This window comes from Schistocerca serialis, chromosome 12, assembly GCF_023864345.2.
Source record: "Schistocerca serialis cubense isolate TAMUIC-IGC-003099 chromosome 12, iqSchSeri2.2, whole genome shotgun sequence".
Lineage (NCBI taxonomy): Eukaryota > Metazoa > Arthropoda > Insecta > Orthoptera > Acrididae > Schistocerca > Schistocerca serialis.
In genome coordinates, this window is record NC_064649.1 from 26890309 (window position 1) to 27093044 (window position 202736).

The following is a 202736-nucleotide window of genomic DNA, read 5'->3' on the forward strand; positions in this document are numbered from 1 at the left end:
TTTCAGAGGTGAAGTCTGGCATGTTGTTGCAGTCTTAAATTGGCTTGGTAGATGATACCATTCAAGGAAACATGAGGGGCAGGATTTTGTAGAAGGAGAGAAGCCTGGTAGAGTGGAAACTGGCTGATGAGGCATGTAGGTCACAGATTAGCCAGGTAAGAGCAAGAGATTGCTGTATCTGACGTTTTAAAAGAGCATGGTGTTGGGTTGGATTGCATCAACGTTAGGCTTTTTGAAGTAATTCCAAGGGATAAGCAGGTTTCAAAAACAGAATGTAGGACCTTAGTTCTGATAATGCAAAGGCATGTTTTTGAAAGGAACAGATGTAATATGAGATGGGATTCATCATGGCAAGAGAGGACAGTTTGGAGAGTTAAAAATCGTAAGCGAGGCAAAAAAAATAAGCAGAGGGTGGAAAAGATAGAAAAATGGAAGAAAAGCAACAAAAAAGTTGGAAAAATCTGTACATAAATCGTTAATACGAGATAATGACTAAAAGGAAAAGATTGATCAGGAAAGTCATGAAAACAGACAAAATTTTAGAAACTGGGTAAACAGAATGCGAAAATCACAGGAGAAAATTTACACAACTTAGCTTGGCAATTACACTGACGTAAGACGCCAATTAAAGTTGATCAGAATCAGATTTTCACTCTGCAGCGGAGTGAACGCTGATATGAAATTTCCTGGCAGATTAAAACTGTGTGCTGGGTTGAGACTCGAACTAGGGACCTTTGCCTTTTGTGGGCAAGTGCTCTACCAACTGAGCTACCCTTTCTTTCAGGAATGCTAGTCCTGCATAATTTGCATGAGAGCTTCTGTAAAGTTTGGAAGGTAGGAGACGAGATACTGGCAGAAGTAAAGCTGTGAGGCCGGGGCGCCAGTCGTGCTTGGGTAGCTCAGTTGGTAGAGCACTTGCCCGCGAAAGGCAAAGGTCCCAAGTTCGAGTCTCAGTCCGGCACACAGTTTTAATCTCCCAGGAAGTTTCAAAGCTGATCAGAGCAATGTGCCATAAAACAAATGCACAAAAACATGAAAGAATTACGTACAAACAAGATAAGTGGATGGTGGAAAAGAAAATAGTGTCAATTTGCAAGTATTTTTCGCAAATTTAACAGCTATTTCCTTTCCACCTTCCATTTACCATGTTTGTATGTAATTCTTTATCATGTATTATTTACAGTGTTTGTTGCATGTTTCTTATGTCACAGGTCAAAGCCGACAATTCATATAAACATTCATTTATATCCTGCTCCACTTATTGTATTAATGAAGGTGAGTATTTTTATCCAACTGCTTAAGTTTTAAGTAGCTCCTAGGTGTAAATGAAACCAGAAATAAAACTAGAACGATAAGACAATGAATGGACAACTGAATACCATTATAGAAAAACTAGGTCATTAGACAATTACACACAGAGGCATTTCTTTAATACTCAGTTGCTTTTGAATTCAATAATAAAGTACAATAATCCAAAACATTTATATCATTGATGATGCACTTCATTGAGCTACACATGTGTTGCAGTTCCTTGTAACATGTTAATTTTCTGAAAATCAGTAAATACCTTTTCACAAAAAGATATTGGTTTGCTTCAGTAGCACAAACTCCCAACTACTTTCTATAAAGAAATTTGAGCTACTGTTCAAATAATCCACTCTTCAATAATTACACTCCACACTATTTCACAGCTTGCACATATTTGGCGATCTAAGGACAATCTTTATGACATTGTCAGTTAAATGCTTCATTTGTTTTCCCTTCCTTTGTCTTGCTTGTCTGTCTCTTCCAGAATACTTACAGTTCTTTTGATATCTTTGATTAATTTTGCAAGAGCTGCTGGATTAGCTCCGTGTTCCATCAGCCGCATGCTGAGCACCAGAGTTTTCGGATCGAGATCCACACCCATCAGCTGTGAAACTTCATGCATCTTCTTGATCAGATACTGAGCCTCAAGAACTTTTTCTAAATTTGGATTCCCTTTTCCTGCCATTTTTTTTTTTTTTTTTTACCTGGAACAGGAAAATTAGAAAAATTTCACTTGAAATACAAAACTATTGTTTAACATATTTCTCTAGTGGTTTCTGTTTGGAAAAACAAACTTTTAATACTACTACAGAGGCAAGAACATCTTCCTGCACTATCCTAGTTTGTTAAAGTTTTGTACATGTATGTATTATCTGTAATGCGTGTGACATGTCTGATACTCTTGTACTGCATGGTCTATGGATGAATAAATAATTCCTTCATGATGCAGAGCATAATTTGAGAAAAGGTGTCAACCAAGACAGCACTGCAAACATTTGCAACATACATAAAGTCAGTAAATGAACAGAAAGTTTGTGGGATGTACCTAGACGCCTCAATCAAAACAGTCAACTACAAATGTGATGACACATTGCTACAGAAATTGCGTCTTAGTGCGAGAGGAACAGCAGTCGATATTGTTCGACCATTCATGAAATAAAGATACCTGTGTGAATGTTTACTTAACAAGTGAAGTATTGTTCGTCTCCACATCTCTTAATTCTTCACATGAATGAGCTATCTGTGCCAATAACAGAAGTTGATGTTATGTATGCTGATGGTACCTCCTTCACAGCTGTGACCATTGTGAAATAATTTGAAAAATTTCAGTCTCAGCATGTAAAAGCTACGCTGCAGATGAATCCCAGAAGAAAAATACAAAAGTTGACTTCAATCTCACACATGGAAACTTTTCTGCATGATGAAAAAGATTACAATTTTATGGCACCAATGGTTGGTAGATACTTTATACAAGAAAATGTTTGTTGGAAAAATAATATCAACCACACTTAACAACGAAGGTTTTTACTACAGTAAATAAGAGACATCTTTTAATATATACTAAGAACTGATTTAATCAGAAGTAGCGTACTCCGCACTGATCTGTGGCATAGCAGCTAATTTACATTCAAAGGTTGCTAAGGCATCATCAGAACACCACCACTGCCTGTATTGACATAGTATCTCCTCACGGTAATTGTGTAGAAATATATAAATAGAGAATTGTCTGACTATGACACACCACAAATACTGCTTATAACATTACATTTAACTGTGTATGTTTGTACACATTTTTTTCATGTGCAGATCTGGTGAGGAAGCATCACAATACCACCACCCCCACCCCCCATCCCCCTCCCTTGTACAAAGAAAAGTGTTAGCATAAGCATTTATAATTTACACCCATGAATTTCCAAATTTCATATGCAGTACTTGGATAACACAGCAGCATGCAAATAAAATTCCCAGAAATGGCATGGAATTCTTGAAATTAAAAAACTAAATTTAACACTTTTCACTTGCTTCTGAGAAGCCCTGTCCCAAGGACGGGCCTCGTAGGCTACATTCAGCCAGGCAAATGCACACCTTCATAGGCTGGCTGGCTGTAACTGCTCAACAAATCAGACAGTTTGTGAGGCCTCAGGTGGAGCTGGTAAAGCACAGGGTTACGGTTAAGGGGAAACAAAGGGAAAGACCCACCACTATAGAAAAACTGAACAATAACAGAAAGACTGAGTTCCTAAATAGAGACAGAAATGACAATGTAAACATTCCTGTCATTTACATACTCACATACGAATAGTTTGCAGATATGTGATCATAATCTAAGTACTAAGCGAAATATGTTGACAGTGCTATTGCGTCAGCAAAACTGAGAGGTTGTTGCTATTATGGTTCTTGAATTAGCTGCAAGGCATGTGGACTCCTTCACATTCCATGTGAATGTTTCGTAAATACTTGAACGTTATATTTAAGCAATATACTAGTACCAATGATTTTCATTTCAAAAGACTTTACGTACTTTATTGTAATCAAACAGTTTATTACTATATTAAAGCATTTTATATATTGTCATCATCAAAATCTTAATCTTCTGTGGCACACTGCGACGACGCCCAGCTAAATTCAGATGTTTGGCTGAGGCAACAACAAATTAAGTCTACTACTCCTGCTCCTTCCCCTTCAAGAAACAAATTCTGGCTCCGCACCTGTATATATTGTTTTAATTTAGTGTTTGTCACCTACCCATTACTGTAAAATGATCTATGAACACAAACGCCCGAGTTGAGACATTAAAGCTTCTGTAACTGATTTCGGGGCCACACTGTGTATGGAGTTTTGAATTGGAGGTTTTGAGAAATGCCTTCGTTTCCAGCGGGATAGTATTACTTAAACGAACGGACAGAACAGAAAATATAAAGTAGTTGGACGCAACTGTGTGTGGCCTACCTGCACGTATATTTCCTACTGCACTGGTAAATAAGACACGAATTACCTATCAATCATTGTTTACGCCTTGTATTCGAATTACACAACATTGCCGCCAACAGCTGTTTCGTTTCCAGCGATGCCAACCACGTTAAATTAGCTATTAATGTTCCATCAAAGATAAGATTTATTGTTATTATCAATATTTTTATTTGAGAAGATAAATCATGGAAGTATCCATGGGATAAATACCACAGACACGAATTACCTATCAATCATTGTTTACGCCGTGTATTCGAATTACACAACATTGCCGCCAACAGCTGTTTCGTTTCCAGCGATGCCAACCACAGGGCGATGTACATTACAAGTACCAATTGATACAAATTTTATCTAACAAATTTACTGTCAAATCATCAGCATGGCTTCAGGCAATCCAGATCCACAACCACAGCAGCCTATGAATATTTGCACTCCATTCTAAAAGCTGTAGATGAAAAGGAAATAGCTACTGGAATATTCTTGGACCTATCCAAAGCATTTAACATTTTAGATAATGGTATCCTACTAAACAGTTTGGAAAGAAAGGGAATTAGAGGTATTCCAAATGAATGGATTAGATCATATCTTACTAGTCGGCAACAAAAAGTTGTTCTCAAACAACACACAATAACTGAAAAAATTTCAAGAAGAACAACATTCAAATCAGAAAATACTACCTTCAAATATGGTGTGCCACAAGGATCAACATTAGGTCCTATCCTCTTTCTTTTGTATATCGTTGACCTGAGTGACAATGTCGTTGCTAAAGAGAAAACTTTATTTGCAGATGACACCAGTATTTTGATTACAGGGTCAGCCCGAAAACAGCTTCAATTAACTACAGATGCATCATTGCTGGAGCTAACACACCGGTTTGAAAAAAATGAACTTACAATTAACACTGGGAAAACGATGGCCATGAACTTTCATATATCCCACTATAAACAAAAAAATGAACACCCATTGGAAATAAACAACAAAATTGTAAAATTAGTTTATGATGTTAAATTGCTAGGAATATATCTGCAGAATGATCTCAAGTGGAATACACGCAATGAAGCTCTTACAACCAAGCTATCATCGATCTGTTACATGCTATGGATACTAAGGACAAGCTGTAATAGGGAAATAGTAATATAGGCATATTACACACATTTCCAGTGCGCAATCCGATATGGAATAATATTTTGGGGGAATGCGCCCTGTAGTCAATCTGTTTTCAAAACCCTGAAACGAGCTATCAGAATCATCTGCAACATAAAACGGCAAGGTTCATGTCGCTCTCTTTATCCTACTCTAAAGATACTGAATCTACCATGCACATATATATTTGAAACAATAGTCTTCGTAAGAGACTATTTAAGAACCTCCAATGCCTATCAGCTGAACAGCTCTGTGCACAATTACACAACAAGAAATGGCAATAACATTCATGTCTCATATGCCAGAAGTGAGCCAACAAGAAGAGTGTCCTTCATAGAGGCACACAATTATATAACCACCTTCCTAACAACATCAAGTTGGTAAGCCAAGACAGCTTGTTCAAAAAAAAAGCTGAAGTCATTTCTGATGGACCATAGTTTCTACTCTGTAAATGAATAATCTCATAATGAAACAGAATTTTATAATGTTAAATTAATAAACAATTTATGGCAATTATTTGTTTATTAAAGTGTACTAGTTGTACGTGTTATGTTGTATTAATGTAGATATTTGTAGTCCACAGCATTGTATTGATCTTATTATATTTGTGTGTGTGTGTGTGTGTGTGTAATTTTTATCTTTCTGTATCGTTTAATGACCTGTCCTATATCTGTACAAGATGTCACAGGACCAAAACTAAATAAATAAATAAAAATGAGATATCTCGAACAGAAAGGACCTTCTCCATGCTAAACAGCATGGATTCCAAAAACATCACTCATGCGAGACCCACTTCACAACTTTCTCACATGATATAGTGAAATCTTTCGATTATGGCAGTCAGGCACATGCAATATACCTTGATTACCAAAAGGCATTTGACTCTGTGGTACCACATCTACGCTTATTGCCGGAAGTACAGGACCGATTAAATCAGCAATTTGGTTCCATATAATCTTACCACAGAATTCAGAAGTATGTACACATGGGACATCAAGGGAAATTTGTGACTGGGTTGAGAATTTCCTGGTAGGGAGCATGTTATGTTGACGAGACAGTCATCAAAAGATGTAGAAATAACTTGTTGTATAGTAATTGCTTTGGGGACAATATCAATCACAGTCTAACATAGATATAGACATGTTAGATTGTGATATCAATAGTAGCTTCATACTTTTTGCAAATGATGCAGTTATCTACAATGAAGTAGACCTACAGTGTGAATGAAGCAGCATAAACAGTCAGTCAGATCTTGATAAGATTTCAAAGCAGTGTAAAGATTGCCAATGAGCTTTAAGTATCCAGAAATGTAACATTGTGAACTTCCCAGAAAAAAACTGACCATAAGATCAGTGAGTCACAGTTGCAATTAGGCAACTCATACAATGACCTGTATGTAACACTCTGTAGGGATATGAAATGGAATTACCATATAAGTTGAGTTTTGAGTAAAGTAGGTGGTAGATTTCGTTTTATTGGTATGTCTCGAAAGTAAGTATTGTTTTACGAAAAAGATCATAATAACTGTGTAATATTGTGATAAAATTCTAGGAAAGATATGTGTCCAGCATTGGTTCACGAATTAAAGTTTCGGCACAGTTCGCATACTTAAAGCAAGAACAGGTTCACATAACCTGATTTATCTTCTTATCACCATCATTTTTTCCTTGCAAGAGAGCTGCAATCACTAATACTGGCTCACTTTCGTGCCTTTTGAGGGCACAATGTGGTAATGATGGGACAACCGTCTGGTTTTAACAATCAATTGACTAATGGATTGTTTTCTCGTTCAGTCGGGTTTTTCAGTCGAATTAAACAACAGAATGGTACGAGTCACTGCAACCACATCAACTATATGAATGTTTTCACTCACATTCTGGGTTTGAGTGTTTTCACTTACTGAGAGCCAACTGACTGACTTAAATCTGACAATTACATCAGTTGATGATGTGCGTGAAATCTTGGGACTTAACTGCTAAGGTCATCAGTCCCCAACCTTACACACTAATTAACCTAAATGATCCTAAGGACAAACACACACATCCATGCCCGAGGGAGGACTCGAACCTCTGCCGGGACCAGCCGCACAGGCCATGACTGCAGTGCCTTAAACCGTTCAGCTAATCCTGTGCGGCAATTACATCACTTACATGAATGTTTCCACTCATCTCTGGGTTTGAACGATTTCACTCACTTACATTTTCAGTCTTTTTGGTTATACATGAGCTGACTAGAACTGCAAACTTTTGTAGAATTGAGTATAAAATATATTTATAAAAATAAAGTATTTTCAAAATGTATGTATTTACTTTCCTATACATGACTTTTTTCGTACTTCTGCGTTATATGTGGATTACTGCATGGTTTTAAAATATTGATAACTGATGCTGCATTATATATTTATGTATAAATAAATGAATAATTATTTGTTATTTAAATTTATTGAACATCTGTGTCTCTCTTCCCGCTGGTTTGCATCCAACACCGATAAGTCTCTTTTTCAGTAAATCCTGAGGCAAAAATACACAGAAAATATGTAATATACAATTGCTTTAATTATTTGGTGCCCTCATCACTGACTTTTCGAGCATGTACTGTCATTTTTCTGAAGCATCTTTCTCATGAAAAATATTTGTCAACAATTCTTTAAAATTTTTAAATTTCTTAATTAATATAGTTCATCCTTGAATTTATCTCGAGAATCACTTTTTACCCAGTCATATGATTTTTTTCATTCTCGTGCCACTCAGCATTTCAGCACATTGATCTAGACACAAAGCTCACTATTTACTAAATGTCTATTTACAAATATGGATGGGAAATTGAATGAAATGCTAGTTACTGGTACTCGATAAAAAGCACATATCGAAATGACAATAACAGTGATGACAATCAACAACAGAGTACAGTCAAGAATAATCAATGTCAAAACGATTATACCTGAATGCACTGAAGATAACACGACTCCAGCGGTAGCTTGGAGTGGTCCAGGGGGTTGCAGACTTGATATAAGAGTGTTTACAGTGGTCATTAACCATATTATTTACACCGAAGCGTCGATGAAACTGGTATATGGAGATACGTGAACAGGCAGAATGCGGCGCTATGGTTGGCAACGCCTATATAAGACAACAAGTGTCTGGCGCAGTAGTTAGATTGGTTACTGCTGCTACAATGCCAGGTGATCAAGATTTAAATGAGTTTGAACGTGGTGTTACAGTTGGTGCATGACTGATGGGACACAATATCTCCGAGTTAGCAATGAAGAGAGGATTTTTAGTACAATCATTTCAGAAGTATATTATGAATTTCAGGGCTCCAGAAAAACAACAAATCTCTGACATCGCTGTGGCCAGAAAAAGATCCTGCAAGAATGGGACCTAGGCAGCTTAAGGGAATCGTTCAACGTGGCAGAAGTGCTACCATTCCGCAAAATGCTACAGATTTCAATGCTGGGCGATCAACAAATGTCAGCATGCTAACCATTCAATGAAACATTATCCATATGGGCTTTCGGAGACGAAGGCCCTCTCATGTACCCTTGATGACTGCGCAGCACAAAGCCTTACGCCTCGCCTAGGCTCATCAACCGTGACATTGGACTATTGATGACTGGAAACATGTTGCCTTGTTTCAAATTGTATCGAGCCAATGGATGTGTTCAGGTATGGAAACAGCCTCAAGAACCATGGACCCTGCATGTCAGCAGGGGACTGTTCAAGCTGCTGGAGGCTCTGTAACGGTGTGGGACAAGTGCAGTTGGAGTGATATGGGACCCCTGATATGTCTAGATACGACTCTGACAGGTGACACATACGTAAGCAACTTGTCTGATCACCTCCATCCATTCATGTCCATTGTGAATTCCGACGCACTCGGGCTATTCCGGCAGGACAGTGACACACCACAAACGTCCAGGAACACTCTTCTGAGTTTAAACACTTCTGCTGGCCACTAAACTCCCCAGACATGCACATTATTGAGCATATCTGGGATGCATTGCAACGTGTTGTTCAGAAGAGATCTCCACCCCCCTCGTATGCTTATGGATTTATATACAGCCCTGCAGGATTCATGGTGTCAATTCCCTCCAGCACAATTAGTTGAGTCCACGCCACATTGTGTTGCGCCGTTTCTGCTTGTGAGGGCCCTACACGATACTGGGCAGGTGTACCAGTTTCTTTGACTCTTCACTGTACATATAACTGAATAATGGCGAGATTTACTGAGCTGGTAGTTTTTTGTTACTTTCTATGAGTTTTTGAAAATACGATTTGATGCTGTACAACTTTTCTCTTGTAAAATTTTGCGTCAAATTGGCCAGTTGTGAAATATTGCTTGTTTTATACCGATGAAATGAGGGTTTTTTGAGGAATGTGAAATATTGCTGTGTTCTGTTACAGCTTTTCTACAGGAAAATTTCATCAAATAGCAAAGTTTTGGCACTCAGTCGCTATGGAATTTAATGTTTTTTTGGCTTTGTCTATTAAACACCTAGTTTCAGAGGAATTTGAAAGAAAAAATAGAATACGTCCGAATTTTTCTTTTCAGCACGGCTGAAGCTTCATTCAGAAATCAGGGAAAACTCAGATTATTCGTATCAGAGGCCTACTTGACCGATTAAAACAGTTTCCAGAATTCCGTTAATATGTGAAAGTGAACTACCTTCTTGAAAGTAATTTCACTACCTGACCAGGGAACCACCAAATTCGTGTCACTGATATCAGGACATTGTAGATTTGTCTGTAAAGCGCCTTGTATGTTTAGAATGTCATTCCATGGCTAGTTCAAACAGATTCTCGTCATAGGTGCATGCATTTCGTAGACATCACAACAATTTGCATTTGATTCCAGGAATAAACCGGACTCTTTATGTTTGCTTATTTGCAACAAGTGTCACAGCCCAGATGCACTCATTTCTTGATATGTGGGTCAGCTACCACTACCTTTGGGTTCTGTATGTAACTTTATCGTATTGCCGAGTCTGTTGTGGTAAACTTTTGCTATGACAGCATTGCAAAACGGCTTAATAGCAAGCCAGTGCCTGTGAAAGTAGACCCAAAAAGTACCGAATTTGCCACACATTATCGATTACACCACGTGTTTCTTTGTCCTTTTTTCTCCAGTTTTCGTATATTTATTTTCCTCTTTACTTCAGGTTGGAGCACAATTTTGCTTAGTGGTAACACTTGACATATTTATTTAGTGCATGTAATGCACATACTCCCACTATGTTACAAACTAAGGAAAACTGAAAAAAGTCCAATTTCTGGTTAAATGTAGTACAAAGTCAAATGTATGCCAAATATTAGAAATATGTATGAGACAATTTCCTCTACTCTCACCCCCCACCCACAACACAATGAAGACTGCATGAACTTACAATACAGTTGCCTTCCATAAGATTTTTGTAGCTCCTTAGTGTCACCTGCTGTTATGCAGACCGCCGGCCCTGTGGCCGAGCAGTTCTAGGCGCTTCAGTCCGGAACCACACTGCTGCTTCAGTTGCAGGTTCGAATCCTGCCTTGGACGTTCATGTGTGTGATGTCCTTAAGTTAGTTTGGTTTAAGTAGTTCTAAGTCCAGGGGACTGATGACCTCAGATGTTAAGTTCCATAGTGCCTAGAGCCATTTGAACCACTTGTCACATAGACCATGTAGTAGTGTGAAGAGTAATGGACAATGACATACAGAAAGGAGTTTGATGGCATCTTAGATACTAATAATTTATGTCTGGGTAAAATATTCCGGAGGTAAAATATTCAGAAGGATGTAGGTTGCAGTAGGTACTGGGAGATGAAGAAGCTTGCACAGGATAGAGTAGCATGGAGAGCTGCATCAAACCAGTCTCAGAACTGAAGACCACAACACACAATCCAATGCTAAAGATAATAACTTGAGGGCGATTCCAAAATGTCAACTGAGCTTTTACTTTGTTTAAAGTGTGTGTGTGTGTGTGTGTGTGAGTGTGTGTGTGTGTGTGTGTGTGTGTGTGTGTGTGTGTGTGTGTGTGTGTGTCATTGTGTTCCCTGTTATTATCTTTCACATTCACTCTGCTGATTTCTTAGTGACTTATACAACCGAGGTGTGAGGAGGTCAGTTTTATGATAAAAATAAATGAAGGAAGTGTTCTGTACCAGACCTATGCAGAAAAAGTATTTTAGAGAGATCATAGCATTTCACTCTGTACAGCATGTCACATTTTCTGGCTTTCATATATTTCATTGATCTTGATTTCACATTGCTATTAGTATATATTTAACTTCCTGTTTACTTTCAGTTCTCTCTCTCTCTGTCACACACACACACACACACACACACACACACACACACACACACACACACACACACACACACTAGTACATACGTGGGCCTTCGTCTCCAAAAGCCAATATCGATGATGTTTCGTTGAATCGTTCACACGTTGACATTTACTGATTACTCAGCATTAAAATCTGCAGCAGTTTGTGGAAGTGTGGCACCTGTCATGTTTGAACGATTCTCTTCAGTTGTCGTCGTTCCCATTTTTACAGGATCCTTTTCCGGCTGCTGCGATGTCGGAGATTTGATGTTTCCTGATATTAATGGTAGACTCGTGAAATGGTCATACAGGAAAATACCCACTTCATCACAACCTTGGAGATGCTGTGTCCCAACGCTCGTCGTGCGCCGACTAAAAAGAAAACGCCATTTTTTGAGGTGGGGTTTCTAGCCATTTTTGATTATGAACAACAAGAAATGACTGCTGCAGATGACCGAAGACTTTGCTAAACAATTCTTACACATTTTGCACGCATAATAACAAATACACAAAATTTATTCAAAATGGCACCAAAGCAGCACAGTATGGTATCGGTACGTCAAAATATTCATACAACATCAACTTTTCTTCTTTTGTGTAGTCCTCTTCGTACATGTAGCAAGTAAAATAATTCTCCATTGGTGTTACGAATAAACAAATAGTGAAAACAGATCAAATATGTGTAATATTAGATGTTTCGAACAGCATCATCCCAAGATCACATGACACTCACCGTTTAATGTTGACAACTTGTGGAGAATACAATGCTCACGCCAAAGATATTACTGTTCTTTGTTTAGAGCCATAGCTGTTACACATAGTGAGACCAATACTGAGATCACTGATTATACCATATGGACATAACTTTTGATTGATGCAGCAGGTGCCCAGTGAGCTAGTATTGAGTTCACTGCATGTGCCATATTCATTTCGGTATACTTATATGTTTTGTACAAAGAGATTAAATTTTGTAGAGTGGCAATACACCCACCATATGTGAGGCAAATTGAACTGCCATTAAATTAAGCTCACCATGTTTAAGAGCTTGTGACTGTTTCTTCAATATAAATACGTAAAACTGCAACCACACACTTACTGTCGCAATAAGTACAGAACTGAATTTTGAATCCAAATCGTCAGATAAACAGTACTCAAGGCGATGCATTAAAGCATGTTCCATCTTCTTGTCACAGAGCCAGCAGCCAGCACAACATTTGTAATAGCTATGTAGCTTCTTGTACACCATCGGTAGATGAACCTAAAAAGGTTCGAAAATCGGTTCAAGGAATGAGTAAATAACTTTCAAAAACGTGGCTGGTTTTATGTATTTGCATTAAACTGTCATTTTTTCTGGGGTAAAATGTATCATATAGTATCCCACAACTCCTAGAAAAGTATACATATTTGCCTTTTGATAACAGTTTCGTGAATTAAATAACGACTGACTGTTGAATGTCAGTTTGCATCAGGATCTGTCAGTGTGGCATACTAGTTGATACTTTTTGCTCTGGCGAGGCATTACAGTTCAAGTAGCCTTAAAACGGCGGACGTTTAGTGACCTATAGCCACTGTATGAAATTTAAAATGTTTGCTTTTGTATTATAACTTGTTATATGCTGTTTCAAAGCAACAGCGTTTCTAAAATTTATCAGAAACGTGTCACCCTTGTTTTTGAATTCAGATGTTAATATATTAGTGATAAAACCTTTAAGAGGTACTACGATAACCAGGACTGGGGATGAAAATGAAATGAGCTATGCCCAGCGTAACAGATTATGTCGTGGACAACAGAGTTGAAGAATGTAGATCGACATTCTACTACGTACTATTTTTTTATGTTAGCATTGTTAACACATTATGGGGACTTCTTATAAATGTACTACAAGTAGGTTTGCAATATGCGATGTTATTTACATTTCTGTCTGATTAGAGAAGAAAGGATTGTTTAAATATTTGACCATTGATTTCCGATTTCCGAGTGTTTGGTTAGGCAGTAATCTAAGACGACAGCTTCAATTGCTGCAAGTGATATGAGGAGTGTTAAAATTGTTGTTCTTCCTTCTCACGAGTATTTGGTTCTTTATTTCCAAATATGAGGCGAATTCCGAGTCTGTTGTTAGGCAGGAACTTAAGAGGACAGCTTACATTGCTGGGAGTGAAATGTGGAGCAATAACATTCATCTTCTTCCTGGTCACAAATTTTGGGTGATTATATCAAAGACCTAGTAAAAATAAGGTTTATATCCTAGTATCCACAGACAGACACTTCGTATGTTACAACCAATGGTACTTACTGCTAACATCCCTAAGATTTTCGGGCTCACATGCAGTTCCTCTTTGTCGAAATCTCTTGACTCAAACTCGTCTAGTGGTTGAACCACACATGTCACATTACACGCCCTAAATTAGAAACTTGTGTTCCTTTCGTTAAATTGCCTGGCTGATGGCAAGTTTTGCGAAACGCAAAGTTAATATAACATATAATAACAGTAATAATAATCTCGGGGACTAAATTAACGACCCATAAATGATGTAGGTCACACAGTTGCGATTTAGTTAGAGTAATATTTATTCAGAAAGCAAACTAATAGCGAAAGTGATCGTATTTACAGTTACTGTTACACTAGAGTGCATATCCATTTGACACAGGTCGAACATTCACAATCTCATCGTGAAACACAAAACTCCACCGCGATATTTACACGAAAAGTTAGTTCCCTTCAGGCACGGGGCTGATCACTGCTCAGAGACTAAGTCCTGTGATATCACACAATGCGAAATTTTCTAAGTCGTTTCACTTCCTAGCTGCCTAAAGACCGACTGTCCGCTTTCGCGTCTCAATCCGAACTATACCCTTTGGTGTCTCCAGCCGAACTATACTCTTTGGTGTCTAAGACCAGAACTGTTCCTCTCTGCCCATCTCCGCCCGCTTTTTCCCGCTCGCCGATCATCGTCACTCAACTAACTAGGACAGTTCCCTTTCCTGAAGCCGTCCATCTGTTTGGCAACAGCTTATTCTACATTATTTTGCATTTTAACATGTTAAATAATCAAACCTTGACCACTTTCATGTTCTAAATAAAGTAACAATAATATCCATTAATAATAAATCAATGCAATTTCCTTCTTAAGTTTGAATGCCACAGCCAATAGCCTTGCACCAATGTGCTTTCTGATAAATAAATAAAGAACAAAAGTAACTATTATGCACTAAACTTTACAACAAATATACTATTACCTAATGATTCAATAAGGTGTCATGCTGTCATCGTTCAATGTGTTTTGTGTGGAGGAAATGATGATCTGATGCTTAAATGAAAACACTGATAATTTAAATTTCTATATCTTTTAAACAAATGAAGTTACAGACTTGGTATTTGCAACGTTTGTCATTTTAATGATGCGCTTCTATATGAAATGACAATCGCTAATATCGATCAAACCGTTTACATTTTAACATTCAGGTCTTTGTTATAAAACTTGTTAATTTCACTTTAACAATAAATCCTAAACTATTATAGATACGATCAATATTTGAGTTTTATTTGGGTCACCATGAAAATTTATGGAGGATGGCAGATTAAAATTACTGTGGCTTGACTTCGTGCATTACTACAGAATTAAATGGTTTTTATAAATGTTTCTGTTTATGGCCAATCTTAGGTCCGCCATATTTAACACTGCTACATCTTCTCAGCCACAAAGGGGTTATACTGGGTTTCCCTGTGATGTAGGTTCCCATCTGTCTAACTCGCACACTACAGCGCTTAGGCCTCAACAGACAATAGACAATAACTGAAGAGATGTGATAATAAAGTATCAAAAGCAATACAGCTGTGTCCCAGCACAAAAGAAACCAGCTCCACTATTGTAACTACATCTGAGACACATATGGCAAGAATCTTCAACACAACTTCTGAAGTAGAAGTAATTATATTTACAAAAATATTCATCTATTAGATTTAGAGTGAAGTGTAAGAATGTGCGAATTATTAGACTTTATACAAAATAGTTATGTATCAAGGAAGGTGCCTATCATAATAAGAATTGGCAACAAAAATGTGTGCTTCTTATATATGAAATAAACATTTATATTCTTTTGCTTTCAGCAGAGTTGGTGCAATTATGCTCATGTTTGGAAGAATTTATTCTTGAATAAACTGCAGCTTAGGGCACTGAATCAGAGTGATTTGACTATTTTTACATTTATTTCGTAACTATTCTTGTCTCTTGGCCATATTATATTGCTTTGAACATAAAAATATATTAACTAGTTCGTTAAATAAATAGAAAAATAGTCAAAAACACACATTAACCTTAGGGCTGGCTTTGTCGCCGCTATGGGTTCCAGTGTCTTCCCAATTGTCAGCCAGTAACAGCTTAGACAGCAGTGAGTGTCACTACTGTGTATCTTAGGATGTGATAATAATGTGTCAGCTACTGAGAACTTTAATCAGTTTCTAATAACTTTTCTGGAGGTATTTAATGAATCATTCTCACCTACGATCTGGCACCAAAAAGTAAAAAATAAAATAAATTATATTGCTCCAGTGCTTAAAAATCTTGTGTGAGAAAACGAAGGCTACACAAAGAATTGAAACATAATAAAAATCCTGACTTTAATAAATAAGTGAGACATTATAAAGTTGTATTTAAAAGTATTGTTAAAACTGCCAAAAGAATGTCAAATGATAAGTTGATATCATTATCAGACATAAGAACTAGTCAAAGGCAGTATGGTCTGCTGTTAAATACGAATTATATACACTAGTTAAGCACCAGGATATTTCAAAAATCAAACACAGATTATTTAGCTATTAAATCAAATAGCGTTGCTTCTGTAATGGACATACTTCTGGTATAACAGACATAAACAGCAGTAAAGTGGTTTACCACAGTTACTTTGATCCATTACTAAATATGGTTAATTTTCTGGGGGAACCCTGCTCTTCCAAAAACGGATTGTTAGTGCTATTCCTTCATTGTATATATTTGAAATTACCTTCTTTGTACATAGTAATTCTAAGTTAATTGCATTTATTTGAACAGTGTGACCATTTAATATCATAGTGTGGCACGTAATACTGTATGTATAAAATAAATACTGGGAAATTTAGACACTAATTACTGATGGAGAATAAGAACAGATAAATTCTTGCGTCTGATTCCATGCATCGGCTTGTGCAATGGCGTCATACCTAAGGCAAAGACACTACGTATTGACAATCTATGAAAACAGTGCATCATGCTCGTAAACAACCGAATATAGCATGCGATAAAATAACAAAAACATGTCAGTTAGCTATTTAGTCATGAATTATATGAAAAAGAATTGAAGATAACGAAAACAATTAAGAACAAGAATTGAAAACAAATTTTCATGTCTGAAAAGAATTACTCTCGTAATTTATGCTAGTAGGAAAGCACAGAGAGCCTTTAAATTGCATTACAAAAAAATGTTTCAAAAGGCTCTGAGCATTATGGGACTTAACTTCTGAGGTCATCAGTCCCCTAGAACTTAGAACTACTTAAACCTAACTAACCTAAGGACATCTCACACATCCATACCAGAGGCACGCTGACCATAGCGGTCGCGCGATTCCAGACTGTAGCGCCTAGAACCACACGGCCACTCAGGCCGGTAATTGCATTATAGTAGATTGCATAGTGAAGTCATTCTATCATAAAATAGAGCTAATTTTATTATTAAATCTAATGGCATTAGTTGGGGTATGGGTGGGGATAAATTAAAATGAAACAGAAAAACGGGAAAATGAAATGAATGACAACAAATAAGAAACAGTAGCACGAAATTTGGAGAAAACGACACACTAAATTCTAAAAAAAAATATACTGAAATGTAGTAGTATTTCTGCATTTGTAATTGCTCTTAAGACTACTATGCTGAAATAACAATAACTGGTATCGGTAACTAGAACTGACCTTCTATGTATGTCAATTCTAGTTAACAATTACAATATTAGTAACTTTTTTGCAATAATTCAGCGAGCAATTACAAGTGTAGAAATCCTACTAGCCTACATTTTATTGCGCACACTTGCTAGAAAAACGATCTAATTAATGAACCATCGAATGGTTGGAATTCGGAACTAGAACTGACCTATATAGTAGGTCAATTCTAGTTACCGCTTTCAGCTATTTGGTGGTTCACAATTGTTAAAATTTTTGCAGTAAATCTGTGAACTATGTTTTTGTACGATGTCTAGATTTCTCATCGCTCTCAAAACTACTAAGAAAAAGCAATAAATATTGTAGGTACAGCTTCCAAGTTTTTCTCTTTTTAATAGTAGTTAAGAGAGTAATTTGAAATGTAGAAATCCTGTAATACTTTAGTACGCACGATTTTTGTTAAAATGGTCTAAATAACAAACCGTGGAATGGTTGGAATCGGTTACTAGAATTCACCTATATGAGTCATTTCTGGTTATTGATTCCAGTATTTATCATTCAGAGAGCAGTTACGAATCAAGAAATCTTACTACTTTTGATTGCGCACACTTAAATTACGTAGCAAAGAATGGTTGGAATCGGTAACTAGAATTGACCTATATATCTTAATTCTCGTTACTGATTCCTCTATTTATTAGACCGTTATTTTTGTGAATTTTTGTTACTTGTGTACTAGTATCGTTAGATTTTATTATTATTATTAAAAATTAAAGCTATTTCATAATATTGTGACTTTATCATGCACTACACTCTAATAGATTTAAAGGTTCCCTGTGCTTTCCTTACTCGCACAAATTACGATTTTAATTTACTTCTGGTGTGTATACTTCTCATTCTGAGTTCTTATTTATTTTCGTTACCTTCAGTTCTTTTCGGTATAATATGTGGCAAAGTAATTAAGCATGTGGACTGTGATGGTAATTTTATTGTATGCTGCATTCGTTTGCTCTGTGCTGGTGAAAATAGTGTTAGAGAATTATGTAACTATGGATAACATACGGCAAAAATAGACATGTATACTGTACAACACTATCAGATGATCTGTAAAATGGATGTTGTGAGACGTGTAAAATATAAACAGAAATCCTTCGCAACGCTTTCGTAAATTTGGCACTGAAGGTGAAGATCACACTACAAAAAGAGCGAGGGACGTCATGAAACCGATTTCTGCCGAACGCCATCTGTAATCGTACTCATTTTGCCACAGACTGAGCTTTAAGCCCGGTCCACACACAACGATCTGTCTGCGCAGACATCGGCGCAGATGTCTGTACATGCAAAAGATCGCTGCAAATGTGATGTGTTCACACGACACAAACCCCAATCTACTACTCGCCCGCCATCTGTCGGTGTAGAAAAGAAATATCAGTGGCAAGCGATTACGCTCTCCGTAAACGTTAAAAATTTAATTCAGTTATTTTGAAATATAGAAATGGAGGAAGTTCTGTTGTGGTCTGTGTTCGCAACTTGTGTTGCAAAAAACATTCAGACCATCCGCAGGAAACAGAGAAAGCGGTCGAAATGGTGTAGACAGTGGCTGCTAAAGCGAAAGCAATTTTCTCACGTAAATTTACTGCGAGAGTTTCAGAGCGAACCTAACGACTGTCGAAATTATTTGCGGATGGATGTCGAAACTTATAATTATCTCTTAAAGCTTGTAACCCCTCATATTATGAGAAAAAATACTTCATGAGAATGGCAATTTCTCCTCATGAACGGCTGGCAGTAACGTTAAGATTTCTAGCAACAGGAAGGAGCTACAAGGATTTGGAATTTTCAACTGCAATATCGAAACAAGCGTTGAGTGAAATAATACCCAACACATGTGAAGCTATTTACGCTGTCCTGTAGAATGAGTTCATGAAGGCAAGTCAAGTAAATTCAGTCTGCCAAGTTACAGATAATATTTTTGATGTTGTAGACGTGTTTGAAATACAGTAGGCCTCTATTATTAGAGATTATATACCTACAAGACCAATGAGCTATGGTTTACTTTATTTCTGAGTAGGCATTTTCAGTTCGCTACTGTATAGAAGCAACCTGTTACAAACTTTTGTTACAGGATGCAAAACTCCACTCTGAATTCTAGACAGAGTTCGCAACGATTTTTTTAATTTTTTTATTACTGTTTCTCTGTTTGCCGAGGCGTCAACTGTCGGCAGTTTTTCAATTACAGCATTGTATGCTGCTGTCTTTTTGTCTCCGTCACTATATTCTTTACTTTTAATCTTCCACAAACATGGGTGGTTTCTATATATTTCAATGAATTCACTTACAAACTCTCGAGAACACTGACGAGTATCAGTCATTTTAATGCCCTGTGTTCACAAATACAAACACTAGACTGAGCAAACAGCTGTTTCGCGCCAGATTTGCGGCGATCTGCTGTCCACACGCTCCAACTTGTCTGCGCAGATGTGGTTTGAACACACAGATTTGAGAGGTTTCGCTCAAACCTCCAACTCCAACTTCCAGGTTTGCACACACCTCAGGTTGGTGCAAAACTCCTGTCCACGCGCAACGATCTGTCTGTGCAGATATGATGTGCGCAGACAGATCGTTGCGTGTGGACGGGCCTTTAGATTCTCGTCACAGAAGAAACACCCGGTCAGAGATCAATGCATGGAGGTATTCTTACCTCCATGGACAATGAATACATGTCTGTGTTTCATTAACTTTGACCTTCTTTGTCGTATCTTTCACAGTAATCTCTTGGATCTTCAAAAATATAAACACATGTGGCAGTGGCACCGTGACGTTGAGATAAGGTGGTTAATGTTGTGAAGGTGTGTGTGTGAAGTATGGGTAAAATTGTTGTATTGCACCCTGATTTGGGCATCGGAGGAGCTGAAAGATTGGTCGTTGATGTTGCCTTGGCATTGCAGAAGGAAGGTCACGACGTTCAATTCGTGACTGCACACCATGATTCGAATCATTGCTTTGCTGAAACGAAGGATGGAAGCTTTCAAGTTACAGTAGTAGGCGACTGGTTGCCCCGTAGTATTTATGGCCGCTTTCACGCTGTATTCGCCTATCTACGTATGATGTACGCAGCGATGTATCTTGTCTTCTTCAGTGGAATCAAGCCAGATCTTGTGTTTTGTGACCAGGTGTCAGCCTGTATTCCGATCCTGCGCTACCGGGGTCTGAAAGTTGTGTTTTACTGCCACTTTCCAGATCAGCTACTCAGTTACAGAGACAGCCGCCTGAAGCAGATGTACAGAGCGCCTTTGGACTGGTTGGAAGAGGTGACTACGGGAATGGCCGACAAAGTACTTGTCAACAGTAAGTTTACTGCCAGTGTCTTCAAAGCAACTTTCAAAAGACTGGCAAAAGTCACACCCGACGTCCTGTATCCTTCTGTGAACACAGACTTATTCGAAGGTTCTGCGACGCGTCGGCTTAATGAAGTCATAGAAGATCCCGCATTTCTTGTCGATGATGCCTTTTTATTTTTGTCTATCAATCGTTACGAACGTAAGAAGAACCTGTCTCTGGTACTAAGAGCCTTTGCAGATTTGAGGACGATTCTTGATGAAGATAAGTGGTCTAATGTCTTCTTGATTATGGCGGGAGGATATGACAATAGAGTGAAAGAGAATGTAGAACACTTCACAGAACTAGTGTGTCTTGCAGTTAGGCTTGGAGTGTCGGAAAAAGTAAAATTTTTTAAGTCACCTTCGGATTCCGTTAAGCTATCTTTGTTGTATCATAGTCACTGTTTGGTGTACACTCCAGCCAATGAGCATTTTGGGATTGTGCCACTGGAAGCCATGCATGCCAAGAAGCCTGTAATAGCCGTTAACAGTGGAGGCCCCACAGAAACAGTAGTTGATGGAGTTACTGGCTTTCTTTGTGAACCTGAACCAGATAAATTCGCCGAAGCAATGAGCAAATTCGTATCTAATAAGCCTCTTGTCAAGAGAATGGGTTTGCAGGGCAGGGATTGGGTTATGGAAAAGTTTTCATTCTTATCATTCAGCAAGCAATTGCAGAAAATTGTCATGGAATTTCTGAAAAGTGATGACAGTAATGACTGAATGGTGTACTTGAGGAAGAGTTACTCACAGTACCTGATATTTTGAGGTAGACTGCATTTAAAATAGTCATTCCACAGTTACTGGTAATCTCAGAAGACTGAAAGGTAAATTATACTAAACATTTTTCACTGAAATCGAGCTGATCTAGACATTTTTACATGTGATTTCAAACTACATAAAAATTTCTTTTTTTTTTTTTTTTTTTTTGTATAGGTAGGCTACTGTGAAAGTGACAGGATATGAAATAGTGAAGCAGTGCCTTGTCTTGTTGGAAGATCAAAAAGTTAATGAGTGTGTAAACAGTCATACACACTGAAAAATTGTTTATTTAATGTTGGGGTGATTTTTTTTTTTTTTTTTTATGTAAATATGAAATCAATTTTTGACAAAATAAGGTAACTGGGGGTAGATAGTCCACTCTCAAAATGGCGGTAGAACACACACATAAGATTGTAGTTGGGCGAGCTCAAAAATAAAGACTAAAACCTTAATTGCCGACAGATACCTGCAAATTGACATTACCCATACTGTTTTCAGAATATTTGTACTATGAAGCAAATCATTGGTTAAAATGTTGTTGGTTTGTGAATTACACTTCCAAAGAAAATGTATGCTAGTGGAAGATGTATGTATGTGATACTATGCACACCATTTGTTGTTTCTGTGTAATTTTATTTTGTTCATCAAATATGGTGTAGTTTTGTTGTAAGTTATATTGCAGGTAACATCTGAGATGCTAAAAGAGATTTCTATGGTTCACATTACACAAGTGTACACTCTAATTCATTGTATTTTGTACATTAAGTGATAAATCCTCTTTGTATTTATGTCAAATTGGAATTTATATCTGATTGATGCTGAAATTATGTTAAGCAAATTGATTGTTCTGCTGTACCATTGTTGAAAACTTGTGTACAGCAGACTTTTTTGTAGTGTATGGCACACTGGTTTTGTATGGCTGTTTTTAAATTACATGCACTCTTAATTATCATTGTATTTCAATTTGTGGTACATCCCCGTGTGTGTGTGTGTGTGTGTGTGTGTGTGTGTGTGTGTGTGTGTGTGTGTGGTTTTATTGTTTTAAAAATCAGTATTCCCTATTGCCTGCTACATTTGCTGAATTTTTATATTTTCTCCTTTCAATATCTTGTGTGTTATCCAATGATTGCTACTGGGCTTTGACTTTTTGCCTACATGATCCTGTGCTGACATAACTATTCCATCTCTGGAATACACAATTCTTTTCTGTTCTGTTCCTTACCACTGTTTGTCCATCATTGCCTAATGATAGTGATGAAACTCTAAACAATTTGCCCCCCTCCCCACCATGTGCACGTCTAACCTCCTTATTTCCCTAGCCTTCTGTGATTTCTCACTTATAGTGGTCAGAGTCCACATCTGCATATGGAAATGTTTTGCCATATAGAATGTGGTTTCCAAATTTCTGTTTTACTATCATGCTACTTATCTGAAACCTTCCTGTGTCTACAGGTCGCTTTTAAGTGTACAACCTTCTCTCATGGTTTCTCAACAAAGTATTAGCAATAATTAAATTATGCTTTGTGCAAAATTCTACCAGGCTCTTTCATTCCTTTCCCTGGTCCATGTTCTTTTCCTTTCTCATCCTGCGTTCTTTCAATCTCTTAGTCACATGTGGAGGTAGTTAGCATATAACTTGGTCTACTGTGGTGGGCTGTAGCTTTGTAACTGTCTTGGCTACAAGAATGCATTCACTATGCTGTTCATAGAAGCTTACCTGCATTCATTTTATCTGCTGACAGACTGATCCATAGCGAAGCCAGAGGCTGGTGTAGGCTGGAATGTGAGTTTGGTTGGGAGTTGGTGACACCAGTCTCAACATGAAAATATGATTGCCATAATATTGATGTGTAGTGTAGCTGGAGAGATACATTTGTATTGCACTGATCTGCTTGTATGCTTTGTTTCTGATTTTGTCACATTCCAATAATTTGTTTCTTTTGTAACCTAATATAACAAAATATCAGCTGTCTTTATTTGCAAAACATGGGAATTACAAATGAGCCTCCCAATGGGTTACCAACAGCCTACTCGTCATTTGTTGTGCTTACCTTCCATCATTCATCCCTTCAAGTTATCAGCTGCTGCATGCCATGTGTGAGCCAGGCGTACTGTAAGTACACTTTTACCCAAGTTTACGTTAGCGTGGTAAGCAATTCCCATTCTGTTTTCAGTGTGGAATGAGTACAGTGAAAAAGAAGTAAAAGTAGCTTTGATGAAATAGCAAATCCATCAAGCAAAAAATTCATATATATATATATATATATAAAGATTAAAATACTATTTAAAGATACAAATTATGGGAATATAACTGTTATACACATTTGGAACTTTGCAGCAAACAGAAAAATAGAAAACTAAATGTATTACAAAGTAGAACATGTTAATTTGACTTTTTCGTTGGTGAAATGAAACAAAACTAGAATATGCTGACAGACTGACCCGTAGCCAAGCTCAAGGCTTAAGTTAAGTTGGAATGTGGCAGTTTGGTTGAGAGTTGGTGAAGCCAACAAATCTCAGCACAGCTGCAATTTTTGTAATGGCCGGGAAGGAGGCTGTAGCTGTGGCTAGTTGTTCTGTTGGTTTTTTCCAAAATTGATCATATCTCCACTTTGGACACACACAAGTCTGTTCTTTGCTCAGAGCAAGCTGTTCCTGATTTCAGCCGTTGGGTAGCTGGCGTGTAGTGGGTGCAGAGGACTATTTGTGGGCCGTTACTTCCAACTGAATTTTCAGGTGAACGATTACATCCACGTGCTGGATCTTATCTGTGGGAATAGGTTTCATCAATCCAATGAAGTGTCCACACACATTGTAGAGTGCAACACCTGCCAGGTGTGGTTAGATCTCTACCAGACAGGACCTGAAGCCCTCAGGATGTATGTCTGTTTAGGGATGAAGAGTTTGATTTTCTGTGCATTTAGGCAACAAGTCTGATCTGGATTTTGTATTGTTTCAGCCTCTCCAAGGCTTTAGTGAGCCTTACTTTGATGTCATCAGACACACTGCCCTGGATAACCACATCCCAGTCATTGGCTGTGTGAAGTATATGGTGTTATTCGGTACTGGTTTTTCAATGGTCTAAATATTAACATGTGTTGGGGCCAGTATGATGAGATAGATCATTTTTCTATCCGTGTCACCCCCTCCTTCCATTTTGGAATTCTATAATTAACGTTTGATGTTACAGATGGTCTGTGATAGCCCTGGCCAGTGTGTAAATTTTTTGCTATAGAGAGTGGGATCAATTGCATTATAGATGACAGAGAGAACAATTATTCTGTGATTTTCAAAGCTATTTTCAATTAACCATGTTAGGGACTTGAAAGGAGCTTCCCAGAAGAATGTGTCCTAGCTTGATACAATATGTACAGGCATCTTGTGGGCAGTGGTGTATATCAGCTAATCCTTTTATCCCAGGAGCATTCCATAAAAATATGGTGAGTAACAAAGCACTCTTCAGATCAAAAATGGCAATTAAGTAGATACTAAGAGGATGTAAATAATGACCTGCATTGTTGGTGAAACTTGAGGTAAAAGAGACAGTAAACATAGCAATACAAAGATTCAGGTAGGTATGACTAGTTGATCACTGGCTGAAGAGAGGTGAACAAGCCATTCGTGTGAATGCTGAATTATCCTATGGAAGAATTTGTGCAGATGTGTGAATAATGTGACGTCAAAACTTTTAATTTTTCCCAAACTCATTTTGTTGTCATCTAAAATAGTGAGCAAATTGATATCAAGGGCAGCAATTCCCATCATATTTCAGAATAAAAATGAAGTTAAGACATTGACTGCAATGTGGCTGCTGCCGGTCACAGCTTAGCCACATCCTATGTGACTGGCCTGGCAGTGAAACATCCATCACTAAGCATGTGGCAGTCAGTGTGTTAAAATAAGGCAAACCAAAATTTTTTATACCACAGACATTATAAACTGGAAGTCCCCTTGCACAAGATGCTACATTTATTTAGGATGACTTGTGGCTCATTGTACCACATGCTATGCAGGGATAAAGTTTGGACAGAAGTCTTAGTGTGTTACAGTAAAACTTTTTGATGACACGTTGTTAGTTAAATGCTTGAAAACAGTAAGAATAAAGTAGTTTCAATTGCAATAGTATGAATAGAAAGAGTTCATGTTGCAAGTGAACAAGGTAAAGCGTATCATTGGTATCTTGTTAAAATACTTCACTCAGCAATTATGTGGGGGGGAAATATATTACAGATCATAATAGTAGTAGCTGACAATATATGTTACTGTACATGAAAGTAGCAACCTGTAAAGTGATATATTGAATATTTTAGGATTGCGAATAGAAAGTAAATATGACCCATGCTTTTGCTGACTAACTTTCTTGAGAAGACAGTAAATGCGTGTGTGATGCAATGTTTCAAGTACATGTTTTACTGAAAGTGGCTAAGTCTTGGTATCATGACTATTATCTGTTTTGTTCTGCTACCAATCACATTGCTTACACTATGTGATCAAAAGTATCCGGACACCCCCAAAAACATACGTTTTTCATATTAGGGGCATTGTGCTGCCTCCTACTGCCAGGTGCTCCATATCAGCGACCTCAGTAGTCAGACATTGTGAGAGAGCAGAATGGGGCACCTGCAGAACTCACGGACTTTGTGTGGTCAGGTGATTGGGTGTCACGTGTGTCATACATCTGCACACAAAATTTTCGCACTCCTAAACATCCCTAGGTTACTGTTTCTGGTGTGATAGTGAAGTGGAAATTTGAAGGGGCACATTTAGCACAAAAGTGTACAGGCCGACTTTGTCTGTTGACTGACAAGAGACTGCCGACAGTTGAAGAGTATCATAATGTGTAATAGGCAGACATCTACCCAGACCGTCAAATAGGAATTCCAAACTGCATCAGGGTCCACTGCAAGTACTGTGACAGTTAGGCGGAAGGTGAGAAAACTTAGATTTCATGGTCGACCGGCTGCTCATGAGCCACACATCTGGTAAATGCCAAATGACACATTGCTTGGTGTAAGGAGTGTTAACATTGGACATTGAACAATGGAAAAGCATTGTGTGGAGTGATGAATCACGGTACACAATGTGGTGATCAGATGGCAGGATGTGGGTATGGCGAATGCCGGTGAACGCCATCTGCCAGCGTGTATAGTGCCAACAGTAAAATTTGGAGGTGGTGGTGTTATGGTGTGGTCATGTTTTTCATGGAGGGGGCTTGAACCCCATGTTGTTTCCCATGCCACTATCACAATACAGGCCTACATTGATGTTTTAAGCACCTTCTTGCTGCCCACTGTTGAAGAGCAATTCGGGGATGGCGATTGTATCTTTCAACACGATCGAGCACCTGTTCATAATGTACAGCCTGTGGCGGAGTGGTTACACAACAAAAACATCCCTGTAATGAACTGGTCTGCACAGAGTCTTGATCTGAATCTTATAGAACACCTTTGGGATGTTTTGAAATGCCAACTTCGTGCCAGGCTTCACCGACTCACATCGGTATCTCCCCTCGATGCAGCACTCCGTGAAGAATGAGCTGCCATTCCCCAGAAACCTTCCAGCACCTGACTGCACATAAGCCTACGAGAGTGGAAGTTGTCATCAAGGATAAAGGTGGGCCAACACCATATTGAATTCCAGCATCACCGATAGAGGCCGCCACGAACTTGTAAGTCATTCTCAGCCAGGTGTGCGGATACTTTTAATCACATAGTGTATGTATGTTTTAATTTAACATGTTGGTCCACACTACAGCCATATTTTACAAAGCTGTGACTGCACCAATCTGCTTAGCAGTTCGCTGCAGGAGCTCCAAAAAAAATTTACAGTAAAATTAATGAAGTTTTTGAACACAGTGAAATGGAAAATAATATCTGTAGGCTGAAGTTTGACTACATGCAAAATTTACAGTTACCAAATATTCCTCTTCAAGATATCTTTCATTTAAAAAAGCTGCAGGTTAATGTTTTTTTAACATATATTAAGTACTCACACTATTATGGGTACCATGAAGGTGAAGCCTAGAAAGTGGAAATGAAGTTTGCACATTTCTGTGTTATTATATCCAGAAACATATCGTAATAGATGTGAATGAACTCCACCTTTTCTCCAATGGGTATGCTGGTCAAAAGAAGAATAAACACTGGTTCACTTTTGTTTAACATTTGTATCAACTGGGAGATTTAAGAAGAATGAAATATTACTTACCTAAATTTAGGCATAGTTTTCTCACAGATGTTAGAAATCGGACTACAGAAATGATGGCGAGCCCTCATGACAGGATCTATATACCTGAAGAATATTTGACAATGATAAAAAAAGGCATGAAGTAAATTCTCAGTGGAAACTGGTGCTGATGTTGCTATATTAGGATTTAAAACTTGGTGGCCTCTCTATTTTAAAAAGTCTTGCCTCTCTGAATCAAGCATGGGGAAATTTCATAAGGAACATGAATTTTCATTTTCCTCTTCTAAATGGATGAGATTTGAGTCTCATGCACATTATCCTGGGCAAGTGAAAATAGAGAAATTCAGTTAAGGTGCTGTCACAGTGGTATTTCAGCTCCTTTACAGCTTCACTAAGAATTCGTATTTCCAAATCACCTAGCATACCCTGAAAAATGGGTCCCCATCAATGTCATATTCCAAACAGTGACGATGGTGATCAAGAAGATTAACTTCTTTTATTGTGTTTTGATTCACAGTTGTTGTAGGAAGTACAGCTATAGGTCAAAATGTGAATAACATAGTAATAGCCTCATTTGAGTTTGCAGTTCATCATATTTACTGATTTTGTAACAAAATTAACATCCCCCCCCACCCCAAGTATAGCTTTCATTTATTGTAAAAAAAAAAAAAAAAATTGTTCATTGCATAAAGATCGAGTCTGCAGTTTTAAACTTTCCTTTTATGCAATGCTATAAATGACAAAACAAAATTACACAACAACACAATCTTTGAAGACTCAGTAACCATTTACATCACAATAAAATACGTACAGAGACAGTTTGTGCTGTAGGAAGTTTTGGCCTTCTGTAAAATTGTACTTTTGTGATTCATGATCTTTTTGAAATGACCGATTCATAAATTGGTGAGTCCGGCACCTGTTCAGATGATGCTGACTTACCACCACCTGAGAAGGACTTTAAGCTGTGGCCACCTTCCAGTTAGTCAGGAGAAGTAGGTTGTATTTACGTAGACTCTGAACATATGGTCCAAATATGTAGCTGGTTTGAAGCAGAAGCAGCTGAGTTTGAGAAAAAAACAAAAGGAAAATACTTACACTTAACACTGTCATTGTGGTACAAACATTTAGTGTTATTGTCGTCAACTGTAAGGTTGATCTGTTGCAGTTCTCCATCCCTTTTTTCTGACATCTAGGGTATTTGTTTCAGCATAACTGCTGTATCCCACATGGTGGATGATCTGGAGTATGTAATCATATCTTGGCCAGAACTTATGGTTCTTTCCTTTCACCATCCCTTTATCTAAAGTTTTAGGACCAACCCATATTGTAATATGTATCCAATTTTTATCTTTTCAGTTCTTCTTCTTCTTTCTTCTTCTTCGCGGATGGATCACTTAGGACTACGCGTAATCAACATTTGTTGGCCTTCCTTTTCGCCCAGTATTCCTTCATAAACAACGAATGGGCTAGCTTTCGTTGCGTAGACCACGTATGTCGGTTAGTTTTTCTCTCTTCTTCCTCAAAACCCCATGTGTTTGTGATTTTTCTGATTTCATTTCTATCATGTAGATTTGGAGACCCTAATTCTCTCAGGTCTTTTTCCGTCTGTTTGTACCAGTTCGGTCTTGTAGTTTTGTTCTTTAAAAATGTATGGATTTTGTGCGTTAACCTGTTTGAGTCCATTCTTTCTAAGTGCCCCATGAATTGGATTCTTCTCATGCGCATTGTGTCTGTTATTTTGGAGATATTTTTATATATTTCTGCATTGGGTTTTGGATAATGTACCCTATCTTTAGTTCTTGGTCCTAGGATTTTCCTCATTATCTTACGTTCTTTCACTTCTAATTCCTCTTTTAGTGTTCTGTGTTGAAGGTTTAGTGTCTCAGATGCGTAGAGAGCTTCGGGTCTAATTACTGTTGTGTAGTGTCGTATTTTGCAGTTCTACGAGAGACTCTTTTTGTTGTAAATGTTTTTTGTTAACTGAAACGCCGTCTCCATTTTCTGGACTCTGGACTTTTCAGTTCATTATATACTTTGTTACAAATTTTTTTGCATTGACCTCTTTATTTATTAGGTTTGCACAAGTTCATAGTATTTTTCCATAAGTTTAATAAACACAAAAGATACATGTAACAGAGACTTTAATCAACAATAATATAGTCTCCATCACTATTTACAAAGTCTGCCAATGCAGAGGTACCTTTTTAATTCTTTGACTGTATAAATTCCATTGTTTTGAGGGTAAGGACTCTTTGAGCCATTTTCGGGGTGCATTTTCGTCTGGAAAGGCAGTTCCTCGAAGATCATTTGATGGAGAACAGAAAAGGTGAAAACCTGAGGGAGCAAGATCAGTTGAGTAACATGGGTGCAGAATGACTTCCCAACCCAACTCCTGTATGGTGTTTTTTTGTCAGTTTAGCAGAATGCGGGTGGGTTTTATCATAGTGGGGTAGCACTTCACGCTGTCTTCCTAGGTGGTGTTCTTGCCCTGCATCTCTAAGATATCTCAGTTGTTGACAATACATTCCAAAAATGATGGTTGCACCTCAGGGAATCAATTCATAGTACACCACACTGTCACCGTTCTACCACACATGTAACATAACCTTTCCTGGATGCATACAGGTATTTGTACAGAGAGTTGTTGCTTTTTTTTTGGCTCAACCATTCCTTTCTTTTCCTTATTTTAGCATAAAGACACCATTTCTTGTCACCAGCAACAATAGAGGATAGGATAGTCAGTGTTGTTCTCAATTCAGCCGATGACGAGCAAGCAGAAAGGCATGTATGACTACTGATTTTTGTGACTTTGGCTTAGAACATGCGGTACCCGTACACCTGATTTTTGAACCTTCTCCACGATGATGAAATAATCACAGTTCATAACATATGCCAGTTCTCATGTACACCGATGTGGGTCATTGTGGATTAATGCATTTAAATGATCATCAAACCCTGAAGGTCTTCCTGAATGTGGAGAGTCACTAATGTCATGATGATCCTCCTTAGAATGAGAAAACCATTCTCCTGCCATGCTCTGTCCAACAGCGTTATCCTCATACATGGCACAAATGTTCCTGGCTGCTGTCATCCCTCTACTGAACTCAAACAGAAGAATACAATGGACATGTTCTATTTCTTTACTTGGCACTCCATTTTGTAGTCTGCGCAACTCCACTCACTATCTCCACGTGATAATATATAAACTCAAATAGCAACCAGACACCAACATGCAAAACAAAAACACTACGAACTTATACACAAACCTAATACATTATGCTCCACACCTTTCACAGTTACACTAGTGCCATATGCTATGAGAAATTTTTTTGTCATATTTTCATTGGCAGGTCATTCATAAACATCAAGAAAAGCAATGGGTTCAGAACAGAGACCTGTGCTGCCTCCTCCCCCCTCACTTTATGTGACCTCAGTCATGTTAAAACCTTTTTGCTGTTTGTTGATGCCTGAGGACATCGATTGGTTTCCTGCTTCCCTGATCTAAAGTGACCCATTATTGAATTTTTTCCGTAATCCCTTATTGCTCCAATTTATGCAAAAGTATCACATTGTCCACACAATCAAATGTTTTTGCTAAATCAAAGAAATTACCTGCTGTCCTCAACCTATCTCTTTGCCCTGGTAGTGCCTCACAAGCAACAGAGGACATTTTCATTCTTTACCTAACTAATCCGTCTGATGTAAAATAGTCTCATAACACCACATTGCAAAGACTTTTCTCCTCTAGTCTTCAAATCTTACTTAATCTGATCCAGCCACCTTCTTCTGAGTTGTCCTACTGGTCTTTTCCTTTAGAAATTTCTGACCAAGTATTGTTTTGCCAGGGGTTATTCTTCATCCATTTCCATCTTTCCTCTGATATCTTCATTCCTAATTTTATCTGTTCTAAGCTTCTGCAAGGTTAGGAACTTATGGAATTGCAATAATTAGAATTACACATGTGGTTCATGGCAAGAGCAGCTTGCAGGCACCTTTTTCATCAGCTGAATATGTTAACCACAGCATCACACTACATTTATTCACTTATGAAATATATTATCAGAAATCCATATGAGTTTCTGAGTAATGAAGGTATTCCCAAGGACAACACTAGATGGAAAAGTTATCTGCAGTACTCTTTAACAAATCTACCTTTTGCATGGAAATGGGGGGAAATATGCAGCTGCGGATACATAATATTGTTTGTCTTCTGGCAGGAACTAAAATTAGCAAGTACGGGATACACGGATGGGGACTGCAGATAGGTGGCACTCAGTGGAAACGAAGGTTGGCTGGGGAACGTGTTGAGATAGTCTTCGCATTTGTGATAAAAACTGTTTTCAGATGGTGCAGTTGTTAAAGCAACTGCCTAGTAAGCAGATGATCGTTGGTTCGAGTACAGGTCTGACTCACATTTTTACTTGTCACCGCTGATTCTGCATAAAGTCCCTATGCAGCTGACATTGTCAGTTCTTTCCCTTTCCTTTCCTTTCTCCCCCCCCCCCCCCCCCCCCCCTCCTATGCTTTCAGTTTACATAATATGTATCACAGATGCAGATTCTGTGTGTGATCTGTTCTTTCGGACACGTCTGAAAGAACAGACACCACACATCATATAATTGATTAGCCTTGACGGGCAGTGCATCCATAACCTTGAATGCAGATGCACAATAAAATACGACCTCCGGTGGGAAACTAAAATTAGCGAGTGTGGGGATCATGGACAGGGACTGCAGTTAGGTAGCACTCTGTGTGAGTGCGAGTCAGCCAGGGAGCCTGAGATAGACCGCGCATTTGCAATAAACACTTTTTCCAGGAGTCCAATGTCTTACCATTGAGCTAACTCACTCGGTGAGAGGTGACAGCAGCTGGGAGGAACAGTACTGCTTAATGTTGTTTGTGCTTGCGTCTGCTAAATATAGTGTAGAGAATCAGAAAGAAAGCCTTTCAAATGGCAAACATGTGCAAGGGACACACTGAAAAAATGTGGACAACCTATGTTTATTCTCTCATAAAATAAGTTTACAGATTGTTTGAATTGCTGGCTTTGCTCAGATAAACTGCATGAAATTACATCCTTGGACAAAATCTTCTATGCCCCACTCATATTCATGGCTAAAACTAGGCATGAAAGAACAATGAAAAATATCCAACAAATGTTTTCTTACTGACCCCTGTTTCAAACATCTTTGACCTTCTGACTCACTTGTATATATATATGTCGCCTTCAGTCTGAAGACTGGTTTGGTGCAGGTCTCCAAGCTACTCTATCCCTCTGAATCTGTTTACTGTATTTGTCTCTTGGTCTCCTCCTATGATTTTTACTGCCCACGCTTTCCTCCAGTATTAAACTGATGATTTCCTGATGTCTCAGAATGTGTCCTATCAACCACTCCTTTCTTCTAATCAAGTTGTGCCACAAATTTCTTTTCTCCTCAATTCTATTCAGTACCTCCTCATTATTTAAGTGATCTACCCATCTAATCTTCAGCATTCCTCTGTAGCATGACATTTCAAAAGCTTCTTGTCTAAACTCTTTATCATCCATGTTTCACTTCCATATGTAGCTTCACTCCGTACAAATATATTCAGGAAAGACTTTCTGACACTTAAATCTATAGTTGACATTAACAAATTTCTCTTGTTGAGAAACAGTTTTCTTGCCATTTTCAGTCTACATTTCATATCCTCTCTACCTCGATCATCATTAGTTATTTTGCTACCCAAATAGCAAAACTCATTAACTACTTTAAGTGTCTCATTTCCTAACCTAATTTCCTCAGCATCACCTGATTTAATTCATCCAATTTCCATTATCCTGGATTTGCTTTTGTTGATGTTCATCTTATATCCTCCTTTCAAGACATTGTCCATTCCGTTCAATTGCTCTGCCAAATCCTTTGCTGCCTCTGACAGAATCACAATGTCATCAGCAAACCTCAAAGTTTTTATATCCTCACCCTTGACTTAATTCCCACTCCAAATTTTCTTTTGTTTCCTTTACTGCTTGTTCAATGTACAGATTGAATGACACCGGGGGCAGGCTACAACCTTTCTCAACCACTGCTTCCTTTTTTTGCACCTCAACTCTTATAGCTGCCATCTGGTTCCTGTACAAGTTGTTAATAATCTTTCGCTCCCTGCAGTTTACCCCTGCCACCTTTAGAATTTGAAAGAGAGTATTCCAGTCAGCATCATCAAAAGTGTCCTGTAGGTCTACAAAGGCTTTAAACATAGGTTTGCTTATCATTAACCTATCTTGTATGAGAAGTCATAGGGTCAGTATTACCTCATGTGTTCCTACATTTCTCCGGAATCCAAACTAATCTTCCCCGATGTCAGTGTCTACCAGTTTTTCCATTCATCTGTAAATAATTCATGTTATTATTTTGCAACCATCACTTATTAAACTGATACTTCAGTAATTTTCACACCTGTCAGCACGTGGTTTCCTTTTAATTGTAATTATTATATTCTTCTTGAAGTCTGAGGCATTTCATCTGTCTCATACATCTTGCTCACCGGATGGAAGAGTTTTATCATGGTACTCTTCCAAGGCTATCAGTAATTCTATTGGGATGTTGTACACTCCCAGGGCCTTGTTTCGACTTAGCTCTTTCAGTGCTCTGTCAGATTCTTCATGCAGTATCATATCTCCCATCTCATATTCATCTATGTCCTCCACCATTTCCGTAATATTGCCCTCAAGTACATCTCCCTTGTATATACCCTCTATATACTCTTTCCACCTTTCTGCTTACCCTTTCTTTGCTTAGGATTAATTTTCCACCTGAGCTCTTGACATTCATACAGGTGGTTCTCTTTTCTCCAAGGGCCTCTGTAATTTTCTTGCAGGTGGCATCTATCTTTCCCCTAGTGATATGTGCTTCTACATCCTTACATTTGTCCATTAGCCATTCTTGCTTAGCCATTTTGCACTTCCTATCAATCTCATTTTTTAGAAATTTGTATTCCCTTTCACATGCTTCATTTACTGGATTTTTATATTTTCTCCTTCATCAGTTAAATTTAGTATCTCTTGTGTTACCTAAGCCTTTCTACTAGCCCTCATCTTTTTACTTACTCGATCCTCTCCTGCCTTTACTGTTTCATCTCTCAGAACTATCCATTCTTCTACTACTGTATTCCTTTCCCCTGTTCTTGTCAAACATTCCTTAATACTCCCTCTGAGACTCTCTACAACCTTTGGTTCTTTCAGTTCATCCAGATCCCACTCCTCAAATTCCTAACGTTTTGCAGTTTCTTCAGTTTTAATCTACAGTTCATAATAAATAAATTGTGGTCAAAGTCTGCATCAGCCCCTGGAAATGTCATACAGTTTAAAATCTGGTTCCAAAATCTCTGTCTTACCATTATATACTCAATCTGAAACCTTTCTGTGTCTCCAGGTCTCTTCCATGTGTACAAGTGTCTTTCATGGTTCTTAAAGCAAGTGTTAGCTATGATTAAATTATATTCTGTGCAAATTTAAACCAGGTGGCTTCCTCTTTAATTCCTTTCCCCCAGCCCATATTCGCTTACTATTTTTCCTTCTCTTCCTTTTCCTATTATCGAATTCCAGTCCCCCACGGCTATTAAATTTTTGTCTCCCTTAACTATCTGAATACCTTCTTTTATCTCATCAGACATTTCTTCAATTTCTGCATCATCTGCAGAGCTAGTTGGCATATAAACTTGTACTGCTGCAGGCTTCGTGTCTATCTTGGCTACAATAATGTGTTCACTATGCTGTTCGTAGAAGCTTATCCACTATTTTTTATTTAACCTACTTCTGCATTACCCTGTTTGATTTTGTATTTATAACCGTGTGTTCACCTGACGAGACTTGAAAACCAGAACCCTGAAGGCACTGAATATCCTCAAGTGCCTCAGCCACAGGTCTTGGGGAGCGGACAGGGCATGTCTTCTCCAGTTTTATTGGGCTTTTGTGCATTTGCGGCTGGACTATGAGTGCACGGTGGGTCAGTGAGGCCCTCTTTTTTGCAGATCCTTGACACTGTCCACCATGCGGGGATTCAACTGGCCACGGGTGCTTATCGGACCAGTCCCATCCCCAGCCTCTGGGCTCAGGCTGGGAAACCACCTCTTACCATCTGGCAGCATCTCCACATGATACACCAGGTGTGTCAGTTTTTTACAGCTCCAACCTCACCCACTCATCATATTGTTGTTCATCCGCCTCTGGACCGTCTTTCTTCCCACCATCCCCGAGCCATGATGTCATTTGGAATCCGTATGCAACGTGTGCTGGAGTCTCTCGGTGTGGAGCCCATATGGCCCCGAATCCAGGGTTACTGGACAGGCCCAGAGTGATTTTAGATTTGGTGCGGTACAAGAGAGATTGCACTCCTGCTTCCGTTTTTAATGCAACATTTTCTGCTATTTTATCTGAGCACTATGACTAAGTAGCTGTTTTTGTGGATGGGTCGAAACAGGGGGATTCCATTGGTTTGCTCTGTTGTTTTTCCGGATCGTGTACAAGGTCCAACTGCCTCAAGCGTTTACTGTCTTTGATGCAGAATTGTCTGCGATCATGTGGGCACTGGAGCAGATGAGACCCTATTCCCATCCCAAATTTCTTGTCCATTTCGATTCGCTAAGTGCCCTTCACTCATTGCAACGTTTGTATCCAGCAGTTAAAATACCCCAGACCGTCCAGGATGCCCTCCTCCAACTACGACTACTGGGGAAGGAGGTGGCTTTCTGCTGGGACTAAGTTCTCCTCACTCGGCTTTGGATAGGCCAAGTCCTATGGTGTATGGCTTCCTTCTCCAGCGAGAGGACCCTCCAATGTGTGGTACTTGTGACGTCCATATCACTGTGTGCCACGTTTTACTGGACTGCGTTTTATTTTCTGAACAGCAGGCCGCGGCTGACTTGCCGGTGGACCTGCCATCTCTTTTAAGAAATACTCAAATGAATGTGGTTAAAGTTTTAAAGGTCTGTGACTTGTCCAATGTTCCCCACCCCCCACCAAACTATTTCTCTTTTTAAATTTTCTAATCTACCTGCCCAATTAAGGGATCTAACATTCCATATTCTGATCTGTAGAATACCAGTTTTGCTTTCCCGATGATGACATCCTCCTGAGCAGTCCCCGCCCGATGATCCAAATGGAGGACTGTTTTACCTCTAGAAGATTTTAGCTAAGAGGATACGATCATTTAACCATATAGCAGAGCTGCATGTCCTCATGAAAAATTTGCGGTTGCAGTTTCCCCTCGCTTTCAGCCGTTGCATTCAGTCTGATAAAATCTTACTTAATATGAACAGGTAACTAAAAGTGGAAGCGCACAATCAAAGAAATACTGGAGAAAAATCTGTTTTATTCCTTAAATGAATTTTCTCATTATTAAGAGGTAAATCCAAAAATATGATGCACAAAAAGCAAGCAAAAAGACGTAACTACCTTCAGCTTTGATAAACAATATAAATTAAGTAAATTTAAATGCAGGAGATTTAGTCATAAATGATAAAGAACTTAGTACACTATTGAATGTCATCTGTTTATTACGCTTTAATCTGCTTTACAGTATACATACACTAAATCCAAGAATACACTATGTTAATGCCACTGTACAATCAAAATGTCCAGCTGATATGTAATGATACAACATGTATCAGTTGAGGCACTGAGAACGATAAGGACCTAAGCACATCACTGTTGCTTTTGATATTGTATCATGTATGCATGCTTATGACATCTGTTCATCTTATGGTGATTCAGGCTTATCTGTGCTGCAGGCCCACATTGCATATATGAACATTAATAAAAAGCTGTCTAGCCGATTTCTCTTATATTCGCTTTTATTTGAGCACAACGACAGTGTGCTTTAGGTCCTTGTTGTCTTCATTCTATCAATTGAAGTACTTTAAATGCTTGAATAATAAATAAATAACAATTTTGCAAACTGAGCTCAGGCTGCCACTAGGTAGATCTTTCAATATGTTATGGAGGAGGAGGAGGAGGAAATCAGTGTTTAACGTCCCCTCGACAAAGAGGTCATAAGAGACGGAGCACAAGCTCGAATTAGGGAAGTATGGGGAAGGAAATCAGCCGTGCCCAACCATCCCGGCATTTGCCTGAAGTGATCTAGGGAAATCACGGAAAACGTAAATCAAAATGGCCAGACGCGGGATTGAACCATCGTTCTCCCGAATGTGGAGTCCAGTATGCTAACCACTGCACCACCTTGCTCAGTATATGTTACAGGGAAAACCTGTTCAACATATATCTGCAGCTCTGATGATTCTTTTGTTGTTATCCTTGGGTGATACAACAATTTAGACAACAAGAGAATAGAAGCTTTTGAAATGTGATGCTACAGAAGAGTGCTGAAGATTAGATGGGTATATCATATAACTAATGAGGAGCTACGGAATAGATTTGGGGAGGAAAGAAATTTGTGGTACAACCTGACTAGAAGAAGGGTCTGTTTGGTAGGACACATTCTGAGACGTCAGGGTATCATCAATTTAGTACTGGAGGGAAGAGAGAGAGAGAGAGAGAGAGAGAGAGTGAGGAGGGGGGGGGGGGGGGGGGGTAAAGTCATAGAGGGAAACTAGGAGACGAATACAGTAAGCAGATTCAGAAGGATGTAGGTTGCAGTAGTTAGTCAGAGATGAAGAGGTTTGCACAGGATAGAGTAGCATAGAGAGCTGCACCAACAACAACAAACATGCTGAATGGATGGACAGTAGCAGTAACTGGGCATGCTACTGGTTGTCAACTGGTGGATATATGGTGCGCAGTGTCTTAGTGTCTCCCATATTCCTTTGAGATTACTTTACGTCCTGTTAGGGACAGAGTCTACCATCTTCATGTGCACTGATGTGGCAAGGCATTAGACTACTGCCCATCATGAGATTGAATGCCACCTGGTTAGTTATTTTCATATTCCATGGATCATTTTGCACAATAAACCATAATGATATGAAACAAGTCATTTTACACTCACATCACTAATTCATTTGTAAATGTGGCTACATGCTAAACATTTACAAGTTTATTTTATTTTGTTTTATTTTATTTATTTTTAATATACAGATGTGAGTTAGTAGTTCCTACCCCTCACTGTTTATACATTGCAATAACAGAAATTTTTCTATGGAATAGAAAGAGTTGTCAAGCAGAAAAGTTTTCAGTTTGTTTTCAAATTTTACTTTGATGACTGTCAGACATTTTATATCACAGGGTAAGTGATCAAAAATTCTTGTTGCAGCAATGTGGATTAGTTACAACAAACTTCATTAGAGAATAAATATACTGTGAAGCAGTAGCCAGAATGCTCTACTCCTTAAACAATTACCTACAAGATGAGCATAGTTGAGGACCAAATAATATTCTTACAGCATGTTTCTGAGCAGTGGAGATTTTCTTTCTTAAAGATGATTTACCCCAGAACATTATGCCACATCACATATACAAAATATGTCAATTTACATATTTTCCGCTGCCTGGTAGCATTGTGGGCATGTGGTGGACTAAGGAAAGTATATACATGGAGCAGGGATGAATGTAGGATCATTTTAGTGATATACATGTTGAAAATATCTCTCTCTCTCTCTCTCTCTCTCTCTCTCTCTCTCTCTCTCTCTCTCTCTCCTGACCCCATCTTGAGAAAAGGTGTTTACCACATGCAGCAAACATTATTGTGTCCTCTGGGTGAGCATAAACCAAATGAAAATGTACAAATGCCACAGAACTGCTAACAGTACTGTGGCAGTACAGTGATTACTGCTGTGGTGTAGCAGTACTGTGCGCTGCATCAGCAGTGTCTACAGGTGTGCTGGGAAGTTCTTCATCGCACGGTTGGTCCAGCATTAGAAATGAGAACCGGTGCCGAAGTCTCGCATACACAGCGGCTTGTCGGGGTACTCTCCGGAAGAATGACAGATCCAGATCACTGCTGTCTTCCAGGTTAGGCAGCGCTGACCAACAAAAAAATAAATAAATAAAGAAGTAAATAAGGACGCGATACATTCAGGATAAGACTCAGAATAATAATAATAATAATAATAATAATAATCCAAACCACCCAAGGTGTGTACAAAACCCTTTGAGTACTATCAGTACAAATGCTTTTATCCAGAAGAAGAGACTGTTACACATTTGAGCTTTCAGCCAAAGCCATCTTCAGAAAGGAAAAACATACACACAATCACACAAGCAAGTTATTTATTTATCTTATGGCAACAACAGCAAACAATGACATATACATAAAGTTTAATTTTACATGTATATCTAGTTAAGTATTTATATATCTAAAAACAAAGATGATGTGACTTACCAAATGAAAGTGCTGGCAGGTCCACAGACACACAAACATACACACAAAACTCAAGCTTTCGCAACAAACTGTTGCCTCATCAGGAAAGAGGGAAAGACGAAAGGATGTGGGTTTTAAGGGAGAGGGTAAGGAGTCATTCCAATCCCGGGAGCGGAAAGACTTACCTAAGGGGGAAAAAAAGGATGGGTATACACTCGCGCACACACACACACACACATATCCATCCACACATATACAGACACAAGTAGACATTTGTAAAGGCTTGTGTCTGTGTATGTGCAGATGGATATGTGTGTGTGTGTGCGCGAGTGTATACCTGTCCTTTTTTCCCCCCCCTAAGGTAAGTCTTTCCGCTCCCGGGATTGGAATGACTCCTTACCCTCTCCCTTAAAACCCACATCCTTCCCTCTTTCCTGATGAGGCAACAGTTTGTTGCGAAAGCTTGAATTTTGTGTGTATGTTTGTGTGTCTGTCGACCTGCCAGCACGTTCATTTGGTAAGTCACATCAAAACAAAGATGAGGTGACTTACCGAACGAAAGCGCTGGCAGGTCGATAGTCACACAAACATACACACAAAATTCAAGCTTTCGCAACAAACTGTTGCCTCATCAGGAAAGAGGGAAGGAGAGGGGAAGACGAAAGGAAGTGGGTTTTAAGGGAGAGGGTAAGGAGTCATTCCAATCCCGGGAGCGGAAAGACTTACCTTAGGGGGGAAAAAAGGACAGGTATACACTCGCACACACGCCCATATCCATCCACACGTACAGACACAAGCAGACATATATACGTGGCATGTTTCCCTCCATTTTATATATATATATATAGGTAAGTCACATCATCTTTGTTTTTAGATATATTTTTCCTACGTGGAATGTTTTCATCTATTATATAGTTAAGTATTTACTTATACTTTAGTTTTTTACTTTTTGGCACAAATTTTATACACATTTTTAAATTGTGAAAATTACTAACTTAATATTACTGACTACTTCGACTGATATAATTGCAAGTTTAAAAAAGGCAGATAAATTTAATCATAGTTCAATCATTAGATACTGAACTATGATTGAATGTATCTGCCTTTTTTTAACTGGAGGGTGTGACATGTAGACAACCCCTAAGGCGGTGTACCCCGGGCAATGGACTGCTAAGGCAAGACGGCAAAAAGTCTACACTGCTGGCAGCCATAGTAGATCAGTCTCTCGTGACTACTCAAGACAACAACACAAGAAAACAAACTACAACAAAGGCCCTTCTCAGAGCCAGACAAAGAGTATGAAGAATTTTGGACAAAGTATTAATATTTTACAGATCAAAGTAGAAGGGCTGCCAAAAAACAAATGTGACTACTTGAGCAAACTGCCCACAGACACGAGCAACTGCACCTCATGCACACATGACCAGTATCTCTGGTGGCTCCAGGCAGAATGCAACTGTGTCAAACAGAAGTAGCTACCTGGAGTGGAGTGGGGAGAGATAGTAGGGCACTGGAGGGACCAGAGAGGTGAACGCTGCCCGGCAAAGCATGCTGGGACTAGATGGTGGTGGCAAGATGCGGCTGCAAGGCTCAGTGTCAGGAGATGGGGGAGGGGTAACAGGGAGCAGAAAAGGAGAGGAGCAGAAGAGAAGGGAAAAGGCTGGTGGGTGTGTGGGCAGAGAGTAGCACACAATGAGAGTGAGGAGACGGGGGATGGAAACTGTTGGCTGGAAAGTGAAGGGACAGTAGGTTACCGTAGGTTGAGGGTGGAATGATTTCGGGTGCAAAGAATGTGTTGTAATGATAATTCCCATCAGCACAGTTCGATTTCAAGAGCAAAGAAGATATGGTGAGGATAATTCCCATGTGCACAGTTCAGAACTGCACATATATCCTCACCACACACTCTCTGCTCCAGTCTGCGGCAACCTACTGTCCCCACACCCTAGACTCATCTGTCCTAATGCCTCCTTCCAGTTCACATCATCTCACCTTCACTGTGCAATGCTCGCTATCTGTGCACCCACCAGTCTTTTCCCCTTCTCTGCTCCTTTCCTCCCCCCCCCCCCCCCCCCTCCCGCGTCCTCCACAGCCTCCCAATGCTGCACCTGGCACCCTTGTCTTGCCTCTATCTAGTTCCTGCATGCTATGCTACAAGTACTCTCAGAAAAGCCTTCACATCACTTAATCTTATATCTTAACAAATTTTTCTTTTATATAAATGCTGTTCTTGCTACTGCCAGTGTACATTTTATATCCTCTCTATATAGGCTATCATCATTTATTTTCCTGTCCAAATATTAAAACTCATTTATCGCTATGAAAGTCTTATTTCCTAACCTAATCCATTGGCATAGATGAGTTACTTTGATGACACTCGGTTACTCTTGTTTTACTTTTAATTATTTTTCATCTTATAGCTGATGTTCCAATTCTTTTGCTATGGGACAGGGAATGTGATGTAGGTGGTGACCCAGTAAAGATAGCTACTCAAACTGGTGGCACTAATGTGCCTTTCGTTCAACTATTTCAGCGTCATGATTGGCCTCACCTTGATGCGACTGTTAGGTGCATTAACGGGGGGCTGGGGAGGGCGCTGATGGCAGAGGGCATGGGTCACATCTCAGTGGTGTCAGTTGGGTCTATCAGTAAATCTGGTTTCACTAGGCATGGCCTACACCTCAATAGGTATGGGAAGGGGAGGCTGGCTAAGCTTATAGGTGACAGCATAGTGGGTGGTGGTGGGAAAAATTCCTGTAGTAGTTGGTGTTAGAGCTGCACCATTTTTAGATTGAAGTCAGCTGATAGGTATACCTGCTTAAAGGAAGTCCCTCTAACTAAGGGCACACCTTCCGAGGATGTAATGTTTCCAAATAGAGAAAGAATTAACATATTTCATCAAAATATGAGAGGTATTAGAGATAAAGTTAGTGAACTGCTTATAGATGTTATAGGTATATCAGAGAACCACTTAAATAATTTGACAATTCAGAGGCTTCGTTTACCAGGATACAGATTAGCTGGCTGTTTCTCAAGGAGTTCCTTGCGAGTTGGGGGAGTGGCTATGTACGTAAGAAACAGTATTCCATTTGAGTCCATAGACATATCACGACACTGCACTGATCAGATATTTGAATGTTGTGCAGCGGCAGTTGAATTTAGTGAAACTAAAATTCTGATTGTTGCTGTTTATAGGTCCCTTAACTCCGACTTCAGAGCATTTCTGCTCAAGCTAGAGAGGGCTCTTGATTCACTTTGTAGGAAGTACCAGAAACTAGTTATATGTGGTGACTATAATTTAAATTTTGTGTATGATGGTACAAGAAAAAGGATGTTAGTAGATCTCCTAAAGTCATATGATCTGACTATGTTTTTTCCAACTAGGGTGCAAGGGAACAGTAGCAAGGCCATAGACAACATTTTTATTCATTCTTCATTACTAGATGGGCATTCTGTTAGCAAAAGTGTGAATGGCCTTTCAGACCATGATGCACAAATTTTAACACTAAAAGGCATTTGTACTCAAACCAATGTCATATGTAATTACAAACTATATAGGAAAGTTAATCCAGCAGCAATAGAGAGTTTTTAAACCTTGTCAAGGAACAAGAGTGGCAGGATGGTTATAGTGCCAATAATATAGATGATAAATATAATGCTTTCCTTAACACATTTCTCATGCTCTTTGAGAGTTGCTTTCCATTAGAACATTATAAACAGGGTACCAGCAGTAATGGGCAGCCTGGGTGACTGACTAGTGGAATAAGGATATCATGTAGAACAAAGTGGGAATTATATCAAAATGTTAGAAGTAGTCACAATCAAGCTACAGTAGCCCACTACGAACAGTATTGTAAGGTGCTTAAAAATGTTATTAGGAAAGCAAAGAGTATGTGATATGCAAATAGAATAGCTAATTCACAGGATAAAATTAAAACCATATGGTCAGTTGTGAAGGAAGTGTCTGGTCAGCAGCACAAGGTTGACGATATAAAGTCAGTTCGCAGTAAAAATATTGGTGTTACTGATAAATCAGATGTATGTACAGTATTTAACAATCATTTTCTGAGCATTGCTGGTGAATTAAATAAAAATTTAGTTTCTACATAAAATCATATAACTTTCTTGGCAAATGCCTTTTTGAGATTGATGTCTGAAATAGTCCTCTGTGATACAGACAAGAGGGAGATTGTGTCAATAATTAAATCACTGAAGACTAAGGACTCTCATGGTTATGATGGAGTGCCTAGCAGAATATTAAAGTACTGTGCTGCACATGTTAGCCCTGTATTTAGCCATATTTGTAATTTTTCCTTTAGGAATGGTCAGTTTTCTGAGCGATTAAAGTACTCAATAGTAAAGCCGCTTCATAAAAAGGGAGAAAGGGATAATGTAGATAATTTTATACATATTTCTATGCCATCAGTGTTTGCAAAAGTTATTGAAAAGGGTGTGTATGTAAGGATAATTGATCATTTTATATCACACGATTTGCTATTGATTGTACAGTTCAGCTTTAGAAGTCGTTTAACAAGTGAAAATGCTATATTCTCTTTTCTCTGTGTGGTACTGTATGGGCTAAACAAGAGATTTCAAACACTTGGCATATTTTTTGATTTAACTAAGGCATTTGATTGTGTTGATCACAAAATATTGCTTCAGAAGTTGGACCATTACGGAATACGGGGAGTAGCTCACAATTGGTTCACCTCTTACTTTAGCAACAGGTAGAAAAAGGTCATTATTCACAATGTTGATAACGGCTGTGATGTGGGGTACAGTCAAGTTGAGTGTGCTCCAGAGATCAGTGTTGGGGACACTTGTGTTCCTTATTTATATAAATGATATGCCTTCTAGTATTACAGGTAACTCTAAAATATTTCTGTTTGCTGATGACACTAGCTTGGCAGTAAAGGATGTTGTGTACAACATTGGCTCGGTTTCAAATAGTGCAGTACATGACCTAAGTTCATGGCTTGTAGAAAGTAAACTAACACTAAATCACAGTAAGACTCAGTTTTTACAGTTTCTAACACACCATTTAACAAAACCTGATGTTTTAATTTCACAGAATGGACATATGATTAGTGAAACTGAACAGTTCAAATTTCTAGGCGTTCATATAGATAGTAAGCTGTCGTGGAAAGCCCACATTTAGGATCTTGTTCAAAGACTTAATACTGCCATTTTTACTATTCAAACGGTATCAGAAGTGAGTCATCGTTTGACACGAAAATTAGTCTACTTTGCTTATTTTCATTCTCTTATGTCATGTGGTATTATATTTTGGGGTAGCTCTTCCCATTCTAAAAGGATATTTTTGGCTCAGAAATGGGCAGTTCGGGCAATAAGTGCTGTAAGTTCATGAACCTCTTGTCGACCTCTGTTCACGAGTCTGGGTATTTTGGCATTGGCCTCTCAATATGTATATTCCTTATTGTTATTTCTTGTTACCAATATTAGCTTATTCCCAAGAATAAACAGCTTTCACTCGGTTAATACTCGGCAGAAATCAAACCTACATTTGGATCAGACTTCCTTAACTCTTGTGCAAAAAGGTGTGCAGTATACTGCTGCATCCATTTTCAATAAGCTGCCACTCAAATTCAAAAATCTTAGCAGTAATCCATACGCTTTCAAATCAAAACTAAAGAGTTTCCCCATGAGTCACTCCTTCTATTCTGTCGAGGAATTCCTTGAAAAATTAATGTGATTCTTATTGTATTGCTTATAGCGTTTACTTAAACTTATGACACATTTTTCACGTACATGAACATTTATTTTTATCTGTTATTACTTTTATGTTGTAACTTCATGTACTGACACATTCCATGACCTTGGAGATTTGCTCTTCAATTTGGGCCTATGGAACTTGACATGTAAATAAAAAAAACATAATAATAAAAAAGTAATCTCTGACAGAATTACAATGTCTTTAGCAAAGCTCAAGATTTGTATTTATTCTCTCAGAGTTTCCTTTCTAAATTTCTCTCTGGTTTTTTCTGTTGCCACTTGCACAATGTGACTGAGTGGCATGGTGGATATTTTGCAAAGACTGTCTCACTTCCTTCTCAGCTACTTCTTGTCCTTCGAGTCTTATAACTGCAGCCTCATTTCTGTACAAGTTGTACATAACATTTTGTTCCCTGTATTTTATTTTTGCTATCTTAAAGACATGTGTCTGCTAGCAACTAACCATTTGATGAGGCATTTACAGTAGAGCAAAACTTGCAGAAATTTACTCTTGCAAGCCACTTCAGCAAGTTAATTTCAGGAAATTGCTGCAGTACCTGCAGAAATGTTTCCTCTAGAATTCCACCATTAAATAGGATGTGGAAGTTTGCAGTGCTATAGTTAAAAAAAGGACAGTTTCTCTGCTGTTGAATTATTATTATTAATATTAATTTTAAAATTATTGTTATTATTGAAGAAAAAATGTTACTGAAATAAAGTTTTAAAAAATATTTGGGTACTGAAATGGAGAGAGAGGTATATATATTTAACATCATCAAGAAACACTTTTGAATGAAATAAAATCAGTGGACCTTTTTCTGATTAAAAACTTTCTGAGAATGACATATGCTGCTTTTGAACCTCTCCTATCTTTTGTACAATCTAAAATTTGTAAATAGGATACACAAATGGGACAAGCTATACCACAATGAGCGGCATTTTAATTTCTCTTCAATTTTTGCAGACACCATTTATCACTTTTATTACTAATGTGAGTGTTTATCGTTATGCTACATTAAAAAATCTGATATGATTTAAAGACATCTGTACCACCATTTTACTTCCCCTTCTGATGAAACACAGTAATCTGTAAATTAATTTCTATTATATATGTTTAAGAGTTTCAGGAGTACATTGTTTTTAGACCATCTGTCATTGTGCCAGTGTCCTTTTCAACACTAACATTTTCATACTGGTACTGAACACATAAACCATCTCATACTTCATGATGCCACCCTGAAGAGGACCGTCCTAAGTCAGTCAAAACATCGGCAATTTAATTATTCGTACATAAACACGAGCAGCGTCTGGCTCACCTTCTCCTGAGGCCAGCTCTCTATTGATGTCTCTGCTTTCGTACTTGAAAGATATTTTCAAGATGTGTAAATTATTCATCTATGTAAGTGGTCATCGATATATGAATAATTGTTATTGTCCTTCAATGTTTCAATAATGCTAACCTTGCCTGCCAGCTGTTCTATGTTTTAGCTAGGAGAACTGCAAGACTGCCAACATATCGTTTGTCGGCCGCTGCCGAACATCACTGATGTTCGAACTTGTAGCAGCCACTTGTGCATCCCTGAGGCCTATTAAAGCAATCTGTAAATGCAGTTTCTGGGCAGCTCTTCTGTGAATAATGCATAATATTAATGATCGGCTTACAGCCAACAAACAATGTGCACATTTAGTCCACTCCAGCGGTATCAAAGTAGGTTACACAATATCTTGAATTATTAATTTCCTCTCTCTTAATGGTACATTTATCTGTGCCACGTGATAATTTAAACTAATCTTTTTTATTTATTTTTACTTGGCTGCTTCTTTCAATGAATGGCACTCCAGTTAATTTCCTGTTATCAAAATTTGTTTTTCAATTACCACTAAAGAGCACCACACAAAATGAGAGAGAAAAGTTTTCTTCTTGAACATAATAATTCAGTCTCTTGTCATGCTGAAAGAGAGCATGCTCACTGTGTGGATAAACTCTTCAAATTCTAAACTCAATTACAGCGCACTGTTTTTCACGCACTCAGTTACGTTACACACTGCCAATCACATGCTACAATTTAGAGCCCTCCAGTGGCAGAGGTCTGCAGATATGTAGCCATGAAGAATAAAGATGTAGAATGTTAATAACATTTGTTGTCCTTAAAAGTATTCTCATAAAATATTCTGAAGTATTACTTTTCAGCACACGTCATAACAGGGCCTCCAGCCTTGATAATGGTTTTGATTCAGTGAGGAGTCCAGAACTTCCTACAGGTATGCCACACCAAGCTGAGGCCACTCATTGGTGATTACATACTGTAGAGTTATTAGATTTCAAGGATGTTGACTGCTAACTTCCATCCAGTGTTCCAAATACTCCCAGTCATTTTCTGTGGGGCTAAGATTGGGTCAGTAGAGATGCGTGAAGGTATTTTACTCTTTATCAAACCAGGAACATGCATACACAGCTGTTGTCACCTTGGAAGGTGGGAGTGTCCACACATTTTCATCATGAAGATGTAGAAAAGATGGGAATACTTGGTCATCAAAAATTTTGAAACAAACATTTTGGTTCAAGTTCAGAGTAAATTGAATGAGTGAGCCCAAGTTGTGATATGAAAAATACACCCAAAATATCACAAGACCATCTTTGATCCGAACTGCACCCTCCACACGCTGCAGTTTAAACATCCCACTAGACCATCACTGGATTCAGTGCCTCACGCCATGAGAAAAGTGGCCAAATCGTGTCTTGTCAGACCACACTACACTCCTCCAGTTAGCTACTACCTATAGTCTGTGTTGTTTGGAACACTGAAGATATGCAGACTCATGTGCCACTACGGCCAAGGCCTTTTGTGATATACCTGACTCCAAATGTCCATTGCATGCAGCTCCCTTCCCAAGTTTCTCCTGGCCTGGCTGTACTGTGGCACTGTGTCTCAGTTCCCAATGTGAGATAGAGTTACACTACTTCATAATACTCCATATCCGTCTACTCACAATTCAGATGTTGAAACACTGTTCCAATGGCATAAACTTGCCCTTCCCAGCCCAAGAAGCCACCTTTCTTGATGTTTACCTCCACCTCATGGATCACTCCACCAGTATCTCTATCCACATCAGAATTATCACCCACCAATAATCCCTCCATTAAAACAGCTGCCACTCATTCAACACCAAGGAGTGCCTTCCATTTACATTACAAGCAGCTGGTTCGACTGTCGAAGGATGGGCTGAATCTGACAGGTCACTTGTGGCCCAACATGAATGTTTGTTAGGGCGGCCAAGTTTAAGATGCACTGGAACAGCCGAGCTCAATGCAAGTGAATACGGCTAGCGAGCGGCCATCGGGGTTTTCCCAGGCAGAATGAAGGACGTGTTCTGGCAGCATGGTTGCAGAGTGAGCTAAGATGGAGAGACATTTTTATCTGAAGATTAAATAGTTAAAAAAAGTTATTAACATTGTTACCATTTGTAACAACTGAACTCATCATGGGTGTCACATAAGTGATTCACCAGATGAAAGAGGGTAATGTCTGCAACATAATGAACAGATTGTTTTTCTAAACAAACAAATTAAAAAAATGTTATAAACAATTTAGTTTATTTACGTAAATAGTGCCATAACTATGGAATCCTCCACAGAGAGACATGGTCTTATCAGCACAAGTTTCCTTCTTTAATATTCCAATAACTTTCAACATGTTTTAAATTGTAGTTGTGCTTTATAAAGTAGGTAAAGTTAGCATTTTGACTCGAGTGCCAGATGTGGTGACTTATGTCATTGGGAATTGTTTAAAAATGTTGAAGTAATGTATAAATGAGTTTATTAAGAGGCTGCAAAATGACTGCAAAAACTTTTGTGTTTTATCAAGGGAATTTATACGAAATTGTTACGAAAATTATGAATGGTGATCAGGATGAAAGTATCTGCACTAAATCAAGGAGTGTGCAGGGTAGAGCTCATGGCCTTTCATCTAGAATTTTGTTGAGGTACTTTTTTGTCTTGGTTTCACCTGGAGTCAGTAGAGCTTTGGGCGATATGCATGCCACAAATGTTATTTTCATGTTGTGGGACTTATATATTATTATTTAGAGCATGTTGATTGGTGTAAATGCTGTGTCTGCACAAAGTAATTCCAAACTGTGCACTGTTGATAGATACTGAATGGTTATTCAGTGAGTTATGTGTAAACAGCCACCATTCCCATGTGCGTTTCTGAAGAATGAAAGGGATTTATATTGAAGTTGAAATGAGTCTGTTTTGAGCAATATTATTATTCTTTGGAATTTCAACCAACAGATCCAACCATAGTACATCTTTTATTAAATTACTTTCTAATGTCTCACTGCTGGTACAAGTTTTTCATATAAACATTATGTGTCGTGTTGTTGGGCTATAGAGTGATGGTGAACAGACATCCCTTATTGATGACAGTGAGCCAAGGTCAAAGGTAATGGCTACATGTTGCCCAAACTCTGGTGGAACTTGCTACTGCATCGGCATCCTACCCAAGATCCTTCACACTCCCCTAAATTGGTGTCCTGTTGTCCACCCAACCTCACAACATCCTAGACCACCTCTACGCCATTCCCAGAAAAACCTCTTGCCACAGGCTTCATACCCTGTGGAAGAGCCAGGTGCAAGATCTGCCCAATCCTTCCACTCAGCACTTCCTATTCCAGTCCTGTCACAGGCTTATCATATCCCATCAGGGTCTGGGCCACCTGTGAAAGCAGCAATGTCATTACCTGAGCCATCTTAATCTTCCTCTCCACCACCACCTTTCCTGAACTGCAAACATGGGAGTTACCTTTACAATACATTCACTGCTCCTGAAATTATACTGGCCTCAATCTATGGTAACCTACTGTCCCCACATCCTCCATCCAATAGTTTCCACCCGCCTCTGTCATATTACTTCCTCCCTATTCTTGCCTCCTCATCCTCTTTGTGTGTCACCCTCTGCCAACACACCTGCCTGTATTTCCTCTCCCCTACTCCTTTCCTTTTTTGCTCCTGGCTTACCCCCCTCGTAACCTCCATGTCCTATAGCCTCCCAACTCTACACCTGTTGGCAGTCTAGTCCTGCACACTCCGCCAGACAGAGCTCTTCTGTCCCCCATCCATACTCTGCTATCCCTTCCCTTTCCCCACCTCCTCCTGATTGCTGCCTGTGTACCACATGACAGTTGTATTCCAGTCCAAGCTGCCAGAGATAGCAGTCATGTGTGTCTGAGATGTACTTGCTTGTTGAATGAGTGTGTGTGTGTGTGTGTGTGTGCGTGTGTTTCTTTTTCTGAAGAAGACCTTGGCCAATTGCTAATGTGTAAGTATCTTTTTGTTGCACCTAGATCCAACTCAACACGTCATCTTTACCGCGAGCAGCAATCTAGTTTTTCCTTATATAGTTGAGACAAAAGACAGGCAAAGGCAGTACAAGAGTGGTGTCCCAGAGAAAAAAAAAGAGATCACAAGGCAGATCACGTGATAAAGATTCGAAGAAAGTTGCAGGTTTCAACTGGCAGAGAACAGTAGCAGACAGAGAGGCATGGAAACCGTGACTGAAATTGTATTTGTTAGCATAAGATTAAAGTTGTTACACGTTGTAATGCTAGATTTAGCTGAACAGTAAATAATGATGGATCTTTGTAAGATTAAGGATTAAGATGTTTACTTTGAACCAATTGTGAGCCTGTTCCATTATTCTCCTGGCTGTGTGTGGTGTCAATGTGTAAGAGCCCGTTATGAGTTTACTTGTGCCATTGGAGTCGTGCAACAGCCTTTTAAGACTCCCACAATCTCTTGGTCATCCTGTGTGCTAGAAGCCAGTTCATGAAATGGCCCTGCAGGTAGGCTGCTACTGCAGTTTCAGGTGGCCATCGGAATACTTTCGATCATTTAGTTGAATGAGCTGTGTGCTCACCAATTAGGACAGGCTGCACCTCCTGCAAGAGGCGCACCCTGTGCTGAAGTGAGTGAAGGAGGCTTCTGTTCTTCAGGAAGCTCGACTGGAAGTGAGCGAGCTTCTGTCGCACCTGCTGACAAACTTGCTGCAGCTCGTCAGGGCTGGGGAGCTGAGAGCTGTCACATTCTTCCTGCCACCTGGAGAAAAAGTTAAGGGTTACTAACATAGTTTGTGTAATAACTCCTTGGCTGAAGTGCACTTACAGTGTAACAGGATCTAACACTGGGTGCTGCTGTTGGCAGTTTGTTTCCATTGGTCGTAGCGAATCGGGTGATGGTAGCCAATGAGAATTGCTGAATCTAACAATTTCTTTTAGAGATGAATGCAAATTGATTTTTTTTTAATGGAAATACATTTTCCTGGAGACATTTGAGTCTTCAGTTTATCTCTGATAAGGACAGAAGCTAAGTAATTAATTAAAATTTGTGCCAAGGCCGGAACTTCAACCCAGGTGTCGTGCTTACTAGGCAGATGTGTTATCCATTGCAACACCCTGACATTGTGGCTAACACAGCTGCATGGATTACCCTAGTCTAACGCCCTCCTTAACATAAACCTCAATTAAGAGGGGGAAAAAACAAGATGAGTTGAAGTACGAATCAAGACTTCTGTTAGGGATGGTACTAGACTAGGATCATCCATGCAGCTGTATAGTGTAGTGCATAGCACAAGTGACTAGTAATCAGGAGACACAGGTTCAGCTTCTGGTCTTGGGACAAATTTCAGTTCATTACTCCAGCTTCTCTCCTGATTTGTTCTCAATATCGAAACTGGGAAGAAAACTAGATGTGCTGACAGACTGACTTGGAGCGTAGCCTGAGGCCTAGGTTTATTTGGAATGTGACAATTTGGTTGTGAGTTGACGAAGCCAACAAATATCAACATGAACTTATGATTGCTGTCATAGATTGATGTCAGATAGCCTGAGATATACATTCATCATTGCAATAACGTACTTTATGTCTTCTTTCCAGTTTTGCCAAAAATTCTGTCGATGTGGTTATGTTCTAATCTGACGAAACAAAATACAAGCTGACTTTATTTATGAAGCATAGGAAATTACAAATGAACCTTCTGATTGGCTGCTGACAACTGACTCATGACTTGTTGTGTTCACTTCCCATCATTCATTGCACCAACAGCTCCGACATCAGCATGCAACGGAAAAGCCACAGTACATAGTAAAGACAACTTTACCAAATCCTTCCTTCATGTCTCACGATGCCTTTTATCCAGCCAATTCTAGGTCAGGACTGTGTTGTACTTCTCCTATTCCACAGAGAACTAACGATACCCATACATAGGCTATATTACAGTAGAGAAAAAAAATTTAATTGGATGGATAAAAAATTTACTCACCAAGTGGTACCAGAACACACACATAAAACACTTTTTTTTTTTTTTTTTTGTATGCTTTCGGAGCCAGTGGCTCCTTCTTCATGCAGAAGGGTTGAAGGGGAAGGAAGAGGGGTGAAGAAAAGGACTGGAGAGGTCTAGGGAAAGGGGTAGATTTTGAGAAAGTCACCCAGAACTGAGGGTCAGGGGAGACTTACCGTACAGTGTCTCATCCTGTACAGTAAGTCTCCCTGATCCGCGTTTCTGGGTGCTTTTCCCAAAATTTACCCCTTTCCCTAGACCTCTCCAATAATTTTCCTTCAACCTCTTCCTTCCCCTTCAACCCTTCTGCCAGAAGAACATGCCACTGGCTTGAAAGCTTGCCAATCACAACCATCTTTTATGTGTGTGTAGATTTTTTATCTATCCCATTGCATAATTTTGTCAATAATTGATTGTTTTTGTTTCTATACTATAGTATGGTAGTCGGTTACTTCCAAATGCATTTTAAAGCTACTGTCATCTCCCCTCCCCCCCCCCCCCCCCCCACCCACCCCTTCTCTTCCGCAGGGAGGAATCCATGTACCCTTTCTGACTGTGCCTAGCGTAATTACATGCTCAAATGTTACATTATGCTATACAGCATTTGTTTATCATGTATATGAGGCAGGCTGTGGGAATGAGCCCAGTGTTCACCTGTACAGATGTGAAAAACTGCCTAAAAGCCCCATACAAGCTGGCCAGAACACATGCCACCACAGTTAAACCATGAAGTGGTTTTGATCCAGGGCCAGTGCACCTCCCTTTGTTCCAGAAGTGGCCGCTTTAATGCGCTCGGCCAACCATTTGGGTAGTTTGTACAGTAAATGCTAATTCATTTGATGTCACACACAAAAAACAAGAATAGTGTCTATCACGTGATAAGCAACATGAAACCTAGATATAGACAAATTTTTCTCCTCCTGATATTCTCAAAAAGTTTTGAGAAGGTAATTTATAAAAAAAGTCAATATTCGTAATACCTTCACCCATTTTCCTCAGCGGCTATTACAGTTATATTTATCATGTGGATAAGAACGATATTATCCAAGTGTTGCAACTCAATGCTTATTTTATTTTTTACGAAACACGTATGACTGATAAGTCAACCCTACAGAGAGTGAGCGAGTCATATGGAGCATGCACCAAGAAAGGCTATGCGTAGTGAAGTGCATAAGCGTGGCATACTATCAATTGGAAGCCTCTACTGTGAGCATCTATGTCTTCTGATCAGAAGTATCTGGACACCACTTGGAATGTGGAACTGACCACTAGCTGTCATGAGAGGCAGACCCATCAGAAGTGGGGAGAATTGTGTTGTCAGTAGAGAACAAGTAACAGCAGAATGGGTGAGTCCGGAGAGCTCAGTGACTTCGAACTTGGGCCAGTCACTCTGTGTCATCTATGTAACAAATCTGCCAGAGACATTTCAACCCTTCTAAAGCTGCCATATTGACTGTCGGCGATGTGATTGTAAATTTTAAATGTGAAGGACTGACCACAGATAAACCGAGGCCAGGCAAACCTCATGTATTGGCAGACATGGACTGTCAAGCATTGCAGAGTGTGGTTATCAAAAATCACAAGACAAGAGTTGGAGGAATTATGATGGTCATTCAATAATTAAAGAGACAAATTGGTCTGGAGAAAAAGGCATTTATTTTTACAAAACAATACTTTTTCTACTTTTCAACATAATCCCCTTGAAATTTATGCACTTGCTCCAACAGGCTACAAGCTTTCTTATTTCAGCTGCAAAGAACTCTTTATCTTGATGTTTGAACCAATTTCCCACAAACTTTTTCACATCCTCGTTGTCCTGGAACCTCTTCCCACATGATGCCCCCTTCAGTGCACCAAACAAATGGACATCACTAGGTGCTAAATCAGAACTGTAAGGGGGATGAGATAGTACTTCCCAGCCCATTTTGTCAGTGGTTTCACGGATTAGTTGAGCAATATGAGGACGTATATTGTCGTGAAGAATCTCACATCTCCTCTGAGAGCCACAACACCTCTCTCTCGTGGCTGGCTTCACCTTATTTAAAAGCAAATCCGAATATTACTGGGTGTTCATTGTACACTGATTGAGATAATCACAAAAACTGGACCTTCAGCATTCCAAAACACCATGAACATGACTTGTCCTGCTGATGCTTGGGTTTTGAATTTTTTCTGGACAGGTGAGTTGGTTTGCTTCCATTCCATGCTTTGTATTTTTGATTCTGGCTCATAATAGTGAACCCAAGTCTCATCACAAGTTAAAATTTTGTTGAAGAAGTGCTCACCTTCTCTTTCATAACATTCCTTTAGCTCTGTGCACACTCTAAACCTCGTTTTCTTGTGTAGCTGCATCAACTCCATTGGGACCCATCTTGCACATGTTTTGCGGTACTTGGTACTTCGGCTTGTTACGGATAGTGTTATGAACTGTACCAGTACTAACTTGAACCTTATCAACTATCATTTTGACAGTGACAAGGCAGTCGGCACAAATAAGTCATCAATTCGACTTTCAAGTGAGGGAGTTGAACTGCAACTGGTCGACCAGAATGGTGTTCATCAGACACTGAGTCGCGACCATTTTTGAACTGCTCTACCCACTTGTAAAAATTTGCACAATTCATACAACCTTTGCCACAAACTTAAGATATTCTACAGTATATATTCACTGGTTTCTCACCTTCAGCAAGTAAAAAAACCAATAACAGAACATTGTTCAACTAATGTGGGCGTTTCAAGCAGACTCGCCATCTTGAAATGTATTTTTGAGGTTATAAACAGAACAATGTTGAATCAGCTGATCAGGGCTCGTTCCAGTGATGCCAACTTAAAGCCATAAAAGTATCAAACTTGCCCTATTAACAGTCTTTCTTTCTTTCCTTTTTTTTTTTTTTTTTGCCCCCCCCCCCCTCCCCCTCGCAGACCAATGTCTCTCTTTAATTATTGACTGACCCTCGTACATTCCAAAGTTCTACCAACAGTCTGGCTAGAAAAATAATTGTACATCGGGAGTTAAAATAATGAGGCACAATGGTCATACAACTCCTCACATTCTCATAGTCAGTACTAAGCGACACTTAAGATAATGTAAAGAGCAATAACATTGGATGGTACATGACTGGAAATGAGATCATGTTACACCCTATGATAATCTGATGAAAGAAGTTGGGTTTATTAAATGTCTGGAGAACTTTAACTACCATCATGAGTAGCACCAACAGTGAAATATTGAGGAGGTAGTGTGAATTATGGATGTGTTTTTCATTGTTAGGGTGTGGTCCCTTAAGAAAACACTAAATTCAGCATTGTGTACTGTGTACAATATAGGAATAATGTGGAGATGATGATTGTTTCTACCAGCATGACAATGCACCCTGTCATGAAGCAGCTTCTGTTAGGCAACGGTTTGTGGACAATAACATTCCTGATATGGACTCGCCCTGCCAGAGTCCTCACCTGATCCCAACAGAACACCTTTGTGGGATGAGTTAGAACATCGACTTTGCTCCAGACCCCTGTGTTCAGCATCAGTACCTTATCTGGTTTCAGTTCCTGAAGAAGAATGGGGTTCTATCCCTTCACAGGCATTAAGACACCTTAGTGAAAGTGTCCTCAGCAGAGTTTAAACTGCCATAAAAGCAAAGGGTGGAATAAGATTAAACAAAATAGCAAACTTATTTTCTGACAATAACCTTATAGCAGCTCTTCATTTTGGCTTCTGTAAAGGATCCCCCGACATAGAAAGCAATGTGTGCTCCCATGAACCCAGTTCTGTTGGTTATAAACAACAAAATGCAATCTACTGGCATTTTCTGAACCTGGTCAGGGCATTCAAGAATTTTTAAAATATAATTCTGTTACACCACGTATATTGCACACATGTGACTTATATAGAGGGTGTCCAAGGAGAAATGGTAGATATTTAGGAATGTGACAGGAATGACCATTCAAAGCAAAAAACTCTAGTAAATGTGGCTCTAAAGTGTATACCTTGAGAACTATGAGAAGGTGTTCAGTAGAAGAGATGTGTAGCACATTAGTGGAGGTGAACAAGTGTCGTAGCTCTTAAGCTATGCATTTTAGAGCTATACCTACTAGACAATTTTTTCCCCCCAAAATGTGTGAAGCAAAGAGTTTGCAGCACAAAAGGTTTGTTTCACTGTACTGAAGATCAGGAAGTGCTCACAGCTCTTAACGTATAAACTTTAGAGTCCACGCTTACTAGACTCTTTTGGTTCAAATAATCATTACTGTCATATCCCTGAATATTGACCATTCATCCTGGGACACACTGTATAATCAAGTGTTGTGTTGAATTAATATCAAAATAATTTTTTAAAAGATTTTACTTTAAAATTTATGTAATAGAATGGCTGTGAAATATTTACCATCAATAGGCGAAATTCTCAGTACTGTCAGTAGACAGACATTAAATGGGGAGAAATTATTCTTTCAGAAATATTTGTTCTTTTCTCCAGAACAAAACAGTAATAGGCTGTGGAAGGTTATAAAGAAAAGGCAGATCTCTCACACTTCAGGATGAGAGATACACGCCTGTTTTTAGGAAGACAGACAACAAAGATAGAGTGTGAGAAGGTGACATTCTTTTTGTAGACCACTACTGAGAAAATTAGAGTACAGGCGTTTGAAGCTGACTGCGGAATTATTCTACTGCTGCCAACATACATTTCACATAGGGACTGTGAAGATGAAAGAAATCACAGCTCGTATGGGGGTATACAGACAGTCACTTTTCCCTTGTTCTCTTTGTAAGTGGAACAGGAAAGGAAACGAGAAGTATTGGTACAAGGTAACCTCTGCCACACATCGTACAGTAGCTTGTGAAGTATGTGTGTATATGTAGGTGTAGAATATACTATCCTTGAGCTTCTGTTCTCTCTGCTGCCTTGCCCTTCATCTCACCGCGTGGGTTCTTCTCATCCTGGCATTAACGTGACCTGTACTTCCTATTTAACCTTTCCCAACCTGTCCCCTCCCTTCCCTGAGAAAGGTACAAATATTTCCAAAAGCTAGGTTGCTCTCTTGAACTGTTATGTTAGGTTGTAGGCAATACTAAGAATTTCACAGTCTGGTGGTATATGTTCGCCAACCACAATTTTGTAGTTTTCTCAACTACTTTATGATTTGTATACTGTAGTTACACTTTTAAAAAAATGTGAATAAAAGAAATGATTTTTACATTACAAACATGTTTCAGTCCTTTTTCTATCTAATGTAGGATTGGGATAAATACACTAGCTGATCAAAATATCTGAACATCCATATGTAATATGAAAATAAGTACTAGGTATCACAAGAGATGGACCAACCAGTATAAATGTTGGTAGAGAGGCAGTAACAGCAGTCAGGAGAGCTCAGGGACTTTGAACTGTCAAACAAGGAGCCCCCCTCCCCGGGATCTATTCTTGGCCCCTATCTCTTTTTAGTCTATGTTAATTATGTCACCCAGCCACAAAACTCCATAATAGTGAGCTATACAGATGACACATCTCTTTTGTTTTTTGGCAAAAATACCTGTGAACTTACATCTTCTGCAACAGATGGAGTAATAACTAAAATTAAGTATTTTTGAGACCAAGAGTTGAAGGTCAATGTTAATAAATCACAATTATTATCATTCTAGACTGTTAATTCTCATCATACTTCTATAAATAATATACACTCCTGGAAATTGAAATAAGAACACCGTGAATTCATTGTCCCAGGAAGGGGAAACTTTATTGACACATTCCTGGGGTCAGATACATCACATGATCACACTGACAGAATCACAGGCACATAGACACAGGCAACAGAGCGTGCACAATGTCGGCACTAGTACAGTGTATATCCACCTTTTGCAGCAATGCAGGCTGCTATTCTCCCATGGAGACGATCGTAGAGATGCTGGATGTAGTCCTGTGGAACGGCTTGCCATGCCATTTCCACCTGGCGCCTCAGTTGGACCAGCGTTCGTGCTGGACGTGCAGACCGCGTGAGACGACGCTTCATCCAGTCCCAAACATGCTCAATGGGGGACAGATACGGAGATCTTGCTGGCCAGGGTAGTTGACTTACACCTTCTAGAGCACGTTGGGTGGCACGGGATACATGCGGACGTGCATTGTCCTGTTGGAACAGCAAGTTCCCTTGCCGGTCTAGGAATGGTAGAATGATGGGTTCGATGACGGTTTGGATGTACCGTGCACTATTCAGTGTCCCCTCGACGATCACCAGTGGTGTACGGCCACTGTAGGAGATCGCTCCCCACACCATGATGCCGGGTGTTGGCCCTGTGTGCCTCGGTCGTATGCAGTCCTGATTGTGGTGCTCACCTGCACAGCGCCAAACACGCATACGACCATCATTGGCACCAAGGCAGAAGCGACTCTCATCGCTGAAGACGACACGTCTCCATTCGTCCCTCCATTCACGCCTGTCGCGACACCACTGGAGGCGGGCTGCACGATGTTGGGGCGTGAGCGGAAGACGGCCTAACGGTGTGCGGGACCGTAGCCCAGCTTCATGGAGACGGTTGCGAATGGTCCTTGCCGATACCCCAGGAGCAACAGTGTCCCTAATTTGCTGGGAAGTGGCGGTGTGGTCCCCTACGGCACTGCGTAGGATCCTACGGTCTTGGCGTGCATCCGTGCGTCGCTGCGGTCCGGTCCCAGGTCGACGGACACGTGCACCTTCCGCCAACCACTGGCGACAACATCGATGTACTGTGGAGACCTCACGCCCCACGTGTTGAGCAATTCGGCGGTACGTCCACCCGGCCTCCCGCATGCCCACTATACGCCCTCGCTCAAAGTCCGTCAACTGCACATACGGTTCACGTCCACACTGTCGCGGCATGCTACCAGTGTTAAAGACTGCGATGGAGCTCCGTATGCCACTGCAAACTGGCTGACACTGACGGCGGCGGTGCACAAATGCTGCGCAGCTAGCGCCATTCGACGGCCAACACCGCGGTTCCTGGTGTGTCCGCTGTGCCGTGCGTGTGATCATTGCTTGTACAGCCCTCTCGCAGTGTCTGGAGCAAGTATGGTGGGTCTGACACACCGGTGTCAATGTGTTCTTTTTTCCATTTCCAGGAGTGTATAAGGAATTGAGGCAGCAGACACTAATAGCTGCAAATTCTTAGGCCTATACTTAGATGAAAACTTGCGGTGGTCAAAGCATGTTAACTTTGTGTGTGGAAAGATTAGTAGTGGATTATATCTACTCATTAATCTTGCAAAAATAGTTACAAACCCTGCTATTCAAACTGTTTACTATGGAACAATATATCCTTTACTAAAATATGGTATTGAACTTTGGGGTTGTGCTGCTGATACATACCTCAATAGATTAATGTTGTTGCAGAAGAAGGCAATCAGAATAATGCTTGATCTGGATCATAATGATTCTGTTAGAGATATTTTTGTGTGACATAAGTACCTTACAGTGTATTCATTATATTTATATAAGGTAATTTTATTTTTTGTAAATCATCAGAAAGTTTCAAGAAGATGCAATGACATACACGACCACAACACTAGAAATAAAAATAGTTACTTTAGGCAGAGAACAAAGTTAAAAATAACAGATCACAGCCCATACATCAGTGGCCAAATTTGGTTTAACAAATTGCCAAAAGACTTATGTGCCTATGATGGATATATCTTTAAAACGAAACTCAAATTATTCCTGGCAAAGAAATGTTTGTACTCTCTGAATTCTAAGTTGAAATCATGTGATCTTATAGTTTGTATTAGAAATTAGAAATATTTTTGTTGTATACCTACTTCTGTGACACTACAGTCCCTTTGTGTGCTTTTATTATGGTCTTGCTAATTTATATCAACTATTTGTTTTGTCTGTATTTTAAGAACATCTTCATAATTATGTAAACAACAATGACATTTGCAATAGTCATCATTTTTGTTGACTCTATGCAAAAGAAATTAAATAAATAAATGTGGGCTAGTCATTGTGGAAGGGGCCTCCCGACCAATGACGCCAAATGCTCATTTCCATTTATCTGATCAACAAATCATCAGGGACATTTCAACCCTTCTAATGCATCCCAAGTTGGCTGTTAGTGATATGATGCTGAAGTGAAAAAGCAAAGGAATGATCAAACCGAGACCAGGCACAGATCATGTACTGATGGACAGGGACTGTAGAGCATTGTGAAGGGTGGCTGTAAAAACACCGCACGAAATCAGCGAATCACGCATGAGTTCCGAAGTTCTGGCAACGATACAGCTGGCACAAAGACTGTGTGTAGGGAGTTAAAAAGAACAGGGGACAATGATTGAGCAGTTTCATTAAGTCACATATTTCTGTACTCAGTGGTGATATTTGAGATGGTGTAAAGAGTGATACCAGTGGCCAGTAGCAACTGGAAACGGGTGATTTCGAGTGCTGAATCTGTACCATGTGGCAATCCATTGAAAGGATTTAGGATTTTTGAGCACCTGGAGAATGTTACCAACCATCGTTGTAGGGCAAATAGTGCAGTATGGAGCAGTCAGTATTGTGATATGCGGATGTTTCTCACAGTTGGGGTGCAGTTCCCTTATTGTACTTAAGAAAAACCAAATGTGGAATAATATGAATACATTTTACAGGATCGTGTACTGTGTGCAATAGAGGAACAATTCAGAGATGGTGATTGCATCACCATGATGATGCACTGTGTCATACAGCAGCATACGTGAGGCAGTGGTTTGTGGACAACGACAATCCTGAAATGGACTGTCCTGCACAGAGCCCCATCCTGAATGTCTCTGGGATGAGTTAGAACAGTGGTTCCCAACATGTGGTCCACGGACCCCCAGGGGTCCACGAGCTATGCCAGAGGGGTCTGCAAGATGCTTTAAAAATAAAAAATATATTAAATATATTTCGTATGATATCAGAGTTTTCATTTTGGCCGCTTCCTGCATGAGCATGGCTTTAGCGAATGCTAACTTCTGCATCTAGCTTCTTCTTAGAGTGTAAAGAGATTGGCAGTGAGCATGAGCAACTTCTTATTCATACAGAAGTAAGATGGCTTTCTCGAGGTAGGATCTTGTCAAGATTTTTTTAACTTAGAGACGAGGTTCGTGTTTTCCTTCTTGACACAAAGTATGCGGATTTTCTCACTAACTTCTCTTGGCTTTGCTCAGTTGTGTACTTAGCTGATGTGTTTGAACACTTGAATGTGTTAAACTTGAGTTTACATGGAAAAAGTGTAGACATGTTCAAAGTTGAGGATAAGATTAGTGCTATGGTCAAAAAGTGTCAGATCTGGGCGGCAAGGATAGAAAATGAGTTGCTAACTAATTTTTCTACTTTAAAAGAATTCTTGGAGTCATCAGAGGAGAGTTTGCCTGACCATATCAAGATCAATGTAGCCGAGCATCTATGCAGCCTAGCCGCCACTTTTAGAGAGTATTTCCCAGAACCTGATGACAAATGGATTCAAAATCCCTTCAGCTGTGAAGAAATACACAAAATCCAAGGCCTCACTGAAGATGAGCAAGATCAACTTGTGGATCTGTCCAGATGTGGTACAATGATAAACATTTTCATCGGTGATAAAATTACAGACTTCTGGGCATCGGCACGTAAGGACTACAAGAAACTTGGAGATAAGGCAATGAAAAATATCCTTCCATTTGCAACCACATATCGGTGTGAGCAAGCATTTTCTTCCATGTGTTTAATGAAAAACAAATATAGGAATCGGCTTGACATGCGGTCAGATTTCAGAGTGAAAGTTTCAAGTTTGGAACCTAATATTTCAGAAATAATGGACTCAGAGGTCAGATTGAACTCATCTCATTAAGAACTGTATACTGATGGAGTACTCTGTTGTAACTGTATTTTTTCAAATAAATAATACTTTGTATGAAAGTAGTGTTTTCTTATTTCTCACACATGTCTACTCAATGCAATCTCAAGTGTAGTACACTTGAAAGACCAATACACTCAGTTTTAATTTTTTCCTGTCATTTTCAGTTCATACTCTTTTTCTTTTTTTTTTTTTTTTTTTAAGGCGTTTGTTATACTAAACACCCAGATTTGAAGACAAAGATTTTGAGCAATAATCAGAAATTTAACAAAAACAATTATGACTAAATTGGAAAAGTTTTAAGCTCAATATTTTTTCAATAATGAATATGTCAATGTTTTTTCTAAGTACCAAAGCTTACAAAGAGACTCTTAATTTGGCTCTTTTAGGTACTTGATACTGTGATATGACAAGGTACCAATCATGCTCGATGAGGGGGTCCTGGAGAAAATTTTGTTGGGAACCTCTGAGTTAGAATGTAAACTTCGCTCCAGACCCCCGTGTCCAACATCACCACCTTCTCCAGTTTCAACTCTTGAGTAAGAATGGGCTGCCATCCCTCCACAGACATTCAGACATCTCACTGAACATGTCCCAAGCAGGTTTGGTTGTCATAACAGTGAAGTGTAGACACACCCCATGTTAATGTCCACAAATTGATCTCCAGGTACTTTCAATCAAACATTGTAGGTATCCAGATAATGCTGGATGCTTAAAAAAGATATTTTAAAAAAGTAAAAAATATCCTTTGCCTCTATGGCACAATAAGTATACTCCTTTCATTGGGAAGTACGAAGACGGTGCTTGTCAAAAGCTTAGCATGCATGTGTTTGACACGTACTGTGCAACCTCCTCCTCAAGCCTCTCCAGATCCTTCTCGGTGATGCGCCACAGGTGTGGGTTGGGCTCCCCTGCTGAAGTGACTGTGCGGTAGTACAGCCACTCACGAACTGCTCGCTGGATTTTGATGGCAGCCTTCTCTCGCTCTAGTTCACGTCTTATGTGAGGAAAGTGCTTTCGGGTGGAGTAACCCCTCCATACCGATTGTATTTTCTTTGCACTCTTGTATCCTAAAGAACCAAAGGTGATGGCATCACTTGTAAACAGCAGAAATAAGGCACTCAGAAAGACATTAAAAAGGCTATTACACTGTCCTCAGTTTCTTATATAATAATAATAATAATAATAATAATAATAATACCTCAGTTTCATATACACTGAAGAGCCAAAGAAACTGGTATACCTACCTAATATCTTGCAGGGCCCCCGCAAGCACGCAGAAGTGCCGCAACACAATATGGCATGGATTTGACTAATGTCTGAAGTAGTTTTGGAGGAAATTGACACCGTGAATCCTGCAGGGCTGTCCATAAATCCATAAGAGTACAAGGGGGTGGATATCTCTTCTGAACAGCACGTTGCAAGGCATCCCAGATATGCCCAATAATGATCATGTCTGGGGAGTTTGGTGGCCAGTGAAAATGTTTGAACTCCGAAGAGTGTTCCTGGAGCCACTCTGTAGCAATTCTGGGCATGTGGGGTGTTGCATTGTCATGCTGGAACTGCCCAGGTCTGTCGGAATGCACAGTGAACATGAATGGATGCAGGTGATCAGACAGGATGCTTACGTATGTGTCACCTTTCAGAGTCATACCTAGACATATCAGTGCTCCCATATCACTCCAACTGCACACGCCCCTCACCACTGCAGAGTCTCCACCAGCTTCAACAGTCCCCTGCTGATATGCAGGGTCCATGGATTCATGAGGTTGTCACCATACCTATACACTTCTATCTGCTTGACACAATTTGAAATGAAACTCATCTGACCAGATGATATGTTTCCAGCCATCAACAGTCCAATGTCAGTGTTGACAGGCCCAGGCAAGGTGTAAAGCTTTGTGTTGTGCACCCATCAGAGGTACATGAGAGGGCCTTTGGCTCTGTAAGCCTATATCGATGATGTTTCATTGAATAGTTCGCACCTGACCCTTGTTGATGGCCCAGCATTGAAATCTGCAGCAATTTGCAGAAGGGTGGCACTTCTGTCACACTGAATGATTCTCTTCAGTCATCATTGGTCCCATTCTTGCAGGATCTTTTTCTGGCCACAGTGATGTTGGAGATTTGATCTTTTACCAAATTCCTGATATTCATGGTACACTCATGAAATGGTCCTATGGAAAAATCCCCACTTCATCACTACCTTGAAGATGCTGTGTCCCTTCGTTCATGTGCTGACTATAACACCACATTCAAACTCACTTAAATCTTGATAACCTGCCATTGTAGCAGCAGTAACTGATCTAACAACTGCGCAAGACACTTGTTGTCTTATATAGGCGTTGCTGACTGCAGTGCCGTATTCTGCCTGTTTACGTATCTCTGTATATGAATACTCATGCCTATACCAGTTTCTTAGGCACTTCAGTGTGTAATAATAATAATAATAACAGATAAATAATAGATAAAACAACACCACATAACAAACCTGACATCATACTCACCAATAAAAAGAAGAAATTAACACAACTAATCGAAATATCCATACCCAATACAACAAATATACAGAAGAAAACAGGAGAAAAAATTGAAAAATACATCCAACTGGCTGAGGAAGTCAAAGACATGTGGCATCAGGATAAAGTTGACATCATACCAATTATACTATCAACTACAGGTGTCATACCACACAATATCCACCAGTACATCAACACAACACAGCTACATCCAAATGTATATATACAACTACAGAAATCTGTAATTATTGATACATGTTCAATTACCCGAAAGTTCCTAAATGCAATGTAACATATACCGTACAGTTAAAAGGAAGTCACGCTTGATCAAGGTCCGCGTCAGTTTCCATTTTTAACCAGACATAACGTCTGAGACAGGAAAGATAATAATACTAACAAAACTCAAACTATGTAGCCTCTACAGATAATATAGTAATATTTTCTGAAAACACTGATATAGCAAATAACTGCGTCATCATGTTGAAAGTAATGGTGAAAAACTCTGGATAACAAATTTTTTTCGAGAGGATAATTCATAATAAACATTAAAAATGCTCCAATATTCCTATGCATGATATATGGTAGAATTAACAGAGTGAATAAATTTAAATACTCATGGGAAATAACGTAGGCAGGTGGCCTAGATAAAGAAGTAAACAAAAACAGAACCCAGAAAATAGTTAATGGACATTAAAAAAATGAGCCTCTGTGAAAAAAATCCAACAGTACAACACTGTCATAGAACCAAGTTGCCTTTATGCAGCAGAATGTTTAGTCCTCAACAAAAAGGGAAAATTGAAGAATTGGAGAAGGTACGATAGAAAATATTCTGTCCAAGAAAAGTTGGGAGCGTGTGGATGAGAAGAAGTAATGAAGAAATCTACCCCAAACTGAAAACTATCTGATGCTCCTAGGAAAAGAAGAGTTTTATTTTAGATCACTCTGTCTGAATGAACTTGGAAAGACTGACCAAAAAAATATTTGACAACTTTGACATACATCCCAAAAATGCAAATCAGTTGTTCAGGGTTGTATTATATATTAAACTGAGGGCAGTGTAGTAGCTCTTCTAACACCTTATTTCTGATTGCAGAATGATTCTGCTGCAGCCATCACACATTTTGTATAAGGACCACAAAGATAAGAAATATTATGTGGAGGCATATAGATCCCTCACTCTATTTGCGAGTGGAACAGGGAAGGACATGACTGGTAGTGGTAAAAGATTTGCTCCACCACATTCCATTTGGTGGCTTGAGTAGTAAACATGATGACTCAGCAGAAATAAATGTTATATAAGCAGAAATTCTAGACAGGCCATCTTTTCAAAACAAGTTTATATAGTTTGGAAATTTTCGGAAAAAACATCATAAACTGGACTATTTTTTAGACAGATTGAAAAATTGAGAAATATTGAAAAAATACTGGAAAAACAAAAAAAACAAACACATGAGGAAGACACTTCATGTGGTCCATAGATGGCTATTATTGAAGAAAGAAGAAATAGTACTAACAATAAATCTTTGATTGTGGTGGTTATTCATAACCAGATTAATTTTTTTCCAGCCATCAGTGTTTGGAATGGTCTGATGCCATCATTTATGTCTTTGCATTTGTCCTAATCTTTTCATCTCTGCTTAACAACTGCATCTAATGTACTCCATAATAAAACCTCCTGACAGATTAAAATTGTGTGTGTGTTTGTGTGTGTAATGTCTGGACAGCTCACCTGCTCGGAGCACTGCTCGCTAAAGATGAAGTTCTGGGTCTGATTGCCAGTTTGGCACGTAGTTCTAATATGTTGGGAACATAAAAATAAAAATAGAAGCAATGCAGAGGGAGAGATTAATTCTGAATACTCAATAACTTATTTTATTCTGATCTCTGTCTGGTCCTACAATATTGCTTCCTCTTTTGCTCCCAATTTAACTACCCATCCATCAGTCTCCTGCCAGTGGTGTTGTCTTATTGAACACATCAGTTCTCAAGTTACCAACCAACTGCACTGCTCAGCTTGTGCTTCAAACTACTGGAACAGCTTACTCTTGACAGGATTAAAGGAGTAATAAATAATATAACTCCAACATATCAGGCTGGGTTCAGACACTGTTCAGCTACTGTGAACAGGTCCAAGCCTTGACATCCTACATTGAGGCTGGATTCTGGAAGAAACTAAAGACATCAGTGGCCCTTGTTGATTTGTCATCAGCATATGATACTGTGTGGCTAAATGGGTTACTGCTGAATCTAAAAAAGCATGTCCAAGTAAGAAACTGACAACACTCGTCAGAAATGTGTTAACCAACCATTAAATTCAAGTTGGACAAAAACAGAGTTAGTCATTTACCATAAAAAAATGGACACCCCCAAGGATCCATCCTAGCACCTTTGCTCTTCAACCTTTATACCAGTGACATGCGAAACACTACTAGCAAAAAGTTTTGCTGCGTCGATGACCATTATATAGCCATAAAAACCAGCACACTTGAGCAAGGAGAAAATATATTGTTTGCAGACTTAGAAAATCTCCAAACATATTACAAAGCATGGACACTCCAACCCAATGCAGCCAAGACAGAAGGCTGTGCATTCCACTTAAACAACAGAATCGTAAAGCAACAGTTGAATGTGAATTCCTGTCAACAGATGATTAGAAACAATTTATGTCCTAAAACCTTGGTGTCAGAATATAAAAAACACCTGGAAAACACTAGCTGAAAGCCAAAGACTCAAGATAACATCATAAAGAAACTGGCTGGCAACCTGGTGGCTCAAGCTTCCACTCTATGGACTATAGCTCTGACACCAGAAGACCCAGTAGTTGAGTACTGTGCCCCAGTATGGCAACACAGTGCTCCTACAAGGAAATTAGACACTCATCTGAATGACTCAATGAGAACTATTGTGGGTAAACTAAAATCATCGCCAATCCCTTGCCTGCACACTACCAGCAATATTCCTCCATCGGAATTACGATGCCAAGAAGTAACTGATCGAGAATGGAGAAAGATACATCACCCCAACTACCCCCAAGACCTTCCAGTTCATACAGTCATAAATGACTCTCCTCCAGATTACTTGATATCACACGCTCCATAATGGAAAAAACAACAAGAAGTTTGACCTTAAATAAGGGTGGTGCATGAGATAGAATGCTGCAACAATAAAACATCAAGATATTCAAGATCCACCTGCCAGTCTACCAGGATTTGGTGTGCAGAGAAGTGAGTGGACACAATTGAACAGGATAATAACTTCACTTCAGAACTGCTACAAATTCGTTGGGCAATAGACCACGCCACTCGAACTGTCAACACAACTGGCACTGCTAAGAGTATCCTACGACTTCCACATCAGTAACAATGGGTTATACACAATATTGGTGACTACTTTGAAGATCAGTAAAACTTTGAAACATGTATCGATTTTGTATGAGCTGCAAATAAATAATTGCCACTATTAAAATTCCAACACTCGTACATACATAATGTTTTGCAATCGTAGCATTGTTTTCAGCTCAGAAAAAAAAAAAAAAAAAAAAAAATGCAATGCATTACTTTCTGGGCAATCCTCTTATATCTAATGTGCTAATGTAACAATGACATCTGATCTAATTTTGCTATATAGTGAGTGACTTTACATATCTCTGGAGTGTGCTATCATCTAACAGACTTTTTGCCAACTGCCAGACAAATGAAGATCAACGTCTGCAGTAGTGTGCTACCATCAAGTGGCACAAATATAAACTTTTAGTTGAGTGGTAAGGCATATCTGTGCACATTGTTAATCAAATCCTTACGTATGGCAATTACATCATGCCAGGTGCACATGTGCAGAAGCTCCTTAAAACATGCACAACTGAAGATGTGCTCACAGTCGTGGTGCCAAGTTTCACGGAGTCTGCAGGAGCACTAGCACGGTAGATTTAAATGCTGTATATTTAAGATTACCTCATATAAGTTTCATTTAGCAACATTCACAGAAAAATAATCAATAAATCTGTAAAGCATCAAAAGTTAGGGTGTTCACATGCTCTTTTGCTCGGACACAGCAGCTACCACTGATTGGTTCATATCACAAGCAATATCTTAAAACTCATTGAATGAATACAAACATTTTTCTATCAGAAAATATATTAACTTTGTGTTAACATACCTACATTGATCTTAGTGAGTTTCAGAGTTTGTTATGGGCTTAAGCCTGCCATTTTTAACTTTGTTTGTTGCTGGGATTCGTTATGAGGGTACTTTGAAAAGTAGAAGTAGAAGTAGGAGTTTATTTCAAGTAATTGAATTAATGTACAGGAGACTTGTCAAAACACAAAAACTGGTTTACAATTTTTCTTATAATATCATTAATATAATATACTGTACTCAATAATTAATTAATTAAGCAATTAATTAATCAATTAATTATTTTTCTTAGAAAGTAACAAACTTTTAAAAATTAACAATCCTAAGTATTTGCTCTCTCCTGCTCAAATTTTCAGGTTGTCATACATGAATTATCTACTGAGTAGTAACATTTCTGCACTAATTTTTCATATCAGGTATCTTTTGGTGTTTCTAAATTTATACTGAGCAATTCGCTTCCTTTCACTTTGTTATAAATTTTCATATCCACATACTGTGGAGTTTGAGCACAAAATTTTAAACGATGGGTCAGTAGCATAAAATTATTTTGATATTTCATGTTGTAATCATGTTGAAAATTATTTGCTACAAGTAAATGGACCGCAAAGAGAACCAACAGATCAATATTGGAGCAAATAAAACCAGATTTCTCCCTGGAAGGTCTAATGTTAAAACAAAAGCTGACCTACTTTGGGCACACAATGCGAAGGCATGCCTCACTGGAAAAAACATTAATGCTGGGGAAGATTGAAGGAACTAGAAGAAGAGGATGTCAGAGGATGAGATGGATCGATGGCATCACAGAAGCAATGTGCTCCAACCTGGAAGGTCTATGGGAGAAAGTCCAAGACAGGAAAAAGTGGCGTGATTTGGTTCATTGGGTCACGAAGAGTCGGAACCGACTAAATGAATGGAGAGAGAGAAATCATGGTTACTATGTACAAAGATAATCAGGTCAGAGACATACACTGAGGGAACACTTAATATATTCATGTTTTTAGGAGTGGTTGACATGATTTTCTTTGCCCTACATTGTGTATATTTCTAATATGGTTTTCTGAAGTTTTAATATTTTACACATATGGTGTGAGTTACCACAAAATACAATTCCATACCTTATTACTGACTCAAAGCTGCTGTGATATACTACTTTTCTTATTTCCATCCTGGTAGCATTGTACAATATCCTAATTGCAAATACTAGGCTATTTAATTTATTTACAAGGTACTGTATAAGTGAGTCTCATGATATATTTTTAAGACGTTGCATTCTTAGGAATTACACAGAGCTAGCTTCTGGCAATTCCTGGTTTTTGTGACTGATCTGAGCATCGATAATATTCTTCTCGGGTGAGCATCATTTTATTTTGCTTGTTTTCATTAACTGAGTCTTTTCCATGTTTAATTTTAACCTGTTTAAATCAAACCAGGTGTCTAATTTTTTTTAAAGTATTTCATACAGTTTGGGGAATTTGGACAGCACTGTTACTTTCAGTAATTGCATATGTGTAATCTGCAAATAAAACTGAGTGACACCCAATATTAAGTGATAGACCATTTATGTAAAACATAAACAGAATGGGACCTAAGACAGAACTTTGGAGTACTCCACGTGAAATGGTTTCCCGTTCTGAAATATAAGTTCCTCCCTCTGATGATATAACCACTCTTTGTCTTCAATTGGTTAAGCAGGACTTAAACCATTCTAATTCAGTGCCTCCAATTCCATACTTCTCCACTTTACTGAGTAGCAAGGAGTGTTTCACACTATCAAAGGCCTTTGATAAGTCATAAAAAAATTCCTGTGGTATGAAATGAGTTGTCTAGAGAGGAGCTAATTTTATCTACAAAATGGTTTATAGCAGACACTGTGGTTTTGCATTTTTGAAACCCATTCTGATTTATTTAGATTATTTGAAATTTTTTATAAAATTTTGAATTTGTATGGTGACTACCTTTTCAAATATTTTTGATAATGATGGAAGAGTTAAGTTACACCTTATTTTGGCAGACTATATAACTTTTATTGAATGCTGCACTACACTTTGAAACGACACAGATGCATGGCATTATTTTTCAACATCACCAAGTCTCTGTAAACAATGGTCAGAAAATTCTACCAATCATTCAATTCCTCAGCAACAGAAACCTTCTCCTCAGTCATGGAGCTATTTGAGAATCTCTGTGTGAACATCCACATCGGCAGAAACTGTACTGCCTGAACATTGTCATCTGTGGTCAATGTCAGTGATCTTCCTTCCCAAACAGCATCATTCACGTCTGTGCGGCCTTGGTCTAATTTCTGGCACCATTTCACTTCAGCTGATTGTGACATAGTGTATCGTCTGTATACCACCAGGATTTCAAAGTGAATCTTCATGCAATTTAGATGTTTTGCCCATAAGAATCATACGGTCCTGCACATTCCAGCTTTGGAGTACGTTATCAGTAGCTGCACCATTTCACTCACGCACTGTTTGGTGTGCCTGTTATCTGTACTGCAACAGAAATGTGTCTGCAGGAAACTGTGAACATATACTCTCTTCTGACAGTGCTACGCTCTTGTCGTGCAATGGTCTTCGTATGGGGTGACACATATAACTTACTTTTTGAAGTACCCTTGTTTATTTTATCTTGTTATTGTGATCTTGTACATCAGAGCACCTGATTTCTTCACCTGGCTGACTCATAAAAAAATTCAAGTAATTTAATGTGTATAAAGAATATAATGTTAAGTACTGGAGCTGCACAGACACTTCACAGCGTGTTTCTCTATGGCATATTCCGTGTATAAGTATCATTTCTTTCTTCTGCATCAGCAGTATTCTATTTAAGGGTACATCAACTTTACAGCCCCATTATTCAATCACATAGTTAAGAAAGCGATAAACTGTTCCATTGTACACTATTTTTAATGTTTAGCTAGGAGCTTGCAAGCTGGCTAAGGAGGCAGAAGCCACTATTGCCTTTTTTGCATACAAAATTAATGTGATTTATCCACCACAGATTTTCAATAACATTCACTCCCAAAAATTTACAGTTACCAGTTTCTGTTGCCAATATGCCACATACACTATTTACATGTGTGCAGCGAGGACCACTTGTTTTAAATGCCAGTAATGGAGATTAGGCCACATTCACCTTGTTGAAGTATTTTTGTTAATTCTGTCACACCACTAGCAGCAAAAGATTGTAATTCCATACACTCTACACCACAGAATAAGACTGAGGTCTCATTGGCATAATGTATTACGGGCAGTCACATAGATGCAATCACATGTCAGAAGCCTGAATAATCACCCTTTTCAGAGCGGATCATTGTGCATCCTACAGGAAGAGAGTTGATGAGGTTCTGGAAGGTAGTGACAGGAATGTGGAGCCATGCCAGCTCCAGTACTATGTCTCTCATTTGAGGATCCGTGGTGCGAACGACTGATCGAAGTGGTGCCACAGATTAAAAATTGGTTTTAAATCTGGGGAGTTTGGTGGCAAGGAGATCACAGTTAACATCTTGGTGCTCTCTTAAATATGCATGTGCATTGTGACCTGTGTGACATGTTGCATTGTCCTGCTGGTAGATACCATTGTGGTGAGGAAAAACAAACTGCATATATGGGTGGGCACGGTCCCCAAGGATATGTGCATACTTGTGTGGACCTATGTTTAATGTATTTCATTTGTATTTAAACAGCCTTTGTACAAAGGGCGTTCAAAAACTTTTACACAGTCGTCTCTAATTGTTTTATTATTTTCAAGAGGAGAATTAAATTTTTTGTGAACATACTTGGAACAATAATAATGTATAAGCTTTCACGGCCGTCATCTTCATTAATTAAAACTTCCGTGCTGAATTGCCATGGTCCATATATAAAACTGCTTCTCCTTCCTGACGTTTCGTTGCCCACAGTAGGCAACAAAACGTCAGGAAGGAGAAGCAGTTTTATATATGGACCACGACAATTCAGCCCGGAAGTTTTAATTAATGATACTTGGAACATTTAGCTATAAGTTGGTGTATAAAAATACTTTCTTTTATTTACATGTGATCCATAATGGACTGTGAAGTAGATGTTAGGTTGCAACAATGTCGGTGATGGAGTTACTCTTCAAGACCAACGATGACCCTGCAACATCGATTCACAGGAAATTGCTCCCTGTTAATGGGGAGGACACAGTGGGTCACAGCAGTATCCAGCAGTGGTTTAAAGAAGATGATTTCTCTCTGCTGGACAATCCACAATGTGGCAGACCATCAACGGCAGTGAGTGATGTGAATAAGGAGACCATTGATCAAATAATCCAAAATGACAGATGTGTGATGACATGACAGCTTGCTGAAATGTCTTGTTTGTCATTGGGTAGTATGGTATCACTGGTACAGTCACTAGGGTACAGAAAAATCTGTGCTTGTGGGGTGCCCTGGCTTGACAAGAGAAATGAAAACGATGAGGAAGAATGTGTGCGAGTGTCTCATGAAGACCTTTACTGAAGAGTGCAACAGTGTTTTGATGGTGCCATTACACAGGATGAAACATGGTTGTTTTTGTCCAAACCTGAGAGCGAAACCCAATCCATGGAGTGGCTTCGTCCGGGTTCCCATCGGAAGAAGAAACCAAGACTTTCACGAACAACAGGTCGAAAGGTGACGGCCTCCTTCTTTTGGGACCAGTATGGTGTAATTTTCATTGACTTTTTGGAACCTAGCTCCACAGTTAACCAGGACTATTATTGTTTATCATTGGACAAGCTGCGATGTGCCATCAACACCCACAGACCACAGCTTCAGGGGCAGCTCATCAGACTACACTATAACAATGCCAAACCCCATACAGCCCTTACGACACAGGAAAAAATCAGGAAAATGGGTTGGAAAATTGTTTCTCATCCTCCCTACAGTCCAGACTTGGCTCCGTCTGACTTTTACCTCTTTAGTTGTCTGAAGGCCCACCTGTGTTGTAAAACATTTGATAGTGAGAAAGATCTTATTTCCTCTGTCAAGCGATGGTGTAAAAGTCAATCCCCAGAATTTTACCAAGGTGCATTTGCATCATGGGAAGAACATTGGGCCAGATGCGTCACAGCTGATGGAGGCTACATTAAGTAGGCTCAATGTATAGCTGAATGTTCCAAGTTTGTTCACAAAAAATTTCATTCTCCCCCTGCAAAAAATAAAAAAATTAGAGATGACTGTCAAAAATGTTTTGAACGCTCTTTGTACTTGGGGCAGTGTTCTCCAAGGTAATATTTCTTCTTTGCACATTTCCAGCCAAACATCACAACAGTCAGCTTCTGGACAGCATTGCTTGTCACTGTCGCTAGTGGGCCATGTGAGGACACACCCACTGTGCGCACCAGCTTCACATGTCATGCAATTCTGTCCTATCACTGCTGACTGGCCCGCTGCCATTACAGTTGTGCTGATGTCAGCATGAAGTATGCAAGGCCCAGAAATATGCTGGCCGCAGATGGTTCACTTTCACTTCTTGTTGCTACAGAGCTCCAATCTCCAAGAGGAGATCTGTGTACCAGGTGAACCACAGACTTGAATGACAGCATGCCAGTGTTCACCCAGTAGCACAAATTTTAGCGTTAGGCCAACCAGTGCATGATAAACCTCTGTGCCGTGTGGACATTTACACCAATCACCAAGGACCGTGTGGGTCTAGCACAACACATGCTCTCCACCAACATGTTCGCAAATCTGAACAGGCGCTGATTCTTCACTCTGTGCAGTCATGTTTGCGAATTAAATGGCACCCTGTGAGATGAGAGATAATTTGCTTGTTCGAATGGACACACGTCCTTTGTCTCTCTGTGACCACGATATCATACTATGTACTCTATTACTGAGGATTGCGCACCCTCTGGGATCAGTAATTGAGCAATTTACCACCGTCACATGATTGGTTATGTGAACATTCAGACAATACTTTGCAAGTTTGTTAGTGTACCAACCTTCACCAATAAATGCATTATTATATAATCACATGTTTAACCAATTACTGTCACCGGAGCATACACAATGAACTGACTGCGTGAGCACGGCAGTAAAAGCCAGCTCACTGCATGACACCCGTGAAAGTTTTTCTTTTTTTGTTACCCATCAGCTTTTTATTTGTCCCATTAGTCATCTACCAGTTTCAGTTATTAACCATCATCCAGGATACACGATACGACAGATTAATTAAAAGCATCCCATATTCTTTTGAAGCTGAACAATATGAAAATCAAAGGAATATGGAATGCTTGTAATTAATCTGTTGTATCCTACATCCTGGGTGACGGTCAATAAGTGAAACCAGTAGATGACTAATGGGACAAATAAACAGCTGATGGTTAAAATGCATTTTATAAAATACTTTATGGCTGTTGAGCCTCACCTTATGGAAACATTACAAATCACAGACTTGAAAGTGGTGAAAATAACCTTTTCCCTTCAAGTTCACCCATCAGAAGTTGCAGTATATCTTCTTCTTTTGTACGACAATGCAAGACCATGCATCAGTCACTTCACCATTGGTGAAACTGCAAAAACTGGCTGAGAAATCTTACCCCACTCACTGTACAGACTTGACCTTAAACTGTCAGATGTCCACTCATTCAACACATACAGAGAAGTTCATCAGCTGCATCACTTTGAAGATGCAGAGATACTGAAAAATTCTGTGCACCAATGTGTGAGGGAACACAACTGTGATTTTTACCTTACAGGTGTACAGACTGCCAGCAAATTTGGTGATTATACTGAAAAGTAATGTTTCATAGTGACTCTGTAGATGCTATCCTATGTTATGGCATCTAGTTTTCTTGTGAAATAAAAATTTAAAAATGAGGCATTACTCTCTGACTGATTCTTGTTGTAATGTCATTCTTTATTTTGGCCATATTGTGTTTTTTTCTTTCTCTCTTACATTCCATGGGCACGACCATCTGAAGCAAAGCTCTTTGGCAACGGAAAGCTGATAACACATGTTGCAGTGGAAGGTTCTAAGCAACTGCAGTGAATACCACTATGGAATAAAAAGAGTATGAAACAATGAAGACTGTACATTTGCAAATATACTGTGAAGTGCATGGCAGGAATTATATCGTATTGTACCAGTTATTGTGGCTTTTATCCTGTTCCATTCATGTATACTGTGTGGGAAGAATGATTGTTTCAATGCTTCTGTGCATGCTGTAATTAATCTAGTCTTGAACTCACGATCCCTATGGGAATCATCATTTGGGGTCAGTTCTTGAAACTTAGTAAGTAGGCTTTCTCAGGATAGTTTACGTCTATCTTCAAGAGTCTGCCAGCTCAGTTTCTTCAGCATCTCTGTGACGCACTCCCATGGATCAAACATACCTGTGACCATTTGTGCTGCATTTCTCTGTACACATTCAGCATCCCCAGGTTTCTCACTCCCAACTATTTTCTTTGTGTTGGGAGTCAGTTGAAACTGAGCACACAGAATAGTGTACACTTACCTACACAGTTTTAAAGAAAATGTTATCCAAGAGCAAATCATTTTTCTCTCTAGATTGAATTTTCACTCTGCAGTGGAGTGTGTGCTAATTTGAAACATCCTGACAAATTAAAACTGTGTTCCAGACTGGGATTCTAACCTGGGACATTTGTTTTTTGCAGGCAAAGGTCCTAGATTCAAGTCCTGATCAGGCACAGGATTTTAATCTGTCTGGAAATACCCAATTCATGTTGTTCACTGGACAAATGTTGCATTTTGTTTTGCATTTCCTTTTGAATGAGCTTATCAGTAAATTAAAAATAAAATAAATAAAGTAAAAGAAACACCTGTTGGAGAATATATGAACAATAAAGGCAAGGTGAGAACTCCTAAATTATTGAATGGCAACCGACATAAAATTCATGAACTGACATTACAAACCTTCCTAAAAGTGCTTTTCTTGGCTAAGAGTATATTTCACCCTGCACAGATTTACTTCATAATACAATACTGTAGGACATAGTAGAGTTGAAATGATCTAAGTAAATAACCTGTAATGATTCATTATGAGTGGCAATGGAGGTTATCCTGATGATAAGGATGACAGCACTATCAGATGAGAAACTTACAAGAAAACTTTCCATTTATCTCCAGCCCTACGAATTTAAAATATTTGATACACTGAGGTGATAAAAGTCATGGAATACCTTCTAACATCATGTTGGACCTCTTTTTGCCCAATGTAGTGCAGCATCTCAACATGGCATGGACTCAACAAGTCGTTAGAAGTCCCCTGCAAAAATATTGAGAAATGCTGCCTCTATAGCTGTCCACGATTGTGGAAGTGTTGCCAGTGGAAGGTGGATGAGCTAAACTCTCAGGTATGTCCCATAGGTCTTCAGTGATATTCTTGTTGAGCAATCTGAGTGGCCAAATCATTGATTCAAATTGTTCAGAATATTCTTCAAACCAATTGCGAACAACTGTGGTCTGATGACATTGCACATTGGCAACCATAAAAAGTCCATCATTGGTTCGGAACATAAAGTACATGGCTGCAAATGGTCTCCAAGTGGTTAAACATAACCACTTCCAGTCAATGATCAGTACAGTTGGATCAGAGGACTCAGTCCATTCCATCCATGTAAGCACAGTCCACACCATTATGGAGCCACCACCCTCTGGCACAGTGGGTGACAACTTAGGTCCACGCTTTGTGGGGCCTGTGGCAAACTCGAACCTTACCATCAGCTTTCACAAACTGAAATCGGGACTCATCTGATCAGGCCACGGTTTTCCAGTCATCTAGGGTCCACTGATGTGGTTACGAGCCCAGGAGAGGCGCTGCATGCAATGTCGTGCTGTTAGCAAAGGCACTTGCATTGGTCGTCAGATGCCAAAGCCCATTAAAGCCAAATTTCACCACGAAGTCCTAACGGATGCATTTGTCATACATCGCACATGGATTTCTGTAGTTATTTCACTCAGTGTTGCTTATGTGTTAGTACCAATTACTCTATGCAAACACCATTTACTCTCAGTCTTTAAGTGAAGGCCGTTGGCTTCTGTGTTGTCCACGGTAAGAGGCAATGCCTGAAACATGGTATTCTCGGCATCCTCTTGACACTGTGTATTTTGGAATACTGAATTCCCTTGCAATTTCTTAAATGGAATGTCCTATGTCTCTGGCTCCAGTTACCATTCTGCAATCAAAGTCTGTTAATTCCCATTGTGCAGCTGTAAGCCTTTCCAAATGGATCATCTGAGTACAAATGACAGCCCAGCCAATGCATTGCCCTTTTATACCTCGTGTACATGATACTACTGCCATCTGTATATGTGCACATTGCTATCCCATGACTTTTGTCACCTCAGTGCATAAAACGATGTAAATTCTCACAGCACTTGCAAATCGGAATAAATTCCTGAAATGTGTTGTGCTATGCATGAAAAAAATTAACTGCATTATTTTATTATTTGAATCAGCACTCATAATTTGTTGTTAGTATACTTTACAGCAGTGGCTGCTTCTACCTGTTAATGTGTAGCCTGTGGTAGATTGCCTAATTGGTATAAGGAGGCATACTATAAATATAAGTGAGGTGATACAGAGTAACATTTCTTTATTAGCACAGAGCAGCACACAACTTAACCACATTAAATCAAGTTCTAAACCAAACTGTCTTGCTCACACTGCTCATATATACTCCACTTTGCTGCACGCACTCTCTGGTCGGCTAGTGTTGGTGTCTCCTCAGACTCCACCCCCCTCCTCTTTAGTAGTAGAGCGGATCACTGGGGGTAGTGAAGATTGATAAATGTGTTTGGTCATGAAGACCCCCTGCAGATGTGCATGACCAGTTGTGTTGTGGACCACTGCAATGCAGGATACGACTGGATCAGCCACTGGGGGTGGATGAAATGGGATACACTGGACACAGATGGTGACTATGGGTGCACCAGTGAGGCATTCCTTGGGCTATGTTGGAGGCAGAGTTGGTAGTGTAGTATGAGCTAATAGCTGGTGGGTAGCCTGTGCTGTTGCAATGACAGTGAGAACACTGTCTGCTGAAAGATGAGAGGATAAGGCTGTGTAGTCAACGTGTAGCAGCAACTGATAAACACGGGTGAAGACAGGCGAACAGAGCCGTGGGCATGTCAGGGACATTGCAATGTGTGCTTATTATGAGATCATCATCATTGAGTTTGACGCTGATGTCTTCGGGTTGAAGTCACAAACGTTGACGGAGAAGAGTGCCGGATCGGTGGGCTGAGTAGTGACCTATGTCTTGCCAACAGGTAAACTATAATCTTGGTCACCTTACGCGCAATTGGGATTCATAGGACATGAGGTGATGGGGTCACGGAGCACAGATGCCAGCTTGAGTACAGGCAGGGAGACCATCGTCATATTCCTGTTGAGCTAGATGTTAAGACGTTGAAGGTATGTGGGCCACACTTGATAACATGACACAGTCCAGAGTACAGTGGCTGTGGAGCTGGTCATATTGTCTCATTACGCACCATGACACAATTGCAGTCTGATGGCACTTTGTATACGAAGGTACTCAAAGTGGTGTATGGCAGAGGTGGTGGTACCCATAATTTTTTAATGTGGCGCTTCACCATTTGCACTAATGCTGGCAGGTCTGGCAGGGCAGCAGTTGGTGTTAGTCGGATAAACTCTGCTGGATGCATACGGGATTCACCATACAGGACCTCCAACAGGGAAGCTCATACGTCCTCCTTGAACGCTGTAGGAACACCAAACAATGCCCATGGTGAGGCGTCCATCCACCATGGCACATAATGTGGCTTTCAGAGTGCAATGCCAATGCTCCACAAGTCTGTTACTCTGTGGGTGTTACATGGCTGTACGAGTGTGGGTAAAGCCGCAGAGTGCCTCAAACAGAGAGTATTTGAATTGTCTCCCTTGGTTTGTGGTAACTGCTTCAGGACAATCAAAGCAGTATAACCACACACTGATAAAAGCTCACGTGGATTCCGCCGTGATGTCTTTCACAGGCACGGCTCCAACCCAGTGTGAGACTCAATCAATTACTGACAGTAGGTATTTGCAGCCTTCTACGAGCTGGACTGCTGGTCAGACACCCAGGTGAATTTGTGGAGCTGATCAGAAGGGTGGTGAAGTTGCTGATTCTAGGTCTTCTCGGTGGAAAGTAGCAATCTGTCTTTTCTACATTGCTGATACTCCTACCTGGAGTTTCTGTTGTTGATCAGAAGGTTGCATGTTCATAACACATGGGGTCACCACTGTGGTAGATTTCCCTAAATTGTATAAGGAAACATGCCATAAATGTAAGTGTGGTGACATAGAATAATATTTCTTTATTAGCACAGAGCACTGTACAACATAGCTGCATTACATCAGATTCAAAATCGAGCTGCCCTGCTCGTGCCCTTCACAGATACTCCAATATACTCCAATCTGCCGCAGAAACACTCTCATCAGCAGTGTTGCTAGCGTTGATGTCCCCATAAACTTGCCTTATTCTGCATTTGTGAAGGCTCTCCTTCATGAGGATGATGCAAAATTTTACATTGATGAATGCTGATTCTGCACATTTACTCTCTCTGAAATCGTGCAGTGGTAGTGTAACAATGTTGTTCCAGTCCTGATAAACAACTAATATATTATACATAAATATTTCTGGGATTATGTAGAAGCTAGAAGCATAGAAGTGAAACTGGTCTGGAGTTTTTCAGTCATTGTTGTCCCCCTTCTTGTTCACTGACACCCCCACGGTTATCCACAGTTTTACTGTTTTTTTTTTTTTTTATTTTTTATTTAAAAAAAAACTCTGGAAGAGCAGTTTTCTATGTCCTACAGTGGTGTTAGAATGAGATTTTCACTCTGCAGCAGAGTGTGCACTGATATGAAACTTCCTGGCAGATTAAAACTGTGTGCCGCACCAAGACCCGAACTTGGGGCCTTTGCCTTTCGCAGGCAAGTGCTCTACCATCTGAGCAACCCAAGCATGACTCACGCCCCATCCTCACAGCTTTACTTTTGCCAGTACCTCGTCTCCTGCCTTCCAAACTTGCTAGTTCTGCAAGGTTTGCAGGAGAGCTTCTGTAAAGTTTGGAAGGTAGGAGGCGAGGTACTGGCGGAAGTAAAGCTGTGAGGACGGGGCATGAGTCGTGCTTGGGTAGCTCAGTTGGTAGAGCACTTGCCCGCGAAAGGCAAAGGTCCCGAGTTCGAGTCTTGGTCCGGCACACAGTTTTAATCTGCCAGGAAGTTTCAGTGGTGTTGTTCTTTGGTCACTTAGTAGTTGTATTATGAATCTGGTATTTCATTATCACCAGCTAAGTTACTGTTCGAGCTTTTTTCTTTTTTAAACGAATATGTAAGCTGGGTCACCATGCCATGTTATAGCGCTAGTAAATGAGCCTACCCACCAATCTCCACTTTATTGAGATAATTAATATTTTACAGTTCTGAACATGTGGCTATTGTAAGGTAATGGGTAGAGCACAAGACTCCAGCCCTGGAGGTCGTGGGTTCAATCTCAGATGGGAGGAAGAAATTTTCCTAGTTAATAGTCCCTCCAGAACTACTCACCCTTCCATCAGATTGAGATCTGGGGCTCTTTCCCAGGTCTAACCTGCTGTCAGCATGAGATGCTCGCCATCCTCTGTCTCCTCGTGCTGTGTGAATGAAAGGCTGCACTCTACAGAAGCCTGTTTATGGGTTTAGCACCACAGACCTACATTGCCTGCTTGATTATAGCTACATTTTTCCTCTGTGAAACAGAGATCCAAACATGTTGTGGAGCATATTATTCATTAAATGTAAATAAGTATTTATTTTTCTTAATCACAAACTTAAAACAGCAGTCATTCTATTACTCTTATTGATGTAGAAAATCAGTTGCCTCTTTTTTTAGAGGCTCCTAGACATTAAAATGTGTTGCAAAACAAAATTAAAGTGGCAAAGTCATAGTCTGCTACACTGTTTTCAGCATTCTACTAAGCTTTTCTTCCTAAGAATAACGATTTAGTTTGAAACTAAAATTAGTTTGACAGCTGTGTGAAGGGACAAAATCAAATGATTCTAAATGAGTAAGGTAAATGGCCAGTCATCGCTTTTGATTTCTTCAGAATAATTGTGCCCCATGACCGTGATGTAATCCAGGACAGAAAGAAAGAAACATGGGTATATTACTACCTCCTTTCCATCCTGCAAGTGGCTAGGTTTCGTCCATTTAAAGGTCACAAGAAGGCTGTAATTCATTTTATCACAATACTTTTGGGGTGTTAGACTGGTGTTGAGAGCCTAGGTATGCAACGTTTCATATCACACAATAGAAAAAATGCTTCATACTAACAAGATTGGATCAAATGTTGATAGTAATGAGTTGCTAACTTGATAACGGGTTTACACTTGTAAAAAAATATCTTGTTGTCAATGCAAGTTCATAAGGTTGCTCGACTTGTAACTATACAAGATATTTTGCTGACTGCATACATCGTACGTTTATTTCCAACCGAAACTCGAAGCGAGGCGAAATGTGAGCATTTTGAAATATATACGTATCTTTTTTCGCCATAAATAACGCGTTGTAACTGCTGATTTTCAGCTTCCTTCACTACTTCATACATATAAACGCAACGCACTATAGACAAATGGAAGTTGGAAGGAATATTTCATTTGTATATGGGTGCATAGAAGCAGAAAATGTGCACAGGTGTGATCTCATTTCTCAGACAATCCGACTTACTTAAAATGTAATTTTCGATCATTTCCATATTAACTGCATCGCTTGTGAGATTTCGAAATACATCAAATTTTTTGTAGGTTTGTTAAAGAGTTCATTCGTTCACAGCGACCACATCCATTTAAGGAAGATTATATTTTACCGAGGAATATTCACCTCCCGTAATATCAAAGTTGAATAAATTTTGTTTTTATGTTTCATTTAAATCCAGATGTCGAAATGCTAAATTCAGGAAATATTTTGGAAAGTAGAGTGATAACTCCTTTAATTAATTCACCCATAATCATACATATTTTTCGTCTCTCTACGTGCTGTTTTCGGAACCATTGCGTAGTCGATATAGAAGGCGTGTATTTCAAGTTACGCTTGTTGTGCTGCGATGGGAATGTCAACTTTGTGGATTTACAGTGTCAAAAATGATATAAAATCACCGTGATTCTTGTAAGTACAAAAATAATGTATGCCAATCCATATAACGAGTTCAGATTCGAAAAATAATTACTGAGTACGCCGAAGACTTCCGTTTTCAAACAGGAACAGGAAGTGTGCCGCCAATATGGCGTTAGGGAAAACATCCTGTTTTATAAATACCCGAGAATTGATTTTTTTTAAATTTGTATTACGTGTGTCTGTTATTGCAGCCTTTGTTGGATCTATAACGCATATTATCGTTCTTATTCTTGCCTAATAAGTTTGGGACGTGATGTTTTTAAGCATGCTATGCGAATGTAATGTCATTAGGTATAGGTTAACACACTATACACCACGTGTGCTGCACCTGCTCAACCCAACCCTGTCACCTAATGTCATTCGAACTTCAGTTGTTCTTTGCTAAAATGATGGCGAATTTGTTTCTTGTACAACAGGCTGAAATATATATGATTGAAAATTAACTGTGGGAACGTTAACGAATGAATCATATTGTATACTTAATAGAGATTGTCACGCAGAGTTGTTTACAAAAGCGAAACGTAGTTTCAATGTGCTGTTTGGAGTACTTGCTTCAGTTTTGTTATATGATGATGTTTTACGTAAAAGTAATTAATTCTGTTTAATTCTCAGCCGAAGAAGGGTTGAAAATTTGGCCTTGTATGCCGTATGGTTTGACAATACCAAGTCTTTGAAACTAATTCACAAATATACATTTCTTTCTGTTATAAAAACCACCTTGTAAGGTCGAGGGTGTAAAGGTGGTAAAATCTTAAACAAAGGCGTAATAAATATGAAATATTAGCTTACTGATTGTCCTGTGTGCGGTATTCGTTGATAAAACATTAGTAGTAATAATTTTAGGGTTGTTTACCAATAAAATTAGTGGCGTCTGATGTTTAATTCTACTGCCCATGAGCAGCTACGTAAAAAACCTTAAATAAGTTTACTTTGCGTAGTTTTGGTACACAGATTTCTACGCAATAATTTGATAGTACACTTGCCATTGTAGAAATTATTGTGTTGAATTTATGTTTAATTTTTCAAATAAATTACAGCAGTCAATCATAATAACCTAGTTGCTATATACAATAAACAACAGGATATTCAATTCATGATGCATTATTAGCAAGATTATTTTCAGCTTGTGACTAGTCATAATCGGTATCCCATGACATATTCTGTTTTTCTGTGGAATATGGTTAGCATAATTAACTTTCATTCTGCATGGATCTGCGAGAGATCATACATGTGTTAGTTATTTGTACATTATTTCCTTCAGGAAGGGCCTTTTAGTGGAGAATTAGTGCACCCATTGATGACAGAACATTTAATAGAAACAAGTGCTGATAAATTATCATGCAACAGCAGTTAGTGTCCACAACATCACGATTTCTTCGTTTTAATGGATATTGATAATCTTCTTATGAATGGTGATATGCTTCTATTTAGATAATGAAATCATTCCTTAGTGGTTCCTTACCAAGTTGTTTTGTTGTAAATGCCCTAATCAATGTTCTGTTGCTGTAATTATGCAGTAGATTAGGCTAGGTGTTTTTGCATTTTATTGGCAGAACATTTAGAAGGTGCAACAGATTTAGTAAAGACTGCCTACACTACGCTTGTCTGCCCTGTTTTGGAGTGCTGGTGTGTATTATGGGATCCTTACCAGATTGGATTAACGGAGTACCTAGAGAAAGTTCAAAGAAGAGCAACATGTTTTGTATTTTCGAGAAATAGGGGAAAGAGTGTCATTGACATGATACGGGATTTGGGATAGACATCATTAAAACAAAGGCTTTTCCGCAGTGAACACATGGTGTGTCGTGGGGCGATCACTCTGTTTTTAAAATAATTGAAACACCACGATCGCTTCAATGGTTCATTAGATGACCGGTTTCAGCACTCTGAAGGTGCCATCATCAGATCTGAAACATGGATTAACATTTATAAAACCATATGGACATCATGCATATGAGGCAGACCATCTGATAAAATCATTGTAACCACCGGTCATCTAATAAACGATTGATGGGATCGTGGCTTTTCAATTATTTTAAAGGTTTTTCCGTTGTGACAGAAGCTTGTCATGAAATTTCAAACACCAACTTTCTCCAAATGCAAAAATATTTTGTTGACGCCAGCCTACAAAGGGAGAAACGATCGTCATAAAAAAATAAGGGAAATCAGAGCTCGTACAGAAAGCTATACGTGTCCATTTTTTCTGCTCACTGTTCAAGATTGGAATAACAGAGAATTATTATGTAGATGGTTCAATGAACCCTCTGCCAGGCACTTTAAGTGTGATTTGCAGAGTGCCCATGTAGGTGCAGATGTAGAACAAACCATATAATGGTGTTTACACATTGCCTCATCACTCCACCATGCCCATTTCCACTCTTATTAAGTGAGTGGAAGCATTAACACAAATCCTTACTTGGGTGTGCGCCATACAACTGGCATACAGTCAGTTCAAAGTGAGAGTCAACAATTAAAAATTTATGATTTACTGACAGCTTAAGACTTGGGACAAATTTTTGTACCAAAGTTTCTGTGAGATATATAAATGATCTGGCTGTAAGGGTAAGTAGCAGTCTGCTGGTGTTTGCGGATGATGGTGTGACGTATGGGAATGTGTCATTGAGTGACTGTAGGAGGATACAAGATGACTTAGACAAAATTTCCAGTTGATGTGGTGAATGGCAGCTAGCTGTAAACGTAGAAAAATGTAAATTGGTGCAGGTGACTAGGAAAAACTGACTCCAAATGTTCTAGTACAGCAATAGCAATATTCTGCTTGACACAGTCATTCGATTAAATATCTAGGCATAATGCTGCATAGCAATATGAAATGGGACGAGCGTGTAAGGATTGTAGTACATAATACTGCAGGGCAATATAAAATGGCTTCTGCATTTAAGGATTGTAGTAAGGAAGGTGAAGGGTAGAAATTTATTTATTGGGGAAGTGTAGGAAAGTGAGGTTCAGCTGCAAAGGAAACTGTGCATAGGACACTAGTGTGGTCTATTGTTGAGTACTGTTTGAGTGTTTGGGATCTGCACCAGCTTGGATTAAAGGGAGACATCAAAGCATTTCAGAAGTGGGCTACTAGATTTTTTACCAGTAGATCTGGATGACACACAACTAACAAGGGAACCTCCCCATCGCACCCCCCTCAGATTTAGTTATAAATTGACGCAGTGGATAGGCCTTGAAAAACTGAACACAGATCAGTCGAGAAAACAGGAAGTAGTTGTGTGGAACTATGAAAAAATGAACAAAATATACAAACTGAGTAGTCCATGTGCCACATAGGCAACATCAAGGACAATGTGAGTTGAGGAGCACCGTGGTTAGAGTAAGCAACTGCGGAACGAGAGGTCCTTGGTTCGAGTCCTCCCTCGAGTGAAAATTTTACTTTCTTTATTTTCACAAAGTTACGACCTGTCCGTTCATTCATTGATGTCTCTGTTCACTGTAATAAGTTTAGTGTCTGTGTTTTGCGACCGCACTGCAAAACTGTGCGATTAGTAGACGAAAGGACGTGCCTCTCCTATAGGAACCGAAAACATTTGATTGCAAGGTCATAGGTCAACCGATTCCTCCACAGGAAAACACGTCTGATATATTCTATATGACACTGGTGACGGCATGTGCGCCACATGACAGGAATATGGTGTCGACCCACCTAACTTGTACACTTGGCGAATGGGTAAAAAGATTCTTCTACTTTGCCCGGTTTAGGTTTTCTTGTGGGTGTGATAATCACTCCCAAAAAAGTGATGAAAACATAAGAGTTTGTTACATAAACTGCAACAAATGGATCCAAAAGTCTCACAGTCGCACAGTTTTCCCTGTGCTCTGTCAAAACATATGTTTTTTATGTTTTCAAATGTTTCCGTGTGTAGACCGTCAAATCCTGCATATGTCCAAGCAAATCTAAACATGTCCTGGAATTTTGGAGAGCGAAATTGATTATGTGTGAGTGCCTGAACTTTAATAATTGTCTGAAAATAAAAAATTAAACTTTTCACTCGAGAGAAGATTTGAACCAAAGACCTCTCGTTCCGCAGCTGCTCACGCTAACCACAGGACCATGACGCCCGTAAGCTGACCCTCTCCTAGATGTTGCCTACCTTGCACATGGACTACTCAGTTTGTATATTTTGCTTATTTTTTTTCATAGCTCCACACAACTTCTTCCTGTTTTCTCGATTGATCTGTGTTCAGTTTTCCAAGGCCTATCCCTGTGCCAACTTATAACTAAATCTGAGGGGGGTGCGATGGGGAGGTTCCCTTGTAAGATCTGCAGGAGGCTGCAGTGTCAGTTATGCGTACCTTAACACACTGGCTCAAGACCAATAGGCTCATCATAAATTCTGAAAGAACTGTGGCGGTTAACTTTCATGCCACGCAAAACCTCCATCCTGCAAAACCTGTTTTCACAATCAAAGGAAAAGATGTGTTGAAGGTCAGTCATACAAAATTTCTAGGTGTACATGTTCAGGCAGATCTGAAGTGGGAGGTACACCTGAACAATTTAAATAAGAGACGGAATTCACTATCATATGCTATTAGGATCCTCACTCAAAATACAAGCTGCTCATCAGTGCTGACAATGTATCATTGCAGTATACAGTCACAACTTTTATATATATATATATATATATATATATATATATATAATAGAGGGAAATATATATATATATATATATATATATATATATATATATATATATATATATATATTTTTTTTTTTTTTTTTGGATTTCCACAAAACATTTAAAATACAGAAAAAGATTATAAAGGTGATAAAAAAAAAGCTACATGTAAGGATTCTTGTAGATCCCTTTGTAAAACTCTGAAAATATTGCCACTGCCTTGCTTGTATATATATGAAATACAAATTTTCACAAAAGGGAGCGTCTTAAAAAAAAGGAAAATCACTTCAAACACAATTATGATATACACACACATGAAACTAGACAGAAGATGAACCTACACAGGGACACAGTAAATACAAACTTATGCAAAAGAGGAGTGTATCATTCTGGAGCTATGTTATATAACCATATTCCTTCTTACCTAAAATGCATACCAACATTAAATGCATTTAAAATAAAGTTAAAACAGTTATTGCTTGACCATTGCTTCTATTCTTTGTCTGAGTTTATGGAACATCATAATAAGTAAACCTCATTTATCAAATTTCACTAATTGTCAATTCATAGTACAGTTTACATTGTGCTTATCATGTCATCTCACTTAATAACTGCTGTTATCACATGTAGAAGCAATGTAGTACACCATCCTACATTATTATGCATTTTTATTATGTCAACAATGTAGACAAAAAAATGACTACTGTATTGTAAACTAACTAGGTTACCACTGTCCTATCTCACATGTACAAACAATGTACGAAACTGATTCTTGGACCAATAAATAATAAATATAATGGAGATGCTTTGGAAACTTAAACGGGATTGATTGGTTGGAAGGTGAGGTTCTTTTCTTAGAGCATTAGTGAGAAAATTAAGAGAACTGGCATTTTAGGCTGACTGCAGACAATTCTACTGCTGCTAACATATATTTCGCATAAGGACCAAGAAGATAAGATTAGAGAAATGAAGGCTCACCTGGAGGCATATAGATTTGGCATTTTTGCTTTGCTCTGTCCGTGGAGGCACATGTATCACATGCTGTTTGGTTATGCACGCTCACACTATCTGGTACAACAAAATGCTGCAACATATGGGTTATTCTTCAGTGTCCAGTTTTCCCATAAGGTTATGGTGTAGTTTCAAAAGTGTTATACAGCCTTGAGAAGGAGATAATAAAATTTTAACTAAACTATTAAGTTTATTCATATGTTCCATATCATATAACGTGGTGCATTTGTTGCTCTACCATATTGTGGCTTTTGGAGTATGTATGTGGATGTAAGAGGTGGAACACATTGTCTTGTGTAATATGGCGAAGGAGATCCGAGAACAGAACTGATAAAAAAGATTTTATTTTACAATTGGGGTTATTATATGTGACAGGAAAATTCAGTAAGCAGATATTCGGAGTTATAAATGTGTGCATTTGATGGCTTAGTCCTAAAGTGCCGGACTGCAAATCCAGAGGTCATGGGTTCAATCACCAATTACTCGTAGGTTTTTAATCTGTCACTTATTTCACCTCTGGCAATGTTTATTTATGTGGAAAATGCTATGTTGCAACATAATTTGGAATCCACATTAAACTGTAGGTCCCCCTATAACTAACTTGGGAAGTTAGTTCATTGCTCGAAGGAAGGCAATGGCATACCATCTCTAACAAGAACATGCCCAGTAAAGGACTGTGGTGCTCAAATCAACCTTCATGCTGATGACAAGTTTACTTAATGTGAGGAAAATAATGGAAAGGATGTTACAGCTTTAAAGTCCATTTGATATCAAGGTCATTAGGAATGGAGCATAATCAATCCAGTGTTTGCGTAGCTTAGTGTGATAAGAGGAAAAGAGAAGATAACAGATCAACGTTATTCTCAAAGGAATAGATTGATATTCACCCTAAAGATATTGATGCATACAATAATAATAATAATAATAATAATAAAACCCTAAAGATGGCTTGCTAAGTTGCAGCCAAATACAATGGAACGGCTTACACCCTGAGCTTTTTGCCGGAGCCTCATTTAGAAAGGAAAGACACACTCGGTTAAGCACACATGACCACTGTCTGTGGCCAGAATAACAGATCAGTGGTATCACTTAAATGGGGTTCACTGATTGGAAGGTGAGGTTTAAGTTTAAGAAATAATTTAGTGATTCACACTATTTGCAAAGGTGTGACAAGTGTGAGGTGTTTGTTTCGTAATGTTAATTAAAAACTGCAGGGAGCTTAGTAACTATGTAAGAAAAGTGGATGAGGAGTGAGGAAATTTGCAAGCTACTAATACAAAAATTGCTAATTCGGGAGTGCAGCCACGTAGAGTAGAGTGAAAGTAGCAATGCCCCAGCCAGAGATTTATGAACAATCAGGTTTGTTTTGCAAAGGTGTGACAAGTGTGAGGTGTTTGTTTCGTAATGTTAATTAAAAACTGCAGGGAGCTTAGTAACTATGTAAGAAAAGTGGATGAGGAGTGAGGAAATTTGCAAGCTACTAATACAAAAATTGCTAATTCGGGAGTGCAGCCACGTAGAGTAGAGTGAAAGTAGCAATGCCCCAGCCAGAGATTTATGAACAATCAGGTTTGTGAGAAACATGATTTGGTGAGCATATCATGTTTTTGCCAGTAATTGTAGCTACCTTTAAATAACCAAGTTAGCATCAGTTTTGAAAATGATTGCAGTAACGCAGCCTGAATGTAGACATTTATTTATTTTTGTTTTCTTTTAAGTGACCAAAATCAATTAAATATGGAAGAAATTTGTACTTACCATGTAAGAACCTGTGAATCTTGTTTTGTAGTTAAATATGACATAGTCAGAATTCCAATATTTCTAGTTTATACTGGGTGAAAATTATTTATACTACCAAATTCTCGGAGACTATGGGATACCAAAACAATTTTTTTCTCTAATGTCATATTTTCCTGCAAAGATTTTTAAACTGGTAGAGAGAGTCTTGTTTGGATGCGAGTGAATTAAGTGAAAAAACTCTGGAAGGTTGCATGGGACACTGGGAACATTATAATATATTTTCCTATGAGGCACCATTCTTTGAGAACATCAAATCTTTCTTACAGTAGGCAAGAAGTAACTCACAGAATTTTTAATTCTTTATTGCCAAGAGACAACAGTATTAACACAACACAATTACTAAAACTACAGTAGATGTTCAAAAATGCCTCCACTGACTTGTAAATAAAGGGTACACTGGCATGTCATGTTCTGTCTAACACTGTCTAAGATTGCAGTAGTGTCCTTAACTTTTCCTGCTGCTGCTACTATCGAGGCGAGAAGATTCTCTTCTGATTCAACAGGGGTTTTGTAAACGAAGTTGTGCATCTTTCCCCACACAAAAAAGTCCAGTGGGGTCAAATCGGGATCAAGTATGTCATGGTACAGCACCACTTCCGCCAATCCATTTTTCTGGGACCTGTCAGTTCAAAAACCGAAGCATATGATGACTGAAATGTGCCGGCGCCCTGTCATGCTGGAACCTCATGCACTGTCTTGTAGCAAGTGGCACTTCATCCATTAACTCTGGCAGTGCTCTGATGAGGAAATTGTAAAGGTACCTTCACACCGAAAACTAACTCCAAGAAACAAAAACATATAACTGTTGAAAAATGTTGACAACAGTTTCAAACTCTTTGTAAACATATGTTCGGTGTTTTTGTTTTTTTGTTTCAGATAAGCAATGGAAATAGATTGTGACTGTGAAGATTTCCCATTTGTTATGATGGGAGATGATGCTTTTGCTCTTTCAGAGTACATGATGAAACCATACATAGGGTGGCAAGAGAAAGATAGCCAGGGAAGAATGTTTAATTACCAAATATTTCATGCTAGAAGATGTGTGGAGAAATGTTTTGGAATAGTATAAGCAGTTTTTCGGTGTCTTATAACAACTATGCACTTAAGTCCTGAAAAAACAATGTTAGTGACTTCTGCAACTGTGTCTTTGCACAGTTTTCTTAGAAGAACTAAAATAGTGCCACTGTTTACTCACCATCTGGCAGTTTTGATGTCAAAGATCCAGAAACAGGCAGGGTTTCAGATGGCAGTTGAAGATGTCTCTGCAAAATAAATGTCTTCAGAGAAAGGGAGGCAATGCACTAAGAACTTCAAAAAATATAAGGGATGAATTTGCAATCTACTTTGTATGGCAAGAGAAATATTAATAAATGAATATTGAGTGAAAAGAAAAATGTAATTAAAAACCTCCAAACCAAATCCTTACTAACAATGTAAGCCATTAGTTTTCAAACTACTTTGTATCAGATGTTGACAAAATGATATGACAAAATACAGTTGCAATTACAAAATTTCTGACCAAAGGTCTTATAGCTTCAGTTACACTAGTGGATGACATTTTACTTAAGATTGTAAATATTTGTCTCCCCGATTTTTTGACGCCTTCCAAATACTTCGTATGCTCGTAAAATATCCATTTTGGTATGTAGAATCTCAGTTGTCCCAGACCCAATTTTAGTTTTGACCATTTTATAATGCTCATGATGGTACTGTATTTTCATATTTGTCCATTTCCTTTCACACTCCACAAGCGTTAACCAGTTTTATCCGAAACTTCTTTCAACAAATCTTTCCTTTTACATCTGTCTCTGTATGCAGAATCAGAAGGATCCTACAGAGGTTTCCTCATTTTAATTTCTAACAAAAACTGAATTGTTGGATCTGTTGATGACACTTGAGTTGCCATTGGTGAAAGAAACACAGCAGACGACACGGCAAATGCGCATACGCAAGTTACACAACTCTGCCGTGTTTTTGCTCACTGACCATAAGTTACAAACTCGAGACAGAACTTCCCTCAACTAGTTGTTCAGACTCGCGACTTCAAACAGCAGTTGAAAACCAAGTCAAACTTCGAGTTGGAAACACCTGTCAACCGAGTATGTTGGAGTTGGTTTTTAGTGTGAAGGTTCCTTAAAAAAGACTGCCATTCAGTGGCCTAGGGAGGAGATGTGACCCAATTAAACAGTCACCAACAACACCTCATCGCACATTCACATAGGACTACAATTGATGAGTGTGAGTAAATGTGGATTAAGCTCATTCCAGACATGTGAATTGTGGATGTTGAAGACTCCATCACAACTTGAAGTTGCATCATCTGTAAACAGCACAGAGGTTGGGAATGCACATGCATTTGACACTGTCTCAGGTACCATTGTAAAAACCACGCTCTGAGTAGATAATAAACTGGCTCTGGATCGTGCACATGCTATAAGGGAAATGGAAGTAACAGTTGCTCATTCATCCCCATATTACACACAATTACATGAGTTCTGATGGAAGAATCTTTGTGCACATGCTGCAGGACAGCTTCCTCAAATTACATAGCTTGTATTGTGCAACTATGGCCCACACCAGGTAATCTGCTAAATGACCCAGTTTCGCACAGACATTGACGCACACCAAAACACTGAAGCTGGGTATGGTGATGGGGATATTGTTGATAAATCCAGTGTGCTGCTTGTCCATTGTGGTTTGCTGTATAGTAAGCATCGACCGTAGGAGTGTACTCACTCCAGGTGTATTGCTCCATTAGTAAAGATGTACAACTAAATGTAAATGTGAAACAGCTATTACAACTGAAAGCAAATCATGCCCTCTACAGGTACAACAGGATCCGTCACAAAAACACATCAGTCGTTACAACTAAAGAATGAATATGCCATCTTCTGTATTAAAAAATGCTCTCAGGAAATTATGACAGTAGAAAAAAAGTATTTGTATTGGTGTCCCATGCAACCTCCTGGAGCTTACCAGATTAAATAATTTTCACTTTGCATGGTGAATAAGCAGGTACTGTATTTGCACCCTTTAAAAATTTGAGACTCTATCACACAGCTCTAGGATAAGAAGAAAATATTGCACGGCTACACACAGCAGCAAAAGAAGTGAGATACACTGGTTTTTTATGAAATATAACATTTTGTGAGCTATTATCTATCTTCTGCTTTCAAAACTCCATAGGTGCTCTTCTCCATATCTTGCTGGACTACGCAAATGGTTGGACAGGTGTGAAGAAGAACACATTGAATGCAGCAGGGCTTCTGCTCTGGTCACTCTTTTAATTTACCAAGAAGTTAGGCAGCAATGCACACGACGTTTCAGAGCTATAGGGTTATTCTGGAAGCGCCTGTAAAAAACTTATTCTGGAAATACACATAAATCTCTCTGGGGTACTGGTGCAGCAAGGTATGCAGGTGAACTTTGTGGGATTTGGAAAGCAGAAAAATAAAAAAGAATTTAAAAAATCGGATGTCCAAGATGACTTTGAACATGTGTAAATGTGAACACTCAGAGGCCTAATAGTCATTTTGCATAATCACAATGGGTATTCTCCACTGATACCATCCTGACTTGTTGGTGGGTACGTGCACAAAATAATAGTTAGAGGTACTCTGATGAAGAAGGGTGCGTGCACTTAAGAAGCTTGATGCTGTGCGGTTCCTACATATCTACACAAACAACAAACAAATGCCTTGAAAAAGTGGCTCTTGAACTCCGATTCCTCTTCTACGTTTACGTTTGAGAGTGGTTCAGAGACAGGATGTATCAAAGAAGTAACTGGATGTCGATGGTATTCAGTGCTGGAAGTCATATCTGTGTCGGAAATAGAGACAGAATTGGCCAAGAACATACAGGTGAATGACCAACCCCACTGCAAACCGAAAATTATGGAGCTGGAGTATTTGGTACACACAGTTGTTGTCTGTGGTATTCTTTCAAGTGTTGCAGGTTTCATAACATGATTTGACTTATGCTTATTCAGTTCATTTGCCCACCCACCTGTATTCTGTGGCACTGTACTAACTCACATGTGCTCAATTTCAAGATACTGGAATCCTAATCATGCCACTTTGTCGAGGTGATCAATAATCAAACTCGCAAGCACAGTGCTAGTCAAGACCCCTGATTTTGCGCGATTCATGAGGTGGTAACAATCACCACTCAACTAATCGACCTGCAAGTGAACTGAAAATTGTGCTCCACTGTTTTCAGTTGGTTTCTCAACTGGTGGTTTTCATACCTTCCGGCCTGTGCAGTCCCAGTTGACTCTGTGCTTGTGAGACGCATTATTGTTGGCCTCCGGAGCGTGTTCGAGGATGGGATTTCAGCATTCTGATATCTGCTGCATGTGAATTACTAAATTTCCAAGGAGGATAGCTGTATGAGTATGCAAATTTCATAAACAGAATCCATAGTGATGAGTGGTTTGTAAATTATTGACGTCTCCACCTGACCAGGCGTGGATCCAGAATTTTATTCTCGGTGGGAGAATAATACATAAAACTTTTACTGTAATAATAATATATCATTTAATTAAATTTTCACATGTAGTATGTTGTAATGTGATGATGATAATAACAATAATAATTTGTTTGCACCAGTTCTCAGTACACTGAGGTGACAAAAGTCATGGGATGCCTCATATTATCATGTTGGACCTCCTTTTACCTGGTGTAGTGCAGCGGGATTGTGTACCATAAATGTTCGATTGGATTCATGTTGGGCAGTCTGGATGGCCAGATCATTTGCTCAAATTGTCCAGAATGTTGTTCAGACCAGTCATGAAAAATAGTGGCCACATGACACGGCACGTAGTCACTCATAAAAATTCCATTGTTGTTTGTGAGCTTGACATCCAGGAATGGCTGCAAATGGTCTCCAAGTAGTTGAACGTCCAGAGGATCCAGTCCATTCCATGTAACACAGCCCACATCGTTATGGAGCCACCACCACCTTGCAAAACTTGGTCTATGACTTTTTGGGGTCATCACTATACTCGAACCCTACCATTAGTTCTTATCAACTGAAATTGGGACTCATCTGACCAGGCTGTGGTTTTCTTGTGATCCTGGATTCAACAAACATGGTCACGAGCCAGGAAAGGTGCTGCAGGTAATGTCACGGTGTTATCAAAGGCACTCACATCCGTCATCTGCTGTCATGGCCCATTAACACAAAATTTCGCTGCACTGCCCTGAGAGATACATGCGTCATATGTCCCACTTTGATTTCTGCCATTATTTCCACAGTGTTGCTTATCTGTTAGCACTGACGATACTATGCAGACATTGCTGTTGTCGGTCATTTATTGAAGGCCATTGGTCACTGCGTTGTCTGCGGTGAGAGGTAATGCCTGAAATTTGGTATTCTCAGCACACACTTGACACTGTGTGTCTCAAGAGTATTGAATTACCTATTTAATTACAAAATTGAATGTCCCATATGTCTAGTTCCAATTACCATTCCATGTTCAAAGTCTGTTAATTCCCGTCGTGTAGCTGTAATCACATTTGAAGGCTTTTCACACGAACCACCTGAATACAAATGACAGTGCCATCAATACACTGCCCTTTTGTACCTTGTGTACATGATACTGCCGCCATTTGCATATGTGCACATCATTATCCCATGACTTTTGTCTCCTCAATGTATATTCCCTGAGCATAACTTCCAAAAAATTGCAGCTCAGAGAAATACAACATTTAGAAAGCATTAGTCCAAAAATCGACAGGAAGTGCAAAAGAGCTAAGCAGGGATGGCTAGAGGACAAATGTAAGGATGTAGAGGCTTGTCTCACTAGGGGTAAGATAAATACTGCCTACAGGAAAATTAAAGAGACCTTTGGAGAGAAGAGAACCACTTGTATGAATATCAAGAGCTCAGATGGCAACCCAGTTCTAAGCAAAGAAGGGAAGGCAGAAAGGTGGAAGGAGTATATAGAGGGTTTATACAAGGGCGATGTACTTCAGGACAATATTATGGAAATGGAAGAGGATGTAGATGAAGATGAAATGGGTGATAAGATACTGCGTGAAGAGTTTGACAGAGCACTGAAAGACCTGAGTCGAAACAAGGCCCCGGGAGTAGACAACATTCCATTAGAACTACTGATGGCCTTGGGAGAGCCAGTCATGACAAAACTCTACCATCTGGTGAGCAAGATGTATGAGACAGGCGAAATACCCTCAGACTTCAAGAAGAATATAATAATTCCAATCCCAAAGAAAGCAGGTGTTGACAGATGTGAAAATTACCGAACTATCAGTTTAATAAGTCACAGCTGCAAAATACTAACGCGAATTCTTTACAGACGAATGGAAAAACTGGTAGAAGCGGACCTCGGCGAAGATCAGTTTGGATTCCGTAGAAATGTTGGAACACGTGAGGCAATACTGACCCTACGACTTATCTTAGAAGAAGATTAAGGACAGGTAAACCTACGTTTCTAGCATTTGTAGACTTAGAGAAAGCTTTTGACAACGTTAACTGGAATACTCTCTTTCAAATTCTGAAGGTGGCAGGAGTAAAATACAGGGAGCGAAAGGCTATTTACAATTTGTACAGAAACCAGATGGCAGTTATAAGAGTCGAGGGGCATGAAAGGGAAGCAGTGGTTGGGAAAGGAGTGAGACAGGGTTGTAGCCTCTCCCCGATGTTATTCAATCTGTATATTGAGCAAGGAGTAAAGGAAACAAAAGAAAAATTCGGAGTAGGTATTAAAATTCATGGAGAAGAAGTAAAAACTTTGAGGTTCGCCGATGACATTGTAATTCTGTCAGAGACAGCAAAGGACTTGGAAGAGCAGTTGAACGGAATGGACAGTGTCTTGAAAAGAGGATATAAGATGAACATCAACAAAAGCAAAACGAGGATAATAGAATGTAGTCAAATTAAATCGGGTGATGCTGAGGGGATTAGATTAGGAAATGAGACACTTAAAGTAGTAAAGAAGTTTTGCTATTTAGGGAGTAAAATAACTGATGATGGTCGAAGTAGAGAGGATATAAAATGTAGACTGGCAATGGCAAGGAAATCGTTTCTGAAGAAGAGAAATTTGTTAACATCGAGTATAGATTTAAGTGTCAGGAAGTCCTTTCTGAAAGTATTTGTATGGAGTGTAGCCATGTATGGAAGTGAAAATGGACGATAACCAGTTTGGACAAGAAGAGAATAGAAGCTTTTGAAATGTGGTGCTACAGAAGAATGCTGAAGATAGGTGGGTAGATCACGTAACTAATGAGGAGGTATTGAATAGGATTGGGGAGAAGAGAAGTTTGTGGCACAACTTGACTAGAAGAAGGGATCGGTTGGTAGGACATGTTTTGAGGCATCAAGGGATCACAAATTTAGCATTGGAGGGCAGCGTGGAGGGTAAAAATCGTAGAGGGAGACCAAGAGATGAATACACTAAGCAGATTCAGAAGGATGTAGGTTGCAGTAGGTACTGGGAAATGAAGAAACTTGCACAGGATAGAGTAGCATGGAGAGCTGCATCAAACCAGTCTCAGGACTGAAGACCACAACAACAACAGTCCAAAAATTTTAGAAGCGCATGTATCATGCAATTTATTTAAGAACTATAATGCCAAAAAACTCTCACAACTCTGAGTACATAGTAATTTACATAATATAAAGTTGAAATGTGCAGTCACAGTTACCATTATTTGACATAACACCACAATTGTGAAAATATCTATAGACTGCGGCTATGAGACATGTAAATGAGAGAGTGGTGTTTTGTTCATTCATTTCCCCCTATGTTTCAGAAGTCAGACTTTCTGTTATTTTTTTCTTTGTGGAGACTTTGTCCCATCTTTCCTTGCCTTGTTTTTCTTAATCAACTTCCTGTGACGTGCTGGTTCTACCTGTGAGCTCACAAACTGTCAGGTTTGTTGCCAGCAGCAGCAGCTATGGTCAGCCTGTGAATGGCTGCCTTTTGCTGCCTGGAGCATTATATGCAGCTGGTCAGGCCACAAGACCATCCACATGGGCTAGCAACTGAAAAGTAACCTGCATTAAACATAGCATGTATCATCTAGAATTCCTTACCATTTTCATGCCAGTTTATTTTCAGAAAGTTAGTTGTGAAATCTGGAAGTTGATGCATGTACGATCAATCTCCTAACCCCCTACCTCTGTGTCTCTTGTATCCACACCTGCCTCTGACTGTATGTGATTGATTTTTCTATGTATCCTGATCTTTCGGTTGGATAACGTGTGTACATACCACAAAGGTAACATACAAAAGATCAGTTTTGCAACTGGGTCAGCACAGCTGTTCTGAGCATCATCATCGTCAGGTGGATGGTACGTTATCTGAAGATGGCCTACTACTAGTACCAAAACTGGTCATATGTTCATTAAATGGCTGTGTGATCGAGACTGTTTTTCACTAATTTTACTAGGGCTGTGTATGGTAGAGACCATGTACGTTAGACCTGTAGGTATCAAGATCTCTGCCCTGTCAAGCATGTGTATTGGGCACACTCTTGTCAATGAACGTCGCCTCTCAGCTGCAGCAGAATGAATGGTGAACCTGAAATACTGTGTTACAAGAAACATACAGTGTCTATATGACACTTGACATGTTGGATTAACTGATTGTATGGACTCCCATGTTGATCACACTATTGTACATGTACTGGTACTCACTGATGTATGTTATGAGTGTTTAATGGAATTAGTGTTTTAATCTATACCAGGCATCAGTGACAACACTACCAACATCACCTTACATACAAATGTGTTGCAAAGGTGTAAAGACACAATCTCAGAAGGAACACTAAACATGTTTATTCTCCTACTACAAGAATAGATTCACAATAACATTGAATGAAGTATAGAACAGTGGAAAATCTCATAGCTGTTGAACATATCAATATACAGGTTCACAGGTGAGGCATACAATAAGCAAGTAAATGTGAGGCCGAGGGCTTGGCTTTCCAGGCTTATACTGGCTGCTGTGCACACGGTACAGTGTTTGCTGTGCCACGAGTCCAGGTTGCGAGGTGACGACCATAGACCGTCCGTGGAGGCACATGTATCACATGCTGTTTGGTTATGCACGCTCACACTATCTGGTACAACAAAATGCTGCAACATATGGGTTATTCTTCAGTGTCCAGTTTTCCCATAAGGTTATGGTGTAGTTTCAAAAGTGTTATACAGCCTTGAGAAGGAGATAATAAAATTTTAACTAAACTATTAAGTTTATTCATATGTTCCATATCATATAACGTGGTGCATTTGTTGCTCTACACACCGAACTAATTTGCAGTCTCTCTATAAACGATGAAAAAAGTATATAATGCAACAAAATGAATAGCTACTTTCAGTCTTTTATTAAGATGTTAAGAATCATTGATACAAACTTTATACATGCATTGCTCGATAGCTCAAAGAAAAAATTTGGACTGTGTTGATCTGAAACGGATTGATCCTAAGGTAAGGCAGTTATGCAACCCCTCCACAGCTACCTACCCTGGCTGTGGGAATTCCTCATCCAAAAAGTGACAAACAATGACAGTATAGAGTGGAGGAGCGCCATAACTTTGGAAAATGACAGCTTCCCCTTTGTTAATAAAGCTATAACAAAAATCTTAGTGGTGAGTGAACAAAATACAATTGCCCAATGCTCACTATACAATGAGCAACTGTAGACCATTGAATCCTTCACCTACCTAGGGACTAAAATTACATAAAAAAGTGGTAAATCACTCCAAATAATGACAAGCTGAAGTCATCTACACTAGTATTAGAAGAAATCCCTAAATTTCAGTTACACAACAAATCACACAACTCTAAAAACTGTGAGTTCAGCTAAATACTTAGCGATTACAGTTGTTGTTGTTGTTGTTGTTGTTGTTGTTGTCTTCAGTCCTGAGACTGGTCTGATGCAGCTCTGCATGCTACTCTATCCTGTGCAAGCTTCTTCAACTCCCAGTACCTACTGAAGCCGACATCCTTCTGAATCTGCTTAGTGTATTCATCTCTTGGTCTCCCTCTACGATTTTGTCCTACCAACCGGTCCCTTGTTCTTGTCAAGTTGTGCCACAAACTTCTCTTCTCCCCAATTCTATTCAATACCTCCTCATTAGTTATGTGATCTACCCATCTAATCTTCAGCATTCTTCTGTAGCACCACATTTCGAAAACTTCTATTCTCTACTTGTCCAAACTATTTATCGCCCATGTTTCATTTCCATACATGGCTACACTCCATACAAATACTTTCAGAAACGACTTCCTGACACTTGAATCTATACTCGATGTTAACAAATTTCTCTTCTTCAGAAAGGCTTTCCTTGCCATTGCCAGTCTACATTTTATATCCTCTCTACTTCGACCATCATCAGTTATTTTGCTCCCCGAATAGCAAAACTCCTTTACTACTTTAAGTGTCTCAATTCCTAATCTAATTCCCTCAGCATCACCCGACTTAATTTGACTACATTCTATTATCCTCGTTTTGCTTTTGTTGATGTTCATCTTATATCCTCCTTTCAAGACACTGTCCATTCCGTTCAACTGCTCTTCCAAGTCCTTTGCTGTCTCTGACAGAATTACAATGTCATCGGCGAACCTCAACGTTTTTATTTCTTCTCCATGGACTTTAATACCTACTCTGATTTTTTCTTTTGTTTCCTTTACTGCTTGCTCAATATACAGATTGAATAACATCGGGGACAGGCTACAACCCTGTCTCACTCCCTTCCCAACCGCTGCTTCCCTTTCATGGCCCTCGACTCTTATAACTGCCATCTGGTTTCTGTACAAATTGTAAATATCCTTTTGCTCCCTGTGTTTTACCCCTGCCACCTTTAGAATTTGAAAGAGAGCATTCCAGCCAACATTGTCAAAAGCTTTCTCCATGTCTACAAATGCTAGAAACGTAGGTTTGCCTTTTTTAAATCTTTCTTCTAAGATAAGTCGTAGGGTCAGTATTGCCTCACGTGTTCCAACATTTCTGCGGAATCCAAACTGATCTTCGCCGAGGTCGGCTTCTACCAGTTTTTCCATTCGTCTGTAAGGAATTCGCGTAAGTATTTTGCAGCTGTGACTTATTAAATTGATAGTTCGGTAATTTTCACATCTGTCAACACCTGCTTTCTTTGGGATTGGAATTATTATATTCTTCTTGAAGTCTGAGGGTATTTCGCCTGTCTCATACATTTTGCTCACCAGATGGTAGAGTTTTGTCAGGACTGGCTCTCGCAAGGCCGTCAGTAGTTCCAATGGAATGTTGTCTACTCCCGGGGCCTTGTTTCGACTCAGGTCTTTCAGTGCTCTGTCAAACTCTTCACGCAGTATCGTAGCTCCCATTTAATCTTCATCTACATCCTCTTCCATTTCCATAATATTGTCCTGAAGTACATCGCCCTTTTATAGACCCTCTATATACTCCTTCCACCTTTCTGCTTTCCCTTCTTTGCTTAGAACTGGGTTTCCATCTGAGCTCTTGATATTCATACAAGTGGCTCTCTTTTCTCCAAAGGTGTCTTTAATTTTGCTGTAGGCGGTATCTATCTTACCCCTAGTGAGATAAGCCTCTACATCCTTACATTTGTCCTCTAGCCATCCCTGCTTAGCCATTTTGCACTTCCTGTCGATCTCATTTTTGAGACGTTTGTATTCCCTGTTGCCTGCTTCATTTATTGCATTTTTATATTTTCTCCTTTCATCAATTAAATTCAATATTTCTTCTGTTACCCAAGGATTTCTACTAGCCCTTGTCTTTTTACCTACTTGATCCTCTGCTGCCTTCACTACTTCATCCCTCAAAGCTACCCATTCTTCTTCTACTGTATGTCTTTCCCCCATTCCTGTAAATTGTTCCCTTATGCTCTCCCTGAAACTCTGTACAACCTCTGGTTTAGTCAGTTTATCCAGGTCCCATATCCTTAAATTCCCACCTTTTTGCAATTTCTTTAGTTTTAATCCACAGTTCATAACCAATAGATGATGGTCAGAGTCCACATCTGCCCCTGGAAATGTCTTACAATTTAAAACCTGGTTCCTAAATCTCTGTCTTACCATTATATAATCTATCTGATACCTTCTAGTATCTCCAGGATTCTTCCATGTACACAACCTTCTTTTATGATTCTTGAACCAAGTGTTAGCTATGATTAAGTTATGCTATGTGTAAAATTCTACCAGACGGCTTTCTCTTTCATTTCTCTCCCCCAATCCATATTCACCCACTATGTTTCCTTCTCTCCCTTTTCCTACTCTCGAATTCCAGTCACCCATGACTATTAAATTTTCGTCTCCCTTCACTATCTGAATAATTTATTTTATCTCATCATACATTTCATCAGTTTCTTCATCATCTGCAGAGCTAGTTGGCATATAAGCTTGTACTACTGTAGTAGGCATGGGCTTAGTGTCTATCTTGGCCACAATAATGCGTTCACTATGCTGTTGGTAGTAGCTTACCCGCACTCCTATTTTTTTATTCATTATTAAACCTACTCCTGCATTACCCCTATTTGATTTTGTACGAGGGTTATTCCAAAAGTAAGGTCCGATTCGCCGTAACTATTGAAATTTGGCGCCAATGACAAAACACGCATGCGCGCCGACTCCCGGCAAGCCTTGCGCGTCAAACGCTGCCATTCGCTTTGTTACTGTTGCTGAGTGTAGTTCACAGTGTCACTTTACAATGTTTAAGACAATTTATCAGCCCGCCGATTGTGAATTAAGGGCAGTGATACGGTTTTTGTCTGCAAGAAACAATTCAGCGGCGGAAATCCATCGGCAGATTACTGAAGTGTACGGTCCTAACATAATGAGCGACAGTAAAGTGCGCAAGTGGGTGCGAGCTTTTAATGAAGGACGGGATAATGTGCACGATGAACCACGGTGTGGCCGACCATCAGTGATTTCAGACGATTTGGTCAATGCGGTTGACAAAAAAATTCGTGAAGATCGCCGATTCACTATTACAGACGTAGACATGCATTTTCCGAATGTGAGTAGAACAACTTTGTACAGAATTGTGTCTGAACATTTGAAGTTTCAGAAATTGTGTGCCCGTTGGGTTCCCAGGCTGCTTACTGAGCCCCAACGAATGAAAAGAATGGCTTTTGCTCTTGATTTTTTGGAGCGATATCATAAGGAAGGTGACAGTCTTTTAGACAATGTTGTCACAGGGGATGAGACATGGGTTTCTCACATCACTCCAGAATCTAACGTCAGTCAATGCAATGGCGTCACACGTCATCGCCAGTCAAGGTCAAGGCAAAGCAGACAATCTCAACACGTAAGGTTATGGCGACTGTGTTCTGGGATAGACGTGGAGTATTGTTAGTCGACTTTATGTAGAGAGGAACAACGATTAATAAAGCCGCCTACTGCGCTACCCTGACTAAACTTCGACGTGCAATCCAGAATAAGCGACGTGGTCTTTTGTCGTCTGGAATCTTGTTGCATGACAATGCCAGACCCCACACTGCAAATGAAACGCAAGAAATTTGGATGGGAACAGATGGACCATCCTCCTTACAGTCCGGACCTGGCGCCAAGTGATTTCCACCTGTTCCGTTACTTAAAGGAGTTTCTCGGCGGCAAGCGCTTCGACACAGATGATGAAGTGAAAGAAGCAGTTAAGGACTGGTTATAACATGGGCATTCAAAAGCTTGTTGAACAATGTGACAAATGTTTAAATAAGTATGGAAGTTATGTAGAAAAATAGATAAAGATGTAAGGAATGTAAATAAAACAATTGTTTTGAAAAAACATTTTAGTTTTGATTTTTTTTTATAACCGGACCTTACTTTTGGAATAACCCTCGTATTTATAACCCAGTAATCACCTGACCAAAAGTCTTGTTCCTCCTGCCACCGAACTTCACTAATTCCCACTATATCTAACTTCAACTTATCCATTTCCCTTTTTAAATTTTCTAACCTACCTGTCCAATTAAGGGATCTGACATTCCATGCTCCGACCTGTAGAACGCCAGTTTTCTTTCTCCTGATAACGACGTCCTCTTGAGTAGTCCCCGCCTGGAGATCCGAATGGGGGACTATTTTACCTCTGGAATATTTTACCCAAGGGGACGCCATCATCATTTAACCATACAGTAAAGCTGCATGCCCTCGGGGGGAAAAATTACGGCTGTAGTTTCCCCTTGCTTTCAGCCGTTCGCAGTACCAGCACAGCAAGGCCGTTTTGGTTAGTGTTGCAAGGCCAGATCAGTCAATAATCCAGACTGTTGCCCCTGCAACTACTGAAAAGGCTGCTGCCCCTCTTCAGGAACCACACGTTTGTCTGGCCTCGCAACAGATACCCCTCCGTTGTGGTTGCACCTACGGTACGGCCATCTGTATCGCTGAGGCACGCAAGCCTCCCCACCAACGGCAAAGTCCATGGTTCATGGGGGTAGGGATTACAGGAAACTTTTCTATGTGAGTGTACCAATTTAAGTTATTTGTAACTGTGATTACAGTTACAAATAACTTAAATTGGTACTCTAGCATAGAAAATGTTTCGGGGAAAGTGAACCAAAGGCCACTTCAGTAGCAGTAATCTTGGAACATAGGTTTACTAAAGAGATCACCTACATTAGGTTCACTAAAGAGATCACGTACATTAGGTTTACTAAAGAGATTGCCTATATTATTCTTGTCCGTCCTCTTCTGGAGTATTGCTGTGCAGTGTGAGATACACATCAGACAGGGTTGTCAGAGGACACAGAAAAACTTCAAAGAAGGGGAGCTTGTTTTGTATTATCGTGAAATAGGGAAGAGATTGCCACGGGTATGCTATGCGAATTGGGGGGGGGGGGGGGGTGGCAATCATTAAAACATAGGTGTTTTTCATTGCGGCAGGACCTTTCCACCAAATTTCATTCACCAACATTCTCCTCCAAATGCAAAAATATTTTTTTTGGCACCCACCTTCGTTATATGAAATGATCAATGTAATAAAGTAAGAGAAATTAGAGCTCACATGGAAAGATTTAAGTGTTCGTTTTTCTCACACACTGTTCGAGAGTGGAACAGTAGAGCAATAGCTGGAAGATGGTTCAATGAATACTCTGTCAGGCACTTTATTGTGAAATGCATAGTAGTCACGTAGATGTAGATCTTCAATTTCTGACACTGCCTACTCGTGTAACATGTTGAGGTTAACTGCAGATTTTGCAGTTTACTCCGTAAAGAAATATAGATTGACAGTTCTGCCTCTCATGTGTGGTAGCTCAACAGATTCTCTCTTGTGGGCTGTAGGGTTTATATGTAATGAAATATGTTTTTTATGAACCCATAACTTGGTATTGTATTGATGGATGTGACCCCACACAGCTGGTAGCATCACCAATGAATACAGTCTTCATTAAGAACTGTTCATCCATGAATGTCTTTTTGTTTATTAATATCTTTCACAGCACAGACAAAGAGGGCATTCCTGACTAAGAGAAGTCTAATGCTATCAAATATAGGTCTTAATTTGAGGAAGAAATTTCTGAAGAATTTATGTTTGGAGCATGGTAGTGAATAATGGAATGTGGGAAAACTGTAAAAGAAGAGAACTGAAGCATTTGAGGTATGATGCTGTAGAAAGATGATAAAAATTAGCTGGACTGATAAGGTAAGGAATGAGGAGGTTCTTGGCAGAATCTGAGAAGGGAGGAGCATATGGAAAACCCTGGCAAGAAGAAGGGACGCGATGATAGCTCGTGTTAATACATCGTAACTTCCGTGGTGCTTAGGGAGTTGCAGAGGGTAAACACTGTAGGGGAGGACAGAGAATGGATTACATCCAACAGATATTTGAGGACATAGGATGCAAGTGTCATTTCAGATGAAGAGGTTAGTATAAGAGAGGTATTTGTGGCAGGCTGCATAAAACTTGCCAGAAGACTGATGCATCAAGGGAAAAAAAATCTTTCTTTCTACTGCATAACTGTAAAATGTACTACATAAAGTTGAGAAGCTTATGCGAACCATCGTGAAATGGGTTATTTTTGAGGCCCAGCCTTCAAACACAGTAGGTAAAACCATCATCCAGCTTCAACTGACTCGTCAGAACTGATGGCCTGACTGTATGCTTCACATCATAGCTGCTTCATAAGCTGTTTACATACATACAGATATACAAAATAATTTTGTTGGTTAATCTTTTGAGTTGGTAATGATGCATATTTTCAATTTTGTTTTGAACTGATTGAGATTCACACAGTATTCTCTCTGTTCACCTCTGCAAAATAAAGTCACTATCCACTTTAAGTGCATTGCCCCAGAAGATAATTCCATAGGACATGAAAAACTGAAATTAAGACAACACACTTACCTTTAGGTCAGTGTCTTTGATGCTTGTTCGGTGAGGAACAACAACAACAACACTGCTCTGAGCTTCTTGTGTAGTTTATCTGTGTGCTGTTTTTGTTTAACCTGTACTGTAAGGGATTTTTCATGGGATGTTTCATTAAATGTATTACCATTAATGTCCACTTATGGTGCTTGAAGATCATTTGTGTTTACTGTAAATAACATAATATGCATCTTTGTGAAATTAGGACTTAAACTGTTAGCTGTGAACTACTTGTAGGCCAGCTCAGCTATTGTCTTAGCTGTGTCTGGTAAGGTTTAGATTGGGCCCTTGATTAGTATGCTTGTGCCATCAGCAAGAATTACAGCTTCTGAGCTGTCCTCTAAATTTAATGGAAGATTGGTAGATCATTTGTATGGATTAAGAACAAGGAGGTATTTAGTACTGATCCTTGAGGGACCCCCCCCACATGTTACTTTCTCCCATTCTGAAGCAAACCTCATGTCTTTGATGCAGTCTGTCAGTGAGGCCCTTGTTTTCTGTTAGCTAGTTAGTAGCTATATATCTAAAAACAAAGATGATGAGACTTACCAAACAAAAGCGCTGGCAGGTAGATAGACACACAAACATACACACAAAATTCAAGCTTTCGCAACAAACAGTTGCTTCATCAGGAAAGAGGGAAGGAGAGGGAAAGACGAAAGGATGTGGGTTTTAAGGGAGAGGGTAAGGAGTCATTCCAATCCCGGGAGCGGAAAGACTTACCTTAGCGGGAAAAAAGGACACACACACACACACACACACACACACACACACACACACACACACACACACACACACACACACATCCATCCGCACATACACAGACACAAGCAGACATTTGTAAAGGTAAAGAGTTTGGGCAGAGATGTTCTTGACCAATGTGCTTCAGATTTTTACACGATACCCTAATAAATGGTTTGAGACACATAGGCTAAATGTTATATTAGTGTACATGGTATATAAACCTCTATTACTATATAAAGACAAGTTGTTGTTTAAAGTTGTTACCAAAAACCTCAATAAGTTCTCGATTGATTTACTTCAGATTTTTACACAATGCTGAAATAAACAATCGGACAGACATAGGCAATATATTTTTAATATATCTAATACATAAATACATATATATAGTGTGCTAGAGGGTAACATTTACAAAATATCTCGAAAATTTCCTGACCGATTTACTTCACAATTTCACATGTTACTCTAATAAACATTTGGAGAGACACAGGCTGTATATTTTTAAATAATATAACATGAAAAGGTGTGGTTTCATATTCATTCTCACAGTTGTTTTAACTTGGATATTAGGGCATTTAAACCATTAGACAAATTATTTGTTTGACATAATTATATTCTTCCTCCTATATGTAATTTTAAACAAAAATTTTTTACACAACAATTGCTGCTTTGTTTTCGTTGTCGCAGTCAGTATTAAGAACAAACGAAACAAACACCGTCCGAAGATGCCTTGAAGGCCCTATGATGCCGATCGGCCACCATGTCCTTCTCAGCCCTTAGGCGTCACTGGATGCGGATACTGAGGAGCGTGTGCTCAACACACCACTCTGTTGGCCGTTGTCAGTTTTCATGACTGGCACTGCTACTTCTCAATCAAGCAGGTTGTCAATTGGCCTCACAAGGGCTGAGTGCATTCTGCTTGCCAACAGCACTCAGCAGACCAAGACGGTGACCCATCCAAGCCCAGCAGTGCTTAACTGACAGCAACTGGTGTTACCACTGTGGCAAGACCATTCGCAGTCAATAATAAGAGGAAAAAGGAATCTTGTATTTATGGCTTATCAATGTACGATTATAGTATTATTATGGAATATGAATCATATGAAACCTCGCGTTCATAACCTTCATAGATTAAAACTATGATAAATACTGTCATTGAAGCTATTATCCTCACATATCTAGCACCTGGAGAGGTCTCTTCTGTACCCCTCATGTTGATGATCCCAATTAATTTACCCATTCATTTTAAGTGACTTCAGTTCCCAATCAAGGTTTCATTTGCAATAACAATAAACAAGGCTAAAGGCAAAAGAGAGACAGGAAGGGGGAGAAAATGGACAGATTGAAGGGAAGGAGGAGATGGATAGTGTGAGGGGGAGGAGAAGTACAGGGACAAAGAGAGGGGGGGGGGGAGAAGAGGAGATGGACAGAGAGAGGGTGGAGAAGGAGTTAGGGGACACACGAATGAGCCCATTAGGACTACGCAAAGTACTTAGTGACTTGCATTTGCCTTTCTTTGTGCCCATACTTCTTTCATTCTTTTACCATAGGCTTCTTTTCTTTCTTGAGACCATGTTGTTCCAGTCTTCTTCTTTGGTTTCTCCTCTTGGTCAACTTGCCACTTGTGAATTTTGGATCTGAAGATTTCCCTGTTTTGGATATCCTCTGGTGTAATTCCTGCTAGTTTCAGATCTGTTTTGATTTCGCCAATCCATTTCATTGGGTCTTTTTTACATATATACTTAGCAGTTGCAAAGCATTGCCAGGGTTGCAAGTCTTTCAAGCAAGCAAAACTGAGAGGCAGTTTACAGCTTCTGCTCAGTTAAGTGAGTCTGTATTGTATCATAGTCTACCATCTTCAATAGTTTTGGAAAGACTAGGGGAATAAATGTATTTGTGCTGAGGGGTGGTTTGCTTATCTTCACCTTTATAGATGGTTGTTACTACAGCTTATTTAAGTCTGCCAGGAAATATTGATTACAAAGGAAACATAAGGGTAATCCTGTAAAGCCGGCTCAAGATTTTAATAGTCCCCTAGAAATATCATCATAACCAACATAGTTACTACTTTTTAGTGACCTGATGAACTATGTAACATTCTTAGTGTTTATATTTTTGAAGCTAATATCAGTTGGTAATGTGTGCAGTGCCTGCACAGGTAAATTTAATGCATCTGTATTTTGTTTTTTACTAGTGAATGCAACATTTGTTTCAACAGTGAGGAAATGGACAGTGAATTGAAATAGTTATCATTTCTGCCATCTCTTGCTTAGTAATGTTCCACACTCTTTTTGCCTTATTCTTGTAGTGTTTCACTTTTAGTGTAGTGGATGTGTTTTGCTTTTTTAATAACAAACTGGATGATTTTACGATAATGGTGGTAATGAGGTTTCAGTTTTTTCACTTCAGCTCATCTTCTGATTTAAGTAAAGTAGAGCTGTCTATTCCTAACTCAAGATGCAACCCAGGAGTTATTCATTCCTTATCTTTATTCTGTTTAGTTTTACCCTTGTCATCATCATCATCATATCATCATCATCATCAGATGATCAGAGCCTATTGCAAAATATTTTAGACAAGATATCTGTATGGTGCAAAAATGGCAGTTTGACTCTAAATGATGAAACATATGAAGTTATCCCCTTGAGCACTAGAAGAAACCTGCTAAATTCTGGTTGCATGACTAATCAAGCAAATCTAAAAACTGTGAATTCAACTGAATATTAGGGATTACATTTACGAGCAGTTTAAATTGGTACTATCATATAGATAATGTGGGGAAAGCAAATCAAAGACAGTGAGTTTTTGGCAGGAATAGCAACCGGTCTACTAAAGAGTGTGTACGCTATGCTTGTCCATCCTCTTCTGGAGTACTGTTGCACGGTGTGAGACCTGCATCAGATAGGATTGACTGCAGAAATCGAAAAAGTTCAAAGGAGGCCTGTTCATTTTGTATTATTGCAAAATAAGAGAGAGAGTGCCATGGATGCTATACAAAAATTGGGGTGGCAGTAATCAAAACAAAGGCATTCTTTGTTGTGGCAGGATATTCTCATGACACTTTGATCACCAGCTTTCTCCGAATGCAAAAATATTTTGTTCGCAGTCATCTACATAGGGAGTAATGATCGTCATAAAAAAATAAGAGAAATTAGAGCTTGCACGGAAAGATTTAAGTGGTCATTTTTCCCTTCATGCTGTTTCAGAGTGGAACGATAGAGAAATAGCTTGAAAGTGGTTTGATAACCCATTGCCGGGTGCTTAATTGGGAAATACAGAGTAATCGTATGGATGTAGACATTTTTTGTTGGGGAAAACAAGACTCAAAATGCTACAGGAATATGTTTAAGAAAGGGCAAAATTTTCTAACTTCATCTATATAAATTTGTCCCCAACAATCTTCTACAGTTTCTTTCTGAATACCACAGTGCATTCATTGCTTGAGTCTACAACACACTACTTCTCTTTTACAATCTATACTATATTTTGCAGTTAACATTTGGCCTTTATAGTCAGATAAACTGTTGACTATTGGTTTTACAACAAAATTGCTGCAGGTTATTGTGTCTGAAAACAAATTTTCAGTGTTTGTTGTGCTATGTACCTGAATCTTCATAGGAGATTTTACTGCAGCTGAACATTGACAACTCTAGGTTCTTTGACCAGCACTATCTGATAGAAGTGCTTCACTAAAGTCTCCACAAGCAATGATTCTCCATTTAAGCTTGCATAACATTAAAACTGGTCCTAGCTGTTTTATGAAGCTTAACATACTTTCTGCTGTGATTATGACAGTGTGTTTGCCAATCGACTGTTGTGGCAAAGCATTCAAAGAGCTGATCAACACAATATTGGTTAACCTAAAGGGCCTGGAACTTATCTCATCGTGTTTTTGCACATTCTACACCTCTGTGGACAGATGTACCTGTGATTCTGATTGACCATTCTACTTCTTGCGCTTCAGGGAGTGTCACTGGTTGTTTTGACAACCTTGTCACAAATGATTATTTTCTCATCCACTTGTCTATTACTATTCCACAAAAACTGTTTGTCATTCTTCTTGATGTGCAGTTTGGAGCACAAGAAGTTCCTCTTGCATATTTTACCTGGTTGTACTTAGACCTCTCTGATATTCCTTTTACTTGGGGGAAGGGGAAGGGGGGAGAGGGGAGGGAGCACGGCATTACAGGTTCACTGAAAATTTGCAGATGTGAATTGCCTTGAGCTGTTTGGGTTCTCTTGTTAGATATGATTCCTTAAGTTTGCCCCTCTTAGTTAAATTTACTCTCTATTATTCTTGTTGTGCCTCTACACCATTAACTGAAATGCTATATGCTGACAGAAAGTATCTACCTCCTGTTATTTTCCCCAAAATGCCAGTGAAATATTAGTAAAAAATATTTCCTGTAGAGTACTGAAAAGGTGTCATTATTAATGTGAAACCTCCCAACATTTAAAAAGGAATTTAGATTATTTTTCTTACTTCTGACTGCAAGACACCTAGGTTGTAACTCTGTATACTATATTGTTAAATGAATACTGAAGCTAAATGAAAGAATGGTTGATTGAATGAATGAAAGAATGGGGCAGGAACTGAAATTGAGGTTAGTAAAGCAAAAGCTGAAATTCATAACTCCATTTTCAAATATTTGTTTACAAAGGAAAACCCAGGAGATTTGCCCAGTTTAATTCTTGTACCACTGAAAAGATGAAAGAAATAAGTATTAGTGTCAGAATGTTGTATTTTAATGACCTTGCAGACAACATTAAGAGGCATTTTGCAGGTGATGCAATTATCTATAACAAAGTACTATATCAAAGAAAATAAATATACAATCAGATGTTGTCAAGATTTCAACATGGTGCAGGGATTGGCAACTTGCTCTGAATGTTCAGAAATGTAAAATTTTGCACTTTACAAAACGAAAAACATGATATCCTATGACTATAATATCAATGAGTCACTGATGGAATTGGCCAACTCATACAAATACCTGGGTGTAGCACTGTTTAGGGATATGAAATGGAATGATCGCATAGGTTCAATCATGGGTAAAGCAGATGGTAGACTTCAGTTTATTGGTAGAATACTGGGGAACTGCAATCAGTCTACAAAGGAGATTGCTTATGAATCACTCTCGTGACTGGTTCTAGAATATTGCTCAAGTGTGTGTGACCCGTACCAGATAGGACTAACAGCAGATACTGTATGTACATGGAGAAGAGTAGGACAAGTGGTCACAGGTTTATTTAAGCTGTGGGTGAGTGTCACACAGATACTGAAGGAACTGAACTGGAAGAATCTTAAAGATAGATGTAAACTATACTGGGAAAGTCCATTAACGAAGTTTCAAGAACTAGCTTTAAATGATTGCTTTAGGGATATACTACAACCCCCTACATATCGCTCACAGAGCGATTGTGAGGATAGGGTTAGAATAATTACTGCATGCACAGAGGCAGTCAAACAATCATTCTTCTCACGCTCCGTACGTGAATGGGACAAGAAAAAATCCTAGTAACTGGCACAATGGGATGTACCCACTGTGGTGCAGTTCATGGTGGTTTGCAGAGTATAGATGCAGATGCAAACCATTACTTAACTCACCCTCTATAATTCTTGTTGTCCTTCTACACCATTACCTGAAATCATATATGTTGACAGAAAATGTCTACCTCTTGATATTCTCCCCAAAATGCCAGGTGAAATGATAATAAAAAATACTGTCCTCAGAAAACTGAAAAGGTGTCACATCATTAACTTGGTACCAAATGTACAAGATGCTCTTCTCTTCCCACCCCACCCACATTTTTTAAAACCTAGAATATTTCTCTTCCTTGTTGCTGCAAGACACCTAGTCTTCCATACTGTATACTTTATTGTTAAGTGGGTACTGAAGCTAAACAACTGAAAACAGGAATTTGTAAAAGAGAAGTGGCACACTCTTCTTTTGCAGGCAAGCTATACATATGTATTATATCTGTGCATGTTTTTCTAGCTCTGAGTTATACTCACAGTAAAAATGAAGAGCAGATCATAAGAAAAATGTTATTGCAGACAGTTGTTGTTGTGATTTCTGTGTAATAATGTCACTTATAGTTTGTGAGGTTCTTGGTGACTCATTAACAGATGGTTTTCAGGTATTTGGAATATCAACATCACAAAATGCAACACGTGACAGTAACAGACGAGTCAACAAATGAACCTGGCATCATCATTCCTGTAAGTACATCTTCTTCATAGCAGAAACCACAACCATAAATTTGTTCAGCAATGGTGACATATTTCCACTTAGGCCTCTTCTTAATTACACAACTATTTTTGGGTTAAAAAACCATTTTTGAGTGTTTACTTAGAGCAAGATGACAGTGATGTGAAAAATGCCTGAGAGTTGCTTTTTAAGCTGAAACTAATTGTGTAACTAAGAATGGATTCAAGTAAGCGTTACAAACTGACTGAGAAAATGTCACCTTCATTCCTTTAAATATTGATGGTTATAGTTACATTTTTAAGGTTTGGCTTTGTAGTTCAGTAATGGTGTCACAAAAAATACCCCTTTTTATTTTTTATCTGATGTTGTAACATAGTTGATAATTTTCAGAGTCCAAGTTTTCAACCTTGAAAACACTTGTAATAACATTTTGTGGCAAAAATACCATGAAGTTTTGCCTCTTTTTTCAGATTTTTGTCTATTACTTGGAAACTATGCATCCTACTGAAAATGAGCAATACATTTTGTGTTGATTGACATGCTTAAATGTCAAAATTGGTGCAGCCATTTGACTGCAGTCAGTTATCAGAGTTCGGACATTTTTATAAACTTAGCTAAGAAGTTGGCTCCAGAGCCTGTAACTAAAAAACGGCTACTCCAGATAAATCAGAGAATGGAAAACCCAGGATGGAATGTAACAATATTATGAGAAGGAAAGTTGCTACTCATCATATAGCGGAGATGCTGAGCCGCAGATAGGCACAACAAAAAGTCTCTCACAATTATAGCTTTCGTCCATTAAGGCCTCCGTCAACAATAGGCACACGTATGCACATGTACACACACTCACGCAAACACAGAAAGAAAGGAGTGCTAGTTCTGCAAGGTTCGCACGAGAGCTTCTGTAAAGTTTGGAAGGTAAGAGACGAGGTACTGGCAGAAGTAAAGCTGTGAGTACCGGGCGTGAGTCGTGCTTCGGTAGCTCAGTTGGTAGAGCACTTGCCCGCGAAAGGCAAAGGTCCCCAGTTTGAGTCTCGGTCGGGCACACAGTTTTAATCTGCCAGGAAGTTTCATATCAGTGCACACTCCGCTGCAGAGTGAAAATCTCATTCATGAAATTTCATGTTAGGAAAGGATCTAGTTTTTCAGTTTTGGTCACTATTAAGCGTTCATATACTTGAAAGCTGAAGTAATTCCATTTTGTCATTTTTTGTGAGTCAAAATTATTCAATGAAATGAAAATCCCAATAGGAAGACATGTATCTGTCCCAACTTCAGGTGTAGAGGGATCTGTAGAACACATCAATTGACATGTCATAAACAGCCTAGGCTGCCATGCCCTCTGTTCCTTTGTTTTTGTTTCCATTGTGACCCGTGGCTAATCTTCCTTGTTATGTGAGGGACTTGTTCAAAATTCTTTAGTGTCTTGCAAAATTCTCATTTCCTTGTTGTGCAGTCAGTGCATTTAAAATTTGTGCTCCAGATTGAACGGAGGTATGGTTTATAGGCGATGCCAAATTGGCAAATGGTGATGTGGTTAAAGCGAAAGAGACAGGCCTGGAAATGCTACTACAATCCAGTAATGATAGAAAAATAGCAGCACATCATAAATTATTGACTGGTATGGCTGAAGTTGAAGTGCCAGTGCTTGTCAAAGGAAGTAAAATAAACTAAAAATGATTAGATCATTGTTGATAAAATTCCCTGCACCATTAAGATCGAATCTTCAGTCATGCAAGAAGGTTTTTGATTTTTGATAGACACTGCTTTTATTATGGTGAGGAAATTGATGGTAATTGGGAGAAACTTAGCAGACTTCCCCATGCAAAATGAAATATTATTCATAAAGTGATGAAACTTGAATTAAGAGATTCTGTTAGTGAGGTAGCTGAAAGGTGAGGTAATGTCTGGCCTTGTGAAGACTTGGAAAATATCTGTGATGAGGACTTTTGTGCTAAAGATGCTCAATATCGTAGGTTTTGTCAGAGGGATTTTAACAGGTGGAGGAAAACAAGGAACTCCTGGATCCCCACACATACACTACTGGCCATTAAAATTGCTACACCACGAAGATGCTGTGATATGCAAATGATTAGCTTTTCACAGCATTCACACTAGGTTAGCACTGGTGGCAATACCTGCAACGTGCTGACATGAGGAAAGTTTCCAACCGATTTCTCATACACAAGCAGCAGTTGACCGGCGTTGCCTAGTGAATCGTTGTTGTGATGCCTCGTGTAAGGAGGAGAAATGCGTACCATCATGTTTCCGGCTTTGACAAAGGCTGGATTGTAGCCTATCACAATCGCAGTTTATCGTATCGCGACATTGCTGCTTGCATTGGTCGAGATCCAATGACTGTTAGCAGAATATGGAATCGGTGGGTTCAGGAGGGCAATACAGAACACCGTGCTGGATCCCAACGGCCTCGTATCACTAGCAGTTGAGATGACAGGCATCTTATCCGCATGGCTGTAACGGATCGTGCAGCCACGTCTTGATCCCTGAGTCAACAGATGGGGTAGTTTGCAAGACAACAACCATCTGCACGAACAGTTTGATGATGTTTGCAGAAGCACGGACTCTCAGCTCGGAGACCACAGCTGCGGTTACCTTTGATGCTGCATCACAGTCAGGAGCACCTGCAGTGGTGTACTCAACGACGAACCTGGGTGCACGAATGGCAAAACGTCATTTTTTTGGATGAATCCAGGTTCTGTATACAGCATCATGATGGTCGCATCCGTGTTTGGCGACATCGCAGTGAACTCGCATCGGAAGCGTGTATTCGTCATCACCATACTGGCTTATCACCTGGCGTGATGGTACGGGGTGCCATTGGTTACACGTCTTGGTCACCTCTTGTTCGCATTGATGGCACTTTGAACAGTGGACGTTACATTTCAGATGTGTTACGACCCGTGGCTCTACCCTTCATTCGATCCGTGCGAAACCCTACATTTCAGCAGGATAATGCACGACCGCATGCTGCAGGTCCTGTACGGGCCTTTCTGGATACAGAAAATGTTCGGCTGCTGCCCTGGCCAGCACATTCTCCAGATCTCTCACCAATTGAAAATGTCTGATCAATGGTGGCCGAGCAACTGGCTCGTCACAATACGCCAGTCACTACTCTTGATGAACTGTGATATCGTGTTGAAGCTGCATGTGCAGCTGTACTTGTACACGCCATCCAAGCTGTGTTTGACTCAATGCCCAGGCGTAGCAAGGCCATTATTACATCCAGAGGTGGTTGTTCCGGGTTCTGTTTTCTCAGGATCTATGCACCCAGATTCCGTGAAAATGTAATCACGTGTCAGTTCTAGTATAATATATTTGTCCAATGAATACCCGTTTATCATCTGCATTTCTTCTTGGTGTAGCAATTTTAATGGCCAGTAGTGTAGATGAAACAATGGAGATAGTATCTTCCTACATCAAACAATTAGCAGATTGCCAGTTTACTTTGCAGGAGTTAAAGAACCAAATCACAAATGGCTGGGAGTCAGATGTAAGGACCATAAAAGCCTGACTCTTCTGGAGGTATGGTGAAGAAAAAATAATTGTTGACAGACATAAAAGGAGCAGACTTGTGTTCCAAAAGTACGGATTATAAGATACTGTCTGATATTTTCTATCACAGCAAGTTATCATATCCACGAGACGAACATCTAAGAATTATACGCACTGCTGCAGATATACTTTGTGAGGACACAGGTCTATGACACATCTCAGTATTCCCCCCCCCCCCCCCCCCCCCACACCCCCGATGATTTCTTTTTAGATGTTCAATCCTTGATCTCTGAATCATTGCTCCTTTTCTCTAAGTCATTGAGTTTGAAAAACAAACGAGGAACTCTAGGTAAATGGAAAAAACTGTGTTGCTTTGTCATATGCAATGATTTCTGTAGTAAGTCCACGGTCATTCCTGCAGTAGCCACCAGAAAGATCGCGGGAGGCGCACATCGGCACGGCGTGTCACGGATGGTACTTGCCGCAAGTAGAGTCCCGTCCACCAGAGGGCACGCGAGAATTCGGCTGTGACCTCTGCCAGCGGAACAACAACAACAATGCAGGCAGCACGGGCCGTGCCCGGTCAGTTCACATTTGGCATGCCTGTGAGACAGTTCCCGGTCTACAGTGAAGTGCGACGGAAAACATGAACCATGTTACTACAATTCCTGTCTTCACTGTCAATTGGGCTCAGTACATTCCTGTACAAAAGATTCGTATCAAGGCTCTTAGTGCAGTTGGATTCGCAGCTCCATATATAGAAGCTTCCCTATTTGAAACATCCTCAATTGCACAACCTGAGCATCCTAAAATAACCATTGAAGGATTCATCCAGTTCATCTTTGATAATCCCGATTTCCAGTGTTACATTTCAACATCTGCATGAATTATGGGTTGAATACTTTCCATTCCATGGAGGGATGTGGTAGTTATGCCCTACACAGCTGCAGAGTCTGACAAGATCACTGATGAGGAAGGAAGACATTCAGATTCTGAATTTTTGTCAACAGTTGGTGTACCTCAGCTGATCACCTATCACAAAGCAAATGATGTTGGCTTAAACAATATTATTGGAAAGGATCTCAATTTCAGTGACTGACCTCGAGTGCTTGAAGCTATCGTTCTCTGGATATAAGATTCTGTGGCTTTATGGAAAGTGGAAGAAATTCACTGATGAGCCATAGTGAAATGGACTCCTGGAAGAAGCCACAAATCACCAACAGTCAGTTCATTCAGAAATAATGTGCCTCCCATTCTTAAATTATCGTCCAACTTTGTACAACATAATACATACGTCTCGTATAATAGCACTGAAAAAATGCATAAAACATGATCAAAGGTGGTGTTGTGTCACTAAAATCAGCCACTTTATCTGAAGGCTGTGGATGTTGTAAGAAGCAAAGGCAGTGATTTAGAACACACCATTATATGATTAGGTGGGTTTCAGCTTCTAATGTCTTCCTCAGGGTGCGTCCACATAATAATGACAGGAAGTGGCTTGAGAGACTTACTGTCCATAGTATTTGCTGAAAAAAGTGGTACAGAAATCCAAATGAAAAAATTAGATAAGAAATTAATATTTTTGTAGTAAATGACAATAAAGAAGAACAGAAACAAAAGTGGAAGGAAAATCTGGAACAGATGAAAGAAACAAAAGATTCCAAAGATGGGCTGGCAATACAAACACAACGGAAAGAGGTACATAGATGGCCAGTTAAAACACATTACTGAGCTGAGAGCAGGAAAACCCGGAGAAGAAGACCTGGGGTTCTGCATTGTGAATGCCATTTTATGTTGAGTTTTGATCAGTGAATGGTTTCTTGTATCAGAGGGTGCAGTGATTAAGACATTGACCTAGTATTTGGGAGAACATTGCTTGAGATCCCTATCCTGACTACTTGATTTAGGTTTTACATAGTTTCTGTAATTGATGGTGATATGCTTCTCTTAATTTTTAAATTTTGCTGTTACTGCATATTAAAGTGTTGTGAGGAACTGTGCATTGAAGCATAGACTCATTCCAAACATAGCTCAAAGTTGCCCTTAGCAATTCAGCATAATATTTTAATTCTCCTCAGAAACAACATCATAACCAGAAGATTTACTGCTTCTCAGGGACTTAATGATTTTATTATTTATTTAGATTTCTCTCACAATTGCGTAATATTCCTTAATGGTGACTAGCTTCGAATGAGTCCATTCATTTTTGAACCATTGCCTGTGTGTTTATTGTGTGACTGTAAAATAATTCTAGTGTAATATAAAGGGCGATCAAAAAGTTTCTATTTTAGTGCATTGCTGTGGCAATGTTATAACCAAATCTTCCCAAACAGGACCAATATGCCATTATTCTTTTCTTGGCTGCCAAAGGACAAACACCCGTAGACATCCGTCGGAGAATGAAGAGTGAGAGTGGGGCCGCATGTCTGCTGAAAACCATCATTGTGGAATGGTGTGACAGGGGGTGCTGCTGCTTCATGATAACACACTTCCCCATATCACAAATGTCATAATGCAGAAGATACCCCGAGTCAAGTGGGAAACACTTGAGCACTTGCTCATAGTCCTGATCTCTCCCCATGTGATTATCATACCTTTGACGCCTTAAAAAAGTCTTGGAAGGGTTGATGATTCCCATAGGATGAGTGAGTGCAGCAGGCAGTAATGGTCTTTTTCATGCAGCAGGCAGTATAATAGACTTTTTAATGCAATAGGACACAGTATTTCACCAAACAGGTATCTTCAACGTGGTGCATTGGTGGGATCGTTGCCTCAGTGCTCACGTTGATTTTGCCTGGTTGGCATACCATTTTTTTTATCACCCCTTGTATGTAAAAGTTTTGTTCTGTTCTTACAGGATACATTTTAAGTGTGTCCATGGCACAATGAACTTCCATGCACTACATCAACTTAGTAAATGTATAATGTATGGGAGTCGATACTGCCAGGGACAGACAGTTTGAATGTATACTGTAAAAACAGAACAAAAATTGTATAAACTGCAATGGAATTACTTTACATGATGTTACATGATAAAGATACAGGCAGTGGTTCAGAAATAAAGGGACTCATTCCAAACAAGTTGTCATTAGAGAATATCTGTGCAACTGTGACAGGAAATTAATCTTCTGTTTAATATACATATATAAAAAAAACAAAGATGATGTGACTTACCAAACGAAAGCACTGGCACGTCGATACACACACAAACAAACACAAACATACACACAAAATACTAGCTTTCGCAACCAACGGTAGCTTCATCAGGAAAGAGGGAAGGAGAGGGAAAGACGAAAGGATTTGGGTTTTAAGGGAGAGGGTAAGGACTAATTCCAATCCCGGGAGTGGAAAGACTTACCTTGGGGGGAAAGAGGACGGGTATACACTTGCGCACACACACACATATCCATCCACACATATACAGACACAAGCAGACATATACAGAGGCAAAGAGTTTGGGCAGAGATGTCAGTCGAGGCGGAAGTGCAGAGGCAAAGATGTTGTTGAATGACAGGTGAGGTATGAGTGGCGGCAACTTGAAATTAGCAGAGATTGAGGCCTGGTGGATAATGGGAAGAGAGGATATATTGAAGAGCAAGTTCCCATCTCTGGAGTTCGGATATGTTGGTGTTAGTGGGAAGTATCCAGATAACCCGGACGGTGTAACACTGTGCCAAGATGTGCTGGCCGTGCACCAAGGCATGTTTAGCCACAGGGTGATCCTCATTACCAACAAACACTGTCTGCCTGTGTCCATTCATGCGAATGGACAGTTTGTTGCTGGTCATTCCCACATAGAATGTGTCACAGTGTAGGCAGGTCAGTTGGTAAATCACATGGGTGCTTTCACACGTGACTCTGCCTTTGATCGTGTACACCTTCAGGGTTACAGGACTGGAGTAGGTGGTGGTGGGAGGGTGCATGGGACAGGTTTTACACCGGGGGCGGTTACAAGGGTAGGAGCCAGAGGGTAGGGAAGGTGGTTTGGGGATTTCATAGGGATGAACTAAGAGGTTACGAAGGTTAGGTAGACGGCGGAAAGACACTCTTGGTGGAGTGGGGAGGATTTCATGAAGGATGGATCTCATTTCAGGGCAGGATTTGAGGAAGTCGTATCCCTGCTGGAGAGCCACATTCAGAGTCTGATCCAGTCCCGGAAAGTATCCTGTCACAAGTGGGGCACTTTTGTGTTTCTTCTGTGGGAGGTTCTGGGTTTGAGAGGATGAGTAAGTGGCTCTGGTTATTTGCTTCTGTACCAGGTCGGGAGGGTAGTTGCGGGATGCGAAAGCTGTTGTCAGGTTGTTGGTGTAATGGTTGAGGGATTCTGGACTGGAGCAGATTCGTTTGCCACGAAGACCTAGGCTGTAGGGAAGGGACCGTTTGATGTGGAATGGGTGGCAGCTGTCATAATGGTGGTACTGTTGCTTGTTGGTGGGTTTGATGTGGACGGACATGTGAAGCTGGCCATTGGACAGGTGGAGGTTAACATCAAGGAAAGTGGCATGGGATTTGGAGTGGGACCAGGTGAATCTGATGGAACCAAAGGAGTTGAGGTTGGAGAGGAAATTCTGGAGTTCTTCTTCACTGTGAGTCCAGATCATGAAGATGTCATCAATAAATCTGTACCAAACTTTGTGTTGGCAGGCTTGGGTAACCAAGAAGGCTTCCTCTAAGCGACCCATAAATAGGTTGGCGTACGAGGGGGCCATCCTGGTACCCATGGCTGTTCCCTTTAATTGTTGGTATGTCTGGCCTTCAAAAGTGAAGAAGTTGTGGGTCAGGATGAAGCTGGGTCAGGATGAAGCTGGCTAAGGTAATGAGGAAAGAGGTTTTAGGTAGGGTGGCAGGTGATTGGCGTGAAAGGAAGTGCTCCATCGCAGCGAGGCCCATGACATGCGGGATATTTGTGTATAAGGAAGTGGCATCAATAGTTACAAGAATGGTTTCCGGGGGTAACGGATTGGGTAAGGATTCCAGGCGTTCGAGAAAGTGGTTGGTGTCTTTGATGAAGGATGGGAGACTGCATGTAATGGGTTGAAGGTGTTGATCTACGTAGGCAGAGATACGTTCTGTGGGGGCTTGGTAACCAGCTACAATGGGGCGTCCGGGATGATTGGGTTTGTGAATTTTAGGAAGAAGGTAGAAGGTAGGGGTGCGGGGTGTCGGTGGGGTCAGGAGGTTGATGGAGTCAGGTGAAAGGTTTTGTAGGGGGCCTAAGGTTCTGAGGATTCCTTGAAGCTCCTCCTGGATATCAGGAATGGGATTACCTTGGCAAACTTTGTATGTGGTGTTGTCTGAAAGCTGACGCAGTCCCTCAGCCACATACTCCTGACGATCAAGTACCACGGTCGTGGAACCCTTGTCCGCCGGAAGAATGACGATGGACCGGTCAGCCTTCAGATCACGGATAGCCTGGGCTTCAGCAGTGGTGATGTTGGGAGTAGGATTAAGGTTTTTTAAGAAGGATTGAGAGGCAATGCTGGAAGTCAGAAATTCCTGAAAGGTTTGGAGAGGGTGATTTTGAGGAAGAGGAGGTGGGTCCCGCTGTGATGGAGGACGGAACTGTTCCAGGCAGGGTTCAATTTGGATAGTGTCTTGGGGAGTTGGATCATTAGGAGTAGGATTAGGATCATTTTTCTTCGTGGCAAAGTGATTCTTCCAGCAGAGAGTACGAGTGTAGGACAGTAAATCTTTGACGAGGGCTGTTTGGTTGAATCTGGGAGTGGGGCTGAAGGTGAGGCCTTTGGATAGGACAGAGGTTTCGGATTGGGAGAGAGGTTTGGTGGAAAGGTTAACTACTGAATTAGGGTGTTGTGGTTCCAGATTGTGTTTGATTGGAATTTTGAGGTTTTGGTGGGAGTGGAGCTGGAGGTGGGAGGTTGAGTAGATGGGAGAGACTGGGTTTGTGTGCAATGAGAGGAGGTGGAGGTTTGCTGGAAAGGTTGTGAAGGGTGAGTGAGTTGCCTTTCCGGAGTTGGGAAACCAGGAGATTGGATAGTTTTTTGAGGTGAAGGGTGGCATGCTGTTCTAATTTGCGGTTGGCCTGTAGGAGGATGCTCTGAACAGCCGGTGCGGATGTGGGAGAGGAAAGATTGAGGACTTTTATTAAGGATAGGAGTTGACGGGTGTGTTCATTGGCTGGGTTGATGTGTAGGTGAAGGATTAGGTGGGTGAGGGCAATGGATTGTTCAGTTTGGAACTGGTATAGGAACTGATGGAAAGAAGGGTTGCAGCCAGAGATGGGAACTTTAAGTGTGAGGCCTTTGGGGGTAATGCCAAATGTCAGACAAGCCTGAGAAAATAAAATATGCAAGCGTAATCTGGCTAGGGTGAAGGCATGTTTGCGGAGGGAATGTAAGTAAAACTTAATGGGGCCGTTGTGGGGGTATTGTGAGGGTGACAGGGTATTAGAAGGTGGATCCGAAGAAACAGCGTGTAAATGTATTAAAAAGAGTGGTTTTGTGGTGGCAGATTATGAAAATGAGGCTAACAATTGTCTGGCGAAGAAATAATGACGTTAAAACCTGTGGGAAACGGCTAAAAATTATCAGTGATGTGGGAAAAACGGAAATGGAAATAAAGCGAAAGTTATCAGAACTAGATGAAATGGTTGTTTAATAGGTGAAAGGAACTGTTTGTGGACTAGAAACGGTGGATTTTATAGCTGCGGTAGTGTTGAAAGAAAAATGTTTTGGTTATGGTTTGGAAGTGGGTGACGTATTATTGAGTATATATAGGCGGGATAAAATTGTATAGTAGATTACGGTAAAAAGGAGAAGGTGAATACAAAGTGAAACTACTGGCAAAAACAAAAAGAGAAAATAAGACGACAGAAAAGATTTCGAAATACGACAGTGACAATAACAAATGTAATTGTTGGGTTCAAATTAATGATATGAATTAATAGAGGGAAATATTCCACATGGGAAAAATATATCTAAAAACAAAGATGATGTGACTTACCAAACGAAAGCGCTGGCACGTCGATAGACACACGAACAAACACAAACATACACACAAAATACTAGCTTTCGCAACCAACAGTTGCTTCGTCAGGAAAGAGGGAAGGAGAGGGAAAGACGAAAGGATTTGGGTTTTAAGGGAGAGGGTAAGGACTAATACCAATCCCGGGAGCGGAAAGACTTACCTTGGGGGGGAAAAAAGGACGGGTATACACTTGCGCACACACACACATATCCATCCACACATATACAGACACAAGCAGACATATACAGAGGCAAAGAGTTTGGGCAGAGACGTCAGTCGAGGCGGAAGTGCAGAGGCAAAGATGTTGTTGAATGACAGGTGAGGTATGAGTGGCGGCAACTTGAAATTAGCGGAGATTGAGGCCTGGTGGATAACGGGAAGAGAGGATATATTGAAGAGCAAGTTCCCATCTCCGGAGTTCAGATAGGTTGGTGTTAGTGGGAAGTATCCAGATAACCCGGACGGTGTAACACTGTGCCAAGATGTGCTGGCCGTGCACCAAGGCATGTTTAGCCACAGGGTGATCCTCATTACCAACAAACACTGTCTGCCTGTGTCCATTCATGCGAATGGACAGTTTGTTGCTGGTCATTCCCACATAGAATGTGTCACAGTGTAGGCAGGTCAGTTGGTAAATCACATGGGTGCTTTCACACGTGACTCTGCCTTTGATCGTGTACACCTTCAGGGTTACAGGACTGGAGTAGGTGGTGGTGGGAGGGTGCATGGGACAGGTTTTACACCGGGGGCGGTTACAAGGGTAGGAGCCAGAGGGTAGGGAAGGTGGTTTGGGGATTTCATAGGGATGAACTAAGAGGTTACGAAGGTTAGGTAGACGGCGGAAAGACACTCTTGGTGGAGTGGGGAGGATTTCATGAAGGATGGATCTCATTTCAGGGCAGGATTTGAGGAAGTCGTATCCCTGCTGGAGAGCCACATTCAGAGTCTGATCCAGTCCCGGAAAGTATCCTGTCACAAGTGGGGCACTTTTGTGTTTCTTCTGTGGGAGGTTCTGGGTTTGAGAGGATGAGTAAGTGGCTCTAGTTATTTGCTTCTGTACCAGGTCAGGAGGGTAGTTGCGGGATACGAAAGCTGTTGTCAGGTTGTTGGTGTAATGGTTGAGGGATTCCGGACTGGAGCGTGTGTGTGTGTGCGCAAGTGTATACCTGTCCTTTTTTTTCCCCCTAAGGTAAGTCTTTCCGCTCCCGGGATTGGAATGACTCCTTACCCTCTCACTTAAAACCCACATCCTTTCGTCTTCCCCTCTCCTTCCCTCTTTCCTGATGAGGCAACAGTTTGTTGCGAAAGCTTGAATTTTGTGTGTATGTTTGTGTTTGTTTGTGTGTCTATCGACCTGCCAGCGCTTTTGTTCGGTAAGTCACCTCATCTTTGTTTTTATATATATATATATATATATATATATATATATATATATATATATATATATATATATATAAAAAAAGAAAGATGATGAAACTTACCAAACAAAAGCGCTGGCAGGTCGATAGACACACAAACAAACACAAACATACACACAAAATTCTAGCTTTCGCAACCAATGGTTGCCTCGTCAGGAAAGAGGGAAGGAGAAGGAAAGACAAAAGGATATGGGTTTTAAGGGAGAGGGTAAGGAGTCATTCCAATCCCGGGAGCGGAAAGACTTACCTTAGGGGGAAAAAAGGACAGGTATACACTCGCACACACACACATATCCATCCACACATACACAGACACAAGCAGACATTTGTAAAGGCAAAGAGTTTGGGCATTTTTTGGGCAGAGATGTCAGTCGGGGCGGATGTACAGAGGCAAAGATGAAGTTGAAAGACAGGTGAGGTATGAGCGGCGGCAAATTGAAATTAGAAATTAGCGGAGATTGAGGCCTGGCGGATAGCGAGAAGAAAGGATATGCTGAAGGGCAAGTTCCCATCTCCGGAGTTCTGACAGGTTGGTGTTAGTGGGAAGTATCCAGATAACCCGGACGGTGTAACACTGTGCCAAGATGTGCTGGCCGTGCACCAAGGCATGTTTAGCCACAGGGTGATCCTCATTACCAACAAACACTGTCTGCCTGTGTCCATTCATGCGAATGGACAGTTTGTTGCTGGTCATTCCCACATAGAACGCTTCACAGTGTAGGCAGGTCAGTTGGTAAATCACGTGGGTGCTTTCACACGTGGCTCTGCCTTTGATCGTGTACACCTTCCGGGTTACAGGACTGGAATAGGTGGTGGTGGGAGGGTGCATGGGACAGGTCCCATGCACCCTCCCACCACCACCTATTCCAGTCCTGTAACCCGGAAGGTGTACACGATCAAAGGCAGAGCCACGTGTGAAAGCACCCACGTGATTTACCAACTGACCTGCCTACACTGTGAAGCGTTCTATGTGGGAATGACCAGCAACAAACTGTCCATTCGCATGAATGGACACAGGCAGACAGTGTTTGTTGGTAATGAGGATCACCCTGTGGCTAAACATGCCTTGGTGCACGGCCAGCACATCTTGGCACAGTGTTACACCGTCCGGGTTATCTGGATACTTCCCACTAACACCAACCTGTCAGAACTCCGGAGATGGGAACTTGCCCTTCAGCATATCCTTTCTTCTCGCTATCCGCCAGGCCTCAATCTCCGCTAATTTCTAATTTCAATTTGCCGCCGCTCATACCTCACCTGTCTTTCAACTTCATCTTTGCCTCTGTACATCCGCCCCGACTGACATCTCTGCCCAAAAAATGCCCAAACTCTTTGCCTTTACAAATGTCTGCTTGTGTCTGTGTATGTGTGGGTGGATATGTGTGTGTGTGCGAGTGTATACCTGTCCTTTTTCCCCCTAAGGTAAGTCTTTCCGCTCCCGTGATTGGAATGACTCCTTACCCTCTCCCTTAAAACCCATATCCTTTTGTCTTTCCTTCTCCTTCCCTCTTTCCTGACGAGGCAACCATTGGTTGCGAAAGCTAGAATTTTGTGTGTATGTTTGTGTTTGTTTGTGTGTCTATCGACCTGCCAGCGCTTTTGTTTGGTAAGTTTCATCATCTTTCTTTTTAGATATATTTTTCCCACGTGGAATGTTTCCCTCTATTATATTCATATATATATATATATATATATATATATATATGTGCTACTCTTCATTACAGGGGTGTTGTGTTGGAGTAGTATTGGCCTGCTAATCTATCTGCTGTACATGGTGGCCTGTACATGTGGGACAAGTGAATACAAGTTGGTAGGGATAGAGGAGGGAATGGACAGAGCAAGGTGAAGGAGGGAAAGGACAAAGAGAGGGGGAGGTGGAAATGGAGAGAGAGAGAGAGAGAGAGAGAGAGCATGCATGGACACTTAGAGGGAGGAAGGGGTGAACACAGAGGGGGAGAGGAGGAGGTGTATTTAATATGTGTTGAACACATACACAGGCGAAGACGTGGAGAAAAAGCCTTGGAAATAAAAAAATGTAGTTGTTGTTCCTCTATGTCAATGCAATGTTGGTGCATGTAATGATTTTTCTAATCTACTGATGGATTGCATTTTTTTTTACAATTTGATCCTTGTATGCATTTTTTCTTACTGTTTTTTTAGATATAGGACTAGTATGCAAAGCATGATGAAGTTTAGGCAAGAAGATGATGAACCATGTGTCAATATAAAAAAAAAGTGAAATAGAAGGCAACAAAGACATACATGAAATCATTTGCAGTAGCAGCCTTATCTAAAAGAATATTTGTATCTGATGATCTGCATCAATCATGACTCAGTTTTTCAAATGACACTATACACGGCACCCACTGTGACAAGATTTTACAAAGAGATGGAGCATTTAAATATAATACTAGAACTGATCCTGTTAGAATAGAATCTGTGAAATTATATTGAACTACAAGGAAGATTTGACCAAGGAAACTGTAAAATTGCATGGAGACAAAGTGGTTGGCCAGTATATACATTTTGGTCTTCAACTTATCCTCGTATTCTGCCATCCATTTTGATGCATCCTCTATTTGCTCAACAATGCGAGCTTCACAAACAGTGTTTACATTTTCAGTGGAAACTTTTTTCTTCAGTTGTAGATTTTTTTCTTGTGTCCAGAATTTAATTATTTACACAATTATTCACTGCATAATACTTGTTATGTTTATCTTTCTCACTCTTTCATTTCTCTCTGGTTACCCCTCCTTTCCAACTTTCCTGTATTTCTAATTGCACTATTTATTCCACTTTTCATCACACCAGTGCTGGAGCTAATCAGCTAATGACACGCATATCGTTAGCAGATTAGCTCCAGTTCTGGCACGATGTCTGTACTTGTTGCTTGGCTTCTTTATACCAATTTGTATGGGCACTATACACCACGTGCCCACAGCAATATGCTGCACACATCTTGTTGTCGACACTCACAAATAATGCTGCAGTTGTAACCTTCTGAAGAAGGATGCCGAGTGCCTCAAACTGGCTAAGGAAATTAAATTTCTTTTATGCAAATGGTTGCTGATTATTTCAATATATTATGATTGGTTTTAGAATTTCTGGATCCAGATTTCCAGTAATCCTGATTACCCACGGTCCCACCTAGTCTCGATAAATGAGGTCCCATTGTTACTACTGTTTTGGTTAAATAGATGTTATTGATAAGTTCTCAAAATTTTGTCACTCAGCGGTACATACTGACAAGCTGTTCTCTCTACTTGCAATTTTGCTGAAATTATACCAACATTTCTGTACAGCACTATGTGACTGACTGGAACTGCTATTTTTGAAACTAGGAAATGGGAATGCTGTTGCAGGCCAGCATGCTGGCAGGCTTCACTGGCAGTGAGGCGATTGTACAGCGCGCCAACAACAATCTGATCGAGCTAGGCAAGCGGCTGCTGACGAGTGCCGAGCTCGGTGACACAGACGAGGTGCGGCTGCTCATGAGCCGTGGCGCGCCCTTCGCCACCGATTGGGTGAGTCTCTCGTGTCGTGTACTGGCTGTATGGGTGGGACAGGGAATGAGAGAGTGCTTGAGGTAATTGGGCTGAATGTGTACCCGCGTGGCTTGACTGGCTCAGTGTAAGTGCATCAAATATATGAGGAGTGACCAATGTCAACACATTCTGAAATGTAGTGGAGTGGAGCCTTTCCACTTACTCATGTATTACTCTTAGAGTGAATAAATATTAGCTTTCATCCTGTTGTAATTTACCTTTGAACAGTTACCCAGTAAATATCAAAATTAATTCACATTTCGCTGATTCATAGTCTGTACTTGCAAGGAGAGGTCTTCACCAGTGGGATCAGCTTTTTTAGAACCGTCTACATGGTGATGTAGGTTAAGATCCCAGCTCTCACACCCTGTATTGAATTGAAATTAATAGATAATATTAAGTAAAATAACACGAAAAAAGATTTCAAGCAGAAAAAGAATGATAAGAAGAAAAATGGGAGTGAATGAAGAAGTTGATAAGGTGATTAAAATGATGTGACAAAGGAGTAGAAATAAAAAATTATGTTTAAACAAATTAATTGAATAAAAATAATGATCTGTACTTAGCTTATCCATTACACCACACAATCAGTCAATATGATTATACTATTTTAATGTTGTTGAGTGTCACGTAAACTTCCGGTTTTTTTTTTTTCTTTCTTTATTTTTTTTTTTTCTTTTTCTTTTTTTTCTGGCAATAATGAGGTCTTACCAGGATGAATGGCTGCAAAGTGTTATGGCTGGGATCTCAACCTACATCACTAGATAGATGGTTACAAAAAGTCGATCCCACCGCTAGGGATCCCTCCTTGTTAGTTTTGCTGGGAAGTACTTATTTTAGAGAAGAACACATTTAAAACTTCTTAGTACCATGTGCTCTAAAAATTTTGATTCTGCTAATAAACTTTTGTTGGCCTTTACTGACTTAAAGTACTAAGTTTTATGACTGCAATATTTTGAAAGTAATTTTAATATAAGGAAGTACAATAAAGATCACTGTTTGAGTTCCACACTAAAGAAGTGAGACCTGATTTAACAATATTTAGAAAGGCATGCACATTACTGAGACCCACAAAGAAATGTATGTTAATTATGTTATGCTACTGTCTAAATTCATGACCATAAACTGTATGAAATCAGCCTATTTAAATATTTGTTTGAAATATTGGTGTAAGCATTCTTCGGCTTAGACAATGTACAAAATCATGAAATTAGGCATTGTGGGAAGTATATATATTGTCAACAGTAGCCAGTAGTGCTCTGTGTGCAATTGCCATGAACTGATTTGGAGTGCGCATAGCTCTTGCTACCACTGGACTGGAAGTTGTTAAGGCTTGAAATAAGCCTTTGTGATGTCTCTAGTCTGAATTATGGTTATGAACGAACTGTATGGCAACAAATTGATATTTTGAATCATCTGTAACTGTTTTAGTCTGCTAGGTTTCAAGCAGTCATCCACCAGTGTGCTCAGTATTCAATTAATCCCCATAAAAGGCAAAGATCAGTGAACATGGAGTTTATTATTTATGAAGACCTTTATTGTGAACTGAGAAGTATATAGAAATGATGAAAGTCCATTAGTCAGTCATTACATTATGTCTCTTACTCCAAATATTTAAGATTTATTGCCTTAGAAGTTTCTCTGGCTAGGTACTTAAAATTTTATAGCAGGGAGATAATTATTTTTCAGCTAACAAACAAAGCCAAATGAGAACCAATTACTCCTTGCAGATAGGTAGTGGAGGATGTATAACGACACCAAAAAAATGAAAAAAAGGTCACCCTAACTTTAAAATATATGCTATTTTTATGGTCTTGATGGAAACATACTCTCACACAGACTCCCAAATACACAGCTTCATTGTTGTAACTGACTGATTCGAATGATGGCAGTTCAGATCCCTGTTTGGTTGGCCAAATTGATATTTTCTTTCATTTACGTAAATCAGTTTTGGCAAATGCTGTAATGGTTGTTTTGAAAAGGGCATGGCCTATTTTCTTCTCTAATGTGAAGATACTGCTGTTAATGACTTCAACACCATCTATACATAAAGCCAAAGTTCTATATGTTTTTCCAGCGGGTGTGAGAGTGCGCACTCATGTTTTGTTTGTTACTTTCATCCTGGAATTTCTGTTGTCATAATAAAATGTGATTATATTTGATTTTGATTGCTAACACACATTTTTGTTGAAAAACTTTAATGTTTTAAGAATGAATGTTCAGGAGCTGAAAACAGAGAATGATGTAAAGTTGGCATGAACAGATGTGGTAGATGAAAGTGTTTGCCCAATGTAATATGCATTATGTGCCTCCATAGTTTTTTGTATTTCTCTTTTCTCTCTTTAAGAAATTTTGTAGTCAGCAAGACAGTGAAGGACAAGAAAACTTAAGACACTGAAAAAGTTATTCAGAGTCTTAAATCATCATAAAAAGATGTTTTGAAATCATTGAAATAATAATTATTACAGTGACTTTATCATCCAAGAACCTTTATTTAAGGAAAAAAGAAAGAAGAACTTTAGACTTATACCGTGTGTGTGTGTGTGTGTGTGTGTGTGTGTGTGTGTGTGTGTGTGTGTGTGTGTGTGTGTGTGTCTTAGATAGTGATTATAATCTACTGGAATGAATCACAACATCTTGGCAGACACCTTTTCCATCTACACATGAAAGATAGTATACTGCATAGTTATTTTCTGTATACCCGGGCATGAATCCATTGTGCAAATCTGTTATTAATGTAGTTAACATGCCTACTTTGTTGTTCTGCTCCAATATTTGTTAGAAACAATTAGGCATATTTTCAGCTGGGGACAAGCCCACTACACGCAGCAGCAGCCAATGGCCACCTGGAGACATGCGAATTGCTGTTGCGAGCAGGAATATCACGGGATGCGCGGACCAAGGTCGACCGAACCCCTCTGCACGTAGCAGCCCAGGAGGGCCACGCAGACATTGTTGAACTGCTCCTGGACACGGGCGCTGACGTTGATGCCAAAGACATGGTATGACATCCAGTTCCTTTCACTGTCCCAATATGAAATGACTGTGTGGAGTCAGAGAGGAGTCAAGTGTTTTTTTGTCATCAGTTTTCTGATTGGTTTGATGCGGTTTGCCATGAATTCTTCTCTTGTACCAATCTTTTCAACTCTCTGTGGCACCCTTGTTTTAGATGTGTTTTGGTCTCTGTCTACCCTTGCAGTCTTTTGCCTCATACAGCTCCCATGCCCTATCATCCTGTCCCTTCTTCTTATCACAATTTTCTATATGTTCCTTTCTTTGCCGATTCCATGGAGAATGTCTTCATTCCTTATCTTATTTGTCTGCCTGATTTTCAACATTGTCCTATAGCACATCCCAAATGCTACAATTGTCTTCTACATCGGTTTTCCTACAGTCCGTGACTCACTACCATATAGTGCTGTGATCCAAACATGTATTCTCAGAAATTTGTTCCCCAAATTAAGGTTGATGTTTGTAAACCTTTCTTTTAGTTCTGTCATTGCTTCTTTGATGTATAGATTAATCAGTAGTGTAGTCTTACACCCTTTTTAATCCAAGTGCTTTGTTCTCAGTCATCCATTCTTATTCTTCCCTCAAAGTTCTTGGGAAATAGGATTAAACCATAGGGAAAGACAGGTAATCCCTTCTTTCCATAGCTTAATCACATTTTTCTCAGAAAGTTGAACATTTTGCACCATTTTAAACTGTCAAACTTTTTTTCCATATTGACAGATCCCATGAACATTAGGGATGTATTTAATAATAATATTCTGTCTTTTGTCACAATATTTTTATTTTCTGATTGCTGCCCAATCAGTTTCTGAGCTACTACTTCCACTTCAAGGACTGTATAGATATAAAGTGCATTACATTTGCTTCAGTTTTTCATTTAATAGTAACAGAATGACACAGTTGTTAAATTTAACAATATAGCTGTCTCATATGGGATTAATGACAGAAATAACAGAGAAATGAGAGGAATAAAGATCAAGGTAGTTAATGGAGGTAAGAGGGTGTATTTATGTGTGAGGCAGGGACAAGGAAATTGTGTTCATTGCTTCTTGTGAGGCTGTTGTGCTAAGAGACAGTCATTACTGAAAACAGGAATTGATTTGTTGTATTCACTATCTGTACATTCATTCACAATGTCATTAGGTTGGAAAATCTGTTTTCTGCATATTTCTAGTGCCTACATTATACTAAATTTTGTGCCTGAAAGTTTTCTGTGGCAGTTTGTGAGATCCTTATTGATATCTGAAAGCCAGTTTTGGTGTCATAAAGGTGAGCTACCATTGCAGATTTATTTGTATTTGTATTTATTTATTTATCCTGTGGATCACATATTGTACAAAGTAAACATGATATAGGACAAGTCATTTTTCTTAACAAATATGTAGTTTGGAGAAAAAAAATAGGCAATGGACTGCCATTTAAAAAAATGTACACAAAATTGTTCATTGATGAATATAGTAACTTCACATACAGAGAATACAACAATTTACATGGGGAACTAAGAAACATGTAGGCAATGTAGTGCTACTTTAAATTTACACAAATAATCACTGAGATTACAGAATAGTGAAAATGTCAACTGGAAACACAACAGAAGGACAATGTCATTTAAAAACTACATTAAACATGAAATTAACATTGAGATTTCACAGACAATTAAGTTTTAATACTAATAGAATGTGTACTTGTACATTCAAAAAGCGAGTTAAAAAATTTTGGGAAGTGAAACTGAAACATAGTTATGTATAGTAGAAATTAGGTTATTATTTTGCCTACAGAATGTTTTACTCTAATCACAGTATTTTACAAAAGAACTTTATAATTTTTCATTTCCAGGAATTCTTGTACTAAATAGAAACAGTGCTTTGTCAGAAATGCCTTTAGTTTATTTTTAAATATTGGATCTGGAGCAGTTTTTATTTGTTCTAGAATTTTATTGTGTAATACGACACCCAGATGAGTTATATATTTTTGGTATGATGATGTCCTTGAAAAAAATTGATGGATATTAGATTGCCCTCTGGTATAATGAGTGTGTATATCATTGTTTTGGATTAATTTGCCTGTTCTTGAGAGGTATTCCCTGGTGAATAGGATTGTTTCTTGAATGAATAGGGATGGGATGCTTAGAACATTAAGTTTTATAAATTGACATTTACAGGATTCCAGCTTTTTGAGGCCACAGATTATCCTCAGTGCTCTTTTTTGTAGTTTAAATATATTTGTGCTGTGAGTTGAATTTCCCCAAAAGATGATTCCATAGCGGAGCAACGAGTGGAACTGCGCGTGGTATGCTTGCATTAGTGTGGATTTACTTGTAGTAGATTTTAGTATTCTTAGTCCATAGCATAATGATGAGAGTTTCTTTGATAAGTTGTTTATGTGTGTGTCCCATTTTAAATTGTGTTGGACCCATAGACCCAAAAATTTTGTTGCATTTACATTTTCAATTTTATCATTATTTAACTTTACTTGGATGGTTTTTTGATTGGATGTGGGAATTAGATGGAAGTTGATACATACAGTTTTCCCACTATTAACAATTAGGCCATTTTTGTTAAACCACTCAGAAAGTTTTTTCATAGAGTTATCAGATATTGTCTGAAGGGATTCAGGGCTAGATCCAGTCAACACTATGCTTGTATCATCAGCAAACAGGATAGTTTTTTGTGGGCTCATACGTTCAACAAGATCATCTATGTAAATGAGGAAAAGTAAAGGGCCTAGAACAGAACCCTGGGGAACACCATATCTTATTGTTCTTTCCTCCGAGAGGAAAACTGTGTTATTTATTTTATTCTGTACATTAATATCGTATTGAAGTGATACCTTATGTCTGCGGTTTTGTAGGTAAGAGCATAGCCAGTTGTGAGCCACACCTCTTATTCCTCTTCTTTCCAATTTAGCAAGCAGTATTTTATGATCTAGTACGTCAAAGGCTTTAGAGAGATCTAAGAAGATACCTGCAGCTATATTATGTTGGTCAATTGATTTCAGTATGTGGTCCAACAGTTCAAAAATTGCTGTCTGGGTGGATAAAGATTTACTAAAACCATGTTGTTGAATGCTGATTGGTGCGTGGTTTTTTATGAAATTTATAAGCCTGTCATAAAAAAGTTTTTCCAGGATTTTTGAAAAGATGCTTAATATGGATAATGGTCTATAATTGGACACTAAATCAGGGGAACCTTTCTTTAGTAATGGTGAGACTTTAGCTATTTTGAGAGCATCTGGAAAAATGCCAGTTTTTAATGATTGGTTGTAGATGGTTGATAATGGCTTTACTATATGGGGAGCACACACCTTTAATATGAGGTCAGGTACTTCATCATAGCCACTAGAGATTTTATTGGGTAACAATTTTATTATGTTCCTAATTTCATCAGGGTTTGTTTCATAAACAAACATTGTAGCATTAGTGCTGTTTGACGTATTGGTGGAATTGAAGAACGATACCTTGCAGTTTGCCTGAATGAGATCTTCTGCTAGTGAGGTGAAATATTCATTGAACTTGTTTACAACTGTGTACGGATCTGTGACCTTAGAGTCATTAAGTGTTAGGGAAATGTTTTCCTTTTTAGGTGTTGAACTACAAGTTTCTTTTTTAATAACTTTCCACATAGCTTTCATTTTGTTTGAAGAGTTTCTTATGAAATTGTCATTCCATAAAAGTTTTGCCTGTCTAATCACTCTAAGATAAGTTTTTTTGTAGGCTTTACAATAGTCAGAAAATTCTTCAGTGACTATGTATTTTTTGGAGCAATATTGGAGAAATCTGTTTCTCTCGCTAGAAATTTTGATTCCTTTTGTTACCCACGACTTTCTATTTTGATTGCTTGAAGTTTTTGTTTCAAAAGGAAATGCTGTATTAAAGTAATAAAGGAAGGTGTTATGGAAGCTTAAGAACATATTATCAACAGTTGTTTGCATGTAAACACTGTCCCAATTTTCCTTAGCTAATAGGAAGTTAAAAATCCTAATTTATGAGGCACATTTAAAGATAGAGCTGAGATGTGTTCATTATATCATGTGAAAATGATTTACCTGTAGTATCTGTGTAAAAACTGGGACAGTCTCTACATGTGATCCTGTAAACAGCTGGTTGCTTATGTTTGTCAAGTTCGTTGTAATTGCGAGGAAGGATATGCTTTATTTTATTATTTTTATAATAGCTTAGTTTAATACCATACCTTTTGAATGGATCAGCAGTTTTATAATGGAACAATTATGTAACCTTTCCATTAAAACATCAAATTTATTTTGTGTTGTCAGTACCGTAGCAAGCAGCATTGTCTGCAGTGCTACATTTTTTACTCCTTTTTTGTTTTATGAGATTTGCTCCTGCTGGCAAGCAAGCAGACTTGTTTGGCTTCAGTTTGATCTTTTGTTTATTTCTGTTTTGGTACTCTAGTTTGAATGTCCATAGTTGATGAATTATTGGTTTCACTGACATAACGTGTTATTACAATCATTTACAGACACACCAGCTGTTTCTTACAAGTTCTGCAAAATATGCATGTGTGTGTGGAGGTCGTTGACTACGTAGGCCCCACCAAAACTATTTTCCCATCCCGTACTGCACTGGTACGGGCAAAGTTGTTTTGTACGCACTCTACTAAAGTCTGGGCAGTCTTTTTCTATGCCTCCAGTGTTTATTGGAGGTGTTAATCTCTGTGTTCTGTGACGTGTGATGTGGTTGCTTCAGAAGCCCACAATGAGGAGGTAGTACAGTTGCTCATCTGTTAATAACGTCCACCATTTAGTGATTTGCTATGTGCTGACCCATTCATCCCCTGTTACAATTTGCAATAGTTGATATGATCTCTGTCACTAATACATTGTTACCAACAACAGTTGACTCTGGCAACAGAGATTTTTATTGTATCAAGGTACTCAAAGTACACCTAGATGAGTTGCCAAGTGGAAAGTTGTAAATTATATTCTAACAAATATGTAGAAATAATTTTGAAATTAGTACTACAACCCATTAATTCAGTCATGAATTTGCTTTGTATGAGAGGGAAGGGAAAGGTCAGGAGACTGTAACTGTTATGTAGATACAAATCGTGTAGCATACACAACCACACTTAATGGTTTATTTTCAAACCACACAACACAAGCCTTACAACTTTGATATAATGCATCACACATGAGATTTCTATTTAGTATGTATCTTCAACTATGGTAATTTGGTATTTTCATGTGGACAAAATGTCACATCTACCAAAAATTAATTTCAGTATATTTTCATTTTAGTGGGTGATGTGAAATATGAAATAACTTTGCTATAAATCGTTGTTTCATAATATTTCTGAAGAAAGCTTATATGATGTACTCAAGGGTAAAGTGCTGTGTCAAAGTAGCCACCTGATGAACATTGTTGTTTCTGATAAGTAAATCAAGCATGTAACAGCAAGATGAAACTTAATTAGGTGTTATGTATGTTTATACAGCAATACGGCACATGAACATGGAAAAGTTGAAAATTTGTTTGTTCACAAATTTACAACATTCTGGTTTGAATTTTTGTTAAGTTTTGCAATAACACATTTTGGTGATATCCTCATTTGTGCAGCTGAAAATGACACCTCTGCACTGGGCAGTGGAGAGGGAGCATGTAGAGTGTGTTCGACTGTTGCTGCAGCACGGAGCCAACCCCCACTACGTCAGCAAGTTCGACAAGACGGCGTTCACGATGGCACTCGAGGCCAACCGGCACGACATTCTTGAGATGCTCGAGGTTAGTCCACTGGCTGTGCATCTTGGCGACAACTGAAGTCTCTGACAGAAATAGTGCAACCAAAACAGAAGAAACCAAATTTCTATTTCTAGAGTAATCGAGCCACCTTCTCCCTATTATAAATATTGAATGTTGTTTCTTTTGACTACAGTAAACATTTGCCAGGGTGCTGAAATTTAGCATGCATTTTTCTAACAGTTGCAATCCACTTTTCCTTCCTGTAAATAAATTGTTCACATCCCTAAACATGGTATTCAGAAATTTTAGAACTTGTAGAGGTGAGTGAATTTTGAATAGGAACCTATGCTCCGAAACGTCATATGGCGACACTACGGAGTCTCGAAGTTGTAGGCACCGGCACCTGTATAGGTATGTATGTACAGGGTGAGTCTGTGATGATGATGTGTCAAACTTTCTAGGATGGTGGAGAGAAATAGGTGTACCAGAAACATTTGAGTCAAAAGTTATAAGGGAAAACCGTTCTGATATCTCTGACTGTGGTATACACGTACTGATACTGTTTCTGCTAAGATGGTAGGGTAGCCAACTTCCAGAGTCTGAGAGAGGAACTATGAGCATTTGTTCACCTTTGCTACTGTGAACCACATCTCATCTACTTAACAAGTGCACATAGCTTGTAAGGTATGTATGCATTTTGGAGTCCGTGTTTACTAGACATATTTTCTTGTTTTGTTCCATACTACCACTTAAAGTTGTCTACCTTACAATCTTAGCAACAACAGTATCTGTACATTTTGGCCACTGGCAGAGGTATCAAAATGATTTATGCTTATAACTTTCGACTGGTTCATTTCCGGTATATGGACCCTTACTTCAGATTGATATATTTATCCATCTCCCTCATCCTAGAAAGTTTTTAACATCATCATGGAATCGTTCTGTATATACTTACATTTATAGGCATTGGTGCCTATAACTTTGATGCTCTGTAGTGTCGATGGGTGACATTTCTGGACATGGGTTCCACTTCAAAATGTTGCGTACTCACTCCTTGCATGTGGTATGACTTCATGTCACTGCTGCTAGTGATTCTGGAAACTCTGACGGAAGAATGATACATCATGGACATCCTGCACCCCATGTGTTACTGCTCCTGTGACAATATCATGATGTCATTTTTCAAAAGGAGGTTGCTCATCCATACATAGCTTATGTGTCTGTGAATTGCCTGTGTGATGCAGAGGTGCTTTCATGGCCAGTAAAATCCCCATATTTGATCTTGATAAATAAGAGTTAAGGGGCACGAAAGGGAAGCAGTGGTTGAGAAGGGAGTGAGACAGGGTTTTAGCCCATCCCTAATATTGTTCAATTTGTATGTTGGGCAAGGAGTAAAGGAAACAGAAAAAATTTGTAATTGGAATTAAAATCCACAGAGAAGAAATAAAAACTCAGAGGTTTGGCTTTGATATTGTAATTCTGTCATAGACAGCAAAGGACCTGGAAGAACAGCTGAACGGAATGGACAGTGTCTTGAAAGGAGGATATAAGATGAACATCAACAAAAGAAAAATGAGGATAATGAAATGTATTTGAATTAAATCAGGTGATGCTGAGGGAATTAGTTTAGAAATGAGACACTTAAAGTAATAAATGAGTTATGCTACTTGGGAATCAAAATAACTGATGATGGTCAAAGTAGGGAGGATATAAAATGTAGACTAGCTATGGCAAGGCAAGTGTTTCTGAAGAAGAGAAATTTGTTAACATTGAGTATAGATTAAAGTGTCAGGAGGTCTGTTTTGAAAGTATTTGTGTGGAGTGTAGCCATGTATGGAAGTGAAACATGGACAGTAACTAGTTTGGACTAGAAGAGAATAGAAGCTATCGAAATGTGGTGCTACAGAAGAATGCTGAAGATTAAATGGGTAGATTACGTAACTAATGAGGAGGTACTGAATAGAATTGGGGAGAAGAGGAATTTGTGGCACAACGTGACTAGAAGAATGGATTGATCGGTAGGACACATTCTCAGACTCCAAGGGATCACCAATTTAGTATCATGCAGGGTGGAGGTTAAAAATCATAGAGGGAGACCAAGAGATAAATACACTAAGCAGATTCAGAAGGATATAGGTTTCAGTAGTTATTCGGAGACGTAGTGGCTCATCCAGGATAGAGTAGCATGGAGAGGCACATCAAATCGACTGAAGATCGCAACAACAACAACAACAACAAAGGAACACGTGTGCTGTGAGCTCAAACGTCATAGTGCCAGTATTCAGGATATCGATGACCAGTTACAACACTTGTAGGCTAGCTTGCTTCAGGAGAGGTTACAGTGGCTTTATGACACCTTCCCCAACTGAGTCAGTGCATACATCCAGGCCACAGCAGTATGCAACAACCCTCTGTTGAATGGGCTCATACTGCCAAGTTCTTTGTAAATGTTACTCGATTTTGCATTCACTGTAATAACATTACGTACGCTCTCAGCCTGAGAAGTTTCATCTTGTTTCCTCCTCCTGTTCTGGGTGCATCCGTTTTTTATTTAAGTTACTTATTCAGTTTCATGTTCCATGAATCATTTGCATGATAAAACGTAATGATGTGGAACGAGTCAGTTTACATTCACATCACAAATTAATTTGTAAATGTAGATACATGCTGAATGTTTATAAGTTTCCTCTTTTTTTTTTTAATATACAGATTTGGGCTGATAATTGCTATCCAGTACAGTAATCACTTACCAGATAATATTATTGCAACCTCAGGCTTCTTACAGATGATGCACCTATCTAGAAGGAAATTCTGTGTGCAAAAAATGGCAGAAATATCCATTTAGATCTTGTCAAAGTATGAGCCTGGTGCAAATACTGGTGACTAGCTCTTCATGTAGAAAAGTGGGAAGTTGCATACAGGAACAACTACTCAAAGCCAGATTGAGTATTGTCATACAAATGTTGGAGAGTAGTGATGTGTAGAGGTATCCGCTGGGGCAACCATACATCATACAATTAATTGGTAGGATACTGGGAAACCACAGTTTATCAACAAGAAAGTTTGGATACAAAATTCTTGTATGTATTGTACCGAAACACTGCTCAAGTGGCAGGACATGCATTCTGGTTGGGCTAGCAGTGGACATTGACCTTATACAAATTAGGTCAGTGTGAACAGTCACAGGCTTTTTGACTGAGTGAACATGTAACATAAATGATAAAAAATCTTCACTGGCAGACACTTGAAGAAAGATGCTGTACATCTCGACAGAAGCTGTTTAGAAAGTTTTGAGAACTGTCTTTCACAGCTCAAACTAGAAATAATCTAATGTCCCCTGTGTGTCTATCCCATAGTGATGATACACATAAAATCAGGCAAAATACATCTCCTACAGAGGTGTATGGATAGTAAATCTTCCCACTTCCCATCTGTGAATGAAATGAGTAGAAGAAAAAGTACCTCCTGCCAAGTGCTTCACAGCGATTTATGGAGTCTAGATGTAAATGATGTGGTCTGGGCAGTTAGATCTCGAAATGTAGTCTGCCAGCCACTGACGATAACTCTCCCAGCTTTTTCTCAGGAGTGGGCTCAATTCCAGCAGAGCTCTTAAAACTTCTCATATTGAGAATGCCAAGGCATGTATGGGAGGTGGCATTAGAGTAGTGAGAGCTACAGATTGTATCACAATATAAAATAGTGTCCAAAAATTTGTATTTCACTTCTACAACCTATCTGCAACATATTATAAACATCAAATAAATTGTAGCAAATAATTATCTCACGGTCTTCCAGTAAATAATGGGGTGATTACGATTGTTCACTGCGGAAAGTTAATTAAGATATTTGTGCATGTGCGATCTTTTTCATGCATCCCACCAAATAATTAAGACTGTTTCAAATGCATTTTGGCACTATATTTTCTCCTTTCAAAGCGACAGCTCACAGTATACACTGAGGTGAAAAAGTCGTGCGATATCTCCTAATATCATGCTCAACCCCCTTTTGCCTGGTGGAGTGCAGCATCTCAACGTGCCGTGATCTCAACAAGTTGCTGGAAGTCCCCTGTAGAAATATTGAGCCATGCTGCCTCTATAGCCATTCATAATTGTGAAAATGTTGCTGGTGCAGGATGTTGTGCATGGACTGACCTGGCAATCTGCGTGGCCAAATCATTCACTCGAACTGTCCAGAATGTTCTTCAAACCAATTGTGGACCGGTGACATGCCACATTGTCATCCATAAAAATTCCATCGTTGTTTGGAAACATGAGGTCCATGAATGGCTGTAAATGGTCTCCAAATAGCTGAACATAACCGTTTCTAGTCAAAGATTGGTTCAGTTGGACCAGGGGGCCCAGTCCATGTAAACACAGCCTATGCCATTATGGAGCCACTACCAGTTTACACATTGCCTTGTTGACAAGTTTGGGCCATGGCTTTGTGGGGTCTGCATCACACTCAAACCGTACTATCAGCTCTTACCAACCGAAATTGGGACTGAACTGACCAGGTTACAGTTTTCCAGTCATCTAGGGTCCAACCGATATGGCCACAAGCCAAGAAGTGCTGCAGGTAATGTTGTCTAGCAAAGGCACTCACGTCGGTCATCTGCTACCGAAGCCCATTAAAATCAAATTTCTCCACACTGTCCTAATAAATACATTTGTTGAAGATCCACATTGATATCTGGGGTTATTTCAAACAGTGTTGTTTAGCCGTTAGTGCTGACAACTCTACACAGACAACGCTGGTCTCAGTTTTTAAGTGAAGGCTGTTGGCCACTGTGTTGTCCGTGGGGAGAGACAATGCCTGAAATGTGGTATTCTTGGCACATTCTTGACTGTATGGATCTGGGAGTATTGAATTCCCTCTGAAATGGAATCTCCCATGCATTTTATGCCACGTTAAAAAATCTGTTCACTCCTGTCGTGCAGCCGTAATCGTGTCGGAAACCTTTTCACATGAATGACCTGAGTAGAAATGACAGCTCCACGAATGCACAGCCCTTTTATACCTGGTGTATGTGATACTGCTGCCATCTGTATATGTTCATATCACTATCCCATGACTTTCATCACCTCAGTGTATATACATGATCTGAGAATTTGCAATCTATTCTCACATTTTTAACACTGTCCCGATTCTCTCTCAACATTTAATTTGACTCTACTGTCTTGGTAAGCACCAGATGACCCATAAAAATAGAATTGTAAACATTACAATATTAGATAACATTCTTTAAATGTTTATAAGATTAAACATATAATTAAAATTTATGGGTTTACAAAACTTTCAATACACATTATTGTTTTACCAAATGACAAAATCTAATTGAAATTATTAAAGTTTTGAGGAAAATTGGTTTTCCTTGCAAATTTTAACAAATATGTACTCCTCAACAATTAATTTCTAATAATATTGAATTTAATATTAATTATGGAATTACAAATACACCTTCATGTTTCTTAGGTTTTGAATAGAAGTTGTACATTTCAGATTGATTATCTTTTTCTTACATAATGAAATATACTGTAAAATAGAAGCTACATTGTGTTGTTTTTGAAAAATTGATTCTACATTACATTAGTAACAGTGAAATACACATGCTTTTTTTTACACAAATGTCTAACAACATACAACAAATGACAAAAGTTTAAACTGTAACTATGAAACATATTGATTCACAGAATCTAGTAGCGAGTGCATCACAACCAAAGTGTATTGAGTAGTGAATAAAAGAATCTAGGTCTGGTACATTATGAGGTGATTAGATGGTACTCACAGTAGTTTACTGTGCCTGATATTTGTTAATGAACGAGATTCTCTTGCATCGGAAAACAATGCCGACATCTCTATAGATTACATTAATTGATGAGTTGTATCTAGTTGTAGATTAGGTATTTTTCATTGATTGTATTTTCAACACCTTTTGTGATGGGACTAAGAATATCTGTACAAGGCATTAAATTTTTTGCTTCTGAGACACTGTGCCATTCTAGTTTTCTAGTAGTTTATTGCAAAATATGAATGGTATAAAATGTGGACAAGGTTATGCTCTGTTAACCTTTTATCTCAGTACTTTCCTGATTGTCAGTGTTATGCTGAGTGTGAATCTTTCATATTAAAAAGTGTACCACCTTTTAATTCTTGAGTGGGAAAAGATGATAGACAAGCGCTTGCATTATCCCAGTGATGAGAAAATGTGCTTCTTGCAATACAGCTGGATTTTTTTTATGATTCTTCTCTGATCTTTCTGAAAGGTACCTCTCCGTATTTTGATTTTTTAACATTTTTCTCTGTTGAATTATCTGCTTCAGCTTCCTTTTCTCACCAAAGATATAAATGTTGACCACTTTCACATTAAAATCTAGTCTCTTAGAAAATAATTCATGTTAAATTCATTCATTGTCTTAATAAGACTCCATTGTCAACTTCAAGCAATCTCCTAATGTGAGACTGGAGTTCGAACTCAGGATGTGACAAGTACCCTCGTGGGTTACAGAGCCAATGGCCTTGCCATGTTGGTAACACCAGTTCCCACCTGAATACAGAAGATAAGCAACATTGGGCCCACTTAGTATTTGGATGGGTGACTGCCTGGAGAAAACTGGGTGCTGTTGGTTTTAAGGAAACACAAATCGCTGGAATGACATCCCATTGAAAGACTTGCACTGGGATGTGCTGGGACATGATATTTATTTATTATTTATCGGTTACAGACATCCATCACGGCGGCGGCGACTGCTTCTGCCACTCTCGAGGCAACAGAAAGCCTCGCACTGGTCCTTGGGCAGGTGCCGGTCCCAGCTCACCAGGAGGAAGTGCAGACATCCTCACAGACATCCTCACAGACATCTTCGCAGACATCCTCACAGACATCCTCGCAGAAAGGTTCGCAACTTTTATTCTGCTCATAGAGAGGGATGTGGAGATGAGTACAGGAGCAGCGAGAGCCACATGAGAACCTCCAAGAGTGACAGCTACCAGAGCTGTGGTTAAGTGTTCAACAGTGCCGGCAATAATGTAGCCAATGTAGAAAACATCTTCAGTACAATATTGTCCAGGAAAAGGGTGTGAGATTTGTATAAGTTATCTCACACAGGCTGTGTCTCCACGTGTATCTCAGTTGGTTTTGTGTACAGCTACTCAAGACCGGCAATCTGGAGTGTGGCTCATGAATGTGATGCTGAAGAAAAGTCTTCTTTCTGCACAGCTACTTTATAGCCATACACAGAAGTGTATGTATATTATAGAGCACTGCTGAAAATCCATTGATACCACATTTTCAGCTTACAACCCAAAGGAATTTACAAATTGCTGCATTGATTAGGTCATATGTGCAAGTCTATTACTGTAAATTATCATAAATGTTAAAATTATTTGGTGTAACAATGATGACTGACTAGTATTTGTGTTCCTACTCACCATATAGCGGAGATGCTGAGTTGTAGATAAGCACTCAAAAAAGACTGTCACAAATTAAGCTTTTGGCCATTAAGGCCTTCATCAACAATAGACCACACACACACACACACACACACACACACACACACACACACACACACACACACACACACATGACTGCAGTCTCAGGCAACTGAAACCACGCTGCGAGCAGTAGCACTAGTGCATGATGGGTGGAGTGGCAACTGGTAATGGTAAGGAGGAGGCTGGAGTGGGGAGGGGAAGGGATCGTTAGTGGGGCTGGTGGCCAGTGAAGTGTTTCAGGTTAGATGGAGGGTGGGGAAGGGGGCGGGGGGGGGGGGGGGGAGGGGGGAGGGGAGGTGTAGCGGAAAAGGAGAGAAATAAAAAGACTAGGTGTGATGGTGGAATGATGGCTTTGTAGTGCTGGATGGGTGACGACAGTGACTAATGAAGTTTTAGGCCAGGAGGGTTACGGGAACATAGAATGTATTGCAAGGAAAGTTCCCACCTGTGTAATTCAGAAAAGCTGGTGTTGGTGGAAAGGATCAAAATGGCACAGGCTGTGAAGCAGTCATTGAAATGAAGTATGTCATGTTCGGCAGCGTGTTTGCAACATGGTAGTCCACTTTTTTTTTTGGTCTCAGTTTGTCAGTGGCCATTCATGTGAACAGACAGCTTTTGGTTATCATTCCCACATAGAATGCAGCACAGTGGTTGCAGCTTAGCTTGTAGATGACATGACTTGTTTCACAGGTAGCCCAGCCTTTGATGGGATAGGTGATGTTAGTGACCGGTCTTGAGTAGGTAGTGGTGGGAGGATGTATGGGACAAGTCTTGCATCTAGGTCCACATTCTCTCCCAGGGTTTTGACTACCTCTCGTCATGCCCTGAAATGTGAAATGGCCTGTCCTCTATCCTTCCCACCCCTCCCACAGTGGTATTCTGCCGTCCACCGAATCAGTACAATATACTCGTCTATCCTTACACAACCCCTATTCCCAACCCCTTACCTTATGGCTCATACCCCTGTAATAGACCTAGATGCAAGACCTGTCCCATACATCCTCCCACCACCACCCATTAAGTGACACAAAAATGACTTTAATACTCTTAGGGAGTTGTAAAACTTGAATGTAGGCTCACTCAGAGATACATTTTCTAGGTGTTTTGTGATTGTATTAAATCCATCATATACTTTATGAAAATAATATTAATCTGTACAACTCATAAACTCCACCCAAAATTGCCAGTGAATACATAGAATATTTGCATATTTACAGGTGGCAGACAAAAATATGGAAACACCAAAAACAGAACATATTACCATTTCGTGCCTAATACAGTGTAGGTAACCTGCTGCCATTCAAAACAGCTTCCAGTTATGTCAGAGTGGATAAAGCAGATACTATATGTTTTCCATATACCATTTTTCCTGCAAAATAGTGGCAGCTTCAGGTAACAGTGACTGGGACATATAACAGTTCCACACCTTTCTCTTCAAAGTTGACCACAAAGGCTGAATAATATTGAGATGTGGTGACTGTCACGGCCAGGGAAGATGCGACAGTTCATCCTTGTGCTCACAAAACTAATCCTAGACAATGCAAACAATGTGAATAGTGGCCCTGTCATCTTGGAACTCAGCATCACCATTGAGGGAACAGATATTGTACTATGGGATAGACGTAATCAGCCAAAACAGTCACACAATCCTTGACAGTAATGCAACCTTGCAGAGTAACTGTGGATGGCCATGGAGTACCACAGTATGGCTGCCCAAACTGTCACTTAACCCCTACCAAGTTTCACTCTTGGGAAGTAAATTCGGCCAGAGGTTGGAAACAATGTGAAACAAGTCTCATCTGACCAAATGACTTTCTTGCATTGGACCACAGTCCAGATTTATAACTCCGGCATGTAACGGAACCTATTAAAGGCTTTATTATAATGAAGTATGCGATACCCTCCTAATTCAACCAGTTTAACTAGCAATTATGATAATAGAAAAGTAATTGTGTATGTTAGCAATGATTGCATAACATGTCTGCATAAACAGTCAACCCATGAAAATATAAATAAAAACTGGCCCACACAAAAGTTAACATCACTTGAACACTGATACAGCAGATGTCATTATGTAAAAACACTATATTGAACTGAAATAATTAATACGAAATACGAATAATATTGGTCAACTTACATATTTTGGATCGTCCTTGAATAAAAATTACCTAGTGAAACCTATTTATTCACTAGGACTGTTTTCACTCACTATTCACGTAAACACATCTATTTTAAACAAGAACCACTGTAATTTTTAATAATTCACGTTATTTACTTATGTATGCAAATGAGAGAAGTCAATAGATGTACCTTTGAAAAACGGCCATTTTGCAACAAAGAATTGTTCTGACAAGTTGACAAATCTGTTTGTCATTTTAGTGACCTGTTAAATTATATCACTCAATGTAAATTAATAACTTTTTTGCACAAATTATGATAACAGATGGATGCCTGACTTATAAACCACATCTCTTCTTAGTAGTTCTTTGACGAGGTTATAAATATAAGCAGCAAAAAGCCTAGTCAGCTCAGTCTTGATAGAACTTTTGTAAAGTGTGTATGTTATTGTCTTATGTGGAAAAACAATGCAAAGATGTTGTAAAAGAAGTGTTATCTGTACTGTGACAACGTCTTTGGGTGGTCAGCAGAGTTAAGATGGCTACCATGCCAATAAATAGTTGAAGTTCACTTATGCTGTCATTCATTATTTATCAACAAGCACATCAACAACACGGGACCTCATCTTTTTGCCCCTAGACGAATACATACAGAGCCCACATTAACATCAAGATACAGCAGTGAACCAGCCAGCAGCAACAGCAACTACTACAATACAATTTAATGGCGCCAACCCAATTCTCTACATCAAGTGCTACCAAGCTTCGTATATTGGAGTGATATAGTGCGAATGTAGGAATATCAATGATTGGGCGACCATTATAGGCACCACGTTTTCCTGGTTAGGGGAATTTGCATCACTGCTGAGTGGTTTTGGAAATCCACCTCGCCCTTCAATCCCTAGCTTATGCTGCAACCTTTACGTTGTTTTGGTGCTGACAGAGTTTGGGAGCTTGACATTCAGTTCTGCAGTGACTTTTGCAGCTGCCCTCCCCTTATTTTTTGTCACAGTCTTTGTCAGTGATTGTCTGTCATGATTACTCAACACCCACTTTCATCTGTGTTAGTGAATGATATTTCTTTGCATTCCCTGTATGAAGAATAAATCTTTGATATGGTGCCTCTTGAAACACCAAACACTTCAGCTACCTTGGTTACTGAAGCAACCACCACACAAGCATCAACAATTTGCCCACACTTGAATTCACTCAGCTCTGACATAATGCAATCACAATTACACGGAACATTGTTCTGACCATAACTGACACTTGCAACCCTGTATTGAGAACATTGCACAGGTGCCGTTCATGGTCAAACACAACAGCGCAATCTACAAGCTTGATTAGCATCTGCATTTGTGTTGAGGCATGCATTGCTTGAAATGTTTCCATATTTTTGTCCAACGCCTGCACATGAACCTGGATTTAGTTTATTATGAATTATTGGGTGTGAGAGTGATCTCTGTGAAAAGCAGCAGAGTGAGTAAGTCTGAAATTCCAGTTGTTGTTTGCTCTGCAAAAACTGTTGATTCCATGTTGGAAATGTGACTGTCCAAACATATTAACTGCACTTTTATGATAAAACAACTGTGTAATAAATCATAAAATAAAATAATTGTTGCAGAAATGTAAAAGGGGCCTTAAAGGCTAGAATAGTACACACTGAGCAAGTAAGCAGAGAGACAGATAGGCTGCCCAGTAATTATCTTTTGGAGGGGCAACTCCCAGTACATTTGAATGTCACACATAAATAAAATTTAAAAAATGTATACCTAGCTTCCAGAACAAGAACTCCTTCTTAAGGATGGGAAAAGATGAAGCAGAAGCAAATTAGAGCAGGGAGGGGATCATCACTCAGAACTTAGGTTTGCACAATGAGAAGGAAGGGAGGCAATTATGAAAGAAATGGTCTGTGTCGTAATCACATTCTCTTTAATATTTGCTTCCAATTTATTTCGTCTCTTAATCTTTTTGAATGACTCGTCCTCCATTTGCTTCGCATTGTCCTATGTCTCTCATCTTCCCTTACCCTAAAGAAGAAACATGAGGTTCTGAAAAATAAGAGTACTTTTCTTTATTTATATGATACTGGGAGGAGTAGAGGTAACTGCTCACTGTATAGCTGAGGTAGCGTCTGATATAATAGACAGCAGCTGCTGGAAGAAATCTTTTCTTTCAAAATAACTCTCTTTCTCTGTCTTTCTTCTAATATCTAGATAAAATCATGAAATAGCTTGTTAATTAATATAGTTACCATCAAAGTATTTTTAAACTCACTGTCTATTAACAAAATATGCTAAAAATATGAGCAGACCTCTCTTTACATCTGCTAAGCTCAACTTCCACCAGGAGAAAACAAATTACATATGAATCTATATTTTTCAGTTATTTTAAGATAACTCAAAATGAGGCAGCAGCAGATATAAAATTGCTCAGGTGAGAGAAAAAGATGAAAACATTACATAAAATCACGAAACTAAACGGAAAGAGCTGGGGGAGAAAGGATACATTACAGTGATCAGTTGATAGCAGCATGAACAAGATGAAATTGTCACTAAGGTTTCAGGCATTGTCCTTCTTCAGAACTAACAGACCGACAAAATGCATTCACAGGTGCCATAGTCATAACTGGCTACCTTTCCTGATGCTGCATCCCAATATTGTCCAAAATATTTGTGACAATTTCACTCTTGTTTGCATGCCTGTCAATTGCGCAACGCTTCAACTACATGGTGAGTTGTTAGCTTTACTCCTTCCAATAACTGTTCTTTATTAAGTTAGGCATGTGTCCATTGTCTGCAAATCACACTTCCTGAAACTACATTCTGGTTGGCCCATCTTTCTCTGAGTTACCTTAACAAATTTTTAGTAGAATTCTCCTTTTTATACTGAAATATCCCAAAATTCAGCAAGAGCATTCTACACAAGCTACAGTTTTGTCTATTCTTTTGTTCCCCATCTCCTCCTTTTTCTACTTCTCGTTCTTTTGGTAGGAAAACATTTCATTTCTGTCTTCTGAAGCTTGTGTATGAGTTAAAACATGTTATCATTTAGTTTGTGTCAGCTATCCATTTGAGTAAATAATTGCAAAATATATATCTAATGTTGAAATATCTGTCTTTTGTTACAGTTCATCCAGAGGAACCGAACCCTCCAAAGGTATATCTACAGGAGTCTGTGAAAGCATCTGAGCGCGTTACGACGGAAGACAAACTGCCGGAAGTAAAAGTGGAGGAGACAGGTACGTTTTCAGCACACAGTATTCAGTGATCTGACATGTGCACCCACAAACTGTAAGATATTATGAGTGAACTGACTGATACATTTGTTGCCTGAAAGATAGAGGCTGTAAAAAGGTACCTGCAGCAGCACTAATCTGGACATTCAGCTGCAACAAAGCAAGCCCTTGAAACCAACCACTCACTTGCATGTGGGGACACTTTGGTCTGATCGTAGATGAAATGTTTCTAGGTAGGAGCTATGCAGAAGATAGAACTCAAGGATTATAAAGTTGAAGTTATTACACAGTCACAGACAAGTACAGATTGTGGTAAAGTAAGAGTTTTATTAAAATTTCCTGGCAGATGAAAGTTGTGTACTGGACTGAGACTCAAACTCAGGACCATTGCCTTTTATGGGCAAATGCTCTACTAACTGAGTTACCCAAGCTTAAGTCATGACTTGTCCTCATAGCTGTAATTTTGCAAGTACCTAATCTGCTGCCTTCCAAACTTCACAGAAGCTCCCAGGTTTGAGTCCCCATCCAGCACACAGTTTCAATCTGCCAGGAAGTTCCATATCAGCGCACATTCTACTGAAGAGTGAAAAATTCATTCTGGGAACATACCTCATGCTGTGGCTAAGTCATGTCTCTGCAATATGCTTTTTTACAAGAGTGTTAGTCCTGCAAGTTTTGCAGGAGAGCCTCTGTGTAGTCTGAGAGGTAGGAGCTGAGATACTGGTGGAAGTAAAGCTGTGAGGGCGGGTTGTGAGTCATGCTTGGGTAGCTCAGTTGCTAGAGCACTTGTCCACAGAAGGCAAAGGTCTCAGCTTTGAGCCTTGGTCTGGCACATGGATTTAATCAGCAGGACATTTCATATCAGCCCACATCCTGCTGCAGAGTGAAAATTTCATTCCAGAAACAGTTCTTGTTATTGTGATTTTGAATCAGAAGACTAGTTTGATTCAGTTCTCCACACTAGTGTATCTTGGACAAGTTTATGCATCACTGCCGCGACGTGCATCTAATTAAACGTGTACAATATTCAAGCCTTGGTGTCCTCCACAAATTTACCCCATCCCCTCCCTTACAGCCCCCCACCCCCAGTCTCTCTCCCTCCTTCTCTCCCTCCCTCCCCCTCCCCATTCCTCCCCCCTCCTTCTTCCTCTTTCCCCCATTACCAAACAGAATATTTCTTTATATACCTCAGTATGTTTTCCACCAACCAATCCCTTCTTTTGGTTAGGTTATGCACTTTTTTTTTTTTCTTTTGGCAGGTCAGTCAGTACCTCTTCATTAGGTATTTATTCTATGCATATAATCTTCAAAAGTTTCGATTGTCTTCTTGCCTGAACATTTGTCAGGCTGTACTCCAAACTAATCCTCTCAGAAAAGACTTCCTACTGCTTAAGTTTATATTCAATGTTAACAAAGTTCTCCTTTTCAGGAATGCTTTTCTTGCTATTGCCAGTCTGCATTTTATATCCTCTATACTTCAGCCATCATCAGTTTTGTTGCACATGTAGAAAAGCTCATCTACTACTTTTAATGTCTCATTTTGTAACCTAATTCCCTCAGCATCAGCTGATTTAATTTTTACAACATTCCCTTACCCTATTGTCGACGTTTGTCTTGTAACATCTTTTCAATATGCTAGCCATTCCATTCAACTGCTCTTCGTAGTCCTTTGTTGTCTTTGACAGAATTACAATATCATCAGCAGACCTCAAAGTCATTATAAAAGAAAAAGCACAGTATTGTGAATGTTTTACAGAATTAATTTATTTTGTTAACCGGTTTTTGTTTTACAAGCCCATGATCAGATTTTAACTGACTAACATCAACAAAGAAAGCACAACAGTAATGAACAACACTGAAAAGATTTTACTCAACAAGAGTGCCACATGAACACAGAGTAAATGTGCAGTGCAATGGCAATGCAATTAAAAAGATTAAAGGTTATACAGGAAATAAATATAAAGGGAACTAACAAGAAAGAAAGTTAAAACTAAACTTCAGGAAACAGTATAACAGTTTAAACTAATTTAACAATCCCACTACAACAAAATTAATACTTTACAAGAGAACTGAAGAGTAGCTTGAAGAGATATTACATATGGAGAGTGATACAGGAACAGAGTGACAGAGAGAATTGACAACTGTAACAACAGATGGAGTACATAGGTAATGACAATAAAATACACACCTGTATTTATTTATTTTATTGTGCCAGATTGAAACTATCACTGTGCAGTGGAATATGCACTGATATGAAAGTTCCTGGCAGATTAAAACTGTGTGCCGGACCAAGACTCGAACTTGGGACCTTTTCCTTTCACGGGCAAGTGTCCTGCCGACAGAGCTATGAGCATGACTCACCACCTGGCCTCATAGCTTTGCTTCCCCCAGGCTGTTGCTAAGCTATGCCTCTCCTGTGTCCTTTCTTCCGGATGTGCTCATACTGCAAGTTTTGGAGCAGAACTTTTGCGAAGTTTGGAAGGTAGGGGTGAGATATTGGTGAAAGTAAAGCTGTCAGCATGGGCCGTGAGTCGTGCTTGGACAGCTCAGTCAGTAGAGCACTTGCCTGAGAAAAGCAAAGGGCCTGAGACTGAGTCTCGGTCAAACACACAGTTTTAATCTGCCAGGAAGTTTTTTTTTTTTTATTAGCCTAGTCCATACGTTCTGTTGGTACAGTTGTCAATTCTATGTTTTACTCTGGTTCAATATCACCTTCCGTAAGTAATATCTCTTCAGGATATTCTTCAGTACTATTATGAAGTATGAATTTTATTTTATTAGGACTGTTAATTTAGTTTAAATTGTTAAATAGGTGCTCCCTTTTTAATTTATTGTCAATGTTTTTCTGATTGTTCCCTTTATATTTGTTTATTGTTTAACTTTTAACCTTTTTAATTGCATCCCACTGCACTGTCAAAGAAGACATTTACTTTGTGTTCATGTCTCACTCTTGATGAGCATAATATTTTTCAGTGTTGTTCATGAATATTGTACAATCTTTGATGACAATAGTTGAAGTCTGATCATGGCCTTGTATGTGGAAAACTGGTTAACAAAATAAATTAATTCTATAGAAGATATAAAGTATTCTGCTTTTGATTTATAATTATGTTGTTCTACCAGGAAGTGACAGAAGAATTGGTTAACTCAAAGTTGTTATTTCATTCACCTCAACTTTAATTTTCTTTCCAGAGTTTTCTATGGTTTCCTTCACAGCTTGCTGAATGTATATATCGAACCGTATTGGAGATAGGCTAACCACTGCTCCCTTTCATATCTTTCGTCTTTTGTAACTCCAGTCTAGTTTCTGTACAATTACAAGCAAAAAAATGAAGACAGATTTTCCAACCACTCAATTACATAGAAACCAGCAGAGTGCATTTCTTCCTGGGATTCAGCTGAGGACAGTAGTAGCAGTTCCTCCTCTCCCATATGTAAAGCAGTTCAGTTGGCTGCAGGAGGAAGGTTGAAGCTCAAATGTTTTAGAGTAGAGTTTCTGACTTGCAAGAAGCCTCACTCAGGTTAAGGTGATGACTCCGGTTTACAAGCAGTCTTGATATAGGAAGTGCTGGGTAACAAGCTCATAGTGATTCTTGAACAGAACCTTGCTAGATTATGAAGTGTGTTTGATAAAAATTGGAAATTTTGTAGTTATGCAAGTTGTACTAGTCTGATTCATACAATTTTTTGTTGTTGTGTTGGTACACATGCTTGAAACATATCTGTTCATTGATAGCCATATTGGATGTTTAGTTACATGTGTTTGCTTATGAGTGTGATTATTGATTTGTTTTAAAAATGGATCAGAGGATTTACATTAAATTTGGTGGTAAAAACTGAATAAAATGTAACAAAGTTTTAGAAATGTTGAATATTGCTTTTGATATGTCTGTTATGAGTAAAACAACGGTTTATGAGTGGTAAAAGTGTTTTCAAGATGGCTATGAAGAAATTCAATATGATGAATCTTCTGGATCCTGTAGCACATCAACAACCAATGAAAACATGGTGATATTGAAAGAAACGATTATGAATAATGACTGAATCACAGTATGAGAAGATGCTGATGATGTTGGCATATCAATTTGTGTATTCTATGAAATATTTACAGATGTTTTGGGTATGAAATGTGTGACAGCAAAATTTGTGCCGAAGGTGTTGAATTTTGAGCAAAAGCAGCAGCAAATGGAAGTTGCTCAGGAGTTGCTAAATGAAGTAAACAACGATGCAGAACTACTGAAGTGTGCCATAAAAGGTGAAAAAGCTTGGGCGTATGGGTGTGACATCGAACTAAGGCTGGATCGTCCCAGTGGAGCCGTTCTACATTGCCAAGACCGAAGAAAGCTCGGCATGTGCGGTCAAATGTGAAGGTTCTGCTCACTGTTTTCTTCCATTTTAACGACATAGTGCATCATGAGTTCTTGCCAAAAGGTCAAAGGATCAATGAGGAGTACCTACAAGTTTGACACTGATCATGGAAAACAATTGGGGGGGGGGGGGGGGGGGGACGTGTTTGTGACAAAACAATTCATGACTTTTGCAGCACAATAAAGCACCTGCTCAAACTCCATTGCTAGTTAGTGATTGTTTGGTCGAAAAACACTGTAATGATGCCACAGCCTCCATGTTCGTTAGATATGACCCAAGTGACTTTTTTCTGTTTCCAAAAATAAAGAGAACCTTTAAGGGCCATCATTTTACAAGCTCAGATGAAATCCCTGGAAGAGCCAAGTGCTATCCCATAGAACAAGTTCCAGAAGTGATCTGTGAATTGAAAGTGTATAATTTCTAATAGGGCTGACTGTGAAGGTGATAACACTAATGTAGAGGAATAAATACAATTATTTCCAAAAAATCAAAGTCTTGTGTATCATATTAAGGGTTAGCATGCTTCTTCTGCGTTTTTACCCATAACTGAGTAAGAGCTTGCTGTTTTCATATGCAGAGTGAGGTGAGATTACTTAGCAGTGTGGGCCACTGAGCAGTCGTAGGCAGAAGCGTTATCTGGTACAGTGTGTGTGGCATGTCAAAGATGAACACACAGTAGTTGGGGTGTGGGAACTGCTGAACAACTTGGCTGAACAACACTCAGCTGATAAATAAACCGAGGAGAGTGCTGATGTTATGCTTCAGCTTTCCACGTAGTTCTAGTTAAACTTTGCAATAAATTATTGCTGCTTTTCATTTTTGTAGCTGTTTTCTGAAGAGAATGTTGAGAGCTAAGTAATCTAGTCAGAGTTATCCTCAGATAGTTTGAAATGATTTGTGACTGTGGAATATTTTCTCTGAATAGTATCTGGAAACATTAGTGTGCACACTATAGTGTAACCAGGTGTTTTTCATTCAAGTAAATGATTTACAAGTTGATATTATGCAGGTTTTTAACAGAGTCAGAACTGTAGCCTTTTAATGACTACTTATAAGTCACCATTCTTCTTCCAAGAAATTATGAGTATGCCATACCTACAGGTGTACACCCCCCATCCCTTCCCTTACAAATTGTCATAGGGCTGCCATTGATTCTTTAGGTCCACATTTTGCACTTCAATCAATTTCCAGCAGGTATCTCTGTTTTGTTTTTACTTGGCAATCGAGGTGTGTGGAACAAACTTTCCATACACTTTTCTCCCCTTCAAAACTTTCTGGAGAATATCTCGATATATAGATGTTGCTCCATTTCGATTTGTGACACAGAAACATTGACACACTACAGTTAGTGCAAGATGCTGTGCTGATGTTTCTCGTACTCCAGGAATAGAATCAGTTGTGGATCTCTTTCGACAGACAGCATACGGTTAAGTTCACTGATGAAGAATTGGCTTGTATGCGCCTCATGTAAGGGTTCACTGAATGCAATGGAAGAGTGGCACAGTGACACTGTGCTGAGCTGTTCCTATCTGGGGTTGTCACATTGCTCTGTGTTTTGTGTTGTATGAGATATGTTCACAGAGGAAGTGTACCAGATTTTTTTATTTCTTTTTTAATTGTATTTGGGGAAAAAGATAGCAGAATATTATTGATACGCTTGTTGACTATTTTTTCCAAATAATCACCTTCCCTTTATTTGTATGTGGTGAGCCATGGCATAGGCCTCCGTATGCCCTCCTCGAAGAACTCTCTGGCCATCTCCTTCCCCCATTTCAGAACCTCTTTTTGCACCAGCTCATCAGTTGAAAATTCAATTCCACTCATGTGTGCATTCCAGGGAGAGAAAATTTTTGAGGTCACACAGTATTGTTGTGCATTGATGGTCTCCACATGAAACAGTAATTTAACCAAAATGCTGCCTTTTGGCCCAAAAACATTGAGGCCATGGTTTTTGTGCCCGAAATTGTGGCTTTGAACTTTTTGACAGATGGGGAATTGGTGTGATGCCACTGTAATGACTGTGTTTTTGTCTTTGGCACTTAATGAGCCACACATCTTTCATGTCCACTCACAAAAGAGTTCAGAAAATATTCACCTTCCAATTCAAGTCGATCAAGAAAGTTGCAGGTGCTGCTGATCCAACTTTTCTTGTGCTGCTCTGCCAGCTGTTTAAGGACCCATCTTGTGCACAGTTTCCAGTATCCCAACATTTCTATAAGTATCTCATATAAGAGAGTTCTGGAGAGTTGTCAAAACATTCAAGAAATTTCATCCGCTCTCAATCGGCAGTCTTTGAAAACAGTTTTCTCAATTTCTTGCACCGACTCATCATTTAAAATGGAAAGTCTTCCGCTCCTCTGTTCATCGGGAACATTTTTTTCTGCCTCCACTAAACTCCCTAAACCACCTAAACACATTTGTACTGTTCAAAACCTGTTCGCCATAAACCATTTTGATTCATAAAAAAAATTCCAGAGCTGTTAACCCTTCCGTGAGTAGGAAGTGGGTCACAGTATGTGGCTCACACTTGGCAGGATTTCTAATCAACATCTTTCATGCAACTGGACACTACAACATGAGTTTACCTACTACTGTGTTCTTGTGATGCACGCTCTTCTCAGGGGATCCCCCTGTATCACTCAGTGTTGCCAATGCTAAAAAAAACAAAACAAAAACCATTAGGTCACAGTACACTTACTTTCTGAACATCCGTCGTATGTTTTGGTAATTGCATATTGTAGTTTTTTTCTGTTGTGAAGGTATTTTCAAGGATACAAAGGTAATTGGAATCCTTCCTCTTGAGCAAGCCACTGGATATAATGGGTCCCTCATAACAGAATACTTAGAAAATATTCTTGAACGACTTATGAAATTTTGTGAGTAAATTTCACGTTAACAGTTCACCCTGTATAACATGTGAGATACAGTTAGCAGTGTGTGGTGGATTTAAAAAATGGAGTGATGTAGGGGACAGAACTGATGCATGAGGCAGGCCATTGTTCGATTTTTGAAATATACTCTTCATGGTGTTAGAGTAAATTTGAGGTGGATATTTATTCAGCATATTGTCTAATACAGAGATGATTTACAATGTGGTAATAAACAGTTTGAAGAGTTTATAAGGGCGATGCAGAGTACATTGTGCTGCAAAATAATTGTTAAGAAAAAAATTGTTTACACTGTGTCATTCCGAGCTAATTAACATTGTATTTGTCAATAAGGCCTTTGCGGGTGGAGATTCAAATGGCCCAGTGGAAACAATTAGTGATAGTTCTCACGGTGTGGAGATAGCATATGAGACTGCTTGACCTTTCGGATTAAATCATTACTAGTGTCCTGTGCCTAATTTTGGTATCACTCTGTTGTTCGATTCTAAGCAACCAAACAAAGAATGCACTTGCTTTCTCTGTCCCTTTTGGGCTACTCGAATTTGGGTGTGCCACATCCTAATTGGCTAACTTCAATGCTAATTGGTTGGTTGGTTGGTTTGGGGAAGGAGACCAGACAGCGTGGTCATTGGTCACATCGGATTAGGGAAGGATTGGAAGGAAGTCGGCCGTGCCCTTTCAGAGGAACCATCCCGGCATTTGCCTGGAGTGATTTAGGGAAATCACGGAAAACCTAAATCAGGATGGCCGGACGCGGGATTGAACCGTCGTACTCCCGAATGCGAGTCCAGTGTCTAACCACTGCGCCACCCCGCTCGGTCAATGCTAATTAACTCAGAAATGGTGCAGCATATCGAATATTTTTTCTTAACAATTATTTCTCAGTACAACATACCCTGCAACACCATTACAAGCTTTTTAGACAGTTTCTGACCACTCTATATATGCAGCGAACTACCTTGATCAAGTCTGTTAAAAGTCGTCTTTTCAGACTGCCATATCATGCAATTTGAATTTGAAACACAAAGGAATGAAGTGGATGTACGGACAGCTAATGGAAGGGTGTGGCACATGAGTAACTCTCATGTCATGTCACAGCCAGTAGTGGAGGTACAACACCTGCATAATTGTCACAGGAGGAGGAAAAGTCACCCAAGGGCTCATGAGTATTTGATAATGAGATGTGGCTGGATTCCCAGTAATGTTTACTACTATGTACTGCTGCGAGACTCGGCTTTTATGCAGAATGGTTGCAGATGACCCTGACAAACATTTGTTAGTCATTCAGTCTTATCTGAGAAGGACTTTGCCATTGAGCATGCCTTTAACTTTTGCTTTAGTGTTGGCTTTAGTTTCTAGCCAGGTCACATTGTGGTTGGTTATGTTGCACATGGCCTGTTTCAGTGATAGACACCAACAGCCAGAACACACTGCGCTTGCTGCAGGCCCACGGCATACACATGCTGCCCACGGAGGAGCAGACGCTGGTGGCCTCCGCTATCCAGAGTGGCCAGACGGTCGTGCTTACGGGTGAGTGGGCACGAGATGATGCAGAGGCTTCGCTTTGCTGTTGTGAAAGACAAGCACAACTTGTGGTTTATGGCTCTAAGGTGCAGACATCTGAAAGAGGAGGGATTATGTGTCATAGAAGTTAAATTATCAGAGAGCATTTAGAATATTTTTTACACAGATGTAAGTAAAGACAGTCAATGTTTTTAGAACTATTGACACTGAAGTGACATTTTCCAGGCTGTAGGCTTAATGCTGCACCCATGTAGCAGTGGTTTTAAGGATCAGAAAGCTGAGCCTGAGTGAATTTACCAACCTCCATACGGTTCTCACATTCTGCTGCTTACAACAAAAGTGAATTGACAGAGTGGCTGATCCATCAGTCTCGAATCCCTGTCTCTGTATGATTCTATTAAATTTTGAAATTTTATTAATTGACATTTAATATTAATGTTTTGACAGTGTTAAATTTTTTTTTATCTGGTATTGGCAATTCTAGTCCCTGTGGTAAAAATATTTAAGTTGGTAAATATCTCATGAGAATGCACTAGCATACAGTAACGTAAGTGTCACCACAGAGCAAGAGTTTCACGAATGATTAGATGAAACGAGGGTGCAAAACATTTGTCACTATTGCAAGTTTCCTTTCCATTACATGAGTTGCATTCTGACAGTTTTCACAATACCAACGTTTGACGGAACTTACAAAACACTTACTTTGAAACTTAATTGAAAAATGACCAAAAAAATCATTAGAACTCTTCAGCATTGGCAAATTTGACCACACCAGTAACAAATTTGCAGCCTTTCTCGTGAATGAAATGACAAGCCCTCTCTTTTGGGAGTTATATTTTTCAGAGTGACCCATAGGGTGATTGCAAGAAAACAACTTGTAACTTTTATTGACCTGTCACAGTCATGCCTCGTAAGTATTCCTCTTTTTCTTTATTGCAGTTGCTGAATGCTAAAAGCTTTGAAAGACTTTTAAAGAACTTTGCATGACACTATTATGAAAAGGAATGTTGCTACTTGCTATATAGTGGATATGGTGAGTCGCAGATAGACGCAACAAAAAGTCACAAATAAAGCTTTTGGCCAGTAAGGCCAGACACACACACACACACACACACACACACACACACACACACACACACACACACACACACACACAACTGCAGTCTCAAGCAACTGAAGCCACACTGCGAGCTGCAGCACCAGTGCATGATGGGAGTGGCGACTGGGTAAGGAGGAGGCTGGGGCAGGTAGGGGAAGTGATAGTAGTGTAGGGCTAGCAGACAATGAAATGCTGCAGGTTAGACAGAGAGAGGGCGGGGGGCGGGGGGGGGGGGGGGGTAGTGGAGAAGGAGACAAGTAAAAAGACTGGGTGTGATGGTGGAATGAGGGCTGTGTAGTGCTGGAATGGGAGCAGGGAAGGGGCTTTTGCTGTCATCAGCTTCCTCATATGTCATCTTGGTTCCCCCTTTTGCATACAATTCATCCTTCTTGTGATTTTTCACACATATTTGGATGTATTTTTGTGAATTTTTTCGGACATAATTCTACGTTATTTACACAATTTTTTGCATTTTTTCCACCACCATGGATCCCTGCTCCTTCCATCTGCATCAGTACAGAAAAGTTTCCTTATCTCTAGCCAGAACCCAGTCCCACATATTATTCCTGTGTTGTTGGTTGGCTCATGGAATCCCCCCAAATGGCATTACCATCAAATTATCCATCTCCAGCTGCCACCTCTCCTTCCACAATGATCTCCACCTGTTCAGATTCTGCCAATCCTTAGCTCTCACCAACATAGTCCTGCAAAACCATATTAACCAAGCCCAAACCATCTTGCAGTACCTTCTCTCCATCTGCAAAATTCCCCTGCTATGCAATCCCAAATTCCTGGAACCCACAACTCTTGCCCTCCAGGAACTAGAGTAACATGCACAACACCACCTCAAAAAGCTCTCCACCCTGCTCACTTCCTACTCCCACCTCGGAGTGCCACGGTGCACCACCTCTACAACAACCTCCAAAATTATCCCACGTTCCCTCACAGCTGACAAATCCTGCCTCGCAGACCTACTACACTTATCCCACCATCGTTAACTCCCTCCCACCACCACACAGAATATAGAATCTAAACAGACCCATAACACAATCATGAACCTTTCCTCCAGAAGTCTTAGCTGTACAGAAATATCAGTCCTTTCCAAAGCCCTCAACTTTTGCCCCACTCCCAAATTCAATCATGCAGGACTTGTTAGGCCTTCTTTTCTTCTCCCGGTCTCTCCAGTGGAAACACTTTTTCGCCGCCAACTCTACCAATCAGGCTCAACCAAAGAGCAATGTTGAACCCTGTTTAACTCAGTTCACTCCTCCATCCAATCATGATCCATCCCCACTGCCCCCAAATCACCCCTGCTAACTTTCCAGACTTCCTTAACCTCGAACATTGCCTCACCATCATTCCCCAAATACCTCGACATGCAAACTAATCTTACGTCTGCAGAAAGAACTGCAGTCCACCATCTAAAAACTGATCCTGACCTTATAATCCTACCTGTGAACAAAGGCTCCACCACTGTTGTTTTGAATTGCAAGGATTACCTGGCAGAAGGACTCCACGAGCTGCCAGTTACTTCCACCTACAAACCTTGCCACAGTGGCCCCATTCCAGAAATCCAGCAGGATCTCCAGTCACTCCTCAAATCCTTAGGCCCATCCCAGCACCTCTCCCTGGAGTCCATCCCTCTGCTCACCCCTACCACTCCACCTACCTTCTACATGCTTCCTAAAGTCCATAAACCTAACCACTCAGGACGCCCCATTGTGGCTGGTTACTGTGCCCCAACTGGGAGAAGAATTTCTGCTCTTGTAGACCAATACCTTCAACCTATTATTCGGAACCTACTCTCCCATATAAAAGATACCAACAATTTACTCCACCGGATTTCCACAGTTCATGCCCCTTTTCCACACAGTGCCTTGCTAGTCACTGTTGATGCCGCCTCCCTTTACACTATCATCCCTAGTGCCCATGGTCTTACCGCTATTGAAATCTACCTTTCCCAATGACCAACGGATTCAAAACCAACAGTCTCCTTCCTAATCACCATGAGCAACTGTATCCTCACCCACTATTACTTCTCCTTTGAAGGCATTATGTCCAAACAAATCTGGGGTACGGCTATGGACACCCACATGGCACCATCCTATGCCAACCTATTCATGTGCCATCTAGAGGAATACTTCCTAAACACCCAGAATTCTAAAACCCTCACCTAGTTCAGATTCATTAATGACATCTTTGCGATCTGGATCGAGGGTGAGGACACCCTGTCCACATTCCTCCAGAACCTCGACAACTTCTCCCCCATTTGCTTCACCTGGTCCTACTCAACCCAACAAGCCACCTCCCTAGGTGCTGACCTCCACCTCAAAGATGGCTACATCAGTACCTCCATCCATATCAAACTTACTAACCACTAGCAATACCTCCACTTCGGCAGTTCCATACCAGGAAGTCCCTTCCATACAGCCTAGCCACATGTGGTCAACGCATCTGCACTGATGAGCGGTCCTTCTCGAAATATATTGAAGGTCTCACTGAAGCCTTCACAGACGGTAATTATCCTCCCAACCTTATATAAAAACAAATCTCCTGTGCCTTGTCTTTCCAGTCTCCCACCACCCTCCAAAGTCCCACTGTCCGGCCACAGAGGAGCACTCCTCTCATAATTTAGCGCCACACAGGACCAGAGCAACTGAGTTACATTCTCCTCCAGGGTTTTGACTACCTCTTGTTGTGTCCTGAAAAGAGAAATGTCCTGTCCACTATACTTTCCACCTCACCCGCTGTCCACTGAAGCTACACAATATACTCATCCATTCCTACATAACCACTGCTCCCAACTCCTACTGCATGGCTCATGCCCCTGTAATAGTCCTAGATGGAAGACCTGTCCCATACATCCTCCCACCACCACCTACTCCAGTCTGGTCACGAACATCACTTATGCCATCAAAGGCATAGATACCTGTTAAACCAGTCATGATCTAAAAGCTAAGCTGCAACCATTGTGCTGCATTCTATGTGGGCATGACAACCAACAAGCTGTCTGTCCGCATGTATGGCCTCCGACAGTCTGAGGCCAAGAAACAAATGGACCACCCTGTTTATGCGCACACTGCCAAACATGACGTCCCTCATTTCAATGACTGATTCACAGCTTGTGCCATATGGATCCTTCCCATCAATACTAGCTTTCCTGAATTGCGCAGGTGGGAACTTTCCCTGCAGTATAGCCTACGTTCCTGTAACCATCCTGGCCTCAACATACATTAGTCATTGTCCTCAACTGTCCAGTGCCTTCCCTGTTCCCATTCCAGTACTACACAGCCCTCATTCCATCATCGCACCCAGTTGTTTTACTTCTCTCCTTTTCTGCCCCCCTCCTCCGCACCTCTTGCCAGGCCTCCATCTAACCTGCAGCACCTCACTGTCCGCCACCCCCACCCTACTATCCCTCCCCCTCCTCACCCCAGCCGCCTCCTTACCCCCACCCTGTTGCCACTCCCATCATGCATTGGTGCTGCTGCTCACGTTGTGGCTTCAGTTGCCTGAGACTACAGTCGTATGTGTATGAGTTGTGATTGCGCACACACGTTTGTGTATCTTTTCCTTTGTGCCTATCTGCGACTCTGCATCTCAGCTATACAGTTTCCTTTTCATGATATTGTTACATTCCATCCTGGATTTTCTATCGGTTGATTTTTACACAACACTGTTTTAATTTTTGTCTGATTTGTTACTTCTGACTGATCGGCTTTTATATATGACATTCCATGCTATTTAACATGCCAGATCAGTAAACTCAATAGACTTTGATGATCTAAACTATGCTAACAAATGGGAATAACACATTGTTCACACACAATAACTATTCAATAAAAGTGACTGTATGTGTGAGGGCTATTCAGAAAGGAAGATCTGATAGATCACAGAGTGGTAATGACAGTGAAAATCCATGAAACTTTGCACAAATGTGTTGGGCAGTGTCTTTAGTATGCCTGTCAATGGCATCACATTCCTCTTTTCAGTTCTTAGCACCTAGTGAGCATGTAAAGGTGCCTAGAACATTAGTTTATTCCTCCAAGCATGGGTGCCCATTGTGAGGTTTCACCCGATTTCATACAACCTCACATAACGTAGTTCTGAGGCATTTCCTTCTTCATGACAATTCTCAGTCGCACTCTGCAGGGGCAATGAGGACACCCCTGCTGTATTTTTGATGGGAAGTGTTTGATCACCCACCATACAGCCTTCTGATATTCCTCTCTGCTCACATGAACCACCAGGTATGCAGACAACATTTTGGCACAGACAGTGAACTGCAGACCAGTGCAGAGAATTTGTGGAAAGCCTTTTATGAAAAAAGGTGTTGGAAAGTTGGTACAACACTCTAACAAATTTCTAAGTCAGAGCGATGACCATGTAGAGAAGTGGGTGGAAGATGTAGCAAACTGTTGCAAATAAAACATTTTTGATTTTCACTGTAGTTTCTATTTCATGACCGATTGGAACTTACTTTCCAAATAGCCCTTGTACATAACTCAATCATATTTCAGCACTGCCTGCTGACATGGAACTTTAAATGACTGACTACTGTACACAAGCTGACTTTCAAAACTGACTACGTAATGTGGAACTTTGCTCGACGAATGCTGGATGCTGACTGAAGAAACTGACTGATGAATAACATAATGAATGCTTGCCATCTACTGAATATTAGGCCTGTGAATGTGACTGAATAATGATTAAGTGTGTTCTGGCTGTGGTGTGTGAATGATTCCTATTTAAAGCTGCATATAGGACAATAATCTCAAACTGTTAAAATATGAAGTTATTACTTTTTAAACAACAACATAAAAGATAGATGGAGTAGAATACACATACGCACATCAGGAAGAGAAATTATTTTGATTGACAACTGGATCACTGCCCTTAAACTGACTTAAATGGTGCTACTATTTTATGATGCAGAAGTTTGAATGTGCATTGAGATTTACTAAAGTCTGCCAAGAGTTTTTAGAAACTCAAATTTTCTAATTGAAATATTTCATTAACCAACAAATTAGTCAGGGAAAAAATTATACATTTTTGGAAACAGCCAAATTGGGTTACAATATTATGACACTGAACTTTTTTAAAGGATTACATTTTAAGTCTGGGGCCTTATAGAACAATTTTGAATAAAGACAACTTTTGAATTTTATTGTTTTCAGAAATAGACAAAATAATATTTAGAAACAAGGAACTTAGCAATTTCAGATAAGCTACATCAGTCATAAAACAGGCTATTAGCAGGGTCAAATTTGAAGAGCATGTGGTTTTCATAAACCATAAATTGTGAATACTTTTTCAAATGAAATTTTGCTATGTGTATTACACTGATGAGGGAAAAATCACAACACCAAAAAATAATTAATGTAGAGTAATGAAATTTCATGAATATATTCATCTTGGTAACCTACTTATCTGATTAAAATTGCAAGATCACTAGTTAACGTAATTGCGAGATAAGCCATCACCAATATGAAATCTTGTTACCTTCATAACCAGTGTAACCACCAGAATGTTGGATGCCAGCATGCAGATGTGCATGCTTTGTGTTGTACAGGTGCCAGATGTCAATTTGTGGGGTGGAATTCCACACCTGTTGCATTTGGGCAGTCTATACAGGGACAGTTAATGCAGTCTGTGAATGATACTGAAGTTGCCCTCCAATTATGCCCCTAATGTGCTCAATTGGAGACAGATCTGGTGATCAAGTATGCTAAGACAAGATGTCGACAATCTGTAGAGCAAATTGGGTTACAACAGTGGTATGTGACGAGCATTATCCTATTGGAAAACATCCATTGGAATCCGGTTCACAAATGTCTCGAATCACTAGATTGGTGTACAAATTTGCAGTCAGGGTGCATAGGATAACCACAAGAGTGGTCCCACTGTAACCTGAAACAGCACCCCCAGACCATAACTCCTGGTATATGACCAGTTTGTCTAGCGTGCAGACAAGTTGTTTGCAGGCCTTCAACTGACTTCCTTCTAACCAACATATGGCCATCACTGGCACTGAGGCAGAACCATTTTTCATCAGAAAACACAACAGACCTTCACCATGCCCTCCTGTGAGCTGATACTTGACTCCACTGAAATAGCAAATGTCAGTAGCTTGGGGTCAGTGGAATGCACACTGCAGGCCTCTGGCTCCGAGCTATTTGTAGAGTTCATTCTGTCATTTTGGTGACAACTGCTACTCAAATTGCTGCTGCAGCTGCAGTATGATCTGTCAGATCCATACGCTGAACATTACGGTCTTTCCTCTTGGTAATGCCACGTGGCTGTCTGGAGCCCAGTCTTCTCGCAACTGCACATTCTCATGACCACTGCTGCCAGTGATCATGTACAGTGGCTGCATGGCTTCTTGGAGGCCTTTTACATGACCTCTTCCAAACTCAGTGAGGAGTAAATAATGGCGTCTTTGTCACCGTAGAGGCACAACTAGTGCCACTCTTATGTGGCTGGTGCAAAATTTGAATAGACATCATCTTTCAGATGTAGAAACACACCTACTAACTTTCATTTATGTTGCACTACTATTTCTTAGTGTTACAATTTTTTTTTCTATCAGTGTGTTTACGTTGTTGTTGTTGTGGTCTTCAGTCCTGAGACTGGTTTGATGCAGCTCTCCGTGCTACTCTATCCTGTGCAAGCTTCTTCATCTCCCAGTACCTACTGCAGCCTACATCCTTCTGAATCTGTTTAGTGTATTCATCTCTTGGTCTCCCTCTACAATTTTTACCCTCCACACTGCCCTCCAATACTAAATTGGTATGTTTTTACAGTTGTGAATATAGACTTCTTCAGCATATACTGCTTGGGCTTCCATCGAGATGGCTGCTTTTAATATTCTGCCATTGCTGACGTATATTTACGACACAGACATACGCATCTAATAGCCCCCAGATCTATGACATATTCGAAACAGGGCAAAAACTTGGATTTTTGGCACCCCCCATCTCCCACCCCTTCCCACTCGAGCATTTGAGATAGGAAAAATAGATTTTTCAAGAAAAATGTTCATTTTGTACTGCACCTCATTGTGAGGAGTTTGATATATAAAATGTATATGTTTGACAAAATGTAAGATATGTTATCTGGTCTTAAATGTGCTGAAGTGCAGTGCCACGCATCTTCACACAGCATTTGTCTGTCACACATCACTGCATTTCGCTTTGTGGCATTCAAATGTGCATGCTTTGTAACGGAAGCCACCAAACCCATATTCAGGGCAGTGGAAATTACAATGTCCTGTGGTGCCTCGCCTAGTCCGAGTCAGCCAGTTTGACATCCTACCCCTCTTAAAAAATAAATAAATAAATAAAAAATAAATAAAATATATTGGCTGGGAGTATTTGTGACCAGGGGGATAAGAACTCTTCAGAAAATTTGCACTCTTTATTGCCAACTAGCTAATAACTTTCATCTTTGTCTGACATAAAAATAAATAATTAAATGCAGAAAACAAAACCTGTAAAGACAAGAAACAAGCAAGACAGTACACATTTCTTTAATCCTTAGGTCCCAGCGTTTTTTTCTCTCTAATATTGCTACAGCTGTACGCGGCATGCTTTCCTTTCTGCAAAAGAATCTTTTACCTCATCAGAGTTCGTCAAACATTTTGTTACCTGAAAAATCAAAGTGTCATACCACTTTCCTATTAACAACTGTTAATATGAATGGTACCCGAGAGTGGTGTGGTTCTTCAATTTGATTATGTATGTTTTGTCACTGTCTGCTAGATAAAATGAAGTAGACCTTTCTATTACTGCAGCAGTTGTAACACATGTCAAGTAAGCGGACTGTTTTGTCACAAATGATCATTTTCATCTACCTCATTTACATAAATAACACAACGGAATATAATTAACGAAGTACCAAATCAAATGCCTGTTAGGCCTATTATAAGCAAAAAGTTTTATGTTAGTAAATTGTTTCACATTTCATTCATACGCTCCAGTTTTCAAGCATGAGATCAAAAAGTAGGAGTAGTACAAAATTTGGAATCGTCATATTCTTCCATATAATTTGTATGATGTCCCTGTTTCTTCTCCTTCCCTGTCCTGACAAAAAATCTTGTCATCACTAATTCTGTAGCTATTCCTGCCATTGTCAAAACTTATTCTCTGGTGAACTTCACAAACTCTACCAGAATCACCAGTTCAGTTATCCCTCATTTATTATGTGTTCGTACAATGTGTTTTCTGTGCTATTCTGAGAATAGAACTTCAAAGGCTGCTAACCGGGACTGTAAAACTGGCCCTTAGTAGTGTAGCAATCTGGCAAAAATGTTCTATCAAAATTTCATTTTCTTGGGCACACCAAGAAGATAATATGTAATCTTGCTTACCTGTTATTCCTGTTAGTCATTTATTTCCACTCTGGTAGTTCGAGTCTATGGATTCTACTAATAATTAAAACAATGCTTATCATTCACACACCCAATGAACCACATAAACAAACAGCGATTGGTATTCACCATTTGGTTTTATTTGGCTCAGCTCGTTTAGCCCTGCCTCCTTTTGTCTGTGGGAAAGTTATTTATTTCTCGATTCAATGGAAATTTCCCTGGCAGACACATCACATTCACTATGCATGCGTTCAAAATTCAACTTATTATTCTTTCAGAAATCAACTTAGAATGTGTTCAAAAATGTTCAAAAGCCAATAGGGATGCATTTCAAAATCATATGAATAATTCACAGATCAATGTGCGCTGGGTGCTAGGCGCTTTGTGAAACAAGGTTTTTTTTCCTTCAAGAATATGGATCTGGTGCCCTCTGTAATTGCCACCTGGGGCAGACATTTTTATGAAAATCAGGTGAACGAATTGCAGGAGCATGTGTTTCATTTTTTTTTTTTTTTTTTTTTTGGATTTCAGTCCTTCAAAATTTCATTGTCTCCTTACTCTGAAGAGAGGTGCTGTAGTATGGAACTGGAGTTTCAATTCTTTCTTCGATAATGTGGACAATTTTTGCTTCTTCAGCCTTCCTACTTTTTCTAATTGGCGTAAAGAAACTACTTATTTTACTCATTTTGAAGAATGATTGCACTGATTTAAGGTAGACTTACTCAAAATAGATGTGAACAGCTCCCAACCATCATCTTGTAACAATTAAAACACCAATGAACAAGAAACACTTGGAAAGCAAGTGAACCGAGTGCAGCTTCTTGTTTCCAGTACCAACATATGAAATAAAAAGTGTGGGGGGCAACTTATAAGGAATAAAACTGGAAATTTCGTTCACAATGATTGTGATATTTATAATACATTTTGCTCAAAATAATTTGAAAACTTTTTAAAATTAACGAAAAAAAGGTTACCTGTCATGTCTAACTGATGCCTGTTGTTGACACACAGGATTCAGGTTACCCATCAGTTTATCAAATCCTTGACAGATGACCCTGTAGTGAGATGCTGTTTAGTTTTTGGCAAGCCATGACTGTTTTAAACACAGAAAGGAAAGTGTTATGTAGTCTAAGGAACGACTGAAGAAAAAGGTGGGGGATAGTTAGATGGCACTTTACCACACGAAATTATTTTGCTTGCCTCAGTTCCAATTCTCGTATCATTATCATCACGTTTTGTTCATGAATATGAGTTTCATGGGACATCATGAATATTCAAGAAACTCAAGAGCTTGAAGTATCATAGTTTTGGTTTGTGTATCTTGAGAAAACTACTTGCTGATTTCCAAGATTATTCCAGTTTCTTCCAGTAACTATTTTTAATATTATTTGTTATGGATTTACATTCTTCATGGTCCTTACACAAAACATGTGCTGGCAGCAGTAGAAACATCTGAAGTCACCTTCAAATGCCAAGTCTCTAAATTTTCTCAATAGTGTTTAATGAAAAGACATTGTCTTTCCTCCAGAGATTCCCATTTGAATTCATGAAGCATGTAGTACTTGTATCTTGATCATGCCTACTAGTAACAAATCCAGCACCGTGCTCTGAATTACTTAAATTGGTTGTTTCAGTCTGACCTGGTGGAGATCCCAAACACTCGAACAGTACTCAAGAATGGGACACACTAGTAGTCTACATGCTGTTTACATGTCAGCCACACTTTCTTAAAATTCATCCAATAAACTGAAGCTGACCATTCACCTTCCCTAGCACTGTCCTTACATGCTTATTCCATTCCGTATCGCCTTGAAAAGTTACACCTAAATGTTAAATTGAAGTGACTGTTTCAAGGCGCACACTACTAATGCTGTATTTGAATATTACGGGAGTATTTTTCCTACTCATCTTCATTAATTTACATCTTTCTGCATTTGGAGTAAGTGACCAGTTGTCACACTAATTAGAACTTTTGTCTAAGTCATACTGCATCCACCTACAGTCACTCATTGACAACACATTCCCGTACAATGTGGCGGTCCTTTCACACTTCCTTGGGGAATTGTGATACCCTTGTCTCTACCTAATCTGCATGCTTGGGTCTTTGTTAACAGTCTCCAGTGGGGCACCATGTCAGATGCTTTCTGGAAATCTATGAATATTGAATCTGTCCATTGCCCTTCAACTCCATGGTGTATCCCCCATACTTTTAGCTATTTCATACCCACCCACCCACCCACACACACACACACACACACACACACACACACACACACACACAGTCCATGCTACTCTATACTATGCATCCTCTTCTTCTTCTTCTTCTTCTTCTTCGATTAACTACTGCATCCTACATCCTTCTGAACCTGCTGACCGTATAGATCTCTTGGTCTCACTCTATGATTTTTGCCGCCTCCCCCCCCCCCTCCCCCACTTCCCTCATCCACTAAATTAGTGACCCCTTGATGTCTCAGAATGTGTCCTAACTTTTGATCAAGTTGTGCCACAATTCTATTCAGTACCACCACATTAATTAAATGATCTATCCTCCTAATCGAAGGTAATAAATTTCTCTTCTTCAGAAACCCTTTCCTTGCAATTGCCAATCTGCGTGTTATATCCTCTCCATTTCGGCCATCAGTTGCTGGAAAAATAGCAAAATCATGTACTGCTTTCAGTGTCGTCTCCTAATCTGATTTCCTCAGCAGCACCTGATTTAATTTGATGACATTCCATTATCCTTATTTTGCTTTTGTTGATATTCATCTTATATCTTCCTTTTAAGACACTGTCCATTCCATTTAACTGCTCTTCCAAGGCCTTTGCTGTCTATGACAGAATAACAATGTCACTGGTGAACCTCAAATTTTTCTTCTTCTACTTGAAATTTTTCTTTGGTGTCCTTAACTGTTTGCTCAGTGTACAGGTTCATAAACATTGTGGATAGGCAACAACCCTGTGCCACTCCATTCTCAACCATTGCTTTCCTTTCATGTCCTTCAACTCTTGTAGCTGCCGTCTGGTTTCTGCACAGGTTGTAATAGACTGTCGCTCCCTGTATTTTACCCCTGATATCTTGGTATTCCAGTCAACATTGTTGAAAGTTTTCTCTAAGTTTGCAAACTGAGGTTTGCGTTTCCTTCACATATCTTCTAAGATTAGACAATCAGAAATAGCAGCACATATTTTGGTAACATTTTAAAGTGTGCAGCTGGGTTGATGATACCTTTTTTTCATCTGTCAAGCACTAGAAATAATGACCTTAAATTTGCTCCCTGACTGAAATCCAACCAGACTGAATTTAAGAACTGTTTGTGAATTACTCCTATTTACAACCATTTTTCCACTCTGTTATGTGCATTTTGTTCTGGGGCTCTCACTGCCAGTGCGTGAAATGTACATTGTACTTTTGACTGTGATGAATGAAGTGGCAAACGAGATCTTAATAACTGATTAACATATGGCAGACATTACTTAAACTGAATTATATTACTTAAATTGAATTATAATGCTTGTCACATCTGCAGAACATACCAACTCTGCACGATGAATGTTAAGCAGAAGGAATTAGAGTGGATGCAAAACTGATCCCTGTGGCTTTCACAGTGTCTTCCCAGTTGTTAAAATTCTCTCTCTTCTAGCATGGTGTGGATTATTTTGTTCCAATTTTACTTTGTTTTCTTAAGCAAGATACAAACCAGTCATTTGTGAAACAAAACTCCATTTCAGAGGCGGGTAAGCTGGCGCTGAATTTGACGGGGACAGTGCAGGCAGACGGCACAGCCGGTACTGCGAGCATCCCGCAGGGCAGGAAGAAAGTGATAACTATCAGGGCGACACCCACATCGCCACTGCAGCAGAAACTGTACAGGAGCAATGTGGAGAAGCGCGGCCTGCCCGAACAGCCACAACAGCCCCGTGCCTCCGTCGCCTTACTGCCCCGGCGTGGCCGACCACCGACTTCGACCGTAGCTGCCGTCAGCTACGCTCCCAACATCCTCAAGCGCACGGCGGCCCCCGTCGTGGTTTCGTCCGTCGCGTCGAGTGTCGGGGTTGCCGTCGTCTCGCCTACCGTGGTCACGGCTTCAAGTTCAAGTTCGAATCCCCCTGCGGCGAAGGTTTTGGTCAGGTCACCACCTGTGACAAAGGTCGTGGTAAGTTCAGTCTCTCTTTATGTATTATCACTGGGCAAAGAGTGTTAATGACTTTTTAACTGTCCTCATATGGGATGTGGATGTGGAGCAGGACAAGTTTTTTGACTTGACATTTTGGGAGCTCGCATACTGGAATGCTTGGTACGTCCTGATAGATTTCAGAAGTATGCTATGAAATGTGAACCAGTGTCATGCGGAATAGCTGACTGTGTCACAGGATGCACCGAGCAGGTTGTGTATTTGGATATAGCTCAGTAAGTCCAGATCATGTATTCCCTTTCCATTTGCATCTGAAGTGGTGGGGGAGGGGCTGGCAGATGAAGCAGAGCCTCTCCTCTGACACTGTGTACCCGCCAGTGGCCATAAGCTGCACTCTCTGTAATACAGTATACATGGTGTGTGAGACAAGTCATGAGACTGATTTGTTATCCACCTAAGCTTTTATTTTTTTGTTTTTGTTTTCAAACAATATTGTCCCCTCTAAAGTAGTTCCCTTTAGCAGCTATACACCGGCAGAATCATTCCCAGCCTCAGTAGCAGCACTGAGAGGCTTCAGTTAGTAGGACTGTTTACATCAGTCACATTCTTTTGAATGTTCTCCAGAGTCTCAACGTGATGTCCTTTTGAGACATTTTTCAGTTTCAGGAAATCAAAAAATTCACAAGGACCCAGATCGGGTGAATAGAGTGGGACAATACATATGTCTTTTTAGGTAAAATCTTTGGTGATGGAAGTGGCCGTATGACAGGGGGCATTGTCATGATGCAGCATCCACTGGTCTAGTACCTTCCGCCGCGGAAGTCGAACACATGGCAGAACAAATGGACGTGGGCAGCCCATAGAGGGCTCCGCCTCCGCGGCGGCTATTCCGCGCAGCAGCTCTCGCGCAGCGAGGGCGCCATCGCTAAGCCACGTGCAGACAGCGGCCAACAGCCGCTCCCTCCGGTTTCATATATAGGGACTGGTTCTGCCCTAGTCCAACCAGTCTGGTACTCGCTCTGGATTTCGTTTCTATCTCGGCGGTACTGCGTTCTGGTCGTTGCTCATTGTTGACATTTGCCTGGCTCTGGTTCGGAGTGGATTTACGTTTGGTGTTCAGTGTTGTGGTTTCCACAAGCCTCCATTGTTTATCTCTTCCTTGTTGTGTCGCTCATAGTCGGTTGTTGTCAGTTGTCGTTGGTCTGTCATCCGACTTGTCTTGTGTTTACCCGGTGGTGCGTGCTCCACCGCCAGTGGCTTCCCCGCCTGGCGGCTCCGATCCGCAGCCCAAGGCGTTCCGGCTGTTGGTTGTGGTTACAACAACTGGTCTGAAATGTCCAGTCTCTCTCACTTCACCCTTTTCCTGAGCCTTTCTAGAACATCTTTGTAAAACACCTGATTGGCAGTTTGTGCTGGAAGAACAAATTCCTTATGCACGATACCCTTACTGTCAAAAAAGCAAATCGGCATTCTTTAGATCTTCGATTTGCTCATTTCAGTTTTTTTCGGCCGAGGAGATGTCTCAATGTGCCATTCCTCATTTTGCCACTTCGTCCAAAGACTGTACTCAAAACTCCAGGATCAATCACCTCTGATCACACGACTGAACCATTTGTGGTCATTGCCAATCCTCTTGAGAAGATCAATGGACATGTTTCTTCAATTGTCCTACTGCTCATCTGTGAGGTTTTTCGGCACCATTTTGACACAAACTTCTCGCACGTGCAAATCTTCAGTCAAAATTTGATGTATGGTGAAAGTGTTTAACGGGTCATTCGTCATCTTTATTGTTAAATTGTGGTCTAATATTACAAGAGCATGCGCAAGTTTGAGTGTTCATCAGTATTTCAGGTTTGAGGTCTCCCTTCGAGTGAGGTTCATCTTCAGTGTGTTCTTGACCTTCCAAAAAGATTTGTGCCAGCGAAAAATTTATGCTCTTGGTAGAAATGTTCCTGTGTGCTCTTGCTAGAAATATTTCAGCTTTTCAAAGGCCACAGGTGTGGATACCCCAAGTTTAACACAAAACTTGATTGTCTAACATTGCTCTCAATACTGCTATTCCATTTTCATAATATGCAGTAAAAATACACAACTTTATCAATGGTGCTCTCAAAAGTCCCGTTATGGCTGAACGGAGTTGAAACTCAGAGCATCTGGAAGCAATGAACACCCCAGTCTACACAAGTAGAACAACACAGCCTTGCCGGATTGCTTGTAGGGGTCAGTGTCCACCCTCTTTCCTTTTGGTGGCATCTTTTTAATACTATCACTGTCATATGTGAATTGATGAACTTTTTCACAGTTGTGGGTTCTTATGTTTCCTACTTGCTGTAGATTTCTTGCAGTGCATCGCCATCATCATTACCAACAGAGTTGTTCGCATTGCCGCTACTGTTGCTATTACTTGTGCATCTTCTTCACCAAGAACTTCCATTAAGCTGGAAAATTCGATATTTCAAACATTCTCAGTAGTTCATCAGTGGAACAAGACATTTTATGGCATTTACAATGTCATGCTGCCCACTTGTTGATAGTTCAAGGTCCATTTTAGCTAAAACCACTTAAGTTTGCATATACGATAAAGTAAATCCCACTGTTTGCACCAAAATATAAATTAGCAGTCAACTTTATAATATGAGGGTTGTGCAGAAACTAAGTTCCGATCGGCTGCGAAATGGAAACCACTGCGAAAATCCGGTAAAGCGTTGCGCAGATGTGTTGGGCAGTGTCTCTAGTATGCCTGTTGGTCGTGTCGGGTCACTCTTTTCAGTTTTGAGTGAACACTGAGCACATAAAGATGCATAGGGAATAGTGTCTCCCGCCAAGTATGAGGGCCTGGTTAGAGATGTCGCCTGCGTCATGCAGCACATATAACACAACCATTGAGCAGTTCCTTCTTCGTGCCAATTCTCAGCCGCACACTGCAGGGGCAATGAAGACACTCCTTGCAGGGTTTATGATGAGAAATGTTTGATCACCCACAATACAGTCCATCATTGGCTCCCCCCTGAGTCTCCTCTCTGCTCACAAGAACTGCTGTCTATGAAGACAAAATTTTTCCACAGACAACGAGTTGCAGAGCAGTGAAGATAACTGGCCGTAAGCACAGGCGGCTGCTTTCTATGATGAGGATATTGGAAAGTTGATACAACACTATGACAACACTCGAATTTGGAGCGGCGACTATGTAGAGCAGTAGGTAGAAGGTGTACCTAACTGTTGCAGATGTAACGTTCCTGGTTTTCACTGTGGTTTCCATTTCGCAACCGACTGGAACTTACTTTCTGGACAACCCTTGTATATGTAGAGGGATGTTGAAATTTTGTAAGAATTAATAATAAAAACTCTGTTGAAGGTAAAGTTACAAAACACAAAATTCTAGCTGCTGGGCTAGTAGTGTAGGTGATTTACTATATACCAGTATCATTTCAGTCAAAAATACAAATTTATGCACAATACTGTAGTATATACAGTTCTAAACAGAGTGGAGTGTGTGGCTTCCAACGGGCACACAGCAACATGCTTTGGAGTCTGCTATGTCTGGAGGCAGCCTTGTGGCAGTTGACGTGTCAGATGTCTACGTGTACAATATAATTTTGTGTTTGCAGTCCATATGTGATGTGGATGCCGAGAAATGTAGTATATGCCTAGATTCCTCATTTAATACTAGTCTTCTGTAAGTATGATTTTTCAGAATAGTTATTTACATGTTTCTTCATGTGTCTGCCAATTCTACTTTTTTTGGCATAGCTGTGCCACTCTCCCATTAGTTTGACAAGCCTCTGACCATTCATGCTGCTGTTCCTTTTGTTGTTCAATCTCTACCAGTAGTCCTATTTAGTACATATGACACACATCTGAATGATATTTTGGGATCGGTTTCTGTAAGTGGATTCCTTAGTAGATTGACAAAATTTCCCCCATTTCTACCAACTGCTTTACCTACAACACAGCCTGTGTGATCATTCCGTTTTGTACCATTTCAAACTGTTATAGCGAGGTATTTGTATGAGTTGAATTTTCAGTTGTGACTCATAGATATTTTATTCTTAGGATACCGATTTTTGCATATTTTGAAGTGCTCAATTTCTTTACCTTGAAGGCAAGTTGACTATCTTTGTACCACTTTGAAATTTAATTAAGATCAAGATCTTACTGAGTATTTGCACAGATTTTTTTTTTTACTTTTGTCCTCACTAAGAGTGAGTCTCTCTCCTCTGAGTGTCGGGGTTGTTTTTATTTTATTTCTCTCTCTCTCTCTCTCTCTCTCTCTCTCTCTCTCTCTCTCTCTCTCTAGCAATTCTACCTCACAATATGTCTGCTTGTGTCTGTATGTGTGGATGGATATGTGCGTGTGTGCGAGTGTATACCTGTCCTTTTTTCCCCCTAAGGTAAGTCTTTCCGCTCCCGGGATTGGAATGACTCCTTACCCTCTCCCTTAAAACCCACTTCCTCTCGTCTCTCTCCTCTCCTTCCCTCTTTCCTGATGAGGCAACAGTTTGTTGCGAAAGCTTGAATTTTGTGTGTATGTTTGTGTTTGTTTGTGTGTCTATCGACCTGCCAGCGCTTTTGTTCGGTAAGTCACCTCATCTTTGTTTTTATATATAATTCTACCTCACAATATGTTAGTTTTGTCAATTGAATCTTCCTTTCACACAAATTACATAATGAATTATGACAACCAGTCATCATATTGTTGTGCAGTTGAAAGTCATGGAAACAAGAATGACTTTTTTACGCCTCAACTATAACATGAGTTGTTACCTTTAGTATAGATTACTGGTTTTGACAATTCTCTGTTACCATCTTCGGGTCTATGTTACATCACGACACAATCTTCTCCTTTAGTGCAGTAAATGGTGCTATACATTGTATGTCCGTGTTGGTATCGTGAGCTAGAGTAGAATCAATTTCAAAATGACAGTTACGTACACAAACGTGTGCCGACTACAGTTGCTCACATTCGTCACCACTTTACAAAGTAAATTGACATGCTGACTTCTAGTGTAGCTCATGATATGAACATGGACATACATTGTACAGCACCGCTTACTGTACTAAAGGAGAAGATTGTCATGATGTAGACATAGACCCAAATATGGCATGCAGCTTTACTGTATGATTACATGATGATGGCGTCCTCTTGGGTAAAATATTCCGGAGGTAAAATAGTCCCCCATTCGGATCTCCGGGCGGGGACTACTCAAGAGGATGTCGTTATCAGGAGAAAGAAAACTGGCGTTCTATGGATCGGAGCGTGGAATGTCAGATCCCTTAATCGGGCAGGTAGGTTAGAAAATTTAAAAAGGGAAATGGATAGGTTGAAGTTAGATATAGTGGGAATTAGTGAAGTTCGGTGGCAGGAGGAACAAGACTTCTGGTCAGGTGACTACAGAGTTATAAACACAAAATCAAATAGGGGTAATGCAGGAGTAGGTTTAATAATGAATAGGAAAATAGGAATGCAGGTAAGCTACTACAAACAGCATAGTGAACGCATTATTGTGGCCAAGATAGATACGAAGCCCACAACTACTACAGTAGTACAAGTTTATATGCCAACTAGCTCTGCAGATGACGAAGAAATTGAAGAAATGTATGATGAAATAAAAGAAATTATTCAGATTGTGAAGGGAGACGAAAATTTAATAGTCATGGGTGACTGGAATTCGAGTGTAGGAAAAGGGAGAGAAGGAAACATAGTAGGTGAATATGGATTGGGGGACAGAAATGAAAGAGGAAGCCGCCTTGTAGAATTTTGCACAGAGCACAACATAATCATAACTAACACTTGGTTTAAGAATCATGAAAGAAGGTTGTATAATGGTAAGACAGAGATTTAGGAACCAGGTTTTAAATTGTAAGACATTTCCAGGGGCAGATGTGGACTCTGACCACAATCTATTGGTTATGACCTGTAGATTAAAACTGAAGAAACTGCAAAAAAGTGAGAATTTAAGGAGATGGGACCTGGACAAACTAAAAGAACCAGAGGTTGTACAGAGATTCAGGGAGAGCATAAGGGAGCAATTGACAGGAATGGGGGAAATAAATACAGTAGAAGAAGAATGGGTAGCTTTGAGGGATGAAGTAGTGAAGGCAGCAGAGGATCAAGTAGGTAAAAAGACGAGGGCTAGTAGAAATCCTTGGGTAACAGAAGAAATACTGAATTTAATTGATGAAAGGAGAAAATATAAAAATGCAGTAAGTGAAACAGGCAAAAAGGAATACAAACGTCTCAAAAATGAGATCGACAGGAAGTGCAAAATGGCTAAGCAGGGATGGCTAGAGGACAAATGTAAGGATGTAGAGGCCTATCTCACTAGGGGTAAGATAGATACCGCCTACAGGAAAATTAAAGAGACCTTTGGAGATAAGAGAACGACTTGTATGAATATCAAGAGCTCAGATGGAAACCCAGTTCTAAGCAAAGAAGGGAGAGCAGAAAGATGGAAGGAGTATATAGAGGGTCTATTCAAGGGTGATGTACTTGAGGACAATATTATGGAAATGGAAGAGGATGTAGATGAAGATGAAATGGGAGATATGATACTGCGTGAAGAGTTTGACAGAGCACTGAAAGACCTGAGTCGAAACAAGGCCCCCGGAGTAGACAATATTCCATTGGAACTACTGACGGCCGTGGGAGAGCCAGTCCTGACAAAACTCTACCATCTGGTGAGCAAGATGTATGAAACAGGCGAAATACCCTCAGACTTCAAGAAGAATATAATAATTCCAATCCCAAAGAAAGCAGGTGTTGACAGATGTGAAAATTACCGAACTATCAGCTTAATAAGTCACAGCTGCAAAATACTAACACGAATTCTTTACAGACGAATGGAAAAACTAGTAGAAGCCAACCTCGGGGAAGATCAGTTTGGATTCCGTAGAAACACTGGAACACGTGAGGCAATACTGACCTTACGACTTATCTTAGAAGAAAGATTAAGGAAAGGCAAACCTACGTTTCTAGCATTTGTAGACTTAGAGAAAGCTTTTGACAATGTTGACTGGAATACTCTCTTTCAAATTCTAAAGGTGGCAGGGGTAAAATACAGGGAGCGAAAGGCTATTGACAATTTGTACAGAAACCAGATGGCAGTTATAAGAGTCGAGGGACATGAAAGGGAAGCAGTGGTTGGGAAGGGAGTAAGACAGGGTTGTAGCCTCTCCCCGATGTTGTTCAATCTGTATATTGAGCAAGCAGTAAAGGAAACAAAAGAAAAAATCAGAGTAGGTATTAAAATCCATGGAGAAGAAATAAAAACTTTGAGGTTCGCCGATGACATTGTAATTCTGTCAGAGACAGCAAAGGACTTGGAAGAGCAGTTGAATGGAATGGACAGTGTCTTGAAAGGAGGATATAAGATGAACATCAACAAAAGCAAAATGAGGATAATGGAATGTAGTCTAATTAAGTCGGGTGATGCTGAGGGCATTAGATTAGGAAATGAGACACTTAAAGTAGTAAAGGAGTTTTGCTATTTGGGGAGCAAAAAAACTGATGATCGTCGAAGTAGAGAGGATATAAAATGTAGGCTGGCTATGGCAAGGAAAGCGTTTCTGAAGAAGAAAAATTTGTTAACATCCAGTATTGATTTAAGTGTCAGGAAGTCATTTCTGAAAGTATTCGTATGGACTGTAGCCATGTATGGAAGTGAAACATGGACGATAAATAGTTTGGACAAGAAGAGAATAGAAGCTTTCGAAATGTGGTGCTACAGAAGAATGCTGAAGATTAGATGGGTAGATCACATAACTAATGAGGAAGTATTGAATAGGATTGGGGAGAAGAGAAGTTTGTGGCACAACTTGACCAGAAGAAGGGATCGGTTGGTAGGACATGTTCTGAGGCATCAAGGGATCACCAATTTAGTATTGGAGGGCAGCGTGGAGGGTAAAAATCGTAGAGGGAGACCAAGAGATGAATACACTAAGCAAATTCAGAAGGATGTAGGTTGCAGTAGGTACTGGGAGATGAAAAAGCTTGCACAGGATAGAGTAGCACGGAGAGCTGCATCAAACCAGTCTCAGGACTGAAGACCACAACAACAACAACAACATGGCAACAGATAATTGCTGAAACCATTAATCTATATGAATAAATGATTTTAGGCATCTTCGCAATTCAAAATTTATTCATTGTTCATAGTACTTCAGATTACCCCCACACCGATGATGTAAGGAGAGTATATATTTGTATTCCACACTGAACTTTCCAGTATCATACAAAATGGTTAAAAATATTTGTCATACAACAGTTGAAGCCATGTTGTTGGTCTCAGCTTCTGCCGTTCCCATGTGGTATGCCAAACAGCTACTTTACACACATTTTGCTCAATGTTTGTGTGCAGTGAGTGGTTCTTCAATGATTAACCATAACTAACCATCATACCATCATCTGACAGTGACTCTTCCCCACTAATGTTAATTTTCTAATATCAACATCTCTGCAATTATTAGAAGAAGTAGAGATGTGAGTATGAAAGAGAATAACGAAATAAATAAATAATGTCACTGATTAACATGTTACAAAAAGAAAAATCAAGCTAGTTTGGTATCTGATTCAAGATGTTGCATAAAAAGAAAAGAAGAAAAAAAAAAAAAAAGATCACTTTAATCATAATGGCAAAAATCCTGAGAAGAAAATTGAAGGTCAGACTCAGAATATCAGTAATGCAAAGTGTGATCAGTGGAATGAATTGAGAAAAACTACAGATATGGGTTGCAGATGACAAGAGACATTTAGTGGATGACGATGACGATGATGATGATGATGATGATGATGATGATGATTAGTAAATGCCAATAATCCTCCAATTCTTTAAAGAACCAAACTCCCACATATAAAACAGCTTCAAGTGTTTGTTTACTTCACAGGTAGTGTAATTTTGGAGGTACATTCAGTGGTATATGTGGGTACTGTCCGCAAACTGTGTTGTGAATAGTCAGTAGGAAATAAGTTATTAATTCAAATGTCATGCCTGATGTTGAAGTTAGACTGCAAGAGCAGTGAAAATTTAGTAAGGGATAAACCTTTTTACTTTCATCACTAACAAAAGATTTCATAAAGGTTTGAAATTACGTGTAAAGTTTGTTGGAAGTCACTAAGTGCTCTCATTCTCAAATATTGTACAAATAAAGTCCAGGTATTAGTGTGCTGTCACTTGAACTGTTGCTAGACAAACACAGTTTCTAACTGTAATACTTACCCTATTGTGTTAAGCTTTTCACATAAAATTATACATGTTAATGAGTAGGTTATGACAGCATTTTACATTTGGTCAATAATTACATGAAATACTGAAAAACAACTTGTCGGCTTTGGAAGCCATTAGATAGGCGACCTGCAACTGGTACTGGGTTCCGGGTAGTAGCTCACCCATGCTACTGGCAGAACCGGACTAATTTTAGCACATGCCTCACTAATCTCTCTCTTCTCCTGGGAAGTGTCCTTCTGTTTTGTACCATTCTTACTGTTTAATCTTAACATTTACTGGATCCCCCATAAATTTGTATAGGTCGCACACTTTAACTTGGATCCCGAGCGGAAAATGCCGAGAGTGGAAGCTCACAATCAACTCATAGCGCATTGGCAGTACGGCAAGCCCCACCTCCTCCTATCGGGGCAGCTGGATTACAAATTATAAAAGAAATGAACGTTTCACAGTAGTGACATGAAACTTGATGGGGCCACTAGAAGAACTTGGTACAACATCTTCACTCATTTTTGTAAATATTGATGATTTCTAGAGATGAAAACCACACAGGAATTGACACTTGGATTTACAAAGGCTATTTATTGCCATGCCAAACAAGTCTGTCACAGAGCTATGGTTAGCAACAAGCATAAACATTCTGGAGTGGCACGAGCTCAGTTGACTTTCACCGATCAGAGAGGAACCACGTTAGTTATGGGAAGGACTGAGTGCTACACACCTTAAAGATGACATGTTGAGTCGCAACAGGCACAATAAAAAGACTGTCATACATTAAGCTTTCAACCGTCCCATCCTTTCCTCTCCTTTGCAGCCATGGAAACACAGTTTTTCATGACATGGTCAGCAGACTTCATGTTACATTAGCATACTATCTGAGCGTGGATTCTGATTTTTTTTTTTTTCATCTATAGGCACAATTTTAAAACTAACTCCTACAAATTCATCATGCACTTTATCTTTCAATGTTACCCCTAATCACCTATCCTAACCTCTGCATCTTTATTATATGGAGTTTCTGTTCCTGAGGGTATTTTTTTTATTATTTTTATTTATTTTTTATGTCCAGACTTCACCGCCATACAATAGTTCCAATCTTATACCTGTTTTATAAATTTTGTCTCTGGTTTTTGTGGCCATTTTTGTATTACACTGACTCGCATATGCCTTTTGTTCAAATTGTGTAAATTATGTCAGTTGATCTTTTCTGTGATATTATTGATCCCAGGCATTTAAAAGTTTTAACTCTCAGAAGTGTGATTTTGTTGTGGTCCCCAGTTCAAAGCTCACCATGTTACTCTACCCAGTGTGAGCCTCATCATCTCCAAATAACTACTGCAAACTACATCCTTCTGAATCTGCTTACTGTATTCATCTGTTGGTGTCCCTCTACAGTTTTTATTCCCCCCCCCTCCCACACACATTCTTCCTTCCAATACCAAATTGGTGATCCCTTGATGTCCCAGAATGCTACTTTCTCCTACCCCTTCTTTTGATCATATTGTGCCACAAATTTCTTGTTACCCGAATTCTGTTCAGTTCCTCCTCATTAGTTATGTCATATATTCACCTAATCTTCAATATTCTTCTGTAGCACCAAATTTTGAAAGATTCTATCCTCTAGTATAAACTATTTACTGTCGATGTTTCACATCTGTACATGACTACACTACATACAAATACTTTCAGACAATATTTCCTGACACTTAAATCAATATTCGAAGGTAACAAATTTTTCTTGTTCAGAAACACTTTCTTTGTCATTGCCAATCTGTGTTTTATATCTCTCTCTACATTGGCCATTATCAGTTATTTTGCTGTCCATATAGGAAAACTCATGTACTACTTTCAGTGTCTCATCTCCTAATATAATTCCCTCAGCATCACTTGATTTAATTTGACTATATTTTGTTATCTTTGTTTTTCTTTTGTTGATGTTCATCTTGTATACTCATTTCAAGACACTGTCCATTCCATTCAACTGCTTTTCTAAGTCCTTTGAAGAGTTTTGTCATGTCGGTTTTCCCAACTCTAACCGTAGTTCTGAAGAAATGTCTACTCCTGGGGCCTTGTTCCGACACAGTCTTTCAGTGCTCTGTCAGATTCTTCTCACAGTGTCATATCTTCCATCTCATGTTCATCTATGTCCTCTTCCACTTCTATAATATTGCTGTGAAGTTCATTTCCCTTGTGTAGACCATCTATACGCTCCTTTCACCTTTCCCTCCTTTGCTTAAGGGACACAGACACATTCAATAATATTGTCAAACCGTTAAGATACTGACAGTCCGAGGGCGCGTATTGACGTCTTGTCAGTGCTAGAAATATCGACGAACAGTATAGAAGGCCCTCAAAATATTCCCCATATTGTCAACATACTGAACATGTGAGGCCAAGTATTGATTGTTGGACAATATTCTCAGTTCAGATGTTGACAGAGCTTCATCAGCCAGCCAATCGGTGTTAGTGTAAACTGTTTATGTTTTCAACTCACCTTTGTGCATATCGTGCCACAGATTCAATTTTTTCGAGTACCGGTAATGTTTTAACACAAAACAATTGTAATAAACCTGTGTGAGGGTAGTCGTTGTTTGTACCAGTACCACTTTAGGGTCATCAAGTACAATACCTGCGATTTGTGTGTCATCGGGGCAGAAGCTGCGCATCACCGAGTGCTTTCCCTCATACCCTACCATCACGTTGCAGTATTTGGGCAATGTTCCGTCAAGTTCTCTGAGAGGTGCGATGGCATTCTCTTTCAAAATTCTGGCTGTAACTTAAGTTTACACAAATGAACTCGTTACTAATTCTGCTCTACCAAACAGGTCAACGGAAGTAGCAGTGAGGCACAGTTGACGGACCTCGCCACAATCACACGGCAGCTGGAGGAGGCACGCCGGGAGGCAGAGGCGTACAAACTGCTGCTGAGCAAGAAGGAGCGCGAGGCGGAGCTCTACCGCCAGCAGCTGCAGTCGATAGCACAGCAGTCTCAGTGACCACAGGCCCGGACGTGGCCCGATGCCCGCTGACGTCCGCCATTCCCTAAAACGTACGTGGGTCGACCTCGGCCCGCCACTTCCTCTTATGGGCAGGATCGCGTGTCATCTCCGGCTGGCGCTGACAGAGACCTCGCCACTGCGGACCCTACGAGTGGAGTGCCAGTTTCCGAAGTGAGGTCACTTTCAAGTGGCACAGCAGCAATTGACTTGTCTTGCCCGAAAGACTGACACTGTCAGTTGCCCCCTCCCCCAGATCTTCCCAACACATTTATGTGCGTGCGTGAAGGAGAGAGAGATTGATCTCGTGTGACTCGCGTAAAACAAGATAAATGCAAAATACACATAGAAGATAACTGTGGAAATTAAGTGATTTACCTCATTGGTGGCAGGTTATTTGTGTTACTGTGTTGATAGACTAATGAAAGAACTAATGTACATGTTCAACGGTCAGAATCTCCGAACTTGTGTCAAGCCGTTGGTGCAGTGGAAAGCATCCGACAATAGTAGTTCCTACTTGATTTTCATCAGTATACTGTGTTGTGCATTTAATACAGAAAAAGGGGCTTAACAAAATGGTGTGTTGGGTGAACTTTGATACCTCTTTTTTCTATTAGTTAAATTGTTAAAAGGACTTTTTCTTCAAATGATGTTACTTCTTATCCTTCATTTTCTTGTTGTTTCCAGATTTTTTTCTGCAGGCTATTTCATTGATATTGGCAGCAGAACTGGAAATGCCAAACTTAAATTTCTTATTCCCCCTCCCAAAGCTGTTTCTTGGCAACTGAATAAAAAGCATTTATTTACAGGTGATAATGGAAACTGTTTGAAATTTTGGATAATTTATTTTAACCATTTATCTAGAACATTTGCAGCAGTCTGGGGACCAATGTTGTACTTATTTATACATTTTTGTGGCTGCTATTAACCCTTTCCCCTCTTTCTTTAGACATGGCACTTTGTATTTGACAAGAACAGCAGATTCAGTCTTCCCTTCCTGCAATCCTCCAGCAGTTGAACATTGGATGGTTTGTGTATGTTGATGATGTTAGTGCCTCCTGTAATAGCAATTTCCATGTTTTCAGTGGGATGAATATTTTTGTTATGGGCTAAGTTCATATTTAGTGTACAGCATGAGAGCCACAAACTATACTTCTAGTCACTTTTTTCTGGATGTCTATATTTGATACCTAAAAATACTGCACTATTTGTGTTAGTAAAAAAATGCATGATTAAGTTGTTCTGAAGAATTTCATTTTTTTACGCTGAATTATAGTGCAAATCAAATGTGTATTTTAACTATTAATGTTGAAGCATTTAACTGATGTATAACTCATCAAAATTATAATTTTATTTTTTGATAATGTTGTATTGTAGCTAACAGTTTAAATAATACAAATGTTTAATTTTGCTTTGTATTGTTTCTTAGTCTCCTTCTTCTTGCACTGTTTTTTGGCAGTGTCGTGGTCTGTTACTTTGCAAATGAAACAGATTTGAATAAAGTTTATGCACTTCATTACAGCAGCTAGAGATAAAATAAAATTTCACTGCTGCATATTCTATTGGAAGGTTTGTTATGGCTCACAAAGTGGAGAGTACACACTGAGATGACAATGCCATTTGTTAAATGAACTTATGTTGTGACACAGCAACAATACTTTATATTGAACCTTCTCTGTCGATCTGACCTGGTGAATTATAAACCAACTATACGTAATAATGAATGAATCGCCAGATTTCTGCGCAGATAAGAATGTTTCTTCTGCTGTGGTCTCAACACCTGAATTAGAGCTGTGAGCATAAAAAGGCTAAGTATGAAAAAGAATTTCTGTTTTAGCAAGTGCCAACCTGTCTTCCTGAAACATCAGATAAAATGTTAACATCCAGTATGTGTGAAGAATAAATCACTGGAACATGGTTCATCATTTTGCAGTACTTCACAAATATGTCGACTGATAAAAACAGATCTTTCACTGTAGACAAGTGAAATTGTAAATGTGGGGTGTTCTTTGTATTAGGAATTGATGTTTCTTAAATAAATGAAATGGAAATTTGAAAGTAATTTTTCTTGCCTATGTATTATGTGACACCCAGACCCGCTTTCTAATGCTAAACGAAATCAGCTTACGCCTTTGTCTCAAAATATAGCATACTTCTGCAGAAATTCCAAATACATACAGCACTCTACGGATTTAGAACAACAGGTTTCTTCTTCAAAGAGAGCAGATATATGGATCTGGGGGACAGGGACAGGTCATTAAGAGAGTAAGAATGACCAACTGTCATGAGGTGCTGAAAAAATGAGGTGGAGAGTGAGTAAAAAAAAGTGTTAAAACTATAACACATACCAATACAGGAAACTAGGTAATGTTAGATTAAAACTGCACCTCGTTTCGTCACCCTGCTGGACCCAATCTCTGTTAGCTTATTTCTAAGGTTATTACAATTCCCCTCCACTCTCTGTTTCCATAATTCCTTGTCATTTACTCTTTTACTCTCCTCCAGTATTCTTTCATCTTTTCATCATTTCCCCTTTTTTTTCTTTCTTCAGGCCACTTCACATCTGGATCTTACTGCTTCTGGCTTGAAATCCTAAATTCCTCTGGAAATTCTCCTTTCTACTGTCTCTTCTGCTTTTATGTTGTGTACTTCTGAATCTTTTTTAACTTCGTGGGCCTAGTTCGTTAGTTTCCCCCCCCCCCCCCCCCCCTCCCCCGCCCCCCAATAGATTCCTGGAGAGCGTGTTGTCATTCATCCTATGTAAATGTCCAGTCTTCTTTTCTTTTTCTTCTGAATGTTGATATTTGCTTTTTATTGGATCTAAATTTTTTTAAATTCTTATTCCTAATATTTTTAGTTTGTCTAATTTATAATTTAGTGCTAGACATTCACTTGCATAGATGAATTCTGAATTCACTACCATAATCTTTGCATCCTATGCACTCCTTACTGCATCTGTTCTGTATTGTTCAATAGGCCCTTTCCATTTTTGCATCCTTTTTTTAAAATGGCTTTTGGACTTCATCCGTATAGCTAACCTCAGAATGATTTCTTAACATTTAAATGTGTAGCAGTCTGAACCATTAAAATACAATTATCTGTTACATTAATTCAATCCTAAATTAAGTCAGTGGTCTAAAAAGGAAGGAAGGAAGGTTGGTGTTCAACTTCTCATCAACAACAAGGTCATTAGACAAGAAAATTAAGATACATTCATTAATATGAATGACCCATTCTCTGGATACTTCAACTTTTTGATCTTTTCTGTTTGACCAATGTCAAACTAAAAACTTTGGTGCATTTTTTGTGTTGGTAATAAATTTAGTTGTCTGTGAAGAGATCCTTAACCACACAATGCCCCAAAAAAATACATGGGGTCGAAAAGGTTCACCAGTGACAGTGAAATATATTGAAAAAATTATCTCACTCATTTAACTGTGTGAAATTCATTATTTCCTGTTTCCATTTGGCAACATCATGCATTCGGACAGGACTCACTCTTCAACAAACAACACTTTTGTGCATGTCAAACAAGGAAATCTTTGAACAAATACATTTTATGACTCAAACATTCCAGCTCGAGATGCTGGAGCAACCAAAGTAAGTAGCAATCTTACCTTTTCCTACTTTGTAAATATTTTGTGAAGGTTTAGTTATGAATTTAAATTTTGTATTACTGATCTGCAATGACTTTTAAAGCCAGATATTTCTTTGAAATAAATCTGAAGACTTAAATTGCTCTAAATGATATTTAGTGAAACAGTTACTGTTTTTGTTACAGGACAGTTCCACATTACATTTTTGCACTTTACAATGGTATAACCTTTGTAATTTTATTTTTTGCACCTGTCTGTTATCTAAATGAACAAGTCACTGTCCGACCTGATTTGATCCGACATTTTTACTTGGGTTGTGTGAACTTGTCTTCTGCATCTTTTCAGGTGGTTTACATAGATAACTTTGTCTACCCCTCTTTGGTGGAGTATCAAAACCAATTTTGAGAAAATTCTCAGCCAATTCAATTATAAAATTTGTTTATTTAAGCTCCTTTACTGTAGACACTGGAATGTGGGTGCTGTTAACTCTGCAGTATGGAATCTAGCTGTTGATTATAGCTATATCAACATGATGGTAAAATAATCTGAAGTGACACTTTGCACTCTGCATTATGATTCTGCTGCCAGTGAGACTGTCCAGGAGTCTACTCCTCCTGTATGTGTATTATAAATTCCTACAATCTTTGGAAAAGGTACAAAAATATGTTCCTTCCTACACTGCTTACAGGCTCACTTCCTACAAATGTGGAGAACATGACTGTCTTGTTGTTCTTCCAGAATACATTTGATATCTTTGGCCCTTCATGATTTCTAATGTACTCAGGTATTGTACATCTTTCTTCTTTATTCAAGGACTTTTCATCTGGGAGTTTCTGATTGTCAACTCTATTTCTTCTAACAGTTCCTAAAGATAAAATACCCCTTCCCTTCAAATAATGTCGCACTGGTATTGATTAGTAATAATTATCATAGTAAACATAGTGATTTACATTTTCGGGTACATTACGGCATAATCTGGCTGCAATATCAGGCTCTGCATCACTCTTATCTATTCATGTTCAGGTTCTTTATACATTTCCATTTTGTAGGCAGATACACCAGCAAGTAAAAACAATTTATGACCAGATTTTTTTTTTTTTGGCACATACATTTTCAGATTGTATCTGGCTTTAGCAGCACGCATCTGTTCATCTTCAGGTAATGATTCCTCCATTGGAATTAAACCAAATCTTTCATTCATATGTGTAAAAGCAGGTCTCTACTATCTTAGCTTATCTTGGAAGTCAGCATAATTGATAAATAGTCTGGAAAGTGTAAAAAGTGGCTCATTTGCTCAAATCTGTTGATAGACAGTCTTGTACAACTGATGGATCCACTACACTATTTCAGTAGATCCTCATGTACTTCAATGTAACAATACAGACATCTAAAAAAGAATACAGGCATCTAAAAACTTCTGAATATTTTCTATAGTACCATTTAAGGGCTTACACAAAGTCATCCGAGTATTATGAAGTATAGATTCTTGTGAAAGCAACTCCAAGATATCCTGAGTAAAAAAATATGAAAAGAAGTCATATAGCGGTTTCTTTGGGCAATATCTCATCTGAAAAATCTTCTGTTCAACAAAATGGCTGCTCTACATGCTTCACCTCTCCTCCTTCGACAACACCTTTCATATTTTCTTTATCTGTACTGTTTTAATGTGTGCCCTTCACAGATATTCCAGGAGAATATCTACTAGTACATGCTGTTACTTCTGCTGTAACTACTGGGGCGCCTGAATTCAGTGACTGGCCAACACAACCAGATTCATTTGAATTCACACCTAGATGGGAAGCATCCACTTCAGAAACAATAAGATTGACATTTCCAATATGGGTTTTCTTGAATTTATTGCTACTGTCTGAAATTTCATCTTCACGACCACTTTCATCTTCACTTTCACTTGGGTGGTGGTGGTGGTGGTGGTGGTTAGTGTTTAACGTCTCGTCGACAACGAGGTCATTAGAGACGGAGCACAAGCTCGGGTTAGGGAAGGATTGGGAAGGAAATCGGCCGTACCCTTTCAAAGGAACCATCCCAGCATTTGCCTGAAACGATTTAGGGAAATCACGGAAAACCTAAATCAGGAGGGCTGGAGACGGGATTGAACCGTCGTCCTCCCGAATGCGAGTCCAGTGTGCTAACCACTGCGCCGCCTCGCTCGGTTTTCACTTGGGATTGGTACTGAGAACCAAATTTCCTTTGTCAACTCTTTGAACCATCCATTATCGTACAATGTAAGCTTTCATGGCCAGTACTGACATCACAAAAAGCTTCCAGGCTAATAGGCTCTGGTCTATCTATAAGGCTTTCTCCTAACGTTTCCTTTCCGACTGCGGGAGACACTTTGGAGGTAAAGTGGCAAACTGCAACTAGAATGCGAGGGAGTGCTGAATTTGTAGGCAGTGTGGAGAGCACCACAGTCCATCAATTGATGTCAGATAAGAGATTATCTCTGGTAATGCCAAAGTTTTGGACTGAAAGTAATCGTTCTTACGTTGCAATGCTGACGTCAAAATTTTATATAATTTGAAATTTCCTCTTTCCTGTTAAAATTATTATGGTGTTTATAAATCTCAACAGCCTCCCTAGACTTGCACATATGATAATGCGATGTTTTCAATATGATACTCATCAAACTGAATTTTATTTCATAATCACTTTCTGGATAAACACATTCCTCTGCAGCCAATTTATCCGTATGTCCTTGGCAGCCATTCCTTCTGTGTTCAACCAGAAGTGCGTTAACACTTCTATTCATGTTACCAATATAAAACAGTACCCCACTACAAGAAATGTTATTTACACGCGGCATAGCCAAAGGACATCTTAATTATTCTTTTATCTTCCAGGTGGGTCTGAAGGTAGTTTTCACAGCTCAACACTTTCCCAGTGCCATGTGTAATCATACTGAGGAACGGAAGGAAAACTTTTCTCTTGAGTGGCCATTGTAACTCATCGATCCTGATTTTCTACCTAGGGCAAAGTGCTTGATCTATCTCCTTGTTAGATCACCATTCTTTTTGAAAGTTGACCGTAGATGTTCAACCTTACCTTTTAAATAAATTGGTTCACAAATTTTGTACTCCCTGTCTGCTAAGGTTTTAATTGAACCTCATTTTTGTCTCAGATGGTGTTAGACTCTTTATGAAGGTAATGATCAGTATGTGTGGCTTGATAACAGATACAATTCAGTTGGCAGTTGCAAATATAGTGAAAAAGGGTACAGTACTGTTGCTACAAAGCTGCATCACATTAACTAACTAGCTGTGTGAGTTGTACCATTGTTACAAAGTTGCAACACATTAAGGGGGGGGGGGGGGGGGGAAGCGCGTCAGTCATCACGGTGCCCAGCGGCATAGCTGACAATAAACAGCTGTGCGAGAGGGGAGATAAGAGCGGCAGCTAGTATGCTGTCAAAGGGTATAAATACAAGCGACAGAGAAGTCCAGAGGATCTTCTTCAGTGACTGGCTTCTGACACAGACTCTGTGACACTCAACTGCAGGGTCATGACTTAGAATTTGGGCCAGATCTTGCCTGACAGAACAATTGCAAATGGTTATATATATATCAGTATATCCAGGCATCTGAGTCTTCATTCAACCTTCCTACATTTTTGGCTTCTTACCTAATTTTCTAGCCTGCAAAAAACTTTCAGCTCTTCAACTCCGAGATTTATCACAGAACTTCGAGCAATGCACTGAAAGGGCCCCGAGATCACCTGCTCGTTCAGATTTGCTGTCAAACTGCAATCGTCCTCCTTAACTCACACTCCAGGACGTGACAGTGAGCCATATTTTATGGCGCCAGGTGTGTGATTCGGCATAAAACCACTCAGCCCAACTCTGTGCGAGTCTGGCATCAATTACTGTTAAGTACGTTGCTACATCAGGTTCACCATTTAGTTGGCTGAGCTTAGGCTCCCTAACCATAACCGTGTGGCATGTAGTAGCTGCGGGCTAGTGTAATGACTAGAGGCTTTGAAAGGGGAAAAAAATGACCTGACCCCAGAAGCAAGTAGAGGAGAGCAAGAAACAAGTAGTAGTCTGCCTATAACAAGTAGCAGCACAGGATAGTGCAGGACAATGCAGAGTGGTGCGGGTTTGATTTTGCAGGAAGCCAGCCACGCATAAACGAACAACGAGGTGGTGCACGGGAGACATCCAGCGACAGGAGAGACGACAGTGCGGAAATGCACCCCAGCATGAAAGAAGACACTGCAGGATAGTGCAAGAAAAAGATTTAGCACATAAAGTAAAAGGTTAACAAACAGTAAAAATGACAACTGGGCAGCGTCTTAGTAGTGCTCACAATTGCAGGGTATCGTAATCGTCTCAAAGCAGGCAGTATATTAGTTTGACATACTCTCTTAAACTGCTGCCCCAGAGTTCTGAATGAAGGAAACATCAGCTAAATGAATTCCTCGACAATTGTGACAGTGCTTTTGAATTGGTAGGGCTTACTCAACATTCAGTATTACTAAAATTTGTTGAAGCTAGAAACATAGGTCCAGCTAGAGGTAAACTTGTAACGGACCTGTCAGACTCCTGTTCGCACAGTTCTGGTTGAAAATTATTAATGCAGACCCACCACTGATTTCTGTGGATGTAAAATGTTTGCTAGTGGACAAGAGCATAGGGAAACCGTAGTCCAGTGGGGATCCTGAGTAAATGTGCTCCAGCATTTCAGGGAAGCCATAATAAAATTCATGGAGACCTCTGAAATTTCTGGCAGTAATACTCTCATAGGCAAATTGCATAGAGCAGTCTTCATACAGCGGTTGTATGATGACCAAATTAAAACAACAGTTTGATCATGAGCAGAAACTATAACAGTCTCTGAAGCCATCAATTTGGATGCTGCAGAAGAGTCCCATAACTTCTGCTAAAGAAAGCCTATGGGCGTACTTCAAGTACTTCTGGGACACTGAAGAAAACTGAGCGAATATGTTACAACTGTGGTGAAAGAGGATCTACAGTGAATGACTGCTGAACAGAAAAGCGCAGAAGGACACTTGGGGCAGTTCACAAAGAATTGCTGGATAAGGGGAAGTGACTCAAGAGCAGATGGGATGAAACTGGTATGGTGTATGCTACACAATCTACCAGGGCATGCTGCACCTTTTACAAATACGAAATCAGTAAGTTCTTTACCTGCAATTGATGTGAACATTATCCCAAAGAGTGTCCCAATTGGCTACAGTTAGAGAAAATCTCGGTCTCAGGGAAACTACAGGCTGGTATAATGATGCAGTCACATTACACCTCACCAGATATATTAACAGTAGATGGCACAAATGAAAATGAATATAATGTAAACTTAATCTGTAAACATGCAAAACAAAACCCTGTGAAATTCCTGATGGATACTGGTGCTCAAGTAAGCTGAATAAAGAAAGATATTTGTTAGGAAACAGATGTATGTGACCTGAGAGAAAATATTAGGATACGCAGGAACTGCAAATGGGTAAGAGTTGGAACTTGTTACATGAGTTCCAAGTAATTGGAGCAGAGGTAGAGGTGTTGTTTACTGGCCTCTTAGGTCACAATTTTACTGAACGAAAAGTGTGTGGATATGTGGAAAGCATATTACCTTGAGAACAGCAAAAGAATGATCGCTCCAGCGGGGAGTACAGCAACAGTGTTGTATTTCAGAAGTCTGAAGTTCCTGCAGGACGAACTGCAGAAAAGAAGAGACACACGCTGAGATCCATAATCCCGAAAATTGTAGGATCGAACACAGTGAAGGTCGTGTTAGAAGCAGATAATAGTTCGAACTCAGTAGGATCCGGTTCGGTAGCAACGAGTGCTGCAAGACATACGAATGTTATGTCAGCCACGAAAAAAGCTGCAAAGCCAGAAGACAGGCAGACAAACAAGGCAGATACCTATTTGAGGGTAGTAAATGGCATGAGAAGAAATAATTATAGAGTACTGCGAGTACTGGTTCGAATGCTGTTCTATGAATTGCAGTAGCAAACAGTGCGACAGAAACAGGGATCAGAAGAGATATACAGGGAAAAAAGAAAATAGAAAAAGAAGAAAAGATAAAAGGAAAGAAGGAATTTTTCAGATAATGCCAGATGTAATGGGAATCTCAGAAGCTGTCATCCCAAAGCAAGAATTAAAGCTAGGTGTGCATGTACCTGAAGCAACAGTTACAGTAATCGGCAGTATGTGTTCAATAATGACACTCAAACCTATCTCTTGTTGCTTACCATGATTCAGGTGGATGAAGCCATCTCATGTATACCAGATATTTTTCCAGCAGATATTGTGGGTTTATTCAGACACTGCCTCACCACAATCTGTCTTCAACACAATAATGATTTTTATGAGCAGATTGACAGAGAGGCTATGGGCAACCCTTTTAGTCGATCGTGGCCAATATGTTTCTGGGGATTTTTGAACAACAGGTGTTGTATAGATTGCCAGTAAAAAAACCAGTAAGGTGTTACTGTTATGTCGGTGATACTTTTGTGGTATGGACTCACAGTGCAGAGGGGTGGGATGCCTTCCTGATACATTTCAACAGTATCAATCTGAAAATATAATTTACAATGGAAACAGAATAATGGCCAACTGAATTGTTTGGATGTGTCTCTTATCAAGTAAGGGGATGGGAAGTTGGGCCATAGGGAATACAGAAAAGCCACAAATAGTGACCATTACCTTTATAAAGAATCTAACCACGACCCCAGACAAAAAAAGAGGCGTCATTACAACCTCGGTAGATATGATGTACAAAATTTGTGAACTGATTTACTTAAAAGATGAGGTCGAACCTCTAAGGTCGACATTCAAGAAGAATGATTATTCTAAAAAGGAGACAGATCGACCACTTCACCCTAGGGAGAATTAGGATCGACGAGGAACTATGGCCGCCCAATGGGAAAGATTTACTTCTGTTCATCAGTAAGATTACAGATGGCATTGGGAAAATGTTGAGCAAGTATGGTGTGGAAACTGTCTACAGACCCACCAGGAAGATGAAAGTAAGTTTAGATCAGCTAAAGAGGTGCTACATCCTTTGGCTACACCAGCTGTATATAAAATACCTTGTATTTGTGGACTAGTTTATATTTGTACCATGAAAAGAAGTAACTCCTGTCTGGTTGAACACAAGAGGAATTACCAGCTGGTACAAAGGGGGCTGAAGCGGAACATATTTACCAAGATCCGGGTTGGAATATCAATAATATTAGGAAAAGGACAGACTGCTACTCACGGTACAGATGACACGTTGAGTTGCAGACAGGCACGATGAAAAGATTGCTATACATAAACTTCTGGCTAAAGCCTTCTTCAGAAAAGAGAAACATGCTCACATTTACAAAAGCAAGCACACTTCAATACATGACTGCTACCTGTGGCCACTCCGGTCAGACTTTTTTAGTACTCATGTTATCTTATTGGATAATACAAACAGCATAAAGCCACCGACATCACGCAAACTTCATGAGTAATGAGTGTCAGCTAATTATACAAGCACAAGACAGTGCTATGACTGAATGCATGAAGTTTCCAAATGACAACAAATCATTTTATTTACACAGAAACTTACCTTGCAGGGAAATTATTAACATCCACCTTGTTTTCTATTGCTATTACATATAATCATCCTGGGTTCTGAGTAATCTCTCCCAAACAATTTCACTTCCCTCTCTGGAGTAGGAATGTATTCTTCTGAAAGCTAGAAGTGTTGGCACCTATTTTTGTGTGCTCCCATCAGTAGTGCTGGGAACTGCACCTCCTGTTGGTAGGTACAGGTCGTCTTGTCTGTTTTATAATAATAGTGGTAAAGAATAAAATAGTGTAAAGTCCATTTTGGGATATCAACAATTATGAAAAGGATCGATTGCTACTTGCCATAAAGATGAGACGTTTAGTTGCAGACAGGCGCAACGAAAAGGCTGTTACACACTAAGTTTTCATCCAAAACCTTCTTCTGTAAAGAATTCGAAACTCACGCACACAACAAATAATAATTTTATAAGTTATTATTTTTTTCTTTTTGTACTGTGAACTTTGAACTTTCATTGTTATCTACCACATCGATTTTCTTTTAATATATTCTTCCTGAAACAGCCCAAATGTCAGTTGGACATTGCTTTAAGGTAAAATGTATTGAAATGTTAAGAATGATAAGCAATTATTCCCGGTATTCTGGAGGTGAGATATTCAACTTAGAGAAGAATGGCAAACAATGGCCCAATTTGTTCTACGAATGACGTTTAAATTGCATTGCCACACTGCTGCAATTTAATATATGGAATAAAAAATCTATAAAATATCAAGTATCACCACCAATAAAACTGGGAATAAAAAAGCAGTGTATTAACTAAATTGGCTGGCATTTGCAGGTGAGTTTGCTGTGCAACTGAAAATCTATTAGATGCAGAAATACAGGTCAGTTTCTTGGAACACACAGCCATTGCCCTACACTGTGAGGTGTTGTTATTTGGCAATGCAAACTTTTCTTCATATTTTGCTGATAATAGTTGAAACAGATTTAGTTAACAATGGAGGCAGGCAAGTAAATTAACATGAAATTTGAACCAGAAATGTGTGATATGTTAGCCTACAAGAAATACTAAAACTGAGAGAGAGAGAGAGAGAGAGAGAGAGAGAGAGAGAGAGAGAGAGAGAGGAGTAAAATGGGGAAAAAACACAAGAAAAGTAGAATAGTAAACACACCATTGAACAATGGAATATCCAGGATGGAATGTAACAATATTATGATAAGGAAAGTTGCTAACCACCATATAGCAGAGATGCCGAGTCACAGATAGGCACTACAAAAAGACTGTCACACCTAAAGCTTTCAGCCAGTGGCTTTCGTCAACAACAGACACAGATATGCACATACACATACCCATGCAAATGCAACTCACACACACAACTGAAACCAGTGGTGTGTGTGAGGTGTGTGTGCGGAACTGTGTCTGTTGTTTACGAAAGCCACTGGCCGAAAGCTTTAAGTGTGAAAGTCATCTTTTTTTTTTGGGTGCCTATCTGCAACTCAGCTTTTTGTTGTGCCTATCTGCGACTCAGCATCTCCGCTATATGGTAAGTAGCAACTTATCTTCTAATAATATTGGACCAAGAATAAAGCCACTTGTGAATCCACACCTGAAGTCACATACGGCAAGTGCAATGGCTCTACGTCCACAACACGCAAAATTCAGCCAGTTCTGTGTATTCAATGCATCCTGTAGTGTAAAATGTGCCTCGTCACTCCTTAGAATATTTCCTGGCCACATGTCATCAAATTCGATCCGTACCAGAAATTGAAGAGTAAATTCAGAATGCTGCAGCATATCGTGAGGTTACAATTACTGCAACATCTGGATCTTGTACAGGTACCAGTGTAAAATAGGCCACAAAACTTACCGTACTGTTGACCACAGGATGGACAAATCTCTCAACAATGTGCAAGCACTGCGTGCTGCGTGGTCTTTTACAGCAACAGCACTCTCTTCGATAACTTACTCCGGGATAGGATGCCTTTCTCTTCTAGGTGCCACACCTACCTAAATCCTGTTTTGAATTTCGCTATCATCTTCTTTAAACCAAGTAATGACACTGGGCCTCTCCTCAGACCTTTCGGTCAGTGATACTGTCCTAATGCAGCACTACAATTGCTGCCGATTGCATAAAACAGTTTCACTAACAGTGTGCTGTCTCTCTTCTAGATAGCCATACTGTTCACTCACATTACAGATTGTCAGATGACAGATCGGATATCATTCCGTCATACGAATGGTGTACAGTGCCAGATATGCACCTGGTCACCAAAACTGGAACTAATTTTTGCCAGCATAAATGGGTTTCAAGTTAACACATTAGGTTATCTGCTAAGTTTCGCTGCCATATGATAATTACAACCCACACTGGACCTCTGTGAGTAGCTGCACTTTAATTATAACCACCCAGTACGAATATTGTTTTATCAGTTGCATTGTCACATATTACGAATTATATTTGCAGGTATTGTGATAAATATCAAATAGAGTGTAGTACTAGAAACAGCTACTAACAAAATTATAATGGACACCAGTAAATGATCTACATCTGATTCACTGTCATAAAGACTCATATAGACATTTGACAATCTGTAAAAAGTTCTCACCCAGCACATAAAGTATGAAGACTGCTTTCTATTGTATGACATTATACTATTGGGATTACAACCTGATAACAAGAGCAGGAGCTTTTAAAAGAACTGATGTAATGGGTAAATAAATCTGATATACTTTCATTTTGTAATGTCAGATGATATAAGGTTTTAGGATAGTTGATCAAGCAATACTCAAGTGTCCAAAGTTCAGAAGCATTTAATACCAATAATTATTTGTGATGTGAATTCAATAATGTCAGGTAGAAGCCTCTTTGAATAATGGTGTATACTATTTATTCCTGCTCAGTATATTCATTACTTAGCAAATTTTGGTTCAAAAATTCATCCATTATTCATAATCAAATATTTTCAACAGCATACCAATGATACCAAAAATTTTGCTACAAATTAATTGCAGTTAAAAAGGAGTTTGAAGAATCTATTGGTAGGCAATGTCTACTAACTGTCTTCCTTCACAGTCCTTCTGTACATAATGTTCCCATTTCCTTTTGTATTATTTTTCTCCATCTTCAGTTACTTCAACTGACACACCATTATCACCCAGTACTTTCCTGTACGTACCACCACATCTGCAATTACTTCCACGTCATTGTTTTATTAATTATGCCACAATTATGTCTGTTGTGTATTCGAGATTGTTTCTTGCGCTACTTTTTATAAAATGATTAGATATGTCCTGATGATGTAAAATCATTAGAAAACTGCTACTAACTTGGAAGGATGATTGATAATTGCAGCAAAATGGTTCAAATGGCTCTGAGCACTGTGGGACTTAACTTCTAAGGTCATCAGTCCCCTAGAACTTAGAACTGCTTAAACCTAACTAACCTAAGGACATCACACATATCCATGCCCGAGGCAGGATTCGAACCTGCGACCGTAGCGGCCGCGCGGTTGCAGACTGTAGCGCCTTTAACCGCTTGGCCACCACGGCCGGCAATTGCAGCAATAATGGTAGTTAACACTGTCTTTTTAGGAACTCTCCACATGCCATATATCATAAGATGAGATTTTTTCTCATATTCGTCATTCGAAAAATACAGTGTCATCTTTTATTCACAGTTTAAACTATTGCTGCTGAAGTAAGTATTTTTACGTTGCTTAGTAGGTCATATAGGGGTAGTCTTAAATTTATAAGTGTTGTCTTACTTAGCTTTGGCCTAAGGTCATGTGCAAATTTATTTTGAAGAATTTGCAAGGGCAGCACTTGGCAAATGATACGTTCCAACAAGCTCGAGATATCCCAATATGCTGAAGCACTTGATATGGAATTGACGTTGCTCAATCACTCATGTGACACTGACTCGTGTGGTGTTAATGCAAGAGATATGCAAGAAACTATGAACTAGCCATTACCGCAGTCTAGTGCTCTGATAAAATTTGACAATTTTCTGAAACACAGTAGGAAACAACATTAAATTCTATCATCTTACAAACTTTTGTTGTATTTGAACATGTCTGATATAAACGTTATCCTACATGCATGGATACTATATACAAACACTAATGCCACTTTTAAAGAAAAGATATCATTCTACATCGGAAATGCTGTCAGTCAAAAACCATCAGTTGATTGAGAACACAGACCAATATTTTATTTGGTTATGAGAGACTGTAATGATTTACTAAGTAGATTGCAAATGAGAAATTCGGTCACCATTCACACATTAGAATACGAGGTAAAAATGTTACCATCTTTTTATTAGCTTTAGAACATAATGGTGACATTGTTGAAACACAAAGGAAAATTAATCCAGAATGAAATGTTTGACAAAGAAAATGAGTGGGCAGCAAATTACATCATCCCACCAACCATAGGGATCTATACCAACTACTCTGGCTTTTTATGAACATCTATTACATTTAAACTGCAATTTGCTTGAATCCCTTTGTAGGAATCAAACCAACTTTAAAACTGGACAATTGTTCAACAACAGTATCCATTTCCGCAGGAGAGGGTAAAAGTCTAGATAGGGACCAGTGGCGTACTGCATGTTTCTTGCTGCAATGGTGTCGACACTCATAGTGACATATGATGGGAACTAAACGGGGTGTGCCAGCTAGTTCTTCAAAGCCAAAGAGAGAGCAGTGGGCAGGCAATGCTGTAACATTCTCAAGTCGGTATAAAAGCAAAATCCGATATGTATTTGGAGGGGGGGGACAGCCATGTTCTCAGGTCTTGCCATAATGGAAACTACACAAATAGCACCATATTTGAAAGAAACATCCAACTATTTGTGACAACAAAGAGATAAATTTTACTGCTGTGCTACTAGGATGATGATGATGATTAAATATAGTGATACCACAAGCAACAGGTTTCATAAGCAAAAAAGGTAGAGAAGGAACGGCCCAAAAATTGCTGTAAACCATTCCTTTTTGTTTAATTATGAGGTCTGTTCAAAAAATTCTGGAACATTCATAATTTCGCGCAGATGGTGTGTTGGAGCGAAATGCAGCTGGTAACCCTGCACATCCCTGTGTTTAATGTGTAACTGCCAAAAGTTTCATTGTATGGCTGCTAGTCATCCTACAGTGCTGTATTGAGTACAATGTTGTGTCATACAGTTTGCGAATTTTGAGATGGCAAATTTACATAACCAATGCATCTACATTAAATTTTGCATGAAACTCAAGGAAATCTTTACAGAGGCTCACTAAATGATGCAGGAAGCCTATGGTGATGAGTGTTTAAGCCATACTCGGTGTTACAAATG

The 202736-nt window shown here is 39.6% G+C and overlaps 3 protein-coding genes, 1 long non-coding RNA gene and 1 pseudogene across 7 annotated transcripts; 3 read left to right on the forward strand and 2 right to left on the reverse strand.

Moving 5' to 3' along the window:
• Window positions 1-1765: 1765 nt before the first annotated feature.
• On the reverse strand, window positions 1766-4345 carry LOC126428459 (uncharacterized). Its single transcript, XR_007576839.1, has 2 exons — window positions 4258-4345; window positions 1766-2012 (listed from the first exon to the last, which is right to left on the reverse strand). It is a non-coding gene; the product is annotated as an uncharacterized LOC126428459 (long non-coding RNA).
• A 16034-nt stretch (window positions 4346-20379) lies between these two features.
• LOC126428289 (alpha-1,3/1,6-mannosyltransferase ALG2) lies at window positions 20380-22722 on the forward strand. Of its 2 annotated transcripts, none has more exons than XM_050090207.1 (2): window positions 20380-21835; window positions 21945-22722. In XM_050090207.1, the coding sequence occupies exon 1, from the start codon at window positions 20493-20495 to the stop codon at window positions 21729-21731; it is 1239 nt and encodes a 412-aa protein (XP_049946164.1). In that variant the 5' UTR covers window positions 20380-20492; the 3' UTR covers window positions 21732-21835; window positions 21945-22722. The 2 variants fall into 2 exon arrangements, with proteins under 2 accessions (XP_049946164.1, XP_049946163.1); XM_050090206.1 differs by having other exon boundaries at window positions 21949-22722.
• A 15783-nt stretch (window positions 22723-38505) lies between these two features.
• LOC126428211 (uncharacterized) lies at window positions 38506-83596 on the reverse strand. 2 transcript variants are annotated; one of them, XR_007576795.1, is made up of 4 exons: window positions 82326-83338; window positions 63984-64212; window positions 51898-52076; window positions 38506-39908 (listed from the first exon to the last, which is right to left on the reverse strand). XR_007576795.1 is itself a non-coding variant. In XM_050090128.1 (4 exons), the coding sequence occupies exons 1-4, from the start codon at window positions 83510-83512 to the stop codon at window positions 39712-39714; spliced, it is 633 nt and encodes a 210-aa protein (XP_049946085.1). In that variant the 5' UTR covers window positions 83513-83596; the 3' UTR covers window positions 38506-39711. The 2 variants fall into 2 exon arrangements, 1 of the variants encoding a protein (XP_049946085.1); XM_050090128.1 differs by lacking the exon at window positions 82326-83338 and adding an exon at window positions 83485-83596.
• A 225-nt stretch (window positions 83597-83821) lies between these two features.
• On the forward strand, window positions 83822-188333 carry LOC126428209 (GA-binding protein subunit beta-1-like). Of its 2 annotated transcripts, none has more exons than XM_050090125.1 (10): window positions 83822-83922; window positions 114589-114670; window positions 129919-130101; window positions 132927-133124; window positions 138710-138874; window positions 145555-145726; window positions 151571-151681; window positions 160339-160464; window positions 173655-174079; window positions 186105-188333. In XM_050090125.1, exons 2-10 carry the CDS (start codon window positions 114614-114616, stop codon window positions 186273-186275), a joined length of 1608 nt encoding a protein of 535 aa, XP_049946082.1. In that variant the 5' UTR covers window positions 83822-83922; window positions 114589-114613; the 3' UTR covers window positions 186276-188333. The 2 variants fall into 2 exon arrangements, with proteins under 2 accessions (XP_049946082.1, XP_049946083.1); XM_050090126.1 differs by having other exon boundaries at window positions 129940-130101.
• On the forward strand, window positions 145339-145458 carry LOC126428668 (5S ribosomal RNA; annotated as a pseudogene).
• Window positions 188334-202736: the final 14403 nt, after the last annotated feature.

Coding starts and splice junctions, on each gene's coding strand:
- LOC126428209 (XM_050090125.1), top strand. CDS start 114,614: ATGCAACACGTGACAGTAACAGACGAGTCAACAAATGAACCTGGCATC. Junction 133,125..138,709: donor ACGTTGATGCCAAAGACATG/GTATGACATCCA, acceptor TCATTTGTGCAG/CTGAAAATGACACCTCTGCA. Junction 138,875..145,554: donor ACATTCTTGAGATGCTCGAG/GTTAGTCCACTG, acceptor TATCGGTTACAG/ACATCCATCACGGCGGCGGC.
- LOC126428211 (XM_050090128.1), bottom strand. CDS start 83,512: ATGGAAATGATCGAAAATTACATTTTAA. Junction 64,213..83,484: donor GATCGAAAATTACATTTTAA/GTAAGTCGGATT, acceptor TTGGTTCTTTAG/GATACAAGAGTGCAAAGAAA. Junction 52,077..63,983: donor CTTGAGGAGGAGGTTGCACA/GTACGTGTCAAA, acceptor CTTTTTCTCCAG/GTGGCAGGAAGAATGTGACA.
- LOC126428289 (XM_050090207.1), top strand. CDS start 20,493: ATGGGTAAAATTGTTGTATTGCACCCTGATTTGGGCATCGGAGGAGCT.